Source organism: Neovison vison, chromosome 2 (genome assembly GCF_020171115.1).
Source record: "Neovison vison isolate M4711 chromosome 2, ASM_NN_V1, whole genome shotgun sequence".
In the NCBI taxonomy this organism is placed as follows: Eukaryota; Metazoa; Chordata; class Mammalia; order Carnivora; family Mustelidae; genus Neogale; species Neogale vison.
The window spans coordinates 44541061-44829418 of NC_058092.1; the positions used below are offsets into that span (position 1 = coordinate 44541061).

The 288358-nt window shown below is 44.3% G+C and overlaps 1 protein-coding gene across 3 annotated transcripts; it reads right to left on the minus strand.

The window, feature by feature from the left end:
• Nucleotides 1–22416: 22416 nt before the first annotated feature.
• Nucleotides 22417–161054, minus strand: USP24 (ubiquitin specific peptidase 24). 3 transcript variants are annotated; one of them, XM_044238324.1, is made up of 68 exons: nt 161039–161054; nt 129471–129633; nt 127813–127880; nt 124061–124204; nt 123311–123433; nt 118079–118114; nt 117690–117755; nt 114130–114195; nt 110844–110918; nt 110109–110267; nt 108852–108966; nt 108341–108444; nt 106033–106140; nt 105760–105855; nt 105506–105667; nt 105269–105316; nt 99828–99935; nt 98848–98997; nt 98083–98214; nt 97132–97243; nt 95962–96038; nt 94853–94993; nt 94641–94694; nt 93213–93328; nt 89505–89571; nt 89274–89384; nt 88322–88420; nt 88056–88229; nt 83687–83772; nt 83440–83533; nt 82043–82198; nt 78583–78680; nt 75908–76003; nt 75557–75785; nt 74719–74878; nt 73756–73911; nt 71536–71606; nt 70717–70877; nt 67409–67470; nt 64911–65102; nt 63793–63910; nt 61344–61488; nt 58923–59042; nt 57914–58039; nt 57202–57300; nt 56287–56369; nt 55117–55258; nt 54782–54901; nt 54232–54452; nt 53722–53846; nt 52030–52171; nt 51422–51572; nt 50362–50457; nt 49612–49715; nt 48045–48158; nt 43457–43553; nt 41029–41145; nt 40517–40609; nt 38834–38936; nt 37125–37246; nt 36124–36237; nt 33970–34035; nt 31802–31868; nt 30585–30663; nt 28576–28651; nt 28062–28148; nt 27417–27527; nt 22417–25201 (listed from the first exon to the last, which is right to left on the minus strand). In XM_044238324.1, exons 3-68 carry the CDS (start codon nt 127843–127845, stop codon nt 25139–25141), a joined length of 7338 nt encoding a protein of 2445 aa, XP_044094259.1. In that variant the 5' UTR covers nt 127846–127880; nt 129471–129633; nt 161039–161054; the 3' UTR covers nt 22417–25138. The 3 variants fall into 3 exon arrangements, with proteins under 3 accessions (XP_044094259.1, XP_044094258.1, XP_044094257.1); XM_044238323.1 differs by lacking the exon at nt 161039–161054 and adding an exon at nt 159519–159900; XM_044238322.1 differs by lacking the exon at nt 161039–161054 and adding an exon at nt 159519–159900 and having other exon boundaries at nt 129471–129636.
• Nucleotides 161055–288358: the final 127304 nt, after the last annotated feature.

Sequence of the window (288358 nt, forward strand, 5' to 3'; positions counted from 1 at the left end):
ATCTCCAGAACTTAGCAAAAGCAAAGGGCAGGAGAGTTGTTGCAAAAAAAAATGAAATATACCCAGCTTGAACCAGGGGCCCACTCTGAAGGCTCTCTGGTCCAGGAAGAGGAGAACTGGCTTGGGCATCATCAGTCTGAGTTCGAGGCTGGGTTTCCCTCTGACAAGCTCTGTGACTTTGGCCAGGAGTAGGTGAGAAGGTGCCTGCAAAGTGCTCAGTGTGTCTCGTGCCTGGTGAGCCCTCAGTAAATGGAGGTTTTCGTTATTGGCACTGCTCACAGAGATGAGGGGAATGTGTATGAGCCGTGGACATCAGTAGCCTGTGTGAACTTGGGGTTGCTCACCCACCCCTATATCATCAGCATTTCCCCAGTATAGGTCACTGGACCAGGTGGGGCTTGTAGCATCAGACTTTCCTGGGAAGTTTAAAAAGTCCAGTGTCCTTGAACCACCTCCAGAGAGATCTGGGCTGGTCTGACTTTTGAATAAACAAGCCAAATGATTGTAAAGTACACAAGGACTTAGTCTTTTGTTTTTGAATGGGTTACTAAGAACTGGAACAATTGGAAGGGGACCCAGAGAAGGTGGGGGTTGCAAGCCACAATTTAAACAAGAGAATGAAGGGACAAAGGTATCTCAGGCAGAGGGCATGGTGTAGGAAAAGCCCCACAGGAGAGAAGGAGGAAGAGGTTCCAGCAGGCTGAAGGGATGCTGGATGAAGTCAGAGAGGGAGGCTAGAACTTGGTCATGGGGCTCCTTGAATTTCTAGTGTGGGGCTCATATTTGATCCGATGGGCAAATGGGATCCATGGATGGTTCTTGAGCAGAGGATTGACATGAAGAAAGAAATGTTGAGAGTATATTCTGGTTAAGAGATGCAAAAGAGAAAGGAGGGGAACATACTGGTGGCAAGAAGGTGGGCATGTGGCCTATGGCAGGAATTCAGTTTCCAGCTTGGCCCGTGAAAGGTTTTTTTTTTTCCTCCTATGGTGGTAGTACTGGGTGACTGTCAGGTCACGACTGAAGCTTTGTGGAGGCAGTGTTCCAGATTCCTCAATGCTGAGCGCCAGCCCCATCGTGCAGAACATCCTGCTGTGGTGGAGGCTGGGTCTTCCGTGCAAGACACCAGAACTCTGGCCAGGCGGTGCCCAGTCCAGAGATCGCTTTGGGGGAGGGCAGGGGAACGCCAGAAAGACCCAGAAAGTGCCCGAGTGAGATAACAGGTGCCCCCCAGGTGATTTTTCACAGGGTGAATGTTCCTGGCCACCTGCCCATCCCCCATGTTGAACCCGACAAGTGCAGACCTGGGGTGGTGGGTAGGTGGGTGATAGCAGGCTTGGGATGCTTGATCATCCAGCCTGGGGGAGGAGAAGGGGAGGGGAGATGTCATTCTTCCTTCCTTCATTTATTCTGGCTACAGATGCTCATCAAGCACCTGCTGATACCATCCATGTTCTAGGCATTAGAGATAGAGAGATGTATCTGACCTTGCCTGTCTGGGGGTGCGGGGGTGGCAATCCCATAGGATTATTGCAGAATGAACAGTGACAAGTCAGTGTGGTCAGTGCTGGGCAGAGGGAAGCATAATTGGGGTCTGGCCCTGCCTGCGGAGTTAGCAAGAGCTTCTCAGAGAGGTGACTTGAACCAAGCTATATCCTGAAGCATTCACTAGGGAAGAAAGGGGAGGGAGACCAGCTTGAAGGAGGGCTGGCAGCCCCGAGTCACCCCACCATGCTGTAGGACTGACCCAGGGGAAGATGTGTGTGGAACTCAGGGTAGGTGTGGAAGGCTGCAGAGGGCAGGGATGGGTAGGCAGGACCTGACCAGGTGGGCTGCGGTAGATGTCCTGGAGCACATGGGAAAGCCCTGGCCAGTGGGACTGACAGGGACACACTGTAGTGTCCATAGAAGAAGGACTTGGAACACTCAGAGCCACCCAAAGAACGGGCAGTCATGTCTGATAGACAGAGGTTATCATTCTTAACAGGGAGAGTGAAGAACCACACAAGAAAAGGGAGGAAGTTCACCCACAGGAAAGATCTGGGACCCCATAAAAGAAAAAATGTAAAAACAAGGTCAGTCTCAGGAATGATCGAAGGAATGCAAATTACAACAACCAGAAACCATATTTTGCCCACAACATTGGCCACATTGCATAAAGAGAATGACAACAGGGGCTGTTGGCAGAATGTGGAGGGACAGGGCTCTTTCTTACACTGCTGGCAGGGATGGAAAGGACACAGATTTGCTGAGGGCGGGGGTGTGTGGCACATGGCAGCTCATGGGGCTGTCCCCCGACTATGCAAGGCCACGTGCAGGAACACAAGCTAAGGAACGAACCAAGTAGGCCAAGATGGGCTTGTGGAAAGGGGGTTCACTGTGGCCTCATTTATAACGTGTGAAGAATCTCAACACCCAGCAACAGGACGTTGCCTAAATGATTAGCCACAGGGGCGTGGGAGGACAGTCTCGGGTGCGGCCACGGTGACCCTTCTGATGGAATCAAACCCCCTCCCCTTTCACCTGCCCTCCCAGCGCCGCACACCTCTGCCTGGGAGATCACGGGGTCTTGTCCTTTCACACTTACTGCGAATCTTTTTGGCGACTTGCTGCCTTCTTCATTAGACCCTAAATTCCCTGAAGGAAAGGACAATATCTATTACGTTCCTTATTGTGTCCTCAGTGCCTCAGTTCTTGCAACACAACAGGCCCTCCATAAATAGCTGGCAAATCAATGATGGTCTTTTTTTTATTGCCGTAAAAGACACACAATGTCGAACTTGTTATCTTACCTTTTGAGTGTCCAATTAGTGCCGCAAAGCACATTCGGACTGTTGTGTGACCACACCCACCGCCCATCTCCGCCTTCACCATCATCATCTCCAGCTGGAACTCTGCACCCATCAAACACGAACTCCCCGAGCCCCCAGCAACCGCCACTCTCCTTTCTTTTCTTCTTTTATAAACGCTCCACTTTCCCCTCATGTGCCTGAGGTTATGTTTATTGATGTAGAAAGATGTTCACGATATAAAATGAAGAGAAAGAGAAATTATAAAGTAGAATGCAGCAAACAATGTCTATTCCCCTCCCTCCTTGATTTTGTTTGGAAGAATCTCTGCTCATTCTCAGGCGATGAATTATGATTGATCCAAAACTAGTCATGAAAATCCTATTCTCTACTGCTAGTCTGGCTAATGAGACCTGAAATGAAATTAGTTGGGGTCCCTTCTGAACAAATGTTTGCTTTCCTGATGAAAACGTAGAAATGACTAGCTTTGCTGGTCTTGAGTACAGATGTAGTGGCTGGCGCTGCTGCAGCTGTCTTATCACCAGGAGGGAAATGCCAAGAGAATCAGAGATCTTGGACATATGAACTAGTGAAACAAAATCAGCCACCACTGGTCTTCTGGTGAGATAATTTATGTGATATTTGTTCAAGCCACTGTATTTGCAATTGAATTCACTCTCAAATCATAGAATACAATCCCATGTATATCTATGTGTAGCCATGAACAGAAAAAATTAAAAAGATTATCTGTGGGTGACAGGATTCTTCTTTACGAAATATTTATACTGAACATGTAAATAATGATCAGGAAGTAACATCTTTACATTCAGAAAGCAAACAATGATGCTAGTTCTATTTAAAAAAAAAAATAAAATATGGGGCTTCCAGGAAGTAGGTCACTCCCTTCTGATCAGAGAATTTGAGGGAAGCCAATGACCGCCTGTGGGCATGCTGGAAAACGGATTCCAGCACGGAGTGAGGGCCCTGAACTTGTCCTACAAAGGTCCCATCTGAAGCACTGTGTTCTTCCAACCTTATGAGGGAGGGAGGCAGGGCAGACAACATGGTCCGGGGGAAACATGAAAACCTGAGGCTCTATAAAGAGAAGAAAAGCGAGCAAGGTCCCCAGTGTGTCTGTGAGGGGCTGGAACTCACCGTCCTGCCCTCCCCAACCCCCAGACTGCCCTTCCAGCACCCCCGAAGGCCCCACCTCTCCCTCCGGGCTTCGAGGCCAGACCCCGTGTCCCCGTGTTCCCCACCTAGGCATGTCCTCTGGCTCCCACAGGACACGTCCCTCCTCACTCTGTGATTTGGCCCCCAGGCCTTCTCCCCTGGTGGCTCTGCCCAGCAGGTTCTTAGCCAGGGCCGGGCAGAGTATGGGGTGAGTGGTAGGAAGGGCAGAGCTGGGGTCTGTGGCCACAGCCCCAGGAAGAAAGGGCAGCTGTGTGGCCTGCAGCTGGGGCTGACAGGCAGCACCTGTGTTGGCTATAAACACAGAGGCACACCGAGTGGCACGGCTGCCTTCCCAGATGATCTCTGTGAAAGTGACCCTTGGGAGAAGCAGGAGACGGAGAACATGCCAGCAGAGAATGAAAAGGAGACATACACCAAGGGACCTCTGTTGTTTCTCTACTTGGCAACGGTCTCCCGGGTCACCGCTGTGCTGCATGGAGACATGGGCTGTCCTAACAAATGGGGCTGTTCTCATCCTTGCACGCAGGTCCCCTCGGGCCATCTTCAGCCCCGGGGGGGGGGGGGAGGTAGTGCCGCCAAAGACGGAGGGAAGGAGAGCAGGGTGCAAGACGCACTTTGGAGGAGGGAGGGGTCACTTAAGGACAGCAGGGGTTTTCTTTCTGGGGGGGTGGGGGGGGAGGCTGGAACGTCAGGATGGCTTATGCCCGCGTGGGCTCCTGGGTGACTCTGGATGTTAGCTTTGACACTGTCCACTTTTCTCCTTTGGAATGGGGTACAACAGTCTAGAACGTCTCATGTCCCCAGCGACTCCCATTCTCCACTCTCTCTCCCTTCCTGCCTCTTCCTCCTCTCCGCTTCCTTTGCCTTCTTGGGGATAATGCTCAGACCATCTACCTGGGCCTCCATTTTCCCAATCAACACACCAGGATCCTGGCCCACCCCACCATCCTCTTCCCACCTTTGATCTTTCTGCCTGAAGACCATCCCATCCCTTATTCCCTGTGGGATCTTCCCAGCCTGCTTCCTCACCCCTGCAATGCACGGCCTGGTGAGGGTGGGGAGGGTCAAGGTGGTTCCTGCTGTGTGAACCTCAGGGCTTCTGACCACCTAGGCCCAGATGGCTGCCCTTCCCGCATCATTAACGCCCTGACCAGGAGGTGATGGAAATATTTTGGCCTGGGGGTGAGAGCCAGTGATTGGGAGCTGCCCATAGCACATTCTTCCCAGTCCCCACCCCAACCTGCCTGGGCCCCTGGGGCTGCTGGGGCTTCTTTCCTTGTACCCTAGACCTCAGGGCACTTGATGCAGACTGGGTGCAAGCATTTGGGGTCTTTTGGGTGCAAACTGATAACACAGTGGGTATTTGTACAGAGGGCTGGGGCTGCCCGCCAACCATTCACCCCCCTCCTTCCATGTGAGTCCTCTGTGATGAACCCCTCCTTTTTGCTTGTGCTTTGAGGACATCAAGCATTTGCAAAACTGTCATCTCATTTGGCCTCACATCTCCTTGGACAATGGAATTACTGTCACCATTTTCCTAATGAGTACACTGAGGTTTGGAGAGGGGCAGTGACTCGCTCACAGTCATAACACGTGTTTAGTGGTAGAACTGGGATTAGAACCATACTCTGGATCCCAGCCTGGGGTCTTGTTCCATCTGCCTCCCAAGCCTGTCTGTTCTGGGAGTACTGCCTGAAGGAGGCAACTCTGAGGCAGGTATCGAAGGGATGTTAAGAGTTATCAGGGGCACCTGGGTGGCTCAGTGGGTTAAAGCCTCTGCCTTTGGCTCAGATCATGATCCCAGAGTCCTGGGATGGAGCCCGCTTCCCGCCGAGCAGAGAGCTTCCTCCTCTCTCTCTCTCTGCCTGACTCTCTGCCGACTTGCGATCTCTGTCTGTCAAATAAATAAATAAAATCTTAAAAAAAAAAAAAAGTTATCAGTGAAGAAACCGACGCCCTCTAGCCCTTCGCTCATCTCTGCTTAGAGACTGGGAAGGGCACTCCAGAGGGAACAGCATGTGCGGAGGTATGGAATGTGGCTACGAGATGGCATTGAGTGGCTCGCTTGACTGCAAGCCCCCTGCTACATTTTCAGGGAGCAAACCTGCAGTTCCCACACTTTGGAAGGCCTCAGGGGTTTTTGAAATGCAGATTCCTGGCCCAGGCATTGTCGATTCCAGGTCAGTCAGAGGAATCTGCACTTCCCACAGCCTGGTTCCTTGACCCTACCCCACAGTTCTGATACAGGTGGTCCCTGAGCCCCTCTTGAGGAGACACAGCCGGATGGGAGAACGAGGACAGAGCTGTGTGCAGGGGTGAGAATGGGGCAGAGGTGTGGCGGGAGCACTGGGTTCCGTGGCAGGGGCTGCGCCCTCTTGGACCCTCTCCTCTTTGTAGGTGCAGCTCTCCCACCCCTTCCCTGCAGATACAGTTCCCCTTCCCTTCCCAATTTTCTCCTGAGCTCTTATCACCACCTGCAAAACTGCACACTTGACCTCTTTGTTTATTACCTTCTGCAAGAGTGAGGGGTGCATAAGCACAGAAGTTTGTCTCTCTGGTGCGCTGGTGTGACCCCACATCTAGTGCAGTGCCTGGGACGTGTGTGGTGAGATTGGGGCCTTTTGTTCTGTTCTGTTTGTGCTTATTTATTTCTCCCATGGAAGAGATCTGAGTGTGCATGGAGGCCGCCAGGAATCGAGGACAGCAAGCCTTGGTGTGCACGAGGTGGAAACCGAGAATGCCAGAGAACGGTTCCTGGAGGAGGCTGGGGGAAAGCCTGGGGCCCCTCGACCTGCTGGACATCTCTCTTTAAGCCCGCAGGGAGAGAGCTGGTGTGCAGAGGCGGTGGGTGCCGTGCGTGTCCCCGGCCTCCGTGTTCCCCATGACCTGGCAGCTAAGGACAGCCCTGGGAAGAGAGGAATGTGTGGAGGCTCGTGGAGTGTGATGGGTCTGGTGTGGCTCCTGAGCAGGGGCTTTGGGAACGGGTGCAAGCAGCACTGAGGCTGGCGCTCTGGTCGGGAACCTCTTCTGTTCAGAACCTCCCAGGATAGCCCCTTCCACTGGCTTCCTCCCACCCAGGAAGGGGTCCTCAAGAGACACTGAAAACCAGCCTCCTGTCCCAGTGTCCCCAGCTGGGCCATGCACTGCTCCCTGACACCTCATTACAGCTGGGCCACAAACACAGAACTGGCTCCTCCAGGAAGCCTGCCTGGATCCAGTGTCCATCTATGGATCTCCCATGGCACCTCGCCTGCTTCTTCCTTGTGTGACTGTCTCCTCCTGCTTTTCATCAGTAAGGGCTGTGCTCTCACCTGCCTTGCCAAAGATGGGGGCTTGCCAAAGGCTTGTCTCAGGAGCTAAAGCCAGCCACCAGCAGTAGTCCTCGGGCCTGGCCTGGGCCATAGGCCTTGGTTCTTCACGCTGTGCACTGGGCGCCCCCTGCTGGCCCAGATGGGCACAGCCACTGCTCCGAAGGGCCTTGGTCCCTGAACCCATTTCTTCCCTCCCTAATGCCTTCCTTCCTGCCGTCCTGAAACCCATCCTTGCGCCAGCCCTCAAAATCCTGTCCTTTAACAGCAACCTCCTTGCCCTCGAATGCCTGTCCGAACTTCCCTTCCCCTTCTTGCTTTACTTAGAGTCCCCTTTGCCCCCCAAGGCCACCACTCCCTCCCTTTCCTCTCCTACAGCCTGAAGTCGGGTGGGACCCTCCTTCCTCTTCACAGCCTCTTCCAGTGTGTGGCCCTTCTGTTCTACATAAATGTCAGCCCTGAAGCTCCTGTCACCAGATGACAGCCCTGTGTACTGAAGGCTTACTAGCTCATGGTCAGCCTCTCCTGCCGGGACAATTCCAGCAGGCACACAGGAAACGCTCTGGGGGTTCTGGACTTCGAGCTCCTCCCCTCCAAGACCTTGCCACATGCCATCTGTTGTGCAAGGTCAAGAACTTTGTTTCTACCTGCAGTTGCGTCTCCTCCAGAACCTCAGTGTTGGATGCCCCACTTTTTTTTTTTTTTAAAGGATTTTATTTATTTTATTTGAGAGAGAGAAAAAGAGAGAGAGAACAAGCAGTGGGAGCAGCAGAGGGACTCGATCTCAGGACCCTGGGGTCATAACCTGAGCTGAAGACAGAGACTTAACCGACTGAGCCACCAGCACCCCACAGACACCCCACTTCCTGGTCACCGCTTCCCCTTTTTCTAGCTCACTCCCAACTCCCACTTTGTTCGACACCTCCCACACCTACCATCGCCGATGCTGCCCACTTGTCCCCGCTGGCCCCCTCCCACCTCCTCACCTGTCTTCCTGGCTGAAACTTCCCAGGTCAACCTTCTATCCGCCCTTGCTCCCCGCACCACACACTCGCCCGGCTCCCAGGCGGCCAAACACAGCAAGAAGGACACAGGCATGCTTTGTGGCTTCACTTCATTACCAACCCCAGACCTCTGGTGGGCGGCGGGGTGAGGTGTCGCTGAGGTTGTCCCACAAAACTACATTTTCTAGCCCTTCAGTAGTCTCCACTTATTTTATTTTATGTATATTTTTTTACAGCTGAGGAAACAGAAGCACAGAGAGATTGAGGGACCAGCCCCGGGGTACATGCCCCTAACCCCTGGGAGATGATGGCTTGCCCCACGATGACTACACCATGCCTTCTTTCCCCTCAAATGTCCTCCCCCAGCCTTCTTTTCAGTGGACGCCTCACTCCCTTCTTCAGTGAAAATCCAGATGCAAGAAGAACCTCCAGCTTCTGCCCCATATTGACCCGGCTACCTGCAACCGTGCCCCCCACCTCAACCGGCTCATCTGTTACGAGAATAGTGTCTGGGCCTTGCCTTAAGGACAAACCCTCTGCCTGTGCACCAGAAAACACTCCTTCTCACCTCCTGCCGAAAAGCTCCCGTGCCTGCATTGCCAGCTTGTCCCTCATATGTATGATGAGCATGGTCTAGTAGCTTCCATCTAGGAAAAATACCCTTTCTTGGCCTCCTACTCCCTTCAGCCATAGGCCATTTTCCTGCTCCCCTTATAGGACAGTTCCTTTAAAAAGCTGTTTATCCTTGCTGGCTGTCTTAGTTCCTTTTCCTGCATTCCTTCTAGAACCTTCTTCATCAGGCCATTCTGTGTTCCCAAATCTCTGCATTGCTAGATTTAATCACCGGATGCCGTAATTGGATCTGCCGAATCAATTTTCTGGTCTTCACCTGCAGGACCTGGGCTGCTTTTGACCCAGCTGGCCCCTTTCTCTTCCTGGATGTTCTGCCTTGGTGACATCTGCCATTCGGTGGCTCTGAACACCGTCAATACGCTGGGGACTCCCAGCCCAGTGCCTCCCTGCACTCAGATCACACATCTGCTGCCAACTTGGCATCTCAAGCTTTTGGTGAACGGCTGCAACGGTGGCGACAGCTTATTCTATGGAATAAAATACCATAAAGTCTAAAGTCGATCAACAAGTGGGAGAAACAGATCTGCAACATGTCTGACAGATGACGGGCTAATCTTGCTACTCCATAGGAAAAGTGATTATAAGTCATTAAACGAAAGACCAAATGGAAAAGACAAATGGAAAAGACAAACAAAAGGCACGAGGACACGGTTCGAAGACTAACACGTGTGGAGAGTTTTTAACACCCTGACAGATCAGCATATTTGACCACTGTGTTGGTGTGCCTGTGGCTGGGAGGGGCAGCTGCAAGCAGAACTCACATATATTCCCGATTTCCTCTTTCTGGGCACCCGCATGCGGGCCCGTCCTCACCCCAGAACCAAGGTGTGACCGCAAGACTTGCTTGAGAGGATGAAAGTGAGCAGAAGGGGCAAGTGGGGGTCCCTTCCGAGTGGGAGCCATGCCCAATGTGCCACTATGCCTTTCCTTCTGCCTCGGGCTCCAGCAACACTCTCCATGATGCCTGGTCCTTGGTCTGGTTCTGGGGTGTGCCAGGGACATGGGGAGCGAAGCCTGCGGCAGACAGGAGCAGTGACAGAGAAAGAAGCTTTTATCAGTGTGAAAGTCCTGGGATTTGCGGGTTGAGCATGCCCAAGGCAAAACCGAGCCTATCCTACCAAGAGGCACGGGTGAGGAACGGCGCTGCCACTTTGTTTGTAATAGCAAATGACAGAAAACCTACACACCCACCATGAGAGATTGGAGAAGAATAATCTGCAGCTGAGAAAAAAATGAAGCAGGTAGAGGTGCCTCTGGGAGGTCTTAACCCCAAGGTTAGGGCTGAAATAAGATGCTGGAGCTCCTGGGATCTAAAAAGCTTAAGATTCCCCTCCCTGCCCCCACCAATATTTTTATAAAGTTAAAAAAAATCAGAAAATAAATGCTTGAAAATCCATTAAAAAATTTTTTTATAAAAATGGAATATGCCGGAAGAGATAATAAATGGGGTATTAGTCTTCCAAACCCTCTGTAACAAATTACTGTAAATATGGGGGCTTAGAATGACCAATACATATTGTCTCACAGTTCTGGAGGCCAGGAGTCCAAACTCCGGTGTGGGCTGGGTCAGGCTCCCTCTGCAGCCTCTAGGGGAGGCCCCCCAGCCTCTGCTCTTGCTTCTGGTGGCTCCCGACCTTGCTGGGTAGAGGGAAGCATCCTTCCCAGCTCTGCCTCCCTCTGCACATGGCCTCCTTCCCTGTGCTCTTCTGTGTCTCAAATGTCCCTCTCCTTTCTCTCATGACACCAGTCGTTGGATTTAGGGCGCATCCTGCACCCGGGATGCTCTCACCACGAGATCTTTAGCTTCATTACCTTGCAGAGACCTTATTTCCAAATCAGGTCACAGTCACATGTACCAGGGGTTAGGATTGGACATATCTTTGTAGGAGGGGACACTCTGTGACCCACTACAATGGGTAACAGTGATTAGCCCTGGGAAGGTGGGGTGGGGGGGTCAGGACTGGGAGAGATGAACTTTTCACTGTATATCCTTCTAAACTACTCACAGTTAAAATAACATTTTCAGGTCAACAAACTTTAAATTGAACATATACACAGAAAGGATACTCCCTCTCCTCACTCCCCAAAAGTATGCAGGTTCAAAATGCTGGTGCTGTTAAACTGCCTAACTTGCCACTCACGCACTAGCAGACTCCAAGTTTCTGAGGTTGGAGGGGGTGGAGAGCGTAAACAGTGAGTTCTGTCCGCTCCTTCAAGCTGTGGGCAGAAGTCAAGGGACCCCAAAAATGGGGGAAGGTGTTGTTAGAGTGGCAGATTTAAGAATGCTAAAGGGGTGGTCCCGGGGCACCTGGGTGGCTCAGTGGGTTAAAGCCTCTGCCTTCAGCTCAGGTCATAATCCCAGGGTCCTGGGATCGAGCTACGCATTGGGCTCTCTGCTCAGCAGGGAGCCTGACTCCCCCAACCCTCTACCTCTCTGCCTACTTGTGATCTCTGTCTGTCAAATAAACTCTTAAAAAAATAAAGGGATGGTCCCCTTTCCCCTGAAAGAGGAAGGAAGGAAGAGAAAAGGATGGGTGTTGCCTCAGAGAGCACTCAGGGTGGAAGGGAGGACCCAGATAGGGGCTTCTGTCTGATCCTGATTCCCACAACTCAGTGAGAGCAGGCTGGTTAGCAGCTGGCCAGGGCAAGATGAGACAACACAGCTGCTTCAGGCGACTTGAGTATTTCTGCGGGGTGGAAGTAACCACTGAGGGACCAAAACCCTGCCGAATAACAGGAGGCCCAGCTGGGCTGGCCCCTCATGGAGTGCAGTGCAGGGTGTGGGATGAGAAGTGGCCACCCCTCTGGTTCCACCTGTCACAAAGCCCCAGGTGCCTGTGGGGCTTCCTTGCTCCCCCACCTCCATCCAAACACCCTCCCTGAACAACTTGACAGTAACCCCCTTTGTCAGCCTGGGGACATTGCATCCCTGGGTGCACATGCTTGACCATCCTCTGGGTTCACCTTAAGAACCCCTGGTAGGCGAGAAGCCTGGTGCTCCAAGGAGCATGGGGCAAGCTTGCTCCCACCTCCCAAGGGCGATTCTCCCTACAGGAGTGGGTCCTGACCAGGAAGGGGCCAGAAGCACAATTCAAATACAATTCCCTTTGCAGAGGGGCAGGCAGCCTGCAGAGAGGGGAGCTCCCACTCTGTACCACAGATGGTGGGATATTCCACGAGAGAGCAGAGTGGACGAGGCTCTGATCCCGCAGAGGTCAGCATCACGCCCCTGGCTGCAGAGTGCTTGTTCAATTCGCCCTCCAGAGTGAGGTGTTTGGCGGCAATCTCAGAGACCCAGGCTCAGAGGAAGTCATTTCACTGGGAAGCTGCTGCCTGGCTGCGCGGTGGGATCATGAAGTCTCCTTTGTTTCTTCCCCGAGGAGTCCCCAGAGGGATGCTGCACATAAGGCGTGAGGCCCAGAGCTGTTCTTGACCTGCAGGTCCTTCTACCTCCTTCGGTGTTTGCTAGATGCCCATTCAATTGTGTTCTTAGACATGGTGTCTAAGAGGAATCTGCAAGCGGAACCATTCGGAACACTGGGCTTACGCCTACAGCAGAATTCTTGAAAGTACGTGTGTGACGTACCTGCAGATGAAAATTGCTACTGCCCCTTGGAACGATTTGTTACTTAAACTATAACCCCTGGAGGATTTTACTAGTTGCCAAGCACATTTAGGGATGGCCTTAAGAAAAACATATACTGGCAACAGGTCTTTGGGGAGAAGGACAATATACGATCGTGAAGCTGGGCAGCTGGGGATGCGCGGCTTGCTCAGGGCAGAAGGCCGCCCCTTCACAGAAGCTGGGCGGAGCGCCCAGCTCGCTCAGGGCGGAACGCAGCCTGCTTCAGGGAAGCCAAGCACCCGGGGACGCCCGGTCAGCTCAGGGTGTAATGAAATACCACCTGCTTCCCTTTTCCGTTATCGCTCCTTTCTCTTCCCAGAAGCGCCCATTGTTTTTTAGGTGAGTCCTTTGAATGTGCTTGTTTAACTATAAACTTTATCCTCCTTCTTGCTTGTTTGCAAGACCTGTGACTTACGTTTGACCTTCATGGGTCCTGTTGGCTATTGTTTCTATCTAATAAAAGTGAGACTGTGGAGTTGCTCGTGGCAGCAGTCTTTTCGACTATTGTCCCCTGCTCCCAATCTCTTGCTGCTGACTTGTTTGTGCCTAATTCTTCTCCTGTCGCCGACTGGAAGCGGCAGAAAACACAGAGTCTTTGTACAACACATCCTTTGAAAGGTCCATGTGCATGCAGGGATGCGTAAGACATGAAGGCCAGAGGAGTGTAGGAGCTGAGATTCCAGGATGCCAGGCTGAGGTGCCACGGACAGAATGGATGGGGGAAGGCAGGGAGGGGTACCCAGTGGCAGGTTATAAGGAGGAGGGCCAGGATGGGGGCAGTTTAATGTCATTTGGGGAGGAAGAAGCAGCGTGGCTGGCTAGTGACAAGGGACACCCAGAAATACTGACTAGGTGGTCTCCACCGGACTGGGTGTCCCACTGCACCGCTGGCAGGGCTCAGGGTGGGGGCTCCCCAAGGGTGCAGGCTGCCTTCCAGCCCAGTTAGGATTTGGGGGTGTTGTTTACTTCCTCTGAGCGTAATCTTTTTTCTTTTTTTAAAGACTTTATTTATTTGGCAGAGACATAGGGAGAAGGAACACAAGCAGGGGGAGTGGAAGAGGGAGAAAGCAGGCTTCCCGCGGAGCAGGGATCCCGACGTGGGGCACGACGTGGGGCTCGACGTGGGGCTCGACGTGGGGCTCGACATGGGGCTCATGACCTGAGCTGAAGACAGATACTTAAGGACCGAGCCACCCAGGCGCCCCCTCCTCTGAGCGTTGTCTGACGCTGTATGGGGAGAACGAGGCGGAAACCTGGTCCTCCAGACGTGGGGCGGGTCCCATGGGGCTCTGGTGTTTGGCTCTCTCGCGCCCGGCATCCCGCACCCAATCACAGAGTCTCCGCCAGGCCGTGGAGTTGCGCTCCGCTCGGATCTGCTCAGGGCCCCAGCCAGGAGCGGAGCAGAGAGCCTGGCAGCGAGGCAGCCCGGGCCGGGGACGCGTTGTCGCGTCGCGCAGCCCCCACGCGAGACCCGAGTCCCGCTCACGGACGGTGCTCTCCACCGCAAGGCACAGGGCGGGCTGGACCGCGCGCCACCCCGGGTGTCCCCGCCTGGGCGCAAACCTCTCCCCTTCCCGCGATGGGCGCCGGCAGCTGCGGCTGGTGCTGCTGCAGCTCCGAGTCCCGCGGGCGCGCGCGCGCGCGCGCGCAGGACGAGCACCTCCTCGACGGGAGCTGGAGCACACAGCCACGCTGCCCAGCGCGCGGCCACCGCTTCCTTCCACATGCCGCGCCTAGGTGCGCGTGCCCGAGTGGGAGGCGGGCGCGAACCCCCAGCGGGGACCCTTGCGGTTGTCGCCCTCTCTCTGGCCTCAGTTTCCCTGCCTAAGGGAGGGGCTGGAGCTTAAGTTGCCGAGAGCCTTCTGCTCGCCGTCCCCGGGCGCGGATCCCAGGGAACCGCAGGCGCAGGGGCGGGGGGAACCCAGACGGCGGCTCTTGGCCCGCGCGCGGTGCACTGTGCGGCCCGGAGGTGCGCGACGGTGGGGGGTGGAGGCGCGAGTTGGGGCGAGCCGAGCGCTGCTGGCGTCGGGTCTCAGCCGTGCGGCAGCACCGTGCCTCCAGCGGGTGAAGGAGCAGCCTGCCGGAGAGCGCTGAAAACCGCACCGCTCACGGAGGAGGTCGCCGAGCTGTAGCTTGCGTTCTGACCCGGCTCGGGAACTCCGGGTCGCGGCGGTGGGCGGTGCGAGTGGGGTTGGGGGCTTGGAGAGAGACGCACCGCTGTGGTCCGGGCGGAGAGGGAGAGATGGCGTCTCCCGGGGGCGGGAGTTGGGGGGCGATTTCTTCATGCCACAGAACTTTCTAGTTTTCTATCTTTTTCAGCCGAAGGAAAGAGCAAAAACTAAAGGGGAAGGGGCGGAATTGTTCTGAAGCCCGTTAGGGGGTCCTTGGCCGGGCCACTTGGGAAGGGCTGCGGGTGCTCCCGGGTGGCAGGGCGGGCCAGGTACCGGGAACCAGAAAGCTGAGCCCCATGCCCGCAGCGCATGCGCGGTCGCCCAGGGTGGGCCTGGCCAGTTTCCCGAAGGCCAATGCCAGCACCAGGCCCCAGGGCTATGGGAGCTCCCTGCTGAGGGCCGGCTGGTTCCCTCCATTACAACCTTCCCAGGCCTTGGGGCGTTGGAGTCAGAACTGGGGTTGAATCCCGGCTCCATCCCTCACAGGCTGTGTGGTGCTCCGCAGCCTCTGGGCTTCTATTTCCTTCTCTTTAAAGGGTGACAGTCCCTCCGTAAGGGTTGTGAAAGGAAAGGAGTTCTGTGACCTCCTGTGGGAGCCAGGGCAGAGAGCTGTCTGCAGTGACCTCCTGGTGACTTCCTCTTTGCTCCACACTGCAGCTCCTGGAGCAGAGGGGATGTTCTACCGCTAATGGGCTAATGGATACTTGGGCAGTGGCTTCTGCCCCAGACCCTGCTGAGTGTGCCAGGGTGGGGGAAGGGGCGTGGCCCTTAGGGCTGCCTGTGCCTTCTCTTAGCTCTCCTTTCTTCAGTCTGGCTACCCGCCCCAGTACTCAGCTCTAAGCCCCCCTTCCTTGTTCCCTGAACCTTTCACCTTCTAGAAGGACGTTGAGAAGGACGTTGCTGGGATGAGAAAGGCCATTGTACTGGTCTGGGTTCAAGCCCCTCAGCCACTGTCTGGAGGCTGGAGATAAAAATAGGAACAGTCACTTAAGAACTAAGCAAGAAGGTGACATATTTAGGCAGACAGTAAGTACAGGAGTTCACAGAGGCATTGGCAGGTTAAGGAGCCCACGGGAAGCCTGAAGCACGCAGACGAGTTGCTGTGCAAGCCATTAGCCGCCTCTCAAGCTGGAGTTTCTTTGGGAAAGCCAGCTCGCCTGGCCCACAGGAAGGGGATGGTATCGTATCGCTGCTTTCGGTGGGCGGGTGTGTCTGGCCTCTCAGCATAGCCCACCAGTGGCTGGCAGGGCCTGGGCCCCTGCCGGTGGCCTTCTGGGAAGACACATGCCTCACTCTCTAGCCTCAGCTCCTGAGGCAGGTGTGGACGCCACTACCTCCCAGAATGGAGGGGGGGGTTGGGCAGGCACGAATACTGTGGGCTTCATGTGGTGTTCTCCTGGAGGTTGAACAGCCTGGCTTTGGAGGATGTCGTCAGACACCCCAACACAGGAGCCTGGGTGAGGAGGCACTGGAACTTCCACCATCCTAGTCTATGAACAGCACTGTCCTCAGCACTACCCTCTACTACCACATAGCCACACCCCTGTGCCCTGGTCCCTCTCCCTCAGGAATCACCCAACCTGTGACCTTGGGCCCTCCTTCTCCTCTCCCCGGGGTCAACACCATCACAGGCTTAGCCTCCTCCCTGCCTCCCCCGCTCCCAGCTGGGGCTGGAATGGAGACCCATGCCCAGTGCTACCTGGGAGGCCACGTCCTCAGGGCTAGGAGGCGTCCCGGGCTCCTGGCACCACTGCCTCCACCGGGCTGGCCCAACGCCAAGGCCTGACAGCCTGGTATGAAGGCCAGATCTCCAGCTTCATCCCATGGCCCTGGGCATGTGGCTTCAGCTCTCAGCCTCTGCCCTCCTCCCAGGAGGACCTGCCTCGTGGGCTGCCATGAGATGGGAAGCTCCCCACACACAACATGGGAGGCCGTTCAGGGAGGGACTTGGGGCAGGAGCTGAAAGTGGAGCTGACCTTGGGTTCACCTGGGTTCTGCCGGGCAACAGCAAGTTACCTTTCTGTACCTCAGGTTCCTCACCTGTGAAATGGGGATGATGGGTGCTAAGCACTTAGTGAGGACTGTACCAACGCTAGCTACCATTATTATCATTCTTTGCTCTGAAGTCCATGCTCTGATGCGGGTAAGTATGAACGCCTCCATTGTGTGGAAAACATGCCCGGGGCAGGTAGCAGGAAGTCATGGGGGTGTGGGGGATCCTTGTAGGGGATCCAGGGATAGGGCCCCTCCAGTTGGGAGGAGGCTGAGCTGTCCTGCTTGGGTGGAGCATTGGGTGTCCTGGGGAGAAGCTGGGTAGATGGCACATGGTGGCTCAGTTGACTCTCAAGCATGTAGATGCTGGGGAGCCACTGAAGTTTAGGAGGAGTGTGACAAGGGGCAGTGTTGAGCTAGGAGCTGGCTCCAGGAAGAGTGGGCTGGTGGAGTGTGCAGGATGGAATTGCAGTGGAAAGAGGAGCCCGGTCAGGTGATGGGGGCCCTTGTCCAGAGGAGAGGCGGGAACAGGTCCCATGGGCCGCTGGCCATGCTCCTTGTTGGGGTCCAGACTTGGTGGAAAGTCTGTGGTGTGCTGGTCACTCTCTGCCTCGGGAACACCAAGCAGATAAGCTCAGGTGCACGTGCCAGGTTATAATCCTGCCACCCACAGAACCTTGCTCCCTGTGAAACACACTCGGAGAGTTAAGGGCCCTGCACATGCTGAATGACTTCCCCAGGGACCTGCGGTGAGGACATGGGGGCTTCTAGTGAAGGTGACCCCAACACGCCCTGGGGCACTGGGCGGGGCTGCACTTTTGTTGAGTCCTTATTTCATCCTCAGGCCATCCTGTGAGAAGGTGTGTTCACTCTACATTCTACAGATGGGAAAACTGAGGCTTGGCATAGCTGAGTACCACCTTCCAAGGTCTTGTAGCTGGGGGTATGTCTGACTCCCAGGCCCGTGAGGGGAAGCCCCAGGTGCCCCGGAGAGGCATCAAGCTTCCCCCCGAACTTCTGCTTGAGTCGGAGCCTGGGGGAGTTCCTTGTCCTGGTCCATCTCCGGATGGAGAGGAGGCAGTGCTTGCCCTCAGAAACCAAAGCTCAGAGAGGTTGAATGGCTTTCCCATGGTCACACAGCAGGCCAGCGGCAGCGCTGAGAACCCAGGAGCTGTGTCACTCAAGTCAGTGTAGCTCGTACATTGACTTGTTTCTGGATTTTACAGCTCTGGCCTCAGCCCCTAAAGTGATGGAGTCTGAGGGTGGCAAGGAGAGACAGAGCCCAGTCTCCAAGGGTCTAAGCTGTTCTCCTCTGCCCCAGGCTCCCACGGGAGGCAGAGGACCTCGGCCCCCCAGGCAGCCCCACCAGTGTGTGGGCCTCGAGGAGGCCTGCGTCCTCGATTCTTGACGCCCCACGTGGGACACAGCCAGGAGGCACAGAATCCTGGGGCCCATGGAGAAGGTGACGGACGGGGCCTGTGGGGGCAGGAGGAGCCTGCAGGATGGGTGCCCAGTGTCCCAAGGGCTGGCGTGGGTCTACCCCCTGCAGCTTTTCTGGGTGGCTCTCAAATATCTGGGCAGAGGTTTATGGGGAGGATGCTACCTGGAGCTTTTGCATCTGTGGGGACAGTGTGTGTGTGTGTATGTGTGTGTGTGTGTGTGTTTGTGTATGGCTGGGCCAGTTTTTGCTTTTGTCCAGATGAGTGAGGTTTGCTGTCTAGTGAGTAGCTATCACTGAGAACGAGGCAGGACTTGTGTTTTCCTTGCTGAATCTGTGGAACAGAGCTGCTGGGGTTTACTCAGGGCCGGGAGCCCCACTGCATTTTAGGGCCAGAGAGGACCTGATGGGACCCAAAGGTGAGGACAAACGAGCTGTGGGCTGGGGGTGGAGGAGCAGCCAGTGTGGCCGGCAAGGCCAGGGAGGGCGAGCTGAGAGAGAGCAGGAGTGCCCCCAGGAAACCTCAGTGCAGATGCAACTCCAATGGCTGCTCCCTCCTCTCCTTTAAAAAGCCATAGGGAGCCTCTTAAAAGGAAGCCCTGGGCGGTCTGCTCTTATGTGTACTCAGAAAAGGTTTTTAAAAGCACAGAGTATGGTCTGGATGACGCATTTCTGGAGGGCAAGGACTGTCTCAGGTCCATAGGCTGGACACGCATTGAGTGAGGCTGCGGGGTACCAGCATTGTCCCCGGCACTAACCCAACTTCTTTCCTGGAGTGTCCATTTTCGTGGGGGAGAAGAACAGTAAACAAAAACGTCATACGGAGTACTTAAAAGATACAATGGAGAAAAATAAAGCAGGGAAGGGAATGTTGGATGGAGGGTGCTCAGGAGAGGCCTCACTGAGAAGGTGGAGGGCATCACAGGGAAGGAACAGTGTTGTGGCAGCGGGAACAGCCAGGGTTGAAAGACCCCGCGTATAGACACCCTTCCCCCAGTTGTTAATTATTTAACCGCTCTTTTGCCTTCTTGTAACCGCTTGGCTTTTAGGGTGTGACACTGGTCTCCTGTTTGAACAAGATACCTTCTGCTAATAGCCGAGGCAGGAGGCAGGGGGCCACATAGTCACATAGGCAGGATGCATCCCTGCTGAGTAATAAGGTCCAACTCCCCCTCCTCACTCCCCCTTCCCGCCATTTTCTTCGCGGGTGCGGGTCCTCCACAGCCAATCCGCAAACACCAAGTATGCCTTTTTCAAATGTTCAAATTGTCAGCCAATCAGCCCTGCCCCATCCAAAACTTGTTTGTACCTGTCTATAAAAATCCTGCACCACCCCAGCCTGGTGTGCTCAGCTAGCAGGAGCTGCTGACCACCCGCAGGCGCCTGCGCTACAATAAAGAAACTCTTGCTGTTTGCATCCTGTGGCAGTGTTGAATTCTTGGGTAAGGGGATCCGCGGGTCTTACAGGTAAAGACCCTGACGTGGTGGGAGCGTGACTGGAGGGCAGCAGGAGCAGACGGAAGACCGTGGGAGGGGGAACCCATTGAAGCTGGCGGGCTAGAGAGGGCAAAGGACCAGGTGAGGTGGGGCCTGAGGGCCACAGTCGGGACTTTGGATTTTGCCTGAGTGAGCTGGGAGCCCCGCAGGGTTCTGAGTCCAGGGTCAGGGTGGGGGTGTGCTCAGGGAATGGGGTGTCTGACCTGGTGTAGACAGGTTTATTTTGGCCTCTGGGGTGGAGGAGTTGTGGGCTCTTTCCCTGGGAGAACGTGACCACTCAGCTTGGGTCACCCTGTCCCCAAACCTGTGCTGAATGGGAGGCACCCGACATTACCCCACTTACAAGCATGGGGCAAGCTGTGTTCAGCTCCTGGGCAGAATGATCCCGAGGGCTCCCCGAAGGAGGCAGTCATCCTCCCGTGGGCGGACACTTAAGGGCCGGAAGGGGAAGTGAGTGTGAAATGGGCAGATGGGTCATCACCTCCTGCCCCCTGGTCAAGGAAGATGTTTTCCATAATGGGGGGGTGCCAGCTGTTAGGCACTGACAGGGGCGATATGCTTGCCCAGGTCTGGCTGGTGGATCCAGAAGGCCAAGGTGCTTCTCCACCCACATTCCCACAGGGTTTCAGAGTAGCCCTGGGACAAAGGCAGGGTCTATTCTACCCATTGGATAGATGAGGACAGTGAGGCCAGAATGAACCCCTGGGTGGCGGCCAGGAGACCTGCGTTCAAGTCCCCGCTCCTGTGGAAGGATCTCCATCAGTGTGGTTGGACTCATGGGCTCTCCCAGCCTTGGTGTTAGGGCTCACAGGGAAGATAGCTTTTGTTGACAAAATTCTGAGCTCTCATACCCACTCCTGAGCCACTGGTGACAGCAAGAGATCCAGCTGGAGGTGGGAGACCATCCCAGGTGCTTGAGGGGCTGGCCTGTGCTTCTTCAGCAGCCCTCTTCGTGCTCAGGTGCAGGGCTGGCTGTGCACCCAGTGTGGCTGGCTGGTGGGAAGCAGCCCCCAGGGCCAGCTTTGTGGCTTGCAGTGAGGGCTGTGGAGCTTGCACCCCTTCTCACTCAGCCCTCACAACTACCCTGCACAGGACACACCACCACCCACGCTTTGGGGAGGAAGCTACTGGGAACCTGAAAGGGAGACCTGCTAAGCCTACAGGGCCAGGAAGAGATGTGGGGCCCATACATAATCCAGATATGCCTGTAAAACCAAGTCTCTTGTTACAGCATGCGAGGGGGGAACCCCCGCCTTTATAGGTAAACTTCTGGGGCCCAGAAGGGGCATACAGGCCTGAGGCAGCACTGTGAGCCAGGACAGGGCACTGGGTGAATGGTGCTGGCAGTTCTCCATGATGGGGGGATGGGCTGGGGGGCTCTGAGAGCTGGAGGGGGAGGGCAACTCTCCCTCCCTCCTTGAACTCCCTACACCCCCACCCAGGCAAACAAAATCAAGCATTTATCTGTTTGGTCTGTTCGCAAACCGCTCTCTCTACTGCCTTTTTAATAGCAAGAAGCTTTTCTAGACTTCTGTTTTGCTTTTGTAACTATATGGTGGCTTTTTAAAATAAAAACAACTTGGTCATGACTCTTAGGCCTGACTTTGACTGTCTAGGATGAGGCCTTGTTTGTACTAGGCACTTGATAAAAATCTGTGGAATGGTTGAGTAAATCAGGTACTGGATGAGCACTTCGATCTGTTCTAGGATAAAACCTGTCTTCCCTGAGCCCCTAGGTGGTTGCCCCCCCGGCCCCACACCCTTGGTAACCGGTGCCCCTGTGGCATTCTCGATGCTCTCCCCTCCACGTCCGCTGCCAAGCTCTGGTTCCTTGTCTTTTTCATTCTCTTCTCCCCATGGCACAGAGTCAGTTTATGGAGTAAGACAGTTATACAAATGCCCAGTGCTTCTGTAATGAGTCAGTACTATATCCACAATCACTTCTCATGACTGGAAATTATGAAGTCTCAGTCCAGTGTGCATCGTGTAATTACCCATTCAACATGGGACCGCTGGCCTCTCAGAGTTGGCGAGTGCAGCTCTCTTAAGCAAGGCCTATTTCAAAGAAGCCCATTCCCATGATAAGGGAATCTGCCTGCAAAGCAAAAATCCTCCCAAATTGTATTTTCTGACATTTTAGCATCATGGAGAGAGTTCAAGAACTGCCCGATGCTAACAGCCTGAATGCCAGAGAAGAACCGTGTCTATGCCACAGGCACCTGGGCTGGCTACATGGTGCTGGACATGGCCTCCCTTCCCCAAGAATCAGGTGCCCATTCATGAGACAGCCATACCCTGACTGCTCCAGGGCTGAGAGAAGGGAGCTACTTGGGTCTTGCCTATGTTAGCAGGTGGTCACTGCGAGTGGGAGAGGTATGGATATGGGCCACAGGAGAGGAAGGTTTGGGGCAGTGAACATGGAGTCATGTGGACACACCCCGGACATTAGGAGCAAGACTGGGACCTATGAGCCCACGGGAAGCCTGGCTTGACCAGGGACGTGATTCACATGGGGATCCCTTGGGAGACCTCAGAGCTATGGGGAGATGTCTGTAGGCCAGCAGCCTGGGCTTGGCATCCTTACCCAAAAGCAAAGAACCACAAAAGGCTTAGAAAACCCAACACCCCTGATTATTAAAGAGGGGCCTGACTCCCGTCATTAGCGCCAAGTTCCAAAAGCTACCCCAGAGCCATTTCCCACCAGGCCCGGGCCCACGGCGCCCCTCCCCGCACCATAGAGAAGAAGGTCAGCTGGACTCCATCTCTAGATTTTTGAAAAATTTATTTTATACCCTTAGAAGCTAAGAACTCTGCCACTCATCAACCAAATTTAGGATTAAGATTCTCCCCTAGTTTATCTACTTCCTTTTGAAATTTTATAAACAAGATTTTGTACATAAGAGGTAGCAGAGGAAAATTCCAGTCTGCTTGTTCCAAGCTCAAAAGGTAACTGCACACATCTCAATGTTAGCAGGGAGGGTGGGGCAAGACCGGGGAAGTCTGAGGACACGATGCTCTGGGTCCTACCGTTTCTTCTAGTTGCCAGTGACCGTGTGAGTACTCCAGGAGAAGTCGTGGGCAAGATACCCGCTGGGCTGCTCGTTTGTTTTCCTTCCCAGATGCCTCCGAGGGTCAGACGCGGCACCCTGCGGTGGGCCTCGCGAAGGGAGCGTCTTGAGAACATACAGCATTGAGTTAGTTGTGCAATTCCTACTCGATGTGCAGACCATTTTTGAAAGATTTATAAAAACATCTTCGTCCAAAAAATTGGCAGTAAAAATGACAACTCTTCCAAGGTAAGCCTGTCATAATTGTCACTTCATTGTACATTAAAAAAAAGTCATCAGCAGGTTAGCTGTAGTCTGCAGCCGCTGGAAATCAAGTGGTTCCTGGCAAAGAGGAGGTGATGGTCATTGCAGCAACAACACAATCAAACTTAACCAGAGCATATGATGCACAGCAGTGACGGGTGATCCTGATGGAGCCTTACAGTGAGGACGGCAGGTGCCGGGGGTGGTGGGAGGCGTTGTTTCCATAGGAAATAAGGGACTAGAAGTGGCAATTTCACTCCTGAATTTGGGCTCCTGAGAGTGCAACTGCCAGCGATGATATCCCAACACAGATCATCACTGGCATTTCAAGGTCATGTCCTACACAATCGATCTGTGAGGATGGGGGTGGAGAGAAGACTGGGCAGGGGGGTGCTAGGGAAAACAGGAGGACATGGGAGTACTGAGGAACTCAAAATCAATTTTAAAACATCACATTTGAAATTCCAAGAACAGCAGAACCATGTACAGTTTGCCAACTCCTTCTGACCAATTCTCTGAGGGCGCAGTTCTGCTCTTAAACGCTGCCCCGACTGCATGGTGTCCTTGACAAAGACCATCGCTGTGCTGCGGGGGTTGTAGACACACGTACAAACTGGTTTGGCTGCACAGTTACCTCACGTTCAGCAGCGAAGGGGCTGGGGCTGGAGTGCACAGTGGCGAAAGCTGTCTGTCCTGTCGCGTGTCCACACAATGCGGAAGCCACCAAAAAGGCACTTTGGGGCTGGCCACGCCTCTTGAACTTGGCAAATCTAACCGACCGGGGCAACCTGGCACTTCCTAAGCTTCCTTAGTTCTGTCACAGGGAGTTGGAAACAAGGCAGAACACGTAACTAAAGGCAAAATGGGGCGGAAAATGGGTGTAGAAACTCAAAATACAAAATGTACAAAATACATGAAATCCATTGGCATATCCCCTGTCCCCTCTGGAGAAAGGGAAGCTGGTATCTAATTTGAAGTATGTGGATGGTGACTATACTTGGCAAATACCAACAAAATGGGACAGTTGTTCAATTACTTTCTGGTTATTTCTGGAAAAACAAATCTTGTCTCTTTTGGTGTTCATTAGTCATGTTGAAGAGAAACAAAGTGTCAAGTTCCTTCTCCGCATTAAAATTACTACAACTCACAGAGCAGCGTTTCTCAACTCAAATATTTAACCTCATATACAAACAGTACCAAGGGTTTTAGTAATTATATTTTAAGCAAAAGCAAATGATTGCGGATCACATGATTTAAGACTACAGTTTATTCAATATGTCTCCAAGCATTAAAAAGATGATTTTATGAAGTCAAACTCAGTAAGATTATAATTTAAAGTGCTTTTAATTTTGCTGTTTTCCAAATCTGGGGGAAAATTCCATAACTTCTTTAGTGACTGATGTCGAAAAATGCACCTTGTATTTCTGGAGGACTTTTTTTTTTTTTTAATTGCTCTTTTCAACCTCAATTATATCAGAAATGTATGTTAAAGAGCATAATAAATTTCCCAATTTTTGATCCTGGTAACATATCATCAAGATCCAACTTTATGCGCCCAGGGCTCTCATCCTGACCCGTCTGAAATTCTATACAAATAGGGAGACATATTAAATACAAAGGTCTGTGTAAACGGAGTTCTTTAACTACTATTTTACAATGAAAAGGAATTTTATCACCTATCTTTACATCATTTTAAATTGGATATTCCTAGTCAATGTTACTGCAAGATTAAAAATTTGCCCCCACATATCTAAAGGCAGCTTGCTTTTTTTTTTTTTTTAAATATAAAAACGAAAGGAATTTCTTTTGTAGCATCATAGAGAAAGCAACAGCTTTACCCCATTCATTCTTGTATGTTCATGTAACAAAAAAGTCTGCCACCGGCTTTATTTCCTAGAATCTCCACAGAAACATGAATCCCCGTGTGAACCGGGCCCTGGGGCCGCTGATCCGGGGGGAAGGAGTTCTCCCACGGCCAAACAGCTCCTGAACCTTCTCCAGGGGCCAAGAGTGCCTTCTTTAAAAACCCACACTCCTCTGGGATCACGGCAGGCTCCCTAGTCCAAGCTGCAGGCTCTTCTAAAGGGCTCAAGGGTGAGAATCTGATTTCAGAACAGCGCTGAGCACCGGGGAACGAGCTGTGACTCCTCACTGTACGCTGGGCATGTTTGTTCCTTTAGGGATCCACGTCATCAAGGTCACTTCTCAACTCGCCAATCATCATGGGGGACTCTGAACCCTTTGAGAAAGAGAAGGAGGTTCACTTCATGCACAGTAAAGTTAGAGAATAGCTTCTCCATGCCTGCTGACCTGTGTTTGGTAAACGAGTGCATTTAACAACAGAAGACTTATTGAAGGGTAACAAAACAGAGCTCTAAGACCTTATACCTGAGAGTTCCCGATTATGCAGACTCTGATTTCCATGTTCTCTCACAGTCACCGAAGGCACCCAGCGACCTGCCTCAGGTGAGTGGGCTACCAGGCAACAGGGCTGCAGCGCTTGTGAGAACTCAGGGGGACCATCATGATGGAAGCGGCTGCTGGAGATGACTCTGGGTCACTCCTGAATTCTGCCTCTGTCACTAGCTGTGTGGTGTTTGGTTTACATGCTAATAAAGTTCTGAATGCCTGCCGTGTGTCCTGGGACTGATCTAGCTGGTGGTGGGGGTGGGAAGGAACAGGGACTCTCTGCAAAAGGACAGGTAAAGGCGGGTGGGAGATAGATGCGGGGTGGGGGTGGGGGGATGGGGGAGGCCCAAGGTGGAAGGAAAAAAAGGCATTTGATAAACTATAAGAAAGTCACTGGTGTCCAGAAGTCAGAAAATGAAGGGGGCAGAGGTGGCCAGGGGCCCCATCAAGCAAGACCGTGAAGATTCTGGCCTTTACCCTGACAGCAATGGAAAGCCATGGAAGGTTTAAGCAGATGAAGTAGAGGGAAGCAAGAGCGAGGCAGGGGCCTCTCAAAAGCCCAGGACACCAAGGTGCTTATTAAGACAATGGAACAGATGCCCCAGAGAGATTTAAATGGTCAGCCTGGCAGGACCGTGAATGGACTGCAGTGTGTCCAGGGCACAGGGTGCCACTGATGACGGACACGGGTAGAGGCCTGCTCCAGTGGGAGTGGATGGAGGCATCGGGCATGGTGGGTGCGAGCTGTCTTTGAGGAGCGGAGCTGGGCTGTCTTGAGTGGCACCCCTAAGAATCAAGTTGGTGGAGATGGAGAAAGAACGGCTGGGGGTGTTGGAGGAAAGCTGGGAGAGTGAGGTGCTGTGGAAGCCCCGGGAAAGAGTGTTTCTGGAAGGGAGGAGTAGCCATCAGGGTCGGATTCTGCTGAGTGCTCCACTACCATAAGGCCTGAGAAGCCTACTTGTCACCCAGACTGCTGAGCCAGCCACAGGGCAGGGAGCCAGCGGCGAAGAGGTTGAAGGAAGAGCGAGAGGGAAGAAACTGCAAGTCTGGACAGTTCTTTGGAGAAGTCTGGCTGTGAAGAAGGGGAAAGAAGGCAGGGGATAAGAAGGAAGACGAGTTTTTTTTTTTTAAAGGATGAGGGAGAATGGAGTGTGTCCAAATGCTGTGGGAGGTGTTGTACTGACAGGGAGGGCATCAGGATGTGTGTGTGTGTGTGTGTACACATGCGTGTGCACCCACACTCGCATGGACTGAGTCTGGCTGCTGCAGGAGCTCCTGTGCTACAGCGGTTATGTTCTCTGCAAACAAAGCATGTGAGAAGGTAAGCTGCTGAGTGGCACCTTGGGTTAAACTGCGTCACAGTGCTGCGCCTCTGTGTCCCTTCTGGAAAGTCAAGGTGACAGGGACCTCATGGGGTGGTTGGGAGGATCTAAAAGGTTAAAAAAGGCACACATGACATCAACAAGATTCAATTAATGAGGTCTCTGTGCCAAGTACTGTGGTGAACTCCAGAGAAGGCCACCCTCACAGCACACGCCATCACAGTCATGCCCGCTTCACCAGTGTGTGCTGTGGATATATCTCATTCTTTTTTCCACTAGACGGAGCAGTACTGAAAAAAAATATATATATTTAAACAAGCTTAAAGGTATTCTTTGACTCCCCCGCAAGTGGGTATTTCAATGGCCCTTCAAGGGTCTGTGTTTCCAGAAAGAATGATGAGAGCCAAAGATGGAGGAGGGGGTGATTTGCGGCACCCTGGCAGAATGAAGAGAACCCGCCAGGAGGAATGCTGCGGCATCTGGGCTCTATCAGGCCCACCTTCAAGGCACTGCCCACCAGACACTGAGGTGGGAGCCTTGTGGTAACTTTACTCGGCAGCACTGTTCCACTCTAGAAGCACACTGCTGGTGAGCCCCGGACAAGGACCACGAGGTGGGTGGGTGGGGGGCTGGTGTCTCCTTTTCTCCTTGGTTATGGAAATTGTTTTTGGAAAACTCAGAGCAGGCGGGCCCTTTCCCAAGAGGACGTGGGCCCAGCTATACCTGTTGTAAATGTCTGTCTCCGTTCTCATTGGCGGGACTGCCCTCTGACCCGTTACTGCTTCCAGACTGCTCTTTCTCATTCAGCAAAGCTGTGGCATAGGCTAACGTGTCCTGTGGGAGATTGAAACACGAGAAGAAAAAGTCAGGGGGTATGCGGTGGCAGCAGTGCCACCAAAGACAACGACCCTCCACTTGATCTTTGGAGATGGCGGGAGCCTCCAGGTGGTGCTCGCCTGGCAGCCACAGCACACCCCTCAACCTCTGTAACCCACAATGCTTTTCTTCTGGCACATAGTTTGCCACCTGCCCAACAACATGCTTTCTCTTCACAGAAAATTTGCCTCTTCTGTTCATTCTCATTTCTTTTTTTTTTAAAGATTTTACTTATTTGTCAGAGAGAGAGACAGTAAGCACAAGCAGACTCCCTGCTAAGCAGGGAGTCTGACACAGGACTTGATCCCAGGACCCTGGGATCATGACCTGAGCTGACGGCAGATGCTTAACCCACTGAGCCACCCAGGTGCCCCAGCCCCTTCTCATTTTTAACCTACACCTCTCATCTCTGAGGCCGTGGCTTCTGAGAAATGCACTGAAAATCCTACCTGTGGGATTTAAAGCCACACAAAACAGAAAGGGAAGCCTCACCTGAGCTGAAATTGTTCGCTGAAAGGTTTTTCCAGTTGATGTTTCATTAGAGACATTACTCTGTGGTGTCCAGTAATGTTCTGACATCTGAGGTAGGAGGTCAAAAACGCCATCAGAGACAACAAACAAGCCCACGTGAGCCACAATCACTACCATTAGATACTCAAATATAAAACGCGTCTAACACAGCACACACACAGAGGATCCACCTAGATCCTCTGTCACACTGGGAAGATCTTACGTCGGCTCTCAAGAGTTCAGTGAACCACTGTGTCTCAGATTATCAACCCTGCTCTCTCACCTATCAAGTTCTGACACTGTATTAAAACATGAACTTCATGTGTAGAGACAGGCTATCAACTGTTCTGAAAAAGGTTGGAAGTCTGAAAATAACTCGGAGGCCAGTCTCCAGATGGAGAAACTGTCCCTGACAAGCAGCATCCCAGGTTAAAACACGTCACGGTGGTTTAACTGCTTCTTGGGTGACAGCCAGCAAAGCTCTAGGGGCAGTTACCTTCTTCTGCAGCCACTGCACGGCCCAGCTCCAGTGGTGGGAGTTCTCCTTGAAGTAGTCCTTAGCAGCAGGGCACCTGGCAGTAGAGGGGTGGGGGGGATTTGTATTAGCCAAATGCTTGCCTTGTCAATATCCTCGTTTCCATTGTTCTACCTTTTTGTTTTGATACACAAATGCTACTTCCACTAAAGTTCAGTTGTCTATGAAGTTTTTACTTGTTTTGGTTGGAATACGTTCCCATGTGTAAACTTTGAAAAGCAGAAAAAGGTTAAATTTGTAGTGAGAAATCGTATCTAGGAGACCTCATCCACTCAGTTCTATCATAATTCGAAGACAGAAACTAAAAAATGAAACAAAAAAACCCCACGCTAGTCCATTTAATTTCTCTTATAATTCTTGAAAGAATCAAACTGGTTTTTACATTTCTGTGACTTGGGTAAGAATGGTATTGGGGAAGAACAACTTTAAAGTGTGGTCCTGGAGCATTTTTGCCCACTCAGAAAGTTGTCCTTCACATTCAAAAACAGTACTGATGGCAATACTGTGTGTACAGAATGGAGGGATGGAGGACACGCATCAGACATACCCTGCGGCCCCATCACAATTTGGAAATACCACTCAGGCAAGTACCGATGCTGTCATGCTGCCAACATCAAGCCTAGAAATGCACCCACCATTGCGGCAGGACGGTCTCCACCTGTGTCCACAACACTATGTCATCCGGAAAATGCACGTTCATGCATTACTTCGACCAGGCTCTCAATTCATTTGTTGAGGACACTCACATACAGCAGCTCGGGCCCAACAGACTTCTTATTTTGGCACAAACCCAAGGATGGCAATCCCCATGCTCAAGAATCAGGAAAAATCTGGAGCAAAATCAGTGAAGCTGTATGGAAGGCTGGGTGGGGACTCAGCAGCGGCCATGCAGTCACTCTGCTCCCACGGGCCCCACGTGTGCCACAGGTTGAGGTAGTGGGCCACTAAGGCTCCTTCTAACCCTGAGAACCTCTACTTTCCAAGTGGCCATCAACTAACAAATGCGCCAACAAAACGTGGTACAGCCGTACAAGGGGGCAGGATTCAGCCTTAAAAAAGGAAGTTCTGGCACAGGCTAGAACACGGATGAACCCGAGCGCATCAGGCTAAGTGAAATAAGCCAGGTACAAACGGACAAACCCCGTGTGACTCCACTTATGGAAGGCACCCGGAGTCGCCAAATTCATAAAAAAGTAGAAGGGCAGTTGCTGACAGGAGTGGGCAGTTAGTGTGGGGGATGGAGGTTCAGTCTGGGAAGATGAAGTAGTTCTGGAGATGGATTGTATGATGGTTAACAACAACGTGAAGGTACTTAACGCCACTGACGCGTACACCTAAAGATAGTTAAAGTGACAAACCTGATTTTGTGTATATTTTGCCACAATTAAATACAAAAAGAACCTCTGCCTTGAAGGCCATCAGCCTGTGCTCAAGTCCTAGATCTGACAGCAGGCACGGTGCTCACACCACCCAAGACTTTGGACTGACAGAGTCTAACCTCACAGAACTGTCTCTGTGGTTAAATGAGCGGAAGGCAACGTACTTTGCAGAGTGCCCGGGTTCCTGAGTCTGAGTAGCTATAACATGATTCTGTCTCTTGAGAGACGGTTTTGAAAGTAGAGACCTAAACATGATGGAGTTGGTAGTGAAGTTACATTGCTGGAAGCTATCTCAAGTGAAAGTTAAGGACTCTTGCTGTGGAGGTCCCCGAATCTGCCTTGCTTCCTGCCTTTCCCACCTAAGGCCTGCTGGTGTGGCTCTTTTCTTCCAGAAAGATCTGAGGCTTCCAGAAGATCTGAGGCTTCTCTGACACCCCTGCTCACATCTCTTCAGGATCTTGTGAACAGCTTTCTGAACCATCCAAGCAAGTATCCTCTGAGTCAGGCTCTCTAGGAACCAATCAAGGGAGATTTTTTCCCCTGGTAACTAAAGACACCATTTCTTCCCCTGCAATTGGAGTCAATACTTACTTTTGAGCAAGAGTTACGAGAAATTTGACACACTGGTAGCAGCGACTGCTGTCCACGTGGTTGCTATGGTGCATCAGGGCTGAGCAAAGAGAAGAGGGAATTGTGACAAGAAAGCAAGACGCGGAAAGTGTGTCCCAGTAACACCGCTTATCCTGAACATTCACGACCAGCTGGTTTGAGCAGCAGAGAGGGCACTCAACTAAAAGCATGGCGGTATGGCCTCAATGGGATCTCCCAAATTCTAGTGGGCATAGACACTGCTTTCAATGGTATTCCAGAAACGTATGTGGGAGTGGAAGTTTGCCTTTTGGAAGAACCAAAAGGAGCTCAAACCTCCACAGCTGATTACTCAGAGATCTCTGAACTTTTCTATTCTCCTGACAGAAGAGTAGTCACAACACTTTTAGTTTGATAAATGGAAATTTATAATATTAGTTCAGTTCAACAAATGCTTCCGACTCTGTGCTCTGTGGATGTAAGAATAAATAGTCCTTGATGTGGGCTCTTGCGGAGTGTTTGGTCTGGAAGTCTAGAGAAGCCGGGTGCCACCTGGAGGCCTGCAATATTGCAGCTACACAACTTTGTAGCTCACATTTCTTTGCTGCAATAAGAGGAGGTCTTCAATCTCTTGCCACAGAGCAAATTCTTGAATGACTCAGATTAACTGGCAATACTGGCAGGGTGGTGGGTGTTGGAGAGGACGATTTCTAATCACACTTTTTCTAAAAAACAGCTCATTAAAGCCAATTTAGCCTTCTAAGAAAGAAAAACGCAAAAAGCTTTTATGAGTGGTAAGAGAAATGTGGATGCATTCATACCACCAGAAAAACAACAAAAACAATCCTATTTTATGAGCTTGACACCATCCTGAGCCTGAGCTTTTTCTCTCCCTGAAGGCTGCAGAGCGGATTGAAAGATTTCTGGCCTCGGAAAGTAGCCTTTAGCTTTTTGAAAACAGTAACAGCACCCCTGACTCTTTGCCGACCCAGTAACAGGAGCCCCGGCTGCACCTTGCTGACTCAAGGGGGGACAGTCTGATCTTCTGACTGCATGTCTCCTGGCCAGAATACGGGAGCCCACAGCCCCAACAGGCCTCTCCTGGAGCCCTTGCTGACTAGCGCTGGGGGGTCCCGGTCAGGGAGGAGGCCGGCCAGAATAACAGGCTCCCTGGCTGTGGGTCTGCTAGAGACATCTCTCAGGATGGCCAGGCTACTTGCCTAATAATCCATTTTCTGTCTCAAATACAAATTTGACTCGCTCCACTTGTATGGGATCTTCAATGACCTGTGATGGAAGGAGACAAAGGTTGGTAAATGAATGAAAGAACTTGTATGAGGCCACTCACTAGTGCCTTTTAAAAATGATTCTGTTCAAAAGATTAATTTAGTTCCTAACTTAACAAAACCCAATACAAACGAACAACAACATGTCGCTGGCATATATCTCAACAGCATCTTAAATTTTATTTTATTATTGTATTTTGTTTAAGTGTAATCTATTCCCCAACACAGGACTCAAACTCTGGACCCCAAGATCAAGAGTCATAGGCTCTACTGATTGAACCAGCCAGGTGCTCCTTAAATTTTAAACTAAAGATGAAAAATGATCAAGTAACAGTTGAAGACCCATTCACTTCCTATCTCTGTGTTCTTAACTCTACAGTTCTCCACAGAAGCTACAGTGGGCTACAAGGATGTGTATTTCATGATCCTAAGGATAAGAGGTTTAGGGTCTAAACTGTTTACTGAAACCCTGTTGGAGTTTTGCTATGATACAGGCTCTCCGCACTGTCAGGAGGTTTATGCCATGCTACACGGGCTGGAACTGTGTCCTGCTCATGGCCGGACTTCTAGTGCCTGGCACTGACCTGTGCACAGGGCAGTAAGCTCAGTGGTTTGCTGCTGAGCAGACAAACAATGTGCAGTCCTTCTCCAGAGGAGCAACGATCTTTTATATTTTGTGAAAGTACTAGGACCAAACAGGAGTTAAAGGACCAGAGACAGGCTTTTTATAAATGCCATCAGTGATGTCTTTCCTTGTTTGGAAGTGTTTATTAAATGCCCACGCTGTGCCCAGGACTCTCACTCTGTTTAGAGAGCCCTGGGCCAGGTGCTCATCAGCTCACCCAGTCACCAAAGTCTACTGTTTCTCTTTCCCAAACACATGGAGACCTGTCCCTTGCCGCCTCTGCCCTGTGTCTCCTCAGTACAGGTCTTGTGATTTCCACACAACTCTGTGGTCTTTCAGTTCCAACCTGGCTTCCTTCTTCAGTCAGGCCTTCCAAACAAGTGCCAGCAGAAGCTTTCTACCCTAAGTCGAGTCATGTCACTCTCCTGTTAAGGTCTGCTTATAGTGCTCATCAGTGACAGCAAAGGTTGCAAAATGAAATGTCTACAGAGGCCAGGACAACAAGAAACAAGCCCAGTGGGCTAGGTACGATGGTATCGAGCAGCGAGGACAGGGGGGACTGGGCAGCACGTGCCTGATCAGAGGGTAGCGAGAGCTAACTGGTTGAGGTGAGTGGGGCAGGTGGGAAATGGGGCCAATTCATTACACTACCTGGTTTTTCAAGATAGGCCAGAAGCCAGAAATTACAAAACTTTGGGTCAAATATAACAGGCATACACACAGAACCTGGCCACCCGTGTGCAACCAGGGCCTATGGGTAAAAGCCCACACACTCTGGGTACCGGCAGCCTTTTGTGATCTGGTCTAGGCTTTTTTCCCCAAGCCCTCATCAATTCCCTCTTCTCCTGGTCATGCCACCTCCTTACTTACAGTGTCTGTACACCAGCTCTGGTGGCCAACCTGGGCTCTGGGGCCAGCTGCTTGGCTCAAATCCTGGCTCTGTCACTTTAATTCGAGGGTGGCCTTGGGCAAATCCCTCCACTTCACTAAGCAATTCACTGCTTACAACTGAATTCTCCCCTGCTTTTCATACTTCTGAAACTGGGACGCATCCTACAGTCAATTACCTTCCGGTTTCGTGGCCTGGAAGCAGTATTTTTAGTAGCAAATAGAGAGTCGATGGTGTCTTAGATTTGAATGAACTGTAGAGCCAGCAATTTTCCTCTGGCGGTTATCACGAGGTTTAAAGGAGACAGTGTCTGTGAGCACCACGGTCGCCCATGCAAGGTGAGGCTGTTCACGTGTCCTGGTTCTCTGCACTGTCCTTCCTGGACTTGTCCAGCTCCCTCTCTGGTCTCCTAGGACTCTTGCCTCTCAGCCAGGAATGACAAAACCTGACTGTCCTACAGAACGCTCATTAAGTGCAGACCAAGCGAGTGCAAAATGATATAAGGACACACACCATTCTGTTTGCAAACATGTGCTAACTAGTAAATTTAATCAGTAGCACAAGAGGATCAGAACATCTTTCACTTACCAGTATCTCATGAAGCAGCTGGAACGTATTCTTTAACTCATGGGGTGGAGCTGTTTCCAGCTGGTTCTGAAATATTTTTTAAAAGCATAAAGATTCGAATGAGTCTTCAGGGGCAAGCCCATCAGAGTGGCCTGCAACAGGGCTGGTCTCAAGCTCTATTTTCTACCACTATCACTTGCCCTCATGGGGCCCCAGTTTGCCTGAATGCTAAACCTAGGACTAATGCAGTCTCCACGGACTGCAGCACTGTCACCCTGGACCGTGACATTAGGGAGGAGAGAGGAAGAAAGGCAGAAAGGAAAGGAGGCCTTTTCAGTGAACAGGCCCAGGTATCTGTTTGTGTCATTCACACGTGTCCTACTCTGTTTTCCAGGACACGTGCTCCGCGGTGAGCATGCTACGAGAGACGCACGTAAGACAAGTCGGCTTATGACATAGAAAACTCTGCCAAGATGCCCAAGGACCATGTGAGGGTTCATAAGAGGCACGTGCTGTGCACTCAGCGGCCTCACGTGACTGTGGGCGATGGCACACTGTTACAGCATTGCCCTTCTGAGGCACCAAGGCCGTCACAAAGGAGGCACCCCGAATCTTTACCCTCTGTGAGGTTAAGTCCTACTTCCCCCCACTTCAAGGATGAGAACCTCGCCTGAAGTCATGTAATTGTGAAGTGTAAGAAGAGACACTCAACCACCTCTGATATGGGGCTGCAGGGGAAGAGACTGAGGGCAGACACATTTTACTAAGACCCTGAACACACAGTCCCCGATCAGCCGCCGCCTGTAGTGACACTACATGTGTCACTATGACAAACCCCAGGGCAGGTACAAAGGCGTGGCAGAGACTCTCTGGGCAGGGACAATGACAAACGGAGTACATTCACAGAGAGAGGCCTGTGAGGACACATACCCAGGTGACAGTACTGATCCCCGGGGAAGGGCAGACAGGGCACAAGGTGGGTTGGTGGTGGTCTAAGTGGACTTTGGCCATATCTGTGTGTTTTAATTTTTCACGCACACAAAAATACACAGACAGGTATTATCCATGCAATTCAAAATTAAGGATGAAAAATTAAAAAACAAAAACCTAATAAAAGTATGTACAGGCTTAAAGGTTTTCCTGGTAGTACCTAGAAAGGCAGTGAACAACATGGTTCAGAGCAGAGCCCCGGAGCCAGACTGCTGACGGTCAAATCCCCACTCTGCCACTTATCAGCTGTGTGACACGGGGCAAGAGTCACTTACTCTGAGCCTCGGTTTCCTCAACGGTGAAATGGTGACGATGACACTATTTGCATCACAGGACTACTTGGGAATTGAGTGAGGGGAATATGTACTCTGCCTGAACAGTGCTTAGTGCAGCGTATGTAAGAGTGATTATAACGCTGACCAAAGCTTCGTGATGAACTTTTTTGCTATTTCAGATGGTAAGAAAAACCTCTTTTTTTTTTTTTTTTTTTAAATTTATTTGACAGATCACAAGTATGCAGAGAGGCAGGCAGAGGGGGAAGGGTAAACACTCTCCCTGCTGAGCAGAGAGCCCGACTCGGGGCTCGATCCTAAGACCCTGAGATCATGACCTGAGCCGAAGGCAGAGACCTCAACCCACTGACCCACCCAGGCGCCCGCTTACTTTCGATTTTAAAACGTTGCCTAGGAAAACAACCTGAAATTGGAAAGCCTTTTTACAAAATAATGGTCACCACAGCATATCATTAACTATAAAATATATTCTAAATGGTTAAAAATTAAGCCTGGTGCAAATGTGCCTCACTAGGAAGGGAATGGCTAAGTAAGTTATGGTACACAAGAAGATGACGTATCCTCAGAGGTCACTTAGTGATAACGGGAAAATACTTAGAATGTCAAGTGAAAAAAGACACAGAATCAGAGAGACAGAAAATTCCAATCATGTTAAAATACACGCAGAGGAAATAAAGGGAGACCTGGGAGAATGTTCATAGTGACCATTAGTGATGGTGAGACTTGACGTTCTTTTCCTTCTGTTATTTTTTTTTAATGAGTCTATACTATTTTTATGATTAGGAAAAGCGACAGGTTATTAAAAGGAGCCAACTGCTTGGGAGCAAAGGAACGCTTCCTTGGCATCTCGGTGGCCGGCTCTCGACCCTCCCCAGGCCTCTCGCGGTCCTACCTTAATGAAGTGCAGTACGGTGAAGGAGAAGTGCTCATTACAGAAGCAGCAGTACACCACCATCTCGATGAGCGCCAGGAGCGAGCCGGTCAGCTCGCGCAAAGCAAACATTACCTAGTGAGGGAGCATAAAAGGACTCAAGTTTTCTTTTGTCACAGTTAACTGTCTACATGTTGTTTCTGATTTTACCTGAAATGTACTCAGACTTAAGATCTTCAACATCTCTTCAAAACAGGCTTTCTTTGACTAACTGCTAGGGGACAAAGTACGTCTGAACAAAACCTGCAAATGTGCACCTTTTTCCCCCTGGGAGTCACTCTCATCTGATTTTCAAAGGTAAATGCCCCAAATGTACGCCCCCCACACTACATGAAAAGAAATCACTGATAGATTGCAAAGTAAACTATGTTAAGCTAGTAAGACAGCACCGACATGATTAAAAAGCCAGTGTGACACATGGCTCATCGGTTTATCCATGTAAATCAAGTTTTGGAAGAGAACTGGAGGATTAAGTTGTCAAGAACAGGTAGCTCTGGGCGGAAGGAGAGGGGACTCAGGCCGCAGACGGGCCGCATCGTGTGTGATGCGATGGAGGGCTGTGAGCAGCCCACTCCCACACTCCTGAGGTCTACAAAACATGTGTGCTCCAGAGCTGTGGTATTCCGGGACCAGAGACACACACAAAGATGGGGAACAAACTCTTCTGATAATAAACTGAGTATCTATGATTGCCAAAGTGTCGTTCACCTCCTGAGCCCTGGAGGGGATATTTGCTGGGCTGGACCCGGAGGTCCAATCCCTGCTCACAGAGAGGATTAACAAAAATTCTCTTTAGCTGCTCATTTCTTTCTGACATATACCCAGGAAGAGAAATTAATTTCAAAGACTCATTTCTTCTTTTATCATTAGAGTGACACACAAACTATTACAGGGGGCATTTCTCCTCAGGTAGACAATAATGAGAAGAAAAAGAGAAAGGCTCCAGAAGACCAAGTACATACCTCTAACAGGTAAGGCTTCCCTTCAGACAGGAACAATAAGGCCTCTACTTCTTCGTGGAGGGGCAGCAGAGGGCTGGAAGGGGCGACGCTAATGGGTGGCCGTTGTTTGAACATTCCAGGAGCTTTAGGAGACCAAAGAAACCAAGCCTGTCTCAGATGATTTATTTCAAGAGAGAGAGACACCTACAAGGTGAAGCAGTTCTCTTGAGATGCACACACAGGGTGGCTTGGTACTTAGAGCCTGTTCCCTCAAGGCCTGGGGAGGGGGGAAGTGGGCACGCGGACAGGAGGAAACGTGTACCCACTTCTCACAGTGTATGTCAGAGTTGTCAGCGTGACGATATATACCTCCCAAGACAATCTTTCAAAGAAGATAAAGTATATATAATGTATGAAAGAAAATGCCCAGATGCCTGTGAAGAGATGCTGGACGACACACCCGTTGCTCACAGACCGGCCACCACCACCCACGCTAAGCAGAACTGACCCACAGGGAGGGGGTGAGCTGCCCCACATGCTAGCAAACAAGGACTCGAACTCTTCCTTTCACAAACCTGGCTGCTCTCACGAGTCAGGTAGGCAGCCTTGTCTTTTTGAGGCTCAGGAGTCAGAGTGAAGGACGCATACGGCCTCACAGCCCGAAGGCTCCCCAGCCCTTAGAGAGTGAGGACGCATTTCCAGAGCAAACCAGTGCTCTGGGATTTCTTGGACATCTTCCCGGTCACGCCCCAGCACAACTGCCACAGCTGCCCGCGGTCAGAAGCTTGCCTCACACACAGCGGCCTGTGCGAGCCATGAGCCTGGCCGAGCTCTGGCTTCCCTGTCTGTGGAGGGGGACCACGGCTCACAGGCTGGTGGAGGGGATTACACACAGAGCCTAGAGCTCCATGGAAAGGCACAGCACACAGAAAACTCTGGATACTTCCCAGCTGCCTGTTGTATTGTTATTGTTACTGCTGTTGCTGTTCTGACAAGGCCTCGGAACAGTAAAAAACGTGCTACGCATGTAGATTAGTACACTGGATAAGCAGAGAGGTAACATGTTTCGGCTGCACGAAATAAGGACTGAGCTGCTGGCTCTGGGGGACAAAAATGGAAAGGCACCAACTACATTTCGCTTTCAAACACGATTCAATGACATAAACTACATCTGACTCCTCTCTAGCTTTATAAAGTTCTTTAATATTTTATCTGATTAATCCTCATTACACCTGGGGAATTATGTTTTTAGTATTTCCACTTCATACTGAGATTCAGGAAGGTCAGGTGGCTTCGTCAAGTTCACATTGCTAGGACACTCCAACCTACACTTGGCTATTTTCCCCACTAGATTAGCCATGCCAGGTATGGTGATGAATGAACTCTAAATCAGCCTCTAATCCCGAGAGTGTTTCTTTAAATATTTTTAAACATTTTTAAATATTTTATAAATTTTTTTTAAACTTGTATACCCTGTCCCCAAATAAATGATTTGACTTTCTCTTGCAATGAACAAAATAGAGTGAAATTTAAATGTATTAAATTTTGCATTTAATTAATGCAAATTAATTATTAATGCATTAAACAAAAAGTTTCGAGTATTCCTCAAATATCAAATAGTCAAATGGGAAGTAATATTCATTTAACTGCTAACATTATTAGTCTCCATGCATTATCGACAAATTCACTGTCTTCATTTTTCTGCTGGATAATGACATGTGAAAGCTCACCAACGTTCCTTTGGGAAGAGACATCTGAATGCAAAACCAGTAATGCCACCGTATTATGAAGATTCCCAAATTCTCGTGCTTGTGCCGAACTCCACCGGCGAATCTGCCAACAGAGAAAATAGACTGGACATTAATGTTTTGGTCAGAAATAATATGAAAAGGAAGGCTCATGCTATTTTGAGCCATGATTCTTTCTCAATGTCTGATAGTAGAAGAGATCAAAATAGAAGAAACTCATGGATTTTAGGCTAGCTACGGAGTGTTTTTTTCCTGCAGACACATTGTGTTCTACAATACTTCCATTTCTGTATTCAGTCTAGGTACTGAATGCTTCTGGCGTGCTAGGTAACTTTGCTGTATCACAGTATGAAAGGGAAACCCCAGGAGGCTGGGGAGCTGGTGCCTGGGCCCCCCTGTGCTAGTTACCAAGCCAGGTGGATATGGGTTAACAGCACCTGATCTCTCCAGGCACTGGCAGAGATGACCTACCTGCCTACTTCCTGGCTTTGAGGACCCAATGAAACATGAAAAGTGAGAATCTTTTCCACATTACGTGTGCTTCATAAAGGTAAAACAATACAGAGTATATAACACTATTAATGCCATTAAATCTTATTTAAATTATGATCAGTGTCAATCAACCGCCAGTTCATCGGAGTCCCAGAGCAGAAAGAGCGTGCAGTGAACAAAGACCCTGTGAACTGCAACGTCCTACCAGCGGAGAGAGCATGCCGTGGCGGCAGCACTTGGTAACGTTGGAGAGGGCAACAGGCAGCACGACGGGAGGCTGACGGGAGCCCCGGGCAGCAAGGCTGTGTCCCCTCATCGAGAAAGGAACATGGGCTCATGCCATGTGTTACAGAGAGGGGAAAGCAGAGCTGGGTCTAAGTCCCTGCTCCATGACACTTCAGCTCTGTGACCTGACACAAGTCACTTCACTTCTCTGAGCTCCGATGCTTGCTTGGGATTGGGGAGGCAAATGCTTATCTTACTGAACTACAGCAGGCACGTGTGTAAAGTAACCAGCGTGCCTGGTGCCTAAGGAGCCCCTTAGGCCTATGGAGCCCCATAGGCCGCGTGTGCCATCAGTGCATTGTCACCCTTTTCACAGTTCAATCACCCTGTTCACACTTCTGATCACAAACAGAAGACACAAAGTGACAGGAGAAACATGCCAGCACAGGAACTCCATGCCGGAGAGCCATCCTGGGATGCAGCCTGCCCCACGGCCACAGACAACCTCCCTCTTGTGCTCTGGCTGTGGCGCTGTGAGTGCGACAGGCCCCAGGAGGCTGCACCGCTCCGCCTCGCAGCCCATCCTGCCCTGTTACGGGCTCCCCCACACCAGCCACCTCCGCTAGAACAGCGCTGCCTGCACTCCCCAAGGCAGGTAGAGACCCTTGTGCCTCTTTTTCCCAAAGGCCTATGCAACCCCCTGCTCAGAGTCCATCTTTCCTCCCTGGACCCTCTTTGACTGATAGTCTCATTAGTCATTTCCGTGGTATCATCAGACTAACTTCGACCAGGAGGCTGTAAAAACAACCAAAGTCCGAAGAACTTTAAAAGCCACGTAGCACTGGCACCTGGACTCTTAGGGGATGAAGTATGTTCACTGGCACAAAGAGAAACAACAAGGCAATAAAACCATGGCTGTTGCACGGGGCCATGGAGCAGTGGCACTACCTGATTGTTCTGCCGGTTGGCCCCGAGGAGGAAGCTGGTCATGTGTCGTAGAGCGGAATGCCTCAGAAGAAGATCCCCAGCCCGGATACCTTGCTGTCACAAGATATCGACAAGGACAAGTTACAGATCTATCCAGACAAAAATTTGAATTAAAAACACAGTTAAATGAGAAATTTTAAGGGGTCAGTAAGTTTTTAAATGCTGTTATTTACATACAGAAAGTATGTGTTAAAGGAGTTTCAACAGCCTCACACTGCTTCACAGCAGGTACCACACACGCACTGAGGCCCCAGCTCTGTGCAACCTCCCGCTGCCTGCAGTAACTACAGCTACCGTTCCAGAACTCTGGCAAGGCACACTACCCACAAATTAAGATTTTTAAGAAGAAACCCTCATATGACCACATCTTTAAATCCAGTACTGACCAGTACAAATTTTTTCCATGTATAAAAAATTCCTTTAAACTAGAAATCTGCTATATTAGGAAAAGCTACTAGAGAAGAATCACTTACCTTTTGTACAAAAGTGTTGAATAGGAAAAAGTACTGAGCACAGTTTTTACAGTTTTCTGGGACATCTTTATCCAACAGAGCAAGTAGTACCTCCAGCAACTGATGAAGGCTTTTTAACTGGTTAGAAGAAAGATGAAATCATGTGAAGAAAAAGAATGTAAGGCAGGCATTTGTAACAGGGTTAATCGGAAGTAAATCACCGTAAGAACAAAAGTCAAATCTGATTGATACAATCCAGTCTCAGATTCAGATGGATTTATGCTTTGGAGAGCAAAAACATAATCATCGCTTTTATCTTCCAGGGAAAGATCGGTACTGTAGAAACAGTTATGAGGATAGCCTAGTCTTGTTTTCTAGATTTCAGACTCAAGGGCTGACTCTATGGCTAATGGTCACACTTTCTGCAGACCCAATTTCTGTGTCTTAAAAGAAATCAGGGGGTTTAGAGGAAACACTTCTGAACCCCTCCCTCCGCTACGCTACTTCTTCACATAATCACAGATGCAAAGAATAAAGAACACAGACACAGGCATAGGGGCCAGAAATCAAGCCAATGGAGCAAATGGAGAGCAACAGCCTGACAGAATGACAACGGTAATATCAACTCAGCCGTGAACTTACTTGAAAGCCCGCTGACGCCTCATGGAAAGCTTTGAAAAACATTTTATTTGTTTAGAAACCATTTTGGTTATCACAGTGCCTCTTCTTTCCCTCCCACCCCAACTGGTTTTGGACAAGTCCCTAGAAATTCATCTGTGACAGGAGAAGTAAGACCAGCTTACTACTCTGGTTAGTTCATCTCCCCTGAAGATGGTGTTCACAGGCTTCTGAAGCAGTCCCATCCGTCCTGCCACACTCATTATAAATACAGGAAAACCCACGTTTATGTAGCACCTCAATTTCAAAGTACTTCACAATATAAAGTGAGTGGCCAGAGGCACCATTTCCATGCTGGGGGGAAAACAGACATAAAGTGCATCCGCTGGAGAGCAGACAGAATTCACCGAGGCAATGGCTCGCATGCTTCTGTCCTCCACCACTCCCCTCCCTTTCTAGCACCTCTTGCCTCTAGAGGCTGGCGGACTACTGTGCCATAGCCTGATCCCATTTCTAGGGAGACTGCACTACTTCTGCTTTTATCCTCTGTTTGGGTTGGCACATGGGAGGAAGGAGGACAGTTAGAGGCCCTTATGTTAAATATTTTAGAAAAGCTCCACGGGGATTTTTCAGAGCAATGGTATCCGAACTGTCCTAAGTGGCTCCCAATGACCAATTTTATATATTCTGCATCCAGGTAAGCTGAAGTTTGAAAAATGGTCCTGCTGTTTCAGCTGATTGAAAACCAGTGCCTTAGACCAAACGTCAGCATCTTTACAATTCCTGGAATTGAGACACCGTCTTCTTCTAGGCCCTCTCTAAAGGGCATATTTGACCTCCTTGTTCACTCTGGGCTAAGCAAAGCTCCTGTGGCTCTCTGGTCTAACAGTGACTGCTGGGTTGGGCAATGCTGACGGGTGCCGGCTACTGTAACTGGGTTACATCCTTTTTTTAAGGGCTTGCTCAAGATTGAACAGCAGAGTAACACCTGGATCTGAAGCAATTCCTAGAATTTGCATTTAGTTCACTGAGACACACTGCCTCCAGCCAAGGTCTACAAGGAGCCAATCAGATCTGCAAGTAACATTTTTCAAAGTTTTCCATGTAGTGTCAGCTGTTTGAAACAGCAAACTTGGGAAGAAGTGCTATATTGTTAGGACTTAATAACAGACTGAATAATCAGACTTACAGTATATGTCATTTATTTCCCTAAGACTTAAATTTCAGGGGACTGAGGATAGTAATAAATACCATGGTTTGTTTTCACATGTGTGAAACTGTGAATCAGAAAATAAACTGCAGAAAACAGAATTAGGAAGAAGAAATTCAGAAGAACAGGAACAAAGCCTAGGGAGTAATAGAGATCGATGAAGAAACTATCTTGGCGGCTGCTCCTGGATGGACAGCACTATTTGGTTTGGCGGCCAACTGATGGACTTGTATCATGCAAATAGCTTCGTAGCAAAGAGACAAAGCCAAGTGAGGTTCAAAATGCCTACTGGGCTAGCCCAGAGTCTCTAGACTCACGTTCATCTCAGCTCAGTGAAATCTAACACAGACTCTTCATAGAAGACTCTGAAAAAGGAGAGCTCTAGAAAATCCTGAAGCAGACCAGAGCAGACCTAACCTCCTAGCCTATCCTGACTCCTGGGATAGGAGGCGGCAAGGACAACGTGCCTTCTACCCGGGCATTTATCAGAAAGGCAGTCCACGGGAGGTGCATTCTGGGTGGCAAAATTATCCTAGGTGCTCTCTCTTACTATATAATATGCAATTCAGAACACTTGGTAGGAAAAGAATATATAAATAACATCCGAGAAATGCGACCGACCTTATCCTGATAAAACAAGGCACTGTCTAGGGTTTTCTCCAGAATGGTGGCCACAGCAACTCGCACTTCTCTCACACTGCACTCCAGCAAAAAAATCCTAAAATACAGAGACAGAAAAGATGCACACTGAGAAAGCAAAACGGATTTCCACAGACCAGCCTCCCATGACCAGGTCTACCTACTATTTAAGACACAAAATCCCTCCAAGACTTTGAGTCCAGCTTCCTGAGAGCTTTGGGACACACTCACAGGCTACTATGATGGAGGGAGAAGGCCAAACAGGAAAATCCAGACCCTGGGACCCTGAAAAGCAGATTTCCCCCCTTTTCATAAAATGAGCATCTGTATAAATCTAATGGGGGTAACCAGATAAATGGATATAAAGAGATGAAAGCAAAGAACCTAAAATGTAACAAATTCTGTTCACTCTGTGTCTCTCCCAGGGGAACCCTACCTTCCCTTTGAATTTCTCAGAGTAAGATACTAAAGCTTGCAGTCAAGTGAGCCCTTCCTACTCTACCCATGCACCAGTATTTCTACCCTTTCCCTTTGCTCTCCCTCCCCAGGCCTAAACCTTAACCAAGCATTTGCAGCCCAAGAGGTCCCACTTTCCTCCTTTCTTCATATATGACGGTGATGACCACAGCAGTCAAGGCTGATCAGGTGCTTCCGTGATCTCCAGCACTGCACACCAACTACCCGCCCAGCAAAGAGAGGAGTCACTGGGAGAGGAGCCATGCGGGAGGGGAGGGGAGCAGAGTGGTGGGGGAGGTGCCTCCTATGCAGAGGGACATGGTCTGGCTGGAGAGGGGTGTGGTCAGGCAGAAGCGCTGCTCTGGGGCATGTGGCATGGGAGTGCCCCCAGAGCCTTCTCCACAGTCAGCCTTTACTGTTTGCTTCCTAGGCTCACTTGGACCTGATAACCCACACTGTTATCAGCGAAGTGAAAACCCACCTCACTTTTCACCCATTTCTTAGTTCTCATTATTCTGCATGAAAGATTTAAATACAGCCGAGTTCTGATGACCATGTCCTCCAGATGCCAGCAGCAAGCCGTGCTGGTCCCCCTTTGAGGGCAGTACTGGCATTTCCTTCCTGCCCTCTGCGGGGTATGCAGAGAGTGGAGCTGAGATCACTCTGCTTGCTGCTCAGTCCCCGTAACCACTAATGCTACCGATTAGTGACCCAATTTGCACCAGACTGACATGGCTGTGTTCAAAATCTCCTAAGACTCTAGGGACAATTACAAGAAAGAGAGAGATAACAAGTGTGCCTGTAATATTTGCTCTAGAGGCTTGATTCAGGTACAACTCTTTCAGAGACTATCTCCAGGGGCTGCTCTACATTTCCTATCACAGACACTTGGAGGCACTAGGGGAATACAGACAATTCCAGATTGTGGGGAGTTCTACATGGCAAATGACCAGTCAGCTCCTCAAAAAAATGGCGTGACAAAAAAGGAGGTGGTGGAGGAAAGGAATAACTACAGATTACAGAAGTCTTAAGAGACATATACAAACAATGCTACACGTGGAACTTGTCTGGGTCCTGATGTGTACATACACAGTGCTAAAGTGAACTTTTTTGAGATACCTGCAGAAATCTAAATATGGACTGGGTTTAGGATGATATGAAAGAAATATTTTTTTTTAGTGTGATCATGGTAGAGTGCTTAGTTAAAAAAAAACTACCTTTAGATATATATGCAAGAAGATTTATAGTGAAATTATATGATGTCTGAGACTTACTTTACAATACTTGAGGGGAAAAGGGGCACCCAGGTGGCTCAGTTGATCTTGATTTTGGCTCAGGTCATGATCTCCGGGTCGTGGAACTGAGCCCCCTGGTAAGCTCTGCACTTAGTGGGGGGAATCTGCTTGGGATTCTCGCTCCCCCTCTCCCTCTGTTGCCCCCCAACCCGACTCTCATGCACACACGTGCTCTCTCTCAAATAAATAAATCTTTAAAAAAAAAAAATTAGGGGCGCCTGGGTGGCTCAGTGGGTTAAAGGCTCTGCCTTCGGCTCAGGTCATAATCCCAGGGTCCTGGGATCGAGCCCCACATTGGGCTCTCTGCTCAGCAGGGAGCCTGCTTCCTCCTCTCTCTGCCTGCCTCTCTGCCTACTTGTGATCTCTGTCAAATAAATAAATAAAATCTTTTTAAAAAAACGGTGCAAAAGCATTAACAGAAAAGTAAAATATTTGAGAGGAAAAAAAAAAAGCAGGCCTGTGAGTGAGTGGTGGGCACTGGGAGGGGCAACAAGATGGGCAAAGTGCTAGTAACCTGACCTAGGAAGAGGTAGAGAACCGGGTTCTCATTCTGGCTACTTGGCTGTATGTTTAAACCTCTTTCACAATAAAAACTTTTTAAAAGATGTAAAATATTTTTTGCTCAGTAGTTTTAATTTCTTCAGATAGCTTTTCAAGCAATACTTAGTACTAATTCAAATTTTTACAATTATGGTTATATTTAAGCATTGCCTAAAAAAAGGACTACACTGAGAGGCTCTAATCCAAGAGCACTCCCTTCACATTGTTACTTCGGTAGTAATGATGATAACCTAAGCTGTCTTAAAAATTGTAAAGAAGTAATTAAATATAAAATCAAGATGATGATGACAAACTGACAGTGATTAAGAGATAAAAATATAATAAACTCTCTCAGGAAGGATTCAAATTGGTAATTCATTGGGATTCTTAACCATGAGGAACGCTAAGAAACCAAACATAGTCCCAAAGGAGTCAACAAGTTCCTCTGGAGATACTTAAAGGCAAGGCTAGTTGTTATACGGGAATAAACTATGTATTTGCCCTACTTCCTACTATTGGAAAGAGACTGGAATTATACTGGAAATATGGGGGAAAGGTTGCCTTCTGATGCAAACTCTTAAGGGACAGGCACACAGAACACTTGACAGACATACTGCTTGCTCTCTTTATGAATGATAAAGAGAACACATGATACGATACACACTCATACAAACGTTGGAGTGCTTACTATGGTGCCAGGCTCTTTGTGTACAAAAGGAAAACCAAGCGGACTTAGCTTCTGCCCTCAAGAAGCCAGCGTTTAGTGAGGGGACAGTCAAATAGCACAGCAGGCCAACTGTGCAGACTGGCTTTAGAGGAGATCGTCAGGAGGGAACAGTATCTCTGACATCTGAAGGGTAAGGAAGGGCTTACTATATACAGGACTGGCTGGGAGAATGTTCCAGATAGAGGGAGTAAAGGTGCAAGGGTCTTTAGGCAAGAAAACAAAGCTTAGTGTGTTTCAAGTATCAATAAGCCCATGTGAAGAAAGTGAAACAAGACCATATTCAAGGCCTTGTCGGTTATGGTAGAGACTGGGGATTTTATTAGAAGTGTGACAGGGATCCACTGAAGAATTTTCAAGCAGAGAAGTAATGTGATCCAGTTTGTTAAAAAACAAAACAAAACACTTTTGTTGCTGTTACGAGGTAGATTAGAGAAAGAAATGGAGAGTTAAAGTAGGCAAATGAGTGTCTGGACCTCAGTCCTAGAGATGAGAGGAACACGGGACCAAGAGTTTCGATCAGCTCTCTAACGTGGAACCAAACTGTGAGCTCCCTGTGGAAGCGGCCTGTATTTCTGACTTCCCTGTTGCACAAGTTGAGAGATACCAGAGCGTATCTACAGGGGATGGAAGTACTTGATAGAAAGTGCTACAAGATAAAGATGCAGGAATGACAGCTGATAAAGGGTTTGCTTATGTAGAGACTCCTTTTGAGGAGAGAGGACACTTCTCCAGAATCACAGGAGGAAGAGATGAGAACAGGCTCTGATGCACCAGGCCTAGAGGTCTGCTCATCTGTGACTCGTACCTTCTCCGGGAAGTCTGAGGCAAGGTCCTTAACTGGAGGTGGGGTGTGCTGGCATGGCAGGCGAGAGGGGTGAGGAGGTAGAGTGGGGGCAGGGTGAAGGAGGAGCCTAATGGGGACAAAGGACACTGAGATCACGGGTGCCCCTACATGAATGCTGAACTCATCAAGGACGAGAGAGGCCAACCTGACAAGGATGACTGGGAGTAGGGTGTAAACACCCATAGTGACTGATCATCCTTTTTGCCAGAAAAAGCAAATTATTTTTTATTATAGGTATGTAGGTAAATTTACTACCATAGGTATTACAGTATCAGTAAGTTTTTGACAAATAATATTTTTGCCAGAATCCAAACACAGACAATATTGTGGTACTACTGTGTAGTAATGGAGGATCGTTAACCTCCCCTCCCTGCCATTGGAGTCCCTGAGGGAGGGGACCTATGTTTGGGAATCTCGGGCTGCGGCAGGAGTTCAGGCCATGCTTGCCTGTGAACCCGTGGTTATGTGTACACATGCTCTCCTCACATGCAATGAATGCTTCTAGTCCAAAGGAGAAGGTTTTCGAAAGAATGATTTTAGAGTGACCTGAAAAATTTCCTCACGCTTCTAGAGAAAACAGTTCAAAACTGACTCCAATCCGAAAAGTAATTTCAAATAGAAATAAAAACAATTATAAGAAACAGCAGCTCTAAGTCACCGGAAGAGATAGAGATTTCTTTTAATTAATTAAAAGATCTTGACACTTACTTTATTAATTCTCGCCCTTCAGAACTAATAAAATATTCGACTAGCCACTGACAAGCATCAAAACTTTTGGAAAGTAATGCTTCAATAGTGGCAATCCATTCTTCAGTATCGACCCTTTAAAAAAGCAAAGACAGACACGTAAGGAGCACGGCCCCAGCGAATAAGCCTGTGGAGTGTCACTGTGGTTTAACCTGTTCCAGGGAGGTGGGGCACAGGGTAAGCTGAACACCCGATGGCCACTGACTAACATGGATCTGCGGGGACCACAAGCCAGGGCTCTGCGTTCTTTCCCTTCTCCTGCCTCACCTCCCCACAAAAGAGTGTGAAGAAGCTCAAGTCTTAGACTTTAACTTTTATCTTCCCCATCTTCTTCAAACAATTGCAATCGGGAAAACTGCCTGACTGTGGCATTTTGTGTTGCTTAGCTAAATTACAAATGTAAAATGCGCACTTTCAGAATAGGTACTACATCAACATTTTTATACTTCATTGTTATAATCATTAATATCCTCATGGAATAAAAACATCTGGGCAGACAAAGAGGTGTCATGGCTATACTATCCAGAACTTCCCATAACACCCCCTCCATTCTCTCATGCCCCCAAATGGTGAATATAACCAAGATGAAAATAGTCTGCAATGCACAGACATTGGCGTGAGTCAATTTCACAACAGAAGTAATGACATTTCTCTAGTCCTATGCCAGACGTTAAAAGATAAAGGAACATACGATGTCTTCTTTTCCAATTAAATAATAAAGATCAATGTCATTTAATACAACTTTTTACACCTAAAAATGAAGTTGCTATTCTATTTGTTTCTTCTCAAGTGTCTATTGACTGCAAAGTCTTTCCCCAAGTCCCTCACCTCTGGCGAAGTTCCCTGCACTAGGCTCGCCGAGCTGTCCCTGCCTTCCTCACCCCAGTCTCTGCCTGCTCTGAGCTCCTGCTCCAGCCAGCACGCAGCCACTCACCCGTCACCCACTTATTCACACAGCACCTCTGCACCCACAACCTACAATGTGTCGGGCACCTTCCAGGTGCTAAAGACAGAAACCGTTCAAAAACCCTCCACCATCTCCCACTGAACACAGTCCCAAGTCCCTTCTGTGGTAATCGGGACCCTCAATGGGTTCATCCAAACCCCACATCTGACCTCACTTCCAGTGAGTTCCTACATGTATAAGCAAAACACTAGTCATTCATGGTTCTTTAGGCAAGTCTTGTTCGTTTCTCAGATTTTCCCCTTTCACCCAGACTGGTCCCTCCGTTTCTGTTTTCACCTTTCAAAATCCTGAGACTGTCACTCTCTCTGACACCTACCCCATACCCATCTGGATATGATTTTGCCCAATTCCTAAAGATGTCTAACATTTATGCCTTGCCTTTTCTGCTTTATCTATCCTTCCTATGAAATTAGAAATTCCTTCAAGATAGGAACCAAGCCTTAATCACCTGAGTCTATCAGGTAGGTGCCCTCACAATGCTCTGAATTCATAAATTCTATTTTAATTGAATTCATTGGTGCCTTTTGCCACAACAGACTATCAAAACATATCATTTCTCACCTGAGTTTTTTCTTTGTCCGTAGGTAAGTTTGAAAAAGGAACTGAATAGCAAGCTGTAAGCTCACCTTTGCCATGCAAGGATAATATGGATGCTTTAATTTAGTCTGAGAGAGAGGGAGAAAAGAGAGGCTATTTTTCACTGATGTTTTATTGATCACTAAATGTTATGAGTTGAATAATGATACATAATTAATATTACTAAGAAAAATCTAGCCAGCTTACTATAAAAAGTGTCCCATTCAAATTTTTTAAAAGGGTAAGAAAAGACATCCTCTTCATTTCTTTTATGAAGCCTTCTCAAAATAGAAACTTTAGGCCATGGACATGTTATAGGTAACCTGTCAGCAGACTAAGAAACTTCCCCCTTACTGGCAAATTGTAATCACGGTACTCAAGAAACAGAAGTACTTGGAAATTCATCTTGAGTCTGGTAAAGTCTGATGACAAATAGGACAAACTGATGTCCACAAAGCACAACATTCATTGACCTCATCTTGTGGCTATTCTCAGATTCTTTACAAAACTGAAGAGCACTTAAAAAGGCCAGTATGTGGAAACCCACGCCCATTCACAATCTGCAGGACACATTCTGAGCACTGCCTATATTTTAACATCACCCCAGAAGTGACATATTTGTGCAAACATTCTGGGCCTCTAATCTGAAGGGGAGGATGAGTCACTGAATGCTTGAGCTGACAGTTAACTAGGCTCCTTTCTTAGTCCTCTACTGAGAAGCCAACTAGTACTTACAGCATTCAATGATGCTAAAGACAAAACAAAACTGAAATAATCACTACTGTACACATCTCTATTCTTCATAAACTTGAGGTTTTCATCTCTCACCATCTACAAAAGAAAATTAGTAATTATTTTTAAGAAACAGGGCAAAATATTCAGTATGTGGAAGACATTTTTGTTGATATGTTAGGTAAAAAGGGTTTTAAAAAAATATTAGGTTAGAAGGGTTCACAAGAACCCTTTTCTTGAGCTTTGAAATTTTAAAAAAGGAGAGAGGAAAATCTTCCTTTCAAATATAAGAAGCTGAAATAAGGTAAATTATTCTTTATCAAACCAAACTCTTCTGGGAAATTTTAGAAAACCACCATGTAAAGGACAAGTGAATTCAAACCTGCTATTTTGGGTTGAGGGGCAAACAGAGCTTTTCCAAGTACAACTAACTCAATGTTTTCCTTACATTGGAGAGCTTAATTCTTCTCTCTAAACAAAAAACTGCATATTTTTCTTAAATTCTCTGGTTCTGGTTACTCAGCTTTTGATCACTTAGTGTACAAAGACTTGACTGGATAGTTGGACAGTGCTGAATTTAAATCCTGGCTCTGTGACACTGGCAGGTCACTTCTCCTTTTCCGAGCTCATTCTTTCCCTCTTAAAAAAATGAGTGTAAAACCCGCTACTCCACAAGAATGTTTTAAGAATTAAGAATTTGTTTACAGCATGTAGCAGAGTAGATATTCAATAACTGATGGTCATCACTGTCACAACAGTTTTCCCCAAAGGAATGAATCCTGTATTTCAGCCACGTGTGTCTTTAGTGCTCACACCCTCCCACGTGTCTATCTGTGACACCCTCCAGTCACACGGCAGGCTGGCGATAGTGCCGGCCACCTCGAGTCTGTGGTCACCTCTGTGACCTGGCATAAGACACTCGTGGCACAAGGTGGTTAGGACAAGGCACTTGAGATCCAACCAAGTCCACGAGGAGGCCAGCAGGAACACATCTGGACCTCTGAGGTGGATTTTGACTTTTACCTGAATTTTTCTCCTTTAGAATTTTCTATATGGTTCTTACCTGGTATATTCGCACAGGCATTTTCTCTACAAACAGTCCTTTCTTCTCGCCTTTTTTAACCAGCTTGGTTAGAATAGAGAGCCGGTCATTATTAGGCCTGTGGGGCCGGGGAGAGGACTGCGGTGAAATCTCTGGAGAAGATGGTGCGGACCTAAGGATGGAATCAGAAAATGGTCTGGTGTAGAGCAGACAGACTTATGTAACGAGGCACTAGACTTGGCAATAAACCGCATACTTTCCAGATCCAATATAGGAAAATGCAAATTTATAGACAACAGGACCTTAAAAAAACCAACAACGCTGGCAGTGCTGGCCAAGTGCGACACTTTGGACATAAAGTGTACCCAATAAGTGCTGAGAGTAGAAAAAAATGGCAATGCTAGAATGAAATCATTTATATACATGTTTCTAAATACCAAGTAACTTCTTGCTAAGGAATTATAAACAGGTGGCAATAAGAAAAGGGGAAGAGGTATTTACTTACTTTCTTTTTAGAATTTCTCTCTAGCTTGTTTAACAAATTATTTTAAAATGCCAAACAGTATATTCAGGATTATAATGATCGCCTGCTGAAATGGTGCAGTGAATTATGCGGAAGAGAAACTCACAGAGAGAGATCCTCAGCTTCCTGCCGGACGACGCTGACTCGGCTTTTCTTTGGTAACACTGGGGAGTTCTGATCAGAGACCTTTTGGTAAAAGAGCATATAGGCATTCCAGTATCTTCGGCGTACGTCAGTATATGGGTTTGCTTTATAACAAGACAGAAGGAAATCTTTGTAAATAAAAAATGTTTTCTTGTCTTCACAATTTAAAATAAAGGATCTACAAATAAAGCAAGTACTTATAAAATTTAAAAGCAAAATGTAAGTAAAATGTCTTTTTACCAGTAATACTATTTAGAATCACTTGAAAGGTGATATAGAGGAATAGGAAGAAAGCTGTATGGTAATGGGGTAAAGAAGGTAAACATTCCTAGGCAAGTCTAAATTTAACCAAAATGCAGATTAACATTTAGAAATAAATTCTGTGACACAGTATGGGATTATAATTGGCCTCACTTAACCAATTCTGTATAGGACAGCCAAATCTAGGTAAGTTTTGGCAATGATACTATCTTTAACCATTAACTATCTGTAGCCAAAGGTAACTACTTTACACAAAAGACTACCTTGGTATGGTATCAAAATCTAATATAGTGGATATAATACAGGTAAAATTTTTAAAAAATTTTAATTGAAGTGTAGTTGACATATACTATTAGTTTCAGGTGTATAACACAATGATTTGACAATCAGGTACACTATGAAATGCTCCCCATGGTAAGTGTCATTACCATCTGTAGCCACACAACCTTATTACAGTATTATTGACTATACTTCCTATGCTTACTTTCCATCCTTGTGACTTACTTATTTTCTACCTAGAAGTCTGTTCCTCTTAAGTCCCTTCACCTATTTCCCCTGTTCTCCTCTGACCCAAACACAGAAATTTTTAAATGCCTCTAGAGTACTACAAAATCAGGTTTCAGAAACGCTCACGTCTCTATAAAAGGTCTTCCCCTCACCCCCAAGCAGCAAATTCCAATTGGATTCTCTGAGGTCCTTTTCCTCATAGTCTTTCTTCTGGGGGCGGTGGCTGGAGAGAGAAAGACTGTTTTGCCATACTGCATAAACACGGTTTGAAAACCCAGGTGTTAGGCATGTCTTCTGTAATTAATTGTGCCTCTATGTAAGTGAAAAGGAAATTTGAGAATTTTAGTGGACAACTACTTCTTCTGAAATGATTTTTCAAGTTGAAATTTTGCATTCATTAGTTACTCTCTGATACTTGTTTCTTCCTCTTAACTTACTCTATCACCTGTCCTCTGGGGGCTGCTGTAAGGAAATAGTTTCTAAACATTTTGTAAGCAGCCTGAGCATTTTCTCTCTGGCTATCAAGGAGTTTGTGGATCTATATAGCTAGAACAATGGTATGTAAAAATAAAAGAATTACATTTTTTTTTTTTAAGATTTTATTTATTTATTTATTTGAGAGAGAGACAGTGAGAGAGAGCATGAGCGAGGAGAAGGTCAGAGAGAGTGAAGCAGACTCCCCATGGAGCTGGGAGCCCGATGCGGGACTCGATCCCGGGACTCTGGGATCATGACCTGAGCCAAAGGCAGTCGTCCAACCAACTGAGCCACCCAGGCATCCCTAAAAGAATTACATTTTATGTTAAGAATACTACTTCCAATCTGACAGAAAACCGTAAGTTAAAAAAATAAAACTAATGGGAAACATCCATTTGTAAATACTTACTTTGATCATAGACTTTTGGTCTATATTCTCCTCCAAAGCATTCATACTCCAGGGTCTCATCATTTAGGTCGAATTCCTCTATGACTGTGTCATTAAACTTGTACCACTTTCCTTTTCCACACCCTCTGGAGCCCACAGAGGAAACAGACGTCATGAGATTAAAACCCAACATCTTCCTCCCCAGCCTTTACCTCTAGGTATTGTCTACACATACAGAGGATGACTACTATTAGAAAATACTCAAGAAAAAAACTTAAACTCCTAAAACAACTTTTCCAACTAAAGAGGTAAAGTTACAGTACATTTTAAAAATCCAATACGAAATACACCAAAGAGCAATGCAAAAGCTCTACACTACACTCAGAGGCATGGATGGTCAGAGCAGGGCAGGGGGAACAAAGAAGAGACAGAGGACGGCAGGAGGAATGGAGAAGGGACACAGGAATGCAGAGGAAGTGGAGGTAGGACTACTGGAAGGCAGGAGGAGGAAGTGGCATGAGACCCTCTTACCGCCTGTCCTTAATGAAGGAATAGTAGTGACCCGCGTGGGCCTGTCCACTGTGGACAATGACACCGACAAGTTCATAGTTTTCGGTGAGGGCAACTTTTTTTCGTGGGGATCCTCCACCTCCCTGGTCCATACTTCGCCCGTTTTCACCAACTTCAGAAGACGAATCTTGGCGAGCCATTCCTGAAACTGTGTAAGGCTCCATGTTTAGCATCCAGGGAAACTATTTAAAAGCAAAAAGACCACATTAATGTTGATGAGTAACACAGACAGCAGTACCCCATTAAGTCAGATTCAAGTAAGAGGGCTTTTCCCCTAATTCTAGCTAGGCCCGCCTCCGCACTCTGGCCAGGACGACTTCTAGAGAGGAGGGCTGTTCCAGATCTGCCTGTCCAGTGGCAGCAGCTGCTTAAGACAAGGGGCCCTGTCCTCCTCTGAATGCTGAGACCACAGTCTTTCACAGTAGAGATGGAAATTAAACATGTAAAAAGTAAACAGCAGAAAGGAGAGGTCATGGTTGTAAGGTATTTCGGGGGGAATGAAAGAAGTTACCCTTATCTGTTCATCATATTTAATGGAGCGTCCACTCTCCCAGTCAAATCCAAATCTCATTAGGTGAATTACCAAGACGCTAGGTAAAGACTTAATGCAGGTCCTTTTCACGGTTATTCTCTAAAGAAAAGCAAAACCCAATTATCTCCATGGAGGAAATAAAACAGCCAAATCATATAAAGGTCAGAGATTTCTATGGGCTTCTGCTGCCCAGGTAAAAACAGATAACAACACAATTTAATGGGAACAACACTAGAAGCTTAATATTGTCCTCACATAAAACAAAAACGAATAACAAATTAATCTTGTTTTCTAAAAAAAGGCAAATGTAATACCTTTTCTTTACACTTTTCACAGTAATATGCATTACTGCCCTCTAGAACTTCTCCTCTAACAAACTGGTCCAAAGAAATTTCCAAGCTCTGACATGAAGTAACTCCAAGATTGAGAGCCATGAAAGCTTCCTCACGCTCATATCTGGTTAGGAAATCACAGGAAAAACATAATCAAACAGTGGAATGTAAAGGTCTTGAAACTATCACAATACCAGAGACTGTACACAGAACTACATTCATAACCAGTGAAATTAATCCACACTGCCAAATAAAAACGCCAATTTTTGCTGATGAGAAATTCCTTAAAAAATCATCATTTTCAGCAAAGAATTTCAGAAGTCAAAAGCAGAAAAACTTAATTCAACAAACATTTATAGGTCCACTTAGAGAGAGATCTGTAAGTCTCTCAACAATGCAAAATTCACGACATACCAGCAGCATCATTTAAAAAGGACGACAATCATGTGCTGTACTACTGTAGCCAACTGGCAATTTCCATGTTTTCACCTCAATACTGAAGCCTTTTTCTACTGCAAAAATATTTCCTCCGAGTTTAGTATCTGCATCAGGATAACCCAGGGAACATATACTTTTTTTTTTTTTAATTTTATTTATTTATTTGATGGAGAGAGAGAAAGAGCATGCGAGCAAGTGTGTGCACAAGCAGATAGAGTAGCAGGAAGAGGGAGAGGACAAACAGGCTCCCCGATGAGCAAGGAGCCTGACACGGGGTTCGATCCCAGAACCCTGGGATCATGACCTGAGCCGAAGGCAGTTGCTTAACAAAATGAGCCAACACATACTTTTCCGTTTGAGGATTTGTGACTTCCTGTAGAAATCCAGGTACTGACAGATGAAACTTACAGTACTCTTATAGCTCCACCTTAAATACATGAATACAGAAGCTTCTGCTTGCATCATGATTTGCTTAATACTAAGCATGAATCTGAATAGTCTAGAAATTGGCTCAACTCAAGCATGTCAATAAATTGTTACAACAGCTTAAGAAATAAAAATACTAGTAAAAAAGATCATAGTTGAAATTTTTAGATACTGTCACTTTAGTCAAGTAGGACATGGATGAAAATCAATAAAGTTCTACCAATTAAGAGGAAAAAAATCCAAAAATGAAGATGATCAGTTTTGATGTCCATGGTATCTTCGACTAACCTGTGAGGACAGTCTTTACAGATCTTCTGATCAGAATAGATGCCCTGGAAAGTATTCTTAAAAATTTGGTCCCTCCCCATTTTCTGTTGGAATAAAGAGACAGAATTTTAGTTGATGCCTCGAGAATTTATAGGTCGCTTACACAGAATTTTATTTAAGCCTAAATTAAAGCGCAGATTTCAACTTAACAGCTAAAATACAGGGAGTCATGTTGCTAGCTTAAGCTGGGATCAAATGGGACAAAGGAAGCCACTGGCCCGACTCTCAGAACAGCTTAACCTGTTGGCGAAGGAAGAGGAGATGGCCAGTCCCTGCTGGTGACAAGAACAGTACTCAGTGGCGATTCTGAATCCTTCCCCCACACTGCCCGCAGTGACCACTGGGTTAGGAGCAACTCTCCCTAATCTTTTCTTCCTTCTTATGGATAAATGCTATATATTCCTAAAGGATCTGAAAAAGGAAAGCAGTAACCTGGGTCTCCTGCTTCACTGGGAGGTGCCCTGTAACTAGGGAAGCTGGTCACACGTCATGCTAGGTGGGGGCAGGAAGCTTTGGGCTCCCCCCCACCCCCGACAACTCTAATCTGGCCCTCTGGCAGATTCAGACTGCAGGGCACAGGCTGGTGGGTCCCCAGTGAGGGCAGCACGCCCGACGCCAGGCTACCTTGGGGCACCCGCAGTGGTCACTCCGGAGTATGGGTTAAGAGCCCCACACCTCACCAAGGGTTGGATGAATGAAGAAAAGAGGTCTAGTCTCTTTTGATGTTCAAACCCCACCAGAAGAACTGACTCACAGCTGTGGTATTAAAGATGACCAGATTCTGACTGGCCAGTTTCACAGTAATGTCCATCCTGCCACACCGCTCTCGTATTAGAGTCTGAGGGAGTCAGATAGAAAGTGACATTTTTTTCCTACCTTGAGATATTCGTCCATCTGATCAATAAGACTAGTGAAGAATTCATATGCATCCTGCTGTTCTCTCACATAAAGTTCTTTGTTCCACATCTTGAAAATCTATGCAACAAGAATTAAATGCATCATTAAAGGAAAAGTTAGCAATACCTGAACATGGTAGAACACAAATGTGAGAGAGCACTTGAGTGCTTCTAAAAACCAAGTTCCCTATTAGGGCAGTAGACACTTTCACTGAAGTGTGATAAGCTTGTGTTTGGCTACTTAGGCTTGCTCTTGGCCCCCGTGTTACTGTCACAAGTTTGTGAGGCCACACAGGGTGGGATCTGAGGCCATGGAACAGAGTTTCCGTCTTAGAACTATCCAAACCACAGGGGAAGATACCAGGTACTCCTCCTGTGAAACAGAGTAATGTCCTTCATTTAGGGCAATAGTGAAATTGGGATAATTTGAACAAATACTCCCAAAAGCCAAAATCAGAATCATGAAAAATATTCAAAATCATTAAGATCAGCAGACCCCTAAAATTATAAATGACTCTTTTTAATCTTCTAATCATATGAAATCAAGCATCCATCTTAAGCAGAATGGTGTAGCCCATTCTTCTGTAGGTTCCTGGCAGTGGGATCAGTCTAGAACCAATAAAGACAGAAACAATTACCGCCAGATCCAAGGATCCAGTGTCTTGAAATCTAGAGTTAACTGGGTGACATACCTTCCAGAAGTTCTCAGGTACGTAATACTGCAGCTTGCTTTCCATCAGATGCCCAAAGAGAGACTGCACCTGGTAGAACACGCTGTCGTCTGGATTGTCCGTGTCATCATCCACTGAGAGTAATGACTACATGGAAAGGACAGAAACGAGGAGCATGAGCCAGAGCTAGTTCACTGCTGCACAGGGCCCTGGGCAGACGTGCGTGTACCACCCACACTGCTGGCACAACACTGTGTACGTCTGGATGCGGCTACAGCTCTGAGTAGGGTTAGCCTTAGTTACTTCTGAGTTGGTGGAATCATGGACAAGTCATTTCTCTGAGGCTCTGTTTGATCAGGAAAAACTGGAACTAGCGATACCAGTATCTCTATGAAACAAAAATGATCTACATAGAATATTCTCAAAACTACTAACTTCTATAGCACCAACTTCTGGTACAGACTGACTCTCGAACATGGTTTGAACCACACGGGTCCAGGTACACATGGATTTTTTTGGATACAGAACAGTACCATAAATGTATTTTCTCTTTCCTAGAAGCTTACTTTATTGTAAGAATAGAGTATGTAATACACAGAACACACAGAATAGGAGTTAACTGTCCAGTCAACAGTAGGCTGTCAGTAGTTAAGTTCTAGGGGAGTAAAAAGTTACATGCAAGCTTCTGACGGCACTGGGAGAGCAGAGCACAAGTGTTCCTAACTCCTACGTTCAAGGGTCAACAGAACTATTACAAAGCATCAATGAGAGACCCTAAATTTTTCTAAAATACTAAAAACATCAAAAATCCCACTTAGTCCAATCTATCTGCCAAATAGGCAGCACACACCCTCAGCAAATTCATAAAGCCATAACCACCAACATGCTGTCTACATGTATTTCAGAAGCTATGATAAAATCCCTAGTTACGTCTAGCTTTAGTCAATTTTGTGATCTGTAAATCTGGGACAATTTTCAGGCCATGTACACATTTTCTTTCATACCATACAGGAAAGAAGAGAGAAGTCACCTCAGGGAGTCCAGGCTGCATATATAGCTGCTGGAAGACTGCGTTCATGTAACACGTAGCGCCGCCATTCCTCAGTCCCACAAAGCCGGAACTGGACCTGCTATCCACAGGTGGAAGGTACTAGGAAACAGAGGAAGGGAAACAGTAGACAGAGAATGAGTGTATCTGCTACCCGCACATGCGCACCAGGGCTGTCTGTAAGGGCAAAAGAGAAACTCACAGACTCATCCATCCAGTGGGCTAGGAGTCAGGCTAACCCAACCTATGTTCTTGAAATACCTCTGCCGATGCAAATACAAATAAAAAAATACTACTATCTCAAAGTTCCTTTTCCATTCATGAAGTACCTAACATACTGTTTATTTGTCTATCCATCTGGCAGTCACGCATTCCGTCACCTATCATTCAACAAAAACTCACGAAGAAGCTACTATGTGCCAGGCCCTCAGGAGGTATATGTGGTCCCTTATCCTAAGGAGCTCACAGGCTAGCAGAGTACACAGCCATCAGTCATGTAAATATATCTACTTACAAACTGAGGTAGTACTCTGCAAAAAAGAAACAGGACTCTATGTATTTACTATGAAGAATCCTGGCCAGTTGGAATGGTCAAGGAAGGCTCATATTCCCTCCCTTCCTTTTTAAGAAAGTAACATTCTTCTACAGAATAACTTATAGTAAGCATACAATTAAATGAGTAATTATGCTTGCACTGCACTTAAAGATGCCTTATACTAACTCCATTACAATGCTTTTCTGGTTAGAAATAATCTAGGAAAGGCATCTTGGATGAAGTTGAACATTGCACTTCTCCAAGTTGAAAAGGATACTGAATGCCATGTCAGCAGAATCTTGGTTCTAAGGCCATACCCAGAATCACCTAATCTCCATAGCTCAAGTACCTGCATCCATGTAATAACCAACCGACAAAAGCCTGTAGATATTTTGGACCTCAGGAAATTGTTAAATATGACATACTTTCCACTAACATTTGACATACATGTAGAGCAGGGTGATTTCTAAGATCTAATCAACACTACAATTTATTTGTAGCCCAAAGCAGAGATTTTTAAAAAGCTACAAAATAAGAAAAGTGAGTTCATAATAGTGCTAAAAAATAAGTATTTATATGAGGCAAGTGCTTTTTTCATGCTGCTAATACAATCCCTTATGAGAAAAATAAAATTTCCATTTAAATCTATTAAACAAATAATGTAAAACTAAAAACATACTTATAAAACTGAGTGTTTTAACACAAAAACAGTTTTTATTTTCCATGCTCACATTTCATTTTGCAAATGCTATTTTCTCTATCTGGTGCCCCTTCCTTTCCCTCCTTCCCTGTATGGTGCATAGTACTCAGCACAGGCTTCCAAAGGGATAAGCCTGACTCTGCAATGTTCATGGAGAAGGTGAAGGCAGCTCTAAAAGTGTCCTCCCACTCCTGGTCTGGTACTCCAGTGCACCTGTGATGTGCTTCCCTCCTGCAGATCTCAACGAACACTAAATTGCTGCCCGGCTCTAGAGCCTTGTCCTGTATCCTTTCATTGCTGGAATGACCTTCCCACCTTGCTTCAGGTGGCTTGCAAGACATCAGAGCTTTTTTTTTTTTTGCAAGGTTTATTTATTTTTGGGAGAGAGCATGAGAAGGGGAGGGGAAGAGACAGTGGGGCAGGGGTGGGGGGTTGTGGTTGGGGGAGAGAAACAGACTCCTCGCTGAGTGGGGGAGCCTGAAGGCAGGGCTCCATCTCACATGTTTGAGATCACAACCTGAGCCAAAATCAAGAGTTGAGCGCTTAACCAACTGAGCCACCCACGCTCCCCAGCTCTTAAAGATACCGCCACCTGGTGGTCAAGTGCCTCTCTGTTGGTAGAGCATTTGGGACATGACCTGTATCTTAAAATTCATCACATTATATTGAAATTACCTGACTATGGCTCTGTCTCCTCCATTATACACTGCCTCTCTTGAGGGCTGGAATCCTGTCTTCATTTAGGAGCTCCGAAGCCTAACACACCTATTAGTGCCTAGTAAGCCCAGTAACTCTTAGCTGAATGTTAATGAATGCAGACAGTGGCAGAGCCAATGTCTGAGTTGGTATTTCCAGTGCCGGGCACTGTGCCCCCCACCCCCAGCTACTCCACAAATGGGCTGAAGTGCTACTTCTTTCTGAAAGTGACTATCAGCTGACTTGAACATGTCTCCTCTTTAGTTAAGAAAAAGGGTATTGCTGAGAAATATAGTATGACAATGGTAATAAAGTAACTTTGTAGATTCTAGTTGATTAGAGTAGGTGAACAAGACAGGTATACGAATAATACTTTCTCTGTGATTAGGATAAAGCAAACATAAGCTTTAAAGCTGTATGTTTAATTGATCATTCCAAAAACAAGACATGTGTCAAGGTCTAGAAAACTTACATCAAACTCCTTAGTAAGAGCAGGGTCGGGCTGATGATGCATAGAAAGCAGTTCTTTTGTGATAATCTGCAGATTTGAAGGTGAGCTATCAGCCAACATCACCAGGACTTCATAGGCTGCCAATCGGCTATTCACTGTACTACACCTGAAAACAGAAGACCCCAGTCAATTCCAACAGTGAGTAGTCTACTTAGATAGCTCATTAAACTAAATCAACATTTGAAATGAAAGTATTAGAGCTGCAGTTCCTCAAACAGGGCTAATCAGGTCTGATGGCAGAGCTCTAGGAAGGCAGGGGGACGTGTTTACTTAAAGGAAGAGGCCACGAATACAGGAAGGAGGATTATGGCTGAGAGCTAAATATCTTCTTGGCCTGATAGAGTAGCAAAATCTCTTACTTAGGACTACAGAGTATTTTTATCTAAGGTTTGGATCAGCAAAAAAGGAGGACAAAGAGTCCAAAAATTTTATCAAAGACAACATGAGAGTAGCAAGAGCAATTTTTGTTATCACCCCGAAATTCAAATATCTAAACGGCAGAAAAAGAAGGCTATACAAATCAGAATAAATGCCCATAAATGCCTATATGTGCCTGAAGACTTAAAAAAAAACAAAACAAAACACAAAAAACAAAATTCTTCAAGGACACGAATCTGCTTCATTTTGCTAAGAAAATGGAGGCAGAAATATGTGGTATGCTAAATTAATTTTGTTTAGCAATGATGATAAAAGGTAACTAGCAAGCATCCTGCAGGAAACTAAAGGCTTCTAATGTTCACCTTTAGTAGACATCATTTTGGGGAAGGACAGTAACTTTTCAGTGTCACCTATGCCAACCTTGCCTTACTGAGATGATCACAGGTTAGGAAGGATACACAGAAAAGAGGACATCCAACCTCTGAGAGAAACACATACGCAGTGCAGTGTAGGAGACGTGTTCATGGGCTGGGGAGTGAGGGCCACAGGGCTGGCTCTTAGATCAGCATGCGCCATGCCCTGAGAACAGCGCCCAGGAGCTGGCACTGTCCTTGGCTTCTTTTTTGGACTTCTGGATTGCAAAGGACCAGTAAAGAACACATAGGAGGTACCGTACACACGGGCTAAATGTGAAAAATTTCTTTTGTTAGTGTTAGTAAGCATTACTCATGAAAATACTTCTGTGTATTGTGACTCTCTTTCTGGCTTTAGGGTTTAGGTGGGACAGGGCGGAGAGTCATTGTGATGAATGAGTAGCACTCAGTACACAGGGGAGGATGAGACAAAATGCCGCCTTTTCTACTCAAGGCACTGTGTATGATTAAAACAACCCAACTCCCTGCTGATGGAGGTGTTGCTTTTAATAAACATAAGGAAAAGGATTCATGAATAAAATTTCAATAAAACCACTGAAGAACCACTGAACTCTACCTCTGAAACTAAGAACACTCTATAGGTTATCTGAATTTAAATTAAAAAAAAAAAAACCCAAACTACTGAAGATTTATTTTCTCCATTCACTGAAAGCTGGAACACTCCTGTATTTCTACTGCTTTCATAAGAGATTCCCATGGAGCTAGCACCAGATCTTCCAGAACAAGACTGGAGCAGGGGTGAAGATGGGAGTCACAGCCCAAGAGACCGCCCAAGAGTGCTAATGAAGGTTTATGACCTGAAACAGATTTTGCTAGTAAAAAAACTCAACACAGAGAAATACTCACACATGGTAAGATACAGTTTAAGATTCCATGAAATACTGCTTATTAGGCCTTGCCCATTCCAATAACCACTAAGATTATATGGGAATGTTTTTCACTGGTTAAATATCAAATCCCCAGTTCCTTCAGGATTATTTAATTAACTCTGGTTTTCCTAAGAGCAAAGTAAGTTGGATTCAGAGGAAGGTCGGATGGCAGCATGAAGCAGCTTCCTCCTAGCTCTAGGAGCACCCAAGTAGGGTCAACATTAAAAAAGATCTTTCAAACTTCTACCCATAAAAGCGAATACAATATGGGATTCTGAAATTACCACAATAAATCACTAGCAGTTGTAATTATCAGGACATGGCGGATACACAGCAAATCACAGTTCATGCACTACAGCACCTACAAATTCCTCCGAGAAGAAACTCTTGAGATTCTGAGCCTATTTACTTTTACTTTGGACATAATCCTTACCACCTCAGTTTCTCTTGGAATTTGTTACCGACCAAGTTAACCACATAATTTATTACTTCTTCTTCCAACTGGATGATAAGAATGGTTCCAGCATACACGGCTCAGCACCTATTATGTTCCAGACAGGCTTTATCCTAAGCCCCTTTACATGCATTTCTTTATATAGTGGATATTATCTTATAACTACACACACTCACGAGATGGACGACAAATTCCAAGTTAAGAAAATCTTTTTTGGACTAAAGTTTCGAATTAGAATTTTTACCAAAACTGAACACAACGTGCATTTTCCATACTTTGGATGAAAGTCCTGTTGACTGATGGCGGCACTGCCAGCTGGAGAATGACTATTTAAAATAATTCTAGAAGCTCGGAAAAGGAAGTCATCTAACAATGGTTTAATGAGTGATGAACCTGGAATAGAGCATAATATTCATGTTGAGGAGGAACACATTTTAATTCAAAGATCCTGTTTTTGTACTTTCATATCAGAGCAGCAAAGGCACCCAAGGCCACCCAATGGCAGGGCATTCAATTTTATTTGATGCTTATTTTGTGAGCACTTACATAACACACGGCAAAGCTCTATGGGGCAGAGGGGTGGGAAGGGGCTGGAGGGCCGTGGCCAGGGAACAAGGATAGAGAAGTGAGGGTACCTTCCTCTAGGAGCTGATGGTGGAGTGAAAGAAGCCATGCTTTCACTTTAGAAACACAAATGCGAAGAACACCACAAGGCAGAACAGTTCGAGTGAACAATTAATTCTTACTCTGGGTGCGTGGAGCGGGGGCATGGAAGGGTTTCTGAAACTTTTAAAATCTTGCCTTCTTTGGGTAAAATGATGTGCCCTTCTCACCCTGGTTTAGAATCACTCTTTTCTATGTATCCCCAGTAGCCAAGAAGATTTTTATAGAGCTTAGTTTGTGTGATAAAAGTAATAATTAATGTTTTGACTTATTTTCTGAATATAATTTATAATAATGAATATGCCCTCATAAATTATATGTGTGCCCCAGGACACTCATATGTACCCCACTATGCAGGGGGTGGTGGTTGGGGCTGCCTCCCAGATGAGAATTACCCTTAAAATAAGTGAGACTTACAACAGGTAATATTTTATAAAGCACAAAATAGCAAAAAGAGAAAACCGTACTTTGAATTAATTTTTATTTGATATTAAGAAGTTACCTGATCCGTTTTGAATACTATAAAATTCTCTACATGGTTTAATGATGCAGGTAAAACAAACCTTAAGTTTGTTAGCCACTAAAATCCCAGATAATCTCGTTTTACCTGAAGGGCCAGTCTTTTACGGAGCACGGAGCACCTATCTTATTTTCCTAATTACACACAATACTATGGCAATAACTAAGAAGCAAGGTATTCTATCACATGGGAAGATGAAGCAATAATTACCAAGCATTTCTTTTTCTGCCCCACAGAGTGAGAGAAGGGTCTTAATGAGTCGTAAGTGTCCTGCCAATAAGATGTTGTCCGCTTCACTGGTCTCACATTCAGCGGTGCGATTAGGTTCAAAGTTATCCAGCCAAGTGATCTCATCTTCGAGCATAGTTGCTGGGCTGATTCTTAACTGCTCCATTTCTGAAGCTTAGAGGGGGAAAAAAAAAAGTCCATTTGAAGAAAGAAGGATTCCCCCCAAGGAGTCCAAATCCTGAATTACAGTAGCAAAGTCAAATCCCAACCTTCCATTTCCTCCATCAGAGACAGCGGTCATTAACAAACAGTGGGCTGGAGCTGTTGCCCCAAGGATTGGGACAGCGCATGCGCACTCACTCCTTACCCACTCACTCTCTCAGTCCTAAACCAAACATGCAGTGAGGGCCCCTCTGTGCAGGTCAGGAAGGGGCCAATTTTTTTTTTAATAATTAAATTTTTTTAAATAAACATATAATGTATTATTTAGTTCCAGGTACAGGGTACAGGTCTGTGAATCGCCAGGTTTACACACCTCACAGCACTCACCATAGCACATACCCTCCCCAATGTCAATAACCCCACCACCCTCTCCCTCCTCACCTCCCCCTGGCAACCCTCAGTTTGTTTTGTGAGATTAAGAGTCTCTTATGGTTTGTCTCAGGAAGGGGACAATCTTGTTCTGAAGAAGCTCCTAGTCTGGAGGCAGGGTGTGTGTGTGTGTGCCAGCAAGTGTCCCTAGCGGAGGCAAGGATGAGGGTACAAGGAGAGCCAAGGCTCCCGCAGTGTCACCTAGGCCAAGGGAGTCCTGCAAAGGAGGAGGTCCACAGCACAGTATTTCTGGACAGTGTACCAAACCCTGAAGAACCACTCTGCTGTGCTGTAGTAAGTTCTCTTGCTCTCCTCTAAACAAGGAGTAAAGCCAGATTCTGTCCCAGAAGATGGGACTGGGGAGGCGAGAAAACGTGACTGCGCTCTCCTTCTGAGTCACAACAGCCATGAGCGGTAAGGTCCCACAGGATGAGGTAAAGAGGAATACTTCAGGGTCAGTCAGAGTGGGACCAGCACGGGACAGGAGTCCACTTACACACAGTGGGCCCTCGGCTAACACCTAGACGGCAGGGATCTGGGTATGAAGTGCCTAGCGTAGGTACTGGCATATACAAATTACTCCCCAAATGACAACTACTGCTACTACTCCCACTCTGCACTCAACATTCCCACAAGGCACCCTGGATTCCCTCGTTTGTCAGTCAGTGACACAGGGAAGGCCTATGTGAAGTGCTCGTTCATGACTTCTGTAGTCGTATGTGTCACAGCCAATTCATGGTTCCAGCCCTCGACAGGCAAAGCACACCACACTCGCCAAGTCCAAGCCAGAGAGCAAACCTTGCCGGCTGCCACCCAGCTTTCAACAGGAGCCTGGCTGAAAAACGTGGCACTCGGCTAGACGGTTAGATGTACATGTCACCCGCCCAGCCCATGTGTCTAGAGGACAGGCAGGCACTCGGACTACATTATCTCAGACTTCAACACCCCTGTTTCACTGCACCACTCAGAGCACTGCCTTGGAGACCTATGCGGAGGCTTACAGTCACTATGTCTTCATGTGTCCGTGACAAAGACCTCTTTGCAAGGTTCCTTTCAGATTTAAGTGCCATCAAAAAGATGTTTCTTTTGAGAAACCATTCAGTTTTCTTCGAGGGTCCTGACAACAGCGAACATACGCTATTTCCTGTTTCCCTCTGTCTGCCAGCAACCTCATGACCAAATTCTGACTGTGTGCAGCTTTAGCGCCTGCACACAGGCATGGTGTTTCCGTTTAACTCCCCCAGTCTGGACATTCTTTCTCAATTAGTATTTCCAATGAATCCTTTGTCCATCCTGATTTTTATTTATTTCCTGGAAGCTGAAGCAAATCTTTTTATGTAGATAATGGGGAATGAACTAATAAACTCTTGATGTGAACAACTAAAATTTACACAGATCACCCCAGCTATCTCTGCCTTATACATGAGTAAGCACAGATGATCAAAATCTAAACGCTCCATCACTAAAATTTCGAACAACACTTCAATCACCTAAGAATAAATAATTAATGGGCTTCTATCGTTATCAACATACCTCAACAGTGATTCCCTCTTTCCTTCAGTGATCGACCTTTAAAATGGTCAGAATTCACTAAACTAGGGAGAAAAGTTCTTCCTAACAGTTCTGTATCAGTGTAATTAAAACATGTGTCTTTGACAATTTTTAAAATCAACAAATCTTCTCAATACTTTAATGGCTGGGTATATGCTAGAAGAGATCTGGTATATGGGTTTATGTGCAATTTTCAAGAAAATAAAATTCAATTTCAAACAAGTAAATATAACCTCATTTATATTGAAAATACATTAAGTCAGATATGGAAATGTCCATTTGGCTTTCTTTTCTACTCCCCCCTTTCCCCCACAAATCAAAGTCCTACATCTACTTACTTGTTAGATCATCTAATAATTGGCACCTTAGATCAAAATACTCCATACACTGAGATAACAGTCTAAAAAACAGATAAGATTTCAAGTATTAAAAAAGGTCAATTTTAAAATAAAAAGCATTTTCCTTTTAAGAACAGGTTCATAAAATAGTTGAACAATGGAATTTTCCTAAGCATAAAATAACTATTTTACATCAATTCAACTTTAGTATCTTAGCAAGAAGCATACTAAAGATTCTGCTAATACTGATACACTACAGAAGTAATAGTGTAAAAAGAAGAAACTTACTAAATCTCCCATTTTGTAATGATATACGGACTGACTGCATACATCAGCTAGATCACATTCATTCATTCATTCAAATACTAACCAGTATTTACTATGCACTTACTACATGCCTGGAACTGTTTTAGAGGAACAGTTGAAAAGGAACAAAAGAGACAAACAAATTTTAAAAATACATGTGTTAACTGGTGATACTAAGAAGAAAAATAAAGTGGAGCAAGAGGAGAGAAAGGTAAATTCTTTTATCTAGGATGATCAGTTAAGCTTTTCTGCAATTAAAGTAGCGAAGGGCACAAAATTTCAAGTCAATGCACCTTGGTTTTATTCCTGGCTCCATCACTTATAGTTGGGTGTCTAGAGCCAATTTCTTTGGCTTCTAATTTCTAAAATGCTTATTAGAGTGTTAGAAATAAACACACACACATGTACATGAACATCCATAAAGGGCTTAAGAATATACTGATGAGAAGAATAGAGAATGAACCAAGAATTATGATTGTTAAGGAGATAATATAACTGATAAGCTCATTTGTCCTTTGTGACATAAATGATAAACAAATGCAACGAACTTAGCATGCTTCATGGCACACAATCAGACCACAGTAATGCCAGTATTGTCATCACTAATATGGAAGAAATGTGCCAAACCTGGGCATTCAAGTAAGCTGTGAAACACATTTTTCAAACTATAAAAAAAATTGAAGATTTAATTCTATGTGAAGTTAAATGTTCTACATCCAAGAGATTGTTTCAAAATGTTAAAAACTCATCCAATGCTTTATTTCTTTTCCTGAGTTTCGAGAAATTTACCAGAAAATCAAACCCTTAACATTTAGTTATATTAAATAATTGGAGTCTACAAAAAGTATTAAGTGCAATAGTTTGCTTCCTAAAAAATGGCTTACACAGAAGTACAATTCTAATTGTGCAGACGACATGGTCCTGTATAGGGTAAACCCCAGAGTCCACACAAAATAATTCAAAACTAATCCGCAAATACAGCAAAGTTGCAAGATACCCAATTGGGACATGAAAATCAGTTTTGCTCCCATACACCTACAAACAATATGAAAAAGTAAGAAAACAATTCCATTTACAATAGTATCAATTAGAGTAAAGTACTTAGGCGTCCACTTAACGAAGGAAGCAAAAGACTCACACAGTGAGGACAAACAACGCTGAAAGAAAACCAGGACGGAATACCACACTTAGAGCAAGAAAGTTGTGTGGTGCTGGTGTAAAGACACACAGATCGATGGAACAGAAATGAAATGAACAGCCAATCAATCAGCAAGCAAGCAAGGATTTTTCACCAGAGTTGTCAAAAGCATTCAATGGGGAAAACGGTGCCGTAACAACTGGATTATCCACACGGAAAAGACTGAGGCTGGACTCTTACTTTCTGTCACACAAAAAACTTAACTCGAATGGATCAAACACAAACATGCAAGAGGGAAAACTATAAAAAATATAGAATATATAGCAGGAAAACTTCATGACTTTAGATTACGCAATGATTTAAGATATGATGCCAAGAGCACAGGCAACAAAAGAAAGAACAGACAAAGGAAGTATTTTTCAGTCTTGGTTAGAGATGAAACCATGACACAGATGAACCTGGAAAGGGTAGAATGGGGGAGGGGGAGTGAATGGGGAGTAAAAGTTTAGTGGGTACAGGGTTTCAGTCTGGGATGAAAAAGTTCTGGGAATGGGTAGTGGGGAAAGCTGCCCAATAATGTGTACTGTGTATGTACTTAATGTCACTGGTCTCTAGACCTAAAAATGAGTAAAATGATCAATTTTATGTACATTTTGTTGCAGCCAAAAAAAATTCTAGCAAATCTAAAAAAAAAAAAAAACACTTGTTTTCGAACTGTCTCTTCATGTCCTTTGTCCATTTCTCCGTTTGGTTGTTGGGTCATTTATTTAGTGATTTCTAAGAGCTTCTTATATATGTCATCAAATGAGTTTCTTGTCTGTCTCATTACAAATCTATTCGGCCAGCCTGTGAACAGACTTTTGACTTCATGGTATTTTTTCCCCCACACAGAATAATTTAATTTTTGTGGAGTTGAATTTATCAGCCTTTTATTTCATGACTTAACAGGTCCAGAGTTTCAGTTCAGGATGATGAGAGGTTCTGGAGGTGGATGGTAGCCATGGTTGCAGAAGAATGAGAATATGCTAACACCACTGAATCTATGCTTAAATGCTTACGTTACGTATGCTTAAACAGACCAAGTTTGGATACAATCTTGGGGCTTTGGATACTTATCCAAATGTAGGGGGCTGGGGTAGCTCTAACATTTCTTCCCTTGCAAAATTCTCATTTGTAAAATATATACACAAGAAAAGCAAATACTGGTTTCACACATCTCAGTGGTACCTTTCATGTCCTATGACAAGGTTTCTCTGGTGAAGCGAAGTTGGAGAAAGTGGAGGGCGGTGTGCGATCTCCTCCCTCGTATCCTGGGCCCAGACTGGGGCAGCCTGGCATGCAGGCTAGCCCACAGAGATACAGCAGGGTGGGCAGAATGGACTTATCCAAGCCCTTCCATCAGCCTGGACCACAGCTTCCCTCCATGCCCAGGTACTTGTAAAACCAAGGGAGAGAGCTAGAAGGACACCCCAGCTTCATCTAGATAGGGAGTTCGGAAGTATGCTGATCTGAGTGACAAACTCAAAGACATGAGCAGTATGACCTTCATCAAGTGATGGGGTTCCCATAATTTCAGCCTCTCACCACTCAGGTGAGCTCTTCTTTCTCTTGCGGGTGATGGACCAGGTCAGGTGGCGGTGGGAGGTGGAAGTGATTCAAGGGGAAGGAAGTCTGGCAGTATAGTGTTTCCTCTAACTCTCCTGTCCTGAGTGGAAATAATAAGAACTAAAAAGCCCTTGTTTGGGACACAAATGTTACAGGAGGAAAGGAGAAAATCTGTCATCTCAACAATGACTTCAGGGGAGCGGCACACAAATCATTATTCTCTTTCAGTTTAACATGAACTTTAATCTAGATTCCATACCTCTGATTGACTCCTCTCATAATACTAGTTGGGGACCAGAGAGGTAGCTGAGCCGTGAGAATCACACCGAGAAGAAACTGGTTTGGCTTCTGTACATCTGGGTGAGCTGAAGTATCTGTCTGACTAAGAGTGTACAGCTGATCACAGGCAGCACGGCGAATCTGAAATTACATCATCAGTGGTGAAGGACACACAGTCAACACTTCGACACTGCTTACAAAGTGATTTTCCTCTAAAGTCCACGCTCTGAGGGAGGCTATCAGGAGGAGAATGTTTTCATCACTGATGGTAATGTTTACACTGAATAAACTAGGGCTGATTAAAAAGAAGCATGCTCAGAGAACTGATCCCCCAAATGATTCCAGTCTCCTACTCAAAAGTTTCATAATTTAATTTAATATAAAAGAAAATAAGAAAAAACTCTTCAGGTATTTCAAAATTAATTTTCAAGGTCGAATAAGAAAATAAGAATTATAAAATCTAGTGGGAATTCACGGCCTGAAGCTGGTCTCTCTGGATTTGACAATGTTGACAATGGTGACACTGAACGCCAGGCTGCGGGTGCATACCAGCTGTAACACTGCTTGTTGTAAACAAACACAAGTTAGTCTTAGTACTCTCTCAACTTTTGGTGGAATACAGAACAGAAAGGAAGGCAGAGTGTCCAAATGGTCACTTTGCTCTCGGAGCGCTTTGTAGGACTCCGAAGAGGACCAGACGTCATGCCTTCCGCCCTGTGCGCAGTGTTGCAGGTGTGCGGAGGGCCGTGGACAGAAAAGGACCAAGGGGACGTTTTTTGTAATATACAAAAATCCTTACCTCAGCACTTGGTGATCCAAGCAGGATATCAATGATAAAATCAGCAACACAGGGCAAGTTATAGAAGGATGCTAGTGAGAAGAATAAAGAGAATTGGGGGCCGGAGGGGGGAACCAAGTTAGAAAATGCATTTTCAAAATTTCAAAAATTCTGAATACTTTCTTAAGCTTAACTATAACAGAAATTCAACTCTTCTACTTGGAAATGAATTCAGTACTTTCCACAACTGCCTCCACGTCTCTGAGTTTCCCCATTGAGAACCTAAGGTGTCCAAGAGCAGGACCGTCTCGGTCACCTCTCTGCCACCACATTTTAGCACAGCGCCTTGTACACACCAGTTGTCAAACAGTATGTCTTGCCTTGATAAACTATCAATATTCTACAATGAAAGTACAAATGATAAAAAGCTTGAAGGGAAACTGTAATTATTTCATCTTGACTTGAAAATATCTCTAAAACTAAACAATTATGGGAAAATTGACCTATGGTTCAACTATGGCATTTGTTCTAAGCATTTCGTAATGACTTGTACTTCTTATACGTGTCTTCAAAGCACTCTTGCTCCAAGTAAGTAATTTTGGACACTACATTACTGTCCTACAACTGTCCAACTTTTTCTAGAGCTACCTTATCTTATATGACGAGTTTGGTTATTACACGAAACACAGTAACAGTCAACAATTTGATGGAACAGGTCATCTGAATCAGTAATAACAGGGAAGATCAGGGCTTTCAGAAGTGGAACTCTTAAGACTTCATTTCTGAACAAATATTTATTGGGGGCCTGCTATACACTGGGCAGTGTTTGGGTGTGAGAGATTTGGTGGGGAAGAAAACGGACAAAAGTCTCTGTCTTTATAGAGCTTACAATCTAGGTGGGGAGGGATGAGGACAAAAAACACGATAAATAAATTATGCGAGGTATGGGGTTCAGGTAGTGCTGGGAGGACAGGAGGGTTGTGGTCAGAGAATATCTCACCAAGAGGTTGAGATTAAGCACACCTGTGGGAAATGAGGCAGAGAGAGCCATGTGGGAAAGATGGGGAAGAACATATCAGGAGGAGAGAACAGCCAGTGTGAAGGCCCTGAGGCAGGAATGTGCCCGGAGTGATGAGGAACAGGTAGGAAGCCAGGGAGGTCGAAGCACAGTGAGTGAGGGGGAGAGCAGGAGAAGGTGATGGTCCTGAAAGGGTGGACTCTGTCTGGCCTTAGTAAAGATTTGGCTTTTACTCAGTGGGAACTGAGAAGCTGCTGCCAGGTTTTAAACAGAGGAGTGATACAATCTGACTTACGTTTCAGAACATCCCCTCTGGTTACTGTGTGAATAAACTGCAAGGGTAGAAGCAGGGGATCTGTTAGGGTGCTACGGGTATAACCTGAGCGAGGGAGGATGCCAGAGCAGGGGAGGGTAACAGTGAAGGTACCAGAGGGCGGAATCTGACGTGGCTGGAAGGAGAATGTGCTGACAGAAGTAGGTGTGAAAAAGGAATCAAGGAGGACTCAAGGATTTGGGCCAGAGCAATCAGAAGAATGAAACTTCTTTACTTTAGCTGGGAAAACATGTGTGGTATGGGCCAGCTAGGTAGCTGGGCTGTGGACCCATCGTCAAGCCTGCGAAGTCTTCTTGAGAGTCAAGTGGAAGGATCAGGGTGGTGGGCGAGGCTGTAGTTCCACATTCAGACACCAGAGGGAGTTTGGGGCTGTGATGGTGGATGAGATCATGGGGAGAAGGGGTGTAGACAGAGAAGAGACAGTGACCAGGGGCTGGACCCTGGGGTGTTCTAATGTTGAAGTGCGATTAGTAACAGTCCCAGTTTTTGCCAAAGCCCACAGATGAAGATAAAAGGGAAAGTCTGCAGTTCTGTAACTTTGAATGCTGGAGTCATCACCAGTTTAGGGATGGATACAGAATTCTAATTCTGCAGTTTATGACCTATATAAATCTGGGTTGTCTTCATTCCCCAACTAGACAGTAAGCTCCTAGCGAGCATATATACTGCCTGTTTAATACCTAACCATGGAACCCTGTATATAGAAGGTGCTCAATAATACTTTTCAGAATTTAGTCGCTCTAATCATTCCTCCTACCTAGTCTACCTGCCAGCTTTCCCCCCTTTCCATTTCTATTAGTGTGACCTTTTTTACGATGGAATGTACATAATTCTCAACAGAAACCTGGCCTTTCCCCGAAAGAGATGAAGGGCAAACAAGTCTCCCTACCCAGTTGCTGGCTCCGAAGCTGCAGGCACGTAACAAGAAGAGACAGAGCCTCCCCGGCAATCAGCGAGTCTTTGGTGGACACAGACTGTTGTCGCACACAGATGCCTGCGTGCAGGGCTGCCGGGTCCCCTTCACTCCCAGAGCTGCAGTTGCTTCCTGGGAAGAGGCAATCAGAAGGTTACTGTGGACCCCACCAGACCCTCATGGTATCATAATATCCTTTTCATGTGTTCCAGAATCCTCAAGAGAAAGTAAAGAGTGCAAGGAGACATTCTGGTCTAAGAAATGAGAGACCATCACTTTATGTGGCCGCAATTGCTTTAAAACACATTCGGAGGCACTCACAGTGTACTTAGAACGCAAGACTCAGTTGAGGTGACAGAAGTTAGAACAGCGCAGCCTGGTAGGCATGCGCCTTCCTGAGATGTTAGAAATGTTCCTCTTCCTTACCTCACTGGGTCATCCATATGTAGAAATCCTAAAAAGCCTGCACGTTTAACATTTCTGCATTTCACTCCATGAATGTCATACATTTTTAAAACTTTTTCTGAGGTAAAAATACATATATAAATTGAAGAGGGAAACCAATTTATAAAAGCCTTACAGAAAATAATTGGCCAAACCAAGCAAATGACTTCTCCAGGTAGGAATTCCAGATGAATTTTATTACAGCCCCAATTACTGGCCTCGTGGCACTTTTACAACACTCAGCAAGCTAAAAACTCTGCTGATCTGGTTTCCCCACTTTCCCTGCGCTTATCAACGCTTTTCCTGGAAAGTCTGACCTACGTACAGTAATGTGCATGGGTCTCAGGTGCACAGTTTGATGGGTTTCTACTCATGCTCAAAAGCAAGAGAAAAGGCTTCCTTCTTTTTGTGACTCCCAACAGCCTATGCATAGGTAACTCTCACAGCTTATTTCCTGCCTGGTGATTTAATGACTTTATCCTTTTAAATCAGTACCTGAACTGCTGAGTCGGCTTCGGATTCCAGCAGGAAACAGAGAATTACTTTCTTTAATTGGTTGGCTGCTCCCAACCAGGTCCAGTCGTCCCGCAGCAGCAGCCCACGACAACCTCATGAAACAAGCCACAGTAGACGTGAAGTCACTCACTTCCATTGTCTAAACAAGGGCGGGAAGATTGTTATGAGAAAAGGAAGCACCTGAACACATTCCTCCTGCTGACTTCCATCCCCTTCTTACTGTTCTCAGTTTTGTGAGACTCCTTCTCCTCCACGATCATCCAGAACAGCCTTTCCCATGCTTCTAGACTGTTCAAAGACTTTCAGTACTTTCGCTATCTGTTCCCCAGAGCCGGACCTCCATGCTCAGGCGTTAGGATACCTGTCTCTCATTTGTTTTTTTACGGTTCCTCCTCTTCCACACTGTACGTACTGGGCACGTGAATGACCCCGTGACCTTCCCTACAGGCTCTGTTCTCTCTAGATTTGCTCACACCTGCACTCTTGAGGGAACAACTCTCCATGCCTCTCTGTCACCTCATCTAGCTCTAAGGCCTGGTGCAAATGCCACCTTCTAGGTAAAATCGCCCACGACAGCCACGGGTGAAGGCAACTGTTCCACTTCCCCTGAAGGCCTACGAATGTTCTGGCCTTATAGCTCTCCTATAACCCCGGATACTTCCCACCTTGAATTACAGTGATTTCTGCCTTGCTGGTCTCTCTCTGGCTCACTGTAGGTTCTGTGAAGGTTACATTCATGTCAAGAAATTTTATGTGTGCACAGCCCCTCCCTATAACAGGAGGGACTTCTCCTCTCTTGAACACACAAGTCACTTACTTGTATTGCAACTCGTGCAGCAGGGATAATTTCCTCGACCCTAATAGAAGACCTGTCGGACACAGACAGCTGTCGGTAGGATGACTTTTCTGGGGTACCACATAAGGACATCTGCCTACTTGTCTGCCGGCTGACGTTTCGGAACGGGCGAGAAGAAAGTGCTTCTATGCCATCTTTGGTGAGGTCCTCATCTAATAACGTGGGCATTGTTTGTCCCACAAGTAAAAACCTGAAAAGGAGACAAAAAGCTAGACTTATCTGAGGTCATTTCACGCTACTCAATATGAGCATTTGGGAAGAGAAATAAAAGGCAGTACTGCCTTGTGAGACTAAGATGTTGTATTTACGTACCTGGCAAGTTGTAGACAGATGGAGTAAACTCCCTGCCTGGTCTCATAGTCCACCTCTGATGGGATGGAGTCCCTCTGCATGACATTTACAACCAAGCTGAAAAGAAAAGAAAAAGGCAGGATATTAAATAAAGATTTCATTTCTTTCGTAGGAATTTTTCTGTAACTAATTTAATTGTTCATGTAAATGTTATCATTTACTTAAAATTTCTAGAAGAGCCTTATATATGCACAAACCTTACATGTTTCTACCATAACAATTTCCTATGATACCCGTAACTCTTGGTCTACGTAGAGTCAGAGTCCTTGCTCAGCCAAAAGATAGAGTGTTTGGATTGTCCCCCTTCTCACTCACTGGTGTGAGTTCACGGATTCTCCACTATCTCATTACCAGAAGAACTACCAATTAGAAAACATTATCTAGATCTGGTATATTCAGTCAAGCTTATTTTCACATCCACTACCACCTCTCTTATTAAAAAAGCTTCCTAACTGTTCTTCTTGCTCCCAACTCTGACCTCTCCACCCCCAAAATCTATTCTCAAAAGATCAATCAAAATGATCCTTTTAAAATATTCAGTCAGATCACAGAGCTCCTCCTCTGCACAAACCATCCAATGGCTTCCTATTTCCTAGAGAGAAGAAAAGGCAGAGTCTTGCCAGAAACCTGAAACCTGTAAGACCCATAAGCTGACGTCTGGTATGCCTGGAACCTCACATCCCCCTAACTCTGCCTCCCTCCCACTATCCCAGCCGCATGGGCCTGCTGGTCTCTGAAGGCACTGGGTCTGTCTTGCACCGGGGCACAATGGCTGTTCCTCTGGATGGCTTTCCCCCAGGGATCCCCAAGTCTCCCTTCCTCACCTCCTTCAGGTCTTTGTAAAAATGTCACCCCATCAGTGAAACTTTCCCTGATCACCCTACTGAAAATCACAACGCTGTCCACTCCCTTGTCTTATTTTTCTCTATATCACCTGCTGGCATATGCTTTTACCTTTACCTCTTTACTGCTTCTCTCCCCTCCACACAGTACGCTTCACAAGCATGTGGAGTTCTTTCTGATCTGTTCGCTGCTCTGTTCTCAGTGCTCAGAACACTGCGTGGCATGCAGATTAACTGACACTAAGCCAGCAGTAAGATGGTTTTATTCCAGAGCTCTGTGATTGGGAGTGTCGGAAATGAGTTTTCACTGAGAATACCTCTGCGATTCTGAAAATGAAATCAAGCTCCGGGCAGAAGGCCTTCCACCAGCTTGGGGCTTCTTTCAGCCCCGCTCCCTTTATCTCTTCGGGTCTTGGCCCAGCCTCTTCCCCGCCAGGCCTCCCACGGGAATTCCTGCAACTGTCCTCCAGCCTTCCCTCCTTCCTTGCCCGAGGAAATGCAGGCCTGCTTCTTTGCAGGGCAGGAGAACTTGGCCCTATGACTATCCCTTTAACTTTGATCTTTTTTTTAGTCAGCCTGCAAAGACAACCTAGGCTTCCCTAAGGTAGAAGCAAAACAGAAAAGCAATCTTTCCCCTCAGCTGTTCTCCCCTTCTAGTCACCGTCACCCCTGCCCGGCGTCCCCCACGTCTCTGATGCCACTCTCTGCTCCTCACTTCATGTGCCTCAACTGCGTTCATCTCTCTCCATGTCCCATGTCCTCCGTCCCGCTCCAACGTGGACTGAATGTTCACCGTTCCCTCCCTCTCCTACGCAAGGAATTACAGGGTTGTTGATACATTTCCTCCCCTATTTCTAGTCATAAAAAGACTTGCCTACGTTACCTTATAAATCTCAGTGACTGCTGCCCAACATTCACCACTGACACTCTTCTCAGTGCCACTGCATGGCTCTCCCTGCCTCCTTCTCTCCCACTTTTTTTATTCATCGTCTCCACTGCAGCCAAAGTGATTGTGCCAAGCAACTCCTGGCTTTGAAGCCTCCTGTTTTCCCATGGTCTATACATGAATGTTGAAATTCCTCAAGGTGACCCTTCCTACATACTTCTCTCCTTCATCCTTTGCTCTAGCCTCCCAGGCAATGATGGCTCCCAAGATATGCTACACACCAGGGGCTTTTACTCATCCCACCCCCTCTGGCTTATTGTGCCCTTTCCCCACGAAACACTGCCCCTGCTCTTTTCTCAATTCCCAGCTCAAACGTCATCTCCTAATGTTATTACCTCATGAAAACGTCACCATTATAAGTGCACTCCTCCATCACCCCTGCCCGCCTCCTACCCAAAGCACTTTTTATGAGCCTGTTTTGATACCTGTAGTGATGGTTTATTATTCTTTGTTAAACCATGAGGCTCTAAGGGGCAGGAATGAGATCTAAGTTATCTCTGCATTGCCAGCACTAATAAGGCCTTACAAAACCATTACCGGGAATCAATTTGCCCAGTGTCAGACAGATGCAGGATTGGCGGAAACAGATCTGCTTCCTCTACTCTCCTCAGCAATTTCTCCCACTACCGGAGGGAAGGAGATGTGCTTCCGCCAGTTCCTCAAATAACCAAAACTCGTAAAATGAATTTTAGTGTTCTAGAGACAGAAACACCATTCCTTCTTCTTCTAACTCTCACGACACTTCACACAACACCTTACAGGAATCACCAAGGCCCGGCAGGGGAAATTATTCACAATAACTTTATTCATTCTTTGCAATTCATGTGACATTACAGTGAAACTCTAACCTCAATCCTCCTGCTTTGAGGAAGTTCTCGCAGAAGGATTTTGCACAGTTTCTTGCCATGTCATCGTCAGCTGTTGGCATGAGTTTGGAGCTTAGAACCTTGAAAACAGAGAGACACAATTAGATAGCTCAAATAGATAGTCATTTTCAGCAGAAATGACTCCCTCGCTAAGTAAAACAACCCAATAACTCCAGTCTGAGTATCAGTAAGTGCTGCGTATTATTTCCCTGCCCGCCCCCGGGAGGAGGAGGCTGACACTTCACAATTGAACTAATCGTGTTTTCCAACTTCTATTTAGTTAGCAAGAAAAATCTGTTCTGTTGTAGAAAGCTTGTATGCTTTTTTTTTTTTAGGAAACTAGCAAAGCTGGATGTCTCAGGCTTAGATAAGATGATGTGGTATGTTAGACATATTTTTGAAAAAGTAGGTTAAATTTTCTGTAAAATAGCCCATTCCTTAAAAATGCTAGCTGAGGGGCGCCTGGGTGGTTCATTTAGCGAAGCATCTGCCTTCGGCTCAGGTCATGATCTCTGGGTCCTGGGATGCAGCTCCGTTGTTGGGCTCTCTGCTCAGAGGGGAGTCTGCTTGTCCCTCTCCCGCGGCCCTGGACCCTGCTTGTGCACGCTCTCTCTCAAATAAATAAAATCTTCAAAAAAAAAAAAAAGCTAGATGAGCCAATAATGATTCTGAAACTCCTACTATTTACTGACCACATACAACACAGTAGGCATAAAAGGAAGTTCTTACATGCAGTATGTATTTTACTTTATAAGATTGAGACGCAAAGGCTAACTGACCTCGAACCCAGATGTGCCTCCCTCCTAAATCCCTGCCCCCGTTATGGCACTGACATACGTACCTAAAGGAAAAAACTGAAAATTCTGGTATGGCAGATAACTTATGAGATACTTAGTAAATACTTATTAAGTACTTAGCAATCAACTGCTTACTTGGTTGTTATGATTTAAAAATTAAGGAAAAGAAAAGGAACCCACTGCCTCAATTTTTCCAAGGTTTTAAAAACATACAAACATACACTCAGGGGCGCCTGGGTGGCTCAGTGGGTTAAGCCTTTGCCTTTGGCTCACATCATGATCTCAGTGTCCTGGGATCAAGTCCCATATCAGGCTCTCTGCTCAGCAGGAAGCCTGCTTCCTCCTCCCCCTCTCTCTGCCTGCCTCTCTGCCTCCTTGTAATCTCTGTCTGTCAGATAAATAAATAAAATCTTAAAAAAAATAGATACACTCAAGATCCTTTTCTATTCTGGCAAATGTTTCTATGAATCCATGGGTTTTAAGTGCGTAGATCTTTTTCTTCCTAAAGTACTCTTTGGGAAACAGGCTCGTCAGCTTCAGATTATCAGCACAGCGTGGGAAGAAGGGAGCCCTCTGCTTTTCTAACCCTTCCTGTGAGTTGACAGCCACCTTCATGTAGTCCCCATTTTTAATGGACAGCAATTTAGTGAAGGTGGAAGATTTCTTCAAAAGAATAAGTATCTGGAACAACCACTTTAAAGCTTCCTAGTAGGCAAATGTAACTTGAAGACTAAAATGCAAAGAAATGAACCGTTCAGGGTTCATAAAAAGAAGTGCTTTAAAAAAAATTTTTTTTTAAAAAATCATGAGCAGGAAGGGCAGAGGGAGAGAGACTCTCAAGCAGACACTGAGCACAGAGCCCAATGTGGGGCTCCATCTCACAACCCTGAGATCAGGATCTGAGCCTAAACTGAGTCGGACACTTAATTGACTAAGCCACCAGGTGCCCCAAAATGAGTGCTTTTGAAAGTGTTCAGTTTTCCAAATGTTTTGTGTTGTCTAAAGCAAAAACAAAAAACAAAAACAAAACACAACCTATTACCCCCCCGCCAAAATAAACCCACAAACAACCTCTCAAAGGAACTCCCACTTAGTCAAAAGTCCTGAAATTGTGCTGGAGGTATTTTACTACTATTGGCCTTTGGCTCTAAGATAATCCAATCCAGGTAGTTAATGACAAGCAACTCACGGTTGGACCACTCTGCTCTTCTGGGTGCTCTCAAATGTGGGTGTTAAGGTTTACACCTTAACTTTGTTTAAGACAACCATTCAAAACCAAATGACAAATCTGGCAGGTATTGCAAAATTTATAAGCTTAAACTGGCCAAAAATTTATAAGCTTAAACTGGCCAAAAATTTCTAGGCAATTTTCTGTCTTAAAATATCATATACATGTATTTTTCAATGCCCACATTAAATAAAGACAAGCTATCTTTTAAAAAAATTTGCTAAATATTTTCTCCTTTTGAGCCCAACACATTTCTTCCCAAGAATGATTACTTTAAGGCCAATATGAAAGAGCACAGCTTGACCACAAGAGCAACAAGTGATGCAGAAAAATGAATGAATATATTTACATACTAAATTAGACTGCCAGATGAAATAAAACTTGGGGCAAAGCAAAATCACTTAGGGCTTTATTTCCTCCAGACCTAAAATGGCAAGAAGGTCTAACCTCTTCACCTTCCAAGACTGGAGTGTTTCTACCTGCTCACTCTCCCCCATCACCCATTACCACTCTGCTCTCACGACTCAGAGTATGCAGCCTCTCTTAGATCTTACTCAACATCATGGAGCAGATACCCTGTCTTTTCAACTGTGCTCCTTTAACTACCACAATGACTTGCAGACACTAAACAGTAAATGTTTATTGAACTAAATCTACTAGTTTAAAGCCACTTTTTGGAAAGAGGGTAATAAAAACATTCTTTTGCTTAAATTCTTCCAAAACTTTTTTTTTTAAAACCTTGAAATGATAAAGTTAATCTATTTTCTGGCAAACTCCTCACAGCTTCATTTATGGAAAACAAATTACAATTGTTTTTTAAAGTTAGGATGCATTCAATAACAAGAAGGTTGAGGATAACAACTGTATCAGACAGACTTGCTAAACTTCCAGAGGAAGAGAATGGCATATTTTATTACATAAGGCTTCCTCATTATTAATTTACAAGTGGTTTTGCGAGTGTAGCACTGCGCATAGGAATAAAGTGAAAAAAAACCAAAACAAAACAAAAAACTGAGCCTTTTCTTTCTTTTTTATTTTTTTAAAGATTTTATTTATTTATTTGACAGAGAGAGATCACAAGTAGGCAGAGAGGCAGGCAGAGAGAGAGAGAGACGAGGAAGCAGGCTCCCTGCCGAGCAGAGAGCCCAATGCGGGGCTCGATCCCAGGACCTTGAGATCATGACCTGAGCCGAAGGCAGCGGCTTAACCCACTGAGCCACCCAGGTGCCCAAAATTGAGCCTTTTCTAAGCCCAGAAAAACCCAAGATGGTTCAGTTTATGTTCTGTTTTTTACTTTTTTTTCCAAAACTAATTTTTTCACAGATCATCCAATAAAAATACTTATCTCTGACATCTAAAACATGGATGTGCAAACAGAAATAGCTCGGATGAAATGGGGGGGGGAGAGACTTCTTACTTCCAAGTTGTAGAGCACTCTGAAGGTAGACATTCCTGGAGCAAAGGACCGAAACAGACTTTCCAAAATCGAGCTGGCGCTTGGCTGATGCTGCTGCTTGGAGACCAGGGATGGAGACTTTGAGGACTGAGAACTCGTTTCAGACAGTAATGTCTTCTGAGGTTTTAGAGAATGAAAACAAAGGATTTATGTGTTAAAAGCACAAGTTAAAGAGAAACATACCTCAGTATGCACTTTAACATTCTCTTCCTTTTTAATATAAATGCACCAAAGTGATTTCCTACAAATTAACCTCAAGGACACATCACTTGATAATCACTAACAAAAGATTGAATTCCATCACACATCCCGACCCTACAGGAACCCATCTGAGAGTGTCTTCTAGGTAACACTACCAAGGTCGTTTTTATTTGTTTCTGTGTTTTAAAAATCTCTACTACTAAGTACTGATAATAAAATTATTAACTTATAGAAGCTCTGAACGTGTTTTTAGCTAGCACTAGTGATACGTTTTGCGGTTACATTCGTTTTTTTCTTCTCCCTGCAAATACCTAAGCCGTGTATGACAACACTATGAGCTGACGAAACTTCAACCACTGAAACAAGTTCGTACCATAGTGCTAACAACTCTGTTCTACGTGAATTTATTCTGAGATCATAATTAAACATTATAGGCAGAATAGAATTTTAATACATATAATAAAATTTTTGAGGAAGAACATTCTAGAAATTGAGATGAACTTTAAATATCAACTGTGGAAAAAATTAAATGATAATATAATTAAGGAAGCAACTCAAACACAGGCAACAATCACATTTGGAGAGCTGTCATGACAGAAGAAAAATGTCTCCACTGAATCAGGACTAGAGTCTGATCCTGGACAAGACACTTAATCTCTCTGGGCTTCAGTATCTTAATCCAGAAAAAGAACGTGGATGTACATGATATTAAAGGCTCTTCCAGTTCTAAAATTTGATGTCATTACTGACTCTAGGTCTTTTAAAAGTCTACATGAAGTTCTGATTTCCATTTACAACAAAAGTATTTTATTTTTTTAAACAGTGGGGAAGAGAATTTTTTTTTTTAAAGATTTTATTTATTTATTTGAGAGAGAGAGATCACAAGTAGGCAGAGAGGCAGGCAGAGAGAGAGAGAGGAGGAAGCAGGCTCCCTGCTGAGCAGAGAGCCCAATGCAGACTCGATCCCAGGACCCTGAGATCATGACCTGAGCCGAAGGCAGCGGCTTAACCCACTGAGCCACCCAGGTGCCCCAAAAGTATTTTTTTAAAGAAGAGTTGTTATGGAGTACCATATGGCCTAAAAGTGATTTCAGGTTGTATTTTTACTGACTTGTGACATTAAAATTTCCAGGTCCCTAAGTCGAGGACACTCATACCTTTCTTCCCAAGGAATCAAGTTGATCCAGGGCTTCCTGAATGGCTGGGTCAGTGGGTATCAAGAGCAGCAGCTTTCGTACTCGTAGAGTTATCCTGAAATTTTGCAAATACAAATTTTTCAACATTAGCCAGTTTCAAAACCAAAGTCATTTGTTCCTGACAAATGTAAAGTCAAGTCAAAATGTACTTAGTTCCCTAACCTTAATAACTTTCTCTCTTTCAAGCCTTATACACGTTTATATTTACCTTGGCTCCTCCAGATTGGCAAGCTGGTAAAGCATGTCAAACACATTACATACGAGTGCCATCACAACGCCAGGGAGGGATTTCTCCTGAGGGAAAAAAGCAAACTGTAAATACAAACTGACAAAAACATTTTCTCTTTTTCTCATCAAATATGCCAACAATAAAATTACAACTTCTGAAAGAGTGGCTGCAACAAAGCTTGAGGGGAGCAGTGTGCTCACCTGAGGAACAGAGACTGGCGGGACCACAACCTTCTAGAGACTGTTACCTGGGCTCTCCCCAACCACCTGCTGGTGAGGGGTTAAGGTGCCAAAAGGCAGGCAGTGGAAGAGAAGTAAAATGATGGGCAGGTACAATTAATAGAATGGACAGCAGACTCTACTGAAAGCTGATCAGAGCTAGTCAGGAGCAAACAAGGCAATGACTGATTGAAAAGCAAAATGAAAGTAGTACATGGATATACACACTCCAGACAATAGGTAGAAGCAGCTTACATGTGACTAAAGTACTGTTTTTTTTTTTCCTGGTTATAAAGATAAGAAACTGGATGTCACTGTAGATTGTCACATATAAGGGAACATTTTAAAATAAATTTCAGATAAACAGGAGACGATTTGGAAATGTTAAGCTTGAAGATGCTACTATGTACAGGTGTACTGCAGATATCACAGATTCACAACCAGACCACGGTGAGAAAGCAAATATTGCAAGAGTCAAATGAATTTTTTTTGGTTTCTCAGTGCATATTAAGTTTATGCTACAGTCTATTAAGTGTACAGTAGCATCGTGTCTAAAATAATATATATGTCTTAATTAAAAAAGACTTTATTGCTAAAGAATGTTACCCATCATGGGAACTTTCAGCAAGTTGTGATCTTTCTGCTGGGGGAGGAGCTTGTCTCGGTGGTGATGGCTGCCCAAGGATGCGGGTGGCTGCAGCAGTTCCTTAGAATTAGATCACCGGGAAGCCGGCTGCATCGACTGACTCTTCCTTCCAAGAACGATTTCTCTGTAGCACGCGATGCTGTTTGATAGCATTTTACCCACAGAACTTCTTTCAAAATTGGAGTCAATTCTATGAGACCCTGCTGCTGCTACATGAACCAAGTTTCTGTGATACTGTGAATCCTCTGGTGTCATTTCAACCACCTTCATGACATCTTCACCGGGAGTAGATTCCCTCCCAGGACACCACCTTCTTTGTTCATCTGTAAGAAGCAACTGCTCACCCTCAAGTTTTACCCTGAGAGGGCGGCCACGCAGTCCCACCTTCAGCCTTCACTTCCCGTTCTCTTGCTCCTTCCGCCCCATCTGCAGTCACTTCCTCCCTGACGTCCTGACCCCTCTGAGTCACCCAGGAGGGCTGAAACCAACTTCTTCCAAACTGCTGCTCATGTTGCTATCCTGACCTCCTCCCATGAATCACGGATGTTCTAGGATGGTGAATCCTTTCTGGAAGATTTTTATTTCACTTGGCCCAGAGCCACCAGAGGAATCACTGTGGCAATGACAGCCTTATGAACTGAATTCCTTAATCAGAAGGCCGGAATGACTCCGTGATCCATGGGCTGCAGAACGGATGCCGTGTCAGAGGTATTCGAACACTTACCTCGTCCGTCTCCATCAGGGCTCTTGGGTGACCAGATGTGCTGTCAGTGAGCAGGAATATTTTGAAAGGAATCTTTTTTTCTGAGGAGGTCTCAATAGGAGGCTTAAAATACTCAGTAAACCATCTTGTAAACAAGTATGCTGTCATCTAGGCTTTGTTGTTCTATTTACAGAACACTAAAGTATAGATTGAGCAAAATTCTTGAGGGTCCTGGGGCTTTATGAACGGCAAATGAGCACCGGTTTTAACATAAAGTCACGAGCTGCATGAGCCCCTCCCATGCGAGTCAGCCCGGCCTTTGAGGCTTTGAGGCCAGGTGCTGGCTTCTCTGCAGCTGTGGACGTCTCACACGGCATCTTCCCCGACAGAAGGCTGCTCCGTCTACACTGAACATCTGTTGTTCAGTGCATCCACCTTCACGAATGATCCAAGCCGGAGCTTCTAAATCACCCACTGCGGCGTCTACACGGGCACTGGCTGCTTCACCTTGTCCTTCTACGTTATGGAGGTGGCTTCTTTCCCTAAACCTCACGAACCCACCTCTGCTGCTTCCAACCTTCCTTCTGCAGCTTCTTCACCCCCCTCAGCCTTCACAGAATGGAGAAGGGCTCGGGCCTTGCTCCGGGTCAGGCTTGCCTTAAGGGAATGTGGTGGCTGGTTTGCTCTTCTATCCAGGCCGCTCACACTTCCTCCACGTCAGCAGTAAGGCTGTTCCACTTTCTTATCATCCGTGTGTCCCCTGGAGGAGCGCTCTCAGTTTCCTGCAGGAACTCGTCCTTTGCTTTCACAGGCGTACTGCTGTGCTGCCTGGCTAGGTGTTTGGTGCAAGAGGCTTCACTTTTGGCCTAACTCTGCTCCTGACCTGCCTTTCTAAGCTTAATCATTTCTAGCTTTTGATTTAAAGTGAGACGTATAGCTCTTCCTCCCACTTGAATGCTCAGAGGCCATTAGAGGGTTATTAATTGGCCTCATTTCAATACTGTTTGTCTCAGGGAATAAAGGGCCCAAGGAGAGGGAGAGAGATGTGGGAACAGCTAGTTGTGGAGCAGTCAGAACACACACAACATCTCTGAAGTTTGCTGTCTTACATGGGCACAGTTTGTGGTGCCCCAAAATAATTACAATAGTAATACCACGGATCACTGACCATAGATCATCATGACATGACTTATATGTGACAAAAATAAGAATGAAAAGTTTAAAATACTGTGAGAAGTACCAAAATGTGACACAGACACACAAAGTCAGCAAATGCTGTTGAGAAAATGGTACCAGTGGACTTGGTTGGTACAGAGTTGACACCAAGTTCGATTTATAAAAAACATACCATGTGCAAAATGCAATGAGTGAAGGCATGCTTGTACATTGTTTCTGCTGTGATTAACTGTTATACTACTACGCTGAGTGGGAGCTTTCTTAAATTCTTCCTATTACGTAAGTGTAGCCACTTAAAAAAAAGAAAAGAAAAGAAAAAACCCATTACACTAATATTAGCCCTGAGGAGTTCTTGAGATCTAAAGTAAGTTTATGCCAAGTTAGAAAAAAATGACAGTACACAAAAATCTTCTATTTAGAATTAAAGCAATACATATAACTGGAAAAAAACCTGATGTGCCGTTTAAGTATCTTTACATGATGTCTGGTGTGATCTTATTTTCTAGACTGAAAAAGTGAAGAAGCAGAACCAGGCCCATCTTCTGTACTCTGGTACCAAGCTCTGTCCTGACCCACAAAGGGTACCAAGTAAATGGGCGGATTCATGGAATCACTGGGCAAATACTAACTGAGTACTTACTATGTGCTAGGCACTCTTTTTGGGGCTGGGGATACAACAATGAGCAAAACAGACAGAAGGCAGCTCTCACGGCATTTAAGTGTTATCTCACCAGGGAGAGAAAGACATTAAATAAGATAAAACATACACTATGTTAAAGTAAATCAGGAAGGGAGATACAAAGTGCAGGAATGGTGTTAAAAATGCAAACAGGATTGCCAAAGAAGGCTCACTGAGAAGGCAACATCCAAGTGAGAGCTGAAGAACGTGAGAGAGGACCACCAGGATACTGGGGAAGAATATTCCAGACACAGGGAAGTGCAAGTGCAAAGACCTTACTGAATACAAGGACCATGGAGGCCAGTACAGCTGGGGCATTAGGGGGTGGGGGGAGGTCGGGGGAGGTGATCTCAGAGAAGTCCCAGGAGACGAGCCCTATAGGGCCCAGCAGACTCTGCCTCCTGCTCTGCGGGAGACAGTGCCCTGGAACACTGGAGCAACACGTGTCTGCTGTTCAAGCAGAGCCCAGGCTGCTGGGCGCTGCACAGAGGAGACACTGAAGCGGTGTTGGGACAGAGCTGGGAGAGCAGGCCGACATGGCTGAAATCCTTCAGGTGAGGCATGACAACTGCCTGAACCCATGCAGAAGCCATGGAGGCAGACAAGAGTAGCTAGATTTGAGATGCCTTTTGAAGGCAGAGTTGAGGATCTGCAGGACTCGCTCAGCTCTCCCCTTCCTCTCTGGCTACTCTGTTGTCTGCCCTGCCGGGCGCTCTCCACCCTCGATCTCTATGCAAAGAAGCTCCCTGGCCCCATCCTCTGAGCTCTCCTCTGTCTACGCTTGCTGTTCCCTTTGGAGGAACCTCATCAGTCAGGACTTGTCCAACAGAAAAGGACCCAGCCCACCGAGCCTATGCGGGCCACAGGCCCAAGTATGAAGATAACCAACCTGACCTGCCCATGGATGCCCCCCGCCGCCTCCGTACCTGCTCCATGGCGTATGAGGAGCTGAAGACCCCGCTGCCGCTGCTGCTGGAGCTGGTCGAGGAGTCCGCCGAGCTTCCGGATGGGGTCCCACTGCCTGATGTCTTCACTGTGAGGATCTGTTCATCAGAAAAGCCCAGCTGGTGGAGGAGCTTTTGATCTTTATTCACCGTCAGCTGCAAAAAGTGGTTTCTTAATTAGCAGGAGGGAAAGGAGGATGAAGGTATGGCTGTCAGGCCAAAGGGCCAGATGGCTGGCACAGACTTACCAGACTGTCGTTGGTAAATATCTGTATGTTGTCCACAGGTGAGCACAACTGCTTGGCTATCTTCCACCGCACGCTCCCTATGGTCTCATTACTGTGGGCCTGCATGATCAGATCAAACACCGCTTGTGAGGAGGGAATGGGTGCCGGCCACCATTCCAGAAGCCGGGAACACAGAAGAGACCCCACAGACAACTCTCCCCTTTCATAGTAATTCAATGTCCATCTTCCCCCCCTCTGTCCTCGCCATCTCGTGAAATCAAATCTCAAGTCCTGCTGCGGAGTCTCCATGCTCTCCTGTTCTCTGCATGCTCCACCACCAGCTAGCCTGCCAGTCACCGAATGAGCCACCCAAGTCTCACGGCAGGGCCTCTGTCCCTACAGCTCCCTTCACTTGGAATGTTCCTCCCCAGAAACAACTTGCTGTCACTTCATTCCATCTTTGCTCAAATGTCACCATCTCAGAGAGAACTTCCCTACCCATTTTTTTTTTTTGAAGATTTTATTTATTTGAGATAGAGAAAGGATGAGAAAAAGAGCATGAGAGGAGAGAGGTCAGAGGGAGAAGCAGATTCCTTGCCGAGCACGGAGCCCGATGTGGGACTTGATCCTGAGACTCCAGGATCATGACCTGAGCCAAAGGCAGTTGCTTAACCAACTGAGCCACCCAGGCGCCCCCCTGCCCATCTTTTTAAGACACTTTACATATATACACCACTCTCTACCGAATCATCCAGCTTTATTCTTACTCCTTGTAACACCCATTACCACCTGATACTGTATCACATGCCTACTTATATGCCTTCTACCCCATCATTTCCCTTTCACTGCAGGTGTTTAGTCTGAATTTGTTGACCAAACGGCTTGTGGCTCATGCAGCTATCCCAGTCCGCACTGCTCTCGAGAAAGTAACAATATGATCCGAGAATGGCCCCCAGGATCAGCGCAAACCTACCTCTACAGTGAAGGTATCTTTGGTAGACTCATACGTAACATTGAGAGTTAAAAGATGTCCATGAAACGAGGCCCCATGAGGTAGAATAGTTCGTGGAACAGAGTAAAAATCCTTGAAAAAGAAGTCAAATAAGTCAGACGTAGTGCGTCACTGAAGTATCTTAGAAACACACACCTAACACAACAAGTTTAACAATACAATGATAAAGTGGCTTTAAAAAGGCAGGCTTACCTCTATAGTGATCACGTAGCGTTCAGCCAGAAGCAGCAATCTCTCGATTATTACAAGTTTAGTCGATCTATGGATTAAAAAAATTTTGGGGGGAACATATATGAAAAGAATTGCTCGATTCCGGTCTGCTTCACTCCAAACCCAAACAGTTAGCACTCACTGGTGAAAGGCTGAGATCTGCAGAGACTAAACTTCCCCTGTACCCAAGGTGGGGGGAGGGGTGGCTCAACCAGCGCACAGCTGGGACACACCCAGAGAGTCAGGGAGGACGGCATCTCTCCTCTCCTGTCTTCTCCTCTCTTTGTAAACAGCTGTTCTGTAAAGAGAGGACCTGGGTCTCTAGGTCTATTTGTTCGTCAATCCCCAAGAACAAACTATCAGTGAGTCTGAGTCTCATAATCTTACAACTAAAATACACCACATGATTTGGTAAACATGGACCAAGTGTTACCAAGTTCTGACCTGCCTGAAAATCAGAAGATGAATAAAAGCCAGTAAGTCTACCACAAATAACACCTGCTGTTTGAATGAGCCAGAGGATGAAGAGGAAGTGAAGGATAAACAATTGTTTATCTGGTTTAAAAGAACATTCTGTGTAAATAAGAGTTTATTATTCCACTGGTTTTCAAAGTACTTCAGAAGTCAGCAGGCATTGAGAGACAACCATGTCTAGAACAGGCAACATATGGACAGGAAGTGTGGAGCTCTAGCACACCTGAAAATGAGGTCCCTTTTGGTCAGACTCAGGGTGTATTACTAATTATCTGATTTTCACAGGACTTCAACATGCAGCAAGCTTATACATTCACAGCTCCATATTTTATGAAAGAGAACATTATACGTGTTAACATCAAGAGATGAAAATCCAAGTGCCCTTAATTGAAACGTGCTATTCCAGAAAATCTAGGCATTTCAAATACAGGTATTTCTAAATCTGAAAAAAAAAAAAAAAGGTACTACCATTTTCTAACAATTGTTCCGTTTTGCTGATCAGAATTATTGGAAATTTCACTTTAAAAAGAATGGATTAGGGGTGCCAGGATGGCTCAGTGGGTTAAGCCTCTGCCTTTTCAGCTCGGGTCATGATCTCAGGGTCCTGGGTTTGAGCCCCACATCGGGCTCTCTGCTTGGCGGGGAGCCTGCTTCCTTCCCTCCACCCCCTCTGCCTACTTGTGATTTCTCTGTTAAATAAATAAATAAAATCTTAAAATAAAAAACCAAATAGAATTTATTCAACACATTTTAATAGTTCTGTTGAACACATTTAACAGAGTTCTAAATCCTTTCCAGCTATGGGCAAGACTAGAATTTGATACTTAGATGGAAAATCCTTAGAAATATCTAAGTGCTAATAGTAAGTGAATGAGTCAATTTAATTATGCCTCAATAATGAATTAAATCACAGACAGCGTCGTAAAACACTGTGTAGAGGAGGGAATAACTCCTGCCCTCCCAAAGATGGGACAATTAGAGTCACTGAGAAGTCCTTCCAAAACCAGTGAAATAAGATTAACTACAATGTCCTGGTTCAAACGCGAGTTTAAAAAAAAAATTTTTTTTGCGAGTTTGAAATTTTATATTATTAAAAGTGTTTAGAGTTTTTAACAAGAAAAAAATGATCCTATGGTTTCAAACATGAACTGATTCAGAATAAAAATCACTTAGTAAAAAGAGAAAAACAGAAAACACACTTTTTTAAAGATGTTCCAGTTTGGAAATCCCAATCCAATAGCCCAATCCAATAGTTCATTAATGCATTTCTCTTCTGGTTTGTCAGACAAATGAATCAGGAATTCTCAATGCACATTCTCCATGAAAGTCTTATTTGAAATACACTTCCATCAATGTGGGAATGCAAAGGTCATGTTAGTGTTTTTATCACGAGCTGAATCTATAATCACTTTCTACTATCTTAACTATTTTTGGTAAGGTTTTATTTTATTATTATTTTTAAGTTTTTATTTATTTATTTGAAAGAGAGAGAAAGACTGAGAGAGCAGAAACAGGGAGGAGAGCGGGGCTACATCCCAGGACTGTGGGATCATGACCTCACCCAAAGGGGCAGATGCTTAAGCAACTGAGCCACTCAGGTGCTCCTGTAAGATTTTATTTTTAAGTAATCTCTACAAGCAATGTGCGGTTCAAACTCACAACCCCAAGATCAAGAGTTGCATGCTTTACCAACTGAGCCAGCCAGAGGCCCCACTTTCTGCCATTTTATTTTTATTTATTTATTTGACAGACAGAGATCACAAGCAGTCAGAGAGGCAGGCAGAGAGAGAGGGAAGCAGGCTAGGCTCCCTGCTGAGCAGAGAGCCCGATACGGGGCTTGATCCCAGGACCCTGGGATCATGACCCCAGCCGAAGGCAGAGGCTTTAACCCACTGAGCCACCAAGGCGCCCCTTTTCTGGCATTTTAAAAAGAGCTCCAAGAGGGCTGAGTTGTATTGGCATCTCTCTCATGTTAACAAAATATCGCTACTTAGTACTCAACTCATTTTTAAAAAAAAATGAAAAGAAGAAGAATATAAAGATTTATTGTTTTGACTCCTTTTCTAAAGAAAGGCTTTAAAAAGAAAAAAGAACTGTAAATTAACAAATACAAAGACCTTCCAAGAGTAGAAAATGACAATATGAGTACCCATCACTAGAGGGCAGCAAAGTAAGCCTGGTTGGGAGCACCTGCCAAAGTTTCCTGGGCACCACCAGTTTTGGGCTACTAAGAACAAAGTGCTTGTAAAACCTCACAGCAGCATTTGAGCTCCTTCAGTCTAACGTTCCTGAATACTCATCTTCGTTCCTTACCACAGCAAACAACTATAGCAAATACCGAGCTCAGATTTCCCTGATAATATCTGTCAACATTAAACACAGTAATGTGGTCACAGACCACATGTCACAGACATCAGTTCAAAACTACAACACAAATATTTGGTGATGAAGTTCTTAATAAAAATTATTTTGAGAAAAAAAAATTTTTTTAAAAGATTTTATTTATGTATTTGACAGACAGAGATCACAAGTAGGCAGAGAGGCAGGCAGAGAGAGAGAGGAGGAAGCAGGCTCACCGCCAAGCAGAGAGCCTGATGCAGGGCTCGATCCCAGGACCCTGGGATCATGACCTGAGCCGAAGGCAGAGGCTTTAACCCACTGAGCCACCCAGGCGCCCTGAGACAAAATTTTAAGGAAATAATATTTCAACTATGATGATATTACAATGCACGATTTTAACTAGCCATCATCTGCCATTTCATTTTGCTTATGCTGTAAATGCCCTGATTTGGGCACAAGGAGAAAACTGCTCTTCATACAATGAATATATCTGGTAGTCTGTCGCAAAGAGTAGGTTACTCCTGTTATATAGAGTCAAAGTAAAGGGATTTAAATACCCCCCCCCCCCCAAATTAACAACAGAAGCTGTCCACTAGGCAGAGGGGAGGGGCAGAGCAGTGCTTGGGTGGTGGTGATCATGACCTACAGATCTTGAGGGAAAGACATACAGATTTGGGGAAGTATGATGGGGTCATACAATTTCTCAGGATATGACTATTTGCAACAATTAAGACATAAAAGGAGGAAGTCCACAACTGAGACATCTCCGAAAAAAGCTGCCAGTTATTTTTTATTTTTTTGAACTGAAAACACACACACACACACACACACACTCCTGCATCAGGCAAGGATGTGCCGTCACTCCTGCGCACTTACCTATATGGAGACTGAACTGACGTTGCTACAGTAGGCATGGCAGTCGCTGTCAGCATTTTTGTTGCTCTCGTCACAGCATGCGTCAGAGTGGGGCCGCCAAGGGCTGAGCTGGCTGCCTATGAAACAGAACCAATCATTCTCTATCAGGGTTTTCTCAAACCTCAGCTCTACTGATATGTGGGGCTGGAAACCTTTGTTGGAGGGCTTTCTGGGCTTCACAGGATGTTTGGCAACCTCTCTGACCTCCCATCACTACCCACCTACCACGAGGTACCAGTGGGAACTCTCTGGCTGTGACAACCACAAAGGTGTCTGGGCATTGCCAAACGATCTCCGGGAGGCAGGAGCAGCTCCAGTGGAGAACTACTGTTCTACATATGTTAAAACTTAATTGGTACCTCATTTAAGGTCCTTGAATATTTTAAATGGTTTCTAATGATGACCTATCTGGATGGAAGTCACAACCTGGAAAATTCTGTACGGATTCGAGCACATAGTCATCATCAGAAGGTTTAACTTACTGACATTTGGGGGCAACAGCCTATGTTTTTGGAATACTCTCCATTAGATATAAAATTTAAACATGAGTTAAGAATGAAAGTGACTGCTTAATGCTTTAACCATCATGCTGGAGCTATAAGACACTAGAAACAGATGTAAGATAGTATCACACAGTAGACTTCTAATGGACAAAGAACATCAATACTACTACTGAGTGTCCTTCTGGGCCTTTAGTAACATTTAAGATACAGTCTCGGGTGAAAATGGGGAAGGGTAGGAAAAGCCAATTCTTTCATGAAACTCCTTGACAGAAAGAGAAAACAGAGAAAAGAATCTATTAGAAATATGGAATGTGGGGCGCCTGGGTGGCTCAGTGGGCTAAGTCTCTGCCTTCTCAGGTCATGATCCCAGGGTCCTGGGATTGAGCCGTGCATCGGGCTCCCTGCTCAGTGGGGAGCCTGCTTCTCCCTCTCCCACTCCCCCTGCTTGCATTGTCTCTCTCCCTCTGTCAAATAAACAAACAAAATCTTTAAATAAATAAATAAATAAATAATTTTAAAAAAACAAATAAAGATTAAAAAAAAGAAAAAAGAAAGAAAGAAAGAAATGTGGAATGTATAGCAGATCTGTTTTCTGAAGACAGTTCCTATACCCCAAAACAGGGGGTGGGTGGAGTGGGGTAGAGAGGTGGTGGAAAGAGAAGGAAAGCTTTCCCATAAAGGACACTTCCATACTGGGGGAATCAAGGCAAATGTCTGTTCCCTGTGTGACAATAAGGTACTGTTGACAAATTCTTTAGTAAAATCCAGCCACAAGTATCAATATTTTACATGATCCCAATATTAAAGGAAAGACATCAAAGCGTTTATTTCAAAAAGAGGCTCAAATGAAATACAGAAACAGGTTCAAATGAGATTTACCACTCACTTCTAATCTCGTGTAACAATCAGCAATAAATTTCTTATGTAATGATACAGAATCCTAAAAGTAAGAGATAAAAGAAATTAAAATTAATCTGACATTTAGTTGCAATCATTATTAAGAGAAAAACATCAAAATAAAGTGAATTTTGGGGCACACCAAGGGTGAAAACTTATCAATAAAAATACATATATAATCTTCTGTGCATGAGTACCCACCTTCTTTAATCTAGGATTTAGGTTAATATAACTATAGTTTATGATTAACTGAATAGCTTCATTAGCAATTTCTTCATCAGGTGATTCCATGGCTATTTTCCAAATGAAATCCATTCCTATCAATTCCAGCTTTTCTACATACTGTTCAAAAGAAAAAAAAATATATAATACACCAAAATTACAGACAATTATCTTTTATTATATCACTCAGTCTACCCCTTTCAGGTTAATATGAATTAAGGCTGCAAAAACCAAGCTACATACGAGAGCACTGTTGTACTGATTTGGAACTTTAAAACAAAGAAAAAGAAAAAAACACAAACACTGGGCTATGTCCATGGCAACCAGGATAGTTAATGGAGTGCTGTCTCCAGATATTGCTAAACCCAAGCTTGAAATACACCCAGATAGGCTACAGAAGAGGAAACACATAGGAGTGAGGTGGGCACCATATTCAGGAGTTTTTCTCCAAAGGGCAAGAGACCCAGGCTAGAAGTGGTTAATAATCCTTGAGGCTCAATATGGTCTTCCCAAAGCTCAGTTCAAGGGACAGGATCCAGACCTTAGAGATTTCATAAAAATTCTTGCCATCCAGAAGCTACATCTTGAATCAAGAGTTATGCCTTAGAAAAGAGAGTTATTTTTTGTCTCCTTTCTTAAGGTCCACGTGTAAATATAAACATATGCTATATACATTCTATGGGTCCTCATTCTCCTGATTCATGGACTGTTCCTAAAAATTTCCCCCCAAATCCCCGCCACTGTGATGAACTAAAGATTCATCTTCAGAATTAAAGATGTTGTAACTCTTTAGGAACATGTCCATTACCAGATCTGAGGAGTTGGAAGCTTTGATGAAACGACCCCTCCCCTACATTCACCCAGCCACAGGAGGCTGCCGGCTGCCCCAGGTCAGCAAGAAGCATGGAGGGATTTGAGAGTCAACTGTGCTCTCGCCATGCTGGATAGGGGGGCCTCCGTTATGCTCTAAGAGAAGCCCTGCAGTCAGTGCAGTTGAGGAGACACCCATTCTTTAACAAAATTACAACACTTTTGTTGTGTTTTACTAGATTATCCAAATTACCTAGACTTCAGAATAATGTACTCACCAGCTGAGCTCCTTGTCGTTTCAATCGATGATCACAAAGATTCACATTTTCAAAAAAAGTCTTAAATAAGTTAAAACCTGAAATTACAGAAGGTCAGATAAATTCACACACTCTAAGTACCACAGATAATCAATGAAAAGCCTCAAAGTATCTCAAGAACCCAAACTGTAAAACTCTTAGTACAAAACAGACATAAATCTTCAAGACCCTGGATTAGGCAATGCTTTGTTAGATATGGTACCAAAAGCACAAACAACAGCAGAAAAAACAGATAAACTGGGTCTCATCAAAATCGAGAACTTTGTGCTTCAAAGGACTACAAGAGTGTGAAAAGTCTATCCACTGAATGTGACAAAATATTTTCAAATCGTGTATCTGGTGAGGAGATACTATGCAGAATATACAGCTCAGCAATAACAAGCCAACCTATAGTGGGCAAAAGGTTTGAACAGACATTTTTCCAAAGAATATATACATACAGTCAATAAACATTTGCCCAGATGCTCATTAGTATCAGTCATCAGGGAAAGGCACACTGAAACCACGAGATAACCCTTGACACACACCATAGCAAGAATAAAGATGACAGACAGTAACAAGTGTTGGCGAAGATGGGAAGGAACTGAAACCCTCAGATGCTGCTGGGAAGATTATAAACAGTGCAGCCACTTTGCAAAATAGTTGGACAGTTTTTCAAATGTTAGTTCCAGGATACAATTCCACTCCTTGGTATATATCAAAGACAAATGAAAACTAATGTCCATACAAAAACTTGTACATAAATGCTTATAGCAGTGTTATTTGTCATAGCCAAAAAGTGGCAAAATAAGCCAAAAAGTAACAACTCAGTGTCCATCCACTGATGGACGGATAAATAAAATGTGGGACGGATAAATCAAATTTTCAATGGAATATTATTCAGCCATAAAATGGAATGAAGTACTGATACATCCTACCATTTGACCATTTGAGCTATCGGGCCATATAATTTAAAATTAATCATATATCATTCACATAAAAAGGAACTTAACTGTGATTATAAACATATGTATACAGAGATGTAAAGAAAAGTCCAGAAGGATATTCCAGACTGAGAAGCGGACTTAGGAGGAGAGGAAAGAAAAATTTCTTAAAGAACTGAGAAAAAAAGATTTTACGTTGTTTTCCTACCATTCATTGTGATTTCATATGACTCCAATTTAAGAATTTTCTCCTTGAAAAGCTGCTGTTGAACATCACTCTCGAGATCATGTTGCCCTTTTGTAAACCATTCAAAACACATCTGTGGATCAAGACAAATGTTATCCTATAAGTAAAATCCATTTCAGGCAAATACATATTCCAAAGTGGGAAAGTGAAGAAAAGTTTAAACCTTCAAAAATATTTATTGATGAAATACCACTGAAAACTGAAATGCCTGGTACTCTGGAACTAAATAAAGCAGTTCTAGCAACCTTTACCCCAGATAATGCAAATATAGACTCACATCATTCAATGGAACTTAAACTTGGGCTTCTCCACTAATGTTTATTAACAAGCCTGGCTATGTATGAGCCAATGACTGTGCTAGGCAAGGGCACGTATATAGTCCTTTCAACAATACTATCAAGCAGTTATAATTCTGTAAAATGAGATGAGGAAACAGTAATTCATTGTTAAAATACGCCAAGTCAGGTGTTCTGCTCCTGGTTTAATCTACTTTCAGCTGCTTAATTATAGTTTAAAAAAAATCTGTCTAGGCATTTATTTTTCTTTGTGTTTCTGGGGTACAACATCATTATAGGGACTCAAAGTTCTGGTTGGTAACTCGAAATTAGTTCCATGGGAGGGAGAAAAAACACAAGACACAATAAGAATTCTGTAGCTGTGCTAGCTGTGAATTTGATTTTACCTGGAATGGTATAAAAATTACTAAAGAACTCATATATTTAGATCATAGATATAAATTACATAAAATATTTTTTCAGCACTTATAGTTCCTGGCCTGTTAGTACAATTAGCAAATTGAGAAGTGTTTAGAATTAAAGAAGTGAAACCCACAAAAAATATGAGACACCCAGAAAAGGTAAAATATTTAAGTTCCACTTCTGCCTTATTTTACCCACACTACTGTCTTCTTACCTCTCTATCTAATTCACAGACATCCTGGCCAGTCACAAGACACTCCCAGATTTCCTTGGCACGATTCCAACCCAGATACAGTGTAGCTTCTTGTAAGAAAAATGCTAGAAATTTTAGATGGGCCTCTAAATACTGCAAAAAGAAGTAATGTTAATTAGTTAACTCCAGGCACTCCTGCCTAAAAGGAAAATGAAGAACAAATCTTTTTAATTAAAAAAAAGAGTTCTACCTAACACTTTCTCATATAATTTAGGGTAATATAAATGTGAGACATCTGTGTACGCTGACAGCACAATGTAGTAGAAGCTACTTGCAGTCTATTACCAATTCCAGTTGACTTAGGATGTCAGTAAAATATCATCTCAGCAATCTCAAAGTAAAACACCACAAACTCACAAGCAGTGAGTTAAGATTTTTCTAATTTTTAAAAACAATGTTACTAACCAGTTGATTTAAGAAACAAAACAACTCTTCAGAGAACTGACAATTACTATTTCCCATGAAAGACAAAAGAAAGGTGGTGATCTTTATCACAGTCCGTTTTTAGGTGATTTACTGAAAGATTTACCCAGAAATAACACTTTTCTCAACTTTTGTTTTAAAATGATTGTAATCAAAACACAAAATCGTTTGGTCACTACAAAGATACCTCAGGCCACCTCTTTCAGAGAGACACCCAATGAATGTAATTGTTTACAGTTCAAGTGCAAAAAGCCAGATGAGCACTGTAAATCACGACACAAAAGCGCAATGGCGGGCGGATACCTCCCGATAAGTGTATCGGCCATCCACCAGTGTTGAACCAGTTAAGCCTCCAGGTCCAGCCACAGCGGCTGCAAGTCGATGACAGGCTATCAAACTTCCCGTTACCAATTTCACGATTTCAAAATTCTTCTTCAAGTCTTGAATAATGCTCTTGGCAGAAACAACAAAAAGAAAGATGGCATGAGAAGCTGCAGTAATTTTGTCAGTTCAACACAAGCAAATAAAACATCTAGTATGCACATAATTAAAATTAAGGGAATAAACTTCTCTGCTAATTTTCTCCTTCTACAGAGTTTTTGTTTGTTTGTTTGTTTGTTTGTTTGTTTAAGGCGACTTTCCTAAGAACTATTTCACTGGCTGTGTACTTTTCTGGATCTTTCTTCCCAAATCTCTCCCACCAAGGAAGATCCAGGTCCTTAAACAACCCAATCTTCCTGAGATCAAATGTCTTCACATCTTTCCAAACACATTCTGACTTTCAAAAACTGGTATAATCATTTCAATAAATTAAGGAAATAAAAAGGAAATGAGTTAGGATAGATTAAAAGAAAAGCTCCGTCAATGGGGTGCCTGGGTGGCTCGCCTCTGCCTTCGACTCAGGTCATGATCCTAGGGTCCTGGGATCAAGCCCCACATCAGACTCTCTGCTCAGCAGGGAGCCTGCAGGGAGCCTTCAGGAGCCTGCTTCTCTCCCTCTCTCTGCCTGCCTCTGCCTACTTCTGCCTACTTGTGATTTCTCTCTGTCAAATAAATAAATAAATAAATAAATCTTAAAAAAAAAAAAAAGGAAAGAAAAGATCCATCGAAATGAATGCAGAAGGATGTTTAAACTCAAGATTATTAGAGACTATAAATGAACTATATTAATAATCGTAAAAATGTAAAATAGTGACTTTAAAACTCATCAATCTCTTTATGTTTCGTTATTCTAACAGCTGTGTGTCTAACTGGACAGTCATTGAACAGGGCTCTTCTCTTACCTTGTCTTGCTTTTGATAGGTCTGCTTTATGAACGAGCGGGTGATCTCATGGAGCTGACGCAAAGCCGGCACCACCCATACAAACTGGGGGTTATTGAGCTGAGACGACTAGAGTTAAGAAGAAGTTACATCAGTTACAACTAGAAATAAAAGGCAGGCTAAATTTATGGGCTATAAAAATTTCCCAAGTCAATTAGGTTTTATGGCTACACATTCTATTATTTTTCTCTTCACACTGCTCATTTAGAGCGCATCTCCATGCATTCATAATTCAGTCTTCAACTTCTTATTCTGCATGCAATTTCCTAAGGCCAAGAACTGCAAACAGGAGTGGATGTGAAGTGACAGTAAATGTATAGGGGTACATCAGCAAAAAACAGACGACAAGGAATTAGCAACTTCAGAGGATAGATTAAGTAGCACAGGCTGCTAGGACATGTTGGAATGAAATAAGCTGATGGCCAAAATTTACCCTGGATAATACTGAGCTGGCTGATAAGTAAAATGGTATAAAAATATGATTTTCTATAATTACACGATTAAGATACCAATGATATGATCAAGATACTGATAGTGGTCTAAATATTAAAGAAAATACTCAGGAGCTGCTTGTACATCCTAGTTAGAACAATTTTGCAAGAGAGAATTCTATTTTTATTAATTATTACAGCACTATACAGTTATACTTTGTATTTTTCATAACATTTTCAAATGTTATTTCTGAAACTGATACACGACAATCCAGATCTTTCATAGTACATATCTGAAAAGTCCGATGCTTGTGAAATGATCTTTAAAAAGAGAACTGTTCTTTAATACATAGCATCTTTTGAACTAAGACATTTATAAAATTTGGAAGAGTGTTTAACACTATTAATCAAATTATCTATTAAGTCTCTAAAAATCTGAGAAATTTTAAGCCCTTAGCCTTTATTTTAAAGGCTGGATTTTGCTTTTGTTTTTACAGGCTTCTCTTCCTTCTTCAAGTGTCTCTGTCAGATGAAGACCTATATGAGGTAGAAAATACTTTGGAAAAATACACTTTCTGTCTCTGGCAGGAAAACACTATACTACCAAATATATGTATTTGAGAGAGCTATTGCCAAAAACAGTACTGGTTTTCTTGAGGATCAGCCAATCAATCATCAAATACCCTATTTCCTGGATTCTAAGATACAGGTTTTATAAATTTCAACATTTCTGAAATTGAGGCTTCTTACAACTGTCAAAAGTAACGTAGCAGCCACTAGGTGTAGGAGTAAGTTCTGATACAGCTGTCCTTACCTGAATGCATGTACCCTTGGCTGCATATGAAACATATTTGTGCATCTACCTGTCATTTTAGTTGTGACCTCATTTCTGTAGCACCAGACAAGGATGGCTTTTTAACTTAAATTTGGAACAAGGATTTGTTACTAAAATTCTTATTAAAAAAGATGGCACTATGATCTAACACCGACTAGCCTGTTGCGTCTGTCAACTCAATTAAAAGCAAAGAAAACTGCCAGTGGTCTCAGTCTAAAGCATTTCTCACAGCTGGGGGAATTTGGTGTGACAGACTCAGACCCAGTGAAGGGCTCTGTCACCCAACACTAAATGTCTCTGTCCAAAGGTACACCCATAATTCAAGAGAAGCCATTTATCCTGTAATATACACATCACAATTCAATTAAGGAAAAAAAGCAGACTGATTTACCAAAAAGGACAAGGACACAAAATTTCATATTCTTTCACATGCCTCAAAAGTACACAGTCACTCTTGGGAGATTTCAGCGGTCAAAATCACTACTCTAGATAATGAAAAGCACTGTGCCAGTGAAGCTCTGCATACTGGTCCAAAAAGAGGCTTCCATTCAGACTCTGGGCAGGAATTTTAACAAGCGAATGGTGAAAGGAAATGTGCAATTTCTTTTTTCTTCTTTGCAAGCTTATTAGGTCTGTGATACGGGTCCAATCACAGGCATCTTAGAATCAGAGAAATAAGGTATATATTATAGGCCAACTATTTGCAAGACTACCTACATATTTCAGCTAAAATAGAAGAGCTGCAAAATGACAAAGAATAAAACTCTAAGGCTTAAGTCCAAACCGATACCTACTAATGATTATATACATTAGGATATAAATATAAACCCTTCAGCAAATAATCAGATATATTAAAAAAGCATCATTATGAAAGACTTAAGTCAATTATGGCTAGAATATTTTTATTTAACATAGAAAATCATCCTGTGGAAGTTGTTCAATGTCCAATAAAATTAAGGAAATCCTATAAAATTGGAATTTAAAAAGTACTTCTGATATAATCTTCCTACAGTTTAGCAGTTTAACAGGAAAGTTTAGCAGTTTAACAGGAAAGATGTTATTTATTTCATCGTATCTATGACACTAGGTTGCTAAGTTACAAGAAAAATTTAAGTGATTTTTCTCTAGTTACCAAAGGGGCAAGAGACTATGGGAAACAATTAAAATGAGCATATTGGATAATGCCTGGTAATGGAGCTGAGGTTTCGTAAGTAGGAGGTAACGGCATGTTCGAAGCAGACACTGAACGTCAGCTGAAGCCTCAGAGGTCAGGTGGTGCAGCCTACAAACCTACGCCTAAACCCTCACTCACTTTCGTTAAACGACTTTTCTCCTGGTGTCTCCCACAATGAGGGAGTCGGGAGGCGGTGCCCTCGACGGCAGACTGTTCTCACTGAAGTGCACTGTCTTCTCATATTGAAACATACCTCCCATGACTTCTTGGGAGACCTAAAAAGTCAGTGCAATCAAACTCTACCACAATCTAAGTCTCTGAAGAACACGTTCATATTCTTTCTTGAATTCCATTCTCAAAGCTGAACATCCCCACTTCGTCATCTGTCTTATTTTTCTGGACCTAGCCATTTATCTAGATTCGTAGTACCAATTTTTTGCACAGGAGGACATTTCTTAAAAAGTCTTTCTTCCCATGCTAATCAATCACTGTGAAACTGCACTGAGGACATCTTGCTGCTCTTGCTTTCAGTTACACATTTCAGCAAATAGTGGCCACTCCACACTGGTAAGTAAAGATTTTAGTGTCCTCAACAGGGTAAAGGGGAGGGATCAAGAGGAAGGGACGGGCATCTACTTAGAAGCTGCCAGGTGCTGTGCTGGGGGAAGCCTTAAGAGAATGACTTAGGGTTACGCAAACACTGCTACTTGAGTAAAAATGACTTTTTTGGTTTAGTAAATTTTTTTTTTTTGGATGAGTACATTTAAATTTTTAATTGAAGGCAAAAAGAAGTGAAATAAGAGGGAAAGGGCTGGGGATAAACAGTGGAAGACTAAAGGAAGCAAAGGAAAGAGGACCACGGGAGCCAAGGGTATCCTGGCAGAATCTACAAAAATGAAGTTAAGAAAAAAAGGTCAGGATTTCTGAACACAACAGTGGAATCTGGGAATTTTAAGAGTGTGAAAAGCAGAGGGGAGGGGAGTCAGTTGGGGGCAAGAGAGGTAGCTAAGGTTGGGAGGGGAGTAAGAGGTGGGTGATCTTGTCTTACCCTTTGCTTAGTTTCTGTGTAGCCTGGCAGGGAGACATAATCCCCAGTCAGCCCACCTTGCTGCCTGGCAGGAAAGGGCATAGCATAGAAAAACACCTTTAGTGGCAGTATATAACTCACCCCCCTGCCTGGAGTCATGTCCAGGGGGTTCTGATCTTCCCACTGCCCCCCTCAGCCGTGTGTACTTCCAGAGAGTATCTGTGAGCACTTAGTTCACTAGAAAGTGCTATGTAAATGCAAGGTATTGTTATTTGGAACAAAGTAACTTTACTGGGAGCAGTGGGAGATTTAAAAAAAAAAAAAACGAAGAGTACTCCTTTCAAGTTTCACAAAATGACTCCAAAAATGGCCCTGCTGCTGTTTGAGTTCTGTCATAAAACAACAGGCATGAATGGAGGGGCTGCAGAGAGGCAGCAAAGACGCAGGGATGCCGTGGACCGACCGGGAATGCTCAGTAACACTGAGCCTGAACCGCACGAGGAAGGAACGGAAGGAACGGACGGTGGGAAGGGGTTTCTGCTTTCAAAAGCCAATTTCCAGGAATAGTCTTTTGGGTATGGACCCCTCCCATTTATAAAGAAACGTATCTGTTACTGAGAAGAAAAGACCACTATTGTATAGATACCCTTTTCCTCTCACTGTCACTACTGAAGGATCTAAACTCCTTACATAACTCTGGACGAGGTCCAAGTGTAAAGGCAGAGGCTGCAATAAATGATCCGGACTGCTGAGCTGAGAAAACTAGAAAAATTCGTACTGTATCTGAGAATGAGAGCAACGCTGCTGAATTAAAGGAACGATTCCTCACAGCCTGAGCACCATCAGCTCCAGCCTGCGAGTGACTTTTTGAAAATCTCTAAAGCTAGTGTGTATGTAGAAAATTCACCTTATCGAATTCCAGGGTCAGAAATTTAAACTCCAACTTCTTAGGTGTCCCTAACTAAACCTGATGACCACACAGAACTTCATGAAAGACCACTGAGTCACCACAGCCTTTTAACAAGAGCTGAGCGTCTCTAAATACACCAGTGAAAAGGAGCAGTGTTCAAGATCCTTTAAAGAAATACTTCTTAGAGAAAGCCAAGAAAAATGTTGAACCAATGAAATAACGGAGCCCCTGGCTAGTCACCAAAACCTTTTCTTATGTCACAGTAAGAGGAAGTCCCTCTCACTATGAGGCTCTCTGTTGGGTCTGCGCAAGCCAAGGGCCTCGGCCAGAGAAGTGCACCGCCTCTGGCTAGGGCTGTGGCTCCAGTTGAGTGGCCCTGTCAGGAGCCCCCGAGAGCACGGGAAAGCACAGGCAGGCACGGGCGGACGCTGAAGCACTGGGGCGACAGGAGAGCTCTGGTCCTCACTGCTTCCTCCACTAACCACATTTTCAAAGGGAGGCCCCTAAGTTCCCCACAGCCGAAAGGCCAGAGCCCCGAGCAGGGGAGAGCTCCCACAGCAGTCGCTAGCCACAGACCACCTTCTAGCCTCAGACCCCAGCAGCAGGACTATGGAATTTCTTTATGGACACCTCTGAACCAGGCACCTGAAAAATGACTGTGTGCCAGCATTGCACGAAACTCTTTCTTCCCACTCTATGAATGCTCCTCCATTTCTCCCGCATGGCAGAAAAACAGGCATGATACTAAGCAGAATCCACTGTACTTACTAAAGTTGTATAGACTTTGCATTTATTTTACAAAGAAAAAACTAAGTTAAAGGTCTTACAATTTTTTGGAAGCAACAAAATGAAACTACTCTGTGAACGTGACCTTGGATTCATGAATATTTAAACAGCTGCTTCTATCCGAACATTACTCAAAGAAACACCAAAAGAGACTGTTATCTTCAAAGTATGGTATTACTTATTGAAAGAAATTATTAAATTAGTATACCTTTTATGCGGTTCCATCTGCAAATTCTTACCTTGAATCCATCCTTCTTGTTTTTTTCCAAACCTGACCATTCTCCAGGCTGAAATTAATTTTAAGAGAAACATAAGTGACTTGGAAAAAGCAGTACCTATAATTTCCCAGTCCTGGACTCTAAGGCAAAAGTTTTCAGGTAGGACATTTAATTTACAGAATAGGGTAAGAAAATGATTTGGCTCTAACTACAACACTATGGCTCTGACAACAAAACTAGACCAAAGACAAAACCGACCCTTTTAATATCTTCAATGCACTTAATGATGTAGCTCCTCTTGATTGCCTCTTTCACGGCATACGCATCGCTAAGGATTGTCAGGTGCTCCTCCAGGGCTTGCTGAATAAGGCTACTGGGCAGGGTCGGAAGATGCGCCAGTTCCCAGAGTACATCTAACACCTGCAATAATGCCACACAAGATGAGCCGGCCCACACACCAGTCAGACCACATTCAGTATTTGTAGCTGGGAAGATTAACTGGATTCTCCTGCCTTTCCAGAAGTGGTCTCAAAGCGAGCTTCCCGGCCTATTCGTCCAATCAGACTCAACAGCTTCTGTCTCACTCGATCACTTTCAGTCTCCCAGCTCTGGGGAACAGAAAAGACAAGACAATCCGATTTCATCAAATGGGCAAAATATGCAGAAACCTTTACACTTGAGCTAAAACGGTTTAGCAAAGTAAGAAGAGTTATTTAACTCAGAGACCTCAAAATGAGCTTCTCTTAGAAAAACTTAAAAGCAGGTGCAGCTGACTGGACACGTACCTTCTGGATGAGAACAAACAGATGATTAAGCTGATCCGAATTAAATTTGACAGCTGCTGCAGCAATAATTGTATGGATGTTCTCGATCACAGTAGATGATTGTCCCGACTGGCAAAGGAGACAGTGGGGAAAAGTTACATCCTGCAACTTGGAAAGACCCTCATGCTTCCCCTCAGCGACTGACAGAAGCCCAAGTAAAACAGCAACAAGATAATCTGATTCTGGCCTGATCAGCACTCACTTGCCATGACAACAAAACCACAGGAAACAACCACTGTTAATGGCCATCAGTTGGCCTTGTTGAAATTTCTAGCAGCATTAAATCTTTAAAAGAAATTCTCAATCCGACATACGCATTTCAAGAGGAAAGCAAGAAATGTTCTCAACTGGCTCATAAAAAGGTTCAAACTAAGCACAGAACAAACACATTCGCTTCCAGCACTTTATAAATGAGCTTGAAAGTATCATCTACGTCATTTTTAATTTTGCCCCTAGATTCCTTATAATTTCAACTAATAATTTGATTATAGTTGAATTATAATTTCAACTAATAATAATTTATCCCACATCCAGTAAATCTCTGCCTCAGTGATATAGGCCCTGTGGTCAACCTTGTGGTCAGAACTCACTTTATAACTTCAAACATGACTCCATCATGCCTCACTGCACACCATGCAATGGACTGGAGAGGCAGAGACTTTTTGAGATTCAACTCCAGTGCTCGCTTCAGCAGCACATATACTAAAATTGGAATGAGATTCAACTCTACAAGAATCTGCTTAGTATCTACTATATACATATATTCACTGAATGTAGCAATGATACACAAATCTGCATTATGTATCTAATCTCCAACCTTATGTGGACTCAAAACTCACACCCACAAAACGTTACGAGAGTATTCAACTACGGTGGACATGGGAAACAAGATTTTATAGGACCTGGGACTGTTTTCTATCTATAGCCTACTCTCTGCTGCTAGGCCGGGAGCCCGCAAATTACAGTTCCTCTCCTAGCTCCACTGCTGTGATATTCTGCCCATGAGAGGCACTGCTGGGTGATGAGAAGAGAAGAGGAAGAAAGAAGCACTGGTTTGTGCTCAGCAAGTGGACGCAGGGGCTCGCATCAGGGGCAGCCAGAGAGAAGCCCTGGTGGCCATGCCACCACTCTTTGGCACCCCAGCATGTGCCAGGAGAGCACCTCCCAAATTCGCTCCCTTTCCTTGGACTTCAGAGGTCCCTTTCCCCATTCTGTTCCTCTGACATTCCTACTTCTCTCTGTTGCTCTTCCACCCCAGCAAGGCCTTTGTAAACAGGCCCCTGTATCCAATTCCCTCTGAAATACCCAGTGTAGCTTCTGTTTCCTGACTAGGTTCTGAGTATACAGTGAACAAAGGCAGTATAGTCATGGTGAGCCCCAGGCCTCCTTCTGGCTTAGTGGCTAGACAAAGGCTAATACCATTACTGAAATAGCCTGGAAAATGACTAGGTGCTGACATACTGAATCTGAGATGCCTACAAGATGGCATGCAAGAAGGCGTAACTGTTATGCGTCTAGGTACGTGGCACTGAGTGGCAAGAGGAGGTCTGAATTGGGGACATAGTTCTGATGGGGGCATAGTTCTGTCAGCGGCATCCAAATGCACCTGAAGCCCCAGGAGGCGAAGAAACTGCCCCACAGGAGATTACAGACCAAGGAAAGGGCTCAGAGGTGAACGAAACTAGTAACTACAAAGAAGAAGAGATTAAGTAAGTTAGTACAGGAGACTTAAAAAGGGTACCAGGAAAGTGGGGGGAAAATGAGTCCAATGGACTCATAAAAAAGTGAAGGAAAAGAAAAGGCAGGGACATGGCCAATTTGGTAGCGGCCTCGGGGAGTCCTGGTGAGATGAGGTCTGGGAACTCAGTAAAGCAGGACTCTCACTCTCATGAAATAACCCAACAGGAAAAACTCATCTGTGAAAACTGATGAGCAAATGGTGAAAAGAACACAAGACTGACAAATGAGAGACATACTGTTCTAGTACTGCCACTAACTGCTGGGGAACCTGAGGGACGGCTCTTCATTGTGTTAACTGAGAAACGAGAGGACTAGACATGTTCAGTCATTTCACATCTTCTGAGCAAGTGCAAGCCTTTCTCACATACACAACCTTGACACAAGCCCCAGATGGGAAAGCAGATTTTGGCAGAGCTGCTGTGGCTAAGGCAAGACAGAAGCTCCATTTCCCTGCTCGTTTACCACCCTGAACCCTCTCTTTCTGCCAGAAATGTCAGAAAAAGGTGGAAAGTAATGCTGATCAACTTACCTGTATCTTCCAAATTTTAGTGAGCTCATCTAAAGACAGTTTACTGCCCAAGAGTTCAATAATCCCCTTTATACGATCACAGTATTGGGCTTGGTCTATGTTGCCTAGGAGAAGAGACACCCAAGAGACAGAACAGTGAACACTGACTTTCTAAATACGATTCTATTAATTAAAGCAATAGTAACTTGTACAACATTTAAAGGCTAATACACTCAAAACAACATTTTCTTACCATTAGTACAAAAAATGTTATTTATAATTATGATAGGAAATACTTTTTAAAAAAATATTTTATTTATTTATTTGACAGACAGAGATCACAAGTAGGCAGAGAGGCAGGCAGAGAGAGAGGAGGAAACATGCTTCCCGCTGAGCAGAGAGCCAGATGCGGGGCTTGATCCCAGGACCCTGGGATCATGACCTGAGCCGAAGGCAGAGGCTTTAACCCATTGAGCCACCCATGCACCCTAGGAAATAAATTTATTTATTTATTTATTTTAAAGCAACTTACCTTCCAATGCAATTGACAGAACTGAGTTTTCAACCAGCCAATCTAACAGTCTGTCTGTATCTATAGCATTCTTCACAGATTTGGATAAAGTGCTATCTTCTATTAGCTTGGTTACCTAAAAAGACAGAATTATTGTGAATAAACCTAGTGTAAATATGCACAATCAAAACCTACATATATTTGTATACACATCCTGTGACTTATACGATGTTGTAATGTGATCTGATAGTCGAAATGTATTGAAGGTCAGTTACTATAATAAATTAACATACTATTTATTCCTGATGTGTCTCTAAAAAGAACAGGGAGCCAAGAATGGCACCTGGGGTGGCTTGGGAAAAGCATCTGACCCAACTTCTACCAGTGCACCCTCTGAATTCTGTACTTGGGACCAGAAAATGTCAGTCCCTCCCTGGTCCCAATTATAGACCATCTGTGGCCATGATGTCTATCCCATGAAAAATGTCACTCTGTAGGAAGAGAGAAAGCCAAGCCAACACACTCAGAAAAGCGGGGACAAGACTTGGACAGTCCTGGCAGTGGTCAGGTCTCAAATTCTAGTTGTTCCTGCTGCCCACACGTGTCCCTGCCCTTCCATGGTCTGGCCAGCCAATCCTTCATTCACGTGGAATAGTCCAGCCTTCCTCCCTGTAATTCCTCTTTTAGCCCCAGATGGTTCAAGATGAGTTTACTCCACTTGTAGTAAAGAATTCTAGTTAATGCGGAACTTCAGGGAAGGAGACCGGAGGTATGACTGAACTATACTGGCTCCACCTGTACTCACCAAAACCAACTATGTTCAGATGAAGTTTAGGAAGTGATAGGAAAACACTTCCAGCATTTTGCTTAGGTGGTCACAGCTGCAGTCTTTTTGTTTTGGTCCCAACCCAAGTTAGAACATTTGGTTTAAGGAAACACCTATCTGAAATATACCAAAAGGAAGTCTACCCCTAGGGTAAACAGTAAATCTCGAAAGGTCTAATCCAAGGAATTATGTTCTAGGAAATTTCACAAAAACACTAAATCTTTCACAAATATTTCAGAGAATGAAATTTGAATGTAACACATATATAAAGACCACCTTAATAATCATAACCTTATGTACCATTTTATGTATAATCCTTGTTTTCTTTTTTGTATGATTACAAGAAACCCTTCTTCTTTATTTCCCAACATTTTTACATTAACAACCATATGTTTTGGCAGAGTTTAAAGAGTCTGTGCTTTAAGCCTTCTGGAAGCAAATGTAAAACTTACTTCTTTGAGGGAATTCATTTTAGCGCTAAAATGTGGGGATTTCAGCATGCGCAGTAGGATGTCTAATCGAAGGTCATCTACCACGGTCACCAGATCCGGCTGGAAACGCATGCAGAGTAACTTGATGGCAGACAAGAGCTCAGGGATGCTAACCAATCTCTTTCATTAAAAGCACACACAAACAAAAAAGGAAACATGAAAACATTCTGATCTCAATTTTTGTAATACACACAGGAATTTAGCACATTTTCAACAGCAATGGTTTGGTGATATCCAATATTCTGTACAGTCAATTAACTAGTTTGCTTTTAAATAAAAGTTAGCAGACAGGTGAGCAAAGGGAAGGGCCCTGTGAGAATTTCAAGGTCAACAAAATAAATCATGTTCAGTGTTAAAATTGATTTAAACAACTTTGGATAAGCCTATAGTATCGAATTATTTTAAAGCTTCCTCAATGCTATACCAATTACAATACTACCTAAATCAACATGTTAGTAGAATGCTGAATGGTATCACCTACTGAGAACCCTAAATTCACTCTACTGGTTAAGATTACGGCCAACCTGGTGCTTCAGAAAAAGCACTTTTTGGTTAGGAAATATATAATTAATTTGATATGAGTAGTATGTGACCAGGATCCAAAGAACAAATGTGTGTGAACCTTGCCCTAGGTCCTGGCTATGCTTCTATGGGTGAACGGGCACTGGGGCCTACCTGGTGGGAGACAGGATTTACCTTGTCTTTGAGGTCCTTCTCCTCTACGCTGCGCACATCCTGGATTGTAGTAAGGATGACCGGGTCTAGCATCGGCTGTGGAACAGAAGTGCTGCACTTAGTAAAGACTGCTGCTTCTGCTCCAGAACTGGAGAGAAGTCACTTTTTCACTCACGCTTCACAGAGGAGAAAGTGCAATGCCAAGACCTCAATTCCAGTATCAGATGCTGCAGCTAGCTACCAGCATCCCAAGCAGACCCTCAAGGGACTCCATGCCCCAGCTCCTTTCATACGACATGGGTGCAGTCACTGTTACTGCTATCTTAGCAGGGTCCTTTTATTTAAAATATGTCTCATTTATTAAGTTTTTTTGTTTTTGCCAATAGAAGTTTGAGATTTTTTTTCCCTTCAAATTTTTACTTAAATTCTAGTTCCTTAACATACAGTGCAATATTGGTTTCAGGAGTAGAATTCAGGGATATTTATTTATTTATTTATGAGAGGGGAGAGAGAGAGAGTGCGTGAGTGTGTGTGCACAAGCAGGAGCAGTGCAGAGAAAGAAATGTAGGCTCCCTACTGAGCAAGGGGAGCCTGACATGGGGCTCCATCCCAGGACCCCAGGATCATGACCTGAGCTGAAGGCAGACGCTCAACCTACTGAGTCACCTAGGTGCCCCAGAATTCAGTGAATCGTATGAGGGTCTTTTTTTTTTTTTTTAAAGGATTTTATTTATTTGTCAGAGAGAGAGAGAGTACGAGAACAAAGCAGGGGGAACAGCAGGCAGAGGGAAAAGCAGGCTCCTGGCTGAGAAGGGAGCCCGATGCAGCACTTGATCGCAGGACCCTGGAATCATAACCTGAATCAAAGACAGATGCTTAGCCAAATGAGCCACCCACGCGTCCCTCATAAGGGTCTTTTTAAAGATCAACCGAAGAGGGGGTGCCTTGGTTGGCTCAGTGGGTTAAGCCTCTGCCTTCGGCTCACGTGATGATCTCAGGGTCCTGGGATTGAGCTCTGCAGGGAGCCCAGCACTGAGTCCTGCATTGGGCTCTCTGCTCAGCAGGGAGTCTGCTTCCTCCGTCTGCTGCTCTGCCTACCTGTGATCTCTTTCTGTCAAATAAAATCTTGGAAAAAAAAAAAGCAACCAAAGACACATAAACTAAAACAGGAAGCATGAATATGTATGATTTTTGTAATAAAGTAAATATTTTACATTTGACTTTAACAAATTAATATAAGCATGGAGCACAAAAAATGTGCTGCGATATGCATTATTTTTGTGTGCTGATATAAATGAGGCCTCTAGAGGAGATTAATACAACACTGTGCTCCAGAATGGTAGCATAATCCAATAACTGACTATAAGTATTACGTGAGAAGTAGAAAGTATTAGCTTGGTCTAAATGCTCACTTTCATCTAAGTAAAATAATTTTTAAAAAACTTATCTGGTGACAAGAGAAGATAGTATTTGGCTGGCAAAGCCAAGAAGACATTAGCAATGAATTAAAATGACCTCAGACAACTATCCAAATAGAATCTCCTCCTTTCTCCTCATGCCCACTGTACAGTGAGGACTGGGGGCTGTGAGGGCAAGAGGCGAGCGTGCTGTTCTCCTCAGCAGCACGGGCCCTGCTTACTCCCCACTGCAGCTGAGACAGCAGGATCACCCTTTCACAGACAAGGAAGCCAAGGCACATACACATGTCTTCCAAAGTCACAGAACTGGCAAGTAGTATAGACAATTGTTAGTTTATATCAAGTAATAGGATGTGAATACAGTATGAGAATAAATTCAAGGCATGACTATATTGCTGAATAAATGTAAGGTTGGACAGTTTGAAATAAAGTTAAATAAGCTGCCGTTGGATATTCAATACTTTTTTGCTCTTTTTACTCTATAAAATTCCAAAAATTCTATTAAACCTAGAATTTCTAAAAAACTTATTATTAATTAGCAGCTGGAATATTTATGATAAATCTCTTTCCACACTAGAATGCATGGGTAAAGAGCATTTAAAAATCCAATCTTGGCTCTGATTATTAAAAAGCCAAGTATTAAATTATTAATAATTATTAAATTATTAAAAAGTCAAATTATTTTGCCTCTTGTATCTTATCTTACTAAAAAAGAATGATTCTATGTTTAATAAGCTGAAAGAACACTAAATGTTTCTAAAGAACTTAATAACCAGAATGAAGAAATGCATAAATAGCCATCTGATTTCATTTAAAAATCTTGTAGGATTACTTTGACATTTAAAGAAAGCATGTAACACTTAGAAATTGTAGACATTTCCAGAACCTACTAAAACAAATCTTATCTCCCTTGTTAAAATGGCCCTAAGTAAATGAGATATTAACAAGAGGGAACAGTGCAAACACATTGCTCCCAAAGGACATGATGCTTTCAAAGCCATTTATAGTGACTTAAAAAAAAAAAAAATCATTGTGAAAGTTATAGGTTTCACAGATCTATTTACAAAGAAAACCAAAAAATGAAGGTATTTCTTTCTTTCTTTTTTTTTTTTAAAGATTTTATTTATTTATTTGACAGACAGAGATCACAAGTAGGTAGAGAGGCAGGCAGAGAGAGAGGAGGAAGCAGGCTCCCTGCTGAGCAGAGAGCCCGATGCGATGCGGGGCTAGATCCCAGGACCCTGGGATCATGACCTGAGCAGAAGGCAGAAGCTTTAACCCACTGAGCCACCCAGGCACCCCAAATGAAGGTATTTCAAAGTGACACTTCATTCAATAAAACTTGTTAATTGAAATGGAAAGGAAACAAGAAAGTACAATAGGCCTTAAGCATCAGCAAACGAATATACCCAGCTTTGCCTGTGTGATGACCTGTTGGATTACGGTCTGCAGTGGCAAGAAATTAGATGAGATGTGCCATTAGGCCACTATTTAGCAGTCACTTGGCCAGTAAGTAAGCCCAGTGGGTTGCTCAACGCCACTCTAATTTAATACACAATGGCACAGAATCCTTCAACAATCCTGGGAAGGGGGCTGGGATCTATGCCGCCCATATTATAAATAAAAATACATGTAATCGTATAAATAGGATAAAAGGATAAATTGAAAAGGTATAGAATCATAAATATTAGAGATCTCCTATACTTTAAACTTTTAATCATTTTTTAGTTACCTTCTGATTATATTTTTACTAGAAAAATAGCTTATCCTAAAAAAAAGAAGTTACTTGGGATTAGGCATGATTCTGAACAACCTGATAAAAAGATAACGATGACTACTGGTATGTCTTGGGTCACCTTCTGAGTAAATGTAGAGTGGTCCCATCTTACCTGAACCACCGAGGAATTGAGGTACTCCGCACACACCCCTAAAGGCTGCACCAATGCTGAGACTGCCTGAAAACAAGGATGGTGCAGGTTAGACATCAGTGCAAGACTGTTTTTTCTTTTTAGCATTTAATGAATCCCTTTTAATATATCAGAGACGATCTGAAATGGTCACTTGATCAAGTCATGAATGAATGACTAGACAAGCCATTCTCCTGGAGAGGAAGAACTGATATAAAGATGCCAATCCATTTAAACTGTTATAGAAATTAAATATAATTTAAATCACAATATGCCAATAAAACTCTAGAGGACTGGATGAAAGATTTTTTAAAGTTAAAACCACAGAATATTAAAAATTTTTATTTGAAAAAGGAGAGAACAGCTGGTGAAGAAGTGAAATGTGCTCTCATCAACAACTTCCATGAAGAAAATGACAAACCTTGACTAAAATACATAAGAAAAGGCCCAAATAAACAAGGAGATACATGTTCTTGAATGGAAAGGACCTATACTGTAATTTTCCACACACTGACCTATAAATTCAACATAATCCCAAAAATGATCTCAGTGGGATTTTCTGCAGGACAACTTGACATTCTCAAACTCTGAGAATGACCAAGAGAATCTGAGAGAAGAACGATGCTGGGCAAACTGGCGCTACCGGTGTTGAAAACAAGGGAGCAATAGTATACAAATGGGTAAAGAATGAACAGATGAATGAATGACTCAGACAGAAGTCCAGGAACACACCCATGGACATGTGGGGCTTTGACATGTGATAGAGACAACACATCAAAATAGTACAGAAAACAAAGATTTAGTCATTAGATGATCTTACAACAATTAGTTATCCATCTGGAAGAAAATGAAATTGGATCTCTATCTTATGTAATACATAAAAAGAAATCCTAAATGAATTCAGGAACTAGGTGTAAAAAGTGAAACTATAAAAGTATAAAATGAAATGAGTATTTTTATAACTTTGAGATGGGAGAACATTCCCTAAGCAAGTTAGGAAACTTAAACTGTTATTAAGGAAAAAAATATTCCACATAAAATGTGGAAGCTTCTGTATAGCAAAAAGCACCATCAGTAAAAATAAAAAGAGAAGCAAAAGAATGGAAGAAAAAATTTACTAATACATAAAGTAGACACGGCACCGATATGCTGAACATAAAATGAATTCCTGAAAGTTAGTAAGATAACCCCAAAGTAACCCAAATAACTAGGCCAATTTATAGAAGAATGCAAACAGACAATAACCACAAGATGAAATGCTCAAATTCAAAGGAAATCAGTCTTACCCATTAAATAATGTTTAATAATATAAATAAAATGTTATTTTTGTCCACTATAATGAAAAATTAAAAATGGAAAATATTCAGTATTAACAAGATAAGTAAGGAATGGGTTTATGGAAGTACAGACTGGTATAAGTTTTTCAGAAAGAGATTTAATACTACTGAATATAATCTAAAAATGTATATAGTTTTTAACCCAGAAATCCCGTTTTCTAGGAGTCTGTCTTTCAGAAATGGTAGCACATGCACATTAATACAAATTTATATGGGAAGCTGTCTTAAGAGCATAAAACTTAGAAATAATTCAATGCCCATTAATAAGTGACAGCATTACAACAGGTGCAGAAACTGATGAGAGCCATTAAAAACAATGACAGTGCTGACCAGGAAAGATGTCCATGACAGATTGTTAAATGAAAATACGCTACGAGGTATAGCTTGATTACAAAATTCAGTTTTAAAGAGAGAAAGAGAAAGAAGAAAAGAATATGCACAGGTATATTTTACATATATATAGGACAAAGTCAGGAAAGCTATGCATTAAATGGGTAGTTTTTACCTAGGAGGTAGGTATATGTGCATGGGGGTTGGAAACAGACAACTTTCATTCCATATTTTGTACAGGTATCTTTCACTGACAAATTGTGAATGATATTTTTTTCCCAGTATTTTTCAAATTCAAAACTACGTAAATATAAATGTAAAATGAATACATTTATTTGTACTCAGTGGCCTGAATTTATTCTAGGACATAATCACCTCCTTAACTGGTCAGAAACCAGGCATCTATTGTGAAATTTTAATCACACTTGTTTGCTAAAATTAGAGTCTCAATCTTTGGGAATCTCTTTCTCCTATGCCTGAATTTTATTCTCTCCTCAAATACAACCTAAACAATGTAATTCTGGGTCAGATGCAGCAACAACACAGTTGTTCTGAAAAATGGGAAATATCCTGGAAGAATGCTTAACCTCAAGATATTTGGTAACAGTGAGCGTAAGCCCAGATTCCTGTATATCCACACTTAGCCAATTTTCTTTCAAGCAGGCTAGAAACTGGGATGCTCTGTTTTTGTTTTTTAATAAATTAACTCTGCCAGAAATTAGTGTTTCAACATAAAAAAAAAAATGAGGCTCATTTCTGATATGACCAATGACCTATACAGCCAGTTCTTGAGAAACAATAAAGTGGATAAAACCTTATATCTGAATTGATTTTTTTGTTTTGTTTTGTTTTAAAAGCTTTGTTTCTTAAATCACTACCAGTATTCTCCTGGTCAAGTCACTTCTAACAGGGAATCCAAATGACAGCCTAACAAGCTAGTTCACGTCCGGAAAGGTAGAAGATGCTCCTTGGTCAGTGTCAGCAGTAGTAGTCATGAACTGGCAGACACCTGATCCTTCAGGATGAACAGTGGAAAGAAGGTGTCAGTCTCTCTCCTCGGACCAAGAGAGTCAGCTGCTCAGCCCTGGTTCCTCAGGAACCATTGCTGCCCCACGCACAATACCGCATCACTTAGGGGCAACGCATGACCTTCTGTTCTGATCGCATCACAGTAGCTAGCACCATGCCTTATGCGGGGAAGTACACAATGAATAGTTGACTGGATAACTGACTAGAAAACAGAACAAATTGCCCTGGGTTACAAAGAGGGCAGTGCTTGGTGAGAAATTAGAGACTGAGTTATTCCCCCTTCCCAAAAGGTTAAACTTCTTTTGAGAAAAGGAAGTCACATAAAAAGAGAATGGCACTGTGCCTGAGGGAGAGTCTCAGCTCCTGTCATAGTCCTTGGCTGTCTATGCATCGCTGTCACACCAGAAAGCTTACTAACAACCTTGAGATGAATTACTTTACTTGCGCCTGGCACTAGGCACTACACTGTTATGAATCATGACATTGTTACGTACACGTGCACTTGCCACAGACAGCCCCTGTCCTTTAAAAAGTAAGAGAACATCACATAATCCTCACAAATTAAGAGACAAATACCCCAGGCAATGGGAAATGAAATGAAAAAGAGCAAATACCCCCCCACGGAAACAGGATTATAATTAGGTGTGAACATTTTCTTTGGTTATCAGAACCACAAAGCTGCTCCCGCAGAGTTAACACACACATACTTGGCAGACACCTGATCCTTCAGGATGAACAGTGGAAAGAAAGCCTCAGTCTGGGTCCCTGACTCGGTCCAGACCATGTCCCTTGGGTTACATACCAGCCTGAACAAAGCGAACTTCCACTCTGGGCACATTAACTTACCCCAAGTTCTATATCTTCTGAATGAAGCTTGGCTTGGATTGCTGCAAATCCACCTAATTCTCCAAACTGAGGGGGGAAAAGGGCACAAATTAATTTTTAAATGGTGTATACCAATAATTTAAGCAAAAAACGAAGGCTACCATTCTACCCAATCAACATGCCCTAGGTAATACTGAGGGAGTCACCACAAAGATCATCCTGCTGAGTCCTAAAGCTGACGTGCACCTGTATAAACAGCACGTATGTAAAAGAGGAGAACTACAGAATCTACCTCCTTACGAAAAAAAGTTCCTATGACTATCTCTAGCTGTCATTTACTTAAAATACCAAACTCCAGGTTATCTAGTTAGAAGAAGGAAAACATGACTGTATTAATGAAAGTTGTATACCTTATTTACCAAGTCCACAACCCATCCATGAGGCTCCTGTGGGAAAAGAAAACAGAAATTGAGATGGCAAGATGAGAACTCCCCCCATTAACCCCCATATTTCTTTTAACCTCTGTCAAATGTTGGGAGAAAATAAAATACAAAGATGTCAAAAACATTCCAAAAGGCTTTCTACAGGTTTCTCCACGGGCATCTGGGCCACTGCTGTACATGACTGTGGGGGGAGAACGGGGCTGCGCGTTTGGGCTGGGGAATGGCATTGCTAGAGCATGGTGCATTCGTGCCTTTCTGCGTTGCTCAGAGCTGTTGTCAAGCTCTCCAAGGTGCTGGATAACTTGAGTTAAATTCTCTAAGAAAGTTACACTTTAGACATGAAGAATTCCTAACCTAAGGAGTAGCAGATCCCGAATAAAGTAAGGTTAAGTTTCAGTCCCAGCTGTCCCATTAATAGGTACCCTGGAGCATGCGCTTTCTTTTTCCCACTTTCCCTGCTTGCTTTCCTTTTCGAAGCTTTCATTGCTCCGGGGGCTGGAAACCATCATGGGGGAGCAGTGACTGTGAAAAGATGTGGTCCCTGCTTTCACGGAGCTCATACTGTAGCAGTGTCCACAAAAAAAAGTAAACCATCACATACATCACAGAATTCAGTCTGGGCTCAACCCCACAAAAGGAAAAACCACAAAACGGTCCTCAAATGAGAAATGGAAGGAGCCTACTCTGCTCAGAGCAGTGGTCATAGAAACCCTCTCTGGAGAAGAGGTCTTTGAGCTGTATCCTACAGGATGACAGCGGTTTAGCCATTCAAAGAGTCAAGGCAGAGAGGCCAAAATGGCAAAGGTCCAGTTTGGGGAAGGTCATGAAGATGAACTGGGAGGGACTCTCCCAGGTGGACACACTGAGCTGGGAAGAGTGGCACGGGTGGAGATGTCGAGAGAGACAAACTCAGATCACATGGAAACGTGCCAACTGGGATTAGAAGAAAGCAACAAAAGTGTTTAAACCAGATAGTGACACCTTTTATGTTGTAAGATGACCAATCTCGCAGTTGTGTGGTGGGTGGAACAGAATGCATGAAGGTGAGTGGAAGGGAGAGGCGCAGATGGAAGACCAGTGCAGTAACTAGGTAAGATGGGATGGTGTCACCAGTAGGACAGTAGCAGCAGAGACAGAGAGAACTGAACACCTTTGAGATGAACTCCAAGGACGTGTTTACAGTTGGAGGCGGGTCATACGGGATGAATCGTGACAGACTCCTGTGCGTCTGACTTGAGCACCTAGGTAGATGGTGATGCTGTTTACTGACAGGAAGAAGGAAGGCTGGAGACGGAAGTTCCGTTTCAGGCACACTATATTTGAGATGTCTGTGTAGCGACCAAAAGGAAAACAGTTGGTTCTTCAAGTCTGGTGGGCTCAGAGAAAATGTTTGGGTCACAGAGAACACAAACTGAAGGGCCAGGAGCATAAAGATGGCATTTATAGCCATGAAAACGGAAGACAGTTCTTAGGGAAAGAATAACGAACAAAGAAAAGGCGTCTCTGGGTCAAAGCTGAATGGAGGTGAAGGAATCACGGAAGGCAATGTGATGATTTACGGATTAGGCAGAGAAGCAAGAGCCTACAGAAGAACTGATTTGGGGGAGGCAGGAACTGACAGTGACCATCCCTGTTGACGGGGGTCAAGAGACATTTCCTGTGGCTCTGGACATGTGGAGGCTGTCAGTGCCTTACCGAGAGCAGTTTAAGGGAAATGGCAGAAAAAGAACACAGACTGTCACACTCTGAGGAGACTTCAGTCTAGCTAACCTCTAATACCTAAACACCTCTCTAACAGAAGAGCACTAACACCACAGGACAAAAACACTAAAAAAATCTTTTAAAACATACAGCTGAGTTGGCACAAAGTGCTCAGAAACTGAAAACAAAGAGAAAGCAGAAATCGTGTGAGGTAAGTAGACTCTGAGGCCAGCCTTCACGGTATAGGCTGTGGAACCCCAGTGAGGTCTGGCCTCCATCTTCACAGCCAACGAGGGGCTGGGAAACCAAGAGGAGAGAGTCACATAAAGCTGGAGCTCAAAGGGCTACCTCCTCAGTGTAAGGTGAACTAAAAGAAATCATCTGCAAGAAAGGGAGAACAACAGGGAAGCCTGCCTACCTTGACTCTGATCCTGGATGGAGGGGAGGGAAAAAACTCTTAAGAGTCTATAACCATTGACTTGCCTCACACTGCTTCAATTCTGAAATTCACACTGACTTTGGGGCGCTGGGCAGCTCAGAAGATTGGCCAGCCGACTCTTGGTCTTGGCTCAGGTCATGATCTCCGGGTGGTGAGATCGAGCTTCAGGTCAGGTTCTGCACTCAGTGTGGAGTCTGCTTGAGATTCTCTCTCTCCCTCTTCCCCTGCCCCCACTCATACTCCCTCTCTTTCTGTCTCTAGAATAAATAAATAAATCTTAAAAAAAAAAATTCACACTGACTTTATGGTCTGAAATACCTTAAGCTGAGAATTTATTTTCAAGTAGTCCCAGATTTGTACTCCCAGGCACCTGAAGGAAGTAAAGGTAAACCCTCTTTGAAAGGAAGGAACTTTCAATCCAGGCCTCAAACAATACTTCCAGATTTAATTTCAGGAAATAACAACTTCACAGAAAAACAAACACAAACGTGTAATTTTTTTTTTATATACACATACAGACATAAAACAAGTTCATGTTAGTAAAAGCCAGCAGAATCAGAGTTGTAGATATCAGACACAGAATACAAACACACAGGAGAATGAAAACATGAGGCAGGAACATGAGATAATAAAAATGAGTGAACAAAGTCAAAGGAGAATCAAATAGAATTTATATAAATGAAGAAAAGATACTGAAATTGAAGACTTTTAACAAACAGGTTAGATAGCATACTTGATATGGACAGAACCACGATTAGGGAACTAAATCCCAAATCTGAAAGAAATTATCACAACCTACAGCACAAGGACACAGGAAGATGGGAAATATGACAGAGGTTAAGGGTCATGGAGGACAGATGCAAAGGTTTAACATGTATCCACTTGAAGTTCTGAAGAGGAGAGACTGACTAGTGGGGAAGAGGCATGATAATGGCTGAGAATTTTCCAGAATTGATATAAGATATTAGTCCTTAGATTTAGAAACCCACAGTCACAGGAGAGTCAAACTGCCAAATATCAAAGAGAAAGAGGGTATCTCCAAAAGCAAACAAACTTCTTACAAAAGCAACAGTCAGATCAACCACCAACTTCTCAACAGCAATAATCAAAGCCAGAAGACACTGACATAGTACCTTGGACATTCTGAAAGTGCAGCAGTCAACTTAGAATTAAAAACCCAGTGAAAATATTCTTTGAGGCATGGGAAATCAAATAAAGCTCAGGCCATCAAAAACACAGACTTAACCACCAAGATACTTGGGAGGATGCACTCCAGAAAGAAGAAAAATGATCCCAGTGAATAGGTACAGAAGGAATGGTACTCAATGAGACAGTACATACATATGGCTAAGTTAAAACACCATATAAAAGAACAATGATGGTATCTGTTTGAGGGTAAAGCAAGACAGGAGAGGACTAAGACACTGCACGGTAAAAACAAGGGGACAGAGAGTAAATCAGTCAGGTGGGGAATGAGCACATGAAACATTCCAAGGTCTTTACGTGCTGCTCAGAGCAGGACAAAGATATTCATGAAATTTTGATTTCATTTATGTAAGTTACAGTTCCAGGATAACCAGTAAAAGAACAAGTGGGAGGGGAGAAAAGTGGAATCTTCCCTGGTAGGGGTGTGGAGGGCAGCGAATGATGCTGAAGCTAGACAGAGACGTGGGACCCAAGGCAGAATTTTAAAGATGGGAAAGACTAGAGCATGAGGTACACAACAGGAATGCTCCAACAGAGAGAAAAAGACTGCAGATACTGAACAAAGGACAGAAAACTTGAGGAAAATGCTTCAGAAGGCAAAAGGCCTGATCTCAGGCCTTTGCAGGAGGGAGAACTGCTGTGCAGTACTGAGAGGAAATGCACAGAATGACCCTTTCTGGTCCTGGATGTCACGTGCGGAGACTGAGGGGAAGCTAAGGAACATCTGCCGAGTTCTTACGATAGTGAACCACTGGGGTTAGTGGTTGTGTAGACAGTTGTCATCCAACCTTCACAACACAACTGCAGACAAGATTTGAATATTTTGGGAGGAAAGACTGTATACAATTACAGACACAGATGATGAGGCTGGATTACATGGGTTCTTCCTGTGATGAGGTTTGTGGACTTGGGCAAGGACTCAACTTCTGTGTGCCTCAGTTTCTTGTCCATGAAATGGGGTCAGAAATAGTACCCCGCTCATGGAGTTGTTGTGGAGATCAAATGCTAGAGTGAGTACTCACTGCCCTTTCCACTCGGCCTCATCCCCTCCTCCCCCAAGGACTGCCTAACCCTCCCAGACAACAGGGACCACCCCTTCCTGCAGTCGGCATTACAATGACTGCATGTACTGTCCGTGGTACCTTAAGTTTTGGTTTTTTAAATTTCCTCCGCTAGCTCTGAGTTAGGAGCCATGGCTTACCACTCTTTATATAACTACTGAACCAAACTTCTGCTTCGACTAAAGCAGTGGTCGAGTTTTCTATCTACTTGATTGACTCCTTTGAACAGTTCCTCAAAAACCAGAGCTCGACCAACAGATGTTTTAGATAATGTACTCCTTGTGGGTCTAATGTTACTGGGTACACTGTAGACCTTTAAATATAAAATCAAGATAACTGGTTCTTGGCTTGGAAAAAAAACCCAAAGCTTTAATGCTTCTGGAGTTTAAAAGAAAATGATACATAAGAGTACCTTCTAGATTATTTTTTCTAGGCATAATTAGCCACTTCAAACGGTTTCACATGCTCTAGCTTCTCAAACATCTCTGAGAAACTGGGACACCCATTAAATTGGGGTTCTGAAAATTCAATAAATAGGGCACTGATGTCAGGCGGTCATTCCGCATTTTGCTAAACATCATTTCAAATCTATAAAATTATTTATGATGCTCGTTAATGGCTGTGGAAAAATACGCAATATCTGAAAAAAAAAAGTTAAGCAATTTTATGAGCCATATGGAATATCTGTCATTTTTCACAGACTGTTTTAATCCTTCCACGTAAATTTTTGTGGCACATAAAATCTTTTTCAATACATTTCTCTATAAAATGACGAAACAAGATCATGTTTACCTTTTGGAAAGTAGACACAGGTGAAACAGCAAACATATTTCCCTCCCCAAACACTTCTGTCCAATTCCTCTGAGACACTTTCATTCTGTTTTTAAAATGGTATTCATTATCAGGATTGAAAGCCTAGATTCAAAGAGAACAGAGAAGCACTATTATTATCTATTTCTATAGCAACAAATATTAGCATTAGAAAAGAAGAAAAATATAGCCTTGGACTCCTTTGGTAATGGAATCTTAGAAATCTCCCAACAGCGTGAATTCCCAAGCTAGTGCAGAGAAGCGGATGAGTGAGGCTTCCCCCCTCCTGTCCAGTGGCCACTGGGAGAGAAAACAGGGCGTGCAGCCAGGTATCCTGGAGCTGGCACAGGTACGGCTGGCCAGCAGGGCCGTAAAGGCCCCTTCTTCACACAGCTACTGGGACTAGCCAGGGAAAAAGGCCAAAAACCAAACCACAGGAGCACCCCTGTGAAAGCATTTATGATGTGAATAATCAGGGAGACATGAGGGAAAGCAATTTAATTATTCTATGAGCTTAGAAAGCTATTAAAATTAGAAAGGTATTTTGTTAAAACTAAGAACACAGAATGAATGAATGCTCTGTTTTTAAAATAAAAAAGCAAGGTCCCTAAAAGCTAAGTTAATATATTTTACAGTATCATTATCACTCTTTATTAATTACAAGTTATAGGACAGTTGGTATTTTAAACAAAATCAAAACACAGAGTACTTCATATTTTAGAGATACTGTACCATCGTAAGCACACCCAGGAGACCAGTGGGAATCGGATCTTGTTTAATTCTCTCTGCAACCAATTCTATTAATAGCATCAACATGTTGTAGATTCCTTCATGAATTTCAGTACCCCATTTGTGAACAGCACTTGAAGTCAGGAGCTACAGAAACAAAGGGCTAGCTTTAGAGTCTAACTTGAAAAGCAGAAGTCTAATGTTTATCAGTTCAATCTTGAATAATCATGAGATGATTTCCATAGTTTCACTTTTACACAGATGACTTGCTTTAAAAGGCCTACAACCTGCAGCCCATCTACTTGCTCAACGATTTCAGAGTCAACATGAGTTTCGCTTTTCAATGTTAATTTCCTTAATTCAACTGAAACAGTTGGTTTAAGAGAAAATTTTCCTTTGTTTCTCTAATTTTCCTTATTACTTGGGGAGGTCAAATGGTGTAGATCAAGTAAGAACCTGAGCAAGTAAGAATCTGAGGCCAAATCCTGGAGCTACTACTGCTTTATAGCTGTATGGCCTTGGACAAAAATTACCCAAGTTCCCAGGGGCTCAGCTGTCTCATGTCTAAAGAAGCAAAACTCCTATCCACTTCACAAAGGTGTGATGAGTATCAAAAGATAAAACAAAAGTGAAAGTGTTTTATAAATAGTAAGGTATTATTATTATTATATTTTGGCTGTCACTATTAACCAATATTCTTAGAATCTAAGAGATGTGCACTATATTTCACGATTTGAACATATTCTTGATGTATTTTTAATATTTCAGAAACAGGACTGCATCTTTCCACCTGCTGACAAGATGGCAATGGGACTCTGAATGTGAAAGAAATTTTAGAAATACTTTACCAGATAATTTCCTTTCACTTATAATTTCCTTTTCGATATGTACAGAAGGACATTCAATTTTTAAAAAAATGTTTAAGTAAATCTAGAAGTTCTAAGGGATAAGGCATTGTAACATTTTGCAGCTATTTTTCTTTAATATAAAACAAAATATATAACAATGCTGCATCTTACACTCAGCATCTTAGATTCATTAAAAAGGAGGGAAAAGGCACATAGATGAATCTAGAATAACCACCAGTGGATTTCTCCAATCCTCAGTTTAGTCCTTGGGGAAATCTAAGGCAGGAACAACTTGCTGGAATGGGGAATGAGAAATCAAAGGGAATCACTTAATAAAATAATGGCAAATGGGTATGGTGGTTTCATGTTTTTGTAAGATTTCCCTTTAGAAGGAAAATACTTTGCAATAAAAATTCCACCTTGGTCACAATGAGAACCCCTTAATAAGAGCAGCTTAAAAGAGCCCAAACTTCTTTAGCTGCAGAGAAAAACCCCAGTTCCAGATTTCTAAATACCAATTAGCTGAACTATTTGGTCACATGAGTAATAGTCATAAGACTGACTTCATATAAACCAGTGAGTTACTATTTTTTTTTGGCAAGAGTTTTTTGCCTGCTCTCTTCTTTCTCCACTTAAATAAAAAAGCAAAATGAAGCCGATTGGCATTTGAGAAGGGTCATGGACTACAAAATAAAATATATGTGGATTTAGCACCACTCCCTCTATTGCAATCTCATCTGTTCAGTTTTAAATGTGGAAAGGAAGTCTATCTATCCTACAGAAGACAGGGGAAAGACAGGCAGCCCTTTGGGGGAAGTTGTGCTCAAGGTTTAAGTATGCAGGGGTTTAAGTATGCCAGACCTCTATTTCCTTCCCTGCTTGAACACACAATATGGGACCCAGGCCGGCCTCAAGGTAAAAGGTAAAGAAGGCAGACACGACAAGAGCCCCTCTGGTGCGCCTTATTCCTTACTTACACCCTTCCTTCTAATCAAACATTTGAGGTGTCTTGCAAGAAAAGTCAAGAAAGAGGGAAGAGAGATGGTCATCACACCAGGAAACACAGCTAAGGGAAATGATACCAGTTATATAAAACACCACTGAGCTTTCTGGTAGCCAAGTCTAAAGGCACACAGAATTCTGTAAATTAAATTCTGATTTAATTTTTAAAAAGTATGCTTTACTGATGCGAAGGAGAACCTTTTTAATAGCTCTAAACTGTAAAGAGAATTTAACATACACAGTTTTACATAAACAACACTGAACAATGTAACAGAGGGTACCTTTGTGCTCCTAGTTCCACACACACACAAAAAAAAACACAACTGAGCAACCAACTGCTGGACCATTTATTACACTATTACAAATAGCTGAGGACATAATATAAAACTGTTTTCTGAAGTGTTTCTGCACCGAGTTACAGTCATACACTCTAAATATGTAACTTGTCGGTGACCTGTGTGAGTTACAGTCATACACTCTAAATATGTAACTTGTCGGTGACCTGTGTGAGTTACAGTCATACACTCTAAATATGTAACTTGTCGGTGACCTGTGTGAGTTACAGTCATACACTCTAAATATGTAACTTGTCGGTGACCTGTGTGAGTTACAGTCATACACTCTAAATATGTAACTTGTCGGTGACCTGTGTTGACACAGGGCTGTCTGGATCTGGAGATCATCAACCTAAAGGTCTTTATACTGATAAATCCTTCTCCATGACTCTGAATAAAGCTGCATTTTCTTTCTCTGTAAATTTATGCATACAACATAATGTGTCACAGTATGTGACATTACAAAAATTCGGCTATTTTTGAAAAAATTACTGTAATTCTTAACAGAACTTGTAAAAGCTTAAAATAATTTTAAATGATAAATCGGTAGATGAATTCACCCAAAATGAACATAAGTCTTGATTTCATGTAATCTCTGCCCAAATGACAATTTTTAAGAATTTCACACTTTTTTTCAAAGATGCAGCTGTTTTTGTTCCTAGAATTAATTTTGTTATTTTGTACGCCTTCAATCAAGGGAGATCCTATCAAGATGTAGATGGGAATAACAGTTTACAAATGAACAGCTTATTTTGCTGTGTTCAAGATAAATACAGTCTTCACCCATCTGTAGATCTAGTGACTTCCTTGCCTATGGGACAAAAATGGATGTCAAAACCCAGAAGGACAAGACAGCAGGGAGACTCATTCATTCAGCAAAGACTTACTGAGCTTTCTCTTGGAGGTAGGCACTGGCTACACACTGGGGAAAACGACAGTGTCTATGACACTGTCCCTGCTCTTTGGGGAATTCAGGACTCATGTCCTGAAAAGGGAATCATGCTGAGTTAGACTGCTTTCTGAAACACAAGTCCTGTGATCTCCTATTCTCCCTGTTAAGAAAAATCGCTTTGTAAGCGATGTGACCAGAAGGGGAGGAAGCACATGACTCTTGCTCTGCCACAGAAGCTGTGACACACCTGCCATTTTGCCATGGAATATACTCAACCCACTCAAACTTTGTACTATTCAAATTCCTCTTCTGTCTCAGTACAACAATCAGTACAGTACAAATGGCTTGTATTTTGATAAAGAAGTATTATCTTTCTAAATGCCACAAGCCTTAGATTAGTATGGCATCATTTCCTCGTATAGGTAAGCCTATCCTATCCTTTGGCAATTAAAGAGAAAGAAGGAAATGTTACAGCCATCCAAAGACATGCACAAACAATTAAATATAAAAGTACATCATTCATAAGCCCCAAATTTGGACTGACTTTGTTCTGAGTAGGGGATTCCTCCGTTGAACAAGGCTCATAAACTAGTCCCACGCAAAAAACTAGAGCGAAAACAAAAAGCCCATTCATTCTCACCCCCACCCAAAAAACCAGACTAGTGCATTTTTCCTTACCTTTTTAAAGGCTTCAGGCATACACCTATCCATAAATCTTTTACAATTCTCATCAGACTCGGAAAGACCTTAGTAAAATAAATGAAACAACATGCCTTACTACGATTTTAGGCAGTTTGCAGAAATCATATATATCAATTCCAAATTCATTTGTATGGAATTAATGGAACCCTGATTCTTAAGGGATTATTAAAAGCAGAATATATATTCTGATGAAGGAACAGACTGACAACCACAGTATTAATGTATTTGTAAGAGCCCAATATATTCACATATTTATTAATTCATATACATTTGTTAACAGTATAATAAATAACTAGAAGTGAAATGGTTGAACTTAGGTTTCCATTGTCAGAGTAACTTCAAACAATTGGCCTTAACACCAACAGCAGCCTCTTACTAGCTGGTGTTTTCCTAAACAGCTCTAATAAAAACACAAATTATTCTCAACAGATACCAAAATCACTCTTCTTCCCTAGGACAAACCGAGGGACTCAGTGTTATTAAATGTGCAAAGTTGTGCCTGGCACACAACAGGTGATTAGTATTTGCCAAGTGAATGAATGAATCCACTGTAAAATTACCCTTTGGAATACACGGTGTAAAAAAACTTAATAAAGTATTTTGCTTGTCATTGGAAATACTGCTGGACACATTTTTTTTCAGACCTACTGTGTAGCGTAGTACCTACCTCCCGACAGGTACACAATGAATGCTGCTGCGAAAAGCCAGTCCTAAGGTGCCATACAAAACCGTGAGAATTAAATTTGATCCCAGTCAAAATATTTCCTTTTGATGTGCCTCATATTTAATCGTGGTGGTAAACTATGCACAATTTTAATGAGGGGGGGAAAATCACAGAAGAGTGGACCAAGTCATCTGATTTTATTAACTGAATATGAAAAAAATAAATTACTTTTTCTTCAATGTATTTAGAGTCTAGAAGCTTCCTTATACTGACACCCATTTTCCAACCTGGAGATATTTTATTACTCTGTTACTTTAAGATTTGTAAAGCTCTTAAGACAGTGCCAAACATTTAATATGCACAAAATGTTCACTAAATAAATACTATTTTCTTTTCCTAAAGAATAAAAAGCCACTGAATTGAGCCTTAAAGTTCTCCAAGCTTTTGCAGAAAACGTTCATTTCAATTTCTAGAAAGCTTTTCAATTATATTTTAAAGATGCTTGGAGTGCCTGGGTGGCTCAGTGGGTTAAGCCTCTGCGTTTAGCTCAGGTCATAATCTCAGAGTCCTAGGATCAAGCCCCACATCAAGCTCTCTGCTCAGTGGGGAGCCTGTTTCCCCCCTTCCCCGCCTTCCTCTCTGCCTACTTGTGATCTCTCTCAATATCTTAAAAAAAAAAAATTCTATTTTAAAGACTCTCATCCTCTGTTGGAGCTAGAAGAAAACAGCTGGCTGAATTCAAAGGTTTTATTCCACAGGGGCTACACCAAGACTAGGAGAATAAACAATCAAATATCATACAGAGCCCTCTCTCTCTGCCTACTTGTGATTGCTCTCTGTCAAATAAATAAATAAAATCTTTAAAAAAAAATCATACAGAGGGGTGATCATACAAGAGTGAAGTTTAACGTCAGGGCTCCTATCAAACAAACTGTCCCCTCCGTCTGTGTCCTGCAGTGTAAGAACTTACCAAGTCTGGCCAAATAGGTAGAAGCCAACAGACATTTGCCTAGTGATTCTTCTCGCTTGTAAGGGATGGACCAGTGATCAGTCAAAACGCGGCTTTCCAGTTCATACAAATTGGTTGTAGGGAATTCAATTCCTTCCCCTGAGCAGTTTCCATTTTCATCATTCTTCTGACAAAAAGGGATTATGGTAAGAAAACAAATATACTCATTAGTGACTACTGTAAAATTCTCACTTGGACACAGAACAGATGCTGCCCCAATGGGAGCTGTGAATAGAAAAGATGGGATTCCCCATCTTTTTCTCATAGTCACATCTTCTGCCAGACTATCTCAGATCCTGCGACCTCTTGTCATGGCGGCATCCCCGGCTCTCACAGAAGCCAGCCCACCTCTTTCTTCTACCTCTTGAAATCTTCAATATCTATGAAAGAGCACACCACCTCCCCCTGCTTTCAGAAGGGAGAGGTTTCCCCAAGGAGTTCTCTGTATTGCTTCTCCATCTCCTCACACTGACTCTTCCCTGACCCCACACCAGTATGGCTTCCAGAGTCCCTACTCTCCCACAGCGGCTGTTGTTCAGGCCACCACTAAGTCATTAAATCCAATGAGCAGTTTCAGTCCCACTATTCCTTCTCAGTAGTATCTGCCCCTCTGCCCACTCCCTCTTCTTGAAATGCTAGCTCACAGGCCTCACTCCCAGGAGGGCACACCCCCCTGTGCTCCTCCTGTGGGTCTGGCTGTTCTGTTCTGTCTCTTCTTGGTACACCGCTTCTTCCTTACCATTAAATACTGGAGCTTCTCAAACCTCAGTTTTAGGATCTTTCCTCTTAGGTGATCTCCAACCCAGTGAAGAGCAGCATACCCAGAAATCAAGGACTCATTCTTAAAACCCTATTCTACCATTCTCCCCTCCAAGACCTGATGATGAGACTCCCTACATTTCTCTCAAATCTATCTACTTCTGTCCACTGCCAGGGAGATACCACTATTCCCAATTTCACCCATCTACCTTCTTTATGTAACTGCTATGCATCCATAACTCTTTCAGAAAAGCCTTTCTGGTACTCCTAAACTATACTGAATTCCTTGCATTATTTTATACTCCTACCATCCTGAACTTCTCTTTCACAGCACTGCTCACAGACTTTACACTTATTTGTGATATACTTTATGTGTGCTGCACTAGACCAAGCTCCATGAAGACATGGACCCTGTTTGGTTTTGACCACCTCACTATCTCCAGAACCTGGTGCCCAACACAAAGCAGGTATTTAATATGTGTTGTTAAGTGAAAAAATACTTCATTCAAACAAAGTTTCAACCATCAATAGGGTAAAAGCTAGACTTTCCGTAAGTTCTTACCATAGTAATCTGTTATAAAGCAACCTGGGTCTCTCCCCCAAACTGCCTAATATCTACTCTGGTTTCTTTGAAACCTAAATATTTTCACAATTCACTCTATAATTTAATCATTACAAAATAAAATCATTCCATTAAAAAATTACTTTTAGCCTCAGTTAAAGAAAAGACCATAAATATAAAGCAGAAATGACAAAAGTATACAGAAGAAAGTGATTTTCAATCCCATATGAGAGCTAAAGGAAGGGTGACACTTTTTTTTTTTTTTTAGGTTTGTGGTTAAACTGGGATGAAAATAAGACAAAAAATAGCAAGGTGGTGAAAAACTAAAAACAAAGTAGACAACAATGTAAACTGGAGATAAAGGGTGGAAGGGATGAAATAGGTTTAGAATCATAATGTACGGGGGAAATTCAGCTTTTAAAATATAATACACGAAATTACTAAGTTCTGTAAACAAAACAGTTTTACTTAAAGGAACTCTAATAAGAGTAAAGATTTTAGTATTCTTTCAAAAATGTTTACTTGTTAAATGTTTAAATTTAATAACTTAGGATCAAAGTAGAATTAGGGCATACAAAATAAAAATTCAACCAGATGACATACTATGCCATTACTAAAAAAATATCTATCATTAATTTCTACAGGAGTTAATAGGTCAAATCATAGATGTAATCACTGAATGCGCCTAGTAGCTACTAAAACTACGAGCTTCCAAATGGTTGCCTTTCTAGGAGTCACAAGAAAGCTGCGCCCTTTCCCTGCTCTCCAGCAGGTGAGGACACAATGAGTTCAGCAGCAGCCTATGACCCAGAAGGGGACCCTCACTAGAACCTGACCATGTGAATCCTTTGATCTTGGACTTCAGCCTTCAGAACAGTGTGAAATGAATTTCTGCTATTCATAAGCCAAAAATCAAGCAACTGAAGAGCTAAGAGCTTCCTCTGGAGCCTGGAAGAGAGGCAAGGGTCTTTACCATCAGTAGTGAGATGAACAGCATGTGCACACTGAAGTAGTGCACCATGAAGGCACAACATTACTTGTGTGGTCATCCTGCCAGATATGCAAAACCTGAATCTAGCCACGAGGAAACCCAATGTGAGGAACACTCAAAAAATAACTAGGCCTGGGACGCCTGGGTGGCTCAGTTGGTTAAGCGGCTGCCTTCAGCTCAGGTCATGATCCCAGCGTCCTGGGATCAAGTCCCACATCGGGCTCCTTGCTTGGCAGGGAGCCTGCTTCTCCCTCTGCCTCTGCCTGCCACTCTGTCTGCCTATGCTTGCTCTCGCTTCTCTCTCTATGACAAATAAATAAATAAAATCTTAAAAAAAAATAATTAGGCCTATATTCTTCAAAAAATGTCGAAGTCATAAAAGACTGAGAGTGACCCGACAAATAACTGAGACATGGGTTCCTGGGTTAGATCTTGAAACAGGCATTTTTGTTCCTGTTTTACTTTACTTCTTGGCTTCAGAGGACTTTAATACTGGATCAATGTTAATTTCCTCATTTTGATAACATGCAAAGGTTAGAAATATCTTCATTTTTAGTAAACACATATTGAAGTATTTAAGGGTAAAGGGGCATCATGTCCACAATTTATTCTCCAACAGTTCAGAAAAAGCAGTAACAAAACAGACACACACAAATTTATATACATATGAACACCACAGATGTATGTGTACATACAAAAAGAGAATAATAAAGAAAATGTGATAAAATGTTAACATTTGAAGAACCTAATAAAGGTTATATAAAAATTCCAGATTTATGGTAAAGTCACAATGTACTTTTTTGCAACTTTTCTGTAAATCCGGAATTATTACAAAATTAAAATAAAAACAATTTAGTCAGATGAAGATATAAAGACCTAGGATTTTGGAGTCAGAGAGAATCTAAGAAAATTAAGTATTTTACACAGGTATAACCCAATGAATCTAGAGAGGTGGGGGTGTACCTATAGTGGTAAAAAAATAAAAAGAAAATTAAATTATACTTAGTATGCTCTACTTTTGGACTGAAACCCCATTCTAGTTGGTAACATGAATAATTTGTCTTCTAGGGCATCTGGGTGGCTCAGTGGGTTAAGCCTCTGCCTTCGGCTCAGGTTATGGTCTCAGGGTCCTGGGATCAAGGACTGTATTGGGCTATCTGTTCAGCAGGGAGCCTGCTTCCCCCACATTTCTGCCTGCCTCTCTGCCTACTTGTGATCTCTCTCTCTCTCTCTGTCAAATAAATAAATAAAATCTTTTTAAAAATTGGCTTCTAAATAATTTTATGTTTTTGTCTCAAATTACTAAATAAGTATACATGTTCTTTGTAGGAAATACAGAAAATATGTATAGCAAAAAAAAAAACATACCATTAATTCCACCACTTAAAAATTAATCCCACTGACCTTTTAATAACTATTTTCCAGTAAAAGCTATTTCTTTCTTTTTTTTTTTTTTTAGAGATTTTATTTATTTGTCAGAGAGAGAGAGAGTGAGCACAGGCAGACAGAGTGACAGAGGGAGAAGCAGGCTCCCTGCAGAGCAAGGAACCCCATGTGGGACTCGATCCCAGGACGCTGGATCATGACCTGAGCCAATGCCAGCTGCTTAACCAACTGAGCAATCCAGGCGTCCCAGTAAAGCTATTTCTTTACAGACTTCATTTTCTTAAAAATGCATAAATATGAAAGTAACCACCTCCACAGGCCCCCATCACTCTCTCTCATATAAAGACAGTATTAATGCAGCATTTCTTTTCCTATCTGATTTTTAAAAAACTGGATGCAGAAAGCAATAATTATAAAACTGTGTTAATGGAGCAATGTTTTGTATCCTATTGAAATTAAGTTAAATCTGAACTACACTGCTACAAATTCAGATGTTAATTATAATCCACAGGGCAACTGCTAAGAAAATAACTAAAAAATCTACCCAGTAAAACAAAACAAAACAAAACAAAACAAAACAAAAAACCAAACCAAACAACAACAACAAACCCCAAGGGAATTAAAAAGGTATACTCAAAAACATGTACTTAATACAAAAGACAAGAGCAATGGAGGGAGGATTAGAGGAACAAAAAAGCACAAGACACAGAAGACAAATAGCAAAATGGCAGATATAAATTTTGTCTTATCAATTAAGTTATAATTATCAGTAATATGTTAAATATAAATGGACTAAACACTCCAATGAAAATGGTAGAGATCTGCAGAATGAATTTTAAATACTGATCCAACCAGGGGTACTTGAATGGCCCAGTTGATTGAGCATCCAACCCTTTATGTCAGCTCAGGTCATGATCTCAGGGCTGTGAGAGCGAGCCTCGTGTTGGGCTCTGCACTGAGTGTGTAGCCTGCTTGGGATTCTCTCTCTCCCTCTCCCTCTGCTCTGCCGCACCACATCCCAGTTCATGTGCATATGCATGTAATCTCTCTCTCTAAAAAAAAAAAAAAAAGAAAGAAAGAAAAAGATAGAATTTAAAAATAAAATGAATAAAAAAGGACCCAACTTTATGGTATCTACAACAGACATGCTTCAGATTCAAGGACACAAACAGGCTGAACTAAAAGGATGCAAAAGATATATCATGTACACACAAAAGAGGGGAATGGCTATACCAGTATGAGTCAGACTAGATGTTCAGACAAAGATGCTACTAAAGATGAAAAGGGATACTTCATAATGATTTTCTAAAAAAGGTCAAAATATCAGATAGATAAAATAAAAGGATGGGAAAAGACATACCATGAAAAGAATAGCCAAAAGAGAGCTGTAGTGGCTGGCTACACTAATATCAGGAAAAAAACAGGTATTATGCAAAAATATGTTACTAAAGACAAGGAATTTTTTATGATAAAACAATCCATCAGGAAGACATAACAATTATAAAAATGTATGCATGTAACAAATGAGACTCAAAGTAAAGAAAGCAAAAAGTGACAGAATTTAATAGAGAAATACATACTTCAACAAGAATACTTGGAGACTTTGACATCTCATTTTCAGTAACAGAACAAGAGAACAAGACAGAGAAGATCAACAAGGATATGGAAGAGTTAAATAAATAATACTACAAACTAACTAAATCTAAAAGGCATTTATAGACTATTCCAGCCAATCACAGCAGAATATATATTCTTAAGTGTACACAGAACACTCTTCAGGACAGAGCATGTTAGGTCCTGAAACAAGCCTCAAAAAATCTGAAAGGATTAAATCATACAAAGTGTGTTCTCTGACCACAATGGAATGAAATTAGAAATCAAGAGCAGAAGGAAATTTGGGAAATCTAAGAACATGTGATAATTAAACAACAAACTTCTAAATACCACTGGGTCAAAAAAAAAAAAAAACCACAAGGGAAATTAGAAAGTGCTTTGAGATGAATGAAAATTAAAATATAACAAAACTTATCATGCAGTGATTAAAGGAAGATTATTTTAAAAAGAAGAAAGATCTCAAACCAATAACCTGACCATGAACCTTATGGAAGTAGAAAAAGAGCAAACTAAACCCAAGAAAACAGGAGGAAAAAAATAATAAAGATTAGAGTGGAAACAAATGAAAGAAAAGAAAAAATAATAGAGACATTAAAACCAAAAGTTGGTTCTTTAAAAAGTTCAACAAAAAGGAGAAATTTTTAGCCAGACTAACCAAGAAAGAGAGAAGATTCAAATTACAAAAATCAGGAACAAAAGAGGGGATATCAACACTGACCTTACAAAGATAAAAACAACTGTAAAGAATACTACTGATGATTATATGCCAACAAATTAGATAATATACATGAAATGGATATATTCCTAGAAGGACATAAACCACCAAAACTGACCCAAGAAGAAACAAAATCTCAAAAGACCTATACCAAGTAAATGGAGTGCTTTGTAATCAAAAGCTTCCCACAGAGAAAAGGCCAGGGCTAGAAGCCATTACAGATCAATTGTAACCAAACTCTTAAAGAAGAATTAACATCAATCCTTCAGGGACGCCTGGGTGGTGCAGTTGGTTAAACGACTGCCTCCGGCTCAGGGCGTGATCCTGGAGTCCCGGGATCGAGTCCCACATCAGGCTCCCAGCTCCATGGGGAGTCTGCTTCGCTCTCTGACCTTCTCCTCGCTCATTCTCTCTCTCACTGTCTCTCTCAAATAAATAAAATAAAACCTTAAAAAAAAAAATTTAAAAAAAAAAAAAAAACATCAATCCTTCACACTCTTCCCCATCCCCCCAAAAAAAGGAGAGAACACTTACCAATTTATTTTACGAGGTCAGTGTAACTCTGATATTAAAACCAGGCAAAGATACTTCACAATGATAGATGCTTGATGAATGAATGGATAAACTAAATGTGGTATTTACACGCAGTAGTATATTCAGTCTTTAAAAAGAAGGAAATTCTCATACATGCTACAACCCTGCATGAACCCTGAAGACACTGGTGCTAAATGAAATAAGCCAGTCACAAAAGTACAAATACTGTATGTTTCCATGTATATGAAGTAACAAGAGTAGTCATATTCATAGAACAGAAAATAGAATGGTGGTTGCCAAGGGCTGGAGGCAAGGGAGAATATGAAGTTACTGTTTACTGAATATATAGTTTCAGTTTAGGAAGATGAAAAAATTCTGGAGATGGATGGTGTGATGGTCATAGAACAATGGAATGTACTTACTGCCACAGAACTATACTTGAAAATGGTTAAAATGGTAAATTTAAGTTAGGTATATTTTACCACAGTTTAAAAAAATACATGGACAGATCAATATCCCCATGAATATAAATACAAAAATCCTTCATAATAAACTAGCAAACCAAACCCAGCAGTATATAAAAAGGATTATACATGTGAGGAAGTATGATTATCCCAGGCATGCAAGGTTCGTTTAGAATACAAAAATCAATCAATACACTACCTAGCAGAATAAAAAATAAAAACACATGATCATCTCAACAGATTCAGAAAAAATATTCACAAAATCCAACACTTTTTCATGATAAAAAAAAAAATTCAACAGGGACACCTGGGTGGCTCAGTTGGTTAAGCAGCTGCCTTCCGCTCAGGTCATGATCTCAGCATCCTGGGATCGAGTCCCACATCGAGGTCCTTGCTCCGCAGGGAGCCTGCTTCTCCCTCTGCCTCTGCCTGCCATTCTGTCTGCCTGTGCTCACTCTCTCTCCCTCTCTCTCTGACAAATAAATAAATAAAATCTTAAAAAAAAAATTCAACAAAAAGGGAATTTCTTCAACCTGATAAAAGGCTTCTAAGAAAGTCTATAATTAACATCATACTTAATTGTCAAAGACTGAATGCACTCCTCTGAAGTCAAGAAAAAGATTCCTATTCTCACAGCTTCCATCATTCAACACTGTACTGGAGTATCTGGCCAGAGCTCTTAGGCAAAATAAGAAATAAAGGCCTTCATTCATACTGAAAAGGAAGAATGAAACTATTTACATTCATTGATGAAACAATGTTATACGCAGAAAATCCTAAGGAATACATCAAAAAACAAAACAACCTTCCGGAACTAATAAATGAGTTCATCAAGGTTGCAGGTGAAGAATACAATATCAATATGTAAAATTCAATTGTATTTCTATACACTAATAATAATCCTACAATAAAATTAAGAAAATTCCATTTATAACATCAAAAAGAATAAAATACTTAGGAAGTACAACACTCATACACTGAAAACACATAATACAGCAAAGAAATTAAAGAAGACCTAAATAAATGGAAAGACATCCCATATTCATGGATTGGAAGCTAATATTGTTAAGACAGCAATAATTCCCAAATTAGTCTATAGATTCAAAACAATAAGCATCAAAATTCCCATTGTCTTCTTTGCAAAAATTGACAAGCTGACTCTAAAACTCACAAAGAAATGTGAAAAACCCTGAACAGCCAAAATAATCTTGAAAAAGAAAAATAAAATTTGAGGGTCTATACTTCTCAGTTTTAAAATGTACTACAAAGCTGTAGTAATCAAGATAATCCAGTACTGGCATAAAGATAAACATACAGTTCAATGGAACTGATTTGAGATTTCAAAAAATACAAAACCCTTATATTTGCGGTCAACTGATTTTCAACAAGGATGACAATAAAATTTGATGAATCTTTGGCAAAGGCATAAAAACAATTCAATGAAGGTTAGCCTTTTCAACAAATAGTGCAGGATGAACTGAATACACACAAGCAAAAGAATGAAACTTGACCCCTTCCTCATACACAAATTAACTAAAAATGTAACACAGGAATAAATCTACGTGACTGTGGATTGGGCAATTATTTCTTAGATTTCACCAAAAACACAATGTCAAAAGAAAAAATATATAAATGCTGAATTCCACCAAACTAAAAACTTTTTATGCATCAAAGGACATCATTAGGAGAGTGAAAAGATAATCAATCACAGAATGGGAGAAAATATTTGCAACTTTCATATCTGATAAAAAATTTTTATCTAAAAAAGAGCTCTTATTAAATAAAATCTTTTAAAACAAACAAATAAGTAAGAACTATTACAACTCAACAATAAACACCTCAATAAAAAAACGGACAAACTGGGGTGCTGAAAGGCTCAGTAAGTTAAGCATCTGACTCGATCTCAGCTCAGGTCTGGATCTCAGGGTGCTAAATTCGAGCCCCCCCCCCCCCGGGGTCCAAGCTGGGCATGCAGCCTACTTAAAATAAACAAACAAACCAAAAAATGATCTGAACAGCCATTTCTCCAAAGAAGATGTAAGATCTAAGTGGCCTTTAATTAGTACATGAAAAGATGCTCAGTATTAACTGGTCCTCAGGGATATGCAAATCAAACCCTAAAGATACTACCTTCACATACATTAGAATGACTAAAATTAAGAAGATAAGTAGGTATTAGTGAGAATGTGGAAAAACTGGAACCCTCCTACATTGGTGGTTGGAATATAAAATGGTGCAGCCACTTTGCAAGACTGTTGTCAATTCCTCAAAAGTTAATTGCAGTTACCATATGACACAGCAACTGTACCCATTGATACATTTACTAGATATACCCTAGAGAGATGAAATGTGTGTCCACACAAAAACTTGTACATGAAAAGCAGTAAAAACACAAATATCACTGAAACGAACGAATGAATAAATGTAGTATATCCATAAAATGGAATATTTTTAGCCCTAAAAATAGATGAAATACTGATAGCATGCTACAACATGAATGACATCCAAAAAACATTACAATAAGTTGAAGCCAGACCAAAAGGCCACATACTATATGATTCTGTTTATATGAATGTCTATAACAGACAAATCCGCAGACACAGGAAGTAGATTAGTGGTTGCCAGAGGATGGGAGGAGGGAGAAAAGGAGAGGCTTTTACTGGACATAAGGCTTTTTCGGGGGGGCAATTAAAATATTCTAAAGGAGAGGTGATGGCTGCAAAACTGTGAATGCATATTTTAAAAGGGTGAGCTTTATGGTATGTGAATTGTGACTCAATAAGGCTGTTATTTTAAAAAGCTGGTTAACAAGAAGGAATTAATGATTATGGTCACTAAACATGAATAAGTATATAAATATATCTAAGAACTTCAAAACAGAGTTGTACCTAACGATCTATAATAAAAATGATACACAGGCCCATTTGACAGTTTGAAAACAGCAATTTAAAAAACAATATATCTGAGATCTAAGAGGCAAAAAGTCTCATGTTGCATCCTAAGCACTTAACATTCTTGATCTTGAAAGAAAGAGAACAGGCGTGATGTACAGTAGAGTTAATGAATGATACAGAGCAGAATTACATTTTGAGGAGGTTGCTGCCAACCAACACCTTTGAATCTTAAGAGAGGAGGAAATAGTGACATGAACCCATTTTCAAGTTGGTTTAATATTTTGAGTCATCACTTTGAGTAGAGCCTGTCCTTGGCAAAAATTACGTATTGAGCAAGAGAACACATGCAAAGCAGCTCAGAACTGTCCTATTGCAACACAGCTCCCAACGGAAATATGGTATTGGGTTTTTAATAAGAACTAAGGAATGTAATACACTAATTCCTCATCAGATGCCAAATCCAAATGACTCTCAAGTAATCATTCATGTTTACTGGTTCTAAATGGGTTAGAAATGCATTTATCATAAACTTGGTAAGTTCCAGGCAAGGTGCTCAGCATTGGAGACACAGATAAAGATACAACTCTTGTCTTTAAAGAGCAGGAAACATGAATGCAGAGCAGGGAGGGGGCATCCAAGCTAGCCCGTGGATGTTGTGCACGCGTGTGCACTGGGGAGGGATGTGTACGCAGCTGAAGAAGTTTAAGGGGGACTATATTCTAGATAGAGGCTTACAGAGAGTATTATTTCAAAACCAGTATTAGTTTTCAAGCATATTAATAAAACCTCAGTACTCAGCCTTTTTGACCACTTGAAGTAATGTCTTTACTATGATATTCCATCAATTTCATTTAAAATTTTAAAAGATGTTCTATAATACATAAATTCAGCATTTGTTAGACACGCACGATTCTGTCACCAGGCAATAAATAGAGAAATGAACTTGCAAACGATTCCTGAATGTCACTTTTAACCTGAAAATTTTCTAGTAACACTGAATCTTGTGTTTTTATTTCATCACCTAAGAAATATAATAGATGAGTTCATATTGTTAAATTATGGTTTCTGAATAGGCCAGTTTAGGACTAAAATAAAAACAATTAACATTGCTAGATACATAATTTAGCCTATTCCTAAATAATCTTACTTACGCCCCAAAATACAAATGAAAATATTAAACAAAGCCTCTGTAACTTCCATAATACTTCATAGTGCTATAAACCTGCTAGGGATTCAAAGTCATGATGACAATTTCATCTACTGGCACACTGTTCAGAATAAGGCTTACTATCTACTATTTACTTGCTTAAAAGGGCAATTTAATACTCAGTAAAGTATTTCCAACTTAGAGAGTTGGAAGTAGAGTTATAAAGCTTTCCACAGTATTGCCAAATGCTGTCACTATATAGTATAAATCTACCTCCACAGTTTAGATCTTTAAAGGAGATCTTTAGACTGAACAAGTAGGTTATTCTGACAAAAATATTTTTCCTTTTATATTTACAATTAGGTATGTTCATACATGTCACTACCCATATCCAGAAACTTGCCAGTTTCTTAAGTGGGTAGGAGAAGAATCCATGAAACAAGATGGGATAGGGAAGGAGACAAATCATAAGTGACTCTTAATCTCACGAAACAAACTGTGGGTTGCTGGGGGGAGGGGGGTTGGGAGAAGAGGGGTAGGGTTATGGACATTGGGGAGGGTATGTGCTTTTGGGTAAATTGGAAGGGGAGGTGAACCATGAGAGACTATGGACTCTGAAAAACAATCTGAGGGGTTTGAAGTGGCGGGGGGGTGGGAGGTTGGGGTACCAGGTGGTGGGTATTATAGAGGGCACAGCTTGCATGGAGCACTGGGTGTGGTGAAAAAATAATAAATACTGTTTTTCTGAAAATAAATAAATTGGGAAAAAAAAAGATAGCACCTTTAAAAAAAAAAAAGAAAAAAAAAAGAAACTTGCCCGTTTGAAAACTGCAGATAAACCAACGTAAATATAGGCACTACCTTAGTTGGTGGCTGAGTACAAAAAACAATGTAACTTATTAACCCTTGCAAATGAGCTTTAAAATAAGCACTGCACAAGCTTTTAAGTTAATAACAGAGTTTAATATTTATTTTAGAAAACTACCTTCAAGTTTTAATCTTGAACTCAACATGGATGTATTATTAAAATTTAAGTCTTCTTTGTTCAAAGAAAGCAAAACCTACTCAAGTTGGCATAGCCTGTTTAGAGATAAACTCCTATCTGCCCACTGACTCAACGAAGACAGATAAAGAAAATTATTCAACTTAAAGAGAGGGTGTTTGGCAACGCTGCATCAAGTTTCTTTTACTACTAAATTCAATTACTGAGCTATTTTATTAGCCAACAATGTACTCAGAAGAGTGTCTACATTTCTTTTTTTCAGTGTCTATATTTCTGATTAATGTACAGAAAAACGAAGATGTCAAACTGTTCTCCATTGATTTCTAAAAACAGATTATCTAAAATAAACAAATTGCATCATATATGTCGAGTAGTTAAGGAAAAACATGAAAACATGAACATCTGATTCCAAGTCATGAATTTGTTTTTTAAAGATTTTATTTAATCATCTGACAGAGAGAGAGGAGAGAGATCACAAGGAGGCAGAGAGGCAGGCAGAGAGAGAGGAGGAACAGGCTTCCCGCTGAGCAGAGAGCCCGATGCGGGGCTTGATCCCAGGACCTTGAGATCATGACCTGAGCTGAAGGCAGAGGCTTAACCCCCTGAGCCACCCAGGTGCCCCATGAATTGATTTTTTATAAGACTGTATTTATGTGAGAGAGAAAGAGAGAAAAAGAAAGAGAGTATGAGAGCGAGGTGAGGGGAAGAGGGAGAAGCAGACTCCCTGCTGAGCAGAGAGCTGATGGGATGCGGGGCTCCACCCCAGAACCCTGAGATCACCACCTGAGCCAAAAGGCAGAAGCTTAACTGACTGGGCCACCCAGGTGCTCTTCCAAGTCATGAATTTATAATATTCACTAATCTTGAGATTGTCAGTCTTACTTATTAAATATTTTTCAAAGTAATTCAGAGACAGTGATGTGCAGATCTGATATTCCTTTTGTTATTTCAGACTAGAGAAAATGATTCCTAAAATACGGTTTCCCGGAAAAAGAGAGATGATAGGCAAGTGTGTAGGCAGTCCCCAAGTTACTAATACACTGTATTAGTTACTGAAATTATTGCAAATTGTTTTTCTTAGAATTCAAGTTCATTCTGCTATAAGCAGAAGAAAATTTCCTAACTTTTCTACAAAAGGTGACATTTCTCATGGTCCCTTCCTTTCATACTCTTGGTTATTCATGTATTTAGATTATTCAGAAACAAGGTTTTCACAAGAAGCTGTCATCTTATATACTTGAACCTTGAACAACACAGGTCTGAACTGCATGGGTCCACTTTGAAAAATACAGTTAAGTACTGTCAATGTGTTTTCTCTTCCTTATGATTTGAAATAACATCTCCTCCTTAGCTTATTTGGTTGTAAAAATATAGTATATAACACAGATGACATGCAAAATATGTGTTAATCAACTGTTTAAGTTATTAGTTAAGGTCAAAAGGATATTAGGAGTGAAATTTGGGCTAATCAAAAGTTACCTGTGGATTTTCAACTGTGCCCATGGTGGTTCTCAACCTTGTTTTCATTATCACTCTTTGAGAAGTTTTTTCAACACTTTTCCCCCAATCATCCCATCTCTGTTAATTAAATACTGAAGAATAAAATTGTGATGGGTAGGTTTGAGATTTGGAGCAAACCACTCTAACAGTTAAGATTTTTTTTCACTCCTCAAGAGCCTCCTTTGGAGTGCTACTAGCCCTTTTGAGAATGCATAGTCTAATGGTTTTATTGTAAATTTTTTTTTTAAGATTTATTTATTCCCTTGGGGGGGGAAACACATGTATGCACAAGCAGGAGGAGGGGCAGAGGAGAAGAATCTCAAGCAGACACCCTGTTGAGCATGAAGCCCAATGTGGGGTTCAATCTTACCATGCTGAGATCATGACCTGCACAGAAACAAAGAGAAGCTTCACTGACTGAGACACCTAGGTGCCCTCAGTCTAATGATTTTTTTTTTTAAACTTTTATTTTATTTTTTTTTTTAAGATTTTATTTTATTTATTTGAGAGAGAGAGACAGTGAGAGAGAGCATGAGCGAGGAGAAGGTCAGAGGGAGAAGCAGACTCCCCATGGAGCTGGGAGCCTGATGTGGGACTCGATCCCGGGACTCCAGGATCACGCCCTGAGCCGGAGGCAGTCGTTTAACCAACTGCGCCACCCAGGCGTCCCTAATGATTTTTTTTTTAAAAAGATTTTATTTATTTGACAGAGAGAGATTACAAGTAGGCAGAGAGGCAGAGAGAGAGAGGGGGAAGCAGGCTCCCCAATGAGCAGAGAGCCTGATGCGGGGCTTGATCCCAGGACCCTGAGATCATGACCCGAGCAGAAGGCAAAGGCTTTTAACCTACTGAGCCATGCGGGCGCCTAGTCTAATGATGAACATACCATCTCTAAGCTGAAGGTTTTCACAGTTTAGCTCCAGTATAGTCATCTTCCCTTGACTCCAAGCACCCATCCAACTCCCTCTTTGATACCTCCACTAGGATATTTAATAAGCATCTTAAATTAATAAGTTCAATGACAAACTCTGGATCTTTCCCACAATATGAGGTCTTCCTGTTTGGAACCCTCAAGGCTTGCCTTCCTCATTCTGACAAAAAGGCATCATCACGGTTGCCTCTGAGGCCCTCATGAGGATCTGCCCTCTCCTTCAGCTCTGACTTCATCTCCTGCTCTTCCCTTCTTCCTGAGTTCTAGATACACGGCCTGCCTGCTGCCTCCACGAGCACCCCAGCCATGCTGCCCACCAGGGCATTTGCATTAGATGTTCCCTGTGCTTAGCAGGAGATGGCAAAGTTCTGTCCACTCTCTCGTTCCGTAAATAAGGTTATATCAGTGCAGAGACCCTCTTGCTGGTTTATGTCGTGCATGGCTGCTTTCGCACTCCAATAGTGGAGCTGGGGAGCTGCAACAGAGACAGTATGGCCTGCAGAGCCTCAAATACTGACCATCTGGCCCTATATAGAACAAGTTTGCTGAGCTCTGACTTGGGAGTGTTTTCCCCTCGGACAAGCACAAAGCCTGCTCCCTTACCCCCTTCAGGTCTCTGCTCCAGTACGCCCTCATCAGTGAAGCCTTCTCTGAGTGACGGACTTTTAAGAGGGCCAAGCCATACCCAGCCAGCCCCAGTCCAGCACGCTCGCCCTGCCACCTTCTGCTTTATTTTTCTCCATAGCACTTACCATCTGATGGCCCATGCTTTACTTAGTTACCCTGTTTGTTGTCTGCCTCCCCAAACCTAGAATATAAACTTCACCGGGGCAGAAGTTTTGTTTTGTTTGTTGCGTTATCTCCAACAGTTCCTGACACAGAGTAGGGGCTCAATAAATTCTGATGAATGGATGGATGTTAAGCACCTAATAAAGCTTTGTGAAGATGGGGCACCTGGATGGCTCAGTGGGTCAAAGCCTCTGCCTTTGGCTCAGGTCATGATCTCAGGGTCCTGGGATTGAGGCCCGCATTGGGCTCTCTGCTCCTCAGGGAGCCTGCTTCCCTGCCTACTTGCGATCTCTGTCTGTCAAATGGATAAATTAAATCTTTAAAAAAAAATCCTTATGAAGTAAGAGAGAAGGGGAAGAAATTCTAGGCACAGAGAACTGTGTGTGCAAGGGTCTGCCACCCAAGACAGAGTGCAGCATAACTGAAGAGCCTGCCGCTATTTCCAAACATCAGACATTGAGGTGTGTTAGGCTTTATCAGCTTACAGGTTTGGCATCCCAGTTTGATCATGTTACTCAATTGACAGGAGCTACATCCTGTCTCCATCCTACTTTCAATGTCTAAACATTTATCTGATACCTAATGCTCTTCTACATCCCCAGAAAATCCCAGAGCCTCTGCCTAAGTATGTCCAAGTGACCAGGGGCTTTTAACATTTTGAGACCACATTCTTAGGTGAGACTTGGTATCTCCATACTTCAGTTCCATCTGTAAAATGAAAACACTTTACCTATAGATCCAAGATCCCTTCTGGCTCTAAAATTGCTAAAATTCTATAAAAGTCAGAATAAAGATGATGAAAAGTACAGTCATACTAAAGAGGAACAAATTATGTCATGGAAGAAGTTAATGCTTTTGTTCAGTTTTCCTTATTACCTTAATAGATAATGATAAAACTTCCTGGTGTATTTCTCAATTATAAAATCTTTAAAAAATACAATACAAGCATTGGGCTCTTTTTAAAAATGTCAGTCTCAAAAGGCTAAAAAGATACAAAGTCCATTCTAGAATCGACATTAAAGGGACATAATCACTAAATGAGATGCATTATCTTTGATTCAATCCTGGGTTATATTTTAAAATGTCTACAAAGGATATTTTTGGTCCAAGTGGAGAAATCTAAATATGATCTAAATAATGGAGAATATGAATATATCACTGTTAAATTCCCTTGCTGAGATAATGGTATTGTGGTTCTGTAGGAGAGTGTCTTTGTCCTTAGGGGATCCATACTGAAGTATTTAGGAGTCAAGTGTCAGGACGTTTATAACTTATCATCAAAAGGTTCAGGGGGAAAAAAGTGTAAGCATGCGCGTGTGTGTATGTGTGTGTGCATGTGTATGTGCAGCTGTGTATGTATATGTGCCTTGAGAGAGAGCAGAGCTAAAGCAAATGTGACAAAATATTTGCAAATGTTGAATCAAAGTGAAGGGTACACAAGTGTTGGTTGTACTGTTGCTTCTGTAGGCTGGAAACTGTTCAAGATGAAAAACTTGGGAAAAACATAGCTAATATACAAATCAAGTTATATCTACATTGGATTTGTAGCTGACCTCAGAACATGTACCTTTTCTAACACTTTATTAAGTACTCTTACCTAATACTCCCTACTCTGGCAGAATCTCCTGAGATAGCTGGAGGTTCTGCTGGGGATAAGCTATTCTGAAAAAGCAAACCAACTGATTCTGATCCGGTGCTGGCCATCCTTACCCACCATTCAAAACCACTGCAATAGGCTGTCAACTCCTTAAAAGCAGGAACTGTGTTTTCGCCATCAGAGGCCAGACTAGAGCCAAAGGCATTCAATAAATATTTGTTCGGTGTTAAACAAATGGTTCTCATACTACTGTTTCTTTCCTCCTCCTACTTCCCCTCTGCACATTACCGCTCCCCCCACCACCGCCACTGGCTGAGAAAAGTGGGGTAAAAAACGAACAACATCTTAATAGCTTTCTTTCAAAATAAACTTGCTTAGATTAATAGTAACATCATTATTATTATAGTGATAAATGAAACCAATAAATAGGACAAGCTGAAACAAAAACTAACAATAAAAATCAGTTTCCTGTTTTAATTCTACTGAGAGCATGTTTTCCCTTTCTTCTCCAAAAATGACAATCTCTGCAATAATCTTCTCCTTACTGAAGTAGAGCTCAACAAAGCCATGCAACAAAACTATCTAAAAACAGACTGGCGAACAGTCGTACCTAAGGCTAAAAAAAAGTCTGTTTCTTTTAGCAGCCATCATGTTTTTTCCTGTGTGCGGTATTTTTCTTTGTGAGCTATAGAACAATTTATAAAGCACAGGGAGTGGTACTGAATACCAAAGTTCCAATTTCATGTGTTGTGTCCAACAAGGTGCCTGTTTGAACTACTGGCAACAGTTCAAAAAAAAGTTCCTTTCCACAAACTGTAAAACAAGGTAAATACCTCAACAGAAATCTGCCCTAGGATTATCAAAACGTTGGTATTAGCATAGCCTTTAAGCTATGGAGGAGGTTATTTTAGGCAAGATTAGCTTTCAGAGGTTATGTGATATGCTTGAATGAAGGAAAATGTGTGCCAGAATGGTGATGCAAACTCCATATTTTCCAGATCAGATTCTTTCATTTAATTTAGCATCTCCTATGTCAAGGGTTACCCTGAACTTCATAGGAAATGCAGAAGATCAGACCCTGTCCTCAAAAGACCCACAGTTCAGTCTGGCTGACAAGTAGATGAATAATTCCAACATAACAGATAAATGCTGTGGCAGGAGAATGTAAGTCTCTATTCAAAATTAAGGAGGGACTTTTAACTCGGAAGAACAGAAGAGTAAGTGGAAGAAAAATAATGGAAGATATCAAGCCCTACTAGCAAACCATTAGCAGACTTGATCAAAAGTGCATATGGTAGGTTAGCAATTGAGAGTGCCCCAGGACTAGCTGGACTGAAATAAGGACGGTGTTCATTACCTATCTCTGTCAACCAGGAGCCCGTGTGAAATCTACTTTGTAGAGGAAGGATCAAGTGCAGGGATCATGTGGATGTCACATAGGCAGCACTGTGGACTAACTCTCATAGTCCAATACAGCAAGAGAAGGGGAAAGAGGGACAAGGAGGACATGCTGGGTAGGAGAAAAGACATGTGCAGAGGCAAGGAGTCATTAAAAAAAAAACCAAAAAACAAAAAACAAATCTTGAAATATTTTAAGTCTCATTTGTTTAAAGTTCTTCTGTAAAGAGTTAATCAATATAGATCGTGTTTTATTTCTGTGTTCATTAAAATATATCATCTAAGGAAAACTTACATTTTTAGCATATTAATACCTCTCCAATTTATCATTCAGAACATTTAATTTCAAATCTACAAGTGTGTAATACATCCCAGTTGATATTTATAATAAACACTGTATGATAGAGAAAAAAATTTTAAGTAAAAGATACACACTTAAAAAAAGACAAATTAGGCAGTATACTATTTCAAGAGATTTGCATATTGACTATTACGCTTATTTTTTTTAAAGATTTTTATTTATTTATTTGACAGAGCGAGAGAGCTCAAGCAGGCAGAGCAGCAGAGGGAAAGGGAGAAGGAGGGTCCCCACTGAGCAGGGCGCCCAATGTGGGGCTCAATCATAGAACCCTGGGATCAAGACCTGAGCCGAAGGCAGTTGCCTAACCAACTGAGCCACCCAGGCGCCCCTATTATGCTTATTTTTTAAGTACCCAATGCATGGGTGCAACTGTGGGTAGACTCAGGAGTTCACTAATCCTTGTCAGCTGTGCAAGGATGCCAAGTAGACAGACACACACCTTCACAAGTGACAGCACTTGCTCAGCCTTTCCTTCCTCAACACTTACCACCTTCTAGAAACATCAGTAGCCACAGACATAAAAAAAAAAAAATGCTGAAAGAGAAAACAAGATAAAAAGTTTGAGAGGGGGCACCTGGGTGGTTCAGTGGGTTAAGGCCTCTGCTTTCTGCTCAAGTCATGGTCTCAGGGTCCTGGGATTGAGCCCCACATCGGGCTCTCTGCTCGGTGGGGAGCCTGCATCCCCCCCCACCTCTGCCTGCCTCTCTGCCTACTTATGATCTCTGTTTGTCAAATAAATAAATAAAATCTTAGAGAAAAAAAAAAAGTCTGAGAGGGAAAAGTGGATTAAACGTCAACTCTGCCCACTTAACCCAAACTAGTATCTAACAGAGGAAATAGTAGTGATTCAAATACAGTGAGTTTATAAGGAAGGATATATCAAAGACCTGCAGTCAGCCTTCCTCATGTCCCAAAGCATGGTAAAGAACACAAAACACACCTCGAGGGGGGAAAGCTAGGCTCCCTTCCTGACTTTGCTAATGATCCAAGGTCAAGGTCCTCATCCCTAAACTGACAAGCTTTTTAACACAAGATCCCTATGGTCCCTTCCAGCTCTGAACAAATCTTTCATTTTAATACTTAAATTTACAACTTTCAGTTCTGTTGCTTGGAATAGGGAGAGGGGAAGGCAGGAAATAGCTCTACAGATAATTTTTCTGTTTTATAAAGTGTATCTTGCTAAGAATTCTTGATACTAGTCTCCCATATTATGATATGAACTGGGTGAACCCTTGAATCTCTGATAATTCTGCATTGATCTTCCCATCTTTGATCCTCCCTTAACAAATGCTTGGAATTTCTCTACCACAGATATGTTTTATATTCTCACCATAAAAATGTCAAAGTAATGAATAGCAAATAGGACCCACTTGCTGTTCTCTACAGATGTCAGTATATCTGCACACAGAACATGAACCAATTGCTTTTATGGTACAAAGTATACACACACACACACACACACGCACACACATACATACACACTACGTACATGCATGAACGTGCATGCACATGCGCGCGCACAAACACACACACACACACATTTTTGGTGGGGTCTGGCATAATTTCAACACTGATAGTACCAACTGCTCAATAGATAACTGCCATTTTCTCAAAAACAAAGATGATGTACAAACTAATGAAATAGTTTTTACTATTTCACCAAAATATTTGAAATGAAGCAAACACCATGAAGAGTAAATCTTACAAAATGAAAATTACTACTTTTTTAAGTATTATTTTAGCAAAGACAGTCCACTCCAGCGTAAAACTGACCACAAAACCTAAAATACTAATAACAAACTAAGGATTCCTTATTTTACTAATCCTAGACAAGTTTTCATTATACAGATAATGCTATTTCTGCCATCATTAAGTCTTTCTAAAACCAAACACATTGCTCTAGCTTTAAAATGGCTTCTTTTATATTATTGACAATCACAAGGGATGTTTAGCTTGAAATCAGACCAGTTCCTAATTTCTCGTTTCTGGGAAAAACATATACACTCATAATTTCAGGACAAAAAGTAACAGCATTTAACTGAAATAATCAGAGCTATTCTCAGAAGAGACACTAGTTGAGAGAAACATCAACTACTAATATTAAAAACCCAACAAGTAAATAAACACAAACTCAGTACATTCCATAGCGCTAAAGAAGTATCACTTGAGAAAAATACCACTTGGTTTCCTAGCAATGGATACCACTATAAATCAAATTACATCACAAAAAATTCTTGAGGCACTATTCAAATGCTTTTGATAGATGTCAGTTCTTTCATATTTAACTCACTACTCTTCAAGGACTCCAGTTTCTGAAATAGAACATCACAATTTATTCCACTTAGAGCACAAGAAATCTACCAGCCTTGAACTATAGTAGAGAAGGTACTACATGTGACTGGCTCACCATTACACTCCCAACACTTAGCTCAGTGCCTAGCACACAATTGGTGCTCAATTAAAACCTACTGAAAGAATGGCTATTTTTATTAAATGGGATAAAAACCGTTCTGTTGCTCTAACATTTTTAGTTTAACATCTGTTTTTACCACTGGAATTTGAACGAATCATTATTTCATATAAATCTAAAGTTTTTATTCTCAGAACTCCTTAATGATTTTCCATTTAATAAGAATACAAGAAATAGCCATTCCACCCTCTTAAAATGTGCAAAAAGACATGAGAGAGTACTCTACATTCAGCATATACAAATGACAGAAAGAGTCAAGTGGGTGGACTGCTTTTTGGAAACAACAGATGAGGACTGGGTCTGGAGCCTACCAAGAGCCCAACAACCCTGAGTAACACTGCTTCAGTCACAGGAAACAGAGGTGACAAGGGAAGGCTGTGGTGGCCAGATGTGTACCTCTAGTCCATACCTTTGGCAAAGCAAAACAAACAAAACCCCTCTGCTCTAAAGACAGCTGTTTTCCAAATACAGTCCCAGACTTGTGACTATATTTGAGGGTAATCCAAAGGCCAATTAAAATACACTGGAGTCATCCAGAAGAATATGCTAGAACCAATTAACAGGGCAAAATGTTCTGAGATACTCCAAGGCAGAGGAGAGAATGCAGAAAAGCAACTACACAAAAACTCCATCAAAGCTTAACCTCTGACCCAAATGTGGAAAGTCCTACTGAACCACATCTCCTAGATCACAGTTTTCTTATAACTAGAAATAAATGGAAACCATCTAACAAGCAGATAGTCAAATATGAATTCTAGATTAAAAGAAAATTGTTCCCAGTGATATACTAGGAAGCAGTATCCTTTTTTTCTATATTTTGGCTAGTTAAAACACAAATTAAATCATTTTAGTATTTAATTTTTCTCAATAGCAAAGTTTAAAAAATAATTTTGGAGTCTAGGACTTGTGAAATACTTTATTCCTTTTTTTTAAAAAAGCTACTTTCATTTTAATGAACACCATAGTTTTGCTGGTCTTTTAAAATAAAGTTTATATACTTTTTAGAAGTTCATTAAAAATGAAAGAATAGAAAGAGAATCACCTGTGGTCCCATCACCCAAAAATAATAGTATTAATACTTAAGCACCAGCTTACTTTAAAAATTAAGTGTGTATATTTACTGAGAGGCCACATAGCTTTTAATCTCTCAAAGAAGTCAATGAATGAATGAAAAAAAATAACCACAGGTATAGTCCGAGACCTCCATTTTATAGATGGGAAAACTGAGGCTCAGGGAGACAACCTGACTTGCCCAATGATAAAAGTTAGCAGGCAAGAGAAGCCTGAACAAAATATACCACCTTCCAAACCGCTGGCACAATACTCTTCCAAATGTCATTTGACTTCTTATTTCATTTAAAATTCTCTTTCCATCCATTCATTCAGTTGACTCTCTATCCAATCAGGGGTGTCAGAATCACAGAGATAAAAAGAATCCTATTCCTCAAGCCTAATGGAAAGACAGATACGTATAAGGTAAACACGTCTTTTTTAAGTAAAATATGATCACCGCTCTACTTTGAACTTAGGGAAATACGGCTTTGGAGCTCACCTTGAAGAATGAATTGGTGTTAGGCAAGCAGACGGAAACTAGGGTTTGGGGGTGACAGTGGGTCAAGAGACGGCCTCTGAACTGCAAGGCAAAGCATGAAACTGGAAGTCAGGAGATAAGACCAGACGGGTAAGTATGGAGACCTTGAGAGAAAAGAAGTTTGGGTTTTACCTATAGAAAATAAGGAAGCACCAAAAATTTTTGAGCAAGGTTATCCTGTGAGTAGAATCTTCACTGTAGAGAGATCATTCTGGTGTCAGTGAATGGCACGGAGAAAAGGTAAAAAAGGAACATGAACAAAGCCAGAGCAGTAACAGTGGGGATAGACAGAAGGGGTGGGAGTGATATTTAGGTCAGAATTAAGAGGTTGTTCTATAAAAAAAGAAAGAATCCAGAATAAATTAAACAACTGCAAGATGACATTGCCATTTGCAGTGTAGAATTCGTTCATATTTTCTAAGATCTGAAATATATTACAAATTGTTACCAAAATGCTTCACTGTGGATTTCCAACAACAGGTTTCAGAAAACAATTCAATTTTCCACCAAAATTGACAATACAGAGGTGAGAAATGAAAAGAAGGGAAAAAAGCAAAAAAATGTTTTAAAAATTGACCTGTTTATAAAAAGCTAGATTCTAAAAGCACAAAAAGCAGAAACTGAAAAGTCTTTGGCAACAGAATGTCTGACCAATAAGTCCTTCTGAAAAAGATTTTAATTTCAGAAATCATTTTGGAAGCCTACTGATGAAAAAAATGTACCATGCTGTTTACTAAGTTGTGTTTTTTTTAAATAAAATATTCCTAACATAAACAGCATAAACTTCAGTGAAAGCATCTCAAATAGTGTCAATTGAATTTCATAACACAAATAACTGAGATACCACAGGAAAGCAAACTGGGGGCTGAAACAAGGAAGCTCATCTTCAGAAGTGAGAAGACTTTGGGGGGCACCTAAGATATTATTTATCTGTAAGAGGAAAATCAAATCTTCAACTCAGTCCTGGGAAAAGATTCCACAGACCTCTGCATTGTGGCTGAAGCATTTCCATTTCTGGAAAGGTTATCAGGATAAAACTTTGACTTAATTGCATTGAGCTCTTCTCTTCAGAACAAACAAAAATAAACCAAATCTATGGTTATATGTTCCATGACCCAGCTGAAAGTTAACTGGTAAACAAGTAGATTCCACTTCCCTTACACACACACACACACACACACACACACACACACACGAATAAAAAAATATAAGCCACCAATGATGGAAGCTGGGTTTTCCACTGTTGGAGATAGGGAACTCATAAACCTATCATAAAAACAAAAAGGGCACAAAACACTTGGCTAAAAACTCACCATAGAGATTATCAACAATAAACAATAAATGATGCCTCCTACAAATTGCTAATTAACAAATAATGTTCATAAATCAATTGTGACTTAAAAAAATGTTCCAATACTAATAAAAATTCCTATGATAATGAGAATGAGAATTACAAACCTAAAAAAGAAACTAAAACTCCCCAGAAGGAAGGTGAGATAGAACATTAACTCTTCTGAAAACAAAGCACAACTTTCTTAGCCATGCCTGAGCAATCCAGAATCCTTAAACTGAAATGCCCTTCGTGTCTGAATTTCCCAGGTACCTCAAGCTTACCTCTTTATGCACCGAACCTTCTTTTATTCTGTTCAAAAACTAAAACCTTGCTAAACTGTACCACACATTCCTGACTGCTCTTAAACAGGGCATACTGGAATCTTTTCATGGATGCAGCATCATGAAAACCCGCTGTCCTCCAGGGTCGTGAAGGACACAGAACTGTCTCATATGGCCCCATATACACTGGCTGGCCTGCTTTGCCTGAGTCCCCTCTGAAAGTTTTCCTGTCCCCTCCTTTACCACTGAGCTGCTGCTTGTCACTTCTCACTACTGTCAAACGTGCTTTCTAAATGCTCATCACCTCATGTTGGGACTGCTACAAAACCCTTCTAATCTGCCACTTCTAGTTTGATAGGAAACATAACATTAAAATTTATCTGAACTACAGGGGAAAAAAACAAGCTAAAACAATAAATAAGTGAAACACATGCAGTGACTACACTAAAAATGTGCGCATGTTTTGAAATGGTTCACTCTTACGTATTTATGTGTTTACTTCTCTCTGGTGTTCCAAATAGGAAAAAATTCCTGGAAAACTGAACTCCAGACATAAAAAGTATTATCTGGCTAAATCTTCCTAAACACCACGGTTCTCATTAGAAGTGAAAATTTTTCATCTTCACACTCGGTTTCCAATAAAATCAATGTTACATGATACTTGGCCAGTAAGTACAAAAGTAAGTAATACACTGATGTCTGCTATTTAAGTTATACTCAAATGGAAATCCCTTCTTCAAATTGTTAAAACATTAAAAAATTTACTTTTCTAAAGTTGCAACTGATTTTAAGCTAACAGCATTACTATGGTGTATAAAACTGTCACTACCTACTACGATTTCACTAGAACTGTACTCACCAACATGCAAAAGGTATTTCCTTCATGCCAAATTACACTCATTCTAACAGCATATGGCCAGGTAATTACAAGGTACGAAATCAACTGTTAGATGAACTCACAGGCCTAATTCTCAAGGGAGATTCGTATACTAGATTATAAAGAAATTCCTATTGTAAAAATTAGGCTATGCTAATTAATTAACCTTGTAGATTCCCTATTTTTTATTTTATTACTTTCAACTTATTTTTTGGAATTATTTTACTTTTAATTTAAAACCTTTACATGGATTCTTTTTTCTTTAATTTATTAAATCATAGGAAGCCATGATTTGTAAGGTCATGTGTTCAAATCACTAATAATTACTAAAGTTTATTTATTTGATATTTACTCCACACTCAAATGTATGAGGATTGTTATATTTCAGGTAAAAAAGAACATGAATTTTAATATAAACTTGAATATAAGTACTGATACCAAAATTTTAATTCATTTATAATTACCACATACTATCAAAGGAAAGAAAGAGGAGAAATGAGGTAAGTTAAAATAGTGCAAATTAATGTGATTTAGCTATATTAGAGCAGGACCAAGTTTGGGGCTCTAGAAAAAAAAAAAGACAATGAAATCTTGGAACTATTTCTAACAAAATACCTCAAGAAGGAAGTCCACATTAAAGTGGGAACAAAACAAAAATTCCCCATATTTGTTAGATCATGGTATTAAACCACTTGTAGGAAGATTAATTATTACAGAACTAAACAGCTTAAAAAGGTATTTCTAGCAGTCAAGTGAAATCTCCTCACCAAAAAAAAAATCTATTTCAGTATTTTCTAAAAAATAAGACAGTAATAAATAAGTTTTATTACATAATCGTTAAACTGTGTTAAGATGCCCACAACAGCACCTGACTGATTTCTGATCCTCTGAACAGGATCACACTGCTTAAAAGACGGATTCTTCTAGTTCTGTGATGGATAGAACCAGTAGGTATGGCCTTAGCAGTGGCCAGCAGGGTAGGAAACAGTGAAGAATTCTGAGTGAGGCATTGAACATCTGGATAAGTTATCTAGAGCAGCTGTGAGATTTCATTCTCCCAAATAACAGTACAAACTCTTATCTGCCTTAGAGGGGTTTTGAAGTAGTGCTATTCAAAATCTAAACTGGATAGCTTCTCAAAGTGCCTTCCAGACACTGAGACCATGAATTACAGTTATCCAACAACAGTAGTAACGACCAAACACAACTTGTGCAAACCAATACCTAGCAATATCTTAACTGGAGGATACTGAAAAGGTGGCTTTCAAAGCAGTTTTGTGTGTTCTGTTAGAAATGTGGGTGTTTTGGGGGATCCCCCCCCCCTTAGAGATCTCAGTGTTTTATATCTGCATTCTTCCTTTTTCTGAATCAGAAGTTAACTACTTTTGTTTTTGAAATTTTAATTTTTAAACCAAATCCTAATTACAGCATGCACCCAAATTACTAAACTGATTTACCTAACTAAATACATGACCTTGGGAAGTCACTTCTTGTAAAATGAGAGGCTTGCCTTGAGAGGCACTAGAATGTAACCTTCACGTTCACTACTCTACTCCCACCCCCTTGGGGACATGGAAGGCACTGAATGTTTACTGCCTGTCCCCAAATGACAAATATAAATGGAGTCATTTTCTCTTTTTTAACATTTGTATTTTAATCTGTACATTCCCAAATGTTTTGAAGAGGACACTAAACCCAAAATTTCCTATGCATCAAAAATAACTTTATATAATTTAAAATCAGGTACTCATTTTTAAAGAAATAAAACAGGTAGATTATATCAAAGCTGACAAACTTCCCCTGGCTTGTTACGTTCCCTTTTCTTCCTCCCCATTAACCCACTGCTACATCCTGACCCTTCTTCAACTGAAGGGTATAGCTGGGACAGAGAAAGTTCATGGGCCATGCAGGGAGAAGGCCTGGGTTCTAGTCCCATTTCTTCCATTAACTGGCTCTGTGGGGACAAGTCACTTCCCCTTTGGGCCCTGCCAGGCTGCCTGCTTAAACAAAGGAGCTGAACGAATTACTCATTTCTAAAGCCTTCCTCTTTAAAGATCTAATTCTTTCATTCCACCCATCATTCTACTCCTAAATGCCATGACTTAAATGCTTGCCATATTATTCCTTAACTTGTTCAGCAACCTCAAAATTGTCTTTTTCCCCCTCTTTATTTTTCCTTCTTATTCTCAAATGAATCTGATCCTAAAACCATGAGTACAGCAGAGTAAAAAGCACACTGTCCTTAAAGTCAAAGAGCTCAGGTTCAAATCCAGACTGCCACCCATGAATCTTAGCTCTAAAGCAGTGATGTTATGAACAATTTCACGAGGGTTCAAAGAATATATAAAGCACCTAACATACTGGAGATGCTCAACAACAATTAGCACCCTGTCCTATTTCCCAGAATCAAAAAGCCTCCGTTTCCCAATGTCTACAGCAAGACAATGTCTCACCAACCAGTGAGGTGCACAGGTGGCAGGCAGGAGATCTGTAAAGTACAAGCAGAAATTGGTTAAATGTTCTCACTAGGCTCCTGCGTGCCAGTAAAGTGTTTGCCTGTAGCCTGCCCGTATGCTTCTGGGTAAACCAGCCTCAGCCACCAGCACCTTCTGGGCTCTCAAAAAAAATTGGTGCAGCCCCCCCAGGCCAAATCCACAGGTCAAGAGGAAATGAAAACTTGACGTAATTCTTCCAAAAGAACAGATTCTCTGGATTTTACCTGAAAGCAAATTCTTCCGCCTGTCGTTCATGTGAAAAGAAGCCAGGCCCATTTCTATGTGCTTAAATCTACAGGCAGTAGTTAATGTTGGGAGTACCACCAAGCATTATTTAATTTGATTTTTCAATTATAGGCAATGAAAAGGTGTGACCAAAGGAAAAAATACAAATTTCTTGCAAAATGAGGATACACTGAATTTCACAGTTACATCAATACCTTCAGAGAAAGCAACGGTTTTCTTGATTTCAAAACTGGGTCAAAAGTGGAATGAGCAAGTAGAGGAGTGAAGGGGACTTGCAAAGAGAAGCTCATTTCTTTATTTTTTTTTTTTAAAGATTTTATTTATTTATTTGACAAACAGAGAGGCAGTCAGAGAGAGGAGAGAGCAGGCTCCCTGCCGAGCAGAGCCCGATGTGGGGTTCGATCCCTCATGACCTGGGCCAAAGGCAGAGGCTTTAACCCACTGAGCCACCTAGGTGCCCCATAGAAGCTCATTTCTTAAAGTGACTTAAGTATAGTTCCTTAATTATGTGGGACTGCTGTCCCAAATGAGAAATAACATCAATCTTTACTTTCATACGCTGGTCAATGAAAGACCAGAGTTACAGGGTAACTCAGGGCAATCAATAAAGTGTGTGGAAGTCTGGGAACCTAAGAAATCTTGTGAAGAAACAGTTTTTTTGTTTGTTTGTTTGTTTTTGTTTTGTTTTTTGACATGCTACCTTCATTTCCAAGCTACTTCAGCCCAAGTGACTGCTGCAAAAGCACATTATTAGAAGGATAGAAGACAATTTAGTAAAAATTCTTTCAGAAGGCTTAGCTTAAGAATTATCCCAACTCATATCTCTATTTAAAAACACAAAGCCCACTAATCTGAGCTCTTCTGCTATCAGAAAACCAAGCTGCTCTACTTGTCCACCCAAAATGCACTACCCAAGGAATCTGACCAAAATTCTTGACATGAGCTGCCATTTTTCTGCAAAGCAATTATGTCACAGGCCCTGGTGTTTTTGGCTGATCCTTTCTGAAATTGGTTAAAGTCGGTTTTCTTCCCCATTTCTTTGCTCACATCCCAAAGAGGCCTTATTTTCTCCACCCAGACTTGAGATCTGTGCTCAGAGCCATTTGCCTAGATGGCCCTTTCTCCTTAACAGATTCCTGCACTCCTCCCATTTCTCTCCCACCCTGCACCCTCAGTATGACCGCAATCCCTTTTCACCTCTAGTTTTCTCTCATTTCCGACCTTGCCTATGACCAGTACTCCCCCTACCTCGACCTGGTCCCAGCTTCATCCTCCAATGCCAGGCCTCCTCAGCGCCTGTTCCTGACCTGGCCTCAGACCTCTAACCAACTCGGTCCAAATCCCACCTGGCCCTATTAACATCAGTCCTCCCAAACCAGACCTTATTGCAGGTAACCCCCTCCCCCACCTTGTATCAATTACTGTCACCCTCGGTCCGGCCCAGTCCTCTTCATTTTTAGACCCTGTTCAATCTCCTCTTTCTGGCCCTTGACTAAAACCCAAACCCCATTCCTAACCCCAGCAGTTCTCCCCTGACCCTAGCAAAGGGCACTAGCCCATCCCACTTCTTCCCTGACTCGAAAACTCGTGCCTCCCCCACTCCTTCACTGAAAGCCGGTGCTAAGGAAACCGGCGACCCTAACCTAGCCTTCTAGTACCCCATTTCTGACCCCTGATACACGCGTCCTCGCCACCACACACTCCAGGCTAACGCGTCACTTCTCGCCCATCCCAGGTACTAGTCTTGGATCCTCCTTCCCATCCCCGATCTACCGGCCCTGCGGCGTGCTTAGCCCGAAGCCCACGAAACCCCTCCCCACCCCCGCCGCGCAGCCCTGCCCCGCGTCCCTAACGCCCATTCAGCCCGTCCCCTAGGGGTCCCTCTCCCCACTTGACCCCGGCCTGGTGACCTCCGCCCTCGCCGCGTCCGGGGCTCCATTCATTCTCTCGGCCTCCAAGCCAGCCCCCGCCTCACACGCCCTCCGCACTCCCAGCCCAGTGGGGTGTGTCCCCCTGCCCATGGAATTCCGGCCAGTGGCCTCTCCTGCGGGGTCACGGTCGCCCTCCTCACCTCGGCGTCCACCACCTCGTGGTAGGCGGGCGGGGGGTCGAAGCCGCCGCCGCCCCCGGTGCTCCCGCCGCGGGAGGGGCCGCCGCCGCTGTCGCCGCTGCCGTCGCCCCGAGAGCCCCCGCCGGGCCCGGGGCTGGGGCCGCTGCCGCTGTCCATGGGCTCGTAGCCGCCGTAGTCGAGGCCCGGCCGCTCGTTGGTGAGCAGCGCCACGGCCTCGTTGATGTCGTTCTTGGCCAGGCGCAGGGCCTTGCGGATGGTAGCGGGGTCCGAGAAGCCCATGCACAGCAGCGTGGTCATGTGCTGCTCCTCCTCCGATTCCATGGCTCGGGCCTCCGGGCCGCGCCGGCCGGCGGGCGGCGAAGCTGCGGCTCCCGGGCCTGGCGGACCGCGCGCCGCTCCCTCCGCGCAGCCCCCGCGCCCGAGCGGGCCCCTGCGCTGCCGGCCTGCGCGCTCCGCAGCCGCCGGGCCAGGCTGGGCGCGGGCGTGGACGCCGCGAGCCGAGCGAGGGCGGTGGGGAGCTCAGGCGCGGCGGCGGCCCGGCCCAGCCCTGCGCGCCGCCATGTTGGCCTCCTCCTCCGCCTGCGCCTCCGCCTCCGCCTCCTCCGGCCCGCGGGGCCGCGCCTCCGCTCCCGGAAGCGGCCCGGGCTGCCCCAGGCTCGCCGAGGACGGGCGCGGGTGGGGGGTGGAGGGGTGACTTTTTTTTTTCCACTTAGACAGCAAAGGGAGGGGCCGCGCGGCAGAGCGCCTCTAGGGTGAAAGGGCCGCCCAGACACCCGGGCGGAGGCGAGGGAGGGTCCTCGGCCGTCGCCACCGCCCGCCCATTTCTCCAGCAACAGGTTCCCCTGAGAGCGGGACGGGAGGGGGCCGACTGCGGCTCGCTGCGAGGAACGTCCCTGAAGTCCCCAGGCCGTCGGTCCGGCCCAGCCCTGACGGCTGTTCCCCCCGCCTCGCACCCCGAAGCTGCTCAGAGGCCCCGCCGGACTTCTCTCCACGCCTGCCTCGCCCCCGCCCGCACCCCATCCCGGGTGGAATTCATTGGGTCGCGGCTGCACCTCGCCTCCAGCGCGGCCTGAAACACGCCGCGGTCCCGAAGGAAATTCACCCAAGCCCACGGAAATTCGCCCGCCGCGCTGCCTGAAATACACCCCAACGCCCACCTCAATCCCTGCCCACACCCGGCGCATGGACCCACCCGGACCGAAAATCACCCCCACGGATCCCGACCCAGATCCCTCCACGTGCCACGGAAATCACCCCAGCCCAGCTGAAATGGATTCCCAGCCCTCCCTGAATGTTCCGTCTGTCACTGGCCACCCGCACCCACCAAACATGACCGAACGCTACCAAACTCTTAACAGTGAAAAACCCTGGGCGTCTGAAACGTGTTTTTACAACCTACACTCTAAATCCCAGCGCTCTCTATGAAAACCTCGGAAAAACCCAGACTGCATCACACGCCAGCCAGAGACGCCTCAGGAAGCCTTGGACCTCTGCTCCCCTCCGGGTGCTGACCCACCTACCCACACTGCCGCATCATCGTTTGGCTCAGGATTCTGTTTCTGCCCTTTGAGCGAGAATCCTACCCACTCGATTTCTGCCCTTTACGGGAGGACCCCCTTTAAGCATTCCTCTTCCCTTTGAGGCCTGCTTGCTTTGCTTTCTCTTTCCACCTTTAACATTAACACCTGGGGGCTGCGTCCAGTTTCCTTGACTCTGCCATCCAAGCCCTGGCCCTTGCTATTTTCACCCTTGAATTTCCTTTAATTCATGCTTCTAGGTTCTTCCCCCACCATATCCCAAGATCCTGATGCCTTTTTTCTTTCTTTCTTTCTTTCTTTCTTTCTTTTTTTTTAATCTCACTACATATTTGTTAATTCAGTTCATCTCCTACTGCCTTCACCCTGGTTTCTTCCAGAACTCTGAAGTCCACCAACTAACCTTTCTCATCCCATCCAACCCTTCCTTGTAGCAACCCAGCACTCACTAAAATCTCCCCGTATCCCAAATCTTAAATTAGTGTCAGTACCCAGAAAATTTCCCCCATTAGCGTCTTTACCCCTGAACCCCAGAGAACCTTGCCTAATACTTGCTACCTATATTTGCAAACACCAGCAATTTGATTTACAGGGTGAATTTATTGCCCTTGTTTACATTTATTAAATTCATTACTGTCGTTTACGTTTAAATGAAATAAGTGTATTTGTTGTACTGATTAAAAGCTGTATTATAGAACAAAGAATAGGCCTTATACCCAAAGGAAGTAATGTCTCTTAATTTGTGAATGAAAATAACAAAACAAATCCTTACATTACACCAGGATCTTTATTTTTGAACAATAACGAAAGAACCTGCTAAGGAAAAATGCCTATAACTGAATCGGGTTCCTCTGTGTGTGTGTATAAGTTTACTAGGTGTTATTAACTTCTAAGTACTCAATGATGTTCATATTTTCATTTCTGGTACATGAGGACCAAAAGTAATGTAAATGGTGCCGAGCAGCCTATCATAGAGTACACATCAAAATATTTCATTAATTCAACAAATACATGCTAGTTATCAGGTGCCAGGTACTGTTCTTGGCAGGTATGTGGCAACACAAAGTAAAACAGACGTTTTATGGTGGCAAAGTGAATTTTGCCCTGTGTTTGAAGAGTTAATTCAGTGACCAAATTAAGGAATGGGTAAAAAGGGGACAGAAAGTAACAGGTAAAGAAAAAATTGTTTGCCACTGAGATTTGAGACAACCCAAGAGGTAATGAGACAGAGCCGGCCAATTCAGATGGCACATAAAAAGACTCATCAACAGTGGCAGGTTTATAGAACATGACAGAGGAAGCTGTGCCGAGCTGAGAAGAGGAAGCAGAGAAGGAAGCAGAGAAAAACAAAGTCTGTGATAAAAACTGGAAAGGAGCCACAGAAGGCTACAGAAAACAAGGAAGGCCATTTTTGAACCGGATCCTGGAGTGACTGAAAAGCCAGAGTGTCATTTGAGGATGCAAGTAGTTATAATCACACTTTTTTGCATGTGAGAAAGCAAGTGAGGACTATAAACCCTGTTGAATTGGGATAGCAGGGGAGGGGCCTGTGGTGTGAATATTCATACTTTCACTTACATTTTTATTTTAATTGCAGTAAAATCTTGAAAATGTTAAAAGGACTAAAAAATTTTAAATGACATTCAATTCACAGTAGTCCTTGCCTAGAAGCTTCTAGAAGAAAAAAAATAGCTAGGGTTTGAAGAGAGGTATGATGAACTGTCTTGAAGACAAAATATGAGGGCTTTCTAATATTAATAAATAATCTAAAAAATATCTAGTGAATGTCTGCTTTGAACCAGATTGAGGACTAGAGAGACATCTATGAGCAAGACACACGCACAGTTCCTGCCCTTTTAGGACTCACTGTCTTTAAATGGAGACAGACAATAAAGTAGTAATCATAAAATGTGATAGGTGCTTTGATAGGGAATTTCAGGATGTAAGGGGCAAATTTCTTGCCTTCTACGGAGGAAAATTACCAAGCATAGGAAACCTAAATCCCAGAGGATATTTAAACTATAACCTGAAAGGAAATAGAAAAGGCAGGAAAATGAATACGAGATGAAAAGAGATCCAAAGAATAGGACAAGGTGTGCAAAGGCCCTGGAATGAATGAGAGAAAAGCAACTGAGAAGAATTAAAAGCCAGCAGAATATGGCTGGGGTTCTTAGGTAGTAATGAGAAGGGAAGCTGGAAATGTAGGCAAGCGTCAGATCTAAGAGGGTTCCTTAAACTGTGGTAAGAGCTTGCACTTTATTCTGAGGGAATGGGAAGCCTCTGAAAGATTTCTGTGAAGGAGAAAGGGATTGTTATTTAACTTTTAGGAAGAGTGGAGTGGTAAGGGGGAGGAAAGGCAAAGGTGGAGAATTCAATTGATCAGTTATTCTCTTGGTTGCCAGTTAATCAGCAAACCCATCAAAGGGAAAAGCAATGCTGAATGACAGGCTCACCTCTCTGTACTTCCTTTCTCCCTGGGATTTGGTCCTTGAAATTCTCATGTGAATTTATTTATTTATTTATTTATTTATTTATTTTTAAGCAGTCTCCAAAGTCAGTGTGGAGCCCAATGTGGGACTCAGACTCCTGACCCTGAGATCAAGACCTGACACAAGATTAAGAGACAGGTGTTTAACCAACTGAGTGCCCCAGGCAAGCCTCTTGGGAAACTTTCAGTGCCTTCAAACAGAAATTCTTCTTTTCTTGCCTGGTTTGTCAAGGTGTTCTCAGAAAGAAGAATGGTCTTTTTTTTTTTTTTTTTTAAAGATTTTGTTGATTTATTTGACACACAGAGAGATATGACACATAGGCAGAGAGGCAGGCAGAGAGAGGGGAGAAGCAGGCTTCCCACTGAGCAGAGAGCCTGATGTAGCACTGGATCCCAGGATCCTGAGATCATGACCTGAGCCAAAGGCAGAGGCTTAACCCACCGAGCCACCCAGGCACCCCAGGGATGGTCTTAAGCAAGTCTGTCATAGTTAGAAGCAGAACTCCGTAGAAGAGAGAAGATAGAGAAGTTCCTTCGAGGCAATCTGTAAAAGGAACAGACAGACCCTGTAAATGGGAGATTTTCCAAGACTAGGAAGAGGTTAGTATTTTGGATATTCCGTGAGGTGGAAGAGCCTTGCCCTGCTAGCTTGTAGTACCCCAGATAGAAAGAGCTAAAAAATAAATGACTGCCTGAGTCCCAGATTTGCAAAATCTCTACAAAATTCCCCAATTTCTAGCAGGGCAGGGAAGCAACGAATCACCTTCCTCCAAAGGAGCTTAGCCTGTGTAGGCTTAGACTGTGATCCCTTCAGTGTTAACTAGTATAGACCAGGAACCAGCGGACTCCTCTGGAAGCTGTAGAAGCACAAACCTGGGCAATTTGCATAATCCCTCCTATAACGGGAGAGGGAACCCTCACTCTGACTGTAATTCAACATCTCAATACTTTGGCAGGGGCGGGGTTCAAGTGAGTTTTAATTTGTATCTGAAAAAATAAAATGACATTTAATGTTCCAGATTTTGATGGATGCAAATTCATATCCGTTGTGTATGTTAAAAAACTAATAAAAACAGCCACTAGAAAATTTGGCATCAATGGCTATACCTTGAATACTCTACCTGAGCATTGATTTTTTTTTTTTTGGTAACAGTTTAACTGCGAGATAATTCACATAACATATATTTCACCCATTTAAAGTGTATGAGCTAATGCTCTTTGTATATTCATAGATATGTGCCACTATTGCCACAGTGAATTTTAGAACAGTTTTCATTACCTAAGATGGAAACCCCATACCCTTTAGCTATCTCTCTTCTGTATTCTCACTTCCCCACAGTGCTAAGCAACCATTAGTTTACTTTCTGTCCCTATAGGTTTGCCCATTCTAGAAATTTCATGTATGTGGAATCTTATAATATGTAATATTTTCTGTCTGGCTTCTTTTACTTAGTATACTGTTTGAAAGCTTTATCCACGCTTTCTAGCACGTTATCAGTATTTTGCTCCAGTTCCTGGCTGAGTAATATTTCATTTTATGTGTGTGTGTGTGTGTGTGTGTGTGTGTACATACTATATTTTGTTTATCTACTCATAATGGACATTGGAGTTGTTTCTACTATTTGGGTATTATGAATACTACTGCTGTAATTATTTATATAAAATTTTTTATGTGGATAAGTTTTGTTGCTTGTTGGTCATTTGTTTATCCTCTGGATTAATTATATTCAAGTCCTCTATTCAAGACTGTTTGAATGGGATATCTGTCTTTCTATTATGATGTCATAAGACTTCTTTTATATTCTAGATCCAAGTACTTTACTAGATATATGATTTGCAAATATTTTTCTGCTATCCTGTGGCTTGTCTTTTCACTTTTTTGCTAGTGCCCTTTGAGTTTTTAGTTTTGATGAAGTACAATTTATTTTTTTTTCTTTTGTTGATTGTGCTTTTCATGGTATATCCAAGAAATCTTTGCCAAATTTCACATCAAGATTTTTTCCTGTGTTTTCTTCTAAGGGTTTTATAGTTTTAACTCTTACTGTTAGATATTTGATCTGTTTTGAGTTAATTTTTGCGCATGATGTAAAGGTCTAATTCCATTCTTTTGCATTTGGCCATCTAATTGTCCCAAGATTATTTCTTGAAAAGATTATTTTTTCCCTATTAGATAGTCCTACACACTTGTCAAACATCAGTTAAACATGGGTTATTTCTGGAATCTCAATTCTATCCCATCAATCTATATATCTATGTCTATAGCACATTGGCTTGATTAAAGTTCATTTGTGGTAAGTTTTAAAATCAAGTGCAAGTCCCCCAACTTTGTTCTTTTTCAAGATTGTTTTGTCCATTCTGTGTCCCTCACAATGATATATGAATTTTAGAATCTGTCAGTTTCTACAAAGAACTCAGCTGGGCTTCTCATAGGGATTACACTGAATCGCTAAACAGATTTGGGGAATATTGCCATCTTGACAATATTAGGTCTTCTAATTCATGAACATGTTATGTCTGTCTTTCCATTTATTTGAATCTTATTTGATTTCTTTACTAGTGTTTAGTACTTTTCAGAGTATATCTTGTACTTCCGTTGTTAAATTCCTAATATTTTATTCTTTTTGATGCCACTGTCAATGGAGTTTTCTTTTTCTTTTTTTTTTTTTAAGATTTTATTTCTTTATTTGACAAAGAGAGTGAGAGAGCACAAGCAAAAGGAGCGGCAGAGGGAGAAGGAGAAGCAGGCTGAGCGGGGAGCCTGCTGTGGAGCTCAATCTAATGACCCTGAGACCCTGACCCGAGCTGAAAGCAGATGTTTAGCCGACTGAGCCACCCAGGCACCCCAATGGAGTAGTTTTTTTAATTTCACATTTGGATTGATTGTAAATGTATAGAAATACAGCTGAATTTAATAAATTGATCTTGTAACCTACAACCTTGTTAAACTTGTGTGTTAAATCTAATAGTTTTTGGTGGATTTCTTAGGATTTTCCGCTCACAATTCAGGTTACCTATGAGTAATGACAGTTTTACTTATTTCTTTCCAATCTGGATGCCTTTTTTTCACTTTTCTTGCCTAATTGCCCTGGCTAGGACCTCCAGTATAGCGTTGAATAGAGATGCAGTTGGCAGCCATTGTTGTTTTTTTCCTGGTTATAGGAGGAAAGCACCCAGTCCTTCACCATTAAGTATGATGTTTGCTGTGGGGTTTTCCTATATGGCTTTTATTATGTTGAGGTGTTTTTCTCCTATTCCTATTGAGAATGATCAATTGGTTTATGTTTTTTTATTCTGCTGATAATGTGTATTGCTTTCACTGACTTCCATGTTTTCTTTAACCCAGGTGCCCCTGGACTTCCATGTTTTCCTTTTAAAGATTTTATTTATTTATTTGAGCGGGAGAGCAGAGCCACAGAGAGAGCACGGCTAGGGAGGGAGGGGTGGGGGGAGGGAGGGGAGTAGTAGGCTCCCTGCTGAGCAGGGACTAGCCGCCACTCCCTCAGTGCTCCATTCCCAGGACCCTGAGATCAGGCCCCAAGCAGAAGGCAGACACCCAACCAACTGAGCCACCCAGGCGTCCCTGACTTTCATATGTTAAACCAGTCTTGCATTCTGGAATAAATCCCACTTGGTCATGGTGTATGATAGTTTATATATGCTACTGGATTCAATTTGCTAATATTTTATTGAAAAACACAGTAATACTCTTGGGGAAAGACAGCAGTTACCTTTTTTTTTTTTTTAACATGAAAATGGAATAATATATTACCTAAAATGCTCCAAAAATAATGCACTCAATTTCGTATTTTTTAAAAGTACATTTAAAAAGGATGAAGCATTCTTTTTGCAGCTGAATGCCTTCATGTAAAACTAATATATATATAGCTTTTCCCCTGAAATACTTTTTTAAATATCTTCAGATACATTCTTATACTTGCAAGCCTCTTAATATTATTGTTGTTGGTATTTATTATTATTATTTTAAGTTTTTATTTTATTTCCAGTGAGTTAACATACAGTGTTATATTAGTTTCAGGTGTACAATATAGTGAATCAACACTTTTCTGTACATTACCTTGTATTGTCCGATAAGTGCACTCATCAGAGGAGGCACCGTTAACTAGGTAATGGGGATTAAGGAGAGCAATTACTTTCTTTGCAATATTTTACAAATATTTTTAGAGGAATCTAGATTCTGATTATTTAATGCCAAAAAAAATCAGTATGAGAAATGGAGAAAGCTAGAAGAAGGAAGGGGAAAATATAATTTTTCAGTCTAACCCTCCTCCCACCCTTTACTAAAGACAGTATATTGGCAAATGGATAGTCATTTAAAAGGTAAAGTGGTATCCTCCTTCACTTAAGAAGAGGATACAACTGACCTGATAGTAGCCCAACATTAGGCTTTGTTATTTTGCCAGCAGCAAGAGTGAGTTTTCATGAGCCCCATGACTCATGGGCAGCTCTATCCCCTGGGCATGCAAACTGTTGCCACTGCCTTCTCCTTGGAAGACCTTTGACTTATTGCAGATGAGTTATGAATCCAGTGGTCCACAGCATAAATGCATGCTATCAGGTTGTCAAGTGGAAAGGAGGCATGTGGTGTAAGGCCAGGGTTTTGACTGCTGAACTGAAGAGTTTTCCTTAATTTGTTAGGCAGTGGGCAGCCATTAAAGGCTTTGAGCCAGGAAATGTTCTGATTGAAAGTGGGCTTTAAAAAGATTAAAATGTCATTACCCTGTTGAACATAAGAGATTTTCAGGTGTGGGGAGAGAATGAAAAGAAGCATGCAGAAGTAAGGTAGATTCTTTGCGATCTGGTGATTGGATTTGATGATCAAGGAAAAGGAAAGACTTCTAGACTTGAAGCCTGGAGGATCCGAAGCCATGGTTTGACCAGAACGAAAGATGATGACTTTGGCCTGAGATGGGTTGGTATTTCACTAGGAAAGTTTTCCTGCAGTCTTCCTCAATCATTTCACATGTGTACACTGGAAACACAATAGTTAAAGCTGATAAACATTTATAAGGAAAGGACACTAGGGATATTTAATTTGGAAAGTGAAAAGATTTTTACAAAAAGAGACAGATGAAAGGACCCATTTATTTCTCTGATGACCTAGTTCTTGGCCTTTAACTCAGCAGACACCTTACACATGACACCAGATGCCTGCTGAAGAAAGCAAAATGCATTTCAGGAGAAGTGCTCTCAGCACACACTCCCGTTTTTACCCACTGCATTTCATTTTCTTTCTTTCTTTCCTTTTTTTTTTTTTCTTAAGATTTTATTTCTTTATTTGTCAGAGAGAGAGAGAGCGAGAGCAAGTGAGCACAAGCAGGGAGAACAGCAAACAGAGAGCAGCAGGCAGAGGGAGAAGCAGACTCCCCGCTGAGCAGGGAGTTCAATGCGGGACTAGATCCCAGGACTCTGGCGCATGACAGGAGCCGAAGGTGGATACTTAACTGATGGAGCCACCCAGGCGTCCCTGCATTTCATTTTTATCTCCCTGCTCCTGGGTTAGCTGCATCCGTATCGTGGTTTGCAAACTGGGCCCTGTACATGGCGGACAAGGAGAGACGGACCTAACAGGTGGACCACTCCATCACTCGTGTTGGTAGGTGGCAGTTTTAATAGGCAAGGGAACCTATTTCAACGAGCCTCGTCTTGGGCAGCCACAAGACAAACAGATCTCTGCATCTGCATGCCAAATCTTAAAAGTCTATGTAGAGGCCTTACCAGGGCTCGGTAATACTATATATATATGAACAGTATACTGTTCAGATGGCCTCAATACCAAATGACTATCGTAAGACTGTGATGGGGTAGCTTCTAGCATGGGGAAGGCAAATGGAATGTATATTCCAAGGACAGGGAAGGGAGTGAGGGGCCTCTGATTGCCCGGGTTCAGCTGCTGGGTCAAGTGGTGGTCACATCCTCTTGGTGACCTCCACCATGTCATATTCAAGCCTTCTATATTGCTTTTAATCCGCTTGTGGCCTCTTGTCTATAGTAACATGTGATGCACCTTCCTGCATGTTGGCTACCTCTTTCCATGGGCTCAGATGTCAGCAATTTCAGTTTTCCAGTAAGACTTCCTCTGCTGGTCTAGGGTCTCAGAACCCTCCTGCTCTGCCCGACCCCAGGGTTTCTGCCAGGAGGAAGAGATCTGGGCACTCTTCATTGCATTGGCAGGCTTAGCTTCTCCAAAGTCACATTTTATAAGGAATAGATAGTCATCACGTGCACAGTTTGCCATTCTCCCACTGACGGAAAAGTGGCCTAAGGGGTATGTTTACTTTGATAACAATGTTGAAACTCAGAGGGCGAAAACAGAGAGAGGGACTCTCCTTGTCTTTAGCTGTAAGGTCAAGAGCTGAGGCTTTTAATTCCCTCCGAAACCAGGAGGACCCAGCTCTCAGACTTCAGCTTCATTCCAACATGATTTAGAAGTCTGTTTCACTTCCCCCATGTTGACTCACCAGGCTGGATTAATTTTCCAGGGTGTTGTGCTAATTATAGGCTAGTGGAGCTAATGAGTGAAATCAAAATGGCTCCAAGTGAAAACGTAGCAGAGCGCCCTGGGTTCTGCTCGGATGCCGAGCTATTTATAACTTCACAATTGTATGGTTACTATTAATTAGTAAGTATGGCAGTGACCCTCAATTTTCAAAGGCGTCTGCACCATCATTTTCTAGTTATTCTTTCCCATCCATCACAGCTTTCGTTTTATAGGAAGGGCGGAGCTGATGAATTACTTGCCTGAAGTCATGTCTGTGGCAAAGCCAGAATTACACTGTAAACATCAGGAATAGTGATAAACATAATCTGTTTGTGGGGTGCTTCGCAGTTTTCAAAAGGTCTTGTCCTTTATCATTCATTTACATTCCCCAGCGTCCCTGAGGTTTCCCGGTGGCTAGTGGAGGGTGGCAGAAGGGAAGTGGGTTTGGTTGGCCGCCCCTGTCTTGGTTCAATTTGAATTGAGTAAGAACGGTAAGAACCCAAAGCTTTTCAGGAGTCACAGTCTGAACAGCAGGATCTTTGCTTTCCACCTCTTCCTGTAGGGTATTCTTGGCCTTTCAGGACCCACAGGGCAACATTTGGTCATTTTAATCTTTTGTTTTATGAGGTCTTGTTCCGTCCAAACCTAAAATAGACAAACTCATAGTAGTCTAGTACAATTAGAAACTTCAATTTAAGAAAGTTGAGAAAATCCAGAGATTGCTTCTGCTAGAATGTTGGCTTAAAACCTCCAGATGGTAGTACCAGAGCCTACATGGGTGTTTCTGCTCACTTCTCCCCACTCGACTGACTGGGCCTTTCTTGACCTTCACAGGCCCAGAGTATCCACTGCATTCTGCATTCAACCTCCCCTGAACATTTCATAATCCTACAAGCAGAGACGTGTATAGTTGGATGAGTTCTTCTTTTTTTTTTTTTTTAAGATGTCTTTATTTATTTGAAAGAGCAAGCGAGCAAACACACATGGGAGGGAGGAGGGGCAGAGAGAGAGAGAGAATGGCAAGCAGACTCCCCGCTGAGTGGGGAGCCTGAGCGGGGCTCCATCTCACGACCCTGAGATCGTGACCTGAACTGAAACCAAGAGTTGGATGCTAAAATGACTGAGCCACCTAGGGGCCCCACAGCTGGACAGGTTCTAGAATGTCACAAAGTCTAACATACTCACCTTACTGATGACTAAACTGAGACTCAGAGAATTAAAGTCACTTTCCAAGTCCCATGGCTAGTCATTGTTGGAAGAGAGGTGGAAAGCTGCTGGACTTCTTGCTCAGGGAGAAAAAGGACCAGCCGAGTCAGACTGTCACCAAAATAGTATTTGTCCCTGCACAACTACCGAATTAGCCGCAGAGACGGCAGTGGCCAAAATGTGTTCATAGGTGCTTCTTGACATACGCCTCTGTGGTTATGTTCCTTTGTCCAGCTGGGAATTCACGAGGCAAAATAGAACACTGGAGACACTGGAAAGTCCCTCGGGAAAGAGTTTTCTTTAACCAAGCATTTATCACATTATTTAATCATTTTTTCAACTCAGAGAAAACCTAGTAACAGCCTGTGTAATTGGTGTCCCTTGGAATGCACTGAGGAACAAATAAAAGGTGTACCTGTTGAAATGGGACAGTGACAAACAGGGTGAAAGCTTCTTGGCAGTTTCTTCTCTACATGTTATTTTAACTTCACCACACCTCGTACGTAGGCGTTACTGCATCTACTCACAGATGAGCTCAAGACTCTGCTTGGGTGTGATAGATTTGAAATCAAACTTGGTTAGGCGAAAAGGGGTGTCTAAATGGTTCATGTGATTGAGAAGCTTGGCACATTGAAACCAGTACATTCTCTTGGACCTTTGTTTCCATTCGTTTGCCAAGTCTGTTCTTTCCTTTTACAGACAGATGTCCTCACTAGAGTGGAGACATGCCTGTGCACTGCCTAGGTCTGTGCCCTGCCTACCGTACAGCTGGAGTTGAAAGAATCCTCAGCCCCTTGTCCTCCCAGCCAACACAGCTGACCAGATCCTAGAAAGTAACCCAGGTGGACCGTGGGGATCCTGTGCCCCCTGCTGCTGTCCATCTCCATGGCTGGGGAAAGTAGTACTCTGGTTGGCTTAGGCTGAATCTCATGCCCTTTCCCATGGACAGGAAGGAAATATTCTCAGGAAGAGATGAGAAAGGGACTCAGACAAAATAATAGTCGACGTTATGTACCCTGTCTCAGGTCACACAGCCAGTAAGCGACAGAATTGGGATTTGAACTCATGTGTGTCTGACTCCAAAATCTGTCAATCTGTCTGTCTGTCTGCCTCAGGGTGTGTGTGTGTGTGTGTGTGTGTACATATATATTTTTTTCCCTGTATAGCTTGTTTCGATAAGATACATATATAAGATACATATATAAGATACTCCATTTGTAAAGAAGGAATAGATTGGTAGGAAGGAGGCATACACCTATAGTAAAAGTGGTAAAAGGTGTAAGAACCGTGGGCATTCAGAGGATGGAGAGACGACATTAAGATCATATCATAGTCTCCAGGCTAAGGCTTCTAAACCTTTTGGGATTACGGGCACTTTTGAAGATCTGACGAACCTTGTGAATTCTTTATCCCCAAAACTCACATGCATTTGTGCGTGCGCACACACACACACACACACATACACACACCCTTTTGCGTTTTGTTTTTTTACATGCATTTGAAAGTTGTACATGGATTCCTGCAAGCTGATCTTTGATTCTTCCAAGGAACTTAAGACTTCGAGTTAGTGGGTGCCTGGGTGGCTCAGTGGGTTAAGTCTCTGCTTCGGGTTCTCTGCTCAGTGGGGAGTCTGCTTCCCCCTTCTCTCTCTGCCTGCCTTTCTGCCTACTTGTGATCTCTGTCAAATAAATAAATAAAATCTTTAAAAAAATTTTAAAAGGAAAAAGGGGCTCCTGGGTGGCTCAGTGGGTTAAAGCCTCTGCCTTCGGCTTGGGTCATGATCTCAGGGTCCTGGGATGGAGCCCCGTATCAGGCTCTCTGCTCAGTGGGGAGCTTGCTTCCCCTTCTCTTTCTCTGCCTGCCTCTTTGCCTCCTTGTGATCGCTCTCTCTCTCTGTCAAATAAATAAATAAAATCTTTTTTAAAAATTAAGAAAAAAAAGAAAAGACTTCAAGTTAATAATCACTGCTTTGAAACATACTGATGTAGAAGAACCAGGTCAAAAGATTCACACTTGATATAGAATGTTGGTATTCCCAGCAGTAAACTGATCCGCCTCAGACGTGGGTCTTTCTGGACCAGCACGGAAGGCCCAGGAAACCCAAGTCAGAGCCACGGAGAGAGAGGAAAAGCTCAGGACAGAACATGTTCTTTGCTATGAACTTTGGACATGCTGATAAACACAGAAATGGTACTCATCCAAATGGGGCAATCACAGTCACAGTGGGAGATAGTCTTAAAAGCTACTGCTATTTTTAGTGTAAACAAAAGCATCAGAACCCTCTAACTTGACCTCATTTTAAAGTGAAAAGAAACGTGGAAAGGGTAAGGAGATTTACTCAAGGACACACAACTGAAGAATATCAGTGACTTAACTAAGCAAGGCTCCTGTCCAAGGCTTGCTTCATTCTGTGTCACCACGTAATAAAGCCACAGGGAAGCGAGAGAATGAATACAAATAATACCATTCACGTATTGTAACACTCGCTCCACATTCTTATAACTTGTTTTAACTGTTTTCTTTACTAGACTGAACCCTCAATGAGAGCTGGACCTCTGTCTGCTCACTTCATTGCTACATTCCCGGGATTTAACTGATAGTAGACGCTCAGCAAAACGCCTCCCTCCTCTGAATGACTGAAGAATGTCTGTGTGGTAGGAATGTGACTATCCCAGTTAGAACACATTCTATGATGTTTAAATATCTCCTGAGGTGGTTTCTGTCACCTTTACCCTTGCCTTTCTCCCGTGGTGCCTTCTGCAGTGTCCCAGTCCTCCTGACTCTTGCCGGGGAGGCCTCCAACTTCCGTACACTATGAAGGCCCAGGGACTTCTAACTACTGGTTGACTGGGTGAGTAGCTGACTGGCCGATTGAGCCCCAGAAATGTGCTGCCCTCCCACATTTCCCTCTTGGCTCTTACTGGAAGAATTCCCTGGGAACCACAGGCCTCTGGCTGCCCAGGAGAGGACCAGGCCACACCACAGCAAGCCCATTCTGCTCCTCCGTAGATGCCACCACCCGGCCCCAAGGGGGAGGAGCCTTTTCTTTACCTCCTTGAAACCGCAGGCCAACTTTGATACAAGTTGTTAGTTTTTATTAAAATGTTTGTTAATCCAACCAAATGTCCCTAGTCGCCTGGTAGGATGTAGGCATGGATGCTCTGTTATGTCTGCCAATAGGCAGTTTGTGTCTAATTGATCCAAAGTAAATGTTTGTGTGATGTGCTTTTAATTTACTGAAAAAGGATAAATGTTCAAACCTTTACAAACTTGCACTGAAATTAATTATTTAAAGGTTTTTATTTATTTATTAGAGCGTGAGTGAGAGAGAGAGAGAGAACAAGAGGTGGGGAGAGGAAGAGAGAAAAAGGAAGAGAGGCAGACTTCCCACTGAGCAGGAAGCCCGGTGCAGGGCTCGACCCTAGGACCCAGAGATCATGACCTGAGCCAAAGGCAGCTGCTTAACCAACTGAACCGCCCCAGTGCCCATGAAATTAATTTTTTAAGGCCCACATAGCTGCATGTTTGTCAAATCTTCCTTTAAAACACACTTCCTTTAAAGTGTGACTAGCCATGATAAATTATATATTTTTATAAATGTCATCTCTCTTACTGTTGTGAAACTCAAAGAAGATGAAAACCACCCAATACCATCCCTGTTGTACCATTTACCTTTAATTCCTGTAAGGGCTAGGAATAGTTTTGGCTGTAAAGATAGCAGAAAACTTCTCATAAGCGCTTTAAAAAATAAGTGCTTTCTCCCTCAAAGAGCACTATATCTATGGAGCCTGCGGGTTTGGTTTTAGTCTAGGAGCCCAATGAGCCCACAGCTGGTAGCTCTTCAAGTCCCTTGGCCTTTCCCTCATGCATATTGCCTCATGGTTCTAAAAGGCTGCTGAAGCTCTAGACATCATATTCACATCTGAAATAGGAAGGAGGGTAAAAGATCAATCGACTCCTTTTATCAGAAAAGAAAAAGCTTTTCCAGACCACTAAGGTCTGGAAACTGCCCCTGAAGCAGTTTCATGTCTCATTGGCCACTCAGCATCACTGGAAATTGGGAAAATGAATGCTTAGCTTTTCCAACCTTCATAGTTGAAGTAGACAAGGGAGAGGTGGTCAGAAACAGTGCTTTGGCCAGCTAACTTCAGGTATTGCCATGTACATTGAAGCTTTCAGTCTGACTCTAGACTGTTCTACAGAACTGAGAGAGAGAGTTGAGGGTCAGTGGCAAAATTCAACTCTGTTTTCTCCACTGTGTCTCATCACTCAACCTGGTGGGATCCCATTGGGGACATATATGAGTCTCTTAAGCTGCATAGTCAGTGAGGTGCTGCTGTTGGCTCCTACCATTTCATGAGAGCCAATTATTAAATTTTTAGGAATATTTTGAGCCAACTAATAAATATGGTCATTAAAATTGAATTATATGAACTTATAACTCAATCAATTATATTGAAAAGGGTAATAAATACTAAAAAAAAAACCCAACCCCTCATCACCTCCTAATATTTTACTACATTTTACTACTAATTGTGCTTTTTGAGGTTACGCCTGCTCTATCTGTGGGAATGTGCTACTGTGTATTTCCTTCCATCTCTTGTGTTTAGTGACGTCACTAAACGTTGAACGGGCCATGGTGAGAGTATTTGCACCACAGAAATCAACAAAAGCTCTGACTTCGTTATGTTTTTGTTTCAAAATAGTCTATTGTTAAAGATTTATCAGCGCATCGCTGTGCACAATCTTAGCAAACATAATTTGGGCAGAGTATGTATGCACACTGGAGGCAAATCGGTAGGCATTTCAAAGCAATTTCTAGAGATAAAATACTTAGCGATGGGGGCCCGTGTTTTAAACCAACATAATAAGAACACATTCTATAGATTGCTTATTCTTTTTTTTTTAAGATTTTATTTATTTATTTGACAGAAAGAGAGAGAGAGAGAGAGATCACAAGTAGGCAGAGAGGCAGGTGCGGGGGAGAAGCAGGCTCCCTGTTGAGCAGAGAGCCTGATGCCAGGCTCGATCCCAGGACCCTGAGATCATGACCTGAGCCGAAGGCAGAGGCTTAACCCACTGAGCTAGCCAGGAGCCCAAAGACTGATTATTCTTTGCAGGAATGTGAAGACAAGTGCCATTTCTTCAGCTCCTGGTACCTAAGCATCAACCTCAAACAATACTCTTTTTTCCTCATGGCCACTATCATCCATAATAAACACCCACTGCTTACTAACTGTGGGTTAGATTCTGAGTTTGAACAAGCAGTATCAGATATGATCTCTGTTCTCAAAAAAACTTATAATTAAACTGTAATATGTAAAGAAAAAATAAATGCAAGTAGCTGAACACCCCATACTTTTTCTTCACGGCATTTGTCTTGATTTGTATCTCTCTCTCTCCCCCTATATATAGGCACACACATAGACATATACACACAAATGGAATATATACACAAATATACTTGTGTGAACCTTTAATGCTGTTTCCTCCACTAGAAAGTAAATTTCATTACATCTCTTTTGCTCACAGCTGTGCCCAGTATCTCCAAAATGCCTAGACTATGGTAAGTGCTCAATTAATGTTTATTGACTGCATAAGTGAATTAATGAAAGGCAATGAATAGCATGGACAATAAAATCAGTAGGAGGTGAGAGGTGGGAACAGTCACCAGTGGAATGGTGAGGAAATCTTTGAAGAGGTTCTAGGACTTGAATAAGATCCTGAAGGTGAGAGGTGGGAACAGTCACCAGTGGAATGGTGAGGAAATCTTTGAAGAGGTTCTAGGACTTGAATAAGATCCTGAAGGAAGGGTAGGGCATAAGTACAGTACCATGCACATTCAACACCAGGACTTGCATGGCTGGAGTAGAGAGTTTATTCCTTTTCACTAGAGTTGGAGCTGGTGCCTTAGGGTCACCAGGGCTATATTCAATGAAACTGTGGTGTTCCTTGGACTCAGAGGAGGTAAACGCAATTTGAGAAGCAAATGCAGATTAAGACTGAAGAGGGAGCTCAAGGTTGAGAGAAAAGAACAATATTTAACTAGTTGACCATCTGCCAGCCTTGCCCTTCTATCCATTCTCCACAAAGAAACCAGAGTAATCTTTTAAAAATATAAATCAATCAGTATATCTCATGAACTTAGAGGTAAAAATACCCAACAAAGTATTAGCTTAATGAATTCAGCAATGTGGAAAAAAAAATATATATATGTATATATATATATATATATATATATATATATATATATATATAAATAATGGCCAAATAGGGTTTATTTCAGGGATGCAAGCCTGGTTTAATATTTGAAGATCAATGAATACAACTCATATTAACAGGTTAAAGGAAAAAATTCACATGATCATATCAATAGATACAGAAAAAAAATTGGCAAAATTCAATATCCATTCATGAAAACTCTCAGAAAGTAGAAATAGAAGGAAACTTCTCAACTTGATAAAAAAATATTCTACAAGTAACATTATACTTAACAGTGAAAAACTAAATGCTTACCCCCTAAGATTAGGAAAATGGGAAGAATGCTCACTCTCACCACTTTTCTTCACCATAGCCCTGGAAATCCTAGCCAGCACAATAAGGCAGGAAAAAGAAATAACAGACATACAGTTTGACAAGGAAGGAATAAAACTGTCTTGATTTGCAGACAACAAATAATGTTTATAGACATTGTAGACAGCAAATAATAAGTGATTGTCTATCATGTAGACAAACCCAAGGAACCTACAAACACCAACCAACCAAACAAAAAAACTTCCAAACAAAAGAAAATGAAACAAAACAAATCCTAGTACAAGTAAGTCCAGCAAGGTATCAGGTTACAAAATGAACACACATAGAATTCTATATACTAACAAGGAACATGTGGAGGCTGAAATTTAAAACCACCCTACTGTTCACAACAGCTCCTCAGAAAATGGCACACTTGCTTATAATCTAAATAAAAATCTGACAAAGCATGTACAGGATTTGTATGCTAAACAGGATAAAACATAGATGAAAAAAATCAAAGCAGGTAAATTTCATTCATTATCCATGTACTGAAAGTCAACACAGTGAAGATGTCAATTCTCCTCTAGTCGATCTACAGGCTTAAGGAAACTCCTATCAAAATCCTATTAAGAGATTTGTAGATTAGAGAAGCTTATTTTAAAATTTATTTGTCACAGAAAAAGACCTAGAACAGCCAAAATATTTTAGAAAAGAAGAGTAACTTGAGAAGAATCACTCTGTTTGATGTTAAGTTTACTATACAGTTGCAATAATCAGGACAGTCGGTGCTGGCAGACAGACAGACACGTAGATCAATGGCACAGAATAGAGGACCCAGAATTAGATCCATACATACGTCCAACCGATTTAAAAAAAAAAAGATTTTATACAGAATGAGAGAGATCACAAGTAGGCTGAGAGACAGGCAGAGAGAGAGAGAGAGTAGCAGACTCCCTGCTGAGCAGAGAGCCCGATGCGGGGCTCAATCCCAGGATGCTGAGATCATGACCTGAGCTGAAGGCAGAGGCTTAACCCACTGAGCCACCCAGATGCCCTGTCGAACTGATTTTTTACGAAGTTGCAAAAGCGATTCAATGAAAGAAGGATAGCCTTTTCAAAAAATGCCCAGTGCAACTGGACATAAATAGGCAAAAAATAAATAAATAAATGAAATAATATAAGAAAGAAAAAGAGAAGAACTATGGCATAATTCCACAGAACTAACTCAAAATCTGGCCAAGATTTAAACGTTAAACATAAAACTACAAATTTTTAGATAAAACATAGAAAATTTTCAGGCCCTAGGATGAAGTGAAGACTCCTTAGCTTGACACCAACAGCACAATCCAAAAAAGGGAAAAATGATAAATTGAACATCATCAAAATTAAATACTTTTGCTCTGTGAAGACTCTGTTTAGAAGATTTGAAAAGATAAGCCACAGATCGGGCGAAAGTATTTGCAAAGGGCTTCTTCCTACAATTCACAAAGATCACTCAAAATTCAACAGTAAAACTCAACAAACGATCCGATTAGAAAATGGGCAAAACAACACCTAGAGACACTTTACTGAAATACAAGTGACAAATAATGACAAAAGAGATGTTCAACATCATTTGCCATTGGGTAAATGTAAATTAAATCCACAAATAATAAACTGACTTACCATACAATGCAACAATTGCACCCTTGGGCATTTGTTCCAGAGAAATGAAAACATATGTTTCCATGGAAACCTGCACACAAATGTTCATAATCATTCATAATGGCTAAAAACTGGAAAGAACCCAGATGTCCTTCAGTAGACGACAAGCTGTGGTCCACGCATGCCACGGAATATTACTCCACAGTGGAGAGGAATGAACTCTTGACACGGGCAACAAGTTGGATGCTCCCAAGGGAATTACCCCGAGTGCAAAAAGCCAGTTCCAAAGATTATATACTGTATGATTCCATTTATGTAATATTCTCGAAATGTTGTAATTATAGAGATGGAAGGCAGATTAGTGGTTGCCAGGGTTGGCTGTGGGAAGAGGGTAGGCATGGCTACAAAGGGGCAACAAAAGGGAACAGCTCTCGTCTTCATCATGGTGGTCATTGTGCAAAGGTACATGGTATAAAATCACCTCGAACCATTATCTGTAGATTAACACACGAGCACACATACACATGCAGAGGGGAGTACGTGCATCCTGGGGAAATCCAGATAAGCTCTGCGGATTGTAGCAACGTCTGTTTCATGGTGTTGTTATTGTGCTGTGGGTCTATAAATACCCTGGGGAAGGATGGGTGAAGCGTTCTTGAGACCTGACTGTACTTTTGGTGCAACTTCCTGTGGATCTGTAATTATTTCAAAATAAAAATATAAAAAAAGTCAATTGGATCATATCAGGTTTCTCACTTGAAATCATTAGAAGGCTTACCATCACAATTAGAAGAAAATCCAAGTTCCTTACCATAGGTCATCTGCTCCCTGCTTTGCTCTCTGACCTCTTTTCACTTTTCATCTTACTAGTTGAGCTGAAGCCATACTAAGTCTTCCCTTGCACACCCTGTGCTCTCTGAGCTTGTTCACATCCCTGAGACGGTTCACTTGTACTTTCCTTCCTGAAAAACCCTTCCCCTACATCAGCTGCAAGTCCTGTCATCCCCTCAGTGTCATCTCCTCAGAGAAGCTCCCCTTCCCCCCCACCTGAAGCATTCCCATCCACCTCGATATTCTCCATCTCACAACACAGCTCACTCTCGCTGGCACTGGCCCCTATCCCACGTGTCTTGGTGTCTTTCTCCATCAGAATGCAGACTCCATGACAACCGAGACCGTCCTGTCTTAGCCACAGCATTCTCGCTTATGGTTTAGGCCGTGCCTGGTGCTCAACTCCAAGGACCCCCCACACCCTGCCACACACTCATAGTAAGTAATGCCTCTCTTCCTCCTTTGGGTTCTGAAAAATTTCAAGAAATAGGAGAAAGGGGTAAAGATAAGAGAAAATACCACCTTCATTACTGATAGGGGCTAGTTTGGAAGCGTAGCTCAGGCAATGCTAACTCGTGGTGGAATGAGGTGGTCTTACCCTTTGGGTCCCAGTCAGCTCTGGACTGGGTTAGCCTGTCCTCCTACACTTGGAGCGTAGGTGCATGGTAAATCTTTTGTGAATAAAAGGCAGAAGACATAAAGGCTGTGGTGAATTCCCGAGTCATCTCTCATATTGGGTTTAGGAATAAGGCATAGAGGCCTGGGATTTAAGGGTACAGGGCTCAGATAGAGAATATATATATGCATATATATGTATATATGTGTGTATAAACATATATATGCATATATATATTCTCTATCTGAGCCCTGTACCCTTAAATCCCATATATGTGTGTGTGTGTATGCATACACACATATTATATGTTAGTAAATATAAGGATATATATAGGATATATATAAGGATATATATATATATATATATATATATATATATATATATATATAGCGTTGGAGACATAAGTAGGGGGCGGCCTGTGGGAAATCTTAAATTCTAGGGCAAGGCATTGGGAAGCTGTTCAAGGTGAAACAGGGGATGCTCGTACATTATTTTTTGTAGAGATTTTATTTACTTATTTGTCAGAGAGAGAGAGAGAGCGAGCGAGCGTGAGCAGAAGTAGGGGAAGCAGCAGAGAGGGAAGCAGGCCCCCCGCTGAGCAGAGAGCCCAATGCGGGACTTGATCCTAGGACCCCGGGATCATGACCCGAGCCGAAGGCAGCTGCTTAACTGACTGAGCCACCCAGGCATCCCCGCTTGTACATTTTTTTTTCCAATTTATTTATTTTCAGAAAAACAGTATTCATTATTTTTTCACCACACCCAGTGCTCCACGCAAGCTGTGCCCTCTATAATACCCACCACCTGGTACCCCAACCTCCCACCCCCCCGCCACTTCAAACCCCTCAGATTGTTTTTCAGAGTCCATAGTCTCTCATGGTTCATCTCCCCTTCCAATTTACCCAAAAGCACATACCCTCCCCAATGTCCATAACCTTCCCCCCTTCTCCCAACCCCCCTCCCCCCAGCAACCCACAGTTTGTTTCGTGAGATTAAGAGTCACTTATGGTTTGTCTCCCTCCCTATCCCATCTTGTTTCATGGATTCTTCTCCTACCCACTTAAGCCCCCATGTTGCATCACCACTCCCTCATATCAGGGAGATCATATGATAGTTGTCTTTCTCCGCTTGACTTATTTCGCTAAGCATGATACGCTCTAGTTCCATCCATGTTGTCGCAAATGGCAAGATTTCGTTTCTTTTGATGGCTGCATAGTATTCCATTGTGTATATATACCACATCTTCTTGATCCATTCATCTGTTGATGGACATCTAGGTTCTTTCCATAGTTTGGCTATTGTGGACATTGCTGCTATAAACATTCGGGTGCACGTGCCCCTTTGGATCACTGCGTTTGTATCTTTAGGGTAAATTCCCAGTAGTGCAATTGCTGGGTCATAGGGCAGTTCTATTTTCAACATTTTGAGGAACCTCCATGCTGTTTTCCAGAGTGGTTGCACCAGCTTGCATTCCCACCAACAGTGTAGGAGGGTTCCCCTTTCTCCGCATCCTCGCCAGCATCTGTCATTTCCTGACTTGTTGATTTTAGCCATTCTGACTGGTGTGAGGTGATATCTCATTGTGGTTTTGATTTGTATTTCCCTGATGCCGAGTGATATGGAGCACTTTTTCATGTGTCTGCTGGCCATCTGGATGTCTTCTTTGCAGAAACGTCTGTTCATGTCCTCTGCCCATTTCTTGATTGGATTATTTGTTCTTTGGGTGTTGAGTTTGTTAAGTTCTTTATAGATTTTGGACACTAGTCCTTTATCTGATATGTCGTTTGCAAATATCTTCTCCCATTCTGTCAGTTGTCTTTTGGTTTTGTTAACTGTTTCCTTTGCTGTGCAAAAGCTTTTGATTTTGATGAAATCCCAAAAGTTCATTTTTGCCCTTGCTTCCCTTGCCTTTGGCGATGTTCCTAGGAAGATGTTGCTGCGGCTGAGGTCGAAGAGGTTGCTGCCTGTGTTCTCCTCAAGGATTTTGATGGATTCCTTTCTCACATTGAGGTCCTTAATCCATTTTGAATCTATTTTTGTGTGTGGTATAAGGAAATGGTCCAATTTCATTTTTCTGCACGTGGCTGTCCAATTTTCCCAACACCATTTATTGAAGAGGCTGTCTTTTTTCCATTGGACATTCTTTCCTGCTTTGTCGAAGATTAGTTGACCATAGAGTTGAGGGTCTATTTCTGGGCTCTCTATTCTGTTCCATTGGTCTATGTGTCTGTTTTTGTGCCAGTACCATGCTGTCTTGATGATGACAGCTTTGTAATAAAGCTTGAAGTCCGGAATTGTGATGCCACCAACTTTGGCTTTGTTTTTCAATATCCCTTTGGCTATTCGAGGTCTTTTCTGGTTCCATATAAATTTTAAAATTATTTGTTCCATTTCTTTGAAAAAGATGGATGGTACTTTGATAGGAATTGCATTAAATGTATAGATTGCTTTAGGTAGCATAGACATTTTCACAGTATTTATTCTTCCAATCCAGGAGCATGGAACATTTTTCCATTTCTTTGTGTCTTCCTCAATTTCTTTCATGAGTACTTTATAGTTTTCTGAGTATAGATTCTTAGCCTCTTTGGTTAGGTTTATTCCTAGGTATCTTATGGTTTGGGGTGCAATTATAAATGGGATTGACTCCTTAATTTCTCTTTCTTCTGTCTTGTTGTTGGTATAGAGACATGCAACTGATTTCTGTGCATTGATCTTATATCCTGACACTTTACTGAATTCCTGTATAAGTTCTAGCAGTTTTGGAGTGCAGTCTTTTGGGTTTTCCACATAGAGTATCATATCATCTGCGAAGAGTGATAATTTGACTTCTTCTTTGCTGATTTGGATGCCTTTAATATCCTTTTGTTGTCTGATTGCTGAGGCTAGGACTTCTAGTACTATGTTGAATAGCAGTGGTGATAATGGACATCCCTGCCATGTTCCTGACCTTAGTGGAAAAGCTTTCAGTATTTCTCCATTGAGAATGATATTTGCAGTGGGTTTTTCATAGATGGCTTTGATGATACTGAGGTATGTGCCCTCTATCCCTACACTTTGAAGGGTTTTGATCAGGAAGGGATGCTGTACTTTGTCAAATGCTTTTTCAGCATCTATTGAGAGTATCATATGGTTCTTGTTCTTTCTTTTATTGATGTGTTGTATCACATTGACTGATTTGCGGATGTTGAACCAACCTTGCAGCCCTGGGATAAATCCCACTTGGGCAGAAATCAATGAAATAGAAACCAAAAAAACAATAGAACAAATCAACCAAACTAGGAGCTGGTTCTTTGAAAGAATTAATAAAATTGATAAACCCTTGGCCAGACTTATCAAAAAGAAAAGAGAAAGGACCCAAATAAATAAAATCATGAATGAAAGAGGAGAGATCACAACTAACACCAAAGAAATACAAACTATTATAAGAACATACTATGAGCAACTCTACGCCAACAAATTTGACAACCTGGAAGAAATGGATGCATTCCTAGAAACATATAAACTACCAAAATTGAACCAGGAAGAAATAGAAAGCCTGAACAGACCCATAACCAGTAAGGAGATTGAAACAGTCATTAAAAATCTCCAAACAAACAAAAGCCCAGGGCCAGATGGCTTCCCGGGGGAATTCTACCAAACATTTAAAGAAGGACTAATTCCTATTCTCCTGAAACTGTTCCAAAAAATAGAAATGGAAGGAAAACTCCCAAACTCATTTTATGAGGCCAGCATCACCTTGATCCCAAAACCAGACAAGGATCCCACCAAAAAAGAGAGCTATAGACCAATATCCTTGATGAACACAGATGCAAAAATTCTCACCAAAATACTAGCCAATAGGATTCAACAGTACATTAAAAGGATTATTCACCCGCTTGTACATTTTTTAAATCCACATTCATCTGCTCTTTTACCTAGATGTTGTCCTCATTCTTCAGGGGAGGTGCGAATCATTGTTCTTCTGTGACTACGCTCACTTGTGTACTCAGTGCATGCACAGTATTAAGCAATCCATCAGTCTTAATGGAGTGTATGTCTTTACCCCAACCCTCTTGTCTCAAAAATAATAAAGTCACACTAAGATGCCTACTTGTCAGGTCCTACAAGGTGCCATATCCTTCAGAAATTGAATTAAAAAAAAATAATTCACGATTTACAAACCACTGCCACAGCATTTCCTTTAATGGAAAATGAAAGTTTGGGGAGCCAAAGAGATTTGCCTGGAGCAGTATAGCTATAACTATGAATAAGAGATGAGAAAGGTAGAAAGTCAGCAGAGTTAGAGGAAAGGAATACAGATTAGGTGGAAGACGGGCTGCACAAAAGTCTGAGGGATAAGCAACACCCAGTTGCTCCAGTGAAAAGAAAATCTTAAGAAAGATGAGGGGATGTGTGTGTGTGTGTGTGTGTGTGTGAGAGAGAGAGAGAAAGAGAGAGAGAGACAGACAGACAGAGATAGAGAGATTTGGCGGGGGAATAGAGGAGGGAGACGCTGCTTTATGAGAAAACCAGAGAAAGTGTTTTGGAATCATTTTAGGATTCTGAAGAGCTGTCATAGGTCTCTAACAGCTTGGTATCACCAGTTAGCTTTTTTCCATGTTTTCCTATGGAAGAGACTCAAGCCCCAGAACATCATGAAAGGAGGGAAAGGACCCAGGTTTGTTTGTTTTTTTTAAAAGATTTTATTTATTTATTTGAGAGAGAGAAATCACAAGTAGACGGAGAGGCAGGCAGAGAGAGAGAGAGAGGGAAGCAGGCTCCCTGCTGAGCAGAGAGCCCGATGCGAGACTCAATCCCAGGACCCTGAGATCATGACCTGAGCCGAAGGCAGCGGCTTAACCCACTGAGCCACCCAGGCACCCCTGGACACAGGTTTTTACTTCAGAATTTTACTCACTGCCTACTTATAGAAACCAATTCACTGAAAATTAAGAGACCTCTCCTTGTTGATCAGTGTTGCTCAGTGTTGTGGGGTTGGGGGGAAATCAAGATCAACTGACCTTTGAAAATATCTTTTAGTTAGAAATTTAGCCACAATGGGGAGAAAGACGAGTGGTGCCTATACCCCCCAAAAAAGTGTTTCTGAGGCAGATGGGGGAAACTGGATTTCATAAGTTAGGAGGGTGGAAATGTAAGTAAGCCCCTGCTTGACAGGTGCTTAAACTTTTCCTGTGACTTTATTGTCCTGTGACTCATATCGCCATCCAACTTCTCAATTGTCTATCCCTTGTTCCCCTCATGAAAGGGGACAAGGGCAGGTGTGTCAGTCAGGGTCCGGGCAGGAAGCAGAAGCACACTGATGGAATCTGGAAGTGGATTGGACAAAACGGTGATTTACAGAGGCAAGTTCAGGTTAAGGAAAGCTCAAGGACTGTGGAGGCTCCGGGGGCTAGCTACAGTGGGCAGACTCTGCCACCCCTTTGGCCTTGCGGGGGCTGGAGTCATGAAGGAGGGGCTCCCCAGAGTCGGTGGCTGAGATCCTGGAGGGGTGCAGTCCTTACTGGCACATGGAGGAATGGGTCTAGCTCTGTCTCCCTCCGGTGTCAAACCCAGCTGGAACCCAGAGGACACGGGAGCCCATGTTTATGGCTCTAACATTAGCGCCTTTGGATACAGAGCAGGCACAGGAAGGAGGTGAATGTGTGTGTCGGGGAGTGGGGAGAGTTAGTGGCAAAGAGAGTGAAGTTTGCCAATTAGTATCAGTGCGCTCGGTGTTTCCGGTGAAAGAAAACTCTGGAGCAACAGATTCCCTCTGGATAGGATGATTCAGGAGAAAAGGTGGAAGCAGATGTAGAACTCCGTGGCTGTGGCTGTTGGTTTTTTCTCAATGAAACCACCCAGGCCTGGACTCTGCAAGGAATGAAGGGAGGAAGGGAAGACTGCACACCCGACACGGATCTCCAGAGGCTGCAGGCAGCCTGGGCTTGAAGCAATTGCACCGCATTGGGGATACTTGCTGACCTATTCCTACCAAAACATTGCTCTTTTTTGCAAGAAATTCAGGCAAGGGTTGATTTAAGAGGCCTGGGTCTTCTGAGAATTTGCCTTGGCCCAAGAAGCGCTGACTTAGCTCACCACGCTCTGTCTCTGAGAACAAGCCTTGTGGCGTCCTCCTCCCAGTTGCTCCTGGCACCTCTCAGCATCCGAAGTCATACTGCTTCAAGACACAGATTATCTCGCCATAGGGCTAGCCACATGGACGAATTACGGTTGACACGGGTGGGTGAACAATACCTTCTGAGATCCAGGGTTCGCATCCAGAGGCCCCGTTGCACCTTGTGGTTGTTGTTATTTGCTCATTCATTCGTCCAATAAACATTTATCGGGCGCAGAAGGTCAGGCTCAATTCTGGCACATGTGACCCGAGCAATGTCAGAGCCCTGCTCTATAGGCTCTGTTCTTGGCCCAGGGATATAAATATGGGTAAAATGTGGAACATACAATGTATGTTGTACAAAATGAGGAATATACAATGAGCGGGAGAGATAGATGGTAAATCACATTGCAACACTGGGAGGAGCATCGCAGTAGACACAAATCAAGTGTCTGGTGGGATAGAGGAGTTAACGTCGGCTGGGGCAGTGCGATGACACTAGAAAATGTAACTGACACCAGAGAGTCCCACATCACCCATTACCTGGGCTCCGTCATCCAACACCCATGTATAGAAACATCAGAATTTCCTGGGAGGTGGGCGGTGTTAATGTTACCCATTAACAATGTTCAGATCAATTGTATAGAAAATACTCGATCCCTTTTGTCCTATGTATGCTTCTTATCAACATTTTAAAAAATGCCCAAGCTTCATGTAGCCTGAAGAATTCCCCCTGGAGCCCAGCCCCACCATGTTTCGTTTTCCTCTTGCAGAGTAAAACTTCTAGAAAGATTGCCTGATGCCCTGACATCATTATGTGGTTACCACCCAGGCTCTTCTCACTTCCCAGCTCACTTCGGCCTGGCTTCCACCCCCGTCATGCAATAAAAATGAATCTCCCTGAAATGAGCACTGAACTCTGTATTGCTTGAACCCATTGCCAGTGTTTCAGCCCTCAGTTTCCCTGACTTCTCAGCTGTGGATGCCAGCTCCGCCTGCTAACTTGTGTTTGTGAAAACTTCTCCTGGTTTATCTCCTCCTTCTTTGGCTACTCCTTCTTAGTATTGTTTGCTGGATCGCACCCCTCTATTTGATCTTTAAATATTATAATTCCTTTTTTTAAGTGGGGGGAGGAGAGGCAAAGGGAGAGGGAGGCAGAGAATCCCAAGCAGGATCCATGCCCAGCATGGAGCTCCACGTAGGGTTCAATCTCATGACCCTGAGATCAAGACCTAAACCAAAATCAAGATTTGGACACTTAATTGACAGAGCCACCCAGGTGCCCCTAAATGTGATTCCTCAAGGCTATTTCCTAAACTTCTTTCTTCCATCACTCTGTGATGTCTCCCCCAGTGAACTCATCCACACTTGTGGTTTCAATGACTATCTATATAATAATAACAATCCTCAGATATGTATCTTTCATCCAATCCTCTCGCCTGAGATTCAGATGCATATATTTCAACACTTCCTTTCAAAAGTCTAAAAGGCACCTCAAATTCAATTTACTTGAGACCAAATTCATGGTGTCCCCTCTTAAAACCGGCCTTTCTACACTGTCTCTTCTGGAAGATAACTCTTCTGACCATCCAGCAATTATCCTGTTGATTTTATTGCATCTCTCCCCAGGCTGATCATATCTCCCGACTCTAAGTTACCATCACGTCCGCCTTCAACTGTGGCCATGACTTGCTAATTCACTTGCTTAGGCTCATTTTCATCTCTTCTCTAAGTCATTCTTCACAGGACAGCCACAGCTGTCTCTTCAAAATACAGTAGGGCCCTGTTGCGCCTCTGCTTCAAATCATTCAGTGGCTGCTTGCTGCGCTGAGCAAAACCCTTCACAAGGTTTGTAGGCATCTCAGTGACCTGTTGCCAACCCCATTTTTCCTACCCCCATTTTTCAGTCCAACCTTACCCGGGCTTTCCACTCGCCAGGCTCATGGGCTTGCTTTCACTCCCTACTTCTGTGCTTCTGCATCAGGACCCTGCTTGGAATTCTCCCTCCCCTCCTTGCACCAAACAAACCTAATTGACTTTTAGATCCCAGCTCAAATGTTAATCCTCAGAAGTCTCCCTGAACTCCCAACTTGGAAGGGGAGGTGAACCATGAGAGACTATGGACTCTGAAAAACAATCTGAGGGGTTTGAAGTGGCGGGGGGGTGGGAGGTTGGGGTACCAGGTGGTGGGTATTATAGAGGGCACGGCTTGCATGGAGCACTGGGTGTGGTGAAAAAATAATGAATACTGTTTCTGAAAATAACTAAATTGGAAAAAAAAAAAAAGAAAGGGGCCCTCAGCAAAACACTGTTATAAGAGCCTACACTTTTCCTTTCATAGTTATTGTGGTTGTGGTTATATGCCTGTGTGATTATTTGATTAATGTGGGGTCTTCCCCTCTGCACTGTGTATTCATGGTGTCTGAGTCCGTTTCTGTTTTCCTCACCATAGGATCCCTAGGGCTTTGTGTGGAGTCAGGCACATAGAGGTATTTAGTACTTTTAGGAAGAAAAGAAAACCTGAAAGACTCCATAGCCTGGAAAGGCCTAGAGGGAAATTGACGGAGGGTAGGTAGGTTGTGACATTTGGAATGACTGGGGAAGGATGTAAACAATCTGGTGGGTAGGCCGTGACCGTGGGGACCCGTGGGCAGGAAAGAATGGAAATGTCCTGCTCTAATGGTGGGTGTGAATGAGGCGTCTAAGACCAAGCACGTCTCAGGGACCAAGCACATCTCAGTGACAAAGCACATCTCTGCTTCTCTAAGACTGTATGTGCCATGTGGGCGAAAGCCTGCTGGGTCACCTGCTTTCGAGGCCTGGATCTAATGCTAACTAGCCGGGTGTCCTTCCCTCACACTCTTAATGGCATCTGTAAAATAACAGGGTTGGGCTGTTAGAGCAGTCAGGGTTCTTAGTGGCAAAGAACAAATATTGCCTCTGGGCAATTTAAGAAGAAAAGGAACTGATGGAAAGGATATTGGCCAGCTCACAGGATTACCAGGAAGCCTAAAGAACCAGACCCAGAGAACAGGCAAGAACAGGGAAGTTTGCACAGGCAAAACCAGGGCCAGAATCTCAGTGAGGGACCTGACTCCATGGGGCCACTGTGGCCAATGTGTCCTGAATGCTTGGTGTCACAGTCAGTGTCCCTGTCAGCAGGGGTGTCCGGTGCCCGTTGGTTATGCCTCCCTCGGGAACTAGATGTTGCCGCCTTTGCTGCTACCCTTGGAAAGAATTCTCTACTCTCCATCCTTCTTTGAGCCACTCACTTCTGACTCAAAAGCCCGAGCAGGGGCATCGGACATCCTCCAGAGTTGGGTCATGTGGTAGACCCCTCGCTGCTGGGGATACTGGAAAGCAGAGCTTCCTAGAGAGGGAGGCCAGCTCTGTGGCCCGTCAACGCTCCTCAGATGGGGAGCTCCCCTTCGTAGGAATCAGAGGGTTCAGATGTGGGCAGTCAATCCCAGACATCAAATGTCCAGGACATAGGTAGTCTCTCAGACCCCTTCAATGTTAACAATCCATGTGTCTACCAGCAAAATGAGAATGGAGATGGCCCTCCCCAGCCCTCCTCCCCATTATCCTGAGCAGCCTATGCAAGCCACGGACATCTTGGCCACATTGTTGCTTTGCCACAGAAAACTTGGTTCTCTTTTACAAGCCCTTAATTCTAGGTGCTTGGGACACGTACCCTGTATGTCCTTGCGTTATGTGCTTATTTGAGCCGCTGAAGCTAGCCTGTTTTTCCCTGCCTCCCAGCCCTAAAAATAGGGCATTACTAAATAGCCTAATAACCTGGTCAGCGCACCCAGAGTGCAGCAGGCCTGTGTTGCTTCGTATTTTTAGCGGGCAGATGCTCTTTCTATTGGAGTGTCTATTTTTAAACCCACCAAATGTCAATTCTCACTCAACTGTCGATTCCCATTCTCAAAGACATGCTGGTTGGTTGGTTAGTTGTTTTCATGGCAGAATTTACTGTGCAACACAAAAGGCACACGATGAATGCTTTGGGGGAATAGAAGTAACCTTTCTTTTCTTGCCCATGCTTCCTTCTTTTTACGTGGCCAAGAACGAGGAGACTCATTGAAGAAGGAATTTCAGAAGTAAAGGGTTGAGAATCTTGGAGGAGTTTATGCACCTTCTTCCTTCTTCTTCTTCTTCTTTTTTTTTTTTTTAAATGCACCTTCTTTTAATGCATATTTCACATATCTGCTTCCTTAGGCAAGTAGCTTGCATTTAAAATAGCTAGGCTGTGGGAGCGGAGAAAGTGTTATAAAATCATTCAGCGTGAATGGCTGATTCGGGCTTAATTTGTTACTACTCCAAGGTAACACAGAGGTGTGAATATAAAGTAATGTGACTGAAGTTTTCAAAACCTCCAGAGATCTTACACATCCAAATGAATGTGGAGCTCCTCAAAGGGCCTCCTTCGGGAGGCATTGTCTGACAGGATCATTTTGCTCAAAGTGTTTTTGGAATTCCCTTTCCTGAACCACCTTCCCAGGTGCGGCTCAGGCTCTGGATGCCCTCAGTGGGAGCGGTCCCGGATGTGCTTGGGGAGGGTGGGGTTCCTGCTCAGGAAAAGATGCTGTCCGGCTCTGGGGTGGGGGATGGGGTGGTGTGAGTATGGTCACAGCGGAGCTGGCATGAGCTTTGGGGTCAGAGGATTTGGGTTCGAATCCTCTCTCTCCCATTGATAAGCTTTGTCAAGCTACTCGCTGTTTTAGAACATCGGTCTCTTTGAGTATAGAAGGAAGGCAATCCCAGCTCCCTGGCAGTGTGGTTGTGAAAGTGAGGTGTAGTCACATGTGTGGAGCTCTGGCACCTGGTAAAAATCCAAAAAAAAATTTTTTTTTTTTTAAAGATTTGTTGTATTTATTTGAGAGAGAGTGTGCACGTATGAGTGGGGTTGGAAGGGAAGGTGCAGAAAGAAAGAAGTAGGCTCCTTTAGAGCAAGGGGCCTGACCTGGGTGGGGCTTAATCCAGGACCCTGGGATCATGACCTTAACTGACTGAGCCACTCAGGGCTCTGGAAAAGTGTTAATACCCTTTTGTAAGGCACAGTTCCCCAACACACTTTGTCCAGCCAAATGTGCGGCGTGGCTCTCCCACTTCAAGCCCCCTGTGCCTTCACTCATGCTCTTCCCCATCCTGTCCTCCATCTCTGCTCCCCCTTCCCTCATACACACTCTGCATGTCCAAATCCCTCTTCTCCTTTAAGGTCTGGTTCAAATAAAAAGAATACTAATGAACAGAGAGGTTAAGCAATTTGCCTGAGGTCTCACAACTCTTATGTAAGTGCTTGAGCCAGGCTTCTGGCCTAGGCGGTCAGATGCTAGTGTCACAGTGTGGTGCCTACACGACGTGTAGGCTATGTTACACTTACATGTGTGAAAGTCTCCACATGCGGATTCTACCTTCTTCGTGCGGCTTCCCAGATCCCACTTGGGAAACACCCTCTTCTGCCGTCTAATCCTATATATTCCATTTATCGAACGTTCCTAATGAAATATTCTCTGAGTGCTCAGTGAGGGGTATCTGTTCTCCTAATAGTCTTCTTAGCGCTTTGCATGATCTTTGCAGGTGCTCAAGAATATTTGTTGAGCGAATTGTTTAAAAATGCAAATCTGGTCATGTGTCTCCTTTGTGTAAAATGTTCCATTTACTTTAGGATAAAAACTAAATTCCCCAACACAGCCCGAAGATGCTGAGTGATAAGTCCCCACACCACTAGCGGCAGCCGGCACCACCCTCTCCCCCAGCTCACTGTTCCCCACTCTCCGTCCACTCTTCCACCCACCTTACTCCCCTGGGACTTTGCACTTGCTTTCTCACTACCTGGAAGACTGGGCTCTCTTTCCCCACCTTGACCTTGGCTCTGGTCAGGGCTCTCTCAGGACCCATGGTTGGGTCAACCCACGATTGTTACGTTGCCTCAGGGTACCTGGGGGAAGCACCCCTCTGCCCAGCTCAGGAACGGAGGTGTCACATTCTGGTCTGGCCTGCCCAGCCCTATGAGCGGGGACCCACCTTGTGGCTCTGGCTCTGCCCTCAGACTCTTGCTGGGACAGTCTAACTGGTTGTCACTTGGGGGTTAGGGCCTGACCTCTGTGGGGGCCTCTGGGGCAACAAAAGCTGAAGGTCCAGTCTGGCTTGCCCTGTCACAGAGGCCACATGCTCTGACTTCATGCCAGAGATCGATCCCGACAGTGGCATTTTCTGGAGGGAACTGTACCCTTCATCTCCCCTTGGTTCTGACACTCTGACTGCCAGCAGGCCTGGCTCAAAGCCATCTTTGCAAAGAGGAATTTTTATAGCCTGATTGGTTTAATTTTGTTTTCTTCCCAAATTCCTATCCCCAGGCAGAAATAGTCTCTAAACAGCTTTTGTCCCACGAAGGATAGGATGAGGGAACCATGCAGGGAAGGAAAGAGAGCAGGACAAGGACACCTAGATTGGAAATAGGTTAGTCCCTCATTTAATAAGAACGTGTTATTTTTATAATACTAGGTAACATTTATTAAACATCTAACAGGATCCTGGGTACTCTTCTAGGAACTTGTACATGCATTTGCTCTTTTAATTTTTTAAATTTTCTTAATTAGAACCCTTTGAGTTAGATTCTATTATTATTCTCACCTTATGGATTAGAGGAGATCCAGAGAGCTGTCCAAGGTCAATAAGTAGCAGGGAGCAGGGGTGGGGGGGACTTCGTGTTCGAGAGTCAGCTCGAAGCCGACCCAATGTTGGCCTTGGGGATGAGAATATCAGATTAAATCGTGGTTCCCAGTGTAGGTGTCCAGCAAGGAATGCTTGTCAAAACAGCAGATTCTAGAGAGATCCTAGCATGACCCAGTATGTCCCCCAGGCGTCCCCATGTCCATAATTTTTTTGGAGATGCTTATTCCCATTCCCTGGGAAGTGGTCTGGTGTCAAAAAGAGCATGTGTGTTTAGCATCACACAGACCTAGATTTGAAACTGGACTCAGTCTCTTCCATCTGAATAGCCGGGTCCACGACATCAATGTGACTCAGTGTTCTCATCTTGAAGATGGTCATTGTAATTCATAACTTGCACGGCTGTGAGGACTACCTCAGGAAACACCATACAGCTTCTTGCTCTGGACCTGGCATGTAGATTGACAGCAATAAATGGTAGTTATTAATATGGCACTGATGTGATAGGAAGCTCTAAATACTTTTATTATGATCCTCCTCCTTCCGCATTTTGTTATGAACTAATAAATACCCCCATTAATATTTGAGTGAAGGTGTGCTGTCTTTGGGAGGCCCGGTTAAAAAGAAAACACCGTAAAGGGAAAACACTTGAAATAAGATCAATCTAAATGATGAAGTCTTAATTAGTTAAGTAAATATTTACTGTGCATGCTGGAAAGTCAGATGGTAACTTGCAAAAAAAAAAAAAAAAAAGCCTGAAATTAGTAATGCCAACAACAGCTGCCTTCATTTAGCTAGGGTCTACTCTGTGTTTGGGTCCTTCATTTTACTGTTAATCTTTGTGGGGATGGTATTGTTACCATTCCACTGAGCAAGTTTAGGAAGCCCCGAGAGTGGGTGGTAGGGAAAACCTTCAAACATAGGCCCAAGTACAGTGTCCATACTTTCTTCTTTATACTTTTCTACTCTGGGGGATGGCTCTCCCACTTTGGGGAAAATATCCCAAGTAAGTAACTTAAAAAGGAAAGAAGGTCAATTGTTAAAACACAAACAACACCCCCACAAATATTTACAGCTCTCATTCATCACATGGACCCCAAATTGGAAGATGGAGAGGTGACCTGTTACACATGAACAAAACAGAGCTGATTTCAAAAGACAAGGACATGAATTATGTCAGCAGGGCAGGTCTGAACTGTCTGTTGAGTAAAAAGGATGGAATGCAAAATAGGGCCACGGAGAGTATTTACACACTTCTCAGAGTTAGAGAAAACTGATGTCTGCATACTGATATGGACTGGGAGTATTTAGAGTTAAGTGAATGAATGGTGTATGAAGAACTTCCTTGTATTTTCGGGCAGTGCAGTTTAAATACTGTAGTCACTTACAAAGAGGGGGAAAACATATAGAACCAAGTTTTTTTTTTTTGAGATTTTTATTTCTTTATTTGATAGAATGAGCACAAGTAGGCAGAGCCGCAGGCAGAGGGAGAGGAGAAGCAGACTCCCCACTGAACAGAGAGCCGGATGTGGGGCTTGATTCCAAGACCCTGGGATCATGACTCAAGCAAAAGCCAGATGCCCAACTGACGGAGCCAACCAGACGCCCCTGTTTGTTTGTGTTTTAAAGGAGGTAGAGAGGTGCCTGGGTGCCTATCTCCATTGACAGTTTGCCTTTGGCTCAGGTCATGATCTCAGGGTTCTGGATTGAGCCCTGCGTTGGGCTCTCTGTTTGGTGTGGGGGCAGGGGGGAGCAGGGAAGCTGGTGTGTGTGTGTGTGTGTGTGTGTGTGTGTGTGTTTCTCTCTCAAGCAAATAAATAAATCTTAAAAAAAAAAAGGAGTAGGCCATTTAAAAAACTATCTAGATTTAAGTGGTAAAAATAAAACACTGAAACAAAAAGTGATTAGTATCTTGAAAGGGATTTATTTATGCCAGTGGTTCCTCACCTGGAATTTGAAGATTCTTAGAGGTGTACCAAGGTAGAGAGGAGCTCCAGATTTTTGCTGTATTTATGTGCATGTTTAATCATCTTGGCAATGGCTAAGGACACTGGAGCTTGAGTTCTGCTATCAGATCAGCTGAGTTGGGATTTCAGCTTTGTTACCTGCTTGCAAAGTGATGATGGCGAGCTCATCTCTGTTTCCTTGTCAGAAAAAGAGGGTAATGCCCTCTCATAATAATGACCCTCAAGGATAACTGCCAGGCACATGGTGAGTTTTCCATGAATTCTTCTTCTTTTTTCTTTTTTAAGGTTTTATTTTTAAGCAATCTCTATACCCCACATGGGGCTTGAACCTACAACCAGGAGATCAAGACTCATGTTCCACTGACTGATTTAACACTCCAGCCACTGTAAACTCTTCTTAAACTCTTCTTCCTCTGCTTTGATCTGGAATTATACAAATTCAGCACTAATTTTGTTACCTTAAGCTGATCAGAACCTTTGATTGCCAGTTGTTCTAAGTACTTTGCAGTTTTTGTCTCATTAGATCCCTATGGCGACCCTGTGACATAGGAATTGTTATATCTTTTTACATCTGGGGAAATGGAGGCAGAGAGATGATAAGAAATTTGTTCCAGGCCAAAGATAAAAAGCTAGTAAGTGGGGTGCCTGAGTGGTTCAGTGGGTTAAGCATCTGCCTTCAGCTCAGGTCATGATCCCAGGGTCATGGATTGAGCCCCATGTCAGGCTTCCTGCTCAGGGGTGAACCTGCTTCTCCCTCCCCTCCCTGCTCCTGCTCCTGCAGTCCCTCTCGTTCTCTCTCTCTCTCTAAAAAACAACAAAAACTATTAAGTGGAAGTGCTGGGGCAAATCTGTCTGGGTGAGGGGTTGGGTGAGCTTGGTAGTGGGTATTGTGGAGGGCACATATTGCATGTAGCACTAGGTGTGGGTGCATAAACAATGAATTTTGGAACACTGAAAAAAATTAAATTTTTAAAATTAAAAAGATACCAAGGGGCGCCTGGGTGGCTCAGTGGTTAAGCCTCTGCCTTCGGCTCAGGTCATGATGTCAGTGTCCTGGGATCGAGCCCCGCATCGGGCTCTCTGCTCAGTGGGGAGCCTGCTTCCCCCCTTCTCTCTGCCTGCCTCTCTGTCTACTTGTGATCTTTGTCTGTCAAATAAATAAATAAATAAAATCTTAAAAAAAAATTAAAAAGATACCAAAAAAAAAAAAAAAGATGTTCTTTGAGACACATCTCACAATAGTAAAACATTAGAAACACCGCAAATAGGATGCAAATAGACAGGTGAATTAGGATCCATTCCTAAGATGGAATGAGTGGGCTCAACTTGTCCCTTGTCCCCCTGCTCTGCAGAGGCTTTGGCTCTGCCTGTCTTGCTCTTTTAGGCCACAGTGATGTCAAAAGGACAAGAAAATGAGAGCAAAGATGAGCAGGAGTATTAAAGACCCTGGTGTGGAAGGATCTGTGACATGTAAGGGAATGGAGGAGATAAAGGGAACATTTTTTAAAGACGTTCTGGTTGCACGAATCCCCTTCATGGGGTTGCAAAATACAAAGGACTTGACTTCTTTAACAATCACTTTCACAATCACTTTCAGGAGCTCGGATCCTATGCCAGTGGCAGCACTTTGCAGCAGGGTCAAGGTCATAGTCTACTTGGATTGCCATAGCATTGTCACCAGGTCGTAGAAGCCCAGGCCAGGGGCGGGGGTGGGAGGTGAGGGGTGAGGGCTTGGGGGGTGGGGGCGGCCCTTGAAACCACCAGAGCAGGAAGCACAAGGGGAATAAGCAGGTTCTGAGAAATCCCCATGTGCTGGTGCTGGCACCCCATTCAAGCGGGGGTATACCCCTGCCTGGGCCTCTCTGGGGCTAGTATAAGCCCCAGACACAGAAACACACAGTGTGGCTGTTGTGCAGTCAGAGGACAGTGGTAGTTGGCCCAGGGGTACGCTCAGGCAGGGAGGAGCTCCGCTTGGATAAGTGGTAGAAAGGCTTTAGGCTGTCAAACCAGGCTTCCTGGAGGGAACAGTGGCTGAACTGAGTCTTGGGGGAAGAGAGAAGGCGGGAGGGGGACGATGTTCCAGAGGGAGGGACTTATATGGGCAAAGACAGTGTCATGTGCTTAGGGGACTAGAAGCCTGTCCATGTGACCAAAGGAACAAGTCTGCAGTGGGGAGTGGGAGCTGCTGGGGCTGAGGAGGAGATCAGGACCCAGTCATGGCCACTTTGGCCCCCTAAGTCACTTGGGCCACTGGCTCTTGAGTGAGGGGTTGTAATTAAGGAGCATTTTGTTGGTTGGTGTGTTTTTAGTATGGGAGGAACTTGAGCAAGGCTGCAGGCTTATTGGTGGTGGTGAGAGAGCAAGGTGGGAAGCTGGAGAGACGAGGGTCTGCACCAAGCACCTGGGCCCCTCAGGAGCAGAAGCCATTGTGGTAACAGTGAAAGGGGCAGAGAAAAGATGAGGTATTTGGAAGCTGATATAAATTCTCTTGCGGCAGGATGGACAGCTCAGAGGGTGCATACATTGTTATCTGTCTTTTCTCAAAGAAGTTGTAAAGAGTGTGCCTGTTTTCAGGGGTGGGCAGGGATTGGAATGAGAGAGCAAACCACGGAGTAGCCACAGCTGTCAGAGGTGGGGTCCACTGATAGGGAAACCATGAACCAGTCTGCCTGTGCTGCTTTCTCCAGCAGCACCTGGGGAGCTGGGAGCAGGAGTTGAGAAGACCAACTGAGGCAGACGCACAAGGTTGGCGAGGAGGTAAAGGACAGTGGCTTTCAGGCAAATCAATCAAGGGCTGAGCTTGAGTGGCAAGGAAGGAACAGAAAAGGGATTGCTAGGTTAGGAGATAAGGGGGGAATCAAAGGCAAAGCAATTACGGTTAGGTCCGTAATTTAGGTCCATAGTTTTCCCCTATGCTAGGATGGCCAGCTGTGGCTGTACTACCTTGCTGCTTGGCATTGCCTAAGTAATTTTACTTTCCTGGGCCTCAGCTTCCCCGTAAGATTATAGAATCACTGTGACATTCTTTACTTCCAACCATGTAGGATAGTGCGGGCCTCTGAGTGAGGCACTTTCTGTACCTTCTACTGGAGCTGCCCAGCCAGTGTGATTCATTTTCTGCACAGAACAGAGCCAGCCCTGGGGTTGGGAACGAGCTGTGAGATCTCAGTTCATCAGGGCACGGGCCAAGCCAGAGCACGGGCCAAGCCAGAGCCCTACCTGCCATTGCCCCAAAGTTCGCATGCATTCAGGTTACTTTGCCTCAGGGGTCTCAGTAAACATTAACTAACATACTGGCTGACCTTGGACAAGCTACTGAACAATTCATCACTTGGTTTACTTAACCGTAAAGGAAAAGCAAGTAGTTGTATACTCAAGGTAGCCACAAAAAAGTGCATCTCAGAATGGTTGGGGGAACACAGGTACACACAGAAATGGCTATTCCTGGAAAGGCCATACATGGCCTTAGGTTGGATTTCCTAGAAGCAGAGCCTGAGGCAGGGATTCTTGTTCAAGAGATGTACTGGGAGAACACTCCTGGGGAAGGAGAGAGAGGAAAGTGGCATAAGGCAGAGGAGAAAAGACAAGCAAGAATGCCGTCTCCTCCAGAGTCTGGCTCCAGCCTGCTCCCACGGGAAAGCTCTAGACCATGAAGGTTGCCATTTCACAGTAAGAGACTGGACCTTTTGTACTCAAAGGTCAGCCCGTTATTGGTTGAGGTCTATGGACAAGTGGAACGAAAGAAGGAGTGGTATATTCTCTCTGGTGAGGGTGCTCTTGTTTGGTTCATTTCTGTATGGAAGGGGACAGGAGAATTTTGTCAGCAACACTCACACTGGGTAGGAAGAGGGACACCTGTGAGACCCACAATAGCTACTCTAGTAATAATAAATAGCAGTTGTATCTTCCGATCTATGGAGGATGGAAAATTACATATATGTAGTTGAAAAGAGAAAAAAAGGTAGCCTTACCATCTGTGCAGAATTAAAAGTCTTAAAGGTCACATACATCCCATAAACATTACTTATCCTTCCAATGACAAACCACTAGAACTGCTCTCAACCTTTCCACACATATTTAGTAAATTACACACTACCTTCAAAGAATTAATATCCCTAATATATAAAGAGCTTCTATAAATCAATAAAAACTAAGATCCTGATAATTATATGGGTAGAAGATATTAATCAATAATCCACCAGGGAGGAAATACAAATAGCTAACAGACATTTAAAAATTTTTCCGAACTTGCTAATAATCAAAGAAACACAAAGGAAAGGAATATACAAATTTTTGTCTGTCGAATTATAAAGATTTTATTTTATTTTTAGAGATTGTATTTATTTATTTGAGAGAGAGAAAGGAAGAGACAGAGCACAAGCAGAAGGGGAGGGCAAAGGGAGAGGGAGAAGCAGACTCCCCACTGAGCAGGGAGTCTGACTCGGGGCTCAAACCCAGGACCCTGGGGTCACGACCTGAGATGAAGGCAGATGCCTAACCAACTGAGCCACCCAGGTGCCCCCAGTTACAAAAAAAATAAGAGCACACAAAGCTGTAAAGAATAAGGAGAGATAGATGCTCTCTACATAGCAGGTGGGAATGTAGATTAGTCTACCTATTCTTTTTTTTTTTTTTAAAGATTTATTGATTTATATTAGAGAGAGAAAGAGTGAGCGAGAGAGAGAGAGAGCATGAATAGGAGGAGCAGAGGGAGGAAGAGAGACTTAAGCAGACTCTGTGCTGAGCTTGGTGCCCCATGTGGGACTCAATCCCATGACTCTGAGATCACGACCTGGGCTGAAACCAAGAGTTGGTTGCTCAACTGACTATACCACCCAGGTTCCCCCAGATTAGTCTAGCTATTTGTAGAAAATATTTTGATAATCATGAGATTTAAAAATGTTCAAGGTCTTTGATTTGTACTTCTACTCCTCCTAAGACTCATTCTAAGGAAATAATCTGTAGGTTTCACTATTATACACAATAGTCTCTCCTCGCACCCCCCCCCCACTTTATCCAGTTTTACTTTCCACAGTTTCAGTGACCATGGTCAACCATCGGCTGAAAGAAGATGGTCCTCTTTCTGATAGATCTTCAAAAGGTCAGTAGTAGCCTAATGCTATGTTACAGTATCTACATCATTTCTCTTATGTCTCCTCATCACATAGGCATGTTATCATGTCACTTCATCAGAAGAAGAAGAAGCAGAGGAAGGAGGAGAAGGATGAGTACATTATAATGAGATATTTTGAGAGTGAGAGAGAGACCACACTCACATGACTTTTATGATTGTTCTTGTTTTTATAATCATTCTCTTTTATTATTAGTTACTGTTGTTAGTCTCTTGCTGTGCCTAATTTATAATTAAACTTTATCACAGATTTGTATGTATAGTGTGTGTGTGTGTGTGTGTGTGTTTATGTACAGGCTATATATATGGCTCAGAACTATCTGTGGTTTCAGGCATCCACTGGGGATCTTGGAACATATCCCCCCATGGAAAAGAGACAACTATGATCATGGGATAGGGAAATTGCTATGTATTAGGCATTGTGCTGAGTGCATTAGTATGCATTATTTTATTTAACCTATACAATTGCTTTATTAATCAGGTGGGTACTTTCATGCAGTCTCTTTTTACAAGTGAGGAGACCCAAGGAAGTTACATAAAGGCTAACTGTGGAGAAGTGGGGGAACTGGGGTTATCTGACTCTAGTTGTATGAGCTCTTCATAACCTCACTTACTCTATGGACTCATTAATACATAGCTCCAAGAAGAAGGTGAAAAACTATCTTTTTTACAAAATAATTAAGTCAGGCAAATTGTTCCTTGCTCCATTGATCAGAGGAACTCAGTGTTTCTAATTAAATCAGAGAGATTTAATTAGGGTTCCTGGGGCTGTCACCTAGTCCTTTGGAAAGTTTTGTGATGAGTTTTACATAAAAATATAAAAAAAGTCCTAAGTTCCTCTGTGTAAAATGGTGACGTCAGCTGCTGAGTTTGGCATCTTTTTGGGTTGGGGTAGCTGTGAACTCAGAGGCTTCTAACAACAATCCATTAATGAACCAATTAATTGTTCATCCTTGTTTACTTGTCAATGTTTCCCCAAAACCCTGAGCTCTGTAAGAGCAAGGATGGTGTCTGCGGCGCCTAGGTGACCCAGTCGGTTAAAACTCTGCCTTCAGCTCAGGTCACCTGAAGGTCTGCCTTCTTCTCAGGGTCCCAGGATCGAGCCCTGGGTCATCATCGTCACTGTCGTGGTCATTGTCTTTATCAGTCTCTGCTTAGCGGGAAGTTTGCTTCTCCCTCTCCCTCTCCCCTTGAGTGTGCCCCCCACAAATAAATAAATAAATCTTTAAAAAAAGAGCAGTGATCGCATCTGTCTCAGTCATTAAAATAATCTTAGAAGATGAGAATGGGTTATGGGCAAGCATCCAGCAGTGTCTGCTAAGCTCCCACATGTATAAAAGAAGACATGTCACAAGAATGGTTATTTAGTGGCATTTGTAAAAAAAAAATTGGAAGGACATCTGGGTTGCTTCTAGTTTTTTACTGTTACAAACGAGCTGCTGTAAACATTTATGGACAGGTTTTTACATGGATGTAAGTTGTCGTTTTTCTGGAATAAATGCCTAGGAATGCTATTGCTGGTTTGTATCAGAGTTGCCTGGCTCATTCTTTTAAAAACTGCTGTACTGTTTTCTAGAATGAATGTACATTCTGACCAACAATGTGTGAGAGATCAGTTTCTCAGAACCCTTACCAGCATCTGCTGTTGTCCCTCTTTTATTTTAGCCGTTGGAATGGATTTGTAGTGACATAGCCCTGTGGTTTTAATTTGCATCTCCCGAATGGCTAACAACATTAAACATCTTCTCATCTGCTTATTTACCATCCATGCATCCTCTTCAGTGAAATGTCTCTACACACCTTTTTACTACTTTCTAACTTAAGTTGTTTTTTATTTTGACTTTCAAATTTTGAGCAAAGTTTATCCAGCCCTTTGTCAGCTGTGGGGTTCACAGACATTTTCTCCCTGTCTGTAGTTAGCCATTTTCTCCTCTTCACAGGGTCTTTCAGAGAGCAAAACATTTTAATATCTACGAAGTACCTTTTTATTCCATTTTTCTTTTATGGATCTTTAACATTTTTTCTTTTCTTTTTTTATTTTTTTCACCAAGATTTATAGCTTTACACTTTACATCGCAGCCTGTAATCCATTTGAGGTCACTTTTGTATAAGGTGTGAGATTCAGGTTGAGGTTCATTTTTTCCTGCTTCTTTGGATGTTTAATTACCCCAGAGTCATTTATTGAAAAGGCCATTCTTCTTCCACTGGGTGACTTTTCTATTTGGGTGTTTGTGTGAATCTATTTTTGGGTTCTCTCTTCTGTTCCATTGATCTATGTGTCTATCCCCCCTACCAATGCCACGGTCTTGATTACTGTAGTTACAGAATAAATCCCAAAAGCAGGGAGTCTGATTCCTCCCATATTCTTCTTTTTCAAGATTGTCTTAGCTATTCTAGGTCCTTTGTTTCCAAATAAATTTTAGAATAAACTTCTCTAGATCTACAAAAAAGAACTTAGATGAGAATCACATTCAACTTAGAGATTAATTTGAGAAGGACTGACGTTTTTACTATGTCCAATCTTTCTTTTTCTTTTTTTAATTAATATATAATGTATTATTTGCTCCAGGGGTACAGGTCTGTGAATCATCAGGCTTACACATTTCCAAGCACTCACCATAGCACATACCCTCCCCAATGTCCCAAAACCGGCCACCCTATCCCTCCCCCTCTACCTCCCAGCAACCCTGTTTGTTTCCTGAGATTAAGATCCCATCTTGTTTTATTTTTTTCCCCTGATTTACCTCTTAAAGTCCTCATATCAGAGAAATCATACAATAATTGTCTTTTTCTGATTGACTTATTTTGCTCAGCACAATACCCTCTAGTTCCATCCATGTCATTGCAAATGGCAAGATTTCATTTCTTTTGATGGCTGCATAGTATTCCATTATATATATATATATATATATACATATATATATATATGTATATATATATATATTTTTTTTTTTACATCTTCTTTATCCATTCATCTGTTGCTGGACATCTGGGTTCCTTCTATAGTTCCTTCTATAGTTTGGCTATTGTGGACATTGCTGCTATAAACATTCGGGTGCATGTGCCCTTTTGGATCCCTGCATTTTTCTTTAAAATAGTGCGATTGCAGTAGTTGTAGGGTAGCTCTATTTTCAACTTTTTGAGGAACATCCATGCTGTTTTCCAGAGTGGCTGCACCAGCTTGTATTCCCACCAACAGTGTGGGAGGGTTCCCTTTTCTCCCCTTCCTTGCCAACATCTGTTGTTTCCTGACTTGTTAATTTTAGCCATTCTGACTGGTGTGAGGTGGTTATCTCACTGTGGTTTTCATTTGTATTTCCCTGATGCTGAGGGATGTTGAGCATTTTTTTTTCATGTGTCTGTTGACCAGTTGTATGTCTTCTTTGCCGGAATGTCTGTTTATGTCTTCTGCCCATTTCTTGATTGGATTATTTGTTCCTTGGGTGTTGAGTTTGATAAGTTCTTTATAGATTTTGGATACTAGCCCTTTATCTGATATGTCATTTGCGAATACCTTCTCCCATTCTGTCAATTGTCTTTTGGTTTTGTTAACTGTTTCCTTTGCTGTGCAAAAGATTTGATCTGATGAAGTCAGATAGTTCATTCTTGCCCTTGCTTTCCTTGCCTTTGGCGATGTTTCTAGGAAGAAGTTCCTGCGACGAGGTCGAAGAGGTTACTGCCTGTGTTCTCCTCAAGGATTTTGATGAATTCCTGTCTCACATTGAGGTCTTTCATCCATTTTGAGTCTATTTTTGTGTGTGGTATTAGGAAATGGTCCATTTTCATTATTCTGCATGTGGCTGTCCAATTTTCCCAGCACATTTATTGAAGAGACTGTGCTTTTCCTTTTGGATATTCTTTCCTGCTTTGTGGAAGATTAGTTGACCATAGAGTTGAAGGTCCATTTCTGGGCTCTCTATTCTGTTCCCTTGATCTTTGTGTCTGTTTTTGTGCCAGTACCATGCTGTCTTGATGATGACAACTTTGTAATAGAGCTTGAAGTCTGGAATTGTGGTGCCATCAACTTTGGTTTTCTTTTTCAACATTCCTCTGGCTACTTGGGGTCTTTTCTGGTTCCATATAAATTTTAGGCTTATTTGTTCCATTTCTTTGAAAAAATTTATGGCATTTTGATACAGATTGCATTAAATGTGTACATTGCTTTAGGTGGCATAGACATTACACAATATTTGTTCTTCCAATCCATGAGCATGAAACATTTTTCCATTTCTTTTTTTTTTTTTAAGATTTTATTTATTTATTTGACAGACAAAGATCACAAGTAGGTAGAGAGGCAGGCAGAAAGAGGGCAGGGGGAGAAGCAGATTCCCTGCTGAGCAGAGAGCCTGATGCGGGGCTCGATCCCAGGACCCTGGGACCATGACCCGAGCTGAAGGCAGAGGCTTTAACCCACTGAGCCACCCAGGCGTCCTCATTTTTCCATTTCTTTGTGTCTTCCTCAAAATCTTTAATGAGTACTTTATAGTTTTCTGAGTACAGATTTTTTGCCTCTTTGGTGAGGTTTATTCCTAGGTATTTTCTGGTTTTGGGTGCAATTGTAAATGGGATTGACTCCTTAATTTTTCTTTCTTCAGTCTTGTTGTTGGTGTATAGAAATGCAATTTATTTCTGTGCATTGATTTTATATCCTGACACTTTACTGAATTCCTGTATAAGTCTAGCAGTTTTCAAGTGGAGTTTTTTGGGTTTTCCACATAAAGCATCACGTCATATGTAAAGAGTGAGAGTTTGACTTCTTCTTTGCAGATTCAGATGCCTTTAATTTCTTTTTGTTGTTTGATTGCTGAGGCCAGGACTTCTAGTACTAAGGTGAATAGCAGTGGTGACAGTGGACATTCCTGCCATGTTCCTGACCTTAAGGGAAAAGGTCTCAGTTTTTCCCTGTTGAGAATGATATTCGCTGTGCATTTTTCATAGATGGCTTTGATGATATTGAGGTATGTACTCTCTATCCCTACACTGTGAAGAGTTTTGATCAAGAAAGGATGCTGTACTTTGTCAAATGCTTTTTCTGCATCTACTGAGAGTATCGTATGATTCTTGTTCTTTCTTCTTTTAATGTATTGTATCACACTGATTGATTTGTGGAAGTTGAACCAACCTTGCAGCCCAGTAATAAATCTCACTTGGTCATGGTGAATAATCCTTGTAATGTACTGTTGGATTTTATTAGCTAGTATTTTGGTGAGAATTTTTGCGTCCATGTTCATCAAGGATATTGGTCTGTAATTCTCTTTTTTGGTGGGGTCTTTGTCTGGTTTTTGGATCAAGGTAATGCTGGCCTCATAAAATGAGTTTGGAAGTTTTCCTTCTATTTCTATTTTTTGGAACAGTTTCGGGAGAATAGGTATTAATTCTTGATTAAATGTTTGGCAGAATTCCCCTGGGAAGCTGTTTGGCCTTGGGCTCTTGTTTGTTGGGAGATTTTTGATGACAGTTTCAGTTTCCTTGCTGGTTATGGGTCTGTTCAAGTTTTCTATTTCTTCCTGGTTCAGTTTTGGTAGTTTATATGTCTCTAGGAATGCATTCATTTCTTCCAGATTGTCAAATTTGCTGGTGTATAGTTGCTCATAAACTGTTTTTATTCTTGTTTGTATTTCTTGGGGGTTGGTTGTGATCTCTCCTCTTTCATTCATGATTTTATTAATTTCAGTCTTTTCTCTTTTCTTTTTGGTAAGCGTGGCCAGGGGTTTATCAATCTTATTCTTTCAAAGAACCAGCTCCTAGTTTTGTTGATTTGTTCTACTGTTCTTTTGGTTTCTATTTCATTGAATTCTGCTCTAATCTTTATTATTTCTCTTCTCCTGCTGAGTTTAGGCTTTCTTTGCTGTTCTTTCTCCAGCTCCTTTAGGTGTAGGGTTAGGTTGTGTATTTGAGACCTTTCTTGTTTTTTTGAGAAAGGCTTGTATTGCTATATACTTTCCTCTCATGACCTCCTTTGCTGTGTCCCAGAGATTTTGAACAGCTGTGTTTTCATTTTCATTTGTTTCCATGAATTTTTAAAATTCCTCTTTAATTTCCTGGTTGACCTATTCATTTTTCAGTAGGATGTTCTTTAGCCTCCATGTATTTGAGTTCTTTCCAGCTTTCCTCTTGTGATTGAGTTCTAGTTTGAAAGCACTGTGGTCTGATAATATGCAGGGAATTATCCCAATCTTTTGGTACCAGTTGAGACCTAATTTGTAACCCAGGATGTGATCTATTCTGGAGAATGTTCCATGTGCATTAGAGAAGAATGTGTATTCTGTTGTTTAGGGATGGAATGTTCTAAATATATTTGTGATGTCCATCTGGTCCAGTGTGTCATTTAAAGACTTGATTTCCTTGTTGATCTTTTGCTTGGATGATCTGTCCATTTCAGCAAGGGGAATGTTAAAGTCCCCTACTATTATTGTATTTTTGTTGATGCGTTTCTTTGATTTTGTTATTAATTGTTTTATATAGTTGGCTGCTCCCATGTTAGGGGCATAGATATTTAAAATTGTTAGATGTTCTTGTTGGACAGACCCTTTAAGTATGATATAGTGTCCTTCCTCATCTCTTATTATAGTCTTTGGCTTAAAATCTAATTTACCTGATATAAGGATTGCCACCCCAGCTTTCTTTTGATGTCTATTAGTGTGGTAAATTGTTTTCTACCCCCCACTTTAAATCTGGAGGTGTCTTTGGACCTAAAATGCCTTTCTTGTAGATAGCATATTGATGGGTCATGTTTTTTTTAATCCATTCTGATACCCTGTGTCTTTTGATTGGGGCATTTAGCCCATTTACATTCAGGGTAACTTTTGAAAGATATGAATTTAATGCCATTATATTGCCTGTAAGGTGACTGTTACTGTATATTGTCTCTGTTCCTTTCTGGCTTCTTACTTTTAGGCTCTCTCTTTGCTTAGAGGACTGCTTTCAATATTTCCTCTAGGGTTCGCTTGGTGTTTGCAAGTTATTTTAGTTCTTGTTTGTCCTGGAATCTTTTTTTTAATCTCTCCTTCTATTTTCAATGACAGCCTAGGTGGATATAGCATTCTTGGCTGCATATTTTTCTTGTTTAGTGCTCTGAATATATCATGCCAGTCCTTTCTGGTCTGCCAGGTCTCTATGGATAGGTCTGATGTCAATCTAATATTTCTACCAATGTATGGTACAGACTTCTTGTCCCAATCTGCTTTCAGGATTTTCTCTTTGTCACTGAGACTTGTAAGTTTTACTATTAGATGATGGGGTGTGGACCTATTTTTATTGATTTTGAGGAGGATTCTCTGTGCCTCCTAGATTTGATGCTTGTTCCCTTCGTCAAACTAGAGAAATTCTCTGTTACAACTTGCTCCAATATACCTTCTACCCCTCTCTTTCTTCCTTCTTCTTCTGGGATCCCAATTATTCAAATATTGTTTCATCTTATGGCATCACTTATCTCTTGAATATTCCCCTAGTGGTCCAGTAGTTGTTTGTCTCTCTTTGCTCAGCTTTTTTATTCTCCATCATTTGGTCTTCTATATCACTAATTCTTTCTTCTGCCACATTTATCCTAGCAGTAAGAGCCTTCATTTTTTATTGCACCTCATTAATAGCTTTTAAAATTTTCAACTTTGTTAGATTTTTGTTCTTTTATTTCTCCAGAAAGGGATTTTATTTCTCTAGAAAGGGATTCTTCAGTATCTTCCATGCTTTTTTCAAGCCGAGCTAGGACCTTGATAATCATCATTTTGAACTCTAGTTCTGAAATATTACTAATGTCCATATTGATTAGGTCCCTAGCCATTGGTACTGCCTCTTGTTCTTTTTTTCTATGGTGAGTTTTTCCACCTTGTCATTTAATCCAGATAAGAATAGATGAATGAGAGAACAAAATGCTGAAAGGGTAGCAATGACCCCAGAAAAATGTACACTAACCAAACCGAAAGAGACCCAAAACCAGGGGGGAAAGAAAGGGGAAAAAAGAAAAAAGAAAAAAAAATATGTATTAGACTGGTAAATAGAACAGAGCTACACACTTGATTTTGGGTGTATTTGATTTGGGTCTGTTAGAAGAAACTACCTCCCAAAATTTTAAAGAAAGAAAATCTTATATATACAAAAATAAGGGTAAATGTGATGAAGGGATGGAATATGACTGTAAAGATGAAAATTAAAAAAGATTCTAAAAAAGGAATTGATAAGGTAAGAAGTTGATTGGAAAAAAGAAAAAGAAAGGAGGAAAGAATATGATCAGGTTGCAGACTAGAACAAAGCCATGCACTAGATTTAGGGTATATTTTGATCTATTAGAAGAAGCTGTATCCCAAAATTTTATAAGAAAAAAACCCTGTATGTATACAAAAAATAAGGTTAAATACAATGAAGGGATAAAATTTGACTATAACAATGAAAATTAAAAAATATTTTTAGGGACACCCAGGTGGCTCAGTTGGTTAAGCAACTACCTTCAGCTCAGGTCATGATCCTGGAGTCCCAGGATCGAGTCTCGCATTGGGCTCCCTGCTCAGCAGGGAGCCTGCTTTTCCCTCTGATCCTCTCTCCTCTCATGCTCTCTCTCTTACTCTCTCAAGTAAATAAATAAAATCTTAAAAAAAAGATTAAAAAAATGTATTGATAAGATAAAATAGTTAAAAGATGTTAAAATAGGAAAGAGGAAAAATTTAAAAAATAGAATAAGGAAAAAAAAATTTAAAAACTTTAACTTTGAAAGACTAAAGGATCATGGGGAAAAAGCCATTAATTCTATGTGTTGCTTTCCCCTAGCTCTGGAGTTCCACAGTTCTCATTGATTAGTGAACTTGGTCTTGGCTGGATGTTCTTGCTGATCTTCCGGAGAAGGGACCTGTTGCAGTGATTCTCAAATGTCTTTATCTGGGGTGGAATTGCACTGCCCTTGCCAGGAGCTAGGCTAAGTAATCTGCTTGGGTTCGGTCTTGGGAGCTTTTGTTCCCTGAATGCTTTCCGTAAAACTCTGAAGGACAGGAATGAAAATCCTGGCCTCCCAATCTCCATTGCTGGAGGAGCCAAGACCTCTGGGCCACACTCCTCAGCATGCCCTTGGAGAAAAGCAGTCAATCCCTCCTGTCTCCCTGGTCTCTGGCTGTGCTCCGAGCTCACCTGGCCTGTGACTGAGCATTTCCTTCTCTGGTGCATGGACCTGTTTGGGGTCTCCAAACCCAGCAGATTCCTTCAGTGTGTTCCCATGTTGCCTCTCCTGGGGGAGGAAGGTGAGTCTTCCCAGATCTGCCACTTGTGGGGTCCCTGCTCGAAGACCAGTGACCCAACTGTGACTCAGATCATGGTTTAAGGGAATCCTGAAATGAGAACCCACTCTTTGGCTCTGTCTCTGCAGCTGGCTTCCCTGCTCTGATACCTGGGAGCGCTGCCACACTCAGATACCCCCAATCCTTCTGTGACCCTGTGGGACCTGAGACCACACTGTCCCTGTGAGGGCTCTACCCTCACTTAGCCTCTGGAAGAATGTCCCTCAGTGGAGCAGACTTCTAAAAGTTCTGATTTTGTGCTTTGTTGCTCTACTGCCAGGAGCCGGCCCCTCCCCACATGGTCTATCTCCCCGTTGCTTCAGATTCACTTCTCTGCACATCCTACCTTCCGGAAGTGGTCACTTTCAGTTCCTAGAATTGCTGCTCTTCTTCTCTTCTATATCCTCTTGAGTTTGTAGGTATTTGGGATTGTTTGAGAACTATCTAGCTAAACTCCTGGGACCTGATAATATTTAGGTCTCCTACTCCTCTGCCATCTTTCTCCTCCCCTCCTGTCCAATCTTTCCATCCAGGAACTCTCTATGCCTCTCATTTTTATCTTCTTTGATTTCTTTCATCATCATTTTGTAATTTTTAGCATACCAGTCTTCTACACGTTTTGCTAGATTTACATGGAGTTATTAGCTTTTTGAGTAATTGTAAGTTGTATTTTATTTTTAATTTGTTAGCTTAAACAAATATAATTGATTTTAGTATGATTGTCTTGTATCTTAAAATATTTCTGAACTTAGTTATTCTAAGAGTTAAAGGTTTTTTTTTTTTTGAGGACTTTTGGGGATTTTCTGCATAGCCAATTATGTCATCTGAGAATAGAGACAGTTTTACTTCTTCTTATGTCTATATACCTTTTATTTCCTTTTCTAGTCTTATTATTGGACAGGCTAAAAGGTCCAGGAAGATGTTGAGTAAGAAAAGTTAGAATTTATATCTTTGCCTTGATTCTGATCTCATGTATAATGTTAGCAGTCTGTTTTTGGTATGATCTTTGGCAAGTTGAGAAGTTTACTTTTATTTTTATTTTTTTCTCAGAGTTTTATCATGAATGAGTGTCAAATTGTATCAAAAAGTTTTTCCCCATTGATTGATATGGTCATGGGATTTTTCTTCTTTATCCTAACACAGTAGACTTTTGAATATTGAATCATTCTTGCATCCTTGGAATAAATCGTACTTGGTCATGGTATATAATTCTTTTTTATATGTACTGAATTATATTTGCTATTTTGTTAAGGATTTTACATCTATATGCATAAATGATTTTGACCTGTGGTTTTCTTTCTTTCTTTTTTTTTTTTTTGGTAGTGGCTTTGTCTGGTTTTGGTATCAGGGTAATATTATCTTCATAAAATGAACTGAGAGGTATGCCCTCCTTGTCTATTTTCTGGAGGAGATTATGAAAAGCTGGTGTTAATTCTTCCTTAAGCATTTGGCAGAATTGTCCAATAAAAACATGTGGGGCTAGATACTTGCTTTTTAAGAGTTTCAATGAATTCAGTCTCATTAATAGAAAATATAAAGGAAGTAAAAAAATTGGTGGTTGTCAAAGATGTGAGGGAGAGAAAGGGAGGGAAGAATAAGGAGGAGTATGTGGGATTTTAGTGCAGTGAAACTATTCCATAGGAAATCATGTAATATTTCGTGAATATATGCCATTATACCTTTGCCAAAATTCATAGAATGTACAACACAAAAAAGTGACTTCTAATGTAAACCACTGACCTTGGGTGATAATCATGTGTCTGTGTGTAGGTGCAGCATCGAAACAAATGTACCACTCTGGTGGGAGATGTTGAGGAGGGTCGTGGGGTAGGCTGTGTATGGCAGGAGCATGTGAGAGTTCTGTACATTCTGCTCAGTTTTGCTGTGAATGTAACCTTGCTCTAAAAAACAGACCAGTCATTAAAACCCCCCTGAATCTGTGTGTTTACAAAATGGGTGCTCTTTACACCATTGTCCCCATCGCTGGTGTTCAGCTGGGGACTCCCAATGTGTCTGTATTCGGTTGCCCACATGTAGACTCTTCGGGACTTCATTCAGTAAGCAGCTGGTCATTTCCCCTAAGCTTAAGACTGCCTTCCACTCACCCATTTGATCTGCTATCCCTGCCACCCAAGCTTAGTAGGTCTTGAACCCAGGCCTCCTTCAGGCTTGAGTGACATCCTCTCTAAGTCCCATTATGTCCTCTGTATAAAATGGGGAACACCTGAGATTAGATGTGAGGTACCCAGGTGCTGGCTGGATTTCTTTCCTTTCCTTCTTCCTCTCTCCATCCCTTTGCTCAGTGTGGTGTCTCACTCTGGAAAGGCAGCTCTTGCAGAGTAAGGAGGAAGGAGCCTGGAGGAAAGAGAGGGAGGAATGGCCACCCTTTGGGACCCGCACAGGGAGGCCGGCCAGCACCCTTTCCCACGATGGACGTACATCTCAAGATTGGTTTGTTTCCTGGGTCCCCCAAGGGTGGGGGTGGGATCAGGGAGCACATGGGGTTATGGGGGAAGGATGTTGTTTTTCAACAGACAAGAGTGACTCCATTTCCGATTCTCACAGGCGACCTGAATGCCCATCACATCAGGCAGGGAGAGCTGCCCAGATCCGACACTACCCCCTTGTAGAAGTGGCTGGCAGGCCCTGAGGGGTGAGAGGGGATGCCTGAGGGTTGGTGGAGGCTGAATGAATTTAGTGCCTGTGAATGAGGCGGGATTGGCAGCCCTTGAGACAAACTCCCTCCTTGTTCCTGAGCTGTACCTCCCAGACGAGGGCAGTGCCAGCTTTCTTCGCTCCATCCTGCCCACATTCTTTGGCCCAAATCAGCTGTGAGGAGAGGCACAGAGGCTCCCATGTTTAAGGCCCTAAAAAGAATCCGTTAATTTGTGCCTCAGAGACCCACAAGCAGCCGGCGGCCTGCATGGCCGAGTCACTGAGCCGACAGTGGCCAAGACAGCCATCCCCAAACATTTCTGACTGGAGCCTCCAGGGTGAAATCCATTTTGCTTCATGTCACACACACACACACACACACACACACACACACGGATGCTCATAGACCTTCTCATCCAGACTTTAGACATATGAAAAAGGAAATAAAATAGAAGAGTGCAGTAAAGGTGAATATTGTTCTGTGAAACTTGTCCCTGTGTGCGCACGTGTGTATGTTTGGTTGTGACATAAATCGCATTTCTGATTGCGGATTCTGTTAAGAAAAGATTGAGAGACACTTGTTTAGATCACCTTTTCCCCAACTATAAGTTACATCGCCAGCTTGGAGAGTGACATCTTAGAGACCCTGAAAATTCCTGCAGTAAAGAAATTTGCGGGACTTGACTGATCAAGTGTGTGACCTTGTCTCCTTGTCTCCCTCCTTTCCCCAAAGGCTTATACTACTATCTCCTGGAACTAATATTTCGTGGAACATAGGCCTGGAAGGGATTTGAAAAGCCCTCTAAGATTTCCTGAGCGACAGGGTAAGAGGGGTTCTGCCCTAACAAACAGAGCTGTTGAGTCTGTCAAATGGGCCGTTGCCAAATAAGGTTTTGTTTGGAAAAAAAAAAATCCTCTGGCTAAAAATGCTTAATAGCTACAAGTCTAATCCAACTCTCTCATGTTAGGATTGGGGAAACTGAGGCCCAAAGAAGGAAGGTGACTGGCCCAAGCTCACCTGGTGAGGCCGTTAGACCTAGGACTCTGTTTCACTGAGTTTTTTTTTTTTTTTTTTGAGAGAGAGAGAGGGAGTGTGCAAGTGAATAGGGGTGGGGAAGGCAGAGGGAAAGAAAGGGAGGAGGGAAAGGGAGACTCTTTTTTTTTTTTAAAGATTTTATCTATTTATTTGACAGAGATCACAAGTAGGGGGGGGAGAGGGCCAAGCAGGCTCCCCGCTGAGCAGAGACCCTGACATGGGGCTCCATCCCAGGACCCTGAGATCATGACCTGAGCCGAAGGCAGAGGCTTTAACCCGCTGAGCCACCCAGGCGCCCCGAAAGGGAGAATCTTAAACAGGCTTCACACTCAGTACAGAGCCTGGAGTGAGGCTTGATCTCAAGACCCTGAGATCATGACCTGAGCTGAAATCAAGAGCTGGATGCTTATCTGACTGAGCCACTGTTTTGTTGAGTTCCTACCCTGACTCCACCTCTAGGGGCAGGTAAATACCCTGGTACAGGGGTGGGAGGACAGGAGGTCTGAGGTCGGGGGTGGGGGCAGGCATCAGCGGGCCTGGCCTTGTCCCTCTTTCCCTGCTCTTTTGCTGATCTTTCGAGAATGCTTCCACTTCTCTGTATTTGAGCTGTCTCATTGTTCCATGAGATAACATGTGGGACTTCTTTGAAAAGACAGATATTGTATAATAAATATAAGGAACTTACTTTTTCTAAGCCTCAGAAAGGAGATTCTATAGTTCTAACCAGGAAGTTTGCAACCCTAGGGTACTGTACTTAATGACAACCTTTTCCTGTTGTCCAATTCTAAGAAAATTTGCTCATTACTATGTTAAAAGAAAAAAAACAAGGGTGTTTAGAAATTCTTCTTCTGACCAACTGAAACTATACTGTTTTCCCAGAGGTGACTGCCTAGATTGTATTCAACTTAGCGAAGAATGTCTATTCCATCTCCATAGGGGTTTAAGGTGAAGTTGTTTTTCATCTGATAGGGTTCTCCATACAGCACTGCATATTCAGTTTCTGTCGGGCAGACACGTGTTGGAACGGTGTGTGATTGCTTATACTTGCTGATCCTCTGTCCCTTGCCACCCTGCTCCTTGTCCCTGGCAACTGACCTTGAGGGACTCTTAATGGCTTCCCTGCCTTTGGCTGCTGGTTGACGTCAGCGCAGTGGAAGCCGGTGGGAGCTCAGAGGGCGGAGGAAAGTGGGTCTGGGGTATTTTTTCCCTGGGTTGTCTCCTTGTACTGCTACTTTGTGGGGCACATTAACCACTCCCTTCGCTGGCTTTGGCCCATGGTAAATGTCCCATAGGCTGCTTCGCTGTTCCTTGTGGCTTCTCAACATCTTGATAATACTTCTGTAATTCCTTTATTAACTCTCTCCAAGTTACCCAGTTTGAGTGAGCTGGTTTCTGCGGGGACCCCGACTTACACACCGTTTCATATACATTTCTCATTATATTTCCTATTTTCTTGACTTTTTCCGTTTAATGTCACAATGCCTGCCAAAGTCTAGGAGACTCAAATGTTTCTGTCTTTTGTATCCTGTGTGGTGAGAGGCAGCAGTGAGCAGGACTTCTCACTCTGGGGTGCTGGAGAAATCACTGATGCCTAAGTCTTACCCAGAGATTCTGGTCACTGGGATCAGAGGGTTTTATTACCAGGAGCTCTATGCAGGACCCACTGGCATAGGGAAGAAGTCTGGAGCTGCAATTTGTGTGTGTGTGTGCGCGCGCGCACACGTGTGCGTGCGTGTGTGTGTGTATGTGTTGACCCTTGGCTCTCCAATGCTGGAACTTTTATACTGCTTTCCCTAATGCTGGTCTCCGGCTGATGGCAGGGTGAGACCTTTGGTTCAGGCCACACTCACCACTGCCCTCTTGTGGACATGGGCACAGCTGTGTTGGTGGCTGAAGTGTCCCTTCACGGCCCCTGTGGCACGTTCTCGCCACCTACTGTCGGGACGGAATAGAGCTTCAAGAGGCAGTTCAGTCAAGAGTAGGAAAAGGCCACCCTTAACCATTCCCAGAAGACTGCCATCTCCTTCTCTCTTTACAGCCTTTAGTAAAGAAAGAGCTCCTCCTAGTTCGTGTGTTCTTATTTTAAGAGTTTGTTTGTTTAGAATTAGCTCTGCCTGAGGAGGGGTGGGGGGGATTAACTGCTTTGCAGAAAGGCCGAGCGTTTAAGAAAAAGTGTAAAGGACTTTGGAGGCAGAGCCAGCAGAGCAGAGTGATGGAGGCTGAGGGACAAGGGAGCACTTCGCTGTGTCCAGCTGAGCTGCTGAGAAGGCCCAAGCCGCCCTCCTCCCCGGAGCCCTGAGCCCAGGTCCCAGACCTCATCTAACTTGCCACCATCTGGAAATCCCTTCCTCTGGCTAGAGCCTCCTTTTGCCCCATCTCCTGAGCTTTTCAGTTTATACCTCGGCACATACTCCTGGCTCGTTTTCTGCCACCCAGTCTGTCCCTCTGTCCCCTTCCACCCCACAGACGCCCCTTCAGAAGAGAGCTGGCAGCAATCTGGAGCTGTTTTTCATCAAACGATGCATGCAATATATTGTGCGTTCATTACTAGAATATTTTATATCATCGTGGTTAGGGGTGATGTAAGAGGAAACGTACTGTGCATTAATGATTAGTGTATCTTGTATTAAACAACTTTTATTCATTTCTCTAGGGAAGATCTAAGAAAAAAAAAAGGATACATGGGTTCCTAAAAAGACCATTTAAGTTCACGTTCAACAGATTGATGTGCTGTATTTGGAGAACTTTCAGCAGTGATTTGGGGTGACCCTTGCTCCCCGTGTGCTGTCACGATGTGGGTTAATGGGAGTCCTGCTCACTCATTCAGGTGTGTTTTTTTGAGCACCTACTCTGTGCCAGGCCCTGTTCCAGGTTCCTGGGAGGCAGCAAGGAACAAAACCATCTCTTTTCTCAGTTTCTGATGGTGGATGAATGTATATATATTTGCTTCAACCGTCTCTTCTCAGCATTGGGACCTGGGAAGAATCCCTCAAACTCCTTTCTCCCACACCATCTCCAACATGTGATCTTTTGGGGGAACACTTTGCTCCTTAATTGGCAACTTCCAGTGACAGAATTCAATGAACCGTTCACAAGCTAATAATTTTTCTAGAAGCTGAAATCTCAAAAGGAAGAGGAGGAAGGGGTTGGGAGAGCATGGTGACCCACAGCTTTGGCCCTGCCGCTACAGAGCGGTCAGTACAAGTTCTGTTTTTGCCACATATCTGCATGGCTTTGGGGAGTTCAAACCTTTCTGAGGCCCATTCTCTGACAGCTTCCAGTCCTACCAACCACAGAATAAGAAAAGTGATAATAATCACCTAAGTGGCCTGGAGTCATCATTAGGTGAGATCATGTATAAGTGTGTGTGTGTGTGTGTGTATGTGTGTGTGTATGTATACATATGTAGTGTTTAGTATAGTGAGTGTCTGGACCGAAACTTGGTATGGTAGCTGCTATTACTAAGTGTAATTTAATATTTCTTCCTCCTGACTAGACTTATTGAAAGATGATTGACAAGTAAAAATTGCATATATTTAAGGTATGCAACATGATGTTTTGGTATATGTATATATGGCAAAATGATTACTGCCATTAAGCTATTAAACACATCCATAACCTCGCATAGTTCTCAGTGTGTGTGTGTGTGTGTGTGTGTTTGTGTATCAAGAACACTTGGGATCTACTCTCTTGGCAAATTCCAAGTACCGAATTCAGACTTGTTACCTGTGGTCACTGTGCATGAGGTCTCCAGAATTTATTCATCTTATAACTAAAAGTTTGTACTCTCTGGTCTGCATCTCCCTATTTTTCCCAGCCCTTAGCCCCTGGTAACTACCACCCTACTCTTTGCGGCTATGAGTCTGACTATTTTAGACTCCAGATGTAAGTGAGATGCAGTATTTGTTAGTGTTTCTTAACTTTCATGTATTGTGGGGACTACTAGATTAATGGTCCTGGAGTCAGAGAACATGTTCCACATAGGTTGACAAGTGCTGAGATCAGGGAAATATGGGTTGTTACTGGTAGATATAGCAGGGACACCTGCCAGTCTAGGAGGAGGAGTGATTTATAAGCATAAAATTGAAGGATGAGTAGGAAACTGGTAGAAAGATGTATAAGTATGCATATGTGTGTGCTGGAAATAGTGGCAGAAGGACCTCAGTATTACAGGGGAGACCCTTACCTGGACAGGAACAGGTTCAATGTAATGTAGTACCAGTCATGACAGAGGGAAGTCTTGAAGCTTTGGGATCATGGAAAAGTTTCATGGTTTTGTTCATGAAGTTATGGATATGCAAAACCAAATGTATGATCAAGCTCATTGTTATCAGCCCTGGGTTTGAATACTCTTGCCTCTGAATAATTTTATTTCCAGCTAGATACTAAAGTTCTTGAAGCTTCACTTCCCTCGTCTATATAATGGGGATAAAAAAGTCCCTGCCTGGCAGATCAACGCGAAGCTACCTGAGAGGCAGCAGATACAATCAAGCAATTAGCAAAAGGCAGGTGTCAGGGCTCTGGGAATGGGAGTAGTTTTAATCCCTGGGTGTGAGTTCCTACAATGTCCCCTGGGGTGGCTGGCCCTCAGAGAAACTCTGAGGTCATGTTGTCACCGCAGAATACCCGGGAGGCCGTGGTGGAGAAGACAGGAATAGCTAGGAACTCCGACCAGAAGGAGCCGGGAGCCTAGCATGTCATGGCAGAGACAGAGCCAGCAAGCTGGTGTGTGCCAAAAAGCTGCGTGCACAGAGTACCTGGCCGGGAAGATGTGGCTCTTCCTCCCAGTTCTTCATAGGCTCATGCAGTGAGCTTGGCCCTCCCGGGTCTCAGCTCCCTTCAATGAAAACAGCAGAGGTAGTTTGCCTGTCAGATGGGTCCCCCTGCTTCCCCCCGTGGAAACCTGATTGAAAAGAATAGGAAGAATTGGAAGCGTGTTTGGATTCAGATCCATCAGTGATGTCTGCCACAGGTGGCAGGGCATTGTGGCATGTGGGTCATGTATTTTCTATCCCCAGAATGTGCTAGGAACCCCCAGCACTTGCTGTTTGCTGATTTTGTTCTGGACACCATACTAAATGTTTTCTGTGGATTCTATCACGTAACGCTCTTCATACCCTATAAGGCAGGGACTTGGAACACAGCTGCAGAGTCTGGCACAGAGAGGTTAGGTAACTCGCCTTACAGCACACAGTTATTAGCTGTGGCGGGTCTCTCCCAGGTCTCATAGTCTATCTAGACTGGAAGCTCTTTGAGAGGAAGACCTTTATTGTATCGATTTTTTTTTTTTTTTTTGACCCTCCGGGGTCTCGCCGGCTTTCAGATGGTATTCACTGCTCCACTGAACTCAGGGGTTCTAGCTTCACACAATCACTTGGAGTTGTTTACAACTTTTCTCCCATCTGAGCCCAACCTCGTATCACTTGCTTCTGATCTCTGAGGCTGGGGCTGGGCATCTGTGCCTGGCAGCTTTGAGGAGCAACCAAGCTGAGAACCGTCAGGCGAAATAAAATTCTTTGTCAAAGAATTGGCCCAAGGAAGCCCTTCTTGTTTCTTCCTGCCTCCTGGCACTTGGGGGTGCTGTTGGATAGTCTAAAAAATATTTTCTTCCACCCAGGAAGGGCATTTCTTTTGGTTTCCAAATTTGTTTTGTCTATCTATCTCTTCTCCCGGGCTGGGTGGAAAGCTTGCCAAGGTGGACAGTGGCCTGAACCAGCCTCTCGGTCGTTCTCTTGAAGGTAGACCGCTGTTGTTTAAGCGGGCAGATGTATAAAGTTTCTGAAGTCTGCAATTCATCTTGTTTTCAGCCTTCTTTCAGGAGCAGATAGCCCATGTTCAGGAAGAAGCGGTTTACAAGGAATCAAGTGAGGTATGACAAACCAGATAAGGCCTCCCCCAACCCTGAACTCGTCATGTCCTAAGTCCCAATCCCCAGAACCCGAGGCTGTGTTACCCTACATTGCAAAGGGAGATTTGCAAATGTGATTAAGTTAACAATCTGGAAATGGGGAGGTTATCCTGGTGGACCCCATGTATTCACACAAGCGACCTTAAAAGCCAGAAGAGGGAGCTGAAGTTTAGATCAGAAAGGGAGAGGTGAGGTCGGGAGCAAAGGCCAGAGGCAGGGGAGACTTGAAAACATGGGGCTGCTGACTCTGGAGATGGAGGAGGGGCCACAGGTCACGGGGCCAAGGGCAGCCTGTAGAGGCTGGAAAAGGGTTTTCCTCTAGAGCTCCCAAAAGGAATCAAGCTCATTGTTATCAGCCTGCTGACACCTTGACCTTGGTCTCCTAAAACCCATTTTGGACTTCGGACCTCCAGATCTGTGAGATAATAAATTCCTGGTGTTAACCACGAAGTTTGTAGCAATTTGTTACAGTAGCACTTTGAAACTAACACGTGAAGAATACCTGAAATGCTCCCAGTGGGAGATACCATTGCTTGTCTACCTAATGGCCATTTCTAACAACCCTTATTCCTTGCCTTTTTCCCAGGTACTAATACTCCTAACCTCCTTTGTACGCAGGGATGATCATGAGACCCAATGAGTTATAAGGAAAAGATTCTCTTTTTCTGATAAAAGGAGATAAGTATTCATTAAGAACTGTGTCTTACTGGCTCGGCCACCCCCTCAATTGTTTACTTTGGAAACTACACTGTGAAAGTGTGATGTCTAGAGCTGCAGCAGTCACTTTGGGACCATGAGGTGAGAGTCCACGGATCACACCCTGAAGTGTCCTCAGGATTTGAAACCACTGTCATGTCAGTCCCACGGTTACACTTCACCTTCCCAAGTATGTCTTTAATTACTCTCTCAGCAGCCAACAATTTCTTGCAGAGAATCATATAAGAATCAATAAATGTTTACTGAATGCCCTAGGCTCTGGGATGGGACAAAGGCATGGAAGAAGCAGGCCTGTTCTAGAGGACTTTGCAGATTTCCTTCAATTTCACATGCCAGAAACCCAGCGTCACAGTGGCGAGGATGGGAAAATGAGGCAGGAAATAAACCTAAGGACCTAGCATGGTGCTTAAGAAATGTCAGTGTGCTACTCTTATTGAGGACTTCAGTTCAGGAAACTCTTTTACACGTTTCTCATCTCCATTTTCACCTTCACAAAGACCTTGAAGAGAAGTATAAAATTCTTACTCTCAATGTGAAGTTGAGGAAACAGAGCCAGATTTTGTGTGTCTTCCTCAGCGGCACTGAAAGCCCATGGCAACGAGGTGCCTTGGTCCCACATTTCCTGATTTCCACTTTGGTGTCTTCCCCCCCCCCCCTTATAGATCACACAATGTCAAGATTAGTAAAAATCCTTAGAAATTATCTAGCTTAGGGATGGCAAGCAGGCTTTATTTTCTTACGTGCTGGCTTTGGCCTCCTGGTAACCACGGCCCGAGCCCTGGATTGTGTTCTACCTACTGGGGAAGGGTGCTGTGATCCATTAGTAATGTCTGCATGAGCTTTGGTGAGTTAGCATGTGGGGCACTTGCTATTCTTCATCTAATCCAACCTCTCATTTAAACAACAAACAAACAAACCTCAGAGATGGGAACTGACATACTCAAGGTTACCCAATGAGCTAGGGGCAGAACTGGGTCTAGTGATTTTTCTCATTGACAGTCCAGTTGCCAAGCCTTGACAATAAGACTTAACTATTTTCTTCCCACAGCAGGATTTCCATTGTTTAGGTAGCCTAGACTATTAGAAGCCATAGGCTCTAACCCCAGCTGTGATGCTGAGTAAAATTCAACAAGTTGACTCATCTTTTTGTGCTTACAGATAAATCTGCTTCCTCTCAACATCTTCCCCTATCTTGAAGAAACTGCAAAGTTTGTGCATTAGACATTGCCTAAGAAATGTCAGTCAAGAAGGTTAAAATGAAAGAAACATGGCTTAGAATACGTAGAGAACTTGACAGACAACTGGAGTTGGTAAGTGGGGCTCTCAGTGTGTTTTTCAGGGCTGTAAGCTCAAGAGAAAGGACAAAGGCTAGATTTGCTCTTTGTAAGAAATAAAACCAAAGGGACGCCTGGGTGGCTCAGTTGGTTAAGCAGCTGCCTTCGGCTCAGGTCATGATCCCAGGGTCCTGGGATCGAGTCCCACATTAGGCTCCTTGCTCGGCAGGGAGACTGCTTCTCCCTCTGACTCTGCCTGCCTCTCTGTCTGCCTGTGCTCACTCGCTCTCTCCCTCTGTCTCTGACAAATAAAAAAATAAAATCTAAAAAAAAAAAAAAAAAAAAAAAAAAGAAATAAAACCAAAGAAGCAATCCTTCTTTTTATAGGGTTACAGAACCCTGGCTTAACTGTTTTACACGTGACTGGGCATTCCAAAGAATCCCATTTCCCATGGGCATAAGGGCATTTGGCCCTTTGTAGGTGAGGAGGTTGCCCCCTGGTTTTCACGTAATCATAAGCCCTGGGCCCTTGGGGTTTGGAAGGAGAGCAGTAGCTCCAGCTGATGTGGGGAGCTCTGGCTGCCTCTTCAGGTGCACCATAGGGTCCTTAGGTGCTGGGATGTATGAGTGGTTGGTAAACCATGAAGCATCTTCAGAGGAGAAGTAGAACCTTCATTGAACAACAACATACATTGAACATAAACTATTTCTTCACTTTTCAGAGAGGGGCCTGGGGAAGAACAGGGAGTCCATGGAAATCCTGCTTGTCAGTGATGGTGAACTGGCATGGCTTGGATATTTGAATCAGCACACCGGGGGTTCCAGCAGAAACATTATAGACCATAAATGCAGAACTAGGTCACAAAAAATAAGTTTTTGTGGTTAATATTAGTATTGCCCTACAAGTTAATTTTTTTTTTTTAACACTCTGTGGCAATTCAGAATTACATAGTCTATCCACATATATCATCATGCTGGCTTTCCACGGCAAGTGGAAGGGGTTGGTCTCCCTATTTTAGAGAAGAAGGATGGAGTCCAGAGAGGCTGAGTGACTGGGGAAGGTCAGGTGGCAAATCATCAGAGAGGCTCGGATTTGAACTTGGCTTTTTAGGTGCTGAACCTAGCAGTATTTCTTGTGTCACGGTGGTGACATTTTCAGGCTGACTAGTTCCCTGGAGTCCTCATGGAGGAGTGGAGGTCAAGGCCAGGGGAGAGGCCTGTGTGTTTAGAACAGCTGCAGATGTTGAACTTGGGGTGGACTTGTATCGATGGAGGCCTGGGCAGGCAGGATTCTGGAAGCAAAGGACATGGCACAACGAGGAGATTGGTTTGCTATCAACAGCTATTTACTGAGTTTTGTTTGTTTGTTTTCGGGGTGGTGGTCAGGCAATATGTTAAGGGTTTTACATACATAACCTCATTGAATTTGTGGCAAACACTATTTATCTGGGTGGTGAAACCTGAGTCAGGGAGGCCGAACACCTTGGCCAAAGACACATGGCTCAGGGAGGGATGGAGCCTGGGTGAAAAGGCTCTGAATGAGGCCTGTGCCTCTGACCACCCCATGAGGCCAGGACTGTGAGCCTGCGAGGGAGGCCTAGAGTGGGGAAATGCATGTGTAGAAATTGGCTGGGACCAGTTGGGGAGGTCCTGAGAAACTGGCCGAAAGAGTTCTGGACATCGTCTTCGGGGCCACAGGAAAAGAAGAGCAGAAGTCTGCCCCTCCTTTCTGAGTAAAATGGGCCTGCACACGGGAACGGCCTCTGTGCCTGCTTCCACGGGCTCTCATGCTGCCTGACCCCATCCGAAGAGGATATCACCGTTCCTGCTACCCTCCTCCAATTTCTTTTAAAAATAAAATAAAAATTATTTAAGAGCCTCTTTTGGCCTCATAAATTCTGGAGCCATTTTTGCCGAGAGTCTGGCAAGGGTCCTTTGAGGAGGAAGAGAGACAGCGTTTGGCTCGGCCAGCCCTCCACTCGCCCTGGCCAGCAGCCTCTGTGAGGCTACTCCCTGGGGAACGGCGCTCTCTGGCACCCTCAACTGACTTCCTATGCCCCTAAATAAACCTTGTGGATTTAAATGCTCCCATGGGCCTCTCTGGAGAGAAGCATGTTCCTCAAACAAAAACTCAGATGACGTTCACGTATCTCCAGCTCATTGGTCACGCTGCCCAGGGACTGACTTCCCCATGCCCTCTCAGGCTGTCATCCCTGATGCCGTGGTCCTGGCCGGACTCCTTGCTGGCGGCACACATCAGACCAGAAGTGGCCATGGGGGACCTGGGAGCTTGCCTTGACCTTTAGTTGAGAAGGGACGTGCGTGCTGTGACGGGTCCAGTGGAATTGGCCGAGACTGTCTTTCCCTGGGGTCGTGGCTTTGTATCCATGGCCCTCCTCCCCTGTCCCATAGGGTAGAGCATATCTGTAAACATCTTTATACTTTATAAGGACCAAATGCTTTCATGAGCTGGAGCAACTCCAGGAAACCCATGTTCTTATAACTTTATAGATCAGAGCGCTGAGCTGCAGAGGGATGGTCTTCTGGACCATCTCTGGGTACGAGCCTTCTTCCCTGCAAATGGGGGGTCGGGTGAAACTGGATTTTAAAGACTGTCCAGTTAGGCAGGACAGGGAGCGATCTTTAGGAACAGCCTGGGGTGGGCTATTGAGCAGAGGGGCCGTATGCTGTGTCCTCTCCCATTTGTCCTCCCAGACCCATTCTCTTCTCTCCTTCGCCTTGGGCTCTGGGAAGGGGACCTCAAAGATGGCGTCTTTGGCTTCCATGCCTTTTGGCTTCTGGTTGGATTCAGTCAACGGTTGGTACCAGCCGGAGATGGGGGTGGCTGGAGGGAACATGACAGGGTTCTCTCCCAGCCAGGAGACCATGGCTAAGTTCCAGGGAGCCAGGCTGCTCTGGACCCCAGGGCACGGCACGACTCCTGGTCAGTCTCCTTGCGCTCGGCTCACATCTTTACAAAGAGCCCCTTTATTCTCTCCCGACCTCCGCCCCAGATGGGGCCTACTACCTGTGTCTGTCGGCAGCTCATACAATTCACTGTGCGACTGACTCGAAAAGGTTGTCACACAACATTTAAGAGAGGATTAAGGGTAAACGTCTGCTCTTGATCAGCAGGCTGAGTAAGGACGGGCTGTGGCTCTCCTGGCCCTAACTGGTGGATTTGAATCATCTCCCCTGATAGCCCCTCTCTCTTCCAGTTCCTGCCCTGTCAAGGAATTTTCCACATGGTAAAATTTTCAGATAGTGAAAGGTCCACTTTAAGTGCTCCAAATCTGGAGAGAGCAGCTCAGGGGGCAAGTTGAATTTCTTCCAGGGCCAGTGGTGCCTGCTTTGTGCCTTGTGGCCTGTGGGGCCCTGGAGGTGCCGGTGATGGTTTCTGGCATCCCGCAGGGGCAGCTGCTGTCCCTTCATCGTGTTGTCCCTGCCACAAAGTCCTGGTTGGCAAGAAGACTTAAGTTAGAGCCCATTCTATTCTGTACAAGTGGTAATGTTTGTGGATAACTTTGTGAAGTTCATGTGATGATTATCATGGCAAACCCAAGCTGGGAATGAGAAAATCCATGAGAAGTTCGGGGTCTGATGCAGCTCTGATTTCCTGATGTGCTCTGATTTCCAGATCAGATTGGCATTTTCTCCATTTCTTTAGGAGAGCAGACAATTCCAGGGCTTTGTGCTCTGATCAGAATCCATCATTTGTATCTGGTAGATTGCTTAAAAAAAAAAAAAAAAAAAAGATCCCCATTGGATGATGTCTCCTAGGTCCACATCCCTTCGTGATGTGACCTTACTGCTCCTCCCAACAGGGACTGGGGTCCATTTTTCTACCCTCTAGGGTAGAATCTAGATTGGACCGTGACTTGCTTTGGCCTGTAAAATTCAGCAGAACTGACATTCTGAAATTTAAGAAGCCTTTTAAGAAAGCTTTTGCTCTCACTTGGAGGGAAACATACTTGTTGTGTAAAGAAGCCCAGAATATCCATATAGAGAGGCCACAAGGAAGGGGCGGGGGAAGATACTATGTGGAGCAGAAGGGAGAGGTCCCCAGGGAGCCCTGTCAGAGTTTCTGATCCTCAGGATCGGGAGCAGGTAAAATGATTGCTGTTTCATGCCGCTAAGGGTTGAGGCAGTTTGTTTTGCAGCAATAGAAAATTGATACATTCTCATCTTCGCTCGCATTTGACACACAGGTGGTGGTGTTGGAACCCATGAATTCACAAGTACTAAACAAATGTTTCAATAAAGGTTTGGTGCATTGTCATGCATTAGAAAGAGTCCAGTCTTGGATCTGGTTTGGATCCTGGCCCCGTGGGTGATCTTTCCGAACACAAGTTTCCAAATGGGTGAAACAAATGTAGAGCATCATGAGTATTCGAGGAGATAGTCAATGTAAAGCATATAGGGCATAATGAACACCCCAAAATGATGGCTATTAGTTTCCCTTTTTTTTTTAAGATTTTATTTATTTATTTACTTGAGAGAGAGAGTGAGAGAGAGAGAGAGAGAAAACACAGAAGGAGAGGGAGAAGCAGACTCCACGCTGAGCAAGGAGCCTGATGTGGGCTTGATCCCAGGACCCTGGGATCATGACATGAGCCAAAGGCAGAGGCTTAACCCACTGAGCCACCCAGGCATGCCCCACCTTTTTAAAATATTTTTTTTAGAAATTTTATTAGTTTACTTTTATTACTGCGAAGAAGGCATGGTCCTTGCTTTCAGTAGGGTTGTAATTTAGTGAGGAGGTGTGATCGGTCTCCGAGACGAGGACAATAAATCTAAAGTAACCAGGCAACAGAGTACAGGCAGGGAGAGAGGGGTTCCTTCCAGCGAGCGGCTTCTTCAAGAAGGTGCTGTTTAAACCAGGACTAGCAAAAGAGACAAGAGTTTAGCTAGCCTAGAGGATAGGCAGTCTCTTTGACGATAGCAATTCTTGTCACTTGGAGTTTATGTATTGTTGAATTTTATTCCTTGTTTGTCTTTATAGCTTTATCCTCTTAAAGTACAGTACACTGTGGGCTCGGGGCTGAGGGCAGCAGAAGAGGGAGGCAGCAAGGGGAAGGCCAAGTGTTTCCGAATGGCCTCCCCAGAGGTTGGGCCTAGGGCAAGAAGAGGGGCCAAGATGTGTCTGGCCTTTTCCCCAAAGCCCCCCTCCCCAAATACCATTGCTCTGAGGAGTGTTTCCAGGGATACGGCATCTTGGGTTCCAGAGATGCTGATGAGGGCCGGGCTCTCACCAGATGCACTCGGCATTTTGTCGTCATGGATCCTTCTGGGTCAGCAGCCAGGGTGTTGGGTTTTATATGATCTGGCCAAGAGAGGCAGGGGGCGTGGCTTAGGCAGTGGGCTCTTCAGCTGGTCTCCTGCCAGGTAGACTGAGTTTCAATCTCAGCTCTGCTATCATAGTTTGTAAATTTGGCTCAACTACTTCGCTTCTCTGTGCCCAGTTTCCTGCTCTGTGAAATGGAGATAATTATACCTCTTAGATGGGCTGTTGTGAGGTTTGGATAAAATGAGACGTGGGGGAGTGCTAAACCCTGAAACCTTTGCTAAGGCTCTTTCCTCCTGCCTTCTCCTCCTGTTGTCACACATTGGTTTTCCCTTCAGCAGTGCCCAAGCCCTTTGCCTTTCACAGTAGTGCTGACCCCTCAGCTGGGGCTCCCTCCTCGATCCTTCTGGTGGTGGGGGGAGGCCAGCATTGTGGTATGATAGAAGACAGCAGGTTCAAAGAAGGATCTGAGTTCAAAATCTCAATGCAACTGTTCTCTGGCTGGATGACCTTGGGAAAATTACTTGCATTTGCTGAACTTCTGTGATTTTATTTGCAAGATGGGCATCAACATATCACCTTTATACTATCCTTATGAGATTAAATGATTTAATGAACGAAACCTACTCGATCCAGGGGTTACTAAGTGTCTTCTCTTCATGCAGGATTAGGTAATTCCCACCCATGTTCCAATTTGTATTTTGGCCAATAACTCTGGTTTTTACACACCCTTAGCGGGCAATAACCAAGGGGACTGGATTTAGGAACACGTCCAGAGTTGTGTCCTCTGGTGACTCATCTGGAAAATAGAGCCAGGTGTGGAATGAGTGTTCCGTTGGCCTGTCCTTGGGGTCTGGTCATCCTAGCTAACTGGACCCAGTTTTCCCAGAGCAGGTTCTGGAAGGGTGTGGTTCAGGGAAGAGCTACATTCATGGCCCTTCCATGCCATATTTGGCCCCTGGCCCTGCAGTGACATTCTGCCTCTGAGTAGCTCAGAGTTAAGGAAAAAAGAGCAATGAATCTAAGTAAAGGGTCTGACCTTATAGCTTGGGCTGCTGACATGGTTCTCCCCAGTGGTGTCCTGGAATATAATTTTCTAACTCCCTCCTGCTCTTCTTTCAAAGAGCTTATACGCTCTCCTCCAGGAACCCAGTGGGACTCCCTGAATACTTAGCAGTGGGTATGTGAGGAGATCTGGTTCTGCTGTGTCTCAGGTTATTACAAGGAACCAGGAGTCAAACCATGCTCTCTAAGGCAGGAGGTCCCACCTCGCATAGGAGATGCTGGTGTTGGGGTGGTGAGGGGCTGCTAGCGGCTTGGAGGGGGGCAACGGGTGTAGCCGCAGCAGCAAGGAAGGGAGTCTGAAGGGGCCTTCCCCGTTTACTTTCCTTGCTGCTACTGATCAGGTTTCTCCTTCCCAAGGTTAAACTAATCAAATGAACAAAATCTTGCTGGGTAAACATTGCCAGGTATGGCAGGAAATGCTAATGTTCACCAACATTCATGTTCTTTTCTTCTTTCTGAGCGTGGAGCTCAACTCCACGTCCAGACTCCCTTGAAGCTAGGTGTGACCCGATGACTGGGTTCTGGCTGGGGAAATGTGATCCTTGTTCTCTCCCTTCACCCACCTGCTGTATGGAGAGGTCTTCGGGCACCTGTGTGGGAGGGGTCTGGGTTCCTGAGCGACACATAGAACAGGTCCTCCCCTGCCCCTCTGGCACTGAGCAATGGCACAAGAGAGAAATAAACATTAGTGTGTTAACCTATTGGTTTAGACACTCAGGAGATTGTCTCTCAAGTGACTTGTTGATTCCCTTTCTAGATAGAACAGGGAATGCCTTTTAAATGGCCTTTCCCAAGGAGCCAGCTATATAAATGACTCGGGGGACGAATGTGGTGACAGGGCACATACAGAAGGCTGTGGGAGCTCAGAGAGGGCTCCTAACTCAAGGCTTGGAGGCTCATTCGGGAGAGACTCTGCAGAGCAACTCAGAATGGGACAGGGGTGGGGGAGGCTGAGGATGAGGAGTAAGAAGTAAGCAGGTGCTTAAGGGGCCTGGGGCAAAGTAAGTAGAAGGCAGTGCGGGTTCCTGGCCAAGGCCCCATCAGGCATCCCAGAGAAACAGGAACAGAAGCTGAAGAGAAACAAGGGGCCCTATGGGACCATGAGTCAAGATCTTGAGTCCCGTGAGAGCTGGCATGGCTTTAGGAAGCACGGCTGGGGAAGGGCGTCTGCCATTCAACAGGTGAAGCCGTCTCGATTCTGAACTATGTAGATTGGCTGGACCTAGGCCGGTTCTCAGGGAAGCACCACCATGGTCTGGGGGTACCCTGGGGAGGGACTGGTGAGGGATGATGGGTTTGGGATCCATTTATGCAACAGCTGGATTTGGTGACTCATGGGATGTGGGGAGCTGAGGGCAACACCCAAGTTTTTGGCTCTTGTGTCTGGGTAGATGGTTGTGCCTGTCGCTCACCAAGGGGACTCTGGGGGAGAGCAGGGTAGCCAGTAGGCAGAACAATCAGTCTGATTGGGGAATCTTGAGTTTGAAAGACTTCCGAGACACCCAGTTAGAGAATCCAAGTGGGCAGTGTGCAGTTTGAGTCTGGGACTCATGAGCAAGGTTGGAGCCAGGGGGTAGTAAGCGAGGAGAGGAGCACGCCGAGGTGGACATGTAGGGGACTGATGGACGAAGGAGGCCCGGGGAAGGTCCTGCAGGTGCCCTGGGCTCCAAAGCCTTCCTGCCTGCTTAGGACACAACCATGAGAGGCCTGGGTGGTTTCTTCATCATTGTCCATGGACTGACTATTGGCCAAGGCCCAATCTTGCCTCCTGAGCCCGCCTGAGCTAGGCTGACCCCATCCACTAAGGCAAGCCCCATTCCGTACTGGGACCCGGCTCTCCTAAGGCTCCATATCCAAGCTTTGGTTTTCTACCTTCCCTGCCTCAGCCCTGGTGCTGGAATTGGAATCGATGGCGAGGCCTCTGGCTGCAGGATTCATCATGGGCCCCACTTTCCACCCGCTGACAGTCTGACTCAGGCGTGAGTTCACACTTTGGGAATTTTAATGAATGCTGAGCGTCCCAGCCAGCCCTGATTTCTCTGTGTCTGTGCCAATGGCTTCCTTAAGGTGATCTCTTCCCATCTGCTGTCCTCTGTACCAGACTTCTTCTGGCCATTTAATTAAAGTTCCCCTCCCACCCCGGCCCCGCAGCAAAAGAAGAAAGCACTTGGAAGGTGTGGCAAATGTTTCATTAAGCTAATTGACCAAAATGTCTGAACATTCATGTGGTTCTGTTTACAGAGTCTGACCTGGGTCAGATATCTGCCTTTGCTTCAAGGGTCTCATTTTTTTCCCTCCTTCTTGAAACTTCTATGGAAGTTTCTTTCTTTCCTTCCTTCCTTCTCTCTCTCTCTTTCTTTTTTCTCTCTCTCTCCTTCCTTCTATCCTTCCTTCTTCCCTTTCTTTCTTTCTTTTCTCTCCCCTTCCTTCCTTCCTTCTTTCTTTCCTCACTGTCTCTCCTTCCTTTTCTCCTTCCCAGATTGATCTGAACCCAAATATTTCCCCAACTTGCTAAGTTGTCACAGATGATTTTCTGGCAACAAAATACTATAGACCTATCTGATTCAGTGTTACAGGCTGCAGAACGATCAGATTCAGTAAAAACCACTCAAAGTTTCTTGCAGCCCTCACGAAAGAATTTCTTGGGCACTTCTCTTGATGTCACCAGTTTGGAGAAGCCACAGTGGTCCCTGATGGGCCCTTTAACCACTGGGACTCCCTCCCTAACTCTGAGTCTGCTTTTCCAGGAGTGAGCAGGTGGACAGTGGTGTCATTTGTTAAGAGAGGATCTTCCAACCACCCTGGACTCCCTCTTCTTCCTCAAGCTCCATATTCAGCCAGCGACAGGCCTGGCTGCTTTGTTCAACACTTGTTTACCAGAAAGCCTACCACACAACAGGCAGGACATTCTAGCAGTGGGGTTACGGGGGTAAGCAGGATAGATGCAGTTCCCCCACATGTCTGGAGACCCTACAAGGAAGACAATTAAAGCAGCAACTCCAGTAGAGGGGGGAAGCCTTCTGTTTGGACTATACCATAATAGGCTTCCGTTCACCTCGGCCTAAACAAAGCTATCCCCGTGAGGTTAGTTTTAGATGGCAAAGGGCTAATACAAACCTCGGTCGTTTGTTCTTAATCTCTGTGGGTTCTGAGAACCAGCTCCCAGAGGACACAAAGGGGAGCGGAGGACAGGCACAGGCTGTGGGTTAATGAGAGACCCAGGAATCAGTGAAAAGCCAGCAGGAGGAAGTATGGCGCAGGATAACCCATGTTAGGAATGAAGAAAGTTCATTTTTCCAAACTGCAAAGTAACTGGTCTTTGTGGTGAAAGGGAATTTCTGCACTGTTGGATGGGAAGGAGGCCACCAAGGCTGCTTAACCCACTTGCCTTTCCTCTCCTGCTCTACTTCCCACCCAGGAGTCTATAGTCGAGGGGACCCGGGTCCAGAGAGGAGAGGGGACTGGCCAAAGTCCCACAGTGAGCCAGTGCCAGGCCTGGGCTGGAGCCTGGGCCTCCTGACTCTGGCTGAAGGCAGTTTTCTCCCTCTGCGTTTTTCTTTGTTTTGGTCAGGGGACATGCTTAATTCAATAAAAACAAAACCCACAATTTCCTTTCTAACCAAAGACATCCCGCTCAGTTTTTGGCTGTAGCATCCCAGCTATAAACTGCCCCGCAGCCCAGTGGTGAGTTTGCGTGGGTGGGGTGCAGGCCAGGCCCTGGGCTGGTGCCTGCCTTTCCAGGGCCGCATGTGGTCAGGGAAAGGGTCATCACCACAGTTGGGTGGTGGGCACGGAGGGGCCAAGGAGGGGCCTCCCAGCCAGCCCTGCCATGGCCACCAGATCTGGGCATGCCCTGGGCAGCCCACGGATGCCCAGAGCTTGCCGTGCTGGAGGCCCGCATTGTCCTCAGCCGGTGTGACCTTGTCTGTGCTGAGGTCTCTCCTACAGGCTTCGCCTCAGAGTCCCTGAGGCATTCTGATGAGGGGCAGGTCTGGCTGCTGGTCTCAGCTATCTCTCCTTAGTGGGTGTGAAGGGGGTCTTGCAGCCTGGCCTGAGCCTGGGGGCACCTGCATGGCTTAGGAGGATGGCAGGACCTAATGCTGACTGAGCTTATTATGATCTGCCAGGCATTACTGTAAATGCTTCACATGTCATGGAGTATTCAATCCTCCCGGGAGCCCTAAGAGAAAGGTGCTGTTTTGAATATCTGTATCTTACAGATGAGGAAACTGAGGCACGAGTCCCCCCACCCTTCCCCCACCTCCACAGCCAAACAATAGCAAACCAGGATTTGAACCCAGTAGGGTTTTCAGTGGTAGGATTGCAGAAGCCACGTGCCTCACTGTGAGACATGCTGGGAATTGCTGTCCTCTCCATCGGGTCCCATGTATCTGGCCCCCTTGGGTGGGGAGTGGATGAAAGTGAAGGGGAGGATGGGATGGGACAGGAGGGGAGGACACAGCGAGGAGGAGACAAGACTGTCACGTGGATGAAACTGCCAGGTGCTCCCGACACCTGCTCTGGGGACACAACTCCAGTGCCCAGGTCCTGAAACCCTAAAACCTGTGGGCCCCTTTGGCATCAGAGCCATGTGGCTCAGAGCCCCAAACTGGCAGGGGCCGTCCACCCATTCGCAGAAGGCTCCCATCCCCCAGACTTTGGTTGGGCCACCTTTCGGATAATCCTGCCATGGCCCACGGATCCAAGGGCAAATTGCAGGGAAAGAGCCTTACCAAGCAGAGCTTGATCTCCATTCCTTTGGACCCTCTTTTCTGGTCTGTCAGATGGGGTGATGCCACATAGCTTGTAGGATTGCTGCAAGGATGAGAGACCCGCGTGCCCCACCCAACTTGGGTACCTGGGAACTCCCTCTGGCCATGTCTGCGAAAACTGTCAGTGGCTCTGGAGACTGGGCTTTGGGCTTTAGAGTCATCTCTAATGATGGTCCCAAAGCAGCTGGTGGAACCTGGAGGTTGCTGGTGAGCACAATGTTAGTTGCTGTGTGTTGGTCTCTGCTCCCCTGGGCTACGGCAGAGCCCACCATCTAGAAGATGAAGAAAAGCCTGTGCATCATTCAGGAAACAGATGACACATTCAAGTTGGGATCCATCAAGAAGATAATACAGGAGCCCATCATGGCACCATTTCAGGGCATAGGGAAGTCACAAGGGATGTTGAGGGACCTTGGAACAAAGAACACAGAGGCTTCTTTGCCATCCCCAGCCCTAAGAGAGCCGAGGAAGGGAAGACTGTGTGAAAGGCTCCCCCACCCCGGTAACAGCTGGACCTGCAGGTGAGGCATTCAGTCAGGGGTGACCAGAAAGAGAGGGAGCTGGGGGAAAAAATATGCCAGCCTCTAGTTTCTCTTTTTCTAATCTCCTGGTCATCCTTCCCATTGTCCCCATTGGCCAGAGGGCAGATGCCCAGTGATGTGATCCATATAAGTTAGACAGCAAGGACAGAAAGGTGGTGAGTGGTAGAAGGGAATTGGGGCTCAGCGGACATATTGGCATGTGACCTTGTTGTTTCTGCCTGGAGGTGGTTGGGGATGTGAGGATTATTATTCAGTGTAGACCACTGGCTGTTTCAGACTGAGGGAGGGCTGTGGGTAGGAGAAGAGAGATGAAGCCAAGACAGACCGCATTTTAAAAAGTGAGGCCCACATTAGTGACTAGATTGTGACTTTTGGAGGAAGGGGGTGGCACCCAGAAGTGGGGCATTCATCCCAAAGTGGGGCAGTTCTGAGTGGTCTTTAAACATGCAGGCTTCCAGAGCTCAGATTCTAACTGTACCAGCTGTGCAAGCTGGGGAGAGTTACTTAAACTCTCTCTGCCTCAGTTTCTTCATCTGGAAAATGGGCATCAGGCCATTACCAGTCTGATGGAGTAGTGGTGCAGATTAAATAGGTGAAACCATTCAGAGCACTTAGGACAGCGTCTAGTCTATAGTAAGTGCTCAGTACTTGTTAGCTACTATTATTGTCGTTGTTACCGTCAAGAGCACTAAACATGGAGTCTTCAGACTTCTATACCAGTACCGGCTCTTCTATGACTTGCTTTGTGACCTTGGGCAAGTCACTTTCTCTCTTTGGCTCTGGTTTTCTCTTCTCTAAAGTTCAAGTTTCTGAAGACACATTTTAGCTAAAAAATTCTAGAATCTGCAAGTCCCAAGTCCATCACAGATTTTGCAAGTTCCCTGCCCCCCAAAGGGGAAATGTATTTCCAAGGCCCCTCTGGCTCCTGCCAAAAGAGAGCTCAGGTTTCTTCCCCTACATCAGCTGGAGGAGTTCCCAGTACGAGGGTCAGTAAGGCTCCTCCCTGCAGGTGTCTCAGGGCAGTGTGCTAATCTCTTTTTGATGGCCTCCACCTGCAGTAGATCTGGAAGCTGCCAGGGGGCGGGATAAGCCCTTGGCTGCTGGTCCCTGGGGCAAATCACTCACTGCTGAGGGTCTGCCCCTAGAGGCCTGAGCCCTGGCTTGGAGAAGGCCCTGTGCTGGCCGGGGAGGTGCGGAACTGCCAGCAGGCTGTCACTCTGTCCTTGGCTGGGTAGGATGGCGCTGAAATTCCATCCTGGGGTTTCCAACTGCCAATACGATCTCAAATGGCCTGAACTCAGGAAATTTGCCTTTCAGGTCTCTCTCTCTCTCCCTGCGTTCACTTTGTGTTTCTTCTATTTCTTTCTCTCAATAAAACATGTTCTAGGGTGTTGGCCGAGAGGTTCTCCCAATTCCCCTCAAGGTGCTCTTGCTCTCTGAGCTCCAGCCCCTCTGGGGGCCTTTGTTCCTTGAGGACCCATGGGTTCTGCACTGCAGGGACTTGGCACATGGTGCTCCCACACCTGGAACACCTCTCTATCCCTCATTAGCTCACTCCTACTCATCCTTCGGATCTCAGCCTGAAGCTCACTTCCTCCTTGGAGCCTGTCCTGATACCCGCGGTTCCCAGCCCTTATGGATTTAGAGCATGTGGACAACGTCTCTACTCCCAACAGGATGGTGAGGGCGGGGCCGATTCTGTGTGGCTCACGCCGGACCCCCTGCTCCTAGGACGGAGTCTGGCTCCTCGTCACTCTTTGTAATTAATCAGTCTTTCTCTACTCAATGCTTCTCCTCTTCTCTCTCTCTTTTTTCTTTTCCTTCCCATTTCCTCCTCTAAAATATAAAGCTAGTGGTCAGACCCCTACTAGAGACTGTCTGACTTTCCCACCTTCTTGGATAAAGATTTGGTGTACAAGTCTCAACAGGACTGTGATTCTGGCCGTCTTCCCGGCCCTGGTCCATAAGCACTTCCCCCTCCACCCGTGCCCACCACATAGTCCCTCGCCCGTGTCCTGCCCTTCCCCATCGCCAGGCTTCACACGAGCCGTTTACTCTGCTGGACCATCCTCGCCAGCGGTTCCCTGGTTATCTCCAGTTCTTCTGCGTCACAGCTCAAGGCTCCCTCCTCCTGAAGCTCTGCCCATAACCTTCTGGACCAGGATCCTCTTCCATGTCCTGCAATCCCCTGAGCCTCCTTCCTTGGGTTCCAGCCGTGCTGGGTTGGACCTGTGTCTTTGCTTGCCTGCATTCATCACTAAAATGGGAAGGGCCTTAAAGGACGGTGTCTTTCATTTCAAAATTCCTGGTACCTTGCATAGATTGCCTTGCACATAGTAGCTAGTCAACAAAACTTTACTAAATATAAAAAAAATTTTTTTTTTTAATGTTCTCAATGAGGTCCCATCCTACTTGTATTGAAATGACGTATCATTTCCTACCTGGACACAGACATTATTGGGTGTGTATATAATAGTTATTCTACCCTTGTCAGTGACATTCAGCATTGGTGTATCATGTGCTTAGGGGAGATGGCTCTATCCTCAGCCCCAGGAGGGTGAATCACGAGTGGGTGAAGCCATTCTTGGTGATCTCAAACTTTTTGTTAGTGATTGGTTTGAGCATGGACTATGAATCAGTCATCTGAGAGATGGGATCTGAGAGCAGCTCACTTGGGGCTTCTGGGAAAGGATTACATTGCCGATAAGAGAAAAATGTCCTCTTTTTTGGGATAATGTGTCCTTAAGTGACCCTTGTTGCCACCATCTTGTGGCCAGGAGGAGAGAAGACAACAACTTTGCTGAGAATGCAAAGCATAAGGCTGGCCAGTTCCTGAGGCTTCGACAACGTCTTCCTGCCCCTGAACTAATTAAACATTGAACAGCCCTTCCTTTCTGGTTAATAAGCCCTTCATTGCTTAGGCTGTTTTAAATCAAGTCATCTGTTTACTTTCAGCTGAAAACATTTTAAGTGATTTACTGCCTATGTGTTCATGAGCCAGTCACTTACTCTTGCTAAGCTTTCATTTCTTCATCTGTAAAAAAGAGACGCCAGTCTTTCTGCACATCCATATGTTGGTGATCTCATGAAAGAAGTGAGTTTACCTGGAATGAGGGTTGATCTACACAAATGGAAGAAGGGGTTGGAATTGGCCCCCATCAGAGGCTGGATGAAATAAAAACATTGAAGATAGCTTGTTCTTTTTCCTCTTTTCCTCCTTTATTTTTTGACAGATTTTCACATCAAAAAACTATGGAATGAAGCTCCACAGAGCAGGAGGCTTGGTCTTACTAAGATATTCTGTTACACGCTGCAAAATCCAGGAGCAACACGAACATTAAGCTCTGTCCCATGTCACAATGTCTTTACTGTATTGATCTGGGCACCTACATTATTTTTTTCTTTTAATTCATCAGAAATAAACTTTTTTAAAAAATATTTTTTTTACTTATTTATTTGAGAGAGAGTGAGAGCACAAAGAAGAAGAGGAAGAAGCAGGCTCCCCCCTGAGCAGACAGCTGGACCCAGGGCTCCATCCCAGGACCCTGAGCTCATGACACGACCTGAAGGCAGTTGCTTAACCGATTGAACCACCCAGACACCCTCATCAGAAATAAACTTTTAGGGGCGCCTGGGTGGCTCAGTGGGTTGGGCCGCTGCCTTAGGCTCAGGTCATGATCTCGGGGTCCTGGGATCGAGTCCCGCATCGGGCTCTCTGCTCAGCGGGGAGCCTGCTTCCCTCTCCCTCTCTCTGCCTGCCTCTCCGTCTACTTGTGATTTCTCTCTGTCAAATAAATAAATAAAATCTTAAAAAAAAAAAAAAGAAATAAACTTTTAAGGGAATGGAATAAAAAAGTGTAGAGTGACATAAGGTGAAAATTTCCCCTCACCCCGTTCTCCCTCCTGCTAATTCGTATTGCCCCCAGCACTCCCAACAAGCAACCACTATTACCACTATTGCTCGGGTCTCGTCTTTCCACCTAGAGATATGTTATGTTCATACAGGTATAGAGTATGCAAACATATACTGCAATTCCCATGTGCCCACCCTCCCCCTGCCTTTTTTTTAACTTAAAAAGCACAGTTGACCATGTTCGACACTTTAGTTTTTCATTCAGCAGTATATCTGGAGATTTTTCAGTAACAACTCACAGTAAACTTCTTCGTTTTCTGTTATAGTGTCTCAATATTTCCTTGCGGCATTTCATTTATATACTCAGTTCCCCACCGACTGTCCTTTGGGTTGTTTCCAATCTTTGGTAACTAAACACTGTTGTAATGAATAGCCTCGTGATTATGTCTGGTTTGACTATAGGAAAAATTTTAGGCATGAAACTGCTGGAACAAAGGATAGGTATATTTATAGCATCCTTGAAGGGAGCCCACTTGAATCTTAATTATCAAGTCAGGCTTGGAGGAAAAAGACTTCAAATGCCCTGTTTTCTCTGCTTTAATGCTACACCTATTCCAAATATCGTTCTGGGCCAATCTGATCCCCTTTCTTTGCTCCACAAACATTCGTTGTAGACACGGGATGGGCATTCTTGAGAGGGCCTCTTTCCTGAATGAAGGATTTAGGTGAAACCCTGGAGATGATGTAGCAATGAGGACTCGAAGCCCAGAGAGGGAAAGTGGTTTCTGCAGGACTGTGCCGCGCAGCTGGAGCTGGGACCCGGGCTTCCCGAGTGACAGTCCAGGACTCTCTCTTCTGTGCAAGCTGTCTGCAATGCTCTGCATTGCTCTTCTGGAAACCTTCTCAGGAAGACTCCACTGTAACAGTTTACATCCTGGGCAGCATTCTCCACAGACCCCTCATCATCACGTACACAGTAGGGTCCTGTTGCGCGGAACCACCTACTGTTTGCTAAGTCATCACTCAGGTTCGCAGAAAGGGAACACAGCCTCTGGGGTGTCACCAGAAGGGGAGGGGCTGGGTGCAGGCTGGCTGTTCTGCCTTGCCCTGGCCCGTCCTCACCAGAAGTAGGGGGACTTGTCTGGTCAGGTCCACTTCTGGAGGATAAGGACAAGCTGGATATCCAGGGGAGGGAACCAGATGGAATAGGGTGGAGGGGTTTAAAAATAGGTCTTGTAGAGGCAGGATGGGAGAGGGAGAAGCGATTGTTTTGCAGAAGAGTTTGGGGAGCTTGAGGTCTGTGTTCAGACAGCAGTCTTTCGTGAGTAGAGGGGCTGAGGGGGGTTTCTGTGCTGCCTCTGAGAGGAGAGACAGAAGTCTTGGGGGTTGTCTAAAGGTAGACATGAACACTGGCTGGTCAGCTTTGAGGGGTGAGCTGTGTCATTCCTGCCAAAGACCCTTTGGTAACTTCTGTGACTTTAAGGCTAAAGGCCAAACTCCTTAGCACATCCTGCAAGAGCCTGCGTGGTCTGGCCCCTTTCCCACACAGTGCTCCTCCCGCTCCTGACCTCCCTTCCTCCACACTCTTCCCTGTTTCAGTGCTCTTGGCACGTGCTGTTCCCTTGAGGATGGGGCCCGTGACAGTTCCTTCCTCAGCGGTTTTTCAAGAAATAATGACAATGATAGGATAATAGTAGCAAACACTCAGGGAGCATATTGCCAGCAATCTAAGCATTTTACATCTATGTGAACTCATTTAATGTGCACAAAAGCCCTACCACGCAGGTGGTGCCTGGTTTGTGGGCAGGAGACTAGCAGGCGGGGTGCTCGGAAGCCGGCCCTGAGATGGAGATGCGTGTGCAGGCTGTTTAGGGCGGGGTGCTCTTGGGGCCAGCAGCTGCAGAAGGAGGGACAGGGCAGGAGGGTCTTGGGGGCGGGGGGCGCAGCTGAACTGGACAGGGTCTTAACCAAGACCTCAGCTGACCCCTCAGGGCACTCTGGAATGTGGGTGGTCCACATTGGGGTGGAGGGATGGGGCTTTGTACCCCGGTGTTGATCAGACATTGGTCGTGAGCCAGAACTGGGCTGAGGCAGTTTTCTTCCGCTAGGCTGTCCCCAGAGAGGGCTGCCGGCTATGGGTTGTCTGGAGGATGGGAACCCTAGCCCCTGGGGGCACTAAGCTTCCCATTCCTTGAAGCCGTGCCTGGGAGCACATCGCCCGAGTCCACCACTGAGCAGAGCGCAGGTATAGAGGTCAACAGCAGTCAGGGCTGGAACTCACACTACACCGCCTTCCGGGGAATCCTTGTAAGTGTTTGGAAGCGGACACAGGAGGTGATCAGTGCCTGTTACTGCTCTTACTACCTTACAGGCCGGAAAAGTCAATATTGGTGAGGTTAACTTGCTTTTAGCGAGTAGAGGGGGGATTTAACACCACTTCATTACCTGGAGAATTCATTAATATAAGCTTCCCTAGAGCAGGACATGTTGATCACTGCTATCTGCGGGCCTAGAATGTCCAGCACCTGGCAGGGTCTCAGTGGAGTGGATTACTTAGTTCACATATTGACGGACTTTGGGTCCGAATTCCCAGGCCGCTCTGTTCCCTCCACCTGCTGATAGAACCTCAGAGACCATCTGGTCTAAAGACCCTCAGTGTCCAAACGGGGGAACCGAGGCTTAAGGTACTTTCCCGGGGTTGCGGAGCCTCTCCAGACTTGTGGGTCAGACTCTGCCCACTGTGTCAACGTCTCTGCCAGGCACCTGGTGGACTTGTTCAAATGTGGATTCTGATTCCCAACGTCCCATGGGGCCCGAGGTTCTGCGTTTCTAAGGGGCTCCTTGGTGTGCCGAGACTGCTGATCTGGGGACCACCCTTTGAGGAGCACAGCTGTCAGGAACCACAGACTCTTGAAAGTAGGAGGTCCCTGAGAACCAAAGAAGGTTGGTGTCGCAATTTGGTGTCGAAAGCCCGGGGCCTGTTCCTCTTCCTGCCACACGTAATCCAGGTGCTGTCAACAGGCCCCGGGAACACCTGGTTGTGGGGTCACAAATTCACTCAGGCGCCGGCTGTTCCTGACGAGGCGCCCCACTAAATCAGTCATCTGACATGACCGGCTTGGACTGCCTTGTGGGGGCCGTGGAGCAGCTGGGCCCCAACGAGGCCGTCTGCAAGCCTGGCTACTCCGGTGGGCAGGAGGCAGGCCGAGGTTTGTGGCTGAGATCTGCTACTTACTCACCAGGAGTAAGTAGGGGGAAGCTGGGGGGAGCTGTTTGTCTACACTGGGCCTCAGTTTCCTCACCCGTGAAACAAGATCGTATTTGCCTCCTCACAGGTTGTGGGGAAGCTTAGGACAGGATGAGTAGAAAGTCCTTAGGTGGCATGAAGCAAATGCCTGACAGATGTTCGCTTCCTTATTTCCATTTTTATGGGTATCCCGTCTTTTAGAGAATTTCTTGGCAATGAGGGAAGGAAGAGGGGGGAGTGGAGTCTTTCTCAACTTCCTACACATGGGCCTGACAGGCTGGAGTATCTGGGGAAGGGTTCCTATGCCTAACATCACTTTTGTGCTGGTGCAGATATCTGGGCGCCATCTTGGCATCTGTTCTTTGCTTTAATCCCCATATCCAATCAATCACCAATTCCTCTTCTTCCTAATTTCCAAGTGACTTCCAGGGCTGTCTGTATTTCTATACCTCAGGAAATGGTCGTGCTTGGTGAGTTACCAGTAATTTATTTAACATTCCCAAGATTCACGAGAGGGACATCTTACAGATAGAAAGATCTGGGCTCACCAAGGTCAAGTGGCTTCCCCAGCTTTGTTAGGGGCAAAGGTGGGATGAAGAACCCCAGCCTGTAGGATATGGGAGACTGCCTTAGCTATAAAATGAGGGATTTTGCTAAGCATTCTTTACAGTTCTGTACATTTTCCCCTTGCTCTTGCCTCTGCTGGATGCCACTCGCCCATCAATGGGCCACTTCCCTTCCCTCTCAGTTCCAAGCCTCCAGCATCACAGCTCAAGGGCAAGGCCTGGCCACTTGCCCAGGGTCCCCTTAGTCAAGCACATCTTTGCATCCAAAGTGACAGAGATTCATCCTGGGGTCCTGAGTTTCCTCTGGAGAAATTATAGATGATGAACCTTTCACCACAGTTGACTGCTGAGCTCTTTGAAATCCTTTGTACACCTCCCCTCCCCCATTCCCATTATCCCTGATCCGCCATTATCTCTTGGATTTCTTTTTTTTTTTTTTTTGTTAAGATTATTTATTTATTTGACAGACAGAGATCACAAGTAGGCAAAGAGGCAGGCAGAGAGAGAGGAGGAAGAAGGCTCCTTGCTGAGCAGAGAGCCCCATGCAGGGCTCGATCCCAGGACCCTGAGATCAAGACCTGAGCTGAAGGCAGAGGCTTTAGCCCACTGAGCCACCCAGGCATCCCTCTTGGATTTCTTCATAAGCTCTAGAATTGGTGCCTTCACTTTCCTATCTCCGCTCCATACTACAACCGGACTCTTTTTAAATAAATGCAAATCTGGTTATTATTCCCCTAGATGAAACCAAGCAAAGACTCTCTTTTCTCCTTGGAATAAAGTCCAAAATCCTCCCCTTGATCTACGCAGGTCCTGTGATCCCGTTCCTTCCGCCACCCACTTCTCTTGTGCTGCAGCTGTGCTGGAGGTCTCCCTGTTTGCACACCGGGTTTCTGTCTGAAGTTTTCCCCTATGGCTCCCCTGCAAGCCTTCTCAGGCTGTCTCAGCTCACACAGCTGGGCTCTGATCCTCTGCTCTGTCCTTCCCTAGAACCCTGTGCCTCTCCTATTAGAAATGGGCCTGTGCTTTTATAATTAGAGCCTTGAACAGGAAGATCTCGGTGGGCTACAAGCAGGAGACAGTTGTGTTTTCCTTTACTCATTGCCTTTAGACGGGTTTGGTGCAGTGTCCCTTTATGGTAGATCTGAATGTTTTCTGGCCAGTTAGTCCTTTTCAACCTCAATGTCATTTCCGATTTAGAATTCTTTTTCTCCCTGGTTTAGGCCAGTTTTTGGCCTGAAGTCCCTGCAGTGGGGAAGGGATGTGCCTGCCCTTTAGCCTCTCCTTAACTTCTCGGGTTTCTGCTTCTGGGTCTTCTAGGGTTAGGATGTCCCGAGGCATGATGAGGTAGCAGCACTTAGTACGCCCTGGGTGCTGTATTTGAAATGACTGAATAAATGAAGGGCATGGACTTGGGAATTAGTCCCAGCTTTGGGATTAGTGTTCATTCTTACTCAGTGCCTCATTTTCTTTATCTCTAATATGGGGTTGATAATCTCTACTTGGCTGGTTGGGGTGAAGAGTAAATGGAAGGGGAGATGATAATTGTAAGTGTGTTAGTGTAGCACTCAGTGCATAACTGCTTCTCCATAAATGTTAATTCCCCTTCCTTATCTGGGTCTGGGGCGGGGTTGGTAATCCAGGCCCTATGGGGCTGCACTCACATCCATATCTGACAACTTGGGCATGGGGGTCTGAACAATCATCATTTCATTCCGTAAGTATCCCCAAATGGTCTTGACTGATGCTTCTCGCTTTACAAGGTGACCTGAAAATCTCTAAGAGACACAGACCGAGAGGACTTTTGGTCCCCAGCACATTTGAGGCTCTGTCCTAGGCCATGTCTCCCGGTATGGGAGGCACACGCATCGGATGGACTCCATCCCTGACCTTGGGGAGCTCAGAGTCTCACCAAGGACAGAGATCCTCCCAATTTAATTTGTGGATGGCGTAATGTGTACTTCTCCAGGATATGAAAGAGAAGTGGGAGCAATTTTTCTCTTGCCTGAAATCCATGCCAAAGCTGCCATAGGCTTTTAGAAATTGAAGCAAGTTTAATAGGACCCAAGCTACTCCTATATTGTATGAGTGGAAAAGCAGAGGCTCAGACTGGGAAGGAAGTACCTGAGGTCACAGGGCTATATATCTGTTGAGATAGAAGCACAGTGCACATCTCAGATACCCCTCTCCTTTGGCTCAATCTTACTCCTGTTCTCCTTTAAATGACATTTCCTTAGAAATGTTTTTCCTCTGGGGTGCCTGGCAGGCTCGGTTGGAAGAGCATGTGACTCTTGATCTCAGGGTCATGAGTTCAAGCCTCATGTTGGGTGCAGAGATTACAAATTAAAAAAAGAGAAATGTCTTTTCTATCCCCTCCCCTTCCCACCACCCACACAACCACACACACCCACCCACACCCACCCACACCCACCCACATCCCCACACACATCCTCACACACCCACACACACATGCACACACACGGACACACGGGTAAGCCCTCTCTTATCAAGGCGCTTGCTCTCTAAGCCTCCTGTTTGGTACTACTCGTCACATCCGCAGTCACTGACTGCATCTCTTTCTCTCTCGCATTAGACTGAAAGTCCCAAGAGGGCAGGCGCCTGGTCCATGTTGTTCACGGCCTTTTCTCCAGCACAGAAGATGCTCAGTAACTATTTGCTGAAGGACGAAATGGTGCATGACCCTGACTCTTGTCCTCTGAGTGCACGAGAAATTCCTGCCTCCTCAGCATTACCAGAAAAAGCCCTGTGGGAAACGAGGAACAAGCATGTAGGAAGTGGTGCCATTCAGGGTCCACTTTGTGCCTGGCACTGAACGAGTTGATTGTCACAGAGGACCTCTCTGGACTTTCTAGCAGCTCCAGTGCCTGACGGGGCTGCGGAAGGAGACAGAGTGGGAAACAGGTTTTTAAGTTTCATTTTTGATTATTATTATTCTTTTTTTCCCTTAGTAGCCAGGAGGCAGGGTAATGGGTGATCATGACACTTAGAGGGACCCAGAACATTCCAGGAGGAGCAAGGAATTCAGAGTCCCATAGGTCTCATGTCACCCAGACCCAGTGTGTGGAGGGCGTAGCTGAGGGATGGTGGCGGTGAGGTCCATCCACTGGTTGCATGGCAAGGCTTCACGGAACCAGCCCAGGGGGCAGTGGCTGTTACTGGGGTCTCCTGCACATTCATTTACTTCCCAGTATACCCAACCGTACTGGAGCCTGGGCTGTGCCATTCCTCTCCTGTCAGCTGCATGGTCTTGGCTAAGGACAGTCCCTGTCCGGGCTTCACATGCTTCCCCTGTAACATGGGGATAAAAGAGTACTTTATGGGCATTCTGTGCATTCTGTGAGGGTGAAATGCCTCAAAATATGCAGAGAGCTTAGATAATGACATCAATAACTAATGTTGATGGAGGGCCACGTGCCAGTCCCCGAACAGCGTCTGGCTTTGAGTGGCCAACAGTGTGTACCTGCTGGGGCTGCTGTCACCCTGTGCTACAGATGGGTGGGCTTTCTCAAGAGGAACTTGTCCTTCCCACAGTCCTGAAGGCTGGAAGCCCAAGTTCAGAATGTTGGTTCTTTCCAAGGCCTATCTCCTTGGCTTCTAGATGGCCCTCTTCTCCCTGTGTCTTCACGTGGACTTCCCTTTGTATGTGTCTGGGTCCAAATTTCCTCTTCGGAGAAAGACACCAGTCATGTTAATTAGGGCGCACCCTAATGGTCTTGTGATGTAATTATCCCCACAAAGAGCCCATCTCCAAATACAGTCACATTCTGTGGGACAGGGGTTAAAATTTCAACGCATGAATTTTGGGGTGGGGGATGCAGTTCAGTCCATAACAGTAACGAAGAGACGGTTCCTGAATGACTGAATAATGGGGTGTGGGAAGGCAAGGTAATTCAAAGTGCCGGCTCCGGAGTTAGGTTTGGGCTGGAGGCATGGTTTTGCCCTTTTGAACTATGGGAGCTTTCCCAAATCACTCAGACCAGGGGTTGACACTTTTTTTTTGAAGACCCAGATAGTAAATGTTTGAGGCATTTTGGATTTTGTATTCCCTGTTGTAGCTGCTCATCTCAGTTGTTATGGCACAAAACTAGCCGTGCACAACATGCAATGCAATGAGCATGGCTGTGTTCCAGTAAAACTTTATTTACAAAGGCAGGCTGTGGGCCAGGTCACACTGATCCCTGAGTCTCAGGTTCCTCATTTACAAACAGATATAAATACTTTCCTCTCTGGGTTGTTGTAAGAGTACGTATCATAGTTAAAAGCCCTCAAAGTTTCTTACTCTTATTTTGTTGTAGCCATATAAGAGAAGCCTCCTGGTATGAGAGCCCTGAATTAGGAATCAGGAGATTTGAGCCTATGGAAGCATTTCTCAACATTGACACGGTTGGGGCAAGTGTTTTCCCTTCTCTAAATACAGTAGCTGTCCGTAAGACAGGGAACAGATACCTGGCTCCAAGGCAAGAGGGTGGAATGGAACCTGCACCCCCTGCTCTCAATGGTCCCAGAACCACGGGGAAGGGAAAGGAAGCTGCCCACCCTGCTGAGGGTTGGTGAGCGTGGGAAGGCCTGCACTCTGGCTGCCAATGGTTCCTGGCTGATTGGCCTGCCGACGCCCCCTTTTATCTGACACCTTGAACCCTCTTCCTGACTCCCTTCCCTACTTGTGCTCTCACTGAGCACAAGGGCTGTGGAACCCAGCCTCTCCCACAGATTAGAAAGGAAACTTGCCTAGGAAGTGCTTTAACTGGCCAAAGTGGAAACCTTTCACAGGGTTGTCCAACCTGGACAGGGTCCAGGGCCATGAGGAAGAGTTTCCTTTCTGGGGGCGGGGATGGCGACCGGATGGGGGAAGAGGGGACAATGTGAAGATACCACACAACAAAGCTGCTCACAGCCCTGGATGTGAGATGGAAGGCAGAGCTGCTCTGGTTTTAGACAAATATTCTTTCGAGAGCCATGATTCTTCTATTGCCTTGCAGAACCATGACTGTTTCAGACCTGACCCTCTGTTCTGTGCGTGTGTGCGTGTGCATGTGCACACAGAGGTTGGGGGTTGCTGCTGGAGGGATTCCCCTGTGGCTGGGAGGTCAGGGCTTGCCAAGAGAGTGTGAAGGGGCAGCTAACACACCTGCCATCCAACACATCTGTGCGCCATGCACTGCCCTGGGAGGTTTGTATACATTATTTATTTAATTTTTAAAAAAAGAGGTTATTTATTTATTTGAGAGAGAGAGAGTGCACATGGGCGAATGGGGGGAGGGGCAAAGGGCAGAGGGAGAGAGAGAATCTTAGACTCTGCACTGAATGCAGAGCCCGACCTGGGGCTCCATATCACAACCCTGAGATCAGGACCTGAAACGGAACCAAGAGTCGGATGCTCAATGGACTGGACCACGAAGGTGCCCCCATGATTTCTTTTAATAATGAGATAGCACTAGGTCTTCACAATTTGAAGACAGGGAAACCAAAGCTCAGAGAGGCTGGGTTCCTCCCCAAGGCCGCAGAGCTGGGAATGGGGCGGAGGGGAACATGACCCCGGAGTGCCTGAGTGAGAGAGAGAGAGTAGATAAACTTGGCTGCGTCCTTCCTACTGCTCAGCTTCAGGTTCTGGTTAGCCTCAGGCTCCTGGAGTCCCCTCTTCCCAGCCGGAAAGGTGGGAGCTAGAAGCCACAGTTAACTTCCATCTCAGGTGTTTGTACCTCCCTGCCACGCTCAGACGAGAGCCTCCATACCGCTCAAACTCCAGTGGCGTGGGAATGACCGCCCCTGGGTCTACCACTGGGTCCACCCCGTCCATCCATGCTCCCTCTGCGCATGCTCTGTTTCAACGCTCCCATGGTTGTTCCCACCTACAGGGCTAGGCACTACTCTACGCCAGGCACCCGACTAAGTGACTTTCACCCTGGTTTAACCCTCCCCCACCTTTATGAGGTAGGACTCGCCATCTCCTTGTCACAGATGACAAAATTCAGATGTAGAATATTTAAATAACAAGCTGTACCACTAGGAGGCTACAGACCTGTGCACTAACAATCCAGGCTCGTCCATGTTCAGTCTCTTCTCGGAACTGCTCTGCTTTCCTGCCCCACCGATCTACCCCCGCCGCCCCTCCCCCTTTTATCACTTGGTATGACGCGTGTCCATTTACAGATCGAGTCCTCGCTGGGGCATGAGATCTCCAAGGGCAGGACCCTAGCTGGTGGGGAGACACTGGGTTGGCAGCCACAGAAAAGTGGTTTGAACCACAGCGTCGATGTTTCCTATTTGTGTATACTTAGCATTTCATTTTTTCTCAAGCTTAGTTTTCTCATTTGAAAAATGGACATAACCATGCCCTGGGTATATGATTGCAGCCCTATGATGATGATATTATCAAAATGCCCACCACCTGTATGATCAGTGTTCGAGGAGTGGATGAATTCAGTTCGAGCCTTCCCGGGAGCCCCAGTGCTGGCATTCGGAAAGCCTCCCTCTACCCTGGAATCCTAGGTGGATGAGCAGAGACTTTGGCATTCACATTCTTACACTGGCAAAAGCTTCTGGGGGAGACGGTTGCCTGGTACTGTAGTGGGTGGCAAGTGTCCAAAATATTCTCCCCCCACAAAGAAATGCAACACTATTAGGTTTCATAGGACGCTCTCACACTTCCCTCTTCCTTTTCCTCTCCTTGACGAAAATAAACCTTGCACATCAAAACTCACTCAGCATCAAATGCCTCCTTTGGGACCCTTGGACTCTTGAAATCCAAAGGCTTCCTCTCTCCCTAGGGGGAGGGGCTATTTTGAATTTCTTATGATACCCATCCCAGAAACGTGCCCCCCTCCCTTGGCACACTTCCCACAGCCACAAGGATATTTTCCTACGAAAATTAGAACATCAGAGAGCTGGAAGCCTGTGCTATCCCGGACTGGTCTGAGGTTTCCTGCTCCTCCCCCCACCTCCCATCCCTGCTCCTGAAAGTTGTATGGGGGCAAGAGGAGACACTCTCAGATAGAGACCTCAGGATGGCTGGGAGAGGTGAGCTGGGATGTACATGGGGCTTTGAGGGGTGCGGTTGGTTGGCAACCGGGCTTGCAAGTCAACTTCATCTTCAGACCACATGGCCCTGGGGTCTTCCCAAAATCTCTCCATGCCTGTTTTGCATGTGTGGTTGGGAGTAGTGTTATGTGACTTGCAGGCGGGGGTTAAATGACACTTCGTCTGTCAGCTATCCAACCCATGTCTGGTGCTTCAAAATTATGGCCATTATCAGACACTTATTGCCGTACATAGATCTAGCTGAGCCCAGTGGAAACTTCCAGGGTGCACAGGCCAGCTGAGCTGCTCGCCACTGCTACCCCCGCTGAGTGTAGGGAACGGCAGGTGCTGAGGAGGAAGTATTGTTCACAGATCTCTGGAGTCGGAGATGAGCCAGGAGAGAAAAAGGGTGTGAGAGGGAGAAGGTGACAAAGCCACACCACTGTTCCCATTTCCTCATCCAAATCCAAGTTCTGGGTCCTAGTCTTTCAAACAGAGGGGTCCAGCCTCTAAGGGCTTGTTTTTTCCAAAGCTCTTTGTGAGATCTGGGTTCAAGCCAGGTCTGCTTTGGGTCCCAGAGACTATTTCTAGGGTGACTGGTGGTTCCGCTTGTTAAGCATCTGCCTCTGGCTCAGGTCATGATCCCAGGGTCCTGGGATCGAGTCCTGCATCAGGGTCCCTGCTTTGGTGGAGAGTCTGCTCCTCCCTCTCCCTCTGCCCCTCCCCTCTGCTGGTGCTCTTTCTCTTTCTTTCTCAAATAAATAAATAAAATCTTAAAAAAATAAAGAATATTTCTAATTGAGGAAGGAATATATGCATATTATAAACATTCAAACAGTATAAAAGATAGAGAGTGGAAACCACATCTCCATCTGACCCCAGAAACTTCTCCAGTCCTTCTCCCTCAGGAGGATTGTTTCCTGAAATAGTTTGTGCACCTGCAGTGTATGAATATATTGTGTATGTGTGTGTGTGTGTGTGTGTGCGCGCACGCGTGCACAATATACATATTATTATGCACTCCAAATAAATCCTACTGGGCCAATATCTACCGAGTTCTTATGCTTTACCGGGCACAGTGCAGGTCCCTTCACATAAGCGATATCTCACTTAGTCCTGGGACAATCTGGTGTGGTGTCCCTCACTTTGACAGTGATGCAGAGGAGGGAAAGGGGGCTTGGTGACAGAAGCGATGCCATTTGCCCCACAGACATGGACTTGAAGACTGGAGGACGTAGGGATTGACTCAGGTCTGACTGACACCAAGGGGGTACACTACCACAATTTCTTGCTGTCTCTTTAGTGCTTACTGGGAAAATGCTTTCTGTGGATCTCCTAATTGACTTTGGGAGGTCTAAAGTAGTCTTTCAATGTTAAAAGTCACGATTAGAGACTCCAGAGCAAATCTAGGGCAGATTTTTCTTCCGTGGGGCTCATGGCTCATTCAAGTGTCTGGTATTCACTTACTAATTTTCACCTGCAGACGTCATGCTGGTCCCCACGGTATGAGGCTGGGGCTTGCGCTTCAACCAACCTAGGTTTCACGTATGTGTGCGTGTGTGTGTGACATGTGAGCCAGAGACATGAGAAGCATTGTTGTTGTAGGTTTGTCCTCGGGGAAGACGGAAAGGGACAATGGAATAAACCTTTGCCTGACCCCTCACCCCTGCGCCAGAGACAGGAGTCACCTCTGATTTTGGAAGAGCTCTAACGCAGGATGATCATGTTTACTTCGCTCTGTCATTGCTAAGACTGGAGATAGGAGTACGGGTTTGTGCTTTTCCAATGGAATGACTGTGTCTCTGATGACACAGTCATACCTGTCAGGGCCTGGAGGAGGCACAGGGTGGCTATGATGGTCTCAATGAGTGGTGCACAGGAAATTAGAAGATGTAATTGATTCTTTAATTTAAAGACAGCGTGAACACATTCATGGTGGAAGGTTAAGGGCACCATCTCCGGTTCCAAAGTGTCCGGCTCTGGCGCTTGGCTGAGCCCCCTCAGGCAACGGACTTAACTTCTTTGTCCATCAGTTTTCTCACCTACAGAATGGAGGTAACAGTAGCTCCAGCTTCCTAGGAATACCATAAAGATCAAAGAATTAATATATGTAAAAAGCTTAAAACAGCATCTCTTTTAAGTGCTCTGGGCAAGGTTAGCTTCCGACTATGTGTGACAGAGTATAAAAATCACATTTCTTTAAAAGTTAAGAAACCAGGGGATGCCATTGAATTTTAGCACTTTTGGCCTTGGGCTGTGATTTTGCAACTGGCTGCGTTCTCATATTCATTCTGTGCATGTAGGGGTGCTTTTCTGGAGAATTTTGCGAGGCACTGTGTCTGTATGGTTGGTACAAAACACATGATAGCTGTCACAATATTGTCCAAAAGGGGTTCTTTGTCTGCCGATTTTGAGAAGCAGGTCACTAATTTTAATGAGCTGATGTTGTTCCAAGGAGATACTTGGGGCATCTTCTGGTTGAGCAAGGTCTTCAGAGGCTCTTTGTAGGACGTAGGAGAACACCAGACCTAGTTCTTTTTAAGATTTGGGGGTTAAAAATGACGTTTGACCATTCTCTCTGTTCATCACCAGCTTATTCACGAGGTGGCTATGAGCAGCATTGGGTGGCTTCTTAAAAATAAAATCTATTCTTGGAGGACAAAGACTAGCCTTTTGGAAAAAGCTTCTAAAACTTCGCTGGGTGATAAATATTTGAAACGATTTTAACCTTATTTGAACTTCCTAAGTGTAAACTAAAAAACAACTCGACCCTGATTTCTTTTTTGATATCATTCATCTGATAAATCAGTATCAACTGATAAAACCCAGGGCTGTCAGTGGGATGGTGAGATGCGCATCACCACAGGATTGATCCCATGAAATGAAAACGTCTGTAAACAACGTCGCCCTCAAACTGACCTTTAAGTAAAGCACACATGATTTATTTTATAATTCCCTATTTTATAATAGACAGTAATGTATTAATTCTTAATAAACATGTAATCTACTAATAGATACAAATATTAACTAGAATAATGTAAGATAGAATTAATATATACATAATAACTAATGTAATTTGCATTTTTAATTCCTATGTTTATTTGAAAAACTTTCATTTTGAAAAGTCTATCACGCACAGAAATAAATTGTGTGTGGGAAAAGTCCTCCCTGTACTCATCACTCAGCTTCAGTAGCCATGAGCGTTTTGCCATATTTGATCCCTCCATCAGCTAACCTCCCACCTTTACTTTTGCTACAGTATTTTATTTATTTGCCCATTCATTCATTCATTCATTCATTATATTCATTATATTCATTCAGAATTCACGTGATCTATGGGCTGCTGATGCCCCCTGCTGTAACATTTTAATCAGAGACATCCCGTTACTATGCCCCAGAGATTTAAGTCTACACTGACAAAAAAAGATTTTTTGACATAACCATAATGACATTATCATACCCAACAAAATGAACAACAACAACAAAATGAACACCAAAATGAACAACAAAATGGTATATCACCGAATACTAGGGTTTGTTTTATTTTCCTATAACATACCTTTGTATAGTCGCTTTGTTTGAATCAGAATTCCAACAGAACCCTCACGTTCAGACCAATTCTCAGGCATAATAGAGAGTTGAGAATCTCTAAGCCAAATCAGAGAAAGAAAGGAAAGGATACTTATAATTACTGCTAATCATAATGGCTGGATGGAAGTAATATTTTGAGGACTATTAATGTGCTTTTCTATTTTGCTTCCTTCCTTTCACTCTGGCTTGAAGCATCCATCATCCTAGGGAAGATCATGATTTATAACAGAAGAGAGGGGAAAAGAAGGAACAAGTTGTTGTTCCTCCTCTGATGCGTGAAACAATTATTCAGCAAGAGAGTCATTCTGCAAGCCAGGTGTTAGCTTGAAAGAGGATTTCTAAATTCCTTTAATCTCTCCTTTAGCTTTCAACAGCGCAGCCTGATTGGCCTGGCTCATGGAGTTCCCCCAGTGTGTACCCAAAATACCCCTGTGCTCCACTAAAGCCTCTCCAGGAGGTGGGAGTGAGAGATGGAAGGCATGATGTCTGCGTCGGAAATCTGGCCTTTGGGGGCCGCATAAGCTGATGAGAAAGACATAGAAGGAGAAAGGAGGGATGAGGAAGCAAGGGACTGATTTAGATTGTGTTCTCCCAGCTTCGGCCCAGATTGTGGAAGGCACATCGGACAAGTGGGGCAGTCACCAAGGCTCTTGTCCTTGAACTTGAGACTCTGCTGAATGGAGTGTCACCTCGGGGCATGACCGCATCCACATGGCAGGATGGTGGGTCCAGGCAGAGGGAAGCCTCAAGGTTTAACCTTCGTGAGCCATCCTTGTTTCCACTGCAGCACAGACGGAGCCAGAACATGGTGGGCATTTGGCTGGGGAGCCCTGGCGATGGGAGACATTGTGACTGGGTAGGTTCAGGGTGCCCTGGAGGGAGGGTTGCAGGGTAGATCACCTGGGTCAGGCCGAATTGGAGGCATAGCAAATGGGAGGGAGTCCAAGGCCAAAGGGAGAGTCTAAATTGTTAGGGAGAGCTGGTCTGGGGCGGAGCCAGCCAGGTGGAACCCTGGGCTCTGACCAGCTGAAGAAAGCCTGGGTTCTAAGTTACTGTACCACAAACACAAACTTCGGCTGTCCAGCAGAGGACAGAGGACAGCCAGAGGAGCCAGAGCAGCCAGATGAATATGACTCTTCACCTTCCATGACATATTTAAGCCTCACGTCTCCCTACTTACACCCAGATGTCATCTTGGAGAGAAGCCAAAAGACTAATAAGTCTGAGAGACTAAACCTTTATTTCCCCTTGGGGAGTAAACATTCTTTGAAGGGACCATTTAAATTATTGTGTTGTACTAAGGTTCAAATCCGATTAGACATGGGAGTAATCAGGTCATCCTTTTAAATGGCTTTTGGGTATTTCCAATAATCAGATCCACTCTCAGAGGACAAAGATTAGCCATCATTGAAAGGCTTCTAAAAATATTCTAACCGATAAAGATATAAGACAAAAAAGTTAACCTCACTAATTATCTGCCCAAATGTAAACTAAGACAACCATTTCATACTTTTTTCTTTGAAATTAGTGAACTTTGGAAAAGGTACAACAAAAATCTGTTACTCCAAAGGAACAAAAAGTGATAGACAAAACAAAGGAGTCACATGTTCTTGGTCAATCTGAGTTTTGACAGAGTTAAATGTTGTCCCCCGGTGCAACACTAATATTTACCAAACACTTTCTCTGTGCCTGGTGCCATTTTAAGAAATTTAGGGGTGTTATTTCACTAAGACTTCACAACAACCCTACGAAATATTTAGATTCTCATTGTACCATTTTGTGGATGGGGAAACTGAGCCACAGATAGGTTCCATACCTTGCTACGGTTGCAGGCAGAAAATAGCAGACCCTGGATTGAATCCAGAAAGTCGGACGTGAGGTGCCTTTACCCGAACCTCTGCCTACCCAGTTTTGGGCACTCAGACCCTCCTGCCTGTGTGATGACTGGGAGATCTTTAGCACTGACTAGGGCCAGGTGGAGAATTCCAAAGCATTTTTTCTCCTTTCTGGACTGTTTTAATCTCAAGCCACTAGCACTTTAATGTGTGTGGATAGATTTGTTTGTTGCAAGGATTGGTATGTTCCTGAGAACATCTAGCATGGCCTTAGCCTGCGTGAATACTCAATCACTGTTGCTTCTTGAACCCACATCTTGTTTAATGAACTCATTCACACACACTGTTTCTTGTGAACGTCTGGAGAAGAACTTGACCACTTGCTTTCTATCATTCTATCTTCGCAAGGTGGAATTCTTCTTCTTTTTTAAATTTAAATTTAAATTTTTTTTATTTTTTAAGATTATTTATTTATTTATTTGACAGACAGAGATCACAAGTAGGCAGAGTGGCAGGCAGAGAGAAAGGAGGAAGCAGGCTCCCCGGTGAGCAGAGAGCCCGATGCGGGGCTCGATCCCAGGACCTTGGGATCATGACCTGAGCTGAAGGCAGAGGCTTTAACCCACCTAGCCACCCAGGCGCCCTGCAAGGTGGAATTCTTATTGCGACTTCCCTGTATTCAGGGAATTCCCTGTATTCATTCTCATGCCCTGGATTGTTCATCTCACTTTATGAACTCTCCCGAGTAACCACTGCCCTTTTCTCCTGGGCTCTAGAAAAAATAAACGTGGAGCTGACCTGACCCAACCGCAGTCTGGCCAAGCTCAGCTGCCTGGTCAGGCTGAAATAGAGCTTCCCAGCCCCAGCCAGCCTCGATTGGCTGAACCAGAGTTTGTAATGGTGAGAATAGATGCTTGTTGTTGAAAGTTATTGAGTTTCAAGATCATTGTTATGGGGCATTTAAGGGCGGTATTTTCTGAAGTCCACATGCACATTAAATTTGTGGGTGACCCACTCCCTGTTGCTTCTGAGGAGGGAAATGAGTATAACTTTAGGAAAGCCATATGGACCTATATCTGTAGCTATACAAGAGCTTTATTTTCTACCTTAGAAAATAACCAGGAATATGGACAAAATTTCAATATGGTATCATTCCTAGTGGTGAAGATTAGAAACAGTTTAAAAGAACAACATTGGAATCATGATCAGATAAACTGTGGTTTAGCCATAGGATGGATTATGACACAGTTGTTTGGGACTAGGATCTATTAAGAAACACATAAAATAGTGAATTAAGCCAGATTGAACCTGATTCTTTCAATAAATGAAGACCAGAAGAAGGCAGTCCAAAAATTAGTTTGATGGCCCAATAAGCACAGCTGTGGTCCAGCTTTTTGCTTCACCACCATTCGAGTAAGGCCCCGTCTTCACAGTCCAAAATCAGTGCTGCAGCACCAGCCATCACATCCACATTCCAAGAAACAAAGGAGACGACATAGCAAGACATGTATACATGCTTACTTTAAGAAGTCTTCTTGACTTCCTCATACCACACTTTGTCTACATCTCAACAGTAAGAATTTAACCCCAACAATGTGTCCAGCTAAAAATTTGGGTATTGTAATGGTGGCAGAAAAGGAGAATAAATATTGAGAGAGACCCATAGTTATTAAATCATTAAAATTATGAACATGAAGACCAGTAGTGTGTCCTGTCCTAAAATTTACTTTGGTGTCTGCAATCTACTGACTTCATGTTCAGAGAAAAGATACCTATGTTCCTAAAGTATGCCAGGGCAAATGATCTAAGAGCTTTTCCTGTGGACCATGGTGAAGCAGCTGGTGGGTAACTGCCCAGAGTGGGAAACAGAATCAGTGGTAAAAGGCAAGTGGGGAATTTCTGGATTCCTGGGTGCTGCAGAAGCTGGAAGTGACAAGTGGGAAGGGGGGTGCACTGTTACTGTCAAGGGAGCTGCGGGAAGCTGAGAAGCTGTTCCAAGAATGAGTTCCAATTGCTGCGACTGTAGGAGGAGAGATAAAGCTATCCTATGACAGGATCAGTCCGTGAAGAACTTCCCTGCCATTCTTATCTTGCCTTCCTTCCTTCTCTCTTCCACCAGGCAGGGGCCAGGAAGCAAGGTCGTCCAGAAGAGGGAGGCAATGTGGAAGCATGACGAGGAGGGCAGAAGCTGGACCCTGTCTCTCCTCTGCCTTTCCCCACCACTCAAGCTGGCTTCTTGTTCACAGTAAGCCTGCCACCATGGGGACTGGGGAGGAACGGACCCTTTGAATCAAGTCTGGAGCTTTGATTATTCCCTGGAACTTCTAATGATCGAATTGAGATGAAATCTGTTATTTATAAAGGTTTTAGGGCATGAGAACAATCACATATAGGTGTGAGCAGAAGATTCATGAGAACTCTTGTGTATTTCATTCAGAGGCTGGAGAGGAATTTTCCCCAGTGACTAAGTTTAGGGCTTAGAGGAGACAAAAATAAAGGCACTACCCCCTCTAATTTCTCTCTGTTTATCATACCAGTTACACATCGGACAATTCCTATGTAATCATATGAACTGAAAAGGCAATATTCGGATTTATATATACTATGACCCAACCATGTGTAAACCCATACAAAGGGAGACAGAGATGATAAGAAATAGCAAAATGTACCAAGTGCTTTCCTCTGCTTCAATGTCTGTGTTCCTCTTTCCCTCTGAGCTCTGCAGTCATCCTTCTTCCACACCTGAACATGCTCTCTTGGCGTCCATCTCATACCACTACATATATTGTGATTCTGTGTCTCTAGATTGTAAATGCCCACGTCTTTATGTAGCCACCTCCCCCAGAACCCAAGACAGAGCCTGGACCACAATCAGCATAGGATAAAAGTAAACATGTAGGGGTGCCTGGGTGGCTCAGTGGGTTAAGCCGCTGCCTTCGGCTCAGGTCATGATCCCAGGGTACTGGGATCGAGTCCCGCATCGGGCTCTCTGCTGAGCGGAGAGCCTGCTTTCCTCTCTCTCTCTTTCTCTCTCTCTGCCTGCCTCTCTGCCTACTTGTGATCTCTCTTTGTCAAATGAATAAATAAAATCTTAAAAAAAAAAAAGTAAACATGTATTAGAAAACAGATGCATGCCTGGGTGACTCAGTCGGTTGAGCGTCTGCCTTCCACTCAGGTCCTGGGAGCCTGCATGGGGCTCCCTGCTCATTGGGAAGTCTGCTTCTCTCTGCCCTCCCCCCACCACTTGTGCTCTCTTTCTCAAATGAATAAATAAAATCTTAAAAAAAAAAAGGGAGAAATGAATCCCAGACTTAATGCTTCGTCTCAGTGCCCCAACCTGTGGCGATCCCTCTCTCCTCTCTTCTCCACAACGGATTCTTGCCTCCTCAAAATGGCCCAGTCTTATGTTAATTACCTGTGTGCTCATATTAGTCATTTGTGAATGATCTGAGGATTGGACCCATACACTCATAACAATAATAACGACCATTTATTGAGCCTGGAAGCCTGGCAGGGCCCCAGAGCAGTGTGGCACACACTCTCCTGCCCACTCCTCCCGGGGATCCCTTTAACAAGCAGATTCTGCTTCTACAGGTCTGGGGTGGGCCCCAGTCACTGTATTTCTAAGAGGTGAGGCCTGTGCTGCTGGTCTAAGGACATGTTTGGACTCATTGTGTTCTTACGTTCATTCTTTGAGCAGGTACTATTATTATTCACTGTGTTTTGCAATAAAAAAGAACAAAAAAAAAACCAAAAAAAAAAACCAAGGTTGGGGGCACCTGGGAGGCTCGGTGTGTTAAAGCCTCTGCTTTTGGCTTGGGTCACTATCTCAGGGTCCTGGGATCAAGCCCTGCATCGGGCTCTCTGCTCCGCAGGGAGCCTGCTTCCCTCTCTCTCTGCCTACTTGTGGTCTCTGTCTGTCAAAAAAATAAATAAAATATATATATTTTTAAAAACAAGGTCAGACAGGGGGTGAGAGGCAGGCAGTCATTAGTGGCGACAGCATTCAGACTCAGCGCTCTCTCCCTTTAAGGTATGGGATCTTTCCAAAGTGTCGCATGCTCAGCTTGCCAAGTGGGCTCCCTGGCCTGCGATGGAAGGGAGTCAGCTCCAGGTGGCGGACGGGGCGGGGGATGGGGGGGTGGGGGGAGTGGAGACCAGACCATTCCTGTCTGCTCAGCTGGATAGCCTGGAATGGGAGCATTGGCCCTACTGGGAAAGGGGGACATGAGACCATCCCTTGCAGGTTCATCTGCTCATCTTGACAACCGTCCTGGGAAGTAGGAGCTGTCATTGCCCCTCTTTGAAGGGGGCCAATTTGGGGGGAAACAGACCTGCTGGGTTCCCTTAGGTCCAGATCTTGCCATGGAAGTGCTGTGTGGCTGGGAGCGACTCACTGGACCTCTCCGAGACCCTGAGTCCTTCTCTCTAGAGCTGGGTAATAATTATCTGTGTCGAGTCGATCCTCATTGTTCACGGATTCCGTATTTGTAAATTTGCCCACTCACTGAAATTTATGTGTAAGCCCCCAAATCAATACTCAACAGGGCTTCTGCTGTCATCTGTGGACATTACAGAGTGATGCGACACCCGACGCACATGTTCCCAGCCAAGGCCAAACAAGGTGGCACTCTGCCTTCTTGTTTCAGCTCAGACCATAAACAGGCATCCTTTCTATGATCAACTGAGTGCCACGTTCTTCACATTTTTGTGGTTCATGTTCATGATTTCACTGTTTGAAACAACTGCTGTGTGGCCTGCTGTACCACACATACACCCACGGGGCACAAGGACACCCCAGCTGCAGTGCCAAGGGCTGTCTAGTCCTCCTATATGGCTTGTGGACAAGATAAACCTGTCAGATAACTTTCATTTATGAGTTCCGAGTGAGTTATGGTGCCCTTGGCCCTGTGTTCAAGGTTAATGAATCAACAGTGTATATTCAATAAGATATCTTTAAACAGACATATACCTAAGACAATAGAGTAAGGTTATGCATTGATGGGTTGCTAAGAACTCTGTGACCAGAGGCTCCCAGGAACCTAACCCCTCTGCATTTCCCTGGGAGCAGTGGTTCAGTACTTTCTGCTTCAGTGTTCCTGGTGACTTTATAGAATGTAACTATCTCGAATAATGAGAATCAGCTGTAGGTATTTGAGGGTCCCATTCACTGTTAGTCTCTTTCTTTCTTGGTCTTACTCATTGGCCTGTCTGGGAAGGGCCCTCCTGGGGAGACCATGGCCATGGTCAGAGGCAGTGGGGAAGAGTAGGCAGTACCTGCATGCCTGTGGACTCTTCCTATGAGACCCTGAGCACCTGCTTCACCCTCTTGTTCCCTCGTCTATAAAGGGGTGTCTGTAGAGGGTAACGATGTGCTGCCTACATTATGACATGTTGTGAGGATGAAATGAGTTAAAATATACAGGGTTTAGAACGGAGCCAGGCGCCAGGACTGGCGGGGAGGGTCTTGGGAGCAAAACTTAGGGAGGCACTCACTGTGTGCTTGCTTGCCTCTTTAAATTTCATACCCTCGGTGTCTTTCTCATTTCAGCCTTGTCCCAGCCCTGCTGACAAATGAATATTGGGGACAGTTATTATTAACAGAAGGTCCCCTGTTCCTGCTGTCCTGTCTGTCCCCTGGAGAGGCCACCCAGGTCTTCTGCTTCCTTCAAAACCTGGCCACCTGTTGGCCTGGGTCTCACCACGGGCATGGCGTGCTCCCTCCTGGGCATCATTCTTTCATCCGTCACTTGGAGATGACATCACCTAGGACATCCTTGACCTCGTCACCCACCTCTGAGGGTGGCTGTGAGCCTCAAACAGAGAATGCATGGCCAAGCTTCTGTCAAAAGTGTGGGACAAACGGGAGGTGTTATTGCTCATTCCAAAGCCCCCTTCTTGCTCTGTCATCCATCAAGAGATCTCAACTGAGTTTGGACTGGCTCATGGCTTCAGTCTGCACCCCCTGGGAGAAATGAGTTTCATATGACTAACCCTTAGGGTAGAAAGGAGCACGTTATTTTTTATTTTTCTAAAAACTACATCTGAAAAACCCTCACTCCTGACCTTCTCCAAATCTGGCATCCTAGGCTTGGGCTGTTACCTCATGGGTTCATTTTTGGTCTTTGAAGAACCTATCATAATTTTACAGGAAGGAAGAGATGAGACAGTACAGAACACCTACCCCGGGCTGGGGATTTTGTGCTAAGTGCTTTAGATAAACCCCCTGTAATCCTTACAACTCTGTAAAACAGATCCCTCTTGACACCCTCACGGCACCGGCATAGGAATGGAGGCCAGGAGAGATAAAGGAGCCTGCCTGGCATCACACAGCCAATGGAGGGTCCAAGGTTCATTCTTGGCTCTAAGCAAGTCCCAAAGTGAGGGAGGGGGAGGTGGTGGAGCCTGGAGTTAATCTCATGGGCTTGGGAGTGTCGCACAGCTTGTTATACCAGCTCCTTCTTGACTTATTGGGTGACTGTGGGCAAGTTACTTTAAATCCTTGGTTAATAAAAAATTAATCCCTGGGGCGCCTGGGTGGCTCAGTGGGTTGGGCCGCTGCCTTCGGCTCAGGTCATGATCTCGGGGTCCTGGGATCGAGTCCCGCATCGGGCTCTCTGCTCGGCAGGGAGCCTGCTTCCTCCTCTCTCTCTCTGCCTGCCTCTCTGCCTATTTGTGATCTCTGTCTGTCAAATAAATAAATTAAAAAAAATTAATCCCTAATTAAATTAATTAATCTTAATTAATCCTCTATTTCTTTCTTCAGAAAAAAAGAGATGATGATGCTATTTACTTTGTGAGATTCCCAGGAATCTCACAGCCCCTAACTCAGAGTAAGGACTCAGCACTGTTGGTTACTAGGTTAGGATGAAGGTGGCTAAGTAAACACTCCCTTACTGTAGGGGATAAATAGATTTTGTGAGGGGTACAGAAACGATTCCCTGATAACTGTCCCTAGCCTCTCCACTGTGTGGGAGGAAGAGAGGCCGCTTCTGCTGGCTTGGCTTCTCCCACACCCTCCTCCCTCAGCGCGTCTCATCAGCTGCTCGAGCCCAAGGCCCGGCCAGCATTCTTCTCATGTTCTGTCACCTGAGAACATCATTCAGTGCTTAGAAAACACTGTTGTCTTCGTTCATTGGGCTATAGTGCGCCTAAGGCCTTGGTATTAGAGGAAGAGCCCAGGGGGCTGGTTTTGTGTGTGTGTGTGTGTGTGTGTGAGAGAGAGAGAGAGAGAGAGAAGGAATATGAGCCAGAGGACTGAGGGTTGTGTCAGGACTTGTGTGTGTCGGAAGACAGGAAGTGACTGGATGTGAGGCAGTGAGTTTGATCGTGTGTGAGAGAGTGTGTGTCTGGAGAGAACAAGCAGCTGTGTAGCCCAAGTGTCGCTGTCAGTTCGTGTTGCATCTGAGTAGGGAAGCCTGTGCAGGATGTCTTTCATCTCCTGTGGATCTGGTGGGGAGTGTCTTGGCTCCTAGGACGGAGAACAGAGCAGTGGGGGAAGGAGGAAGTCCTCTTTATATCGGGGCAGGAAGTCTCTTTACAGATAGACTGGGTAGCTATGGGCACAGAACATGGGTGATGGCCTGACCTCATGGCCCCTTTCCTATTGTGAGAACGAGGAAGGGAAAACAGATGCAGTGTTTGCACGAGAGATACTGGGATCCAAGCGGCTCTGGGATTATAGAGCAAAGTGGCTCTGGCATTATGGAACCAAGAGGCTACGGGATTCCCAAACCGGGAAGGTCCTAAGCAATGATCTAGAGAGGACCTTCTTCATCCATGTAGGAGGCAGATCTGAGGTCTAGATGGGGGAAGTCATTCACCTCTGATCATGTAGCCTTGACCTTGAGCCCTACAGGGTTCTCAGGGGCTTGGACTAGAAAAAAGAGAGAAAGCCACAGCTGGTAAGGATTGAGTGGCTATGTGAGTGGAAAGGATTGAGGTGAGTGGTAAGGCAATGGTTCAGTGTGTAGACGTGGTCGCCCGTCCCCCATCTGCCGTACTGGGGGTAGGGGTGGTATGTGGTCTGGGAGGAGCAGAGCGGCACTTACCCACTGGTGGCTGGGGTTGTGCATCAGTGTCCAGCCTTCTGCAGCATCTGGGAGGAGTCAGGGAGATGCTCGTGGCAAGGAACAGAGGCAGACAGGAAATCAAAGCGGCAGCCCAGGGGCGCCTGGGTGGCTCAGTGGGTTAAGCCGCTGCCTTCGGCTCAGGTCGTGATCTCAGGGTCCTGGGATCGAGTCCCGCATCAGGCTCTCTGCTCAACAGGGAGCCTGGTTCCTCCTCTCTCTCTCTCTCTCTCTCTGCCTGCCTCTCTGCCTACTTGTGATCTCTCTCTGTCAAATAAATAAATAAAATCTTAAAAAAAAAAAAAGTGGCAGCCCAGGAGAGCAAATTAGGCCAATGTGGCAGAGAAAGGTCCATCTAGGGCTTCACCCGAGGGCCATGGGCAGTAAACTGCCCTCCAGAGCAACCTGGGAGCTGAGGCTTGAGCGGTGGAATGCAGTGACCCAGCTCCTCTCTATGTCAGGCTGGCCTCATCCCTGTGACAGTCCCCAGACCCCACAGTGGTCCTGTGTATGCCTGAAGCAATCTTTTGGAAACCCATGTTCTTGTATTTGAGCTCAGCCTGCTTGTTCTGGATCCTGAGCTCTTGGTTCCTTGCCGCAGTTGGGACATACCTCTGCCACTCCTGGATTGGGTGCTTGTTCAGATCTGCGGATTTCTCCCACCCTGGTCTCTGTCATTGTTTAGGGTAGGGATTTCTGTGAAGGAGCCTCAGATGGGGTCTTTTTGGGCGCATTCTGGCATCAAAGGAAGGAAGCTCAATGGATCCTGTGTTATAAATGTCTGGTCCTGCCCAAAGTGGGGGATACAGGCTTGGGGGAGCTGTCCTTGAGCAGCTCACTTATGGGAGAGACCCTAGGAATAAGTCTCAGGGGCCATGCCCAGCCTGTTGCAGGTGGTAAGGGAGGAGGATTTCAGTGGCAGGAAGTGGAGTTGGGCTGGAGGCTGGGAGGGAGATGGTGGCCTGTGTATGCATGTGTCAGATTAGGGGTGGGATGTGGTAAGCACGAGAGAGGCAGAGAGAACGGGGTGAGGTCTGAGAGGGGAGAACGGGGTAGCTGAGGTTCCAGGATACAAATGCTCGTCCTCCCATGTTGCTCCTTTGCAGTGGGAAGTGAAGAACAGGAGTCTTACTTGCTCATCTGTGAACACATCTCCAGCTAAGAGGAAGTGTTAATTCAGATCCTTTGAGAAGCAGATGCCAAGTGCAAGAGATTTATCGGGGAAAAGCGTCTACGGCCATACCACCCCGAACGCGCCTGATCTTGTCGTATGGGGGAAAAGCTGGTGAAGGATACAGGGGAGAGAGCAGTGGCAGAGTAGGCACCATGAGCCTGCAGATCTGGCTTATTCTGTCACGTGGGGAAAGCAGGAGGAGGAAGGAGGAGTGGGCAAGGTTTCAGACTGCAAGTCACTTCTAAGAAAGTTTTGGCACAAGTCCCCTCCCCCCATGGGAGGAGCCTTATGTCTGTGGTGGGCGGGCACTAGCAACCTGCAACGTCCTCTCATTGGCTGCATCTGCTAGAGGTGGGCAGGCACCAGTAGCTATGCAACACCCACTCATTGGCTGCATCTGGTAGAGGTGGGCAGGCTCTAGCATGCTGCAATGCCCACTCATTGGCCGCATGTCGTTAAAGTGGGAGGGTGCCGGCACCTCCGCTGTGCCCCCTTGGACAATTTATTCAAGCCTTGGATAAATTAATTAAAAAACAAAAACAAAAACAAACCATTGGGCACTTGTACTAACACCTTCTAACTTGTGTATGTGACAGCAGTTCTAATTTTTATTGATGACAAGTTAGCAAGAGAGGTATTATTATTGTTGTTATTTCCATTTTACGTAAGACAGAATTGAAACTCAGAGAGGCTGAGTAACTTTCTTGAAGCATATCAGCCAGAACCCAGTCAGAAGATAGAAGCCACACAGTACTTTGAATAGGGGAAAGTCTTACATGAAGAATTGCAAATTGACAGGAAATATTCACTACTAAGGGGGAAAGCTAACACTAAAGAATGCAGAAACAGAGGATTTATGGAGCAGTCTTGACCTCTACGCTTGCGGCAGGGTACCTGTGAAATAATGAGAACTATATATACTGCTCTCTGCCCCCGGATCCTGACACCCAACTCCTAAAACCCTTGTAATTTCCTGAGGAATGGGAGTGATAGGAGCCACTGACATACAAGCACTAAATCCCTTGGAATTTTCTGGGCGATGGGAGTGCGTTTTGTTCTAATGATGCAGTTCTTGGTGGGCTCCTGCCTGGAACCTGGTCACCAGAAAGAGCAAGCATGATTAGAAACTTGGAATTTTCAGCCCCATCCCCTGTACTTCCGGGAGGGTGGAAGGGGTGGAGATTGGATAATGGTTAATCATGCCTATGTGATGAAGCCTCCCTAAAAATCCCTCAACTGTAGGGTTTGGAGAGCTTCTGGTTGGTGAATGCATCCACATGCAAGAGGGTGGCTTACGGCAACTCCGTGGAGACAAAAGATCTTGTGCTTGGGACCTTGCCAGATTTCCCCCTATGTACCTCTTCATCTGGCTGTTCATCTTTTGTAATAAACCAGAAGACATAAATAAAGGTTCCCTGAGCCATGTGAGCCCTTATAGCACATGATCAAATCTGCAGAAGGGGTGGTGGGAGTCCCCAGTTTATAGCCAGTTAAAAGTATGGGTGACAACTTGGGACTTATGACTGTCATCTGAAGTCACAGACAGTCTTGTTGAGTTGGTTGGTGTGGGAAAGACCCCACATGCTCGGTGTCACAAGTATTGTGTGTAAGTAGGTGAAAAAAGGGGTTTATCTTTCAGTATGCAAGGAAGGAAGAGATTTGGGACAGGACCCGGGTCCGCAGGGCTGACATTCAGACCTCTCTGAAGAGGGCGTGGCTGGAGAGGTTAGAGAAACTCGCTGAGGTGTGAGCACTGTTGGGACTGGGTGTTCCATGCTGTTTGCTCTTCACCACAGGAGCAAGAAGAAAGCAAGAGGATGGAACCCAGAAGACAAGACCCTTCTTCCCGGGTGTACCTCTAGCGCCCTCTACTGACAAGGCCTAACACTCTCCCAGGGGGCTGAGCAGAAATGTTCACAGGGTCCAGCCAGCTCTGGCTTCATGAAGCCAGGCAATGAGAGGGGAGTACACTGATCACTGGAGCAGCAAGTATTAAAATCCATTAAAACCCAGGTTTATTTGATACCGAAGCCCAAATTCTTTCCGCCAAAACACTAGCCTTTTTTGGCCTGAAGTCTTCCCATCTCTAAACGGACACCAAGAATGCTTGTCTCTTAGGGATGTTGTGTGTCTCATTTAATATGAGACAAAGGACAGATGGTCTGGGACATCAGAGACATTCCCTGAGACTCAGTTGCCTACTAGCCTGCCTGCTTATAGAATTGCACGATCTTAATATGGTTCAGGGACACAACTGGACCCTTTTTTCTCCTAATTTTGCAGATGACAAACCTGAGGTCTTGAGAGAAATGACTTATCTCCGATCTCAGCACCTGTCAATGGCAGAGCAATAATTAGGTCCTGGGCCTCCTGGTGCCTATTTTATTTCTCTTCTTACTCGACTCTGCCACCTTACATTTGATGTATTATTTTAGTGACCAAATGGGGGTGGTGTTTCCGTGTGTGATTATTTATTATTGGCTGGCCGTGTATTCACTTGCATAATCGGAGAACTTTCCTCTGTTTACACAGAGAAAAGGTTATTTTGACCAATTCAAGTTTTTCCTTAAAGATCAAGTTTTACTGAGTTGGCAGCAGGTAGCAAGCCAAGCTGATGAATAACATTAACCTTCCGACATGGAGAGGGCACAGACACAATATTCCATTGCCGTAACAGTGTCCCCTTGGACTTCTCACTTCCATCGGCGGTCTCCTCCCTTCTTTGCTTGGAGATCTGGTAACAATATGCGGGATGAGTCATCTGGGTAGGCTGCAGCCTTTCTCAGCTCCTCTAGGAGTTTCCGCTTGTGGGTTTCTCTTCTCATTTACATGTTCTCTTTGGGGGGGTTGTACACGTAAACATGGTTTCAGCTGCAACCTCCAAATGAATAATTCTCGAGTCCTTGTCTTCAGGTCATACTTGAATGTCATACCTCTCTGCCCACTTTCGGACCTCTTTATCTAATGCCTTTTGGGCATGTCCACATGCTAGGCTCCAGGTAGCTAAACTGTCCCTCTCACAGCGATCTCACCACCTCATTCCAGATCTCCTGCTCCTGGCAGAATATCTGCTTGATACTCTTTTTGTCACTTCCCAGGACCCTTTGGATTTTTATTCTAACTCCCTAACATGGACAGCAGGCCCTGACTGAGCTGGCCCCTGCTGACCCCTGTCCCTTGTATTGTCCCATTCTTCCTTTTACTCATTTCCTCCCCTCTTCCAGTGCATCGAAGGCTTTCCTGCCCCCAGGCCTTAGTACAAGCTGTTTCCTCTGTCTGATGTACTCATCCCCAGAGCCTTGGAGCCCGGAGCCCAGCAAGGACTGGATTCAGTGTAGAGCTGGTTATTGTTTGTTTGACCAAATAAAAAAAATCCTCATGTTTGAAATCAGTCACTTAAAATAAGTAAACTTAAACATAAGGACTCTGGTTTCATAGTGAATAGTAAAAAAGGGCAAAGGTTTGGTTGGAAGTTATTTTGAAAAATGAACAAAAATTATCATGTCTATTTTGTTTTACATTTAACAGAATTTAGATTGCACTGCAATTACAAGCAAGTGGCTTATGGTGAATCAAGAATGAATCAAATGTTGGTTTCTTTGGTACAGCTTTCCTGAAAACATTGTATGCTAGCACAAAATATGTTGTTTACTTTTGACCTTTGCAATATGATCAAAAGGGTGATTTGTGTAAATGTAATAAAAGGCTTATTGTTTTTTTTCCTTGAGCTTCACTCATGTTGAAAACATTCTCCTTCATGACACTGTTTTATATTTATTTTTTCCTTGTCTTCCATGGCTGACTTACCTAACCAGCAGGTTATTATTTATCATTGACCCTGCTTGAGATTCATGGAGCTCCTTCACACTACTTTCACTGGCTTCATGCTGTCTGACATCCTTTGTAAATTTCAGTATTAGTTTGAAGGCCGTTTGTATCACATGTTCCTTGCATTGTTAGATGTGGCCAATTTGACCATAAAGAAGAATCGTTCTGCCCATTCCAGCCATTTCATTGTGGGTAATAGTTCTTAGCATCAAAGAGTGTGTGCGTATGTGTGTGATGCTCCATGAATGTGTGAAAATGAGAGTCCTGTTGTAGGTGGTGAGTACATCAGTGAATGTTTTCTTTTCCTTTTTAAAGATTTCTTCCTCTTCTCCTCCTTCTCCTCCTCCTTCTTCTCCTGAGAGAGAGAGAAAGAGAGAGAGAGAGAGAGAGAGAGAGAGAGAGGAGTGGAGTGGGAGGGGCAGAGAAAGAGAGAAAGAGAGAGAGAATCTTAAGCAGATTCTGCAATGAGCATGGAGCCCGATACAGGGCTCAATACTATAATCTTGAGATCATGAACTGAGCTAAAGCCGAGAGTCAGACGCTTAACCGACTGAGCTACCCAGGTGCCCCTAGTGAAAGTGTTCATGTCCAATCTTTGCTTCCCTACCGACCTCGTAACTGTAGGAATTCTGGTAAGGGATACCCAGGCACTGCAGATGTCCAGTAGAAGGCTGTTTCTCAGAACTCTGACCTTCCCCATGTTTACTGCCCAACATTCCTAATACCAGAACACAGGGACCCTATGGACCCTCTCTGTCTCTGGGATCTAATAAATGTCCTTTGTGCCAAAGGTTGGTCAAGGGCCTTTTGACATTTTGCAAAGGAACCCTGGCCTCCTGGGAGAGCCTTCACCATCCCGTCTGGGGAGTGGTTTTGTGGGACAAAGAATACATCTTCTCTTCTGTTCCTTTCCATCTATGGGCCACACTTTGCATAGCGCTCTAGAATGTTACAACTGGGATAGACAATGTATCATGCTCCAGCCAACATTTATTAAGCATCTACCCTGTGCCAGGAATTTTTTCACTTGTTCTGACATTTGACCTTCACAGCTTTCCTGTGAAGTTGCTCTGAATTTCATTCATTTCGTTTCAGATATGGGGCTCACAGAAAGAAAGTAAGCCTCTTGTTTCTGGTCTCACGGCTGAGGAATGGAGCCAGGGTAGGGGCTGTTGCATTCTACACTAGCTCTAGGCTCTTTCTCCCAATTTACAAATGAGGAAACTGAGGCTCAGGGGTGGGAAAAAACTTCACTAGAGAGGCACGTCACTGGGCCATGGTGGGACCCACCCAGGCACTCCCGTGCCCTGTCCATCTTCCACTTTATGGTGCTGCTCATGCTGTTATCGTCCAGCTTTTGTTTTCAGAAAGGAAAATCAATTTCATATGAAGTTACTTAAAAACTTCCAGGCTCTTCCTTCGTTGCACAACCAAATGTTCCATTTTATTTACAAGCGTATTTTTACAGCCTTTTTAGACTCCCAGTGATACATTTATTTCATTACTGAATTGGCAACGTGTGATAACTCAAAATTCATATGATTTATCAAACTTTCAACACTTTTTGACATGGGGACTCTGTTGTACTGAGATTTCATGTCCTAAAATAGCCACAAACATCGATATGTGATCAGAGAGAAGTGTCTCTCCAGAAGCCAGGTTTTCTGGTTCCAAATGCAGTACCTAGACTCATAGTATTTATTTATTTATTTATTTAAAGATTTTATTTATTTATTTGACAGAGAGAGAGAGAGAGAGAACACAAGCAAGGGGAGTGTGAGAGGGAGAAGCAGGCTTCCTGCTGAGCAAGAAGCCCAATGAGGAGCTCGATCCCAGGACCCTAGCATCGTGACCTGAGCTGAAGGCAGATGCTTAACGGCTAAGCCACCCAGGCACCGCAGCTCACACTCTTTATTAAAGAAAGTTACACTTTGTTCTGATTACCACCATAGCTATTATTAGTACTTGCTATGTGCCTGGCACTTTTCACTTTACTCTATGTGTATGAACTTGTTTAATCCTTAGCACAAACCCATGTCAGACATTACTATTCCTGTTCTAGAACAGGCATTCACAGGGGCTGTATTGGTAATATTAAACACTCACTTATCTATTGCCAGTTTCTCTAAAGGTTCGTTTTCTATGTTTAACCCCTGACTCACCTTCTCCCTTTGTGGTTCTCTCAATGTCCCATGACACTGTTCTGCTGTGGGTTAGTAATGCACGAGGCACTGATTAAGATACACCGAGTGCAAGTCATGGAACACCAGACTAACAGTGGTTTGAGAACTAGGTGGGTCTGGGCTGGCTCAGGGGCAAACATCCAGCCCAAACCACAAAACAAAGCAAAACAAAACAAGACAAAACACCCCCCTCCTGCCCAAAGATAAAAACCAAAACCAGCCTCTTTGTACCCTTCCATTTCTTTTTCTCAGGACACTGGCTTTTTTCCTGAGGCTTGCTGCCTCATGATTTAAATAGGGTCCCCACAACATTAGTTCTTAAATGGCTATTTTCAAAGATAGGGTGTCAATGGGTAGCCAGAGAGGACAGAGCAGCCCCACTCTACCAGGAGAGAAACATCATTCCCTGGAAACCCTCCAGCAAATTTCTCCATATATTTCATTTTGTTGTACTAAGTCACATGGCCATTCCTAGTTGCAAGGAAGGCTGGGAAAACAGGAGCCTGTGTGTGTATGTGTGTAGATGTCATCAAGGAAAAGATGGGAAGAAGTGACACCTGGGGGGTTCTGTCGGTTGAGTATCCAACTCTTGGTTTCAGCTCAGGTCATGGTCTTGGGGTCATGGGGTCGAGCCCTGTGCTGGACTCCGTGTGGAGTCTGCTTGGAATTCTCCCTCTTCCTCTGCATCACCAACCCCCCTAAAATAAATAAATAAAATCTTAAAAAAAAAAAGCTGGAAAGGAAATTTCAAATGATAGTCTCTATCATACATGATAAGTTGTTAGTGGATGACTATCTTTTAGGACGGTCTCCAGTTGGTAATATGAGATCTTTCAGTTTTTTAATTATTGTAACGATTTAGGCAGTGGTTGAGTTATGTGGTAGAAGTTCAGGATCGAAATATGGCTACTTTGAACTTTGAGATGTCATAATTCTAAGGTCTGAAAATGCATGGCAGATGAGGGTGTTTCCTGCTATATGTAACAACCACCCACCCAGCGAGTGACTTCAAGTGAGTAGGAGCACCACTTTTTGCCCTGTCCTTGTCCTACAGTTGATTTCCACAAAAGAGTGTAGGTAGAATAAAGGCGCCATTGTGATACGCCCAAGAATCCTGAGGCTGAAATAAATACAATGTTATTTTATAACATTAGATCAGTAATGAGATGAACCACCTCCGAGACAGGACTTGTCCCAGACCCAAAGAAGGAAAATCAGGTGTGTTAAGAGGATCTTAATATTATCTTTGAGGTGAGGGTGCCTGGGGGACATCTCTGGGAACTTGGCCCTCCCTTCATGGGAGAATGCATCACACATTGTTGGCTTCTCCTGGGAGCCCTTGTAGAGGGAGCTCTCTTTCCTCTCTCTCCATGGGCTCATCCTCAGACACTGCCAAGCAGATGTGTGCTTCAGGGAGGTAGATGATTTCCCTTTGGTCTTATTTTCAAAGATTAGTAGAAAGAACTGTACGATCTTGCCTGCCTGATTCATAGAGGCCCATTAGCTGGTAGGCCCCATGGCTGCAGGCTCATGGCTAACCCCATCTGCTTCTCTGATGGGAAAAGATGTTTCTTTTGGGGAGATCTTGTGGGAGGTGGGGGAGAGGGTCACTTCTGCCCTTCTAGAGCTTAGCTCTCCCTCTGTGTGGCAGAGATAGCAAAATGTGGCCCACCCTCCAGTAACAACCACCTTCTCATGCCTGGAAAGAAAGCCAAGTGTAGCAATTGGAACAGAATCGTGTGGGACAGGGAGTTGGGCTTCTAACGTTGACCCATCTGGCAGGCATGCTTATCTTGAGTGCCTACTCAGTGCCACGTACTGGGCTAGCGGTCAGCCTAGAAGTCAGGCTTCCCACCTCCACGTTTAGTGCCTTTTGCTCCGTTCATGGGGAAACAAGAGAGCTGATTAAGAAGGAATACCACATGCCAGGCATTGTGGTACTGATCTATTTTATTGGTGAAGAAAAGGAAGATCAAAAATATAAGGTCCATCTGCATGACTATGCTGGTGGCATTAGAGAAATCCAAAGGAGGCAGTGGATTTAGGACAAAAGTGGTAAGGGGGAGATAGGATCATAAGATAGAGGACATGGAAATCACAGGACTTTGGGGACTGATTGGACATGGCAGTGTGAGAGGGAGGAAGGTGCCAGGTCTCAACCAATGATCAATATTTTGAATAATAGCCCTTATAATGAACCCAGCTCTTCATTCAGATTATACTTCCTAAAGATTGCATTGGCTTTTGCCAGACGCTGAATGTTTATGTCTCCCTGCTATTCAGATGCTGAAATCTAAACCCCAAGGGGATGGTATGTGGAGGCGGGGCCTTTGGGACAGGATTAGGTCATGAAGTCAGGGTCTTCATAAATGGGATTCGTGACCTTATAAAAGAGACCCCTTGGGTTATGGACATTGGGGAGGGTATGTGCTATGGTGAGTGCTGTGAAGTGTGTAAGCCTGACGATTCACAGACCTGTACCCCGGAGCTAATAATACATTATGTGTTAGTTAAAAAATAATAAAAGAGACCCCAGAGAGATTATCTCCTCCTGCCTACCATGGGAGAATGCAGTGAAGAGCCACATATGAACCAAGGAATGGGCTCTCACCAGACACCAAATCTGTCAGTGCCTTGGTCTTGGACTTCCCAGCCTCTGGAGCTCTAAGAGATGAATTTCTGTTATTTATAAGCGATTCCATCTACGGCATCTTGTTATAGCAAGAGTGCTTCTGCACACGTGAGCCCGGTCTGGCCATCCTGACTGGGGACACTTGTGTCATGTGGATCTTGTTGAGGTTGGCCCTCGTTGGGTCTACATCATCGTCACCTTCAGGGCCCTGGATGGCCATCCTCACCATCTGCTCCCAGCTTCACTCTATTGGTTAGGATGATACAATCATTACATGATTGACGACAACAATAGCACCCTCCCAAACTTCAGCGGCTTAAGGTAATCTGTTTCCCTCTCCCTCACCTAAGAGTTTAATGTAGGTGTGCTTCGTTGGTGGGTGACTTTCCACCAGCTGGTGAATCGGGGCTGAGTTCCCTTCCATCTTGTGTACCTGCCAACCTCTGGGACCACGGAGTCCTGTGTATTCAGCCAGAAGATGGGCAAGGAGGGGATGGAGAAGACACAGCTCACTCTTACCTGCCTTTGCTTGGCAGTGACATGCATTGCTTGTGCTCACACTGCATAGTGGACACCATTCCCTTCCTCCCCGCCCCCGACGATCCCCTGCATGTACAGAGACTAACAAGGTCTCTAGTTAGGCAGCTGCTTCACGTGATGACTCCGTAGTATGGAAGGACAGGCACACATTTTGGTAGAGAGTAGCCCTGTGTTGCTGCCCTACCCCAGGACTACTTCCAGCTCTAACAGTGAGCACATGAGAGTACATTAAGTACGCTTCAAGGAGTTCAGGGTCTATTAGCCATATCACATTATGAAATCGGAAAAAGGAATCACAAAACACTTGAAAAAAAAACAACAACCCACCCCTATTGTATATATTAGATTAAGCCATATGGAAATGCTGTCTTGTAGATAAAAAACAGCCGTATGTTGGCAATTTCATATGATTGAACCAAATATATTGGGGAAGTGTTTCCAAAACAGTTTTTCTTAGAACTCTAGCTCATAATTTTGGGAAAATACTGCATACTTTATATTCTGCTGGGAGACTCCAGTACTCTTTAGTGAGCTAAAACACTTTGAAAAACCCCTGTACTTAAGAAAATCCTGCATTGTTCCGTTTCTTTAATCAGTGATTTCCTAAGTGAGTGTTGTCTAATCAGTGATTTCCAAGCTAATTTCTGTGTAGAATTTCCCAAATGCCTACGAACCCTCATAGAATTCATCTCTTACCTTGTGCGCTTGGGGAAACTCTGCATGGAACCCACCAGAGACTCCATTAGTGAATCCTTTAATAAAGCATAAAAGGAAGGGTTTTCCTGACAAAGCCCCACCCTGACTGAGCACATTGGTGGGCATGATACACATTTGCGGAGGGAACAAGCGCCTTTGAACTCTTCTCATCTCTCTGTGCCTTCGGTTTTCCATCTGCGAAGTGAAGATGACAAAAGAAACAAGAAGAGCCATTTGAAGAGCATGGGAAGGGGTGCAGATGTGTTCACTTCTTCCTGCTGTTACCGTCCGTGAGACTGAAGAAGGCAGCCGCTTGCCACGTAGAGGACACCCCGTTTCAGCAGCCACATGTGGGATGGCTTTGGTCCCGAGGTGGAAACATGTTTAAGCCCAGCTTCAGGAGAGCTCACATGGATAGCTGGGTCTGGCAGAGCCCTTTTTATGGGTTCAAGAGAGAAGAAAATAAAGAGCAACACCCTCGTGTTGACACGCAATGGCCTCCCTGTGATTCGGGGCTGGAGGTGGGGGCTGGATGAGGGGCCTGAGGAAGCGACCACGCCGCGGAGTCCACATGGAACCACTTTTCCATGGTCTAATCTGGGAACCGGAACACTCTGAACTTGGAATAGAGTTATGGCTCTGGTTAGAGAATTGATTCACTGGGGCCAGCGTGGCCTCTGGCAGGGCCTTGGACACATCTGTCCTTCCCCTGTCCTGACCTCCCTCTGGCAGCCTCATCTCCAGGCCTGGCAGAACCCCCAGAATAGACCTTTCTCCTGGCCCCCAGCAAGGCTCTTCACGGACTTCCAAACACATGTGACTGGTTTGGCCATCGTAGTCTGAGGCCCCTCTGCAAGGGGGGCTCACCGGGATGGGTGTTCATCCCCCCTGCACACTGATCATAGCTTCCAGCGGAGTCCACGTGCTTGGTCCTCTTGCAGGACCCCCGCCACAAGGCTCTTTTGAACAGGAAGAGGATGCAACTAAGGATCCTTCTGCTGTGCCTGCTTCTCGGGCTGCTGTGGGGCTGGTGCCTTGTAGACGTCCTCCTGCCCGCAGTCATGTGTGGCCCCCAGAGCCAGAAAGAGCAGCTGGGGATCTTGGCTTGGCCACTAGTGAGCCACCTAACCTTGGACAGGTCCTCTAATCTCTGCATCTCAGTTTCTTGAGCTGTGTAAAGTGGATGGTTACGTTTGCTTCATTTGTCCTTCAATGATCACACACTCACTGGGGGGTATCGCGCTGCATTCCAAGCATGGGACGTGCAAAGATGGACTACAGTTGGTCTCTGCCTCAAGCAGGTGGTGTTCTCCAGATAAAAAAAGGACGTGAAAGTAAATGCCAAGCCTTCGGGTGGGCAGCCACAACATGGCAAAGTGGAAGTAACTGGGATTTTAATGCGGACATCCATTGGCTTGAGTTCCAGCTCTGATGTCAGGTCACTCTGTGACCTTGGAGACGATGTGCTTTCTGGTCCTCAGCTTCCTCAGCTGTACAATGAGGAGGTTTTGCTAGATGATCTTTTATGCCTGATGTTCTCTGGATGCATATGTTCACCAACCTAGAAGGCTAAAGGAAAACCAAATTAGTTGAGTTGATGCCATGTATCTAAGCTTAGTACGTGCTGTGGCACTTAGCATTCTACCCTGGACATCCTGAAGCCACTTCAGGGAGTCCTGTGTGTTCTTGGGGAAGAGCCTGAGCTCCAGCAGTCAACAGACTTAGAATCTAAACTTACTCCTGCCACTTATTGTCTAAGTGACTTTTCAAAAAAGACTTTCTTTCTTTCTTTCTTTCTTTCTTTCTAGAGAGCATGTGTGAGCCAGGGGAGGGGCAGATGGAGAGGGAGAGAATTTCAAGCACTTTGCACTGAGCAGAGTTGACAGGGGAGGTCCAATCCCATATCCCTGAGATTATGACCTGAGCCAAAACCAAAAGCCAGACACTCAACTTACTGAGCCACCTGGGCGCCCCTGGCCGAGTGACCTTGAATGAATTCATCAGTGTCTCTGGGCCTTCATTGTCCATCATAAAATTTGGGGCAGGCTTACACTTTGCAGTGCTCTTGTTGTAAGAATTAGAGATTGCTTAGGTGAAGTACCCGGCACAGTAAAGCCTCACTCCACGGCCCTGTGGTCTAACACACAGAATCCCTGGACAGCAGACCCTGTCCCTGGCCCTCTGGTCTCTGAAGGGCCCCACACAGGACGGGGTGGGAGCAGATTCTCAGTCAATGTTGACTGAATGAAGGAGTATGTTTTATGCACTATGATTTTTTTAAAAGATAGATAGATTAATTAATTTACTTTATTTAAGAGAGGGAGAGAGCATGCATGCACCTGTGCGTGCGAGCGAGGTGGGGGAGGGGCAGAGGGAGAGGGAGAGAAGCTGACTTCCTGCTGAGCGTGGAGTCTGACATGGGGCTACCTCAAGACACTGAGATCATGACTTGAGCCGAGACTGAGAGTTGGATGCTTAACGGACTGAGCCACGCAGGCACCCTGCGCTGTGCGTTTGCAACCTGGGCCTCAAGCAAACCTAGTTTCTTCCGTAGCAGGTGGTGACTAACTGGGAAGGAGAAAGAACTTTAGACCCAGACACAGGCCTGAGATGTACATTATCTAGCACAGACTTTCCCCATTTTAAATGGAAGTCCCTGGGCAAGTTGTGGCACGTCCTGCTACCTGGGCACCCGAGTTACCTTATATGCAAGTCATCTTGCCCACCTTGCTAGGTGCCAAGGTGCTCCAGAGAATTTGCAGCTGGGAAAATACTCTGTAAACTCTGAATTCCACATGTAACTATCCACATGTAAATTGTTGTTGCCAGCTGTGTGCCTACAGAGGGCCCCGAAGTGTTGACAGGTGCCATCTGGCCTTGGAGGGTCAGCTGGTCCCACACTTAGGCATGTGGACTTCTGGGATTTCACACACAGGGACCATCATCAGGCAACAGCAGCCGAGCACCCCCTGTCCCAGGGAAGTGAATGTGCTTGGCTCACTGTCCATATGGATATTAATGGGGCATTTATACAACACAAGCAAGTCTTCCAGAACATCCTAAAGCGATGTTAACTTTTGTCCTGTGCTAGAGATTTCCATAGCATGTTTACACCTGTTATCTCCTTCTTGAAATCTCCCTAGTGACTCTGGCAAGTTGATACTGTTCCTATTTTATAGGTAAGGAAACGGAAGCCCAGGGAGGTGTAGAAAAGTGCAAAAAAACAAGGGGTGGTTAGGGGCAGAACAGCTCAGGCTTTCTGACTCTAGGTCTGACAACTTTCCCATCCTTTTACTTTCCATGAAAGGAAAGATCTTGAAATTGCCCAGCAAACAGGAAGTCTATTCCTGATTTATCTTGCTATTGTCCAAGAAATTAGCCTAGCTGGGAGGATAACAGGTTTTCAGTATTAGCATTGTGGCATCAAAGGACGTAGCTTTTCGAATCAGGCAGAACTGTATTCAAATTCTGCAGAGCCACTGATTAGCAATGTGAACTTGGACAGGTAGTTCAGTTCCACGGTCTTCACATTTGACGGTGATGAGAGTGGGCATCCTGGCTGGGGTTGCTTCGTCAGGGAGTGTGCATACAGAAGGCACTGACTACTGACCCTGATGCATATTAGAAATCTAAGCAATGCAGGGCTTCCTAATTAACAAGAATTTAAGAAAGCAGCCTTTAAACTCTTTCATTTCAGTGGAACGCATAGAGGATGATCTTGGGAACTCACTTCTCTTTAACTGTTCCCCTCTCTCTGGCACGCATTTATTTTTAAAATCCATGCGTGCCGAAAAGGTGATGGGAACCATGGGCCTCTGATTCCTTCACTCAGGACTGTGGTTGGAGGCCTTCGTCCGGCTTCCTCCTCCATGGCCTCAGAGATAGAGGTCTCCTTCGCATCTAATCCAGATGAGCTCCCACACCGAGTCCAAAACAGGGAACTTGACTGAACTTGCCCGGACACAGGGAGGTTAAACATCTCTCCTCATTAGCAGAGCAAAGCACACTGTACCTTGGGTCTGTCTCATCTGGTTTCACAAAGGAATGATGAAGACACCCATTTTACAGATGGGAAAACAAGCCCGGGGAGCATTTCTCGAGCTTAGGTCATGTGCCAGATACTGTGCGAGCTGTTCTGTTTGCCTTCTCTTTAATTTTTATGAGGGATTTGGGAATGTAGAAATCTAGACCCAAGGATGTCTGGTGATTTGGTCGGGGTGACTAAGAGTTAGAAGCGGTCGCTGAAACCAGCATGCTCCAGAGGTGTGCAGATGGAGTGGGGCGGCACGCAGCTCTGGTTGGGAGGTGGCTCAGGCACCAGTGCGCCTTCTCATTTTGCTGATGGAGTGTCACCTCGTTCCCTCTGTTGAAGCTGTTTTTACCTCCACATATGTGCTCTGGTCCATGGGAAGGGAGAAAAAGAGGCAGTGGAAGGTGAGTGATTTCCAGTTGCAATTACTGGTGAGAACATAGCCTCCCTGGCTGCAAGAGAGTGTGGGAAATGTAGGCACTAGCCAGGTGACCCTTTGTCCATCCCAAACTCAGAGTGGACCATCTTGGTCCACTGAGTCAGACACCTCTCAACGTTAGTATAGTAATTGGGCATTTACTGTGGGCAAATACATGGTGTTTTCATGCATTTTTGGTTAGTCTTTAGACTGAAAGTCTGTGTGTAGAGATAGGGATAAAGTGTCAATTGAACTGAAAAGCTCAGTGCCCTGGGTGTGAGGATGTGGCATTTCAACTTCCCACTTTTTTCCTGTACAGTTCAGTGCTTAAGAGATTGGGGTCCAGGGTGCCTGGATGGCTCAGTGGTTTAAGCCTCTGTCTTCGGCTCAGGTCATGATCTCAGGGTCCTGGGATCGAGTCCCACATCGTTCTCTGCTCAGCAGGGAACCTGCTTCCTCCTCTCTCTCTCTCTCTCTGTCTGCATCTCTGCCTACTTATGATCTTTCCCTGTCAAATAAATAAAATCTTTTAAAAAAAAAAGAGAGATTGGGGTCCATATATGTCCTTTGAGATAAATGTTGGGTATTTTCCAATGATGGACAATTGTCCAGCCATTACAAAGAACAAGGTAGATATTTATATACTGACCTAGAAGGACTGCCTAGCAATATTAGTAAGTGGAAATCAAAAGGGCTAGAACACTGTCTACAGTGTGCTACAGATGGGGAAGCATAACCCATTTGCCTCGGTTAGAGGAAAAGAACTTTCGAAAACTTTAAACAAATGATAACAGAATGCGATGCAGAAAGACAAGAACAAGAGAAACATACCCATTCTGTACATACTTTTGTACCTGCTGAATTAGGTATCATGTGAACAGAGTTCCTATTTTTTTTTATCAAAGTAAAAATAAAAATTAAAACCAGACCTTGGGAGTAGAGAGAGCTGATGACCCTGGGGACGTCCCTCAACCTCTTGGAGCTCCCATTTCCTGATTGGTGACATGGGGAATAAGAATCACAATGCAGATCGGCCTCACACTGGATTCAAAGGTGGTAATGGCCACGAAGGGCCCACACAAAGCAGGACAAATAATTTGTGCACAGTAAGTATGCCCTATCACTATTACATTTCTTTCTTGGAAGGATAGGGAGTAGAGGTTCTGTTTGTCTCAAGGATGCTGAATCAGGTTTGGAATTTTCTTTGGCCTTAGGAGGGCTTTCAGTGAGGTTGAAGGAACCTCCCGAGGAGAGCATGCAGGCCTTCATTCCAGCTGTCTTTGGGAAATTCTCTTTCACACACAAACATAAGGAAGTTGGTGAGGCACCCAAATGCTGATCTTCCTGGTTCAGGAAAACTAGGACCTGGGAAAGGATAGTCCATCCCTGGACGGCACAAACTCTGCAGGTATCTGGATGCCTGGTAGCCTGTGACTCCTTGTGACCTTTGGCGATACCAAATGATGGGAGTAGAAGCTCTCTCGAGGTCATTAATCACAGCGCCCCCTTAGATGTGCTGGGTGAGAGGGCCCAAAGGAGCTCACGTTTGCACAACAGATTAGTGACAGTGCTGGGCCTGGAGCCCTGGTTTCTCTCTAAACTTCCTAGGGATGCTGTCAGGTCAAGCCTACTGCCCTAATCAATATTGAGCCATGTGCTTTATAGGAATTTGTACTTATTCATGCACTCTGCAGACAGATCCTGAGCATGGCCAGGGCAGGAGGCCAGAGGTAGGGACAGGAAGATGGTTAGACTCATCCCCTCTCTGAGGGACAAGCCAGAGGGTTAGGGCTTGAGGGGGAGGGGGAGTAAGTGCCACTGGAGAAGAGAAGAACAAAGGCCTGGAGCTCACAGTGGGGAGAGTTCACATGAGGACAGGAGAATCTGGGGGCGCTGTATGTTCATTCATTGTCCTTCATTCTTTCATTCATTCCAGAAAACTTCTCTGGAGGAAGAAACGATATAAACGCATACCGGTTACTCTTTGCTAGACATAACGTCTCCAGCTTTCACGTATTATCGGATATAAAATAATAAAGACACAACGTAGTAGAAAGATCATAAACCAGATTGTCAGACAAATCTGGGTTGAAATCCTGGTACCATCACCTCTTCAGCTGTGGAACTTGAGAAAAAAATCAGTTAACTGCTCTTAGCCTGCTTCCTTATCTGTCAGATGGGGTTAATAATCAAAGAAGCGTCATGAGGGTTGAAAGAAATGATGTTTGTAAATTACTCCACATATGGCTTGGCACAGAGGAGATGCTAAATAAAAATACTGGCTCTCTTCCCTTCCTGTATCTTAGAGAACTTTTTTTAGAAATGAATTGTTACCGTTTCTGGCTTTTAGAATTAGGCTGTATTCTCTGAAAAGTGAGCATTAATCTAGCATAACACTCTTGACGCTTTGTTTACCTAATCTTTCAGGATGGGATGGCCGCTTTCCCTTCCATTTTATCAAAGACATCCCACCGTAGCTGGACTCGTTTCATAAGGCTGCTTTAAAGAAAAGTTTCCACCTGCACACCTCCAGAGCATGCTGGTTTCAGCGACTGCTTTTAACTCTTGGTCACCCCGACCAAATCACCAGACACCCCTGAGTCTCGTTTTCCACATTCCCAAATCCCTCATAAAAAGTAAAGAGAAGGCAAACAGAACAGCTCGCACAGTACCTGGCACATGACCTAAGCTCGAGAGATGCTCCCCGGGCCTGTTTTCCCATCTGTAAAATGGGTGTCTTCATCATTCCTTTGTGAAACCAGATGAGACAGACCCAAGGTACAGTGTGCTTTGCTCTGCTAATGAGGAGAGAGTTTTAACCTCCCTGTGACCGGGCGAGTTCGGTCAAGTTCCCATGATTTGGACTCGGTGTGGGAGCTCATCTGGATTAGATGCAAAGGAGACCTCTATCTCTGGAGCCACGAAGAAGGAAACCCGGCGAAGGCCTCCAACGGCACAGGGCAGGCTGCCCTGGGAAAAGAAAAAAAAAAAAGTGGCTGCCGTCTCTGGGGATCTGGACTTTTGTTTTCTCTGGAGCTGGAAGGCCAAAGCTCCAGGGCCAGGAAAGACCATGCCTGATTGGTCTTGGGTCCCACAGGACTGCCTTTCTTAGAGTTCCCATCTGGGGGGATTGCTGTGGGTTGTATTGCACCCTTCAGGAGGATGGCTTGTGGTCCTAACCCTGAGTACCTCAGAATGTGATCTTACTTAGAAACAGGGTCAATGCAGATGTCATTAGTTAAGAGCAGGCCATACTGGAGTTGGGTAGCCTTTTCATATAATGTGAGTGATGTCCTCATAAGAAGACGACGTGAAGAGAACACCACAGGACAAGAGAGGCAGAGATGGGAGTGCTATGATTACAAGTCTAGGAAGACCGTGGAGGGTCGGCCACTGCCAGAAGCTGGGAAGAGGCATGGAAGGATTCTACAGGTTTTGAAGGGAGTGTGGAGTTGTAGTGTCTAATCGTGGACGTCTAACCCACAGACCTGTGAGACAATACGTTCCTGTTGTTCCAAGCGACCCAGTGTGTGATGCTTCGTCATGGTGGCCCATGGGAAACTAATACGGTACAAAATCAGTAAATATTTAATCCATATCTTCAAAGTTCAGAAATTGAACCCCTGGACTTCCTCATGTCTCCAGAACCAACAATTTAGTACAGGACGGGCTGAGGCAGTGAGTCTATCTCGGGGGTGGGAGGATGAATGGTTGTGGCTGGGAGCAGGGCCCCACAGCTGCCCGAGGCAGTCTGCCCTTGACCCTGGTTCTGGATGCCCAGTCCACTGCTCACTCCACCAGGACAGTGATGACAGGTACGAGTGAGCTCCCTGGTTGTGAGCCGGGGCTTTGGGATCTCTCCGCCTCCATTTCCTTGCTTGTGGTTTTTTGCTTAGAGTAGTAAATAGATACTCACTTAACGTCAGCTGTGACTGTCACAATTATTGTTGTCCTATTCTGATGTCCCACGGTAAGCCGTTCTCATGTGCTACTTCATTTAACTCTCAGGCTAGGCCTTCAGGTAAACATTATTATTCCAGTTTGCCAATGAGGAGGTGAATTCCCCAAATCACACATGGAGGAAAATGGCGGCACTGGCCCACAAACCAGCCACACGGCTTCCTGTTGCCACCTTGGTTCCCCTCCAGTTACTTCCATTCAGAGTCATCTTTCTGGGCCTCAGAATTAGCCACTCACTCCAGCATAGGCTCAGGTCTTCCATTTTCCAACTCGGTTGTACTGTCTGGCTCTGCTTGGAAATGTCAGCTTTCCTGATTAATTTTTTTTCAAGATTTTATTTATTTATTTGACAGAGAGAGAGAGAGAGAGATCGCAAGTAGGCAGAGAGATAGGCAGAGAGAGAGGGGGGGAAGCAGGCTCCCCGCTGAGCAGAGAGTTGGATGCTGGGCTCAATCCCAGGACCCGGGGATCATGACACGAGCCAAAGGTAGAAGCTTTAACCCACTGAGCCACCCAGGCACCCCCTGATTAATTTTTTATTCTTTGAAAATAGCTCTCTTGCTAAAAGATAATTTTCATCATGATGAAATCACCACTTCCCTACAAGTATAACAGGAATATGTATGAAAGATGTTATTTTAACTTACTGATTAAGGGTGAAACGGATGAGAGATTAAATGAGAATTTGGCTTCCAGAAATTTGTATTCCCTTTCAGACAAAATCCATTTTGATTGCTAGGACCAGAGATGATTTGCATCGCCAGGGACAGGAAACATTGACATTACTATTAGTTTTCTAGAAGTCAGGTTTTATCTCCCAGGTAAAAGTTGTAAAGTAGCTAAGTCAATCAAAAGTTATCAAAGATGTATAGAATCTGATAGTTCTCGGATCGCTAGACAATGCTCAAATTCCACCGAAAGAACAGCCTTCTTCCCATTGCTGGTCTTGGACAAAATTTCCCAACGTTCTTTTTACTGTATGTAGTGCAAAAGGGTCTTTATCCATGAGTTATATAGAACGCCTATAAATTACTAAAAAACAATGAATCTCAAAGAAGAATGGGCAATTTTCAAAAGAGTCAATAAAAATGAAAACACACTCAACCTCATTTGTAATCAAAGAAATGCAGATTAAAACTACAATGAGATACCATTTCACACCCACCCAGATAAAATTGGTAAAAATGTTGAAGTCAAGCATTAGTAAGAATACAGAGTCCCAGAAATTCTCACACACCGGTGGTAGCAGTTTCCCTTGGTAAAAAAAATTTGGCACTATAGCTAGTAAAACTGAAGATGTGTCTGCCCTATGAGAAGAGAAGACTCATAGTACATTTCCGAGAGAAACTCTTGCAAACTCTTGCATGCGTGCATAGACAGACACGTACATAGACAGACTTGTGCATAGACAGACGCAGGCATAGAGAGACTTGTGCACAGACAGAATTTGCAAGAATAGTCATGGCAGCCTTATGTGTAATAGCAAGTCATTGGAAATAACCTAAATGTCCATCTTCAGGAGAAGGGATAAAATAACTTGTGGTGTGTTTCTGTATTCATACAATGGAATACTACACAGCATTAAAATGAATAAAGTTGAATTATAGGCAACCATAAAGATAAATCTTGGAAACAATGTCAAGTGCAAGAAGCAGGTTATAGAAAAACCAGTATAACTTGTGAAAGCTTTGAAACATACAAAACCAATATTCCTGTTTTGCAAGTATCTGTGTGATACACTTGAGTTTCAGGACAGAGGTTTCCTCTGGGATGCAAGGAAAGGAATGAGATTAGGAAGGGTGACACCAGCTGCACCTGTAATGCTCTCATTCTTATTACAAGTGAGGGATATGCACATGTTTGTCACACTGCATTTGATACTTTTTTATAGACCTGAAATAATAATGATTAATAGTAATAAACTAGTATTTAATTTCCCTATGGTCTGAAAGTCCAGAAAATACAGCTTCCCATTCCACTGCTTCCCACTGGCAGAAAAAGTTGTACTTCTTTAAAGAACCTCTGAAAACCTGATTTTAAAAAAACGGATGCAATGGGTTAGCCCTTTTGGAGAGTTGGTTATGTGTATGCCTTAGTCACTGGAAACTGGATGCTAATTTAGATGCAGAGGAAGCCCTTAACAGTCTGTGAGATATGGATTACTCCCATTCTTGGCCAGCAAGGACTTTGGGCACTTGTCCCCTCCCACCTTCCCCATCCTCATCTGCCTGTCCCAGCTTCGGCTTTCTTCTAAAAACTTCACTCTTCTGGTAGGTTCCCAGTGACAGCAGGCTACATCACAACTGAGTGCAACTGCTTATGGTTTTCTACGCCCAGGACAACTTTCTCCCATTTTCTTTTCTGCTGACCCATGCACTTCCTCCCAGAGCCCACTAAGGCAAGGCTCTCAAGAACTTTTCCTTGTTCCGTCGGGATGAGTTAGGTTTGTCTCAGAACTCCCCGGTCCCTTTGATATTTGTGTCATAATCATGTTTAATCCTTGTCTTCCCAGCTCCCAGCAGAGTGCCCATGAGCTGGTGTTTGAGGAAGGGCCATGCTGTTTGAGCAAGAGGGTATAAGCTGGGTGTTTGCTCAGGCTCCTCCCAGCACTACTGGGGTCCAATAATGGCTCACATGGTCATACAACAGGGTTTCAGTGGGAATTAGAGCCTTTGGAAGACTTGGCCGAGAACTCAGGAAAAGGGTAGGATGGAAGGGAGGGGAGGAGCTAACTAGGAAGGAGACAGTGGCAGTGGGCGCACACCCAAGAACCTTCCCCATCAAGTCAGAGGCTGGGTGGATGAGAACCCATCTCTTCATTCCAGGCCAGCCCTCTCGTCTTTGTTCCATCTTCTGTGGCTTGAGAAAACAGCTGCTCCAGATCATCTTATTAAAAACCCACTATGCAAAGCAGGAAATGACTCTCTGATGCTGGGGTAGTAAAACTAGGTCAGCTCCAGCAGGTGGCTTGGAAGAATTGAAGATTAGAGGCACCGGAGAAGGGACAAGCCTCAGGAAAGCGACATTAAACTTGAACAGGGTCTAAGAAAGGTTTTTGTAGTTGAATCAAGCTAAAGCAAGTTTGGTTCCAAAGGTCTGGTGACCCTTCTCAGTGTCCTCAGACATCTGGATATTGGACGGCAGCCCGGTGGGTCCATCCTGGAGACTCGTTTGTGCACAAAAGAAGGGAATGATGAATTATCATATAGATGCTGCTGGCCAGGTGTTCATCTTTGAAGATGGAATAAGACAGAGGCTATAAACAAAATGCAGCTTCCCTGGCTTCCAGAGAGATGTGCATGGTTTTGTTTAATTACCTTTGAATCTCAAGGCCAGCCCGAGACCTGGAACATGGCAGGTTTTCACCAAGATTCGCTGAATGATTGGATGAGCTCAGGAGAAACCCCAGGCCTGGAAAAAGCCTCACCAGTCATGGCTCATGTATCTGGCTTGAAAGAATGTTGGTGGCGAAATAAAAAACAAGATTTCCTGCAAGAGGTTTTGACATCAAGCTGACCAGAAACATGCCCGATCCATATCACCAGCTGCTTCAAAACCAAAGAAAGGCTCGGAAGCATTATTAATGGTTAAGAATTAGGGGCTTGGGGGTTTTGATGGTGGCTTTCCAACACCGCCTGATCTAACCACCTCCCTTCCCACGGAAATACTCCCAAATACACCATAAGACATGATGTTGCCACAGTCTGGAAGGAATGACTTCCGTGAATAATTCACAGGTCTCTGGGAGAGATTTTTCTCTGACCACAGGTTTGGTGGGATGAGATTGAGGTCACTCACTTTGACCTCAAAAACAGAACCACAGAGCTAGGCCGGGATGTCCACCTGTGGTCTAGAATGTCTGGCCTCCCATTGCTTGGGAACAACCTTCTAAATAGAGTAGGCAGGCTCCCTTCCCACTGTTCCCACCATCCATTGTGGTTCCATTTCTCCAGTCATTTGATAAAGATGACTCCCAATCACGCGTCATCCCGAGAAGCCACGTCGGTGGTGGGAAGGGCACAGGGGGAAGGGCTTTAGGAGCACAATGCTCTGGGGAAAAATGCTTAATTGAGGTTAGATGTTTGAATTTTTACAAATTTTCCTCATTTTTTAAAAAATTTATTTTTAATTTATTTTCAGCATAACAGTATTTATTATTTTTGCACCACACCCAGTGCCCTCTATAATACCCACCACCTTGTACCCCAACCTCCCACCCCCCGCCCCTTCAAAACCCTCAGATTATTTTTCAGAGTCCATAGTCTCTCATGGTTCACTTCCCCTTCCAATTTCCCCCAGCTTTCTCTTTGCATTATTTTCATTTACTCCTGAAAGAGCTAATAGTATTTAACCTTTGTATCTTACTGCAGATCAAAGGGATATGGGTATCTGAGGATCATATTGATAACTAATATTTTTACAGCCTCTAGAGTTGGAAAAAGAGTGCCTCTGGCTCTTTCAACCCCCACCCTACCTTTGCCACTACCATTTCCACATCAACAAACCCACATTTACGGAGCTCTCCCTCCCTCCTCTCCCAACCCTGTAGCACCCTCCTGCTCTTAATCACCCTGTGGGAGTAGGGGCTCTGAAGATCACTGCTTTGCAAGTGAGGGAAGTGGGACTTAGGGGTTGTTATGGACTGAGTGGTGTCCCCCTGCCCAAATTCATATACTGGAGATTTAACCACCCCCCACCCCCGTCCCCCACTGTGTACTGGAGGAGGAGCCTTTGGGAGGTAATTAGATTTCGCTGAAGTCCTAAGGGCGGGGCCCTGAGATGGGAATAGTGTCCTTACAGGAAGAGACATCAGGGATCTCTTGCTCTCCACCTCGCCAAGACACGGCGAACAGCCATCGTCAGCAAGCCAGGAAGAACACCTTCGTGAGACCCAAACTGCTAGCACTTTGATCTCAGACTTAGCCTGCAGAGGGGCGAGAAAGAAGGGCTTGTTGTTTATGCCACTCAGACTACAGTATATTGTTAGAGCAGCCTGAACTAAGACAATGCTCAAATCACAAAGCCATGCAAGTGGAAGGAACTAGGCTGTGCAAACTCTTGCATGTCCTTTAGGTAACAGGAGCTTCAGAAGCAAAGGGGAGATGTGGCCCCCTTTCATGTTTTGAGGTTTGCAGGCTATGAAAAGTGAAGAAATACCAAAGCAGGGGGACCAAAATGACGTCTGTTCCGAGGGCTTCTATTTCAAAGGTTAACGCCTTTAACATCCCACCTACATTTCGTTCATTTTTGTTTCTCAGCCTGCAAGAAGTATAACAATCGAAATATTTTTGACCAGTGTGAAATCTTAGGTATCATGGTGCGAAATAATGCCGTTTAAAATTTTGAAGGAGACAGTATTATACCAGATAAAACAATTAAATGAATGGATTGTGAGGGATGCGTAGCTATGGTTCTGCAATGGGGCATTTTAAAGACATTTAGCAGATTTATAGAAAGAATACTATCTCATGATATGCTACATGATATAGACTGACAGGGAGACACAGATTTAAGATGTGTGGAAAGCAACATTAGTCATGCTATCAATGTGTCTCTGTGGCTGATGCCAGGACTGGGGCAAAGGGCTCTCCAGATAGGCCCTAACTGGCTTTGCGGCTTTCTGACCACGTAATGACCTCTCTGACCCTGTTCTTCATCAGTCACATGGGAGGCTGAGTGTTGGCCAACCGCACCCATCATGTCATTGCTCACCGGAGGTATTTCCCGAATTTGGCCCTCTGGGCTCGTGATGACGTATGTCCTCATCTGCAAATACGATGTTCTGGATGGGATAAGTTGCAGTGAGTGTTCTGCCAGATTTGAGAGCTCATGGACTGTTCTAGGGAACAAAGAGAATTGGAACAAAAGCAGGCTAGTCCCCTATGCTGCGTGCTGCTGCTGCTGCCACCACCACCACCACCACTGTGTGGTGATGTGTGTCCTCGGGACATGAAGCTGCCCAGCCCACAAAAGCTGCCTGGCCTTGCTGAGGGCAGCGCACCCACCCGTGAGCTGCCCTCTGAGGGCTCATCTCACAGCCTCCAAACCGAAATCGTAACCTTAGCCCCAGCTCTATCTAAACCATTAGGAAATAGTTTCTCTGGCGTTAGACACAGAAATGGTGGTATTTCCTCCCCTGAAGATCGCAAAGAGGCTCCCAAACTTTGCTGAAGAGGTACCCACAAAGACTTGGAAAATAAGAGAAGGAGGGTTGTCTCCTGAGGGTTTGGCCGCCAGTCAGAACGTGGTGAACCCAGCTATGCAAAAGTCACCTTTGAAAAGTAGAGTCACTCTAAGACCAGAATCTATAAAGGAACATGTAAACTGCAAGAGGGTCGGCGTCAAAGAACAGATATAATAATTAGGCACTGAGGCAGGACACACTCAAACTTCGTGCAGGAGAGGCATCCAAATGTACACAACCCAATGCTGGCCTGACGTGGTAAGGCAACAGCACCCATTTTCCGAACACCTGTTCCCTGCTGGGAAGATTGTTAAGTGCCTTTCATACCATGTTTTATTTAATATTTGCAGTAGCCCTTGGGAGTGGGTATCACGGCTGCCATTTGACAGGTAAGGAAATGGAACGGAGGATCAGAAAGGATACACAGCCCCCCCGAAAGTCACAGAATGGGTCAGTCCTTGAGCAGGACCCAGATGAGCTTCTGGTCCTTGCTGCTCTGAACACTACTGGTCCAGCCAGAGGACCATGCGCTTTCTCCTTTGGGCCAGTCTCCTGAGAAGATAGAACCAGATGGCTTCTTGGGGAATAGTAGGTGCTAGGGGTTGGAATGTTTGCCCAGTTTCATAGTGGAAACCCCCAGTGTGATGGTATTAGGGGGTGGGGTCTTTGGGGGGTAATAGGGTTAGATAAGGTCATGAAGGTGGGGCCCATGATGGGATTAGTGGTCTTGTAAGAAGAGACACCTTTGTCTCTTTCTCTGTTTCTGCCATGTGAGGCCCCAAGAAGATGGCCACCTGCATGTCATGAAGAGAGCCCTCAGTGGGGAACTGAATCAGCCAAGCACCTTGATCTTGGCCTTCTTGGCTTCCAGAACTGTGAGAAATAAATTCCTGTTGTGGAACCCACCCAGTCTGTGGTATTTTTTGATGGTAGCTTGAGCAGACTAAGACAGTAGGAAACCAACTATTCAAGGGCATGACCTGTTTGGTCTTTGAGGGGACAATGTCTCTAGAGGGAAGACTGATGACAGAAGACATTTGAATTATACAACTGCTATTTCCTGTGGTTCTGACCCTCTGCTCATCAAGCATCCTTTGGAGTTAGGCCAAAGGGAGAAAACAGGGCTTTTTAGCTGCTCAGTGATTCCAGTTCCACTCTCAAGAACTTTATACATCAGTCTCATGGGTTTGGTTAGCCTAGGTCTTTCCCCACTATTGGCACATTCAACAAGGGAATGGAAGCTATTATGCGAGAACTTCTTGGCTGGTTAGACTCCCTTCC

Excerpts from the sequence above, each read along its gene's own strand:
- USP24 (XM_044238322.1), bottom strand. The coding sequence starts at position 159,839 with ATGGAATCGGAGGAGGAGCAGCACATGACCACGCTGCTGTGCATGGGC. Across the intron at positions 78,681-82,042 it reads GAGTGCTCTACAACTTGGAA|GTTCTAAGCTCCAAACTCAT; the intron begins GTAAGAAGTCTC and ends TCTGTTTTCAAG. Across the intron at positions 54,453-54,781 it reads AATATGATGAACAGATAAGG|TTTCCCTGGATGCTAAACAT; the intron begins GTAACTTCTTTC and ends GCTTTTAAATAG.